The sequence below is a fragment of the Calliphora vicina genome, chromosome 5 (assembly GCF_958450345.1).
Source record: "Calliphora vicina chromosome 5, idCalVici1.1, whole genome shotgun sequence".
In the NCBI taxonomy this organism is placed as follows: Eukaryota; Metazoa; Arthropoda; class Insecta; order Diptera; family Calliphoridae; genus Calliphora; species Calliphora vicina.
The window spans coordinates 46,083,668-46,372,025 of record NC_088784.1 but is presented as its reverse complement, the minus strand read 5'-3'; the positions used below and the strand labels follow the sequence as shown (position 1 = coordinate 46,372,025).

General features: G+C 31.2%; 2 protein-coding genes across 4 annotated transcripts; one reads left to right on the top strand and one right to left on the bottom strand.

Annotated features, from left to right (window-relative positions):
• Window positions 1–85,051: 85,051 nt before the first annotated feature.
• Slik (Sterile20-like kinase) lies at window positions 85,052–266,968 on the bottom strand. Of its 3 annotated transcripts, none has more exons than XM_065512570.1 (12): window positions 266,787–266,968; window positions 230,023–230,549; window positions 229,759–229,957; window positions 229,383–229,693; window positions 224,096–224,236; window positions 154,025–154,100; window positions 145,344–145,645; window positions 122,891–125,194; window positions 121,408–121,514; window positions 110,334–110,466; window positions 108,823–109,883; window positions 85,377–85,518 (listed from the first exon to the last, which is right to left on the bottom strand). In XM_065512570.1, exons 2-11 carry the CDS (start codon window positions 230,344–230,346, stop codon window positions 108,849–108,851), a joined length of 4,932 nt encoding a protein of 1,643 aa, XP_065368642.1. In that variant the 5' UTR covers window positions 230,347–230,549; window positions 266,787–266,968; the 3' UTR covers window positions 85,377–85,518; window positions 108,823–108,848. The 3 variants fall into 3 exon arrangements, with proteins under 3 accessions (XP_065368643.1, XP_065368642.1, XP_065368641.1); XM_065512569.1 differs by having other exon boundaries at window positions 85,380–85,518; window positions 108,803–109,883; window positions 266,787–266,966; XM_065512571.1 differs by lacking the exon at window positions 108,823–109,883 and having other exon boundaries at window positions 85,052–85,518; window positions 266,787–266,951.
• Window positions 234,629–260,125, top strand: LOC135961211 (uncharacterized). Its single transcript, XM_065512706.1, has 2 exons — window positions 234,629–234,859; window positions 259,382–260,125. Exons 1-2 carry the CDS (start codon window positions 234,629–234,631, stop codon window positions 260,123–260,125), a joined length of 975 nt encoding a protein of 324 aa, XP_065368778.1.
• Window positions 266,969–288,358: the final 21,390 nt, after the last annotated feature.

Sequence of the window (288,358 nt, the reverse complement as noted above, 5' to 3'; positions counted from 1 at the left end):
TAGCCTAATGCTTTCAAATAACAGTGCTGTAATAGCAAACTGTAACATATCTGTGGGCATTATTAACATTGAATAAACGCTTTCAGTTGACCATTGATCGTAAGTTGGCAACGCTGTTTGCTGCGACCGTATATTCGAATTCGAATATTCAGTTAAAGAACATTGTAGAAAGTACACCACAGATGGCAGATACGCTTTTCGAATAAACTTCAACTGAGTGCCTTAAAGAGTGCAGTGTTTTTCAAGTGAATTCGTGTACATTATAAAGTGTGTCAGTATTTCTGAGAATTTATAAACGTGTATAAAAAACATTGAGTGACTGTTTAATTCTGTGGTTGTTGTACATTTTAAATAAATAAAGAGTTGTGTCAATTTTTTAAACTACTAAACGGCTTTTATTTGCAATCAAAAGTATCCGGTTTATTTAAAGGAAATAAGCAAACGTTTTGAAAAGGTTAAAACGTAACAATATGGATCACACGGTATGTATATTAGGGTGGCCCTTAATAAAGTTGTATTTTGGCCATTATCACCCCCCAGTTTGGTGAACATTAGTAAAAAAATCAACCTGAAAAAATTTTAGGTAAATCGGTTGGGGTTAAGCCCTCTGAAGTTTTGAGGTGCATTTACAAGGGAAAAAAATGCTATTTTCTCAGTTTTTGTAAAAGTTTTCCCATTAAATAATGACTTTTACAATTTAATATATATTTAAAAAAACAGTTGACAACACTGCTGGTCTGCTAGGCTTTCAAAGTTGAAACTTTAAACACATATTCTTAAATAAGTGTTAAAACAGTATTACAATTGTATAACGAGCAAACCTTAAAAAATAAAGTTATAAAGTATTTCAAAAATGGCAAATGTAGCCCAAGTTAAGTAGTTTTATGGCATATTTTTGAATTTTATTTTTGTTGAGTCCTTGTCGTAATTCTTGATATTGTGATTGTGTAGTTTTATAGTCTCGCCATAACCTATAAGTTCCGTGGACCAAAAGTTGTGTTTGGGCACGAACTTGCATGGAAGTTTAAATGTGGAAGTGTTATCCAAAGTGTGTATTTTGAGGGTATATTCATATCTCGCCAGCATTTTTCAGCAAACACCCACAATTGTCATTTTATTTTAGCACAATTTTTGATTACCCGTACCGAAATGCTTTCGGATTGGACAACTAACGGGCGCAAATATGATGTACTAATAGAGTGGGTTCTTTAAAAAAATCAATAAAAATCTGAATATTAACAAAAATAATCAAATAAAACAAATATATATAATTTTCTTTTACATATAAAAAAGAGTTCAGTTTGGATATCTTCCCATTTAGTGGGCGTAGAGTTTAGGCGTGGTACAATTGACTATTTTTTGTTTAAATTTATTTATATGCCATGGACATTAAATGTGCTGAAATTAAAAGCTCTGACATGATTATTTTAATTTATGCCATAAAAACTGGATTTGAAACCATAGTGCACTAGAACAACATAACATATTTTGCGAAATATTAAAATAAAAGCTCATTTTTACTTAAAATATATCCATATTCACTTGTAGAGTAAGTTCGGGTAATGTGGTATACCTATTTTTTATATGACTATAATTTTTAAAATCTTAATTCGATTGGAACAGTTCTCAGCTGGTGTTCTACTACAAGTGTTAGGTTTACATCCATGAAAGTAAAAAAGTTTTTGAAGTTCAAGTTTTAGAGAAATTTTGGAAAAAGGGAACAAGCCTATAAACAAGCAATTGAAAAAATTGGCGGGTAATGTGATATACCATGTTCTGTTAATATTGTATGCTAAACAACATAACCGATACATAGTATTTTAATTTGTAAATGAGTTGCGTTTTATTTAAATCATCTTCAATGGATTCGGTTAAAGTTGGCGGCAGACCAAGCTTACCAGAGCTCCTCAATACATTCTTCGCTTCGTATGAGATATTGAATGAATGATGCATATTATTGTTTGGCATATTATTTGCTTGAAATTCTTTAGCAATACCACATTAGCCGACCACGTGGTATATTGAAGTTATTATAAAATTAAACATATACACTAAATATGCTCTATTGTTACATGTTTTATTCAATAGCAAAATATTCCCGTTTGACTTTAAAATTAAATTAATGAAGTTTAAAACACGTGATTTTAGAAAAAAAATAATTTTTAACAGATCACAAAAAAAAGTCTACCACAAGATAATGCGGATTTTTTACAACTATCTTTCCAAGAGATATCCAAATATTGAAAAATTTGACCTTTGGCCTTCACGCTTTAAGGGTTAACGTTTTCCGATTTTAGAAAAACTTTCAGACTATATTTAAAATTACCTGGGCTATTATATTCTGAACAGATTTTACTTAAAATTAATAACAGTAAGGAAATTGGGCTCATTCGCAAAAATATGACCAAAAAATTATTTTTTCTCGAAAATCGCAAAATTTATATCGCAGGTACGGAAAAACTATAGGAGGTATTGACATACTTTTTTCACAAATTTATTCCCTATTATGTTGTCAATAAATCCCCATGTGATGATCAAAAAATTCTGAAATTTGTTTAACAAATTAACATTTTCAAATTTTTAAAAATTTGAAAATGGAGTTTAGAAACTGTTGCTAAAAAAATTAATTTTTTTTGGTCATACCTGCGAATAGGTTAAGGATTTCCTACTAAGACAAAATGTCATATACAAGTGAATATGGATATATTTTAGGTAAAAATTAGCTTTTATTTTAATATTTCGCAAAATATGTTAATTTTGTTCGTACATTTCTTGTTCTAGTGGCCTGAGTCACGTTAATGGCCTGGCGATTTTTTAATAACTTTAACATTTTTTAACCAATTTTTGTCTTTTATATCTTATTATAACGAAAATTACGTACACATTTCGATTCTTTTAAACTAAATTGTAAAAGTCATTATTTAATGGCAAATTTTTTACAAAAACTGAAAAATTGCTGTTTTCCCCTTGTAAATGCATCTCAAAACTTCAACGTCGCACAGTGGTATGAGAATAAAAAAAGAGGGAATTAAATCTGTAACTTCTAAACCCTTACGCCGATTTGAATGAAATTTCACTTGCGCAAAGAGGAAGTGTAGTTTAAGTTTTGAATTTGAACCTGATAAGCCCACTAGGAGCAGGACCAGGGGTTCCCAAAGTAGGACACCTCGGGTATGTTCAATTTTTAAAATGATCCTATTTCTTCATTTGTGTTCCGATTTAAAAAAAATTACACATATAGAATCTCCTCGTCGAGCACTACATAAAACCTCGCCGTAGCTATCAATTATCTCTTATAGCATTTAAAAATTTAATTTTCAACATTTTTACCCACCCTACTCCAGTTTTTTGGTGACCGCGGTTCCAAATATTCCCCGATTTTATCCATTTTTCTTTTGTATGATTAACAATAGATCTATATATCAAATAAAGAAAGAAGTGTTTAAAAGTCATGGCTGAGTCCAAAGTTACATGCATTTGAATTTAAAAAAATTAAAAAATGCGATTTTTCGCAATTTTTTTTGGGAAAAAAGTACTTTTATTCATTTTAAGTTATCTAAAAAATTTCAAAGAGGATGTATAATGAATTTGTACTTTTTGAAAAGCTAACTTTAAGCCAAATATTTTAAATGAAAAAAACATTTATAATGAAAAAAACATTCCCATTTTTGGGATTTTTCAAGATTTTTTTGGGAATTGCAGGATACTTGATAACTAATTTCAAAATTTGTTTTTATTTTTCCATTTTAAATAGAAAAATCTACATAACATTTTTGAAAAGTAGACAAAATCCTCTATCCATTGATATATAACATGTCTACCTTATGTTTTTACGTGTCAAATAAATTAGGGAAAACTAAACAACTCGCTGAGAATTTACCTAACATAGAAATTCATAAAAAAGCATGTTGCCTACGTAACAACATTTTTATGAATGTAAATAACAGTGCTAGGTAAATTCTCAGCGATTTGTTTAGTTTTCCCTAATTTATTTGACACGTAAAAACAGATTTATTTCCATCTTTTTTTATTCTCATACCACTTTGCGTCGTTGCGCCACCAGTTAACGTTATCCTATCATCCTAATATTTTACACAACATGTTTCTACAATAGAACATAGAACAATTCTAGATGGGGGGACGGTCAAAATTCGATATTTAATTTTTTTGGAGCACTCTAATAAACATGTTTACATGTGGAAAAATGTCCCAATACATGGCACAAAACACAAACACTTAGCAATAATTATAATTGATGGTACATACTTTTTGGTATGGAAACCACTAGGAACTTTTTTTTTAAATTTCTTAATTATTTCCTGAGCACAGCCAACTTGTAATTAATGTAACTTGTAATTCAATACAAATGGCGAGTTCTCAGCAAAATGACAACGTTTAAACTGTTTCGTTAATTTTTTAACAATTGACAATCAGAAAAATATATATTTTAATAAAAATTAAGAGATGCCAGATGGCATGGGGGTTTTTGCAGTGGCGTTAACATTCCCCGCAGTATGGCAAGTCCTGATGAACTTCCTACAAGGAAGTGATTTGGAGTCAATGCTTCATTTGATTCTGAATCCACAGGAACATAGGCAAGGGGCCGCGAATTGACAACATTTTCCACTTCTAGCAGCATACTTAGTAGAAGCTCATTTTTTGGTGACCTTGATGGCATAATTTTGTACAAAACTGTTTTTATGGAGCGTCCAAGTCGCTCCCAGGCACCTCCCATGTGTGGGGAGGTCGGAGGATTAAAATTCCATTTTGTTGTGAAAGTTTTTACTAACTCATCTTTATCCACGTCCGCCAGAGTCTCACGAAGTTCTCGCTCTGCTCCGACAAAATCTCTCCTTGTCATAAAATTGCGAATGGCCAATATTCAGGAGCTTGTCGTCAGATAATGTACAACTTCTGCCCTGACAGTCAAACAAGTGAATAGACATCCATATCGTTTATCTTTATGATGGTTTACGGTGACCATTACGGGTCCGAACAATTTCATTCCAGTAAATGTAAATGGTGCCACATATGAAGCGACACGGGCATAAGGCAGTTTTGCCATTTGAGGATTTTGAGGCACAGCCCTTTTAATTTTACACATTTGACATGAGCGAAGTACAGTTGATGACAGTTTTCAACTGTACTGTCGAAATTTAAATAAAATTGAAGGCAAAGAAGACAAATAATCAGGTAGCTTAAGTAAATAAGAATTTAGGGACATACCATTTGATTTTGCAGCTGCAACCCAAACGACACGCAAAAAAACAGCAAAAATTGGAATATACCAAATTTTTCTATCGGTACGTTTTATTTCATTGTTATTCAATTTACGTATGTAGCCTTTAGATAGATACTTGATAATTGTTTCTTTAAAAATATTGAAAAGCTCTATATTCTGCCTCAATTATCTTTCTAAGCAAATTAGCCTATTTAAAGCTATCTGATAATGCATTTCTGGCATGGCATTTCTATCAAATCAAATTTCCATAATAGAGGAACTTCATAATGCCCACTTGGGCATTCTGTTTTGTAAATTTTTTTAACAAATTTAACGCCCTTTTGTCACTTTCAGCTACAATAGGATTTTTTACAATAATTCCCACACTACTATCCAGGATGTAAAAATTCCTAACCAACTCATCTAATTTATCAGCTGTGGCTGAGCAATCACATATATGAAAATTAAAATTCTTACTTGTGGTTTTGTTTTCTGCAACAGTGCCATAAATAAGCCATACGATTTTTATACAAGATACGAGCTCATGTGGAGATCCCTCACGAATCTTGCTTGAAACCCCTAAATCGAAGTGATGTAATCCAATTAGTATTTGGGGAACAGAATCCATGTAACTTTCTATGGGAAGTTTTCACAAGTGGCGATAACGCTGTGACAGCATTTCATAATACAATGACTGTATCGGAAAATTTAATGATTTCACTGTAGAAACATCTAAGGCCAAGGTGCTGTGGCTTAATTGGTTAGCGCGTTTGATCATTAAGCATGATATGTGGCCTGGGTTCGATTCCCAGCCACTGCCAATCAACAAACATCAGTTTATAATTATTAGTTTACTAATAACTAATATGTATCACAGCGCCCTCCTTCGGTGGTATAACACTAAAATGCCACCGAAGTAAAATAATTAAATAAAGGTTGTTGGCTTGACTAATGCGCCATCTCACCACCATATGCGATGCAACCTGCACTACTAACAAACATAACGCGCAGTTGCAGAGTTGTCAATTAAAAGCTTTTCTCCTCCTTTCACCACCTTTTCTTCTACACTCTATCCCTTTCCAAAGAAAGTAACACAATTATATAGGCATATTAATTGCCTGAGTGTTACTTCTCTTTTAAAAAAAAAAAATTGATTTGCCAATGACTCATCCATGAAACTGATGGACTAACCTTCGTCGATAAAGGCAAATGTTTTAATTGTTTTATTTTCTCCGTATATTTTAATAGGAACTATTTTAAACAAAATATTATTTAATTTATCACTGCGTGTATTATTTACAACTTCTTTTCCAATTGCATGTGTTTCTTTATTTGACATTTCGTTTTGTTGTTGAGTTTCGGTACATAATATCGATGTAATGAAGAGTGTGAATATATTCGCACCCCACTATACCGCACTTTTTCTTTTTATTGCAGTCACCACTATGTTTAAATAAACAGAACTTACACAGTTTGTACTTTCTAACTATGTTCCATTTATCACCACGATCCATCGTTAAATATTTTGGGCATTTTGCTACTGCTCTGCAGTTATTGTTGTTGTTGTCACACACAAAACATTTGTGTTCACTATGAGAGTGAATAAAAGCTCTTTTGCTTGTTGCATTTGAGTGTGTTGTTGTTTTTTCTTTATTACTTTTGTTCGTACAGTGGTCAACTGTTATACTGCTAGCTAATCTATATATGGGGGATTTCATGTCAAGTGAACCAACTTTTGAAATCGATGTCTTCCGATCGGGATGAAATTTGCACCAAGGTTAGCTCTATTGGATAGTAACTCAGACACAATTTTTCAACAACATCGGTCGAGAACTCTCTGAGTTATAGGGGGTAAAATTTTGACAATTTCGTCAAACAGGGGTTTTTTCTTATCCATGTAACTTATTACCTATTGTTCTTAGCAAAATGTGTTCCAAATAGTATAGATAGCTATTTCTTCGATCTTTCGAAAAAAAATATTTAAAAAAAAAAATAAAAAATTTTTAATATTTTTTTCCGAAATCAAAAACTTTTTTGACTTTTTTTTTAAAATACGCTATTTTTTTTTATTTTTTTTTTTTCTTAAAATAAAGTTTAGATATTTTCCTTGAACACCTACTTGGTCGCTTAGTGGGATGCGAGTGGGATATCTATCAAAATAAATATTTTGTAACTCAAAACATAAAATTTTTGACTTTTTTTGCAAAATCAAAAACTTTGTTGACTTTTTTTTTTTCAAAATGGACCCTTTTTTAATCTTTTTTTTTAGGTCAAACAAAAGCTTAGATATTATCCTTGAAGACCCTTTTGGTCGCTTAGTGGGATGCGAGTGGGATATCTATCAAAATAAATATTTTTTAACTCAAGACTTACAATTTTTGACTTTTTTTTTTGCAAATACGATTTTTTTTCCAAATGGGCCCTTTTTTTAAAATTTTTTTTGCAGTCAAAAGAAAGCTTAGGTCCATTCTTTTAAGATATTTTTAGTCCCTTAGTGGGATGCGAGTAGGATATCTATCAAAATAAATATTTTGTAACGCAAGACATACAATTTTTTAATTTTTTTTTGCAAAATCAAAATTTTTTTCCAATATGGGCCCTTTTTTAATTTTTTTTTTTTGCTCAAAAGAAAGCCTAGGTCCATTCCTTTAAGATATTTTTAGTCCCTTAGTGGGATGCGAGTGGGATATCTATCAAAATAAATATTTTGTAACGCAAGACATACAATTTTTTAATTTTTTTTTGCAAAATCGAAATTTTTTTCCAATATGGGACTTTTTTTTAAAAATTTGTTTTGCTCAAAAGAAAGCTTAGGTCTTTTCCTTTAAGACCTATTTTGTCACTTAGGAAGATGTGAGTAGGATATCTATTAAAATAAAAATGTTGTAACTCAAGACATTCAATTATTGACTTTTTTTTTGCAAATTCGAATTTTTTTTCAAAATGGGCCCTTTTTTAAAAATTTTTTTTTAGTCAAAAGAAAGCTTAGGTCCATTCCTTTAAGATATTTTAGGTCCCTTAGTGGGATACGAGTGGGATATCTATCAAAATAAATATTTTGTAACTCAAGATATACAATTTTTGATTTTTTGGCAAAATCAAAAACTTTTTTGACTTTTTTTTAAAATGGGCCCTTTTTGTAATTTTTTTTTTTGCTATAAAGAAAGCTTAGGCCTATTCCTTTAAGATGGTTTTCACTCGCATCCCACTAAGGGACTAAAAATATCTTAAAGGAATGGACCTAGGCTTTCTTTTGAGCAAAAAAAAAATTAAAAAAGGGCCCATATTGGAAAAAAATTTTGATTTTGCAAAAAAAAATTAAAAAATTGTATGTCTTGCGTTACAAAATATTTATTTTGATAGATATCCTACTCGCATCCCACTAAGGGACTAAAAATATCTTAAAAGAATGGACCTAAGCTTTCTTTTGACTACAAAAAAAATTTTAAAAAAAGGGCCCATTTGGAAAAAAAATCGTATTTGCAAAAAAAAAAGTCAAAAATTGTAAGTCTTGAGTTAAAAAATATTTATTTTGATAGATATCCCACTCGCATCCCACTAAGCGACCAAAAGGGTCTTCAAGGATAATATCTAAGCTTTTGTTTGACCTAAAAAAAAAGATTAAAAAAGGGTCCATTTTGAAAAAAAAAGTCAACAAAGTTTTTGATTTTGCAAAAAAAGTCAAAAATTTTATGTTTTGAGTTACAAAATATTTATTTTGATAGATATCCCACTCGCATCCCACTAAGCGACCAAGTAGGTGTTCAAGGAAAATATCTAAACTTTATTTTAAGAAAAAAAAAAAATAAAAAAAATAGCGTATTTTAAAAAAAAGTCAAAAAAGTTTTTGATTTCGGAAAAAAAATATTAAAAATTTTTTATTTTTTTTTTTAAATATTTTTTTTCGAAAGATCGAAGAAATAGCTATCTATACTATTTGGAACACATTTTGCTAAGAACAATAGGTAATAAGTTACATGGATAAGAAAAAACCCCTGTTTGACCAAATTGTCAAAATTTTACCCCCTATAACTCAGAGAGTTCTCGACCGATGTTGTTGAAAAATTGTGTCTGAGTTACTATCCAATAGAGCTAACCTTGGTGCAAATTTCATCCCGATCGGAAGACATCGATTTCAAAAGTTGGTTCACTTGACATGAAATCCCCCATATATAAAATAGTAACGTTACTGACTGACTGATTCATCATCACACAGCCCAAACGACTAAAGCTAGAATCATGAAATTTTAACTGTGGGTTCCTCCCTTCCCAAAACGATCCACTAAGAAAGGATTTTTGGAAATTCGAACGTTTAGGGGGTAAAAAAGGGTAAAAACGGGTAAATTCGGTAACCTTATATCTTCAAAACTAATAAAGATACAAAAAAACTTAAATTTGCATGTTACTCCATTTAAAAAATAAACTGACAGGTGTCTGGTACTTTTTCGAAATTCGAATCTTTTAGCGAGAAAACGGGTAAAAACCGTATTTTGGTACTTTTTTGGCAACCCATGTATCTTTTAAACCATTAAACATAGAAACAAATCTTAAATTGTACTTTACAAAAAATAAAAAAATATAAGTTTGGTACTTTTTGGAAATTCGATCCCTTAAGGGATAAAAATTGTGTTTATTTTTGGTACTTTTTCATAAAACATTTTTTTCTATAATTTGACATAGACATACGAATATTTTATTATGAACTCCCAACACGATGCAGATTTTTATTTGAATAAAATTTTACCAAAGCAATGGGGATAAAAAAGGTACCAAAAAGGCGATAAAATCGGGAAAATACATTTTATTTGAAATTATTAAGCCAATTTTGATAATTTTTTTAACATTGGTTCCTGGATTCATACAGAAATTAACTAACAGGGTGTTATTTGGAACTCGAATTCCAAGGTGTATATTGGGCCAAATCCTGGTAAACAGTTTTGTACTTTTTTTAAAACATATTTTTTCTTGGGCACATTAACACAAATTTTAATATTTTGAGACATGTCTGTAGCATAAACAATTTTGGCAAAATGGAATATTTTTAAAGTTCGAACTTGAGGGGGGTGTTCAAGGAAATTGGTACTTTTCTCCTAATGGTACTTTTTTAATATTTTAAATTATTTCACTTATCGACATTAAAGTTAGCTGATATGTATCTGAGTGAAGTTTGTGTTAGGAATAGGGTACAATATTTAGGTACCAAAATGTAAGAACTGAACTATAGGTACTTTTTTATTCATCTAATGGTACTTTTTGAATTTTATATGACAATGGACCTAGAAACATGAAATTAAGCATACACGATCCTAAGTCAGTGAGAATTCTAGGGGGAGACTTTTTGGTACTTTTTCTTTATTGGAATGGTACTTTTTGTAATTCCTTCACCAATGAACCTAGAAACATGAAGTAAAGCTTATATGGACCGGAGTGAGTGGGAATCCACAAGTGCCTGATTTTTGGTACTTTTTATATATTGTAGCGGTACTTTTTGAATTTTCTGTAATAATGGACATAAAAATATGAAATTAATCGTATATGTTCTAAAGTGAGTGAGAATTCTAGGGGGAGACTTGTTGGTACTTTTTCTTTATTCGAATGGTACTTTTTGTAATTTCTTCACCAATGAACATAGAAACATGAAATAAAGCTTATATGTGAGAGTGAGAGGGAAACCAAAAGTGGCTTCTTTTTGGTACCTTTTCTATATTCTAATGGTGCTTTTTTGAATTTTCTATAACTTTTTTTCGGTTTTGTGATAATTTATTAAATATTAATTGTTAGATTAGTTGATAATATAGGAAATGCTATACAAATTTAAAATTCAAACTTGACGGGTTATGGTTTAGTGAATGCGATTTCAAAAGTTATAATCAATGGTACTATTTATTTATTGCAATGGTACATTTTGAATAATTTATAATAATAAACCTAAAAATTTAAAATTAGGCACAAGATTCTGAATGAATTTGAATTCACAAAAGGTGACTTCAGTGGTAACTTTCTTTTGCATTTTCTATAATAATGGACACAGAAATATGAAATTAGACATTTACAATTAGATTCACAAAGGGAGACTTAATAGTACTATTTCATTCTTTTAATTGGGATGGCGAAGCGCACCGGGTCAGCTAATATATCTATATTAAAAAACCACTTGTCAAATCCGTACAAATTTGGTTTTTTGCTTTGGTTTATCAGCTGCTTTGGTTATTGAGTTGACCATTGAATTTGATACGAAGATGGAAGTTTCTGTATCAAATCTTGATGAAGTGATTAATTATTAATTTCATCACTTAAATTACTAGGAGTAATGGTGGAAATTAAGCTGCGGACTTCAATGGCCAAGGAGGTAATTGTTTTAAAATTATGCTCATCAACTTTTGGCGATGAATTAATTCTATTTTTTTATTGAATTTATTATTTTTTTCAGGTTGGCAAGAAGTACAGCATACACATTCAGGTACAGCATCCGAAGAACTTGCATCACGCCCGGTACATTAGAGGGATGAATTAACATTTGTTGGACACTACGTAGAGCTTCTCCATGTAAAGCCTTTTGTAGGCGAATGTGGTATTCGCCATCGGTGGACCACTCGTAGGTAGAGTAAAAAAATAGGCCATTCTTCTGGTTGGACAGAAAACGTCTGCAATTCTTTCGGAAGTGATTGCCTTGAATTATGGTGGTTTGGTAACATTCTCAGCGGTGTTTCAAAATTTGATGGCGGGCAGGGATCTGAATTTGTTGATGCGTTAGGTGCAATATGAAATGGTTGATGAAATCGGGTGACGTGCAATAAATTCTTGTTGAATCGAATTAAATAAATTTTGTGATTTATTATTTGTTGGAATAGACGTAAGTATTGTACCTGGGTGGTAATTTTGGCAGAAGATCTTGGAAGCTGCATTCGTTGTTGATAACCACTATAGGTGGGAATGGATGTAGTACAATATGGTACTGATGACGTTGTTTATGACGAATTCATGGCAGCAGAGGTGACCGTTTGTGGATCAAATCTTACGGCATTATGCGACAATATATTCGAGTCAGTATTTGATTTTGTGAATGATATGGAATATTAGAATTAAAAATTTTATCTGACAAATGTGTTGTTTGGACATTTGTGGTGTTGTTTATATCTTCAACAGCAGGTTGTTTAGTGATATTAGGGTGATGCTCTGACGAAGCTAACCAATCATGAACGGACTGGGAATTGTTGGACAAAAGGTCAGTAAGAGCATCAGCTTCTTCAAGAAGTTGATACTTTTTGTCTAAATACTCTTTGTTGAGTTTTCGTTCTTCTTCTAGTCTTTGAAGTTGCAATTCAACTTTTCACGACTGTGGAAGACTAACGATAGGAGCATTTCCTTGTGGCACTTGGTGCAGGTTAATTTGGCCTTATGGCAGAACACTGCAGGCATTTGAAGGTAATGTCATCATCGGTGACATTAAAACAATTTTTGTGAAATATTTTGTGGCAATCGGCGCAAGTTGTTATATTTTTGTCGGGGGCATTGTGACATTGCGAACAAACTTTACTTTGATGTTCATGCTGTTGCTGACCCTCTGGATATGGTAAATACATTTTGTACTTACTGTGAGATTGGCAAGTTGTTAAGCAAAAGTGACCCAGAAAGAGATGATGTATCACAAAAAGAATTGTAAAATTGTTAGAGACAATCTAGTCTAAGGGAAATTCTAGTGACTTCCACGGGGATTTTGAATAAAATACATGTGCTTCATAAAATCTTAATTTATTCAACAAATGTACTTATATTAAAATTCCTAAATAAATACAAATAATTAGGAATTACAAAATAATAAAAATAATTATAATTAATGGTACATACTTTTTGGTATGGAAACCACTAGGAACTTTTTATTAAATTTCTTAATTATTTCCTGAGCACAGCCAACTTGTTATTAATGTAACTTGTAATTCAATGCAAATGACGAGGGCTCAGAAAATGACTTAACGTTAAACTTGCAGTGGCGTTAACAACTCCGATATTTCAGATTCGGAAGTTGATTATATTTCAGAAAACATGTTTTGATAGGTATCTGAAGTATTGCTATTTTATTTAGCGTATTTTACCTATTTATAGTCCAGTGAGAACAGAACGGTATTCCAATGCCAAGCGATGAAAAACAGTTCTGAAATGAAGAGGCATTAGCATTTTTTTATTTGAACTTAACAACATACAGGTAGGCCTCCATTTACGCGTTTTGTTGGGACCAAAAAAATAGCGTGTAAATCAAATTCGCGAAAAACGAGGTTCTAATTTAGAACGAAATGCTTTTGTGGGGCCAATAATTTTTTATTTCGCGTAAAACAATACATCAGTCACATAACGAAAAAGAAATTGGAACCTAAAAATCGCGTTAAATAGAAAACACATATGTACATACATGAAAGCGGACGTAACTACACAAAAATTCAAAATCGAGTTTTTGATTGATTGAACAATTGCCAAGAATACTCTATTATTATTGATTTTATAACGTATCCTGTAAAACAATAAAAATGTAGTTACGTCCGTTTGCATTTAAGGCGACCATATATACTTAAAGTAAACTTATTTGTACTTTTAAAAACTTACTTAAAATAAAAGTGAAGTAATTAATCGAAAACTAAGGAAAAAATTTCAATTAAAAAAACTAAATATTCTAATACATAAAAGAGATCAAAACATAACAAAAAATTCATAAAAATTAACGAAGTTTTCAAAAAATAAATCTGTTATTCGCTTGTGTTTTCTCGTTTCTTGTTGTTTGTTGCCGCGTTATATAAAAATTGTGTAAAAAAAAGTCGCGTATTTGAAACAATGGTTGCTAATTTCAGTTCGCGTTATATCGAATTCGCGTAAATAAAGTACCGCGTAAATGGAGACTTACCTGTAGCAATATAATCAGCTTAGATTGCGTGCGATTGAAAAAGGCTCTAATATCTATCCATCATATCATCACATAATTGCTGATAAGAATTACTATTTGCCACCAAGGGTCACTTCAGAGAGGTACAACTTCAGAGAGGTACAACTTCAAGAGAGGTACAACTTCATGATTTGAAGAAATATGGAAACTGCAAGTTAGAATCTAAAAATCAGCATTTCCATACTAAATGCGACAAAAAAATCAAAAGTTCAACTTTAGCTTTAAATTTCTCAACAAGTGCTGAACCAATTTTAATGAAATTAAAACAAGAAAATAATTCTCCGTCAAAAAAAGTCTAAAATATCTCTATCGAATCAAAAGTTAGATATAATAGAAATAATATTATTTTTATTATATCTATAAATCTGATATTTTTTGCATAACAGTTCAGTTGAATACATTGTCTCTCAGTTATGTTTCAGTAAAGACCATCGTTAAGGTTTTAAATTTTAGTGTTCAAGCCACCAACATTCTGATCAAATTTTTATCAGGACCAGCCTATACCTTTATCTATCTAAAGGAAATGTTGTTCGTTATAAGGAATGCACATTTGAATGTTCCAGGGTGCATTAAATTTAAATGTTTTTGTTTGAAATTAATTCAATAATAAGCCCATTTTTCCCGAGAAAATTTTTTGGGAAATATTTGTCGGGAATTTCTTTATAAGTTTTCTTCTTAAAGTTACAATATTAAAATTCGTTGCGATGGCCAAATTTTTTGCTAATTGAATGATTCCATTATATCCATAGATTTTTTCGGTTCTAGAACAAAAATAACCGCGTTTTTTTTCATTCAACTAGCCATAGTTGAAAAATTCGGTCACTAAGAAAGTATCAAATTGAAATTTTATGTTTTTACACACCATCTACAACAGGCATGAAATGCTAAACATTAACACTAACATGATGTTAGTGTTAGGTATAGAGACATCATGTTAGCGTTTTTCTCATGTTTTAACATGGTTGTTAAACCATATGTTTTAACAACTCTATTATAACATGAAATGACGTTTAAGCTTGACAGCAGCCATTTTGTTGCTTTTTTTTCATTTACAATTTTCATTCGACAAACAAACAAATAAATGCTGTAAAATAATGTGGAAAATTGTGTAAAAATTGATTGGCTTTGTAATTCTATAAAACAAAAAATAAATAAAAATGGATGCTAACGCTGAAGAAACTTTTAAAATCATTGGATTATACGAACAGTTCCCATGTTTTATAGAATTTGCTTCGCTGACAATCAAAAAATAATGAAATATCTTAATATTGACATGAGTACGATACTCCACCATTAACATATTAATAATTTAACATGAAGTATTAACATCATGTTTTAACAACATTTCATGCCTGTTGTAGACGAGGTGTTAAAGAAATTTCTCTTCGAAACTAACAACGCATGTTTTCATAAGTTTTTCTATTAAAATATATTTTATACCGATCAAATGACATTATTAAATTGAAAGTCGTTAGAAATATAGTTATTAAATACTTCTATTAAAACGCTGATGAAATTTATTAGAAAATTTACCGGTTTTTAGTTTAATTTAGTATTAAAAAATTCCCGGGAATGATTTTAATTTCGTAACGGGAAAGGAAAAGGTCCGGGAAATTAAAAAGCCTACTACGTATACTTTATAAAAAAATATTTAAATTTGATTAAGTATTATATGACTACTCCCATTCAAACTATAGTACAGCAATGGATAACATAGGATAATAATAAAACACGTGCTCAAAAGTTAAACGGTAATTTAAACAAAAAAATCATACACTTTTGTGAGGTAGGTACCTGAGGCGACCTTTCACGGGTTTTTTCGCTGTTTTTTTAAATTGTTAGTGTTTAATGTTACTTCTTTTTTCTATTTAGTAAGAATATTAAAAATTCCATTTGTTATTCTTGTAAGATCATAAAATAATTAGGTTAATGCTAAAAAAAACTATATTCCTTATGAGAGACACTGTGCATATATTTATTATATGTAAGTATTTTGTACATTAACTTATACTTACACACTGTCAGCAATGAACAATTCTCAATCGGTTGCACATAAATGATGTGAGCTTACGCAAAATACCGCTCCCTAAAGTATGCCTTGCCTTTGTAAAATACATACATTTTTCTTCTGTCACTCAAAGAACAGTATCCTATGGATGTACGAATGTATATATATATATGAACTGAAAGATGTTACTTTTTTTGTTATAACGGATACATTATTATTTAATATTCTTTAGTTAATTTTTTTTTTAAATTCACATTGTATTTATTTGTGCAGACAATGTAATCTGCATTAAATTATATATGTAGCATGCATACATATTTATCTACACTTGCAAAATTCATCACACATTAAGGGCGTCACATTGTCATTTGTATTTTGAATATGTAATTATTTTAGTTTTCACAAGTACCAAAAGCTATTTCTAGTGTGATTATTTTTTATATTAATTAAATAGTGATACATTTACAAAAATTATTAACTAAATATGTGTGCCCATTTAGTACTTCATATTATTTTATTTCTATACTTCTTCAGTATTCAATCAACTTAGTATTTAATTTTTTAGCACAAAAACCTTACAGATTCACATCTCTTTCTTGACTAATGTCACATCAAAGATTTTGAAGGGAGATGATATAAGGATGAAAAATACTGATTTATACACACAAACACACATATACATATAAACACATCTGTACAAAATAAATCGCACATTACAGGGTGATATGTATAAGTACACAAAAAGCAAAGTGTACATAATTGCGTCACAAATTGTTCAGTCTTCATATATATTGATATCTTAAGGGTAACTTATATGATGTCCACAATCGCGTTTAGTAGGTTTTTACTTATATGTTTTTAGAAATAAAATACAACTGTGAATAATAATTTTTTGTGTGTTTTGTTTAACCATTTAACAGAAACATTTGTTATATTTTTTATATATTTAAAAAAAAATTAAATATCTACAAGATTGTATGGACAAAAAAATTTTCTAGGTACAGGCCGTCCCCCTCTAGAATTGTTCTATGTATAGTAGAAACAGGTCGTGTAAAATATTACGATGATAGGATAACGTTAACTGGTGCCGGCCGCAACGACGCACAGAAGGATGGCTTCATACATTTTTTGTCAAAAATTATAAGGAGTGGTCGTAGACCACGCCCACTGCCCATACAATCCAAATCGATTTCTTCGCATAAAATGTGTCCTATTCAAGCAAAAGTCTAGAAATTTGGTACATGTATTTTCTGAAACAAAAGAAGAACGTATGCCGAGTTTCAATATGCGGCCATGCCCACCGCATACCGCCCATTCAATCCAAATGCAATACATTTTTGTATAAAAATTATAAGGAATGGTCGTAGAGCATTGAAATTTGGCATCGAGAATTATATGGACTAAATTAAGAAAAAAAAATTTTATCAAAATCGACCACGCTCAACGCCCATACAATCCAAATAAATTTTTTCGCATAATTTTTTTTATTTATGGAGAAATGTTATATTAAAATTATACATATATAAACCACAGAATTGCGTGAAAATATAAGTAATTGTTTGCTTAACACTAGGGTATTCAATCGATTAACCGTTAATCGGTTAACCGATTAATTTTGGACGGTTAACTGTTCGAATAATTTGAAATTGCCGATTTTCAAATAACAAATAAACCGATTAATTTGTGTCGATTAACCGATTAACCGAAATTCCTTTTTTTTGCACTTTTTTGTATTTATTTTTCCGTTTCAATTCAAATACAAATTTCAAATTAAAATTAGACATTTTTTAAACATGATTAGTGAGTATGTATGTATAACAACTGACATATTTAATTTACATGTATGTATTTGAAACTTTGTTTGTATTTATATGTATAGACGAAACTTTTTTTTTTAAATGAGTCTTTTATCATAACTAAACGAAACTATTAAATTAATAAAAATCTAAAACAATCCAAAAAGGAATATTCTTATCATTCTTTTGATTTCTCCAACATATACAATCAGCGAGAGTTTTTTTTCCAAGAAAATTTTTATTAAATCTAAAGAAAAAAATTGTTTAAATTATATTATTTTTTGAAAGATTATTTCAGAAGATCTCACTAAAACCCTAAAAAACTCACACATCGCTCATTTGCTGCAACAACGTCATAATTCAAAAAAGTCGTTTCGAGAAAAACGTCTTTGAATATTTTATGACATTTTACTATTTCTTAAATAAATTTTCAACATATCATGCGATTTCAGAAATATAAACAGTAGATGTTAATATCTTTCTAATCTGTATTTAACCAAATTTTCACTTATTAAATATACTAGAAAACATGAATTTTAATTTTGATGTTTACAACAAAAAAACACTCTCACACACAAAAAATAATTGACTTTTTTGAAAACTGATGAAACTATATGAAAGATTATAGAACAGCGTATATTTTGTATTACTCAGTTCATAAAACACGGATTTTGAGTTATGACGTTGTTACAGCAAATAGGCGATATGTTTATAAAAATGATCTCAAAGACCTTATTTGCTGTTTTTTATGTTTTTGTACACAAAATTCGTTGTTGTATTTTCAATTTAAAATGAAAATATAAATTATTCGGTTAATCGAATAATTTTAAATTAACCGATTATTAACCGAATAAATCTAAACCTCGATTAATTATTTGCTCGATTAACCGATTAAACCAGAAACCCGATTAATTGAATACCCTAATAGACATGTATAGACGAATTTTTTTTTTTAAATTAGTCTTTTATCATAACTAAGCGAAACTATTAAATTAATCAAAATCTAAAACAATCCAAAAAGGAATATTCTTTATCATGCTTTTGATTTCTCCAACATATACAATCAGCGAGAGTTTTTTTCCAAAGAAAAGTTTTATTAAATCTAAAGAAAAAAAATCGTGTAAATTATATTCTTTTTATAAAATATTATTTCAGAAGATCTCACTAAAACCCTAAAAAACTCACACATCGCTCATTTGCTGCAACAACGTCATAATTCAAAAAAAGTCGTTTCGAGAAAAACGTCTTTGAATATTTTATGCGATTTCAGAAATATAAATAGTAGATGTTAATATCATTCTAATCTGTATTTAACCCAAATTTTTACTTATCAAATATACGAGAAAACATGAATATTAATTTTGATGTTGACAACAAAAAAACAATTTCACACAAAGATTCATATTAAAGATTAATGAACTTTGTATTACTCAGTTCATAAAACACGGATTTTAAGTTAGGACGTTGTTGCAGCAAATAGGCGATATGTTTACAAAAATGATCTCAAATACCTTATTTGCGGTTTTTTATGTTTTTGTACACAAAATTCGTTGTTGTATTTCAAATTTAAAATGAAAATAGAAATTATTCGGTTAATCGAATAATTTTAAATTAACCGATTATTAACCGAATAAATCTAAACCTCGATTAATTATTTGCTCGATTATCCGATTAAACCAGAAACCCGATAACAAAAAAAGAAAAACAAAACCATATGATTAATTAAACCGTTATTTGAAATAATAATATTTACCAAAAAAAGTGTAAGAAAATTATTAAACGTAACTAATTTTTAAAATGAATTAATTTTGAGTTGTGCAAGGAACTTATAAATTGCGTTTGCTTGCATCATCTGATCCCTATATAAGTAGTATAAGACGTCAACCATGTAAACATATTTTGGAACTAGATGATCTAGGAACTAGAATGATAATTGATGAATAAAAAGTTTAAAATGATTTTAAAAGTTTACTCATTTTGTTTATACTCAAATAAAATTATTCTTAAATTTGTACTATAGGTACGAAGGGTATCCGATAGGACTGATCGATTTCAACCATTTTTTACTGAATCTTATTGAATATACATAGTACCATGATATACCAATCATTATTTCGAATTTTATAAATTTTATTGGGAAAAAACTGATTTTTGAAAGTGGGGTTCTCAGATAATAATGATACCAAAGCCAGGTAAAGACTTGACCGTACCATCCTCCTATAGACCAATAATACCATTTTTAAATGAGAAAAATATAATCCCAGTTCAGCAATTTGGTTTCCGGGAACGCCACGGAACAATCGAACAAGTTAATCATATAACCGGAGAGATAAGAAAATCCTTTAAATTAAAGAAATATTGTTCTGGCTTTGGTATCATTATTATCTGAGAAGTTTTCCAATTTGTCGAAAAAACTCCATGTTTAAAGATCGCATTAAATATTATGGACACACTTGGTATGTTTTTAATCATAGTAGGTGTAACTGAATCATTTCCAGGTGATTTATTTTAATATTATATTATCCTTGATTACTTCGTTAATGTCTTCATAAGATAATGTTGACACAGGTGGCTCTTCCAGTTCAAAAACAGTTGTTGGCGAGTTTGGTTGAAAGACTGTACTTAAGTGATCGGCAAATATTTTAGCCTTTTCCACTACGCAGCGAGCCCAGGTACCGTTAGCTTTCCTTAAAGGGCTTTGCCCCTCTACCGCTGGCTTGATATTTTTCGTTGCCTTCCAAAGAGAAAAATTTGTGTATTTGGTATTTGTCAAACTTTGAATGTAATTTCTATTTCTGCGATCCTCTTCTAATTGAAGGGCTTTTTTCAGGTTTTTACTAGCAGCAGACAGCCTCTGTTTTGCAGCAGGTGATCTATTTAGTTGCCATTTCCTTCTGAGTTTTCTCTTTTCGAAAAGAAGTCGTTCAATATCTGAGTTGGAAATGTGCATATTAGTTCTAGGAAATATTTGACACTTAGAATGATTTAGAGCCGATACAATTAATGACGTGAAGTCATTGACACATTTATCTACATCTTCCTCACACTGAATACAAAGATCTGTGTGGATATGACTGCTGATATATTTCTTATATTTAAGCCAATTTGTCTTAAAGTGATATGTTTCAGTGTGAAATTTTGAAATGTTAGCCCTCCCGTAATAAGATACCATAAATGGGAAATGATCAGAAGATAAATCATATGATATTTCTGTAGATATTGAATTTTAATTAATATTTCTTTTTATGCAAAGGAATTTTTTAGGATCAGTAGGCCAGTATGTTGGTTTTACAGGGGACACAAAATCCAAGCCATTTTTACGATCAACTAATGCTTTATAAAGCTGTCTAACTCTGGGATTCATTAGTCGAGAGACCCAGTAAGTGTGTTTGGCATTTTAGTCGCTACATGCCAGAAACATGTGCTAAAGTATAGAGTGCTAAAGAATTCTTCAAACATCTCCTTAGTTTTTGAAAAGAGTGGTGGGCAATATATGGCGCTTATATTTGAATCTCCAGCAAAGCTTTCCAGATGAAAGGATGGTGCCTACATATATTCTTTTGAGAATTCATCTAGGGGATAATGTTTTAAACGATTTCTAATTAAAATACCAGTACCACCATGTGCCTTACCATCTGGATGATTTGTACCGTAAAATGTATAACCTAAAATATAAGAGTTATACCTATTGGTAAGATAAGTTCCGAAACCAATATCACGTCGATGTTTTTATTCTGCATGAAATGGGATACCTCTGATTTGTGTTGCTGTAAACCGTTAGCATTCCAGAAACATAGTCTCAAATAACTCATTTTCTTGTTAAGAGGATTTGTATCATTTGGTTATGTGCTCTTAAAAGCTCTTGTATTGTGTTTTGCATGGATGTCATAAAGTTTGTCTATTTTGATTAAGAGAGGTAATATTCTGGGTAAGCGCCTGCATAAGTGCCTCCATCCCTCCCGTATTTTTGGAAACACTAGGTTGCTGGTAACCCGTTTTCAAAATATTGGCATAAGAACCTGCTCCATTCTTAGGCTGATCAATTTGAGTGGATTGTGAATTGTTGTTTAATAACGGGACTTCAGAATTGACTGGTGTATAGGTGTTTTCAAATTTGTAGGCTGGTACTTCAGATGTTTTCCCTCTTATTAGGTTTTGCATCTCTCTCAATCTGTTCAGTAGCTCCTTATTAACTGGGCACCCGCGGTAGTTGGCTGAATGATCGCCACCACAGTTACCACATTTTCTTTTGAGACCATTCTTTAGGATATCACATTGTGATGGTGAATGAAGGTCTCCGCATGCCACACACACTGTTCGTAAGGTACAATAATTATTTGTATGTCCAAACTCTTTACAATTGCCACATTGAACAGGACGATTTCTTTTAAGAGGCTCCTCAATGGTTATTCTACGATTTAACAGGTATCGTGTTGAGTAAATTGGGTGAGTTTCATTTACCCTCAACTTATTTTTCTCTGGCTCCAACTCGACTCTGATGAATTTTATCTTTGTTGAATATGTTAACTACAGCTCTTATTTCGTAGCGCAATTCTTGCAGGGCCTCCTTGATATCATTAGTCTCAACACTGGACTCTATGCCTATAATGACAACTGTCAACCCTTTACCACTTTTTAGTTTATAGGTATAAAAATTATTTTTATTATCATTTAGGTATTGAGAGATTTTTCTATCATAGTGTCATGCCCAAGGTTGCCAACTCTTCAGCTCAGAAAATGGCTAGATTTTGAATTATAAATGGCTAGAAATGGCTAAAACCCAAAAATAATACAAATATACAAATTCATAAATATTACATTTCTTGCCTCCATTACCACGGAGTCTGGTTATGTGTTAACTAATAGTTATACTGACAGTTTTGAAAAATAATTTTTACCGACTTCGTATTAATGGGGTTTAGCAGATTAACCCCCACTTTCTCCATCTCCGGTTATCGTATTTCGTAACGATATACTTTCAATAAATAGAATTTTTGTATGAGAACTGTCAGTATATCGTCACGATGAAAAATAACCAGAGATTGAGAAAATGCGGATAAATATTGTAATATCAATATTTTTTTTCCTTTTTGATAAATTAAACATATTTCTGGGCACTTACATTCAAAATTGGATCCATTGAAGAAATGTAAAATTGATTTTTGAATATGCCTCATGTGTTTGCTTTGAAAACAATTTGGAAGCCTGTTTTCATAAAACCAATAATATTCTCATCAAATCATCAACAGACGAATTTGTTTAGAAAGACTGTTTCTTTGTCATTTGATAAAAAATACTGTTTTATTTTTAAAAAATTCCAAAAATGCTCAAGATAAGTATAAAATAAAAAAGGCTAAGACAAAATAAAATGGCTAGATCTTCCGGTTAGATTAATTCTAGCCATTTTTTTATGGCTAAATGATAATAAAATCGCTAGATCTAGCCGAAAAATGGCTAAATTGGCAACCTTGGTCATGCCACTCATACCATAGAGAAGACCAAGGTTGCCATCTCTTCAGCTCAGAAAATGGCTAGATTTAGAATTAAAAATGGCTAGAAATGGCTAAAACCCAAAATTACTGAATACAAATTCATAAATATTGTCTTTTTATATAGTGAGATCGACTTTACTAATATATAAAATATTACATTTCTTAACAGATTAAAAAATTGTAATATCAATATAAATTGGTTCCTTTTTGATAAATTAAACAACTTTCTGGGCACTTATAAACAAAATCGGATCCATTAAATAAATGCAAAATTGATTTTCGAATATGACTGATGTGTTTGCTTTGGAAACAATTACGCAGCCTGTTCTCATCAAATCCACTACGTAAGATTTTTTTTAAAAAAGACTATTTCTTTGTCATTTGATTCAAAATATTGGTATATTTTTTAAAAAATTTCAAGAAAAGTTTAAAATAAAAAAGGCTAGGACAAAATAAAATGGCAAAATCTTCCGGCTAGATTAAATCTAGCCATTTTTTTATGGCTAAATGAAAATAAAATCACTAGATCTAGCCGGAAAATGGCTAAATTGGCAACCTTGGAGAAGACATAGAGCGGAAACTCTCATTTTTTTGGAATAAAAAAAAATTACTCTCTTCCCACATATAGGTGCTGTGTAATTCAACATACCTGTGAGAGTTCACCATAGACATTTGACAGTTTGCAAGTAAACAAATAATAAAATAATTTTTTTTGTAAATTCTGTAAAAACAAAAATTGGAAAAAATTTATTATTTGTTTAGTTTATATCAAGATTTTCGTCAACATTTAGATATATATACATACAAATTGTAAGTATTTTCATACTAGTACAATAATATGTTAATACTTTTCATCAACATTATAATTTTTTTGTTTTAAAACAGAAACAATCATCAGAATATGCAGAGCAGGTGCTGGCGAGGCTATCGTGTATTATTACTCTGGCGAATGGGCACGTTATTGCGCTTGTTTTTTAGAAGTAATTTATGCCGTTTGAATACGAAGATTTTTAGGAGATTTATTTTTATAAAGAATTTTCCGCAAGTGGGCTTTATATGGGAGCTATGGATAATTATTAACCGATCCGTATAAAGTTTTCAAATGTGATTTCTTAGTACATGTAGTATGTATAAAACTCTGTTTCAAAAGTTATGTGGATACCTATAGGTATATAGGATATATCAATCATGACCGATAAAGTCCAATTTATTGGAGACAATTGTATGGGGGCTAGGATAAATAAATCGCCGATTGCAATCAGTTTTAATATGCATTGGCATAAGACGGAAAAAACGTATGTATCCAATTTTATGGAAATATTTACAAATAGGTGATGATAGTATTACTTAAATAAAATCAACCCACCCACTTAAGCAATAAATTTTGCAATTTTTTTCAGTTGATACTTTTTACAAAAATGTTTCTCCCAAAATAAACTGCAAATTCAAATATTTGACGAAAAAGACGTAACCACTAAATAAAATATACATATATTAATTATTTTATTTATTTCTACAACTCCTTTTACATAGGACAATTCAAAACAAATATTTAGTGTTATTTTATTTGATACTGTTTGATCTTACAAAACACTTGCAACAGTAAACAACGTCAAACAAATTCGTACTAAAACAAGTAAGAAAGTATGGTCGGTCAAGCCCGACCATATAATACCCTACACTAAGTAAAAGAGCAAAAAATTTGTTCTTTTAAAATTTCAATAATTTATATTTTTGAGTGATTTTCGGAAGTGGGTTTATATGGGGGCTATGACCAATTATGGACCGATCACCATGAAATTAGATCATGTGATTTATGTCTATATTAAAGTTAACTATGATGAATTTTGTGTGTTTACCAACATTTTTAAGCGATTTATGCATGTTAAAGTGATTTTCGGAAGCGGGTCAATATGGGAGCTATGACTAATTATGGACCGATCGTAACAAAATTTGGTGACATGAATTTTGTGTATATAAAACTTATTTGGAGCGGAATTTGTGGAGATACATATATAAATTAAACATTTATGACCGATAAAGTCCAATTTCGGGAGGACATTCGTATGGGGGCTAGGTGAAATAGTGGCCCGATTTCAGCCAGTTTCAATAGGCTTGGTCCTTGAGCCGAAAAAATAATAAGTACCAAATTTGATCGAAAGATCTTCAAAATTGCGACCTGTACTCTGCGCACAAGGTTTACATGGACAGCCAGCCAGCCAGCCAGCCAACCAGACGGACGGACGGACGGACATCGCTTAATCGACTCAGAAAGTCTATTCTAAGTCGATCGGTATACTTTAAGGTGGGTGTTAGACTAATATTTTTGGGCGTTACAAACATCTGCACAAACGCATAATACCCTCCCCACTATGGTGGTGTAGGGTATAAAAAGTGGTTACGCTATTTTGAGTAAATATTTTCCATGTATAACCCTACCTTAAGACTTTCTAATTAAATTTTATAATATTTCTAAATAAATTATATTTATATAATGTACATATCGCACTTGATCAACATGAGGGTATTAACTCAAAATTTGTAAATTATCAGTAGAGGTCAAAAACAGTAAGCAAATTCCATTTGAAAATATATTTACATTGTTTTTATTTTAAATTTTTGCACTCTTGTTGATCATGTTCGATATGTAAAACGGATTTTATACGCTAAAATAATTGTCGTCTACACAAAATATTTAAAAACAAATGCAATATTAGTATGTCATAGGAATTTTTATTTTTTCATATAACACTTAAAATTATGAAAAAAATTAACAATATTAATAATTTATATATTATCAACGAACAATGGAATTAATAAGTGTTTAAATTATATATATACATTAGGGTGGCCCCAAAATTAAAGTTGCGGATGTTCCCACCTAAAATGAAAATTTGATTCATTCTAAGACTACGTTTTGAATTTTTTTCGTCCTGGGCTCAATATTTGGCGAGCTGGATCGAAGGATAAAAAGGTCCTTTTTGAGGTTTTTTACATTTTTTCCATATTTCTTCCAAAGGAAGTATATGTAAATTTGGTATCGTATGAAAGGTCTTTGAGACACGCATTCAATTGGTTAAAAGAAATTTAAAAAAAAAAATTTTAATTAAAAAATTTTAAAAATTTAATTTTTTTTAATTTTTTCATAGAATTTATTCAAACACATAGATGAAATTTCTTGATCATGAACATCATGTAATTTCACCGAAATGGTTTTTCTCGTTTTTTAAAATTCAGTCCTGTTCAATGTTTATTCAAATTTTTTTAAACCCAATTTCATCCCTATCTGACTGTAGGTGAATAAAAATACTTTGTGTTTTTATATATCAAAAAATATTAAGTTTTCATTTTCTTAATTAATTTTATTAATCATATTAGTTTTCAATAATTTTCATTATAATTTTCAATATTCTACAACAAACAATAAAATTTTGTAATTTTGAAATAAAACCAGAACATTGTATTTTATTTTAAAATAATATAAATATAATCTCTACAAATTTTTGGCGATCCTGCATTTTACACGTGAAGAAATAAAACGAATAATATTCCGTGTAATTAAGAAAATATTAATTTTTCGAAACAATTACCTGCAATTTGAAATTAATGCAAAAATAAATACCATCTAATCTCAACAAATAAATATCATCTAATCTCTACAACGCCTGTCTTTATCATCTATAAATTTCAAAGACGACAAATCCAATTTGTATTATCAACTATAAAGTAATTCATCTGAAGATTCACATCAGTTTCAGTTCAAGTCACAGCAAGTCACTATTATTATAATCAAGATAAAACTTGTTCAAGATAAGTTGACCATCAGTTTTAAATTTCCGAGAAAAGAAGTCAGTATAAGTGTTTATTTCTTGTTCCATATTCAAATATTTCTTAATATTGTTTGCCTATTATTGTTTACTTTTAAAAATACTAAATATCTACATACATATCTAATCACGATTATTATCATAACTAAATTAACGAATAATTAATTTAATTTAAACTTTAATTTCGATTTTATTTGTAAACTTTCCCTCTTAAAATGACCACTCGCTCTCCAACACGTACTAATACACATACACAAAATTCAACACATTCACAATCTAATTCAATAACTACAAATAACAATTTAAACTCAAATTTGACTAGTAATCATCCGATCGATAGAATACCCCAAATTGATTTAGACATATGTGCTTCCTCTGTTAAACTCCCTCAATTCTGGACCAATTGTCCAGATGCATGGTTTGTTCACGCCGAAATGCAATTTGCAACCAAAGGCATTACTACAGACCAAACCAAATATGAATATATTATAACTGCTTTACCACAAGAAGTTATAATAAAAGTGTTAGACATAATTCAAAATCCAACTACAAATGATCGGTATCTTAATCTTAAAAAGGTGTTAATTGAACGTCACTCCCTAAGTGAAACTTCTAAATTAGACAAAATACTCTCTGATAGTGATATGGGAGATAGAAAACCATCGGAATATTTTAGATCGTTAGCCCTTCTTGCTGGTTCTAATTTTAGCCCAGATGTTTTAACAAAACTTTGGCTACGTAAACTTCCAAAGTCTCTAAATGTTGCTTTAACTGGATCTAATATTAATGATCATAACGAATTAATTCAATTAGCTGATAGATTGTGGGAAGTTATTTACAACGGAGAAATATGTAGTGTTAGACAATCTTCTAGATCTTCCAATATTGAACAAATCGTACAAAATTTAACTGCTTCTTTATGTGAAAATATAAGTAAATTGACACTAGAAGTTAGTTCTCTTAAAAGAGAAATAGGAACCCGGGCTTCACGTCCTTTTTATAGAAGATATAGCAGAAGTTCTTCACGCTCTCGTGGTCGTTCACCAAATAGGAACTGGTTATGTCGTTTTCACTACAAGTTTGGTAATCAAGCTAGAAAGTGCGAACAACCATGTTCATTTTCTGAAAGTTCAACAAACTAAAATCATCCACTGTTGCAGCGACGAACAGTGGAAATGTTGATTATTCTTCCAGTCGCCTTTTTATTTTTGATAAAAATAATAATTTAAAATTTTTGATTGATAGTGGGGCAGAAATTTCTGTTTTGCCATCTTCAAAATTCAGAAATAATAATAAGAGATCTGATATAATTTTAAGCGCAGCCAATGGCTCAAATATTGCAACATTTGGAAAGAAATTACTTAATGTAGATTTAGGTCTTCGCCGCGAATTTCCTTTTATTTTTCTGATTGCAGATATTTCTAAACCTATTATTGGTGCTGATTTTCTTTGTAAATATGGTCTTTTGATAGACATTAAACATAAACGTCTAATAGATCCACTTACTAATTTATCAGTTAGTACATTTTCATGTTGCTGCAATGTGACTCTTCCAAAGTTATTTTCTGTAGATAATCAATACACACAACTTCTTAAGAAATATCCTTCACTAATAGCAGAACCTGATTATACGAAACCAATCAAACATTCTACCGTTCATAGATTAGTAACAAACGGTCCTTTACCTTTTACCAAACCCAGGCGTTTGGATCCCGTTAAATACAAGGCAGCAAAAACAGAATTCGAGTATCTTGTAAAAGCAGGTATATGTAGACCATCGAACTCAAGTGTAGCATCAGCTTTACATTTAGTCCCAAAAAAAGATCCAAACGACTGGCGTCCATGCGGTGATTTTAGACGTTTGAACATTGTGACTGTTCCTGATAGATATCCCTTACCTCACATTCACGATTTAAATATTTTCTAAGATCGATTTAGTACGTGCTTATCATCAAATTCCAATGGCAGAAGAGGATATATTCAAAACAGCTATAACAACACCATTCGGTATGTTTGAGTTTCAACGAATGCCATTTGGCCTACGAAATTCTGCGCAAACGTTTCAAAGATTTATCAACGAAGTATTTACTGGTTTCGATTTCGTATTTGTGTATATCGATGATATACTTATATATAGCGAAAATGATGAGGAACATTTATATCACTTAGAGAAAGTTTTTGAACGATTAGATGAATATGGGTTAAATATTAAACCAGGCAAATGTACATTTGGTGTTTCAAATATAGACTTCCTAGGTCATAATATATCGAATATTGGCATTAAACCTTCTGAAGAAAAAATATTAGCAATTCGAAACTTTGAACACCCGAAAACTGTTAAACAAATTCAGAAATTTGTAGGAATGGTAAATTATTACCACAAGTATATTCCTAAGTTAGCCGAATTTACTAACCCCATTCATGCTATAATTACCAATGCATTAAAAAAGAAATGCAAGATTTTAGAATGGACTAAGGAAGCCCTCAATTCATTTGACCGTATCATGGAATCATTTGCATCACGTGTTTTATTGAATCATTTCAATAATGAAGCAAAATTGACCTTAACGGTAGATGCTTCAAATGTGGCCATTGGGGGCGTTTTACAACAATGTTATAATGGTATTTCGGAACCATTAGCATTTTTCTCTAAAAAATTAACCTCTTCCGAATCTAAATATAGTACATTTGATCGCGAATTGTTAGCAATATATTTAAATATTAAACATTTTAGGTATTTGTTAGAAGGCAGATCATTTGTTGTGTATACGGATCATAAACCTTTGGTTTTTGCTTTGGAATCAAAAACCGAAAGAAGTCCAAGACAGACTAGGCACTTAGAATATATTTCCCAATTTACAAGTGATATTCGACATATAAGCGGTGAAGCTAATGTTGTAGCTGATACCTTATCTAGAACATTTGAAATCGAAGCATACAAATATTCCGATATTAATCTTAAAAATTTATTTGATGAACAACAGAAAGATAAAGATCTTTTAGAACTTCTTGCTGATAAAAACAAACATCTTAATCTAAAATTCTTAAAAATTCCAGTCCTAAACTTAGATATTTGGTTTGAATGTACATTAAGTACACCTAGACCTTACGTTCCATTTAATTTGCGAAAAATTGTATTTGAAAAATTACATAATATTTCACATCCAGGTATCAGAGCTACACGCAAATTAATAACAGAACGCTATTTTTGGCCAAATATGAAAAAGGAACTTAACGTCTGGTCAAAAGAATGTCTTAACTGTCAAAAATCAAAAATAATTAGACACACTAAATCACCAGTGGTCAAAATTGAGATACCTAAAGGAAGATTCGAACATATACATTTAGATATTGTTGGACCTTTACCTATATCCCGGGAACATCGTTACATATTAACAATAATTGACCGACATTCTCGTTGGCCAGAAGCATACCCACTAAAAGACATCACAACATCTAATATAATTGATACAATAATAAGAAATTATATTTCTCGGTTCGGTGTTCCTTTGAAAATAACAACCGACCAAGGTGGACAATTTACCTCTAAAATGTTTTCAGAACTAACACAAATGTTAGGATGTTTTAAAATAACAACTTCTCCATATCACCCTCAATCTAATGGCATGGTTGAACGATTTCATAGACAGCTTAAAGCAACATTAATGGCTAAAGGTAAATCAGCAACTTGGTATGACGAGCTTCCGATTGCTTTACTAGGTATTCGTTCAGTATTTAAAGAAGATCTACAAGCTACTCCTGCAGAAATGGTTTATGGTCAAAGTTTACGTTTACCTGGAGAAATATTAACACCTACAGGAGATTTTGATGCATCTGACATTTTATATAAATTAAAAACCCATTTCAAAAACGTAAGATCTAATTTAAATCATCACAACAATTCAAATACAGGTATTCATGTACCAAAAGACCTAAAAGACTGCAAATATGTATTTGTGCGTGTAATTCATAAGAGATCTTTGCAACAACCATATGAGGGTCCTTATAGAGTAATTGAAAAGAACAAGAAATATTTCAAAATTGATATAAATAACAAGTCAGTAGTTATACCTATCGATCGATTGAAACCAGCATTAACTGAAAACACTTACATTAATTCAAACATACATTCCAGTAATACTAAATCAACAACAAAGAGAGTTTCTTTTAATTTATTGGGAATAAATTTTTTGGAGGGGGAGTAGTTGTAGGTGAATAAAAATACTTTGTGTTTTTATATATCAAAAAATATTAAGTTTTCATTTTCTTAATTAATTTTATTAATCATATTAGTTTTCAATAATTTTCATTATAATTTTCAATATTCTACAACAAACAATAAAATTTTGTAATTTTGAAATAAAACCAGAATATTGTATTTTATTTTAAAATAATATAAATATAATCTCTACACTGACAATCTCTGTATACTCAATTCATAGTATATGTAATGGGCATCAAAACAACTCAAATTTTATAAGCTTTCCATCGATGTATAATTTCGTATACTTTTTTTTTGTTACACTACGAATATTTAAATTTACGCTAAAACATTTACTATACATCGCGCTATAATGATTATTTTAATGTTATTCCTTTGGAATGTTGTTGTTAATTTTAAGTAACATGTGAAAAACTGCTTATTACATATATTTTTACATTGTTTTGTATATTGTTTGCTAAATGAGAAATATTAATTAACAGTTAAAACTTAAAAATATAAATTCACAGAAAATATTTTAATATTAACATAATTTTTTCATATATATTTATTTACAAATTCGTTTACATGAGTTTATTCTATTAGCAATATAAGAAGGTCGATTTTTTTCGATTACTGATAGCATGGATTGACTGACAAAATGTACAAATCGTTCTGTATTTTGTGAATGACATAGAAAATCTGAAATTAGTAATATATTATTAAAATATCACGATTTTATACATAATAGCTTAACCAAAGATAAAATAATTTTCTAGTAAAAAGTTTAATTTTATTATCGCGATTTTTATGAGAATTTATAATGTTTTACCTGGAATATATATGATGTTGCTTGAGTCGTTGTATTTCATTAATTGTTCTGTTGAGTAAAATTTAATGCAAGGGGGCTCTGAGAAGGCTACCCCTTTCCAATCTATTAAATCCGTGTACGATTGACAATTAAAATTGAGTGTTGGAATCATGATGTAATAAGTAAGGTGAGAGCGTTTCGACAACAAACACAATATTTCTTGCTGACAAGAGCATAGGTTTTGTCAAAATTGAATTTGTCTGAATTTGTTGAAATAAAAAATAAACAAATTTTATTTTTGCATATTTTTGAAAAAGAACAAAGGTTTAATAGTGCTTTATCCAAATTTCATTATATGAAATCATTTTATTCACATTTTCATTCATGTTTTTTGATTTAATTTTTTTTTCTTTGAAAATAAAATTTATTATTTTTTCAAAATAAATTCAGTTTGACAAAACACAAGCACTTTCAAAATAGATAAATAAAAATCAGCTGTGTTGTTGATTTCACCTTATTTAGTGCATCCTGTGTTGGAATTGTGGATTGACGAAGTATATAATAAATAATAAGTATATAATAAATATGTAGTATGAAAACTATTTTTGTTATAAAAATGATTTGTTATTACATTTATTATCTCCCAACCTACACAATCATGTCTGATATGCAATTTGAATTTTTCTTTAATAAAATTAAAATAAATAAAATTGGTATTGTTGACAACAGTGTTCTAAAATGTGTTATGTTGCAATGTATTATTTCCAATCAAAATGTAAAATTTTGGTTGTTATGCCCTTTTGATTTTAAGGTGACCATATATAAGATTTTTTGTAAAAATTAAAAAAAGAAAAGAGAGAAAAAATTTTCTCTTAAAATTTTACTAGTTGTCAATGATTTTATACAAATTCTTCATTACTTTAAAAATAAATGACAAAAAACAACAACATTCAAAAGCAAATGCAAATGTATTCGTAGTGTAACAAAATAAAAGTATACGAATTTATACATCGATGGAGAGCTTATAAAAATTGAGTTATATTGATGCCCATTACATATACTATGAATTGAGTACAGAGATTGTCAGATAGGGATGAAATTAGGTTTAAACAAATTTGAATAAACATTGAACTGGATTGAATTTTAAAAAACGAGAAAAACCATTTCGGTGAAATAACATGATGTTTATGACCAAGAAATTTCATCTATGTATTTGAATAAATTCTATGAAAAAATTAAAAAAAAATAAAATTTTGTCGAAAATTTTTAAAATTTTTTAATTAAAAATTTTTTTTTTTAAATTTCTTTTAACCAATTGAATGCGTCTCTCAAAGACCTTTCATATGATACCAAATTTACATATACTTCCTTTGGAAGAAATATGGAAAAAATGTAAAAAACCTCAAAAAATGACCTTTTTATCCTTTGATCCAGCTCGCCAAATATTGACCCCAGGACGAAAAAATTTCAAAACGTAGTCTTAGAATGAATCAAATTTTCATTTTAGGCGGGAACATCGATACCTTATTTTTTCTCCATACAAACGGGGCCACCCTAATGTATATATATACTTTATATATATTTTTACTGGTTTTTAATGGGGGGAAGATTTCATATCACACATGAAGTAAAATCATTAATCTAATGATATAATTGCATTGCTTTAATGTAAAAAAATCATAAGAACTATGATACAATTACATAAAATATATGAAAAATAATTATTAAATGTATGAACTAATTTCATTCAATTAATGCAATAAAGTGCTGAATTTAACGTAGGAAATGCATGCCAATAATGAAGTAAAATCATTAGTACTATGAAAATGTTTTGTTGAATTTATGAAATATATTCACTGAAATAATGGGTAATTTCATTACATTAATGAAGTGGTTTCATAAAGCTAGTGGAATGAAAATTCATATTATTAATGAAACATTCTCCATTAATACAATGAATTGCTTCCTTAGCTGACTTTTAATGACATTTTTCATTAATCCAATGTAGAAATTCATGCCTCACACGAAGGTTTTTCTCTTAGTGTAAGAGAGAACAACAACATAATAATGGACATTTTTAAACAATAATATATCACCAGAAGGAAAAAAACAGACTAACAGCTAGTTCTGCAACGGCACCAAGATTATACGGCCTTCCTAAGATACATAAACCAAATGTACCCCTCAGACCAATATCATCCTCAGTGGAAGTCCCATGTTACAACTTAGCTAAACACGTAGGTGGCATCCTTAAGAATATTATATCCAAGGAATACAATATAAGGAATTCTCAGGAACTTAAGGAAAGATTAAGCCATATAACTCAGAACAATGATGATATTTTAATTTCTCTGGACGTGGAATCAATATTCACCAACATACCGATTTATTTAGTTATAAACAACATCATGACAAAATGGACGATTCTATAAAACCACACACAAATTCCGAGGAAACAATTCCTGAAAATTCTACAATTTTGTCTCAACGACAATAATTACTTTTTATATGAGAATACTTTATACAGTCAGACTTTCGGTATGCCGATGGGAAATCCATTATCCCCCACAATTGCTTACATTGTACTTGACGCGTTATTAAACCAGACTATGGACGAATTAAACAAGGATGGTATACAACTTAAATTTATCACAAAGTATGTAGATGATATATTTGCAATAATCAAGAAAGACGACGAGATGAAAATCGTGGAAACATTTAATAAGTATCATAACAAGCTGAAGTTTACGATAGAGAGAGAGGAAGACAAATCAATACCATTTTTTGATATGAAAATATATAATGACAACGGAAGAATAATTACCGATTGGTACACAAAATCTATCGCATCTGGTCGACTAATAAATTATAATTCAACACAACCTAGGCAACAAAAAATGAATACAGCGACCGACTTAATTCAGAAAGTTATGAAACTTAGTGACAATAAATTTATGATTAAGAATATTAAATATTATTAATTTTTAATACATTTTATGTGTGATCTGAAACAAAACAATTTGTTTGTGGCTTGCAACATAAGTGTACCTTACATTTTGATTTTGGAAGACCTGTGTGGGATAATCTACACCTTCCTTTTGCTCACAATTCAACCCAATGACCGGCTTGATCAAGACGCGAGGATTTTGGAGGTTCTAATACGTATGATAGTTTTGTTGAAGACGATGAAAAGTTTGAAATGTTAGATGGTGCTGGAGACGATGGTGACGGTGAATCTGATTGCATGCTTGAAGAGATTGCCGATGGACGACCTCTTTGCGTTGGTTTATTGGCATAATATCAGATGCGTGTAGAAGCTCGTTTGCTATCATCAATTGAAATTTCAACAATGACATATGTTTCGTTTTTCTGTCTTGATCGAGTTATATTCATATACTCATTTTGTTTATGAATCCGCGTTTGCATTCTGAAACTGGATTTTCAGCTACCTGATCAACTATTGATTCAATTACTCTCTCCAAATTATAATTTTTCTTCTTCTTCACCTTCTGCATCATCAGAATTTTCCAATCGAAATCGATTATCTGTTTTAGTTCTGATTCTGTGAGACCTTTTGAGCGCATTTCAAAAAAAAAATTACTACTATGGACAAATGTTGCCTATAAGCAACATTGTGTTCATAAAATTCCTGACATAAAATAATTTTTTTTGTTAAGTTTTGCAAACATTGTTTTATATTCTTATCTGTTATTTACAGTAAAAATCACTTTTTATAAAAAATCATGCGTGATTAGTTTTTATTTGAATTTTTGTAGAACAACTTATTCCACATTCTTTTGCACGCGTCTGAACACCACTTCAACTAGCTCGCAAATGAACACTTGTAAAGCTTTTAAAAATGTAACTTCATAAACGAATGCTCAAATATATTAGTTTCAGTTGGAAAAAACCGTCAGCAAAAATAACAGAAACTATAGGAACTATGACTATGAAAATATACAATGTTGCCTATAAACAACATTTGACATCAAAGGCTTAAATATAATTTCGCGTCCATTTGCGTTAAAGATATATATTCTTTTTTATATTGTTACGTTTTAACCTTTTCAAAACGTTTGTTAATTTCCTTTAAATAAACCGGATACTTTTGATTGCAAATAAAAGCCGTTTAGTAGTTTAAAAATTGTAACAACTCTTTATTTATTTAAAATGTACAACAACCACAGAATTAAATACCCACACTGCCATCTGCACTCTAGATTGCTCTTTAACTGTCAAAGTTCGAATATTCTAGATCATACGCCATCTGTGGTGTACTTTCTACAATGTTCTTTAACTGAATATTCGAATTCAAACAGCGTTGCCAACTTACGATCAATGGTCAACTGAAAGCTTTTATTTAATAATGCCCACAGATATGTTACAGTTTGCAATTACAGCACTGTTATTTGAAAGCATTATGCTACTTTTAAATCAGCCCTTAAAATCGTTATATTTGAATTCAAGTACAATTTCGTAACAAATTTATTTTGTTTGTTTCCGTCAATATCACTTAAAAAAACGAAATATTTGCGGAGATGGGAAAAACACGTTCGTTTAGCTTAACTATACAGAGAGTGACAATGCACAAGAAATCATCAAACAAGCATCACAAAAATGGCTGATGCATTATCTGCGCATCAGCATCGCAAACTAAGCACATATGCGCATTAAATGCAGCGCAGTGATGCATTTCCGAAAAGGCCCAATTTCTCAATTTTGCACAAGGAATGACAAACTTATATATACCCCCATTCACCACTTCTGGTGGTGAAGGGTATAAAAATTATAAAATTATACATATTCATTCGATATAAATGATTTACAATTAAACACATTTATAAAAATACATTTTTCAATTTTCTTCATGATTTACAATTAAACACATTTATAAAAACATATCTTTCGAGTTTCTTATTTCTCCGTAATTATTTTGGTATTAAATATATAAATTTCTGCTTTCATCAATACTTCACATGTTCACCAAAATCTTCGCTAAAAATACACTAAAAGTAGAGAATATGTACAATGTCCCGTACTTTATTCGTAATGTACTGAACATCATCTCATATCATTTCGAGTTTCTTATTTCTCCGTAATTATTTTGGTATTAAATATATAAATTTCTGCTTTCATCAATACTTCACATGTTCACCAAAATCTTCGCTAAAAATACACTAAAAGTAGAGAATATGTACAATGTCCCGTACTTTATTCGTAATGTACTGAACATCATCTCATAATCGTAGTGTACAAACCAACATGGTTTTCGTAAAAGATATTCGACTACGACTAATTTGCTAGAACTGACAACAATAACACTATGCGACAAATATTAGGGTCAGTGATCGGCGGGTGTTCTGACCACCGGGAAATATTAGATCGGTAAAAAAAGTTATACGTGTCCCGGCGATTTGATTGAAATGAGTATGTATCGTATAGGAAAACTTGTAATTTTTTTGCCTTTTTCATGCATTTTGACTCGGGTTTTTAATTTCCAGACCTTTTTTGATTCCCGGGAATCGGGAAATTTTTGTTCTACATTCCCGGCAGTGTTGCCAATTTAGCCCTTTTTGGGCTAAATTTAGCACTTTTCAATCTTGTTTAGCCACAAAAAAATTAATTTAGCCTTTTTTTTAGCCTTTTTTATTTTCATTTAGCCATATATATTTACTCTAATGAAAATTATATATTTACTTTAATGATCTGAAATTTTTGCTGTTGAAAATTAGTAAAGTCAGTTCAAAAAAATTGGCAGGGATATTATGACAAAAATTAACTAAAAATGTTGAACCAGTAAACAATTTAATTGTTTGAACCTTCCATACATTAAAAAAATGCCATAACTAATATAGAGAAAATGGACGTTATTTGAATAAAAATTGTTAATAAATATGTTAATGTTTTACGCGCGGGTCCGGGCGTTTATAAAATCATATATAGGGTTAAAGAGAATACTTTAAACTTTATCTGGGCTATGTATTTTTTGATCCTTTTGAAGGTTAGGTTCCTCTAAAATTAAAGTTTTATGTAAATATAGTACTTTAACAAAAATTGTATAACACATGCCATGTAGTATACCGTTTTCAAAGACTACAATCCAACCAATTTAGAAAGAAAAATTCAGTTCATTATCGATAATAACTTAGCTATGATCATTTATATTTTGGCTACCTTAGTTTTGATATGTTTACTAACTAATGGCAAAATTTATGTTTTTGCCAATGAAAATCAATTCTGTACGGCGACGTGCATAATTTTTAGAATATCTTTTTTTCTGCATTACATGAGAGGCATATTTGCCATATATTCACTTATCAAAATATTCTCCATCGAAGTTATCACAAAGGATTACTTTATACATAATTTGTCTTTCATATAAAAAAAGGAGCATTTTGCAGGCCAGGTGATAAATACGAGGTGATAAAAACATCGACATATGATATACGTGTGGCCCCATATTACGTTATTTGAAAGTTAAGGATCAACATACAGGAATAAATATTCTTATTTTCGCATTTGAACGTGTGTTATATTCATACATTTTTGTTTGTCTATTCGGCATAGCCAAATGTAACATTCTAAGTAGTTTTTTGTGTCAAATGTATGTATTTTTTTAATTAAAAATGTTAGCCATTTTTTAGCCACTTTTTAGCCTTTTTTTCTAAGTATTTAGCCCTTTTTGTTCACCATGAATTGGCAACACTGATTCCCGGGTACCCGGCTATTCCCGAAATATAGAATGGTAATCAGCCCAATTCTAAATATTAACAGGGAATAAAGTTCCCTGGGAATTAATATTTCCCAAGAATAAAATCCTCCTATTCTAAACAGTTTGGGAAGGGAATAATAAGGGAGAGAGAATTCGAATTTTCGAAATAAGTTGTTTTTCGTCAACTGTCTTGTTTTGTGTAAAACTTTGAAAATAATTTTTTGGAACAACAAACGCGAAAAGTTGATTGAAATAAAAAATTATAAAAAACGGAAAAAGAAAGTAGTAATAGAAAACACTGAAATACAGCAGATGAAGAAGCAAAGGATAGAAAGAGATGCCAGCAACCCACTTGATTTGCCACTTGTAAGACTTTGGGATACATGTCCACTGGGGTGGCCCTTAATAAACGAAAGTTGGATTTTGGCCATTCTCACCCTCCAGTTTGGTGAACATTAGCAAAAAAATCATCCTGAAAAAATTTTAGGTAAATCGGTTGGGGTTAAGACGTGCCGCAAGCCCTCTGAAGTTTTGAGATGCATTTACAAGGGGAAAAAATGCATTTTTTTCAGTTTTTGTAAAAATTTTGCCATTAAAAAATTACTTTTGTAATTTAATTTAAAAGAATCGAAATGTGTACGTAATTGTCGTTCTAATGAGACATAAAAAACAGAAATCGGTCAAAAAATGTTAAAGTTATTAAAAATTCGCCAGGCCATTAACGTGTCTCAGGCCACTAGAACATGAAATGTAGGAACAAAATTAACATATTTTGAGAAATATTAAAATAAAAGCTCATTTTTACTTAAAATATGTCCATATTTACTTGTATATGAGTTTTTGTCTTCGTAGGATACCGTTAACCTATTCTTAGGTATGAACAAAAAAATTTAATTTTTTTAACGGCAGTTTCAAAACTCCATTTTAAAATTTTTAAAAATTTTGTTAAACAAATTTCAGAATTTTTTGATCATCTCATTGGGATTTATTAAGAGTATAATAGGGAATAAAAATGTGAAAAAATTATGAAAATATCTCTTATAGTTTTTCCGTACCTGCGATTTAAATTTTGAAATTTTCGAGAAAAACCAATTATTTGGCAATTTTTAGGCCAATGAGCTCTATTTCCTTACTCTTATGAATTTTAAGTAAAACCTATTCAGAATATTATAGTCCAGATAATTCAAAATATACTCTGAAACTTCTACTAAAATCGGAAGACGTTAACCCTTAAATCGTGAAGGTCAAAGGTAAAATTTTTCAATATTTGGAATTTCTCTTGGAAAGATTTCGAAATGATCGAAATGTTGTATATTTTTGGGCCGATTTTGATGAAATTTAACAAAAATATAACATAAACTCTAGGGTTTATAATAACAGCACAAGAATGGAAATTAACGCTTAATGGCACTTGGGGTTAAAATGACACCAAACTTTTAAAATCATAATTTTTTATGGTTTTAGAAGTTTGGGGTCATTTTAACACCAAGTGCTATATAGGGTTAATTTTAATTTTTCTGCTGCTTTTGTAAATACTAGGCTTTGTGTTATATTTTTGTTAAATTTCATCAAAATCGGCCCAAAAATATACAACATTTCGAACATTTCAAAATCTTTCCAAGAGAAATTCCAAATATTGAAAAATTTGACCTTTGACCTTCACGATTTAAGGGTTAACGTTTTTTGATTTTAGTAAAAGTTTCAGAGTATATTTAGAATTATCTGGACTATAATATTCTAATTAAGTTTTGCTTAAAATTCATAAGAGTAAGAAAATAGAGCTCATTGGCCTAAAAATTGCCAAATAATTGGTTTTTCTCGAAAATTTCAAAATTTAAATCGCAGGTACGGAAAAACTATAAGAGATATTTTCATAATTTTTTCACGATTTAATTCCCTATTATACTCTTAATAAATCCCAATGAGATGATCAAAAAATTCTGAAATTTGTTTAACAAAATTTTTAAAAATTTGAAAATGGAGTTTTGAAACTGCCGTTAAAAAAATTAATTTTTTTTGTTCATACCTAAGAATAGGTTAACGGTATCCTACGAAGACAAAAACTCATATACAAGTAAATATGGACATATTTTAAGTAAAAATGAGCTTTTATTTTAATATTTCTCAAAATATGTTAATTTTGTTCCAACATTTCTTGTTCTAGTGGCCTGAGACACGTTAATGGCCTGGCGAATTTTTAATAACTTTAAAATTTTTTAACCGATTTCTGTTTTTTATGTCTCATTAGAACGACAATTACGTACACATTTCGATTCTTTTAAATTGAATTACAAAAGTAATTTTTTAATGGCAAAATTTTTACAAAAACTGAAAAAAATGGATTTTTTCCCCTTGTAAATGCATCTCAAAACTTCAGAGGGCTTGCGGCACGTCTTAACCCCAACCGATTTACCTAAAATTTTTTCAGGATGATTTTTTTACTAATGTTCACCAAACTGGGGGGTGAGAATGGCCAAAATCCAACTTTCGTTTATTAAGGGCCACCCTAATGTCCACTTAATAGCTCCTTCTAATAATAAACACTTATCCTACAACAGAAAGGGTTACTACAGTTTGAATGTGATGTTAGTACGTTTATGTTTTTAAACAATAAATGTTTTTTACAGGTTTGTGGTCATGAGTTGCGGATTCTGTATGTTGATGCCTCCCAATACCAAGAATATTTTTTTGTTAATTTTCGGGAATTTCTTCTAAAAGTTAAAATTTTCAGATCCGTTTCGATGGCCAAATTTGTTGCTAATTGAATTATTCTATTATATCCATAGATTTTTTCGGTTCTAGCAACAGATATTGACGTGGCAAAGAAGTATTACGGCTAAAATAACCGAATTTTTTTTACTCAACTCAGGCCACAATACAAACATTTGGTTATTAAAAATGAATCTAATTTAAAGTTTTTCTCTTAGAGGAATTATTAAGATGCCTAAAATTACAACTTTTAGGGTTATTCAATGAATATTATTCATATTTAGAGAAAATAATAACAATAATAGTGGTTCAAATTTGTTTATCTACAATCAGATATGAAAAATGTCTCTAACTACGCATGTTTTATAGATTTAACATAGTCGATATTCTTAAGAATTTATTGATTTTATACTGATTAAAACTACGACTGTGGCAATTCCGATAAAATATCACTATTAAATTAGAAACCCTTATAAAGGCTGGACCAACATTGTACAATCAAATATGGTTATTTTATACTTCTTTTAAAACCCTTTTACAATTATAAGTCAATTTATTCGATAAAAATGTCTGGTTTTTGGTTTAATTTATTTTTTAAGGGCACCTCTAATGTACATAGAATCTCCTATCCATGTTTAATAATATTTTAAAAAATTTACAAATCTATAAATTTTCGTAGAGTTGATTTTTTTGCTCGCAAAAATCATACCAGTTAAGATCATACAACATACCGTTGCATTTTTTTGCTCGCAACTGTATGTATATAGAAAAAATTACAAAACTAAAACAAACAAAAATAACTATTATATCAAGTACAATTACATAGTTATCGAAAGAATTTCCATCAGCTTTCGGTTTGTGTTTTTCGACCTATAAGTAATGATAAATTACGATTGGTAACACATTTTTTATATTTTTTTTTTAAATGATTAATACTTATATTTTGTGCTACAACTGTCTTTGATTTTTTGGGGAAATTTTTTCACCACATTCTCCCATTTTTTGACATTTGTAATACCTACCTTTTTTCCCGGGGAGGAGATTCCCATTTCGAAGTTCATTTAGAATAAGGGAAAAGAGAAAATTTTCCCGTGGAGATTTTGTTTAGAATAAGGGAATAGGGAAAAGGGAAAAAAGCTCCCAGGGAATTGCTGTTTAGAATTGAGGTGGTAGAAAAATCGTATGTGTTCGTGGTGAATATGTATGAATTGACACAGTTGAATAAAACACACTTGTGTGTTAAAACAGTCCTCATGCATTCATACCCTGCCAGCAATTGGAAGTTATATTTTCGATATGTATACTAAAATGTGTCTCTTTTGTGTCGCAAAAATGTTACTCAGCATATAAAAAACATTTTACAAAAACATTTTAATGCAAGAAGCAGAATTGGAAACATCTTCTCTCTGGACACTTTTTAGACATAAATTTAGATATAATAATACACTAAATGGATAGAATTGGTAGGTATCATATGCGTGGCACGTTTTTTCCCGCACTGTGACACTATTACGATAAGAAAGCGATATCATATTCGATGAGTTTCAACTTCAAGATGATACGTTTGGGACACTTTTTGGATAGTAATTGTTGGCAGGGTATTTGTGAAAATATTTGAAAAAATAATTGAATATTTGAAAAAAACCTGCTTTTAATTATTTTGCAACTATAGTCAAAATTAAAGTGTGTTTTAAATTGAACCGACTTTAACTGGGTGCCACCTCAAATGTAGAAAATGTTTTCATACAATATACAAAAAAATATATACAAGTGGCACCGCTGAACAGCTGACATAGAAAATTAAAAAAAAAACAAAAAAGGTAAACAATAAAAGTAACAGTGAAATCTAAAGAAAAAAAACAAATTGTGGTGGAAAAATTCAAAAAATAAGATTAATATCATAATAAGGATATTTTGGTTCTAATTTTATTGATAACTGTTTAATAATTGCAAATTCTCTGCCAATATCTTGTAACACAAACATTTTTGACTTGTTGTCGAACTTTTTTACTTGAGGAAGAACAGCTGATGCTGTTGTTAAATGAGTTAATAACAACTTCAGCTGGTTTTATATTTACAGTCGACTTTAACATTAAAAGTATATTTTATTTTGTCTATGGTAGACCTAAAGTCCACTCTTAAGTAAAGACGACTTTATTTCTCTTAAAATATACTTTATTTCTGACTATGGTTATGGGCCAAGGAATTTAGCAAACCATTTTTTTCTTAATTACCTGGCCACCACTGTGAGTAGCCTATTCTCAAATAAAAATAATTTGCAATTAACTAACTCCCTGTTTATATGAAAATTCTTATTTTTTTAAATGCAAAAATGAAAGAATTAAAAATTCTTGTTTGTCTTGAAATCCAATTAATGCAAAAACGCAATGAAATATTTAAAAAAGGAAAGAAAAACTAAAAACGTTAAAAAATATGGCAATGTTTGAAATCTTATTTGCAAATAGTGTCGTTAATCAGGAATTGTTTTCGTGAGTTAGCTATTTGCAAATAAAAAATGAATTCACTGTTTATACGGCTAATTTTTCTACTTTCAATATAAACGTAGTAATAGTCGATAAAGAAAAGTGGAAAATCAGTTTTTCATAATTTTTTTAGTTAGTTATCTTAAAAAACTCAATTAAAATCATCTAATACTATATTCAGAGAAAAATATAGTTGTACATGTTTACCATAACCATTTCATAATTTTTACAAGTTTTTTAACAATATTATGGTTACTGTAATTATGTATATCCTCATATATGTTTATATGTGGTCAAAATTTGGTGAAATTCTAGATGTCTACTAACACAAAAATGTTAAACTCAATTATTTCGAAATGGCGAAAAAATTATACACTATTTTTTATTAAGGTGACGATATGATTGCGGTAATCACAATATGTTTAAGTTACCATTCATATAATTGTAGCAATCATATATATGATTGCAGTAGTTAAGTATATGTTTGTGGCAACCATTTTTATGATGTATTACTTCACCATATTGTGTTATTCTCGAATTATGGTTATCATACTCTGAGTAAAACATATTATGATATAATGATTCATCATAAACATGATTGCCATAAACATATATTTATTTACTACAATTATATATATGATTTCTACAATTATAGTAATGGTCACTTAAACATATTATGATTACAGCATTACATACTATAGTTATAGAACTTGTACAACTATATTTTTTCTTTGGGTACAGTACACAGTGGGGCAGAATCGAAATTTTTTGGAAATAAATCTGGCATTTCTAAACGGCTGGTCCGATCGGGATAAAATTTGAATTGGGCGTAGCCAATTTAAGTTAATAAAATCGGCCCTAGAAATGATCAAGGGGCGGCGCTATGGTTCTCAAAGTAGGATACCTTCGACATGTAAAATGTTTAACCACGTGCCATTTTTTTGTTTCCCGTCCGATTTCAAAGAATTTTATATTTTTGAAAAGCGCTCTGCTAGATCTTATAATTTCCTAGTTATAGGCATTTTAGAACATTTTGATATAAAAAACGTCATATTCTTCGAATATGTAGCTCCTACGCCCTTCGGAATTTGACCTATTTTTTTATCAAAAATTCAAATTTGGGCCACATGTTCTAAAATCCCAAAGCTGGGATCAGAAAACAAAAAGCAGCTTTGGAAACCTTGATGTGTTCCCTATTTATCGCCAAAGTATTTTCCCGGCCCCTAAGGAAATGTAGACCCTATAGGCAATATTGTAAAAAATACCATTTTTGGGATTTTCGCTCCAATTTTTAGGAATTTCGGGACTGCCTTTGAACTTTTGACAAGTTTGTTTTACACATTGGGTGAATTCCAAAATGTATGTATGCAATGCAACCTTAAAAAAAAAGATTTGTAACGCAACCGTGTAAACTTTCATAATGTTTCATATCGCAAAATGTATGAAAAAGTAAAAACAGGCAGTATGATAAGTTTTTTTTTAAATTTTAACTACGCGTTTGAATGCTTTGTCTTGATAAAGATATGACTGCATTGCATACATATATTTTGGAATTCACCCATTGTTATTTAGACAAACATAAAAAACGTTACAAATTTCATTGAGTTTCGTTAATAAATAAAGATTTTATTACATATTCATTGAGTTTCTAAAATTAAAATTTGTATAAAAATTTTAATAGGATTGCAAATATTAGGAACAATTTGATCCACATTTATTCCGAGCTATATTTTTTTTTAGATAAGTTAATTTTTGGTCTTACAAAAATTAAAAAAGTTTCAAGTCAATATATCTCAATTAGATTCAAAAATATGCCACTTTAAAACTCCGTCCTTCAAATATATTGCACTTTTTCATACTAAAGAATTTGTATAAATTCGAAAAATAGGACATGTTTTTATAGAAAAACATATAATTGTTATATGTTCTTAAAGAAAGTTGTTTTTTAATAAAAAGAGAGTTAAGTCACCTTTTTGTCCAAAAAACAGCAAAAATATACTATTTTTTGAATTTTTAAATTGAAAATCGGTTATTTTTGGATTCGTAATTGACATTGCTCTGAAATCGTTTGTATGTTGTTTTGAAATGCCTATAACTTGGAAATTATAAGAGATATATAGCACACTCAAGCATGTTTTTCTAGCTCTAGCCGAGCGCTTTCCAAAAATATAAAATTCTTTGAAATCGGATGGGAAACAATAAAATAGCATGTGTTTAAAAATTTTACATGTCAAAGGTACCCTACTTTGAGCCTCCATAGCGCCGCCCCTGGAGCATTTGTAGGGCCCATTTTAATAACTTAAACTCGAATACTCCTTGGCTACGCCCAATTCAATCCCGATCGGACCAGCCGTTTAGAAATGCCAGATTTATTTCCACAAAATTTCGATTCTGCCCCACTGTGCAGTAACAAACAAAACTATGAATAACTGGGGTCTATTTCACTAAGCTACAAGTTCACAATTACAAGTGTTTTTGCCTGTAAAATTGTGAACTTGTGAATAATTGTGTTTCATCAAAATACAATTACAAGTTTGTAGCTACAAGTGAATTTTACAAGTCACAAGTCTACAATAATTAGATTTGTAACTTGTAGAATTGTAGTTTAGTGAAATATGCCCCTTTCCAGGGCTCCACTCAATGAGAACCAAAAATAACAGTTTTCTTTATTGACTACTAGTTGACCGCCCAGGTGGCATTTACTAATGTTAGTTCTTCAAGTTTCTCCAACCCATATACACCTGCCTGTTATTTATTTGCAAATAAAATATATAAATTTGTACTGCATACTTTAGGGAGATTTTTTATTACAGTTGACTGGACTAAAAAAAATGTTCCGAGTTCTAAATTAAACCGTACCTTATTCGTACTGTACATTTAAAGAACACATTCCCTTCATTTGGTTTTAGTGTTTGCGCACATGTACATATACAATATACCGAACGTTCGGTATATTGTTTGTGAGACGATGTTCGCAAACACTACGAATAAGGTACGGAACATTCTAGACCATCACTACCTCGTAGCGTTTATGTACTTTTTGAAATCTACGCTACGTTACCCAGTTGGCCATGTCTTCAAGACAACGTCGACGATGCGTACACGACAATGTTAAATCCTAGGCGACACGTAGGCGACAGCCCATACAAATCGTTGACGACTTTTTCGAACAAAGGGCACTCAAATCGTACACGACAATGTGAGCGACATTATCATGCACATTGTCGTTGACGATCTATCACTGACAATGTGGTTAAAATTGTCATCGACGACTATATACACGACGACTATATACACGACGACTATATACACGACTTTTCTCTCATGTCGTCGTTGATGACAGTTATAGACTGTATCTTCCATATTGTCATTGACGTAAGTATACGCGACAATATTCCCACTTTGTCACCATATTTATTTTTATACAAATAGATATTTTCATTTTATTATTGCTAAATATATTTATTAATACAAATAAAAATTGTAAGTAACTAAAATTAAAAATTTATTTAATTAATTTTTAAAAAAACTCTATAAAATTTAATAATATGTAAAATTTTGTTTGTTTTTTTGACCGGTATTATTCTTGAACATTTTTTTTCGCCGTTAAGCACTTTAAGACCACCTTTCACTTTAAAAACTCCACTGAACTATACGTTCCTTCTTGCGCAACTATACGTTCCTTCTTCTTTGTTTGTTTTGTTTTCTTAAAGAAGTGGCCATTTAAAATCCGCACGGATTAAAGCGAGTATAACTTTTAAACAAAACAACGTATGTAAACATTTTATACATGAAATTAAAGGTAATTTATTAAGCTTTTAAAAAAAATATAACTGTAGGTTTACGTGTCTTTATTGCGAATAAATTGTATGGCTTTTCTTCTTATGCCTCCCATTAATAGCTGCACAACTTTTCTTCCCACTTCAATCGTTATTCCAGCATATTTATTCCACTTTGTTCTCATCAAAATCTTGCTATTTACTGTACATGCACTCTTTTTCAATTTACGTTTAACAATTGTCCAATATATCTCGATTGGACGAAGATTTGGCCAATTTGTTTAATTGATGTGTATGGTATAACACACAGTGGTTTAGAAACTTTTTTTTTTGGAAATAATTCGGTATCTCGGGAACTATTGGAGATATTATTACAAAATTTCACATGGTTAGAGCTGAGGTGTTTTTGAGTTGAATTACATTTGTTCATCTTCCTAGGGGTAATACGGGCCAGTTTGTGCCCCCTCAAAGTTGGTCACCTCGGGTCTCAACATTTTTAAAAAAATCCCCAAAAATTCATTTATGATCCGAATGAGCTGAAATTTAAAATATAAATAGTCCTTGAGAAGATCTACAAAAAATACGCTTACATGGTTAAGTTATTTCCTTCAGTTGAAGAGATATTTAGGTTTATTTATTTTTTTTTTAATTTTGCTCGATTTTTTTTTGTTTTTTAGATATGGCGGCCCTACTATATTGGCAATAAAATTCTAAATAAAATAAAAAACTTGGTAACAGTTACCTCGTCCGTGTAAAAAGTTACACGCATCCAAAGTTGGAACATGTAAAATGGGCCTAATTTTTTACGATTTTTCCTAATAAAGTCCCTATATTTTTTCTTTTGTAGAAACAAATTTTCTTTGGGACTATATACAATTTTTATATGTTCCGGAAAGAAAACTTAATGCAAAAGCATGTAAAGTAAAATTGGGCTCACTTAAGCGGACACAGTATCCCCCAGACCTATCCAAACTTGGACAATTTTAAAAAAAATATTTAGGTTTCAGTAAAAAATTCTAAAAAGGCAAAGCACCGATCCTCGAAAAAGTTCCGTATTTGTATAACCCTATATGTTGTTTAAATACTTAGAAAGTTTAAAGTTTTGTAGGTACAAAATAGGTTCCATTACTACTCACTGTAAATTTTAGAAATTCAATAAATTTTATAACTCTGCAAAAACAATTTACATAGAATACACACTGGCCCAAATACTATATTATGGTCTACAATATAAGGATAAAAATGTTCAAATAATATATATGTATCTAAATGGAAATGCTTTTTATGCGGAATGAAAAAATCTGAATTTTCTAAAATTTCTGACGATACCCCAAGTACGACATCAATTAACAAAGATGTACTTCAATTCGGAATATCTCCCCTACATGCACGGATACGCTTTTTAGAACACATGCTTCACATTGCATATGATCTAAAATACAGAAGCATACCTGGAAACCAAACGAAGATGGTTAGAAATAACAAAGAACTCATGGAAATGAGAGCAAACGAAAAACGGAGAATTCAAGAAGATTTTAAAGAGATAACTGGCTTAAATATAGACAAACCACTTATTGGATACGGCAGTACAAATGATGGGAATACGGCAAGAAGGTTTTTCCAAAATTACGAAATAACATCGACAATAACTGGAATTAATGAGGAACTTCTTCGAAGATGTCATGTTATACTGTCGGCAATAAACAGTAAAAATAATATAAATGGAGATAAATTTGAATCCTATGCCAAAGAAACCTTTAACCTTTCACGTTCCCTGTATGAATGGAGAGAACTTACTCCTACTGTGCACAAAGTTCTTCGACATGGTCGTGAGATTATAGAATCGAATCTTCTCCCACTAGGTGAACTAACTGAAGAGGCATAGGAAGCGAGAAATTCCGATTTTAAACACATACTGTTTTTTAATACAAGAAAGTGTTCCAGGCAATCGCAAAACGAAGATCTCATAAATTATCTTATGTTGTCTTCTGATCCTGTACAATTAGAAAGAAATGGAGCAGGGACAGAAATTTATCATATGAAAACGAAGAGCTCAAAGAAGTACTAGATATATTCGATGTAGATGAATATATTGTTGAAATAAAATAAAAAAAACATATTTAAAAATAAAAAAATTGTGTCTCTAATTAATATCATATACAAACCATTACATAGAATTCAAACTGGCCCAATTACTGCTAATTTATGGTAGGACCCATATTATGGCCTACAATATAAGGATAAAAATGTTCAAATAATATATATCTAAATGAAGATTAACCTACACGAAAATAAATATTATTTGTTTTTACTGCGAAAAATGCATTATACCAACTTTTCTTTAAGGTCAGTATACGTTTGAATTCATTAGTTACATTTAATATGTAAGTATACACATTTTGCATGCAATATATGAAAAAACGTTCAAATTTTTCAAAGGCGGCAAGGTTTGTGGAGCTTCTGAGTAGTAGATATATGCTTTTTATATAAGTATTTGATATTGGTAAAAACCTTAGGACTTGTAGATTCATATTTTAATAAAATTAAAGAATTTAATTAATTTTTTGAACGTCATTTACCTTGAAAACTAAAAAAATTATAATATGGTGATTTTCCATGAAGAAAAATATAAAATTTGATTTAATGTAAAATTTTAACGGTTAAAGATATCATAACAAAATTGGGAACTAATTTAGATCCAAATATCCTTAAATTAATGACATTATAATTTTTGACATTTTTTATTTTCGAATACCGAAATTCCTAAAACGGGGAAAATGTGTTCCAAAAACTGAGTTTTTTTAGAAAAGTGCCTACTGTGACGCTATTTACGATGTGATAGTAAAACAACTTTCTAAGTATTTAAACAACATATAGGGTTATACAAATACGGAACTTTTTCGAGGATCGGTGCTTTGGCTTTTTAGAATTTTTTACTGAAACCTAAATATTTTTTTTAAAATTGTCCAAGTTTGGATAGGTCTGGGGGATACTGTGTCCGCTTAAGTGAGCCCAATTTTACTTTACATGCTTTTGCATTAAGTTTTCTTTCCGGAACATATAAAAATTGTATATAGTCCCAAAGAAAATTTGTTTCTACAAAAGAAAAAATATAGGGACTTTTTTACATGTTCCAACTTTGGATGCGTGTAACTTTTTACACGGACGAGATAACTGTTACCAAGTTGTTTTTATTTTATTTAGAATTTTATTGCCAATATAGCTGATATTTTAAAAAAAGAATTCGACCCTCCGTAGGGCCACCATATCTATAAAACAAAAAAAAATCGAGCAAAATTAAAAAAAAAATAAATAAACCTAAATATCTCTTCAACTGAAGGAGATAACCTACACATGTAAGCGTATTTTTTGTAGATCTTCTCAAGGACTATTTATATTTTAAATTTTGGGGATTTTTTTAAAAATGTTGAGACCCGAGGTGACCAACTTTGAGGGGGCACAAACTGGCCCGTATTACCCCTAGGAAGCTGAACAAATGTAATTCAACCTTCAACCTCAGCTCTAACCATGTGAAATTTTGTAATAATATCTCCAATAGTTCCCGAGATACCGAATTATTTCCAAAAAAAAAAGTTTCTAAACCACTGTGTAACATTCCGTGTGGAGTTCTCAGTCTCCCATCGGATGCGTCCCAGGTGGAGGATAGGGGGAGCAATTGCCTAGTCTAGTGATACTGTTTTCACAACAGGTCATTAGCCTTGACAAATTCTCAAGCGATATCAATATCTTAAGATACATTTTTAGCAAATGGTCTAAACTTCTTGACATAGCTAGGTTAGTAAACGGAACTGCGTTAGCCGACTATCATAATACTGTGATGCATTTTATAACAAATGGTCACAGTAGGATGTAATTGGTGTTAGGATAATGTTATTACTGGTGATACATTTTTGACAAATGGTTGCCTAGTGCTAGCACATTCTTTCTCTCTTCTTAGTTTTACAACCCGCGGACCAAAACTGTTCTTTCCTCTCTCTACTCTTTCTTTCCCCCCCCACTTGTAAGGTCAAAGTGATGGTAGCAGTGCCGAAGACCTGAATGGCTAGTAAGTGGTTAAAGAAAACTAGTCGCTAACAGCTCCCCTCCGACGCCAGGGCACGGATCGGTTGTAATACAGTTTTTGCATAATCCATGTACGCCGTCCCTGCATGGAGTATCTATCCCCTTACGCGCTTACTCGTGGGAACAAAATTACCAAAACACAACAAAAACAAACAACAGCAAAAGGTCAGCAGGGGAAACATATGCTGGCTGATTGCAAACAGTCATCTGTCCAACCTTCTGGTGACAGTTTGATTAAAAGCAGCGAGGTAGCCTTGGATTTTAAGCCGAGCACCTCTAAAGCTGCATTAACCCTCGCTGGTAATACACCAGCAACAACCCCTTTGTTGGACACTGTCGATAAGACAGTCGTCCCTGCGAAAATGCTACAGGTTGGATCGTCGAACCAGAAGTCGGGTCCAACCACCGTAGCCCCACCCGCCACTACGGCAGAACCGAACGCCCCCATTCGCAAAGAACCATCTAGGAGGGCTTTCGTGCAAAGGCGTGCCGCCATGCGCATTATCGATCGGCTTGGATCCAAGTCGAAGCAAGAGGCTCGTGTGATAAGAAGGCCTTACAGTGAAGTTGCTCGCAATCCACTTGTAAGGGCGATTATCGACAGGAGTGTTGAGGACGGAGCTATCTCCCAGGAGAAATCGCTGAAAATCCGTCAGGGTATGCTGGGGGTATACTGGAAGATTCTCAAGGAGAATCCCGGTCCATCCCCGCAAAACGATGATGCTGGCTGGTATCAAGGCCATGTAAAACTGCTAGCGTGTACCAATGACCGCTCAGCTCTACTGCTAAAATTAGCAATTGCGTCCCTAGGGGAATTGTGGCCTGGCGCGAAACTGGACGTGATCCCGGTAAACGAGATACCTCGCAGACCCAGATCAGTCGCAGTTATTCCGGCGGAACCACATGAACCTGAGGAGATTCTGGCATACATTCAGAGCGGTGATCCCAATCTACCAACCCATAACTGGAAGGTGGTTAAGGTTTCCGCTCCTGAAGGTGCGCACAGAAAGGTGGTCGTGGTCCTTAACAAGGAATCCTTGGCGCCACTACGTGAGAGGCAAAGCAAGATATACTATGGTTTCGATAGTATTAAGCTGCGCATCTACCGTGGTGACGACAAACTCGACCCCGAAACTTACGGTGTTAAACTGGAAGCTCCGCAGGAAATGGTCTGCAAAATTAAACTGGATGACCCCGCTAGCTCTGAGGACAAAATGGAGACCCAATCACACTCCACTATGGTTGGGGACCTATTCTGCACTCTGGGCGATGTGGAGGATGAAGATGTTCTTCTGGAATCAGACCCAGAAGACGTCGACGTTACGATCATATACGATCCATGGTGAAGGCGATCCAAGTGAACCTTCACCACTCTAAAGCAGTTTCGGCTGCCCTGCTCCTCCACATTGCTAAATATGGGGAGGACATTGCGTTGGTCCAGGAGCCGTGGATACACAATGGCGAAATACATGGACTCAACGCCAAAGAGTACAAACTTTTGTACATAAGACGTACAGGTAAAATAAGATCTAGTATTTTGGCTAAGAACCATCTTAATATCTTCCTTCTTCTTGACTATAGCGATGAAGATACAGTAGCTGCTGCTTGGGAGACAGGTGCAGATATAAACGAACGAGGTGAGTACATTTTAGACTTCATATTAGACTTTAATCTGGTAGTTGTCAATCGAGGTTCAGAACCTACTTTCGTGGTAGCAAATAGGCAAGAAGTTCTGGACATTACGCTTGTCAGTGCAAGCCACTCGCAACTCATAAGGAATTGGAAGGTTTCAGATGATTGCTCTCTGTCGGATCATAGATATCTGACATTCTTAATAGAATTGGAAGTTGAAAAGGAAAAGCCTTTTCTAAATAGAAGGAAAACCAAATGGGATGATCATAGGCGGATCCTTTGTGGTTTACTTCCCTCACCCCCTCTTATAAGTGACAATAGGGACATTGAAAGCGCTGTGGAAAAGCTCACACTTTCTCTCAGTGAGGCCACAAGACGTACATGCGCTCCCTCTGCACGCAGAGGAAAGGTAAGACCTCCATGGTGGTCTTTAGACATAGATAACACTAGGCGTAGTTGTCGCAAACTATTCAACGAGGCGAAAAGATCAGGAACTGGTCAATGTACAAGTCTATGTTGAACAAATTTAAGAATCAGGTCAGAAGCGTGAAACGTAAGTCCTGGAGGAATTTCTGCAGCGGCGTCGAAAGTTCCTCTGAGACAAAACGTCTACGCAAGATCTTATCGAAAACACCAACTGTTCAAGGTTATATTCAGAAACTGGATGGTAGGTGGACTACTGATGGACGTGAGACACTAGAAGTACTCATGGACACTCATTTTCCGGGGAACTTGCCTCCAGACATGGCCAGTGCATCCCAACCGAACAATCGGACAACTCCGTCAATTATAAATGACAAACATTTGATAAAATGGGCCATACGGAGTTTTGACTCTTATAAATCTCCGGGCCCAGATGGCATAATACCCGCTGATCTACAGAATAATATAGATCTAGTCACTCCTTGGCTGATAACTATTTATCATGCCTGTCTTGCATTGTCGTACATACCAAAACGGTGGACCGAATGCACTGTGACATTCATTCCGAAAGGAGGGAAAGTGTCACACACCAAAGCAAAAGTTTGCAGACCAATAAGTCTATCATCATTCTTGCTGAAAACCCTTGAAAGAATCATCGACATCCACATACGAGTGTCTTTGAAACAAGGATCATTATCTCCTTCTCAACATGCCTACATGAAAGGCAAATCTGTTGAGACAGCACTTCACTCCTTACCCCCAGTAACACGAAGTCTGGTTATGTTTTAACTAATAGTTATACTGACAGTTTTCATACAAAAATAATTTTAACCGACTGTAAAACTATTAGTTAAGGCCTAACCAGACTTCGTGTTAATGGGGGTTAGTGGGATATATTGAGAAATCCCTTGAATTTGGTAATTTCTCATTATTGGCCTTTCTGGATATAGAAGGGGCCTTCAATAACGTAGAATCTGCAACTATTGTTTCAGCTCTACAGGATCTTGGTCTAGACCAATCAACTGTAAGGTTCATCACGAACCTTCTACGACACAGGATCATTCGTTCCGAAAAGGGAACGGCAGTGATCACGAGAATGGCCACTAGGGATACACCTCAGGGAGGCGTCTTATCACCACTTCTGTGGAATTTGGCCATAAATTGTCTGCTCATGAAACTGGATCTCTTGGGTTATAAAACTGTCGCCTACGTGGCAGTCTCTGGGATCCACTTGGACACGATATCACAACGCCTGGAACACGCACTCAGTATACTAAGTCGGTGGAGTACGGACAGTGGATTGAGTGTTAACCCAAGCAAAACTGAACTTGTACTGTTCACAAGGAGGTACAAGATTCCTCATTTCTCGCTTCCCCGATTAAATGGTGTCGAACTAACACTATCGGACAATGCAAAATACTTAGGAGTTATTCTGGATAGCAAACTATCCTGGAAACCCAATACCCTTTCAAGGATGTCAAAAGCCTTGACGGCTATGTATGTCTGTAAGAAGGCGATAGGTACGCAGTGGGGTATTAGACCCCAGTTCGTTAACTGGCTATATGATACGGTCATTAAGCCGACACTATTTTATGGAGTTTCTGTCTGGTGGAAGGCATTAGACAATGGCTCGACGTGTATGCTATTCGATAGAGTTTTAAGAAGAATGGCAATCCTGATAACAGGAGCTCTAAGAACGACCGCAACAAGTCGCTCTTTACTATATTGAACTGGATCCCTGTGGATCTAATGGCAAGAAAAATGGCATTTACTTCTGCCTTTAGGCTAAACGCGATTGGGGCATGGAAACATGCTCCATATGGTCACGCCAGCATAATAGGCAGTATTCAGACTCTTCCGGAGAATATCGATTACTGCATTTCTAGGCCCTTCATAGCGAGGAATTTCGATTTCTCAATTCCGTACGTTACGGAGGCAATGGTCGGACCTTTACATGACACAACGGGTCTCTCAGTCTATACGGACGGTTCTGTGAAGGGAGATCGAGTTGGCGTAGGTGTCTACATTCGGGAACTCGAAATTAGGTTATCTTTTAGACTTCCGAATGAATGTAGCATTATTCAGGCTGAAATATCAGCCATCCAAAGGGCGGCTAACTGGCTTAGTTATAACAAGATATCAGACAGGGATATTCGTATATATACTGACAGTCAGGCCGCTATAAAATCCCTAACAGGTGTATACACAACATCGAATTTAGTCCAGGAATGCCAGGCATCCTTAAACAGGATGGCGAGACATTCAACAGTCGTACTCAAGTGGGTACGGGGACACGGGGATACTATGGGCAACTGTGTTGCCGATGATCTGGCGAAAAAAGGCGCCATATTACCTGACGGAGGCATAGATTTCCTATGTGGGATTCCGTTATCCAAATGCAAGCTACAAATTAGTAACTTCTACTATGAGCTCGCTCAGGCAAGATGGGATCGTGAACCCACATGCACTATAACCAGGATGATATGGCCCCGATTAAATCGGGGACGAACAACACATCTTCTTGGCTTTACACGCTCATAATTGAGTGGTGTAGTGGCGGTCATAACTGGACACTGCACCTTTGGTAACCACGCTAGGAGACTTGGTTTGCCATACCACGACTTCTGCAGAAGTTGTCAAAACGAGGAGGAGGATGAGACTATTTTTCATCTTCTTTGTCATTGTCCGGCATTAGGAGATCTACGCCTAAGGTTTCTGGGACATCGTTTCCTAAATAGTCTTTCTGAGCTCTCGAATATGAGGCTTGAGGGCATTAATGCCTTTATAGGAAGAAAAGACCAGACACGGGGATCTCTTCAGAGTGACCTAATAACCGCCGACTCATTGGCACGTAACGTGTTTTTTTAAGATCTACTTCCTCTCTCTTTCTTCAGACTTCTCCTTAACGTTTTCGATCTTCTCCTTCTCTCTTTTTCACTTATATCTGTCTCTCTTTCTTCTGTTTTCTTCTACTTTCAGGTAACACAAAGGGACCATTGCTTGGACCCATGTGAGCTGCTCTTCTTTTCTTCATTTCGTGGCTGCCTGGAAACCTAACCTAACCTATGGTATAACATCAATATTATTCTCATTATACCACTTCATAGTTGTATTTGAGTAATGACAACTTGTCATTGAGTACTGACAACTTGGCTAAAACTTTGTATCACATGTGTGGTGTCTTATAAATGACAGCAATCGCTTTTCCAAACTCTCTTTTTATATATAATTCTGAAAATTCTTTAAAAACATGTCTGAAAAGCTTGACTCTTCAAACCACAGCTGCGGATTGACTGCAAAATTAATATTTTTGTTAAATTTTACGTATTCATATTTAAAGGCCACACAACCTCGAGCTGCCGAGACGTAAAATTTTTGACTTTGGCTATCTTATAACCCGACTAAGTCGGATTTTCTAGATATTTGTGCACAATTATTTCTCTAGCTTATTTTTCCATTGTGTCTACACTTTTTAAAACTAAACATAATGACTTGCAATTCATTGTAGAATGGTAGATTTGTTAAAAATCTGTGTAAATCTTTTTCGATTTTGATAACAGGGGGCGTTGTTATGATTACTATAGTGCGTACGGATTTTATGTGGCCACTTCTTTATTTTCTGTTAAAGTTCCGCTATTTTAGATTTTTTTTTCAGCAAAAAACTTAAAAAAACTACGTTGACAACAAGTCAAATGTTTTAAATTTCTATGTTGATAGAAACACGGCAAATTATTGCAAATGTCTTATTTGTCCTCAATATAGTTTAAATAAAGAAATTTTAAATACTTCGTCGCCCTTCTGGTAGTTCAATTGTCGTTAATTTTGTCCTCACAACAGTTTTACTGACGATCAGATGAAGACATTGTCGCTCATCTTGTCGTGGATGTGGCTTGATACAGGACAAAATACATGCAATTGTCGTTCACTTTGCCCTCAATATTATTTTATTCAAGACAAGTTCATAAAGTTGTCGTTAGCTAATCAACAATGGAGCTTAAAACATGACAACATATGCGACTTTGTTTTATACTTGTCCTCAATTGCTTTGTATAGGCGACAAATTATAAAATGTCCTGAAGACATCATCGACGAAAATTTCGTCTATGACTGTCTGGCCAACTGGGTAGTGTTCTTTTTAGCGTACATGTAGTGAACTTTTTAGGGAAGATTTTAGCGAACACGTACAGCCCAATTCTAAATATTCTAAATATTTCCCAAGAATAAATTCCTCCTATTCTAAACAGTTTGGGAAGGGAATAATAAGGGAGAGAGAATTCGAATTTTCGAAATCAGCTGTTTTTCGTCAACTGTTTTGTTTTGTGTAAAACTTTGAAAATAAAAAAAAACAAAAAGTTTATTGAAATCAAAAATTACAAAAAACTGTAACAGAAAAATTGATTAGTATCGCGTTTGTGATTAACGTTGCTGAAATAGAAAACGCTGAAGTACAGCAGACAGATATGAAGAAGCAAAGGAGAATGCTACGGGATGCCAGCAACCCACTTGATTTGCCACATACTTTGTAAGTACACGAGGATATTAATTTGTTACTACATTTTTATTACAATGGTTCATTCTGAAGGTTTGAGAAATATTATAGAGTAAATAAACCGGCCTTCAAATATCTTTTGGATGTGTTAACGACCAACATTCAGCCAAAACGTAAGTCGTTTGGAGTTTCCCCAAAAATTAAATTAAGTGCGGCTCTACGCTTCTTTGTGGTGGGTATCAAACGGGTATAGGGAAGGATTGTGATGTATCTGTGGCCCAGGGAAGTCTTAGCAAAGTTCTTTCAGAGATTATAAATGTTTTTGAAGAACATTTATGCCCAAGATGGATAACTTTCTGCAGAACAGAAGAAGAAAAACGGAAAACTGCGTTATCTCTATATATTAAGCATGGCATTCCCAGCGTAATAGGATGCGTCGATGGGACACATGTCCACTTAATAGCTCCTTCTAATAACAAACACTTATCCTACAACAGAAAGTGTTACTACAGTTTGAATGACGAATAACTGATTTTTAAACAATAAATGTTTTTTACAGGTTTGTGGTCATGAGTTGCGGATTCTGTATGTTGATGCCTCCCAACCATGTGCGTTACACGACTCTTATATTTGGAATTTAAGCGAGTTGCGAGCTTATCTTGAGCAAGAATACCTTATAATGGGCAGCAATTATTGGCTTCTTGGTAAATTTTTTAGTTACATCAGAATTAATAATGACCACTCATAGACGTCCTCAGGATGTGATTGAAAATTTAGATACTCTTAGCGTTCAAGATAGCGATGTGTTACCCTTAGCTTCACCGCAATATTTTTCCGATACCCAAAATATTAGAAATAATGTTGGGAATAATCTCTAATAAATGTGTATTCTAAATAAAACTACACATGTGTATATATTTCTCTAAATTTTAAAAAATTTACAAATCTATAAATTTTCTTAGAGTTGAATTTTTTGCTCGCAAAAATTTACCACTGATTTTAATACAAATTTTTTAATTATCCTTACGTACAAAAATATTGGGCAAAATGTCATACAATAATTGACTATGACCACAAGGAATTTATTAATAGCAGAGGGGGAGAATTGGATTCCGTTATAAGAGAAATCATACCAGTCAAGATCACACAACATAGCGTTGCATTTTTTTGCTCGCAACTGTATGTATATAGAAAAAATTAGAAAACTAAAACAAACAAAAACAAAAATAACTATTACATCAAGTACAATTATGTACATAGTTATCGAAAGAATTTCCACCTGCTTTCGGTTTGTGTTTTTCGACCTATAAGTAATGATAAATTACGATTGTTAACACATTTTTAAAAAAAAAATGTTTAATACTTACATTTTGTGCTACAACTCCCTTTGAATTTTTTGGGGAAATTTTTCCCAAATTTTTTCACCACATTCTCCCATTTTTTGACTTTTGTAATACCTACTTTTTTTCCCGGGGAAGAGATTCCCTTTTCGAAGTTCATTTAGAATAAGGGAAAAGAGAAAAATTTCCCGGGGAGATTTTGTTTAGAATAAGGGAATAGGGAAAAGGGAATAAACTCCCAGGGAATTGTTATTTAGAATTGGGGTGGTAGTGAACTTTTTAGGGTTCATGTAAGTAGCGAAGATTTTAAAGTACATGACGGTATTTTTCCATGTGGTTTTTGTTTGTCTGTTTCATTTACTTCTATTGTGTATTAGAAATATATTTCATACTAGCTGACCCGGTGCGCTTCGCCACCCCAATTAGAAGAGTGAAATAGTACTATTAAGTCTCCATTTGTGAATCTGATTGTAAATGTCTAATTTCATATTTCTGGGTCCATTATTATAGAAAATGCAAAAGAAAGTTACCACTAAAGTCATCTTTTGTGAATTCAAATTCATTCAGAATCATTTGTGCCTAATTTTAAATTTTTAGGCTTATTATTATAAAATAGTACCATTGCAATAAACAAATAGTACCATTATCACTTTTGAATTCGCACTCACTAAACCATAACCCGTCAAATTTGAATTTTAAATTTGTATAGCCTTTCTTATATTATCAACTAATTTTGTTTCTATAACAATTAATATTTAAAAATTATCACAAAACCGAAAAAAATGCGGTTTTGAAATTCTTCGGTTTTTTGGAAACTCTAGGTCCGTTATTATAGTAAATTTAAAAAAGTACCTATGAGAACAAAGAAAAAGTACCAAGAAGTATGGCCTTGAATTTTCACTCACTTGGGACCATAGACGCCTAATTTCATATTTCTATGTCCATTATTGCAGAAAATTCAAAAAGTACCATTAGAATATATAAAAAGTACCACAAAGCCCCGCTTGTGGTTTCCCACTCACTTCCATATAAGCTTAATTTCATGGTTTTAGGATAATTGGTGAAGAAATTACAAAAAGTTGAATAAAGAAAAAGTACCAAAAAGTCTACCCCTAAAATTCACACTCACTTAGGACCATATATGCTTAATTTCATGTTTCTAAGTCCATTGTCATATAAAATTCAAAAAGTAGCATTAGATGAATAAAAATTACCTATAGTTCAGTTCTCACATTTTGGTACCTAAATATTGTACCCTATTCCTAACACAAACTTCACTCAGATACATATCAGCTAACTTTAATGTCGATAAGTAGGAGAAAAGTACCAATTTCCCTTTTCTTCCTTGAAACAATCAAGTTCGAACTTTAAAAATATTCCATTTTGCCAAAATTGTTTATGCTACAGACATGTCTCAAAATATTAAAAAAATATGTTTTAAAAAAAGTACCAAACTGTTTACCCGGATTTGGCCCAATATACACCTTGGCACTCGAGTTCCAAATAACACCCTGTTAGTTAATTTTTGTACGAATCCAGGAACCAATGTTAAAAAATTATCAAAATTGGCTTAATAATTTCTATAAAATGTATTTTCCCGATTTTATCCCCTTTTTGGTACCTTTTTTATCCCCATTGCTTTGGTAAAATTTAATTCAAATAAATTTCTATATCGTGTTGGGAGTTCATAATAAAATATTCGTATGTCTATGTCAAATTATAGAAAAACATATTTTATGAAAAAGTAGCAAAAATAAACACAATTTTTATCGAATTTCCAAAAAGTACCAAACTTATATTTTTTGTTAATTAAAGAATACGATTTAAAATTTGTTTCTATGTTTATTGGTTTAAAAGATACATAGGGTGCAAAAAAGTACCAAAATACAGTTTTTACCCGTTTTTTCCCCTAAAAGTTTCGAATTTCCAAAAAGTACGAAACACCTGTCAGCTTATTTTTTAAATGGAGTAACATGCAATTTTAAGTTTTTTTGTATCTTTATTAGTTTTGAAGATATAAGGTTACCGAATTTACCCGTTTCTACCCTTTTTACCCCCTAAACGTTCGAATTTCCAAAAATCCCTTCTTAACGGATCGTTTTGGGGAGGGAGGAACCCACAGTTAAAATTTCGTGATTCTAGCTTCAGCCGTTTGGGCTGTGCGATGATGAATCAGTCAGTCAGTCAGTAACGTTACTCTTTTATATATATAGATACATATGCATGCCGTTGTTAAATTTTTCATTATTTCTGTGAGTAAATTTGTATGAGTTTTTAATTAATTTCTCCATTTCAATAATCTATTTTAGTTTAGTGATTTTTAGATATAAAATGAAGACAAAATAGAACAATTGGATTGGCTTGAAAATTATTTTTACTAACAAGTTTGTGCGTTGCGTATGTATAGGTATCTTGAATAAAATATTAAAAAAAATGCAACTGAATACAAGAGAGCATTGTTGGGAAAATTTAATTATTATACTACCTGTTTCAATCAATCCATTATTTTGGAACCATTTCAAAAGGGTTTTTATGGTACTTTTAAAAATTACCAATGCAAATTTCATGGAAAGTGTTTTTCAATAGACACTACTGACAGCTGTAACAAAGAATTTTTAGCTGAAATAATGTTTGGAAAACCCCAAACATGAATGAATGGTATTGATTTATTGCCATTGTCAAACAAAACTCGTATATGTAAATTTTTGGTGTTTTTTAGTTTCCGCTCTATGTACAGATCTCTATAAAAATTCAAAATATAAATTATTTTTGATAAAAATTATTTATAATTATCTAAAAAATAAAAATCTTTAAATGATTTTCGATAATTCATTCCCATATTTTATTCAAGTTCTATTCAAAATTAAAAATCTACAAACATATCCTAAAAACTTATACAATTTTTCGCAACATAAAAATACAAAATGAAGTTACAATTAAACACATTTATAAATACATATCTTTCGATTTTCTTACTTCTCCGACATTATTTTTGTATTAAATATATCAATTTCTGCCTTCATCAATACTCCACATGTTCAACAGAATCTTCGCTAAATGTACTACGCACTAAACGTAGTGAATGTGTACAATGTACCGTACCTTATTCGTAGTGCTTGCGAACATCATCTCATAATTGTAGTGTACGGTATATTGTATATGTACATTAGAGTGCTCCAAAAAAATAAAATTGCGAATTTTGACCGTCCCCCCTCTAGAATTCTTCTATGTATTGTAGAAACACATTGTGTAAAATATTAGGATGTATCCTATCATCCTAATGGCGCAACGACGCTGAAGTTTTGAGGTGCATTTACAAGGGGAAAATATGCAATTTTTTCAGTTTTTGTAAAAATTTTGCCATTAAATAATGACTTTTACAATTTAATTTAAAAGAATCGAAATGTGTACGTAATTGTCGTTATAATAAGATATAAAAGACAAAAATTGGTGAAAAAATGTTAAAGTTATTAAAAAATCGCCAGGCCATTAACGTGTCTCAGGCCACTAGAACAAGAAATTTATGAACAAAATTAACATATTTTGAGAAATATTAAAATAAAAGCTTATTTTTACTTAAAATATATCCATATTTACTTGTATATGAGTTTTTGTCCTCGTAGGATACCGTTAACCTATTCGCAGGTATGACCAAAAAAATTAAATTTTTTAACGGCAATTTCAAAACTCCAATTTCAAATTTTTAAAAATTTTGTTAAACAAATTTCAGAATTTTTTGATCATCACATGGGGATTTATTGACAACATAATAGGGAATAAAAATGTGAAAAAAGTATGTCAATACCTCCTATAGTTTTTCCATCACAAAACTTCATGTAAATTATTTTCCGTTAGCTGCTTTTTGGTCAGTAAACTTAAATGCACTTACCAGCATCAATGAGCAGGTAAGTTAACTGATGTTAACTGCACTTTTAACTTACCTGCACAAAATATCGTGCAAAGTTGGTTGTGCAGGTAAGTCAAAATTACTGTATTATCGTCAATTCTGGAGTTCCGCAAGGCAGTCATCTCGGACCAAAACTATTCTTATTGTATATCAACGATCTTCCTACCACAATAAAATTTTCCAACATACTTATGTATGCAGACGATGTGAAAATGTTTTCATGTTGTGCCGACTCTATTGTTCAGCCCCATTTAAATTTGGATATTAATTTTAAAAAATGTAAACATATGCGTTTTTCCAGAAAAACCTGATCAATTGTATGCTATTTCCTTGGTGATTTCAAATTAGAGGTTATTGATGTTTTCTTGGATCTTGGTGTATTATTTGACATAGTTATCTTTTATCGAACATATAAATATGTGTACTAATAAAGCTCGTCGTGTATTTGGGTTTATTAAGCGATGGTCAAAGGAATTTTCTGATCCATCTATAACAAAACAGTTGTATATAGCTCTTGTAAGACCTATAATCGAATATGGATCAATCATTTGGGATCGATTTTATAACATCCATAGTGATCGTATTGAGTCTGTCCAAAAACAATTTCTGCTATTCGCTTTAACCTTTATGTGCTCGGGATAGTAAAATTACGCTTGCGGCCGGAAGTTTACATTTGTCATTTTTTTAATAGCACATTATGTATGCTTTAATTTCCAATTTGATTTAATTTAAAATTGGAAATTAAAGCATACTTAATGTGCTATTAAAAAAATCGTATAATAAATTCAAAAAATGAATATATATTAGTATAAATTTAATTTAAAATCCAATTTTTGTTTTACACAAAATTTTATAAGAATAAAATTTTTTCAAAAAAGTCAAAAAAAAGAATATTATAATTTTTTAGTAATGAATAATCATAAAATCCACAGCACTTTAGATAAAAAAGTTTTAAAAAGAATTTTTTTTTAACCCGTTATGCTATAACTTTGGAATGGAAAGCGCTAAATTAATGAATAAAATTGGAAATTAAAGCATACTTAATGTGCTATTAAAAAATTCTAATAATAAATTTATTATATGTATTTATATTAGTATCAATTTAATTTAAATTTTAATTTTGGTTTTTAACAAAATTTTATAAATGTAAAATTTTTTTCAAAAAAGTCACAAAAGAGAATATTATAAATTTGTGTAATGAATAATCATAAATATATAAAAACATAGCTTTAACAAAAGATAATATTATAAATTTTTCTAATGAATAATCATAAATACATAAAAACATAGCTTTAACAAAAAAAAATGGAAAAAAAAATTTTTAACCTGTTAGACGTTTTTGGTTTTTCGGAAAAATATAAATTTCGCTGTAACTTTGAAAACAAAATAAATTTAAAGAATAAGTTAACATGTAATTGTATTCCTATTAGTGTAAATTTGTATCCAGTTTTTCTTTCACTAAATTCAGTAAATGTAAAATTTAATCTGAAAAAATAAAAAAATTTAAAAGTTTTGGGGGAATCTTTCTTTGGGGGAATCTTTCTTTCGTTTTACCTTTTTAATAAAAAATATATTAAAATATTTGCATTATTCTGCATTCTCAAATTCACCACAAATATCCCAATTATCATAAGCTTCATTATAATCATTATCTTCATCTGCATCATCATTATTATAATCTTCTTCATAATTATCATCATCACTATCTTCATCGTTGTTATCATTTACTGGTCTTGTTAAATAAATGACAACCAGAGTTTTTACACAAAAATTGAAATAAAAAAATGGCCGGGCATTGTCTAAAAACTAATTTCAACTATTACTAACTTAATACTTGTGGACCATGAAATGCGGAAATTATCCTAATTTTGGCCCTTTTTTAAAAAAATCATTAAAAATATATACACATAAATTTTTAAAAAAAAAATTTTACTATATACTTTAATACCTGATGTTGAAGGTTCCATTATAAAAGATTTACTTTTAATAGATTTAACACTAACAATAATCGCTTGAATTGTAAAAATTTCCAATTTTTTTAAAAACAGCAATAACACTGTGCATCAAATTTCATTAAATCTTTCCCGAATGAGACCAACGTGATGGTAGAACATCAGTAGACCAAAACCCCCAAAGGGTTTTAAAAAGTTAGCTCGTATTTTAAAGTTATGCGCCTTTAAAGTTCAGCTTTTTTGAGTAAACATTTTTCATATATGTATATTTAATTTTTAAAATTTAATTTGTATTTTTTTTTACATAGTTTATATAAAAATGAACTACATTATATAGTTCGAGGTCTTTTCAGCTCTGGTGGTTGCTCTGTAGAATCAGAATTTGAAGTAGACAAATTTTGTAGTTCACTTCCTGTGTTTTCTTCTCCTTCATCATCGTAATGCAAGTTCTTGCTCCACCAACAAATTTCCGCTAATACAGCATCGGGAGACTTTTTTCCTCGATATCTGCAAAATTTGTGTTAAAATGTATTGCGAAAAAAAAATATATGTATATTAAAAATTACCTCATTTCAAATGGCATTGCAATTTGGTGGTACTGTTCACCTTGTTCATCTGATTCGGTCGCTAGTTGCTGACCGAAGTAGTCTAGATGATGATGTAGGTAATGAATTTTGAGCGACATATTAACGCCTTTTTTAGAAAAAGCATTCATCATTGCGTTAACAGATCTCTGGTAGCTGTCAGACCTATTTTTACCCAACAACCCGCCAATAACTGTCTGATTGCCAAGCAATCAATTCGTTTTTATTTAAAATATTATCAAATTCACATCACCTAAAGGAAGAAAAGTTATAAAAAAATATATATTTTAATCAAGAAAAATATACTTATTTTAAATGTTTTACCTTCTTTTAATTTACTTTCAGTGAGTCGGGGGAAAATTTTTGCTAAAGTAGTGTAAACTTCATCCCTCTTAACCACAGTTTTCAAAAAACTTTTTACTATACCGAGTTTTATGTGTAATGGTGGTAATAAAACTTTGTCTTGAGGTACCAAGGGATCTTCAATGACGTTGGCATTCGAATGTTTGCTTAATTCCCTACACTTCCATTCATGATTTGTAGACATCACTCCTATTTAGAAAAATTTTAGGTTTACAAGATTATATCAATAAATATTTTGAACTTTTTAACTATTATTCCAGTTTTTTTAATAATATTTTATTCTGATTTGAAAATTGTTTACGCTAAGAGTTGCATTTCTAATATTGATTTGAGTTGTGTTTATAGTAGAGATGCATTTTTTGCACCATAACCGTTAAATTTAAATTAATTAAATTGTAAAAATACAAGTCTAAAAGTATTGAGTAACTACTTCTGAGTATTGAGTACTCAAACAATATGGCAAATACTCGATACACGATACCCACTACTCAATACTTTTACAGCAATATTCAGCAATTCTCCAAAAATTGGTAATTGCGTAGCTAAGTACCAAAAACTATAAAAATAAAAAAATAAATTTGCAAAAAGTGTTAAAATTAATGAATTTTAATTATATATATAAATATTGAATATAGATTATTCATAAAATATATATGAACAATTTTTACTCAAAAAAGCAGAACTTTAATGGCGAATAACTTTAAAACACGAGCTAACTTTTAAAAACCCTTTGGGGGTTTTGGTATGTTAGAAATACCTTGTACAATTTATACTTTATGTTCAATGTAAATTCTTGATCATATTAGTTTTTTATATATTTATCAATTGGAGAAAATATTTGTTAGTTCGAAAAAATATTTCAAGCTGAATAAATAAGTTTTTTATATAATATTAAAATATTTAAGACTTATATTTTAACATTGGTTATGGGCCCAGGATTGCTATAAAGAATATAAGCTGTGTATCCTGTTGCGAATAAATATATCAAAGATAACTAAGAAATACAAGATTGTCGAACTCAAGTTTTCAAATCGATAAATTGAATGCTGAAAATTATGCATCTTGGTCAATACAAATGCGAAGTTTATTGATAACGCAAGATTATTGGGATGTGATTGAAACTTCTATAAGTGAAACAGCAACCGTCCAAGAAAAATCTGCATGGAATGTTAAAGACAATAAGGCGTTGGCATCTATAGCTTTGGCGGTGAGGACAACTGAACTGATTCATCTTAAATACTGTAGAAGTGCAAAAGAAGCTTGGTGTAAATTGGAAAACATTTACAGAGCAAAGGATCCTGCAAGAAAGGTTCATTTATTCAAGAAATTTGTGCGATTCAAGTTTTCATCTGATGAAAAATATAGTGTTCAAATAAACAGATTTTGTTCAATAGCAGATGATTTGAAGGATGCTGATATAAATATTCCTAGTGAATTACTTTCAATATTTTTATTGTGTAGTTTGCCTCCTGAATTAGAAAATTTTGTTATTGCAATTGAAAGTCGCGATTCATTGCCAAGTTTGGAACAATTAAAAAATAAAATATTAGAAGATGAACAACGTAGAAGTGAGAATTGTCCTGAGAGTAAGGATCAAGTGTTTGCAATCAAGAACAGAAATAAAAATTTCAACAATAAGGGTGTAAATCCAAATAATCAACAAAAATTTAAAAATTTGAAATGTTTTGGATGTGGTAAGAAAGGACACTTACGTTCACAATGTCATGTCAAGAATAAGACTGTTGGTAATCAAGAAAGTGCAATGTTTATAATCAATTCTTGTATTAATGATGATGATTTAAATGACTGGCTCTTGGATAGTGGAGCATCATCACATGTATGTCGACAAAAAGAATTATTCTCAGGTATGAAAGAATATAATAGTGAAGTGGTATTAGCGTCTGGTGATAAATTTAATGTCAAGGGAATTGGTGAAGTTAAAGTTAAATTTAACATTAAATGCTATGGTTTGAAAAATGTTTTATATATTCCTAATATGAAATCAAATTTCTTGTCTATTGGTAAGATGGCTGAAAAAGGATATACTATTAAATTTCAAAATCAGTATGTTGAAGTCTTCAAGAAAAACGAATTTCAGTTTAAAGTAAGAATGGTTAATGGAATTTATAAAACAAAATCAACATTAGAGAATCATTCAATTAATAAAGCGGAAAATTGTAATAATACCCTTTGGCACAGACGTTTTGGTCACCTTAATTTTTGTGATGAAAGAAATTAGCAAGTAAAGAGATGGTTCGTGGTTTAAAAGGTAACGTTAATGAATTTAATTGTATTACATGCTCAATGTGTAAAATGTCATCAAAGCCTTTTAAAGCTATAGGCACAACAGCATCTAATAATTTGCTTGAGTTAGTTCATACCGACTTGTGTGGACCTATTAGAATTAAATCTTATGGAGGTGCCTTATATTTTATTACATTCATTGATGATTTTTCTCGCTATATTACAGTATATGTTTTGAAAAACAAATCCGATGCTTTTAATGCGTTTAAAGAATATTTAAATATGGCAGAGAATCAAACTGGTAACAAGTTAAAGAGATTAAGAAGTGATAATGGACGTGAGTACATAAATTCAAATTTTAATAATTTTTTGAAAGAACGAGGTATAGTTCATGAAACAACGGTTAGCTACACACCTCAACAAAATGGAATTTCTGAAAGAGCTAACAGAACATTATGGAAATGACCAGATGTATATTGGAAGAATCAAAGTTACCTAAACAATTGTGGGCAGAGTCCATTAACACCAGCGTTTATATAAAGAACAGATCACCTACTAAAGTTTTGGAAAATATAACTCCATATGAGCAGTGGACTAGAAGAAAACCTTGTGTATCCTACTTCAAAACTTTTGGATGTAAAGCTGTAGTTCTAGAAAAGAAACCAAGGCGGTCAAAATTGGATCCAAAAGGTAAAGTTTGTACGTTTATTGGATATCAAACAAACACAAAAGGTTATAGATTGATTGATCTGAATACAAATAAGATTATCATTTCAAGAGATGTACATTTTTTTGAAAATGATTTTGAGACAAATTCTATTGGTACTGAAGAGAATTGTTCTGATTTATTGGATTGTACAAATATCGTAAATCATCAAAATACAAATCTAGAAAATAATATTGAGAATTGTGATACAGAAGACTTAGTAAGTGATAACGAAAATCAAAATACAAACGAGTACAGAAGTATTGATGAAGTTGAAATGTATTCTTCAAGTGAAGAATCAGAATTTTTCGGATTTGATGATGAAGAATTGGATAATGATGAAACATATGAAAGAAATGAAAATTTAAATGGCAAAAGAAAAAGAGGTAGAACTAGTAAAGAAAGAAATGGAAAACCTGGCAGACCTAGAAAAATTGATAATGAATTGAATGTGGTAAATGATTATAATTTCGATCCAAAAACAGTAAAGCAAACAATAAATAGCAGTGAATCTAAAAAATGGCAAGAAGCAATGAATAAGGAATATTCATCATTAATTAAAAATAATACATGGGAGTTAGTTGAGAAACCTCCAGATAAAAATGTTATTGGGTGCAAATGGATTTTCACAAAAAAGCGTTTCGCAGATGGAACAATCGAAAAATACAAAGCCCGATTAGTAGCTCAGGGATGTTTTCAAAAGTATAATGAAGATTATTGTGAAACTTATGCCCCTGTTATACGCCACCCTACAATACGTTTAATTCTATCACTGGCTGTAAAATACAAGTTGTTAATTAAACATGTGGATGTAGTTGCTGCATATCTCAATGAAGATTTAAAAGAAGTTTACATGAAACAACCAGAAATGTTTATTAAAAATGGTGAAGAAAATTTAGTATGCAAATTGATGAGATCATTATATGGACTTAAACAAGCTGGAAGAGAGTGGAACCATAAAATCAATGAAATTTTATTAAAAATTGGGTTTGTACAATGCAAAACAGATAGTTGTGTCTTTATTAATCGAAACAAAAATGAAATAAATATTATTGCTCTCTATGTTGATGACTTTTTATTAGCTTGTACTTACAGTAAGTCCATGGATACCATATTAGACAAATTGAAAGAACACGTTGAAATTGTAGACCGCGGCCAAGCTAACTATTACCTGGGAATGGAAATTGTTCGAAATGATCCAAGAGGAAATATTGAAGTACACCAAAAGAGTTTTGTGAAAGAACTTTTAAAGCAATGGAATATGCAAGATTGCAAGCCAGCTAAGACACCATTTGTTCCTGGGACAATTTTGTTAAAATGTGAAGAAGAAAATTGTAATGAAATGGTCGAGATAAAGCATTATCAATCAATAATTGGAAGTTTAATGTATTTGTCAACAATTTCAAGACCTGATATAGCACATACAGTTTCTAGTTTGGCACAGTTCAGTTCTCATCCGCACAAAGAACACTTTGTTGCTGCAAAGCATGTCTTACGTTATTTAAAATACAAAGAATTTTCTATAAATTATTCCAAAGAAGGAAATGAACTATTATGTTACTCCGACGCAGATTGGGGATCAAATGTAATTGATCGGAAATCATATAGCGGTTTTGTTCTATTTTTCGTAGGTGGGCCAATTTCATGGGAATCGAAAAAGCAGAACATTGTAGCTTTGAGTTCAATGGAAGCAGAATACATTGCGATGTGTCAGGCTGCAAAAGAAATCAGTTTTTACCGAAGCCTTTTAAATGAAATGGGATTTCAAAATTTATTGAAGAATACTACTGTTCTGTATTGCGATAATCAAGGTGCTCAATTTTTAACAAAAAGCCATATGAATATGAAGAGGAGTAAACATATTGACATACGCTACCATTACATCAAGGAGAAGTACAAAGCGAAAGAAATTGAATTAAAATACGTTCCTAGCGAGTCGAATGTTGCTGATATTTTGACGAAATGTTTAAATAATCAGAATCATTTTAAATTTTGTAATATGTTGAATTGTTGAATTATGTTTAAATAATTTATTATTTTAATTTTGTTTGTAAATAGAGAATTTACATTGAGGGGGTGTTTGTTAGAAATACCTTGTACAATTTATATTTTATGTTCAATGTAAATTCTTGATCATATTAGTTTTTTATATATTTATCAATTGGAGAAAATATTTGTTAGTTCGAAAAAATATTTTAAGCTGAATAAATAAGTTTTTTATATAATATTAAAATATTTAAGACTTATATTTTAACATGGTATACTAATTATCTACTTTCATTTCCAGTTGGTCTCATTCGGGAAAGATTTTCTTGTTGCACAGTGTAATTTGCTATCTGACCGCTCACTGAAAATAAAGTAAACAACTTAGTTGATTTATTTTTACAGCTAGTGATATAGAATTTTATCTACTTTTACCCTATACCAAAATTTATTATAAAAACTTTATTTCTAATTTTCAATTAATCGCCACTTTTATACCATTTGAACCCAACGTGCAACGCTCCAAGACGATGTTCAAAAACTGCCTCCTAATACTAAAAAACATTTTCGACATGCCGCATTCCAAAAAATTTGAGTTTAGTAAAAGAGTGATGTGAATTTCCATACATTTTATATGTTGTCTGCATTTGTAGACTTTTTTGTTATTCAACTTTTTCTGCAAAAATGCTACAAATGTAGACTACCGAGCACATAAAGGTTAAGGAGCTCTTACCCAAATCCATCTATATATATATTAGGTTAGGTTTCCAGCCAGCTACGAAATGAAGGAAAAGAATAGCAGCTCACGTGGGTCCAAGCAATGGTCCCGTGTTACCTGAAATTAGAAAAAAAAAACAGAAAAAGAGGGACAGATAGAAGTGAAAAGAGACAAAGAGAAGATTGAAAAAGTTAAGAAGAAGATGTCAGAGGAAAGATAGAGGGAGGAGATTAAAAAAAAAAAGTTGCGTGCCAATGAGTCGGCGGTTAATTGGGTTACTCTAAAGAGATCCCCATGTCTGGTCTTTTTAACCAATTACTTCTCCTTATAAAGGTATTAATACCCTCAAGCCTCATATTCGAGAGCTCAGAAAGACTATTTAGGGAACGGTGTCCCAGAAACCATAGGCGTAGATCTCCTAGATGCCGAGAAGATGAAAAATAGTCTCATCCTCCTCCTCCTCGTTTTGACAACTTCTGCAGAAGTCGTGGTATGTCAAGCCAAGTCTCCTAGCGTGGTTACCAAAGGTGCAGTGTCCGGTTATGACCGCCACTACACCACTCAATTGTGAGCGTGTAAAGCCAAGAAGATATGTTGTTCGTCCCCGATTAAGTCGGGGCCATATCGTTCTGGTTATAGTGCATGTGGGTTCACACCCCAATCTTGTCTGAGCGAGCTCATAGTAGAAGTTACTAATTTGTAGCTTGCATTTGGATAACGGAATCCCACATAGGAAATCTATGTCTCCGTCAGGTAACATGGCGCCTTTTTTCGCCAAATCATCAGCAACACAGTTGCCCGTAGTATCTCCATGTCCCCTACCCACTTGAGTACGACTGTTGAATGTATCGCCATCCTGTTTAAGGATGTCCGCCATTCCTGGACTAAATTAGATGATGTGTATACACCTGTTAGAGATTTTATTGCTGACTGACTGTCAGTATATATACGAATATCCCTGCCTGTTATCTTGTTATAACTGAGCCAGTTAACCGTCCGTTTGATGGCCGATATTTCAGCCTGAATAATGATAGATTCATTCAAAAGATAACCTCCCTTAATAGAACCGTCCGTATAGACTGAGAGACCCGTTGTGTCATGTATAGGTTCGTCCATTGTATCCGTATCATACGGAATTGAGAAATCGAAATTCCTCGCCATGAAGGGCCTAGAAATGCAGTAATCGATATTATCCGGAAGAGTCTGAATACTACCTATTATGCTGGCGTGACCGTATGGAGCATGTTTCCAGGCCCCAATCGCGTTTAGCCTAAAGGCAGAAGTAAATGCCAATTTTCTTGCCATTAGATCCACGGGGATCCAGTTCAATATAGTAAAGAGCGACTTTGTTGCGGTCGTTCTTAGAGCTCCTGTTATCAGGATTGCCATTCTTCTTAAAATTCTCTCGAATAGCATGCAAATCGAGCCATTGTTTAGTGCCTTCCACCAGACAGAAACTCCATAGAATAGTGTGTTCTTAATGACCGTATCACATAGCCAGTTAACGAATTGGGGTCTAATACCCCACTGCGTACCTATCGCCTTCTTACAGACATACATAGCCGTCAAGGCTTTTGACGTCCTTGAAAAGGTATTGGGTTTCCAGGATAGTTTACTATCCAAAATAACTCCTAAGTATTTTGTTCAACACCATTTAATTGGGGAAGCGAGAAAAGAGGAATCTTGTACTTCCTTGTGAACAGTACAAGTTCAGTTAACACTCAATCCACTGTCTGTACTCCACCGACTTAGTACACTGAGTGCATGTTCCAGGCGTTGTGATATCGTGCCCAAGTGGATCCCAGAGACTGACACAGCGACGACATCCGCGTAGGCGACAGTTTTATAACCCATGAGATCCAATTTCCAGAGCAGACAATTTATGGCCAGATTCCACAGAAGTGGTGATAATACGGCTCCCTGAGGCCATTCTCGTGATCACTGTCGTTCCCTTTTCGGAAGGAATGATCCTGTATCGTAGAAGGTTCGTGATGAACCTTACAGTTGATTGGTCCAGACGAAGATCCAATAGTTCCAGATTCTACATTATTGAAGGCTCCTTCTATATCCAGAAAGGCCACTAATGAGAAATTACCGAATTCAAGGGATTTCTCAATATATCCCACTAAGGAGTGAAGTGCTGTCTCAACAGATTTGCCCTTCATGTAGGCGTGTTGAGAGGGAGATAATGATCCTTGTTTCAAAGGCACCCGTATGTGGATGTGGATGATTCTTTCAAGGGATTTCAGCAAGAATGATGATAGACTTATTGGTCTGAAATCTTTTGCTTTGGTGTGTGACGCTTTCCCTCCTTTCGGAATGAATGTCACAGTGCATTCGGTCCACCGTTTTGGTATGTACGACCATACAAGACAGGCATGGAGTGACTAGATCTATATTATTGTGCAGATCAGCGGGTATTATGCCATCTGGGCCCGGAGACTTGTAAGAGTCAAAGCTCCGTATGGCCCATTTTATATTTGGCAATGTGGAGGAGCAGGGCAGCTGAAGCTGCTTTAGAGAGGTGAAGGTTCACTTGGATCGCCTTCACCATGGTCTGGATCATATATGACCGTAACGTCGACGTCTTCTATCTTCTGACTCCAGAAGAACATCTTCATCCTCCGCATCGCCCAGAGTGCAGAATAGGTCCCCAACCATACTGGAATGTGATTGGGTCTCCAATTTATCCTCAGAGCTGGCGGGGCCATCGAGTTTGTTTTTGCAGTCCATATCCTGCGGAGCTTCCGGTTTAACACCGTATACCCCCAGCATACCCTGAAGGATTTTCAGCCATTTTTCCTGGGAGATAGCTCCGTCTTCAACACTCCTGTCTATAATGGCCCTTACCAGTGGATTGCGAGCAATCTTCCAGTATACCCCCAGCATACCCTGAAGGATTTTCAGCCATTTCTCCTGGGAGATAGCTCCGTCTTCAACACTCCTGTCGATAATGGCCCTTACCAGTGGATTGCGAGCAACCTCACTATATGGCCTTCTTACCACACGAGCCTCTTGCTTCGGACGTTTAGTCTTCGGCTGTTGGTTTTGCTGTTGAGGCAATCCCTCCTCAGAACGTTGCTGTTTTGGCCCAGCAGATGCGGATTGGTCCGCAATTTTTTTCATGCTTCGGATAGGTCCTTCATCATCTTCATCCCAATCATCATCTTCTTCTCCAGTTTCTTCTCCAGTTTCATCATCAGTTTCTTCATCTTTTTCAAGTTGAACTTCCTTGTCTTTTTCTTCAAGGATTTCTTTTCCATCATATATGCACATAATTGCCAACATTTTTCGTTTTATGTCACACGAAACATCTGAATCAAAGTAGGCGAGAGCTATAGCCTCCTCCGCCAGATACAACAAATGTCTGATAAACTTTGTTACCATTACTTTTGACAAATTCTTATCCAAGTCTGCATATGAGTGAAGTGCTTTCAAAAAGTTGAAGTCCTGATTGGGCGCTTTGACAGCTTCAGTACAGCGATACCAGACTTTCACGTACAGACGAACAATAAACACACAGACATCTCGAATTCCATCCAATTGTGACTTTGCCAGTTTAAATTGGTCTCTGAACATAAATATTTTCAGTGAATAAATTGCTTTAGACATCCATCGTGCGTGGTGAATAGGTATGAGTTCTTTAAACTTATATTCGCCAAAATCGCATCCAAGGAATAAAACAACCAGTTCCAATAGTTCCTTATAGTCGTTACGACGTTGTCTTTTCTGTAGTTGGACCATGCAAAAAGTAATGATGTCATCTGGAGCAGTAATTAATTTCGAAGCAACGATCTCATCGCTCACTCCAGTTTCGAATGCATTCTGATTGATTTTTTCCCAATTCTGCTGGAAACGGCGAAACAGAGAAACATCTGGAGCAAAAGTTTTTCCAATTTTTTCTTCGAACACTGCTCTTAGCACCAATTCATATATGTGATGTCTACATGGAAGATGCATCAAATCTCTCTCTAATAACTGTTCAAGTAAAACTGCAGCTCCTGCAAATTCACCGGTGTTTGATGATGTCGTGTCAAAAGACATGGCTTGAACTCGTTTCGAAAGGTTCCATTCTACCAGTAGTTGATAAACGGCCGCTGCAATATTTTTGCCTTTTCCACAATCTAGTTTTGGAACGCCTAATATTTGTTCGATTTCGCCATTAGTTACAATAACCGGAAGGCGATCAATCTTATTCATTCCTGTAATGTCTTCCAGTATTTTGCCATCCCAGTGCACTACAAAAAATGCTGTTGCCTTCAACTGTAATGGAATAAAATATTTATATTAGTATTGAAATTAAATTGGTATAAGAAAAGTAACCTTACATGTAAGTTCTCCTTTACAAAATCAGCGATTTTTTGTCGATTTGCAGTACGGTATCTTCGAATTGACGAGCGATTTAATACCAAATTTGATACGTTGTGACCAAGTCCTTCAGCTACTGCAGCCATTAAATGCATTGCATTTCGGTCAGATATCATGCATTTATCCAAAGCAGAAACGATCCGTTCATTGATAAAAAACTGTGTTCCTCTTTTAACAACTTCCGAAGCCGACGGTAGAGCGTCCACTTCCAATTCCATTCCACCAGCGCCAACATTGCCTGACGATTCGGTAGATGATGTGAATTGCACTGTACCCATTGTTAAGGTATTAATTTTAGTAGTTGCTCGTAATCGCCGTTCATCTGCCTCTTCTCGTTCCAATTTTCGTTTTTCAATGCCTACAAGAGCCATGTCAATGCCAATCATGCTGCCTGGGCGGCCTTTTTTCCTCTGTGCAAGCAAAAACTTTTTATCCTCCTCTATTTTAATCGTGGTGAGTGTATTAACATGAGCAATATCGAAGAGATCGTCTAATTCTTCGACAAACTTATCCTCTTTTACTTTATGCGACGTTCCTCCTCTTGTTGAGCTCTTGTTCAATTTCCTCCACTTCTGGTACAGCTTCTCAATTTGCTTTATGACCGAAGTAGACTTGCCAACCGTCCCGTTTTCGACGGGACAGACCAGTTATAGAGTCGAATGTCCCGTGTCCCGATGATACTCTAAACGGGACGCCATTTGTCCCGTTTAAAAAAAAAAACTTTTTCATTAATTACCACAAAAAATATAAAAAAATCAAAAATTGGAAATACCGATAAACAAGGATGCTTTATTTTCTGAAATATAGTATTTTCTAAAAACTGAATATCACTATTTAACAATATACATAGGTACTTAGTGCATTAACTTCTATAAGTTTCAATAAACTCATTAGTAAACATTATTTAACTTTCATGAAAAATAAATGGCACGATAATCGCTCTACGATGCTTGTACCTTTAGTTAAAGGTGAGTTGTTGGTCCATTGAAATGGACTGAGTTTGTCGAATTTATTACTTCAAATAATAATAAAGAAGCTGATAAAAGCGATTAAAAATATAAATTTTAAATTATGGACTGAAATAGGTAAACTTTATTAAATAACCCGCTGCGCTTCGTTACTCCTACGTAGTAAAATAAAAAAAATTTAAAGATTTTATAAACTATTTTTTTAATGAGGTGAAACAAATTAGGTAAAATTATAAAAAATAAATTTTCAAACAAAGTTTGAAGAATCTCGCAATTTTAATTATCCAGATATTCAAAATTTACTATGTACTTTGAATGGAAAGTTTCACACCCACTGTTCCGATCTAGACCATTTTAGCTAAACTCTGTACAGTGATAAGAATTTGATTCATACAAAGTTTAAATACATTACAATTACTCCACATATTCGAAATTAACTATATACTTTGTATGGGAGGTGTCACTCCCACTAATCCAATCCCGACCATTTTACAGCCAAACTATGTAAAATGATAAGTGAGCTATCGGACAAGTTTGAGGAATCTCGCAATTATAGTTCTGAAAATATTTATTTTCCTTTGTGTGGTAGGTGACTTAAACCTTGTTCCGATTCTTCCCAATTTGGTTAAACTTCATGTCGTGATATGAAATTGATTCATATAAAGTTTGAAGAATTTCACAATTATAGTACTCCAGATATTTGAAAATAACTATTTACTTTAAAAAATTCAGTCTCGTCCATTTTCAGCCAATCTCCGTATAGTGACAAGAATTTGATTCATACAAAGTTTAAATACTTTACAATTATAGTACTCCAGATATTCGAAAATAACTATTTACTCCTGTATAAAGTTCGAAGACTTTCACAGTAATAGTTCTCCAGATTTTACACAATTAAAATTAATGTGTTATTGTTGATTTTAATAAATAAAATAGGATAATAACACTGCTTCAAAATAACACTTTTTGTCAGAACTTGAAAAGCGTCCTAATGGAGGTTGTATGCCTAGGTGAGGACATGCTAAAACCGTTTTCAAAGATTTTGAACACCCTCAAAATTGTTAGTTATTTTGAAACAAGTGTTTTAGGGTAGGTAGTACTTCAATACCTCTAATTCAGACATTTTAAACCCGATTTCAAAATTTTAAAAAATAAAGACAGTGCTTTAAAGACAATTTTATATAGACAAAAAGGAGATATTACTTATTAAAATCGGTTTATATTTGCAAAAGTTATTAAACTTTTTCGAAAATATTTACCCTGTTTTTTTTACATTTATATGCGCTGGGGGAGAAAATACTCAAAAAGGTATTAATGAAAAGTTGAATAACTTTTACAGTTTTCATCCGATTTGAAAAATTGTTTTTTTTTTTTTAACGTTTATTTATTTATCGAATCTGCCTTACTTAGGCCTGACAATAAGTAATAAAATCTTATAACTAAAATTAAAACTAAATGCTCTCTGACGGGAGCGTTGATGTTCATAAGGGCCACATCTTAGCGGGGTGGTAGATCGGCTCTACGAAGCCTTGATCTTGTTTGGGTCTGTGTGAGATGTCTTGCAAGCGGGTTCGGGTGGTTCCACAATTTCATGATGTATTTCTCACGGACATTCTTGAATTCGTCTTTAACTAACGGTACTTGTAGGTCTCTATGGATGTTCTCATTTCTTATGTACCAAGGTGCACCTGTCATTATCCTAAGAATTCTCGATTGGGCCCTCTGTATAAGTTCAATACTGGAATTACTGGCCGTTCCCCACAATTGGATTCCATATGTCCAGATTGGTTTTAAAACACATTTATACAGGATGACTTTATAGTCAAGGCTTAATTTTGATTGGTGATTGAGTAACCAGTGAAGGCTAGAGGCTCTTAACTTCATGTGAAGTCTCTTGGCTTCTATATGACGACGCCAAGTAAGTCGTCTATCCAAGTGAATACCAAGGTATGTAACAGTATCTGTCTGTGGAATGTTTATGTTATTTAGTGTGATAGGTGGACAATCACCCCTTCTGAGAGTAAATGTGATGTGTTTACTTTTGAGTTCATTTACTCGTATTCTCCAGTTATTCAACCATATCTCCACGAGTCTCAGATAATTTGCCAATTTCGTAGAAGCTACCTGCGGATCTGCATGTGAGCTAAGTATTGCCGTATCATCAGCGAAAGTTGATATGGTAAGTCTATCACACACAGGCAAGTCAGAAGTATATATCAAATAAAGTGTTGGTCCGAGAACACTTCCCTGTGGAACACCAGCTTTAATTTCATAATTTCCTGTTACATAATCGCAATATTTCACTCTAAAAACTCGGTCTGATATGTATGACTCCAGCAATCGATGCGTACTTGGTGGCAGTAGACACTTAATTTTGTGAATTAACCCCTTATGCCACACCTTGTCGAAGGCCTGGGCGATGTCCAAAAAGATAGCACAGCAGTATTTTTTATTTTCAAAAGATTTTCTGATCTCTCCAGTCAATCGATTAACTTGTTCAATGGTTCCATGTTGTTCACGAAAACCAAATTGATGAACTGGGATAATATTTTGGTTATTTAAGTATGGAATAATTTTACATTGCAATACTTTCTCAAATAACTTTGATATGCATGGCAGTAGACTTATAGGTCTGTATGAAGACGGCATTGTTAAATCTTTTCCTGGTTTAGGTATCATTATGATCTGAGCAATTTTCCAATTAGTTGGGAAAACGCCTAGTCTAATGATCGCAGAAAACAATACAGATAGCACGATTATAGCAATATTCGGTAGGTTTTTAATCATAGATGGCGTAATTTTGTCATATCCTGGAGATTTTTTTGTATTTGTGTTATTTTTGATAACTTTTCGAACGTCCTCGGGACTTACTCTGATATGATCATCCGCTGTCTCGTGAACAGGAGGATTTTCCAGTACAAAATCATTGTTGGGTGGATTTGGCTTAAATACATTACGTAGGTGCTCGGCAAAAATTAATGCTTTGTCCTTATCATTTCTTGCCCAATTACCGTCAGATTTTCTCAACGGAGTTTTTCCCTCTACCGGTGGTTTGATGTTACGTGTGGCTTTCCAAAGAGAAAAGTTCGTATGTTTAGTATTCGTCAAACTCTCAATGTATCTTTCGTTTCTGCGATCCTCTTCTAAACAAAGGGCTCTCTTCAGTCTTCTAGTAGCGATGGACAGCCTCTGCTTTGCAGCAGGTGATCTATTTTGTTGCCATTCTCTTCTAAGCTTTCTCTTTTCGAGAAGCAATCGTTCAATATCTGAATTGGAAATATGCATTTTTGGCTTTCTAGAGATCTCGATCCTTGAATGATCCAGAGCCGAAATAATTAATGACGTGAAGTCATTGACGCATTCGTTTATCTCTCCCTCACACTGTATATTTGGATTTGTGTGGATATGGCTACTGATAAACTTTTTGTATTTAAGCCAATTTGTTTTGTAAAACGGAATATTTTCAGGAGATTTTGGTATATTTTTCCCATAATAGGTGACTATTACGGGTGAATGGTCGGAAGATAAATCAAAAGATATTTCCGTAGATATTGAATTTCGATCTACATTTCTGGATATGGCAAAGTCTATAAGGTCAGGAATTTTCCTAGGATCAGTAGGCCAGTATGTTGGTTGGCCAGGGGATATGACATCCAGGCAATTCCTACTGTCAACTAGGGCTTTGTAGAGCTGTCTTCCTCTAGGGTTAATTAGCCGTGAACCCCAGTATGTGTGTTTCGCATTGTAATCACCACATGCCAGGAAACGATCTCCTAGAGTTTCAAAGAATTCTTCAAATTTGTCCTTAGTCATCGAAAATCGTGGGGGGCAATATATGGAACTCACTGTAAGATTTCCAAATGAACATTCCAGTCGTATGGAAGTTGCTTGCATATATTCTTTTGAAAATTCATCTAGGGCATAATGTTTTAAACGGCTTTTAATCAAGATACCAGTACCACCATGAGCTTTTCCGTCGGGATGATTTGTGTTATGGAATGAAAATCCTGGAATATTAAAGTTGTATCTATTTGTAAGGTGTGTCTCAGAAATTAACATCACATCGACGTCTTTACTTATCATAAAATTATAAACCTCAGATTTATGTTGGTTCAAACCATTTGCATTCCAAAAACAAACTTTCAAGAAACTCATTTGAAAAACCATGTTTTATTAAGAACCTTTCTTTATACATTGATATAAATTTTTATAAGCTTTCATATCAAAATAAGCAATGAAAATCGACTCAAATCAAAAAAGACCGTAACAAAAGCAATACTTATAACTTACAAATGTATCAATAAATGCATGTCATTTTGAAAGGTTTTTTATGTACATGGTTTACCAATACCCACCCGGGTGACACTACACTTCTATAAATATATGAGACGAACAAAATTTTAAAAAATTGAAAAAACCTTATAAAAAGTTTAAAATGGTTCTATTAAATTCTATAGAACTCTAGAATTTGTTCAGTGAGTACAAATTTCATTTAAATCGAAACAAAATTAAAAAAAAATATTAAACCAATAAAATCGATGTGGTCACCCGGGTGGGTATTGGTAAAGCGAAGGTTAAAAAAAATAAAAATTGAACAAAAACTGACTGAGTTACAGATCGATAAGTTGAAAAGCATCACTGTAAACGTTTTTTTCAGAATAACTTCTGAATTTGAAGGTGTTTCTGAAATTTTTTGACACAATTTGTAATGTACTCAGCAAGTCCTATAACACACGCTAGGTCATTTTCCATGTTTTTTTCCATCGTTCTCTGATCATTTAGTGGTGTCCCGTTTTGGAAATTTCAAAAGGTGGCAAGTCTAGACCGAAGACTTGTCTCGGGTCGGAATTCGTGCTTTATTCCAGAAAAGGAGCACTTCGTTTGCAGCCATTGTTGTACTTTTTCGCACTTCCAATTTTAGTGTACGAGTGTGAAAAAAAAATACACCAAGAACTTCTTTTTTAGACGGCAATTTTGATCCCAACAGCTGCGGAATAACATATTCAATCAAATAAATGTTATGCTGTTGCGATCTCAAATTAATTTTTGTCGTTGATGATGCCATTGCAATTCAAATGCGAACCTGTTCTATTGAAAAATTTAGTTTTTAGGTTTTAGTTTTAATTGTTTTATTTCTCTGTACTCACTTTTTCCAGAACTACTGTTAGTTTTAATTTAAATGAAGAATTATTCACTTTCACAGCTCATAAATTTACTTTAAAATTACAGTTATTTTTTAATTTTTTGTCACAGTTTGTATGTTTTATTTATAAAAGTCATAGAACAACTAAAAGGTCAATACTTTTCTGTACATAAAATAAGGTGTATATTTTAAAAAATGTTATGCAAATGTTTCTCAATGAATTTAGGTAAGTTTTTAAAATTCATTGAATATATTTTTACCTATATATAATCTTCGTAAAAAACCAATAAAAATATAACTGAAATTTAGATTTATATATCAGGTCGAAATAAAAAACACGAAAGTACATCAATGGGTTTTTCAATGTTGTTTGGAAAATTTGACAATATTTAGTAATATTACCTGTTATATTATTACTTAAAAATTAATACGTGGAATATAAGCCATAAAACAAAAATAATTTTCATGGAATTAAAAATGTAATGTTTTTAAAAATTTTAAATATTACCTGTCTTAGGTACAACCGCTCATTATTAAAGGGGCATTTTATGATTACATTGCTAAATAAAATAAAACTCAATGAACAAGCCAATTGGTCTATTCACTTTTTTGCGTTCTTTGAAAATAGAAATGGGTGTTTAATTAATGTTAGTAAAATGTGAAGAGTAATTCACGAAATGAAGTTTAGAACATATTTATACTTTGTGTAATTCCATTAATTTTGTAATTTGGAAAATTTTGGGGACCCCCTGAACGGTTGGAGATAGGGGGTATGTTTGTTCTAGAAAAATATTGGGGATACGAAAATAATGAGGGTTGCTCATACATTTTACCTACCTACGGGTGACTCCTGAGTAGTTATGCACCTTTTTCTATCCATTTACCACCAATTTCGTTCTCACGAACTTTTACCTCCGTGCGGCACGTCAATTTTTAACCGATCGAGCTGAAATTTTTTTCAGATTTTTTTTATCCTAACCTCACACAAAACTGCCCTTCGTTTTTGAAACAGATGAGTTTTAAATTTTTTCATACATTGGGGGTTCACCTTAATATAGTTTAAAAAGTGTAAATAAGTAAAAAAGTAGTTCAAATGTATTTTGTTTTTGGTTTCTGCTAAACTGCTCTTTTGCTACTTTGCTAGAAAAAGTACTCAACATTGTGAATACCGCTATTATTTCATATAAATAATGTTATATGTTCGCCATAGAACAATTTTTTTAAAAAATTGAGTTTTCAAAATGCATTCAGTAAGTCATTTGACGATTTCTTATTTTAGTGGTAAAGTTTCCAGACACCGAGAAAACTCTTTCGCTTTAAACTGGTAGTGGCTTTATCGTTAATAAAGCATTATAAAGACAATCTAACTTGCTTCAAATAAAGCTAATTCCCGCTTAAAACGACTTTCAGCACTTGATTTTAAATGTTTAGGATTTTCTTTTTCAATATTTATTGAATAATCTAATTCGTTTTTAAAATTTTGCTCCATATGTATTTTTAATTATTTTAAATTTCCCGGGAAAAAAATTTAAATTTCCTTGGAATTCCCGGCAATAATTTTACGGGAATTCCCGGACCCCAATCCCTAATAGTGATATAAAACTGAGGATCTTGTAAACTCCATGAAAAGGCGACTAGAGACCGTAATTAAGTTGAATGGAGGACCAACAAAGTATTAACATTCCATCAACTGTATACTAAATTTTGACTGTTGTTTATAGGTACTTTTTTCTTTTCCCCATATATTTTCCACGAAATCGATATTAATTTTCAAAGGTTTTTAAAATAATAAAAGAGTTAACTCTAAATTTAATTTTATGTTTATTGAAACTTATATATTTCTTTCACTAATTAAAATATTTAGCTTCATAGATGAAAATGAAAAAATTTTGACTCTGACTGTTTATGTATGTTAAGATTTTTCGATCTCAATCCTTAGCTTTTTTTGTGTGTTTTTATATAAGAACGTGAATAAAATATAGGCCGTGCTTTGGTGTGGGTTGAGGTGTGTGAAGCAAAAGCTTGTGATCCTGCTCTGGTTTATCCCGAGTTATTTAACTTCAGATTATTGAATTATGATTCGCAAAATAAATATTGTACAAATAACAAACGACGAATGGCAAAGAATAAATAAAAATGGAAACAAATTGTTTGACAAACTTAAATAAAATGCATAATTTATTCTTGATTGGGGTAATTCCGCTGGCATTTGATATTTATTGATTTTATTAAGTATTATAATTATTATTTACAATAGCAATGCAATGGATATATTTAATTTTATAAATACACGTACATCTATAACATAATGCATACATTTAATACATATCAGTAATATTTTATTTAAATCTATATCTGTATATAATAAAAATATTATAAAATTGTTTTCTGTTCGACAGACTATTTTTATATTCATCATATTACCAATTCCTTACACATCAGCAAAAGACATGGAGCAATGAAAGATGGATGCATTCATGGTATTTAACATTGTTTAACCTTCAGAAAATGATGAGAGACTGCTACGTGTAGATTCTGTAAAATGATCTCGTTGCAAAGGATCAGATGGCATTGTTACAACGAGTGTTCCACCATACAACGATTCCATTTCTTCCATTTGCTTAAGAAAGGACTCCTCCAAGCGCTATAACAGTGATTATTTATAAAAAGAATAAGTAAATTAATAGTGACATCAACTTTTGTAATTCTATTACTAAATGTTTTCATTAAAAAATGCTTGATAATTACATACATAATATGATACATATAATTTTTTTTTGCTCGAATGATCATGGAAGAATGAATAAAATTATAAATAATTAATGCAGTGTCTCTCTCTATATCTCTGTTTTCATTAAAAATGGGTTTTAAATATGTTGATAGCATGTGCCAAAATATACAATGCTTAAAAACCCGTAACAAAACAACTAAGAATGTTATATTCTGATGAATAGAATCTTATATATCCACCACCGAAACATGTATGGTGACAAATATATCGCACTGGTTCCTCTAAAGATAGTCAACTCAAAATTTTTAAATTTTCACTTTTTGCAAGAAATCGATGTTTATATGCATATACCCACTGTAAAAATCTGCTATCAATTTCTCTATTCTTTCGCCAAAAAATACAGTTGTATCCGTACTAGGGATGCTAATCCCGAAATCCCGATTCCGAATCCCGGGATTTGTGAAAATAATCCCGGGATTTTTCGGTATTAACAAATCCCGAAAATTACGAGATTTTTTAATATTTTAGGATGAAACCTAGAAAGCTAAATTTCAACATACTTATAATACTAATATAAAACAAGTAAGAGTGTTATATTCGGCTATGGCGAATCTTTTATACCCACCATCAATATGTAGTTTTGGTCTTCTATGGGGACTTGAATCAGTATTTATGAATGAATGAAATTTATGTTAATATCATTATATACAAATTATTTATTGACAATAAAATATTTTCTGATATAGAGGTTATATTTTTATGGACTGGTCCTCAAAAGAGTTGGTAGAAAGATCACTTTTCATATACTTGTTTATTCAATTTTATCACTATATTAATTACTAGCTGACCCGGTGCGCTTCACCACCCAATTAGAAGAATGAAATAGTACTATTAAGTCTCCCTTTGTGAATCTGATTGTAAATGTCTAATTTCATATTTCTGGGTCCATTATTATAGAAAATGCAAAAGAAAGTTACCACTAAAATCACCTTTTCTGAATTCAAATTCATTTCATGAATCATGTGTGCCTAATTTTAAATTTTTAGGTTTATTATTATAAAATATTCAAAAAGTACCATTGCAATAAACAAATTGTACCATTGATTATCACTTTTGAATTCGCATTCACTAAACCATAACCCGTCAAGTTTGAATTTTAAATTTGTATAGCCTTTCCTATATTATCAACTAATTTTGTTTCTATAACAATTAATATTTAAAAATGATCACAAAACCAACAAAAAAAACGATACCACGGTATTGAAATTCTTCGGTTTTTCGGAAACGCTAAGTCCATTATTATAGTAAATTCACAAAAGTACATATGAGAACAAAGAAAAAGTACCAAGAAGTATGGCCTTGAATTTTCACTCACTTGGGACCATAGACGCCTAATTTCATATTTCTATGTCCATTATTACAGAAAATTCAAAAAGTACCATTGGAATATATAAAAAGTACCAAAAAGCCCCCACTTGTGGTTTCCCACTCACTCCCATATAAGCTTAATTTCATGGTTTTAGGTTAATTGGTGAAGAAATTACAAAAAATACCATTCGATTAAAGAAAAAGTACCAAAAAGTCTACCCCTAAAATTCACACTCACTTAGGACCATATATGCTTAATTTCATGTTTCTAAGTTCATTGTCATATAAAATTCAAAAAGTACCATTAGATGAATAAAAAAGTACCTGTATTTCAGTTCTCACATTTTGGTACCTAAGTATTGTACCCTATGCCTAACACAAACTTCACTCAGATACAAATCAGCTTACTTTAATGTCTATAAGTGAAATAATTTAAAATATTAAAAAAGTACCATTAGGAGAAAAGTACCAATTTCCCTTTTCTTCCTCGAACACCCCTCAAGTTCGAACTTTAAAAATATTCCATTTTGCCAAAATTGTTTATGCTACAGACATGTCTCAAAATATTAAAATCTGTGTAAATATGTTTTAAAAAAGTACCAAATTTTTTGGAACTCGAGTACCTATTGTACCAAATCCGGGTAAACAGGGATTTGGCACAATAGGTACTCGAGTTCCAAATAACACCCTGTTAGTTAATTTTTGTATGAATCCAGGAACCAATGTTAAAAAAATTATCAAAATTGGCTTAATAATTTCAAATAAAATGTATTTTCCCGATTTTATCCCCTTTTTGGTACCTTTTTTATCCCCATTGTTTTGGTAAAATTTTATTCAAATAAATTTCTGTATCGTGGTGGGAGATCATAATAAAATATTCGTATGTCTATGTCAGATTATAGAAAAAGTACCAAAAATAAACACAATTTTTATCCCTTAAGGGTTCGAATTTCCAAAAAGTACCAAGCTTATATTTTTTATTTTTTGATAATTAAAGAATACGATTTAAAATTTGTTTCTATGTTTATTGGTTTAAAAGATACATAGGGTGCAAAAAAGTACCAAAATACAGTTTTTACCCGTTTTCTCCCATAAATGTTTCGAATTTCGAAAAAAGTACGAAACACCTGTCAGCTTATTTTTTAAATGGAGTAACATGCAATTTTAAGTTTTTTTGTATCTTTATTAGTTTTGAAGATATAAGGTTACCGAATTTACCCGTTTTTACCCCCTAAATGTTCGAATTTCCAAAAATCCCTTCTTATCGGATCGTTTTGGGGAGGGAGGAACCCACAGTTAAAATTTCGTGATTCTAGCTTCAGCCGTTTGGGCTGTGCGATGATGAATCAGTCAGTCAGTAACGTTACTCTTTTATATATAGATATAGATTATAAGAAAATTATGAATGTTAATGTAATTTTCTGAAGGGGACCATGTATTGGGACTAGGGACAAATGTCGCCCGGTTTCCGCAATACTTTATATATATTTTAATTCAATGCATTAGTTTTTGCTTTGTTGTATTTCTACTTAGTGTATTAACGAAATAAATAGTTTTTATTGTTGAACGAAGTCCCGAAAAATCCCGGGGTCCCGAAAAATCCCGGGATTTACATTTCTAAAATACCGAATGCCGGGATTTGTAAAACCCAGTCCCGTTTGGCATCCCTAATCCGTACAGTTGTTTCATTGTAATGTATTGAAAAAAAAAATAGTTTTTTGCTTCTACTGAACATTTTAAAATTTTGAGTTGACGGTCTTTAGAGGAACCAGTGCGATATCTTAATTTCATATTTGATTCTGTAAAAGTTTAATTTTAGTTTAAGTTTAATTTTACTTCCAACAAATATTTTATATAATTATCAACAGGGCAATCAAAAATATGGGCATTTCCCCTGAATGGTCTACCAGGATCGAAAAATAAAATGTTGATAATCATCGTGTTTTATTTTTTATAATTATAAAAAAACAGTCTATGTTTTTATAATAGAATGGTTTCGTAGCATATCTCAGCTGTTTTAATTGAGAAATTTGGGCTGGAAACTGGAAAATTTTATATTTTTTAAGCTAGTTCTAAAGACATTTTTATATGTAATTATTTTACATGTAAAAAATTTATATTTTCAAAAAGCATGCATTTATTTTCTTAACACATATCAGAATGATGTATTCGATCTTCTGTGATTTTCTGTGACTCAGATTAACATTCTGAGTCGATCTGAAACGATGTTCGTCCGTCCGTCTGTCCATGTAAGCCTTGTGCGCAAAGTACAGGTCGCAATTTTGAAGATATTTCGATAAAATTTGGTACATATAATTTTCTCGACCCAAGAACGAAGCCTATTGAAACTGGCTGAAATCGGTTCATTATTTCACATAGCCTCCATACAAATGTCCGTACGAAATTGGACTTTATCGGTCATACATGTTTTATTTATATAGGTATATATACAAATATCGTTCCAAATAAGTTTTATATATACCGGATTCATGTCACCAAATTTTATTATGATCGGTTCATACTTAGTCATAGCTCCCATATAAGACTCGATGCACTTTAACGTGCATAAATCTCTTAAAAACATTGGTACACACATAAAATTCAACATAAATAACTTTCATAAAGACATAAATCACACGACCTAATTTCATGGTGATCGGTCAATAATTGGTCATAGCACCCATAACTTCCGAAAATCACTCATTGAAATTTTAAAAGAAAAATGTTTTTGCTCATTCACTTAGTGTAGGGTATTATATGATAGGACTTGATGTTAAATTAAAATTCTTAATAAATGCGAAATTAACCATAAGCTCTCTTTTGTTGTGTCTTATTTCTGACTTTCTGGTTGAATTTTCCGTTTTGGTGTATTCAGGGACTTATAGTAAAATTTCACGGATAATATTTTTGCGGAACATTTTAACCCTTTAAATCCCTGTTTTAATTGTGTTTTTTGATCTTTTTTAAAATAAGGACAAAAAAGACCCATGCCTTGAGGATTTAGAGGGTTAATATATTCTACAAAAATGTTCTCCGTAACATTTTACATAAATTTGCTGAACACATTTTATACCTAAAATGTAAGGATCACGTGGTTTCTTATGCCGATTAATAATAAGAATGTGCCTGAGTTGGGAAACTTTTACCCCCCCTCAAATGAAATTCAGATGTAAACTTTCAAAACGCGGATATACGTGTCTTTTTTTTGTCTCTATCAAAATTAATTGGTCGGACCTTGTAATTTTTGTTGGTGTTGTACAGTGTAATTTTTAATAATTTAGCAAGTAGTGATAAACGTGAAAATCGAGATAACTCAAGTGTATTTCTTATTAATTTCTTTAAAAACAACTATTTTTCATTATGGATGTATCATCTTCAATAATTAAACTATATGACTAAATAAATATTATTTACATAAATGTTAAAAGAATATTTTTAATAGTATTTTGATAATTAACCTATTTCAATTCATTAATTAATTAATTGAATTATGTGAATTTTTGATATATTTGTGGAGTTTCAAATGATTATCGGGTGAGATCGGGCAAACATTTTTTATATGCCGATAAAATATAGGATCCTAGCTAGTCTGCTAAAAAAAAAAACAATATTTAAAAATTAAAAGATTTTTGTTCTGGTTTTTGAATAAATAACAAATATTTTAAAATGCTATTTCCGAAACTAGTTTTCATTTCTTGCCGAGAACTTTACAATAATATTAAAAAGCAAGTAAAGCTGGGTTTCCGCATACACCGTAGTCGTCGCCGATAACGAAAACTGAAAAACGTTGGTGTTCGTCACCGTCTCGTTTCTGAATTGTTTTCGATTCAGTTGGGTGCGTTGCGGCATAAAACAGAAACGCAATTATTTTTTTAATTTTGGGTGTCGCGCATTAAATTTTTTTCTTCCAATAAAGAAAATTTTTTTTTTTTTTATTCATTTTGATTTTCTTTAAATTTGAAATAAAATAATAATTAAAATAATTTCATTCCTACAGCACCGAAAACAACCTACTTGAATTTGTTTTCGTTCCGGCCCCAAATGACAGGTTTTTCGTTACTGATCGGTGCCGTTTCGTTCCCAATTTTCGTTGCCGATTTCTGAAACGAACTTTTTTTCGGTGCAAATGTATGGAATTGCGTTTTCGGTGCCGGTTACGGTGTATGCGGAAACGAAGCTTAAGAGTGTTATATTCGGCTATGACGAATCTTATATACCCACCACCACCAATATAATACGAACACATAGAGTAACTTCGGGTATTGTGGACTATGCGCCTAATGTGGACCAGTGTCTTTTTTCAGAAACTATTGAAGGTATCATAACACTGATTTGTCGTACATTTTACAGTTTGTTTGAAACGAGAATTGCACATGTGCTTTCATGAGTTATTGATATGTTGGCTTTTTATTCTTGTATTGAAATTAATGCGCGTGCTCAACATATTTTTCGGCCCAAGTAAGAAACAAAATTTGGTACAGTTACTTGGTAAAATTTAATGTTTGCTTGTTTTATATAGTTAAAGTGGACACGTATTTTGCATATATTTGGTAAGATTTTAAGCACAATGTGGGTAATTATGTACACTATAGTGTACCAGTACCCGACACTAACTCTCAAAGCTCTATTGAGAATTTAATTCAAACCATGAACAGTTTCATGGCGAATATCCAAAATATGTGTCAACAATTGATGCAGAATCAAAACATGCTCATGCAGATCATGCTAAATAAAAAATGAATTCTATAAGAATTAGTTTTTGGAATGCTAACGGCCTTAGCCAACATAAGAATGAAGTACAACAATTCCTCCAGCTCCAGGAAATTGATGTACTACTCGTAAACACACTTTACCATAAAGAACTGTTTCAGTATTAACGGATACTATAATTATGATACAAAACATCCAAGTGGTAGAGCATGTGGCGAAACAGTAAATGTATGGACTTCACGTCGCCTTAAAGATTAATAAAAGGAATCTAACCTGAGAAATTATCTTAAAAACTTAGATCCTAAGAAAACAGAATACAACCTTTGGAAGACTGTGAAAAATATGCAATGCCATATTGTATATGAGTCGCCCGCCCATACGCCTTCAGAACGAAGAATGGGTAAAAAATACTTCAGACAAAATCGAAGCATTTGCCAATCACTTGGAGAATGTATTTACCCCAAATGATACAAATTCATCTATTAGTGATAATGTCATAAATAATGTGGTGCCAGCCCCACTAAAATTCCGGTTCTCTACCATGAAGATGACAATCAAAGGTCTTATATAAAATTACTACCACGATGATAAGTCATCTGCCCAACTAAGCACTAAGAATTATTTTGTCCATATTTAACTCTATACTACTAATTGGATGATACCAAAACCGGGAAAAGATGTCACTCAAGTCGCTAGCCTGTGTCAATATTCTCAAAACTTTTTGAAAAATTGTTACTGAAGAGACTTATAATGCACCTTGACGAAAATTGCATTATTCCTGAATTTGGTTTCAGAAAGAAACATAGTACTATCGAACAGGTAAATCGAATAACTACACTTATTCGGAAAACCTTCGAGAGCAAGCAGTATTGCTCCGCATTATTTATTGACATATCTCAAGCCTTCGATAAAGTCTGGCACAATGAACTAATACACAAAATTACTAGATTACTACCTGCGAATGTACATAAACTGCTTAAAAATTACATACAAGAAAGATCTTTCCAAATCAGATCAAAAAATGTGATCTCGACACGACGAAAAATATCCGCTGGTATACCACAGGGAAGTATTCTAGGGCCGTGCCTATATATTTTATACACTGCAGATATGCCTACTAGCGCACTGACTCACACATCTGCATTTGCGGACGATACCGTTTTTAAGTACAACTTGTGAACAACTCCAGTCTCACATCGGCGATTTGGAAAAATGGCTGGACAAATGAAAAATTAAAGTCAATGCAACAAAATGTATTCACGTTACATTTATTCTAACACGAGATAGTTGTCCTTCCATACAGATAAATAATATCAAAATTCCAGAACAGAGCCATGCGAGATATCTCGGTATCCATCTTGATCGCCGTTTAGCATGGTCCCACCATATTGAAGCCAAGGTTAGACAAATAAAATTAAAGTCAGTTCAATTGTACTGGTTAATTGATCCACGGTCTGCACTAGACTTGGAATACAAAGTGCTTTTGTACAAAACAATTATAAAACCGATATGGATATACGGCATTCAGCTATGGGGAACAGCCTCCTCATCTAAAGTTGAAAAATTGCAAAGAAAGCAATCAGCACTGTTAAGGACAATAACAGGTATATTCGAAATAGTAATATCCAATGTCCCCATAATACTCCAGTTTAAAATACTTTTCAAAACTAATGGATCATCCAAATCCCCTTGCCTTGGAGTTGCAGTCATTTGAGGGTCATAGACGACTGAGGCGATTTGAAGCACTAGATCTGGCCAGATAATCATTTAACGAGCACTCATGTTGGACACATTGTAGCGGCAATAACAACTTTAGTTTTAGTTGAGGTTAAGATTTTAACACTTATTTTAAATTTCTCAAAAGAAAGATTCAATAAAGAAAATAAAAAAATGATTAGCTGGTTCATGAATTTAATGTATTCAATACTAAAACGGAGAACTAACCCAATGATTCTGAATGAGTTAGAATTCACAAAAGGAGACTTAAGTGGTACCATTCTTTAGTATTTTCTATAATAATGGACCCAGAATCATGATGCTGATTAGGAATACAAAATGTGAGTCTTTATGGTACTTTTTTATTCTAATAATACGTTTCGAATGAGCTAGAATCCATATTACAATGAATCAATAAACATGAAACTAGAGGCATGTTATCCTGAATTAGTATTAATTCACTAAGATAGACTTATTAGTACTATTTCTTTCTTCAAATTGGGTTGGCGAAGCGCCCAATAAACTAAACCGTTTTTGAGTTACGCGAATATATGTTATGCAACCTCCTCCATTTTCGAAATAACGGTATATCTCGAAAACAAGAGCTAACCTAAAATAACGGTTAGAACCACTAGATTCAGTGTAATCGAATTAGTTTAACACGCCGGAAAAAAAGTGTCAATTTCGTGCACAGTGTTATGGGACGATCTTCATAACAGTGGCTCAGGATCGTTTTTCATCGGCCAAAACTCTGTAACTTTTGAACCGACAGAGATATTTTAGATTTTTTTTTATGGACAGATATTTTCTTGAATTTTTCTACGGTTTTAATTTCGGTTCAGCATTTGTTGAGAAATTTAAAGCTATAGTTGAACTTTATTTTTTTTTTGTTTTTTGCATCAGCTTTACTTATAAAAAGGTTAAGTGTATGCTGATAAAAACAAGTAACAAAGTACGTTCAGTCAAGTCCGACCATGTAATACCCTGCACTATAATTTATTTTCGGAATAGGGCATTATATGGGAGCTATGACTAATTAAGAACCGATCTCCATTTCTGTTGAATTTTATGTTTGTACCAACATTTTTAAGAGATTTGTGCTCGTTAAAGTGAGTTTCGGTAGAGGGCCTTATATGGGAGCTATGACTAATTATGGACCGATCGTCATAAAATTAAGTGACATGAATTCAGTATATATTAAACTTATTTGACATACATATTGACAAAAATTGTTTGCTAAATTCCATGTAATTGTCAATTATTTTTTCAAATATTTCCACAAATATGTATGCATGAGGACTGTTTTAACACACAAGTAAGTTTTATTCGACTGTATCAATTCATACATATTCACCACGAACTCATAAGATTTTTCTACAACTTGACTAACAAATTTTTTTTTAAATAAACATATTTCCTCACATTTATATAATTATATTTTTATTATTATAAAACATTCGGACCAAATTTCGCATTTTTAGTTCCATTAGTTTCGGTCATATCATGTTATTAACAGCGGATGTTCGCTGAGGTGGGTCAACGTATTTCCACATATATTTGACCATATATGTTTTACCGATTTTTCCAAACATTTTTCAGAAACTAGAAACATTAATAATAAATTTCATACCTTTAGAGGTCCTTTTATTTTGGTTCTATCGCACTTAAAATTCAGTTGATGAAAAAAATTCAAGTAATTGTCTTAAATTGGTGGCCACCACTGTATAAACAAACCATTTACGACTGATGTATGGATGCCAGGGGGTCGATTCTGGTTCTGTGAAACGGTGAAATGAAAATTGTTTCATATTTTCATAGAGTTTCTGATTCTCGTTTAGTGAAAAAATGATAAATAAATTCAAATGTTTTCATATGAAAAAAACAAGTTAAATAAAACAAATTGAAAGAATTTGTGTAATTGTGAAATGATAATCACCCTTATTCTACTTGGCGTCGTCGACATCGTCGTCAATATTGAGTCAAAAAATGGTATATGTTACGCCGATATCAATAACAATTGGTAACTTTTGACAGCGTTTTGTACTTTAACCCGACTTATAAAAGTATAAAATTCTGTCAGAAGTTATCAATTGTTATCGATTTCGGAGAAACACATACCATTTTTTGACTCAATATTGACGACGATGTCGACGACGCCAAGTAGAATAAGGGTGAATATAACAATAGATCTGGCAACGCTAGAATGTGCAAGTAAACGTGTTTTACAATTGGCAAAATATTTTTAATATTTATAAATTATTGTGAAGACAATTTATTAAAATAATTAGAGTAAATAAAATTGTGCAAAATTAAGCTATAAAACTGCATAATTTATATACTTCATTCATGTCCTTCAATATAACCTCAAACTTAAATATTTGCACCTGTTAATGATTTACTTAAGACACTAACTATAAAATATTAACATGTCTGTTGACCATCAATATATTTGCTCTGGATGCAATGTTAATATATCGAAAAAAAAGTGGAGCTATTCAATGTATAATATGTGACAACTGGTGCCATCTTAAATGTGCAAAAGTCAATAAAGATGAGATGAAACTAATTATGAACAACAGTATGCTTGGTTTCTTTTGTGGAAATTGCCAGGATGACAATGTATCTTCACCCATAAGCAATAAATGTCAAATAAAAGCCCTGCGTAATGAAATCAAATCAGGATTTGAAGAAACTAATAAGAATTTCAAAAACATGATGGAACAAATGAATACTGCTTTTTCCCTAAAGATTTCTGAACTCAGAAGTGACATAGATTTTTGCCATAAGAACAACAAAGTTACAGCGTCTAAAGTTTCGCAACTCGAAATTGATAATAATGTGCTTCACAAAAGACTAAATCGATGTGATATTATTGCTACGGGTATGTCTCATTCAAATAACATAATTGAGACAGTAAGAAATCTTGGAGGGTTCTTAGATGTCAGTATATCTGATTGTGACATCCAACAGTGCTGCTTTGTGAACAAAAAGGATAAAATTTTAATAAAGTTCAATTCTGTACAAAAAAAAGATTTGCTCATGGAAAAATATTTTAAATATGGAAAACTTAAACTATCTGATTTTGTAAAGGATGATGAGGATTTAATCAATGATGCAGATACAAATTTGGATGTTCAAGATGAGGGTAATGTAAATGATAGCCAAGCCCAAAATGAAAATCGTAAACAAAGGCGCAACATATGTGATATAAATGCTAGGGTCTATCTTAATGACAACCTTACACCTATGGAACGTAAATTATCCTATTTTTGTCGTAAATTGAAGAGGACTAATAGGATATCAAAATTCCAACTGCTACATAATGACACTCCCAAAGTAAAAATTGTAATGCCTAATGGATCAAATAAATACCTGACATTTTGGGAATGCTATGAAGAATTTGGTGAACAGGCTCAAGAAAATTGAAATATCTACTGCCAGTAAGGTTATATCTTCACTACTTTAATTAATCCGTATTTTTTTCATTTCATTCCATAATTTTATACCAAATTGTCTAACATGTATTATTAGCTTAATGCCTAGTTTAAATAATTGTTTTTTCTTTTTTTTCTTTATATAACTAAATAACATACACAAATTATTATATTAATTTTCATTCCATAATTTTTTATACCAAATTGTCTAACGTGTATTGTTAGTGTAATTTCTAGTTTACATAACTTTTATTTTCATAACTAAATTATTTACACAGCAAAAACCAAAACAAACTAAAATAAAACATTAATTTTTTATTAACTACACTAATTTTCATTAACTCCATTTCATTAACAATCGTCATTTTTGATTTACAGTCTTATATATAATCAATTTCTAATTTATAAAAGGTTTATAAAGCAAAATTTCCCATAAAAATCTGTTTTATATACCTTTAATAAATTAAAACTTGATTATGAATAACGAATTTCAGTATATTAGATTTGTCATAAAAATATACCCCCCTATTCATAATCAATTTTTAATTTTATAAGAGATTTATGAAACAGAATTTCAATACTAAATTTGTTTTATAAACCTGTAATAAATTTAAAAATTGATTATGAATAAGGCCTTTAATATATCAACTTTGTTTTTATTTTTAGTTTGAATTGGTCATGCAACCATCCATTTAAGCTAATGATATATTTTTACTTAAACATAAAAAAGAATTATATATATTAAAAAATATTTTGTCAATTATTATTTAAATTAATACATACTACATACATTATATTAAAAGCTATATTTTTCCAAATTGTATTATTGAATTATACATACAGTATTGGCCATAACTAAAGCACCCCCTCAATGAATTTTTTTGTATAAAATCAAAGTTTTAAATATCTATTATGTATTATTTTCATTTGTTAATATGTTTAGTATTGATAAACAAATACTTTCAAAGTTAACCTTTCTATAAGAGGTAACTTAAAATCAAAAAATATTTTAAGGTAGAAAATGAAACGGACAAAATTAAAGCACCCCTTCAAGGATATACTATACAAAAAATTTTAGTTAATTTTTTGTTGCAAATCCTTTGTTTTGGATGGCACAAGAACATCTCTTGGCATAGAAGATAATATGTTTTTATGGCGTTTTTCGATATTCCTTTCCTTCCAGGCTATTTTAACGGCATGAAATAAATCGTGAAAATTTCCGATCCTTATTTCAACAATTTTCACGATTTATTTTCATATTAACAATGTGCCACAAGTTCACAATAGGATTGAGATCGGGAGATTGACCAGGCCAATGAAGAACTTGAATCTTATTGCTGTGTAGCCAAGTCTTACAAACTTTGGAGGGGTGCTTAGGATCGTTATCCTGTTGGAAGCTCCCTATAATTGGCATCTCTTCACTGGCATAAGGCAACATTACAGCTTTCAATACATCACGGTACATGAACCGATCCATAATCCCATAAATTTTATGATTTGGCCCAAATCCTTGACCAGAAAAGCAACCCCAGACCATTACATTGCCTCCTCCATGTTTAATTGTTCCTTTGCAATACTTAGGATTCAGTCTTCCTCCTTTTGGTCTGCGTACACGCCTTATTTCAGCGGAACTTTTTAAGTTGTATTTGGATTCGGCAGGGAACTCCAGTCGATGTGGGCTTTGGCAAATTTCAGTCTAGCTTTCTTGTTCTTATGTTTTTTTTTGCTAGTCGTCAGCTGAATAATCGGGCTTCTACTACTCTTCTACGGATTGTTCTTTCGCTAACGCATAATCTTAATGCTGTATGATCTTTTTGTATTGCTCTTTTGATCAAGGAATCATAATGTCGTGTTTTTTTTCGCGAACGACCTCCAGAATGCACCGGAGATGCAGTCTTAAAAAATTTTGAAACGAGCCTGGAAATTACTGATCTGTTAATTGAATATTTTTTACTAAATTCATGTAGTGATAAGCCCGTCTTCCAGTCTTTAATAACTTTAATTTTAAATTTACTGGAGTTCTTGTTCCTTGTCATTGTTTTTTCACAATAAACTGTATAAAAGTTAAATTTTGCACACTACGTCTTCCTATATTTGTATCTTTTGGTATTTTTAAGTCCATTCATTGTGATTCGCGATAATTCACATTGCAAATATGCAGTACCGGGTCAAATTTTTAAACATCTTATAAGAGGGTGCTTTTGTTTTGTCCGTTGCGTTTTGAGTTTTTATACAACAACCTAGCTTATTGGCCATAATCGGTTATAATTTTATATTAATTGTTCATAAAATTATCTTTTACTAAATGAATGTTATATGAACATTAACAATATAAGTTAATAAAATATATACAAAATACATCCCAAAAAAGCCGTTTTTATCAAAAAAATTATGATTTGAAAAAATCCATTGAGGGGGTGCTTTAGTTGTGGCCAATACTGTATATACAAATTTGAATTATAACTACATTTATGCATATATTTATTATTACCACACATAGATTTATTATTTCAAAATGAATACTGGAAATAATTTAGGTTATATCACAAGTAATAATGATTATATTTTTAGAAATTTTTCTAATAGGGGACAATATTTTAACATAGGTCACATTAATATTCAAAGTATCAAACCAACAATACGCACCTCTAAATTTGAAGAGTTCTTGAATATATTGGATGGAAATTTTCTTGACGTAATTGGAGTCACTGAGACGTGGCTTAAGTCGTGGGTTGACAGCAGAGCAATTCATATACCAGGTTACAAGTTATTTAGGGTTGATAGAAGTGATGATATTAGGGCTGGAGGAGTGGCAATTTATGTGTGTAAAAAACTCAAGACTAAAGTAGTGCTTGAATTTTCTAATCCAGACTGTGTTGAATGTTTATTTTTAGAAGTAATGGGAGAAAGTGTAAGCATTATATTGGGAATTGTCTATTTACCTAAAGGTAATATGGCTGGTATCAGGCAACTTGATAATATTTTGGGTGATATCACTTGTCAATATGAACATGTTGCAGTGATGGGAGGCTTTAATTACAATTTATTTGATCCCGGGAAGTCGATGACAATGAGAGATCTGTGCAACCGAAATAATTTAAAATATTTTCATAATATTATGCCTACACATTTCAATTTGCGAGATAACACTGTATCACTTATTGATTACTTTATTCTAAGTAATAAATTATCACTAAATTTCTCGGGCCAATTTCAATCACCATGTTTATCTGCACATGCCTTTATCTGTATGAGTTTGGAATTTCCTAAGAACAATAGTGACAATTTTAGGGAACATAGAGACTATAATGGTATAGATTATAACTTGCTTGAACATATGGTTCTTCACACAGATTTTAGTGCTATATATACAACTACTGATGTCAATCTTCAAATTTATCATCTGAATTCCATTTTACTCCACCTCTTTACGTGCGTCCCTGTAAGAACCAAAAGAAATAGTAGAGCTAATAATTTTTCAAATAATGAACAGGTTAGAAGCGCCCGTTATTTACGTGATATTGCTTACTGTGAGAACAAGACTGAATCGAATTAGATTAGATATTGCAAACTTAGAAACCGCGTTAAAAAGGTTCTGAGGAAGTTGAAATCAAAAGAATGTAGAGACAAATTTGTTAGAGGTAGTGCTGACACAACTTGGAGGCTACTTAAGGATATTGGATGTAGTATGAACAATGAAATCCCTATTTGTGAGAATCCTGATACTTTAAATAGCTCATTTATATCTAATCAATCTAATGATTTATGTTCATTAGTTCCTATGAATGATACAGGTGTTTTTTCCTTATGTCGATTTAATGAGACTGATCTACAGGAAGCGTTTTTCAATATTAAGTCAAATTCTTTAGGAGTTGATGAATTACCTATACGATTTTTAAAAATATTGTACCCATCCATTGAGAAGCATATTTTACATATTTTCAATACCATCGTAATGACAGCAAAATTTCCTACATTATGGAAAACTGCTAGGGTTGTGCCGGTTAGAAAATCAGTGGGAAATGATGCTTTTCGGCCTATTAGCATACTTTCCTGCCTTTCTAAAGTATTTGAACAACTTATTGCTAAACAGATAAATGAGTACATAAATGTAAATAAATTACTTAGTGTTTGTCATTCAGGCTATCGTAAAGGTTTCAGCACCACGACTCTTCTACTTTCTCTAACGGACAGAATAAGGTGTAATCTCAATAATCATGCAGTTGGCGTTATTATTGGCTTGGATCTATCCAAGGCATTTGATACTATTAATCATAATAATTTAATTAATAAATTATACACAAATTTTTATTTTAGAAAGTAGACATGCAATTTAATACAATCTTATCTCTGTGATCGAAGTCAATATGTTTCTTGTGGTAACAAGAATTCTATGATTTTGCCTTGCAAAATTGGGGTCCCACAAGTATAAATTTTGGGTCCATTGTTATTTATGATCTATATGGATGATTTAATTCGTACTATAAATTTGCCTGTTTCAGATATATATTTATATGCTGATGATATTCATATGGTGTTTTTTGCTGATAGTCAATCTATTTATACTTTAAATGCACGTATAAATTCTAAAATGCAATGTATTGTGTCATGGATGAGAAATAATTTCTTGCGGATTAATACAGATAAAACTAAGTTAATGTGCTTTGGTATTAAGGAGACAACACGTTTGAACATTATTCAAATTGAGACAATATTCAAATTGAGATTGTAGAAAATATGCGTTGCTTAGGTCTTATTTTGGATAATAAATTTTCCTTCAACAAACATATAAATTTATTTAATTCTATAGTAAATTTCGTATTAAGGAAATTATACAGTTTAAAATACAATTTTCCCATAAGAGTAAAGATTATTATCGCTAATGCATTTCTTTTGTCACTATTGAATTATGGTATTGAGATTTATTCTGCTGCTAATAGAACTAACTTTGGGAATGTACGCAGAATTGTGAATAGGATAATTAGATACATATATGGCTTGAGAGTACATGATCACATTTCCTCACATGTTAAATTGTTTTTTGGATTTTCATTTTCTATGTATGTTCGTTTTAGATTACTTTATTTATTTTATAAAATAATGTCAACTAAAACACCACCTAATTTATATGATATGTTTATTTTTTCAAGATCTACCCGCTCTCCCACAATCATTATACCCAGGATTTGTCTGTCGGTATTCCTATTCCTTCCTAATCCGTATTTCTAGAACTTGGAATGCTCTTCCTGCCCATTTAAAAACATTGGCCCATAATCATAGTCAAACACTAAAGTCGGTTCTTTTTAGAAACAACTTTAAAATAAAAACCTGCTTTTAATTATTTTGCAACTATAGTCAAAATTAAAGTATGTTTTAAATTGAACCGACTTTAACTGGGTGCCACCGCAAATGTAGAAAATGTTTTCATACAATATACAACAAAATACACACAAGTGGCAACGCTGAACAGCTGATATACAAAATTTAAAAAAAAAAAGTTGTATGTTGTGTAAAAATAAAATATATAAGATAATATCATAATTAGAATATTTTGGTACTAATTTTATTGATAACTGTTCAATAATTGCAATATCTCTACCAATATCTTGTAACTTAAACATTTTTTTACTTTCTGCCGAACTTTTTTACTTGGTGAAGAACAGCTTATGCTGTTGTTAAACGAGTTAATAACAGCTTCAGCTAGTTTTATATTTAAAGTCGACTTCAACGTCAGAAGTATACTTTAACTTGTCTATGATAGACCTAAAGTCAACTCTTAAGTAAAGTCGAGTTTAATTCTCTTAAAGTATTCTTTATTTCTGACTATGATTATGGGCCATTCTCTTTTACTTTAAATAAAGCAAAAAATATATTTGTTGGTCACTTTACTACACAGCAACTTTAATATTGTTCCTTATTAAATAGAGTTACTAAAATATGTACATATATGTAAAAAAAAAAAAATTATATTATAAAACAAAAATGTATATACTCATAAATATATTTACTTATAAGTAATTAAATTTTTGCAATGAATTTCATATTTTTACACATTGTATTATCTTTTAACCATATATGGCCCATTAGTGCTCGGTTAAATAATGAATAAAGAAATAAAAAAAAAATAATATGAAAAGTTCTTATGAAAACGAAAATGCAATTGTTTCATTTCACCGTTTCACAGAACCAGAATCGACCCCCAGGTGAAATAATGGACCGATTTCAGTCAGTTTCAATAGGTTTCGTCCTCAGGCCGATAAAAATGTGTGTATGTACCAACTTTTATCGCAATATCTTTAAAACTGCGACTTGTACTTTGCGCCATGTAAAATTAAAATAGAAAAAAATTTGGGAGTAATTTCATTCAAATGAAAAATGTGTTCAACAAATAGGTCAACAAGTATTTAAAGAGGACTCTTTGTCCAGGTAGTTCAATTTGTATACAAATACAAATTTGACTAAAATACAATACCTGAGAAAAAAATTGAATAACAGCAACTATAAACGGTACAGTGACACATCATACTAGTTCTTAAAGACTATTATCCTACCAAAATAACAAAAAAGTCATCCAATTATCGATAATAGTTTGTAAGTAATGATAATTTAATTCTGACCAAATTTACAAAAATCATTTTTATTTATAAAATAACATAAAATATTTGACTTTAACAGCATTTCACGCCCACAATTGCCAATATTTTTATCTACTTTTTTGGCTACCTTAGTTTCAATGTTTACTATTGAATGGATATCGTAGTTAACAAAAAAAATAGACTCTTGGCCGAAGAAATTAAGTTCTGAGGCACCGTGCATTTATGTACCATAGAGCCATATTCCGAAAATAAATTTGTATGGGGGGTGAGAGAAATCATATACTGATTCTTACCATTTTCAACATTTTCACACACAACTGCTATCGACTAAGAGCCAAGCCCGACAGCCATCATGTCACGAACACCTTCTCTCCAATACATTTCCTAAGAACTGAGACTATTTTATATCGATTAGCCATTTAACCCGCTTTGGGTTTTAAACTACAGCCACTACAGCCACGTTTTACCCGAAGCGACCTCACCAATGATCCAGACAGGTAAAGTCCTGGGGTTAACTAGATCTCCACTGCTCCAGATAGGTCTCAACTTCGGGTTTAATTTCCACTCTTTCTAAGCAATTTAACACCAATTTAAAACATCTATGTATATATACAGTGGTCGATAAAAGTCGACTTGCCACTTTATGAGAGAAAACCCGGTAAATAAAAAAAATAATGCAGTTTTGTTTGAAATCTATTTTTATTGATATGCACCAAAAAATGTTGCAATGTAAACTTGCAAAATTATTCATAAAAAACAATAAAAACACATTGACAAAAGTCTACATACTACCACAGCATGTCCTGATTTTTTTGAATACTAACAGATAAGCAATGCAATTTATTAAGTCTACGGTTCAAAAAATATTCATTTACTTTGAAAACACTGGTACAGTTAAAAACAAGCTGCGAAGTGGTCGCCCAAAGAAACTACATCGTAGAGATGTAATCTTCATTTTAAAAGAAGTCAACAAAAACCCAAAAGTAAATACCACAAAATTGGCCTAAGAACTCGCAACAAGATCAGAAGTTATTGTTTATCCACGAACAATTCAAAGAACTTTAAATAATAATGGTGATTAAAGCAGAAATCCTCGTAAATTAGCGAAGGGATCGTAAACTTCGTTTGGAGTTCGCCCAAAAGCACTTTGAAAAGGACATGGAATTCTGGAAGCGAGTTTTGTTCACTGATAAGTTGAAGTGATGTGAGAGATAAAGTATGGCGCAAAACAAATACAGCAATGGATTCGAAAAACTTACACGATACAGTTAAGCATGGTGGTGGCAGTGAGATGGTTTGGGCTACTGTCGCTGCTTCTGTGGTGGGAAGTTTGTGATTATTGAGGGTAATATGGATCGTTATCAGTACAAATCCATTTTGGAACAAAATTTGAGAGCACCGGTTGATATTTTAGCTCTTGGTTAAGACTCAGCAAGATAACGATCCGAAACATACGTCTCAAATTGTCAAAGATTGGCTACTCTACCATGCCCACGACAATTGTACATACCACCTCAAAGCCCGGACTTAAATGTTATTGAGTACGTGTGGGAAATTCTACAACGGAAGATCCGAAAACATCTTATTACTTGTGAACCAATGTTAAAGGAGAAGCTTCCAGAAGAATGTCAAAATATAAAGTCCGCAGAACTGGAAAATTTAGTTACTTCGATGCCCAGACGCTTGCAGATGCCCGTGGTGGCTCAACGAAATATTGAATTTAATGAAAATTTGTATTCGCTGAAAAATGTTTATTTAGTGTACAGATCGTATGTATACTTTTGTCAACATATTTTTTTAAATTTTGTGTGAATAATAGATTAAATTAATTAAAAATTTAGCGATATTTGTTTGTTATATTACTAAAAATGCATTTGAAATAAAACTGCATCATTACTTTTACTTATTATGGCTTAGAAGTCCGCGAGTTACGAAAATAATGGTCGTACGTAGACTTTTGTCGGTCACTGTATATAAAACACAAAAAATGTTTCTACCTATGTCCGTTATAGACTCTGAAACCACCCAACCAATTAGCTCCAAACCGGTTTTATTGGAAAGGGAATTTTCTGATTCTGATGGTTTTAGACACCTACAATATTACATTCGGTCCATTCGTAAAGCCGATTTTCGAATTTTCCCATACACACATTTTTCCCAAATTTGAACTTTTGAAAATTTGTATGTCTTGAAATTGTGTATGTAGGTATGTTATGACAGCAACGTAGTTTACACAAAAGGGTTGTGTCAGAAATATCCTATAGAGTGATAGACTAATGTGCTGTTTTTCTATACCGAGTAGACGTTTTGAGTGGACGTTTTACATGTATTTTGTTTTTGTTACAATAACAAAACACATGTTAAATTTCCACTCAAAGTACTCGTTCGCTATAGAAAAACAGCACATAAATTGTTTTGTATGGGAACTAGGGCTTGGGGTTTCTCGGATAATTTTATTTCCCGGGAAACGGAAATGAAAAATTTCATTTCACGGGAATCCCGGGATTTTTTTACTTCTAGTAAAATAAGTAAAAAAGAAAATTATTTTATAAAATTGTGTCATTTTATTAAAAACAAAAAGAAAAACAATACTTCAATTGTATTAACATAAAACAAAAAAAATTGGTTAGAATTTGGAGATCATTTTATTAAATATTATTTCATACAACCCAATAAACCAGAAAACGATATGATAGCAAAACCGATATTACCTTATGGGGGCGATTATGATATCATTATAAAAAAAAATTTCAAACTGAAAAATAATTTAAATTTAAATTTTTCAAACAATACATGAAATAAAATAAATATTAAATCATTTAAAACGTTATTATTTGATTGAAACTGTGGTAGGTAATAAGCACGCGAACATTTTCTTAAATTTGGTTGTGATTTGAAATGTATGCAATATTTAAAACATTCAAATTTTGTGATATGAATGTGATTAAAATATTTACAGTGACTCACAGCTTATTTGAGCAGGTAAAATTATTTTAGAAAATCGAAAATTAGTCGAATGTTCATTCAATTCATCAAACAAATTTTATATAAAATGTAATGATATATGTCCTGTTATAATGCTGAGGAAGAAAAAATAACAAAAACCAATCTAATTGAAGAAATATTAATGAAAAAAAGAATTTTCTCCTTAAAATATGCTCACAGCTTAAATGATGCAGTGTATTTGATACTTTCTCTGATAATGAAATACCGTTGCAATGCATTTTTTTTCTGTTTGGGCGCTAAGCTAAGGTCATTTTTAAAGAATTTTTATAAAAATAAGTTGAAAAGATTTTAAATTTTAAAATGGGAAAACAAACTTCACTTGAGAAAAGACGCTATTTGTCATTTGAAACAGTGCAAATCCAACGATTAACTTTTGAAATTGTTTCAATTAGTTCCTCAACTGTCCAGCACATTATAGAAAGGTTTCGCCACGAAAATAGAATAGACGATAAGGGTAGATCTGCGCCAAATAAAATATTTAATAATGCAGATAAGAGATGGATTGTCCGTAAAGTTAAAGAAAAACCCAATTTAAGTGCTCCAAAGTTGAAGAATGAGGTTGAAAACTATTTAGGTTTGACGGGTTCTGCGCGAGGCAATTTTGATGGATGGAGTGCCCAAAATAAGCTGTTTATAAATGCTGTTAATGGAAGTCGAAGAATCGAGTTTTGTCGACAATATTTGAACACAGACATTTCATTCAGGAAGTCCGTTATTTTTGCAGATATCGTTTTAATATCGTTTGGTTCATTGGGAAATAATGTTATGTACATATATGTTCGTCATATAACTATTTTTTTAAAATATGAGTTTTCAAAATAACTGCGTCATTCAATAAGTCATCTGACATCCGATTTCTTATTTTAGTGGCAAAGTTTCCAGCCACTGAGGAAACTCTTTCGCTTTCCACAGATGTTGGTTTTATCGTCAATAAAGCATTATAAAGACAATCTAAATTTTTTGTCCGATTGCTATTTGCTTCAAATAAAGCTAATTCCCGTTTAAAAACACTTTCAGCATTTGATTGTAAATGTTTAGGGTTTTGTTTTGCAATATTGATTGCATATTCTAATTTGTTTTTAAAATTTTGCTCCATTTGTATTTCGTAAACATCATCATTTATTCTTACAAGTGTGTGTAAGATCAACCAGTATCAAATAAAATAAAACTAAAATATTTGTTTTGAATCATAGGTAAAATAACTTTTTGAGAACAAATTTAAAACTACGTTAATTTTAAATTTCCCGTTTTTCCCGGGAAAAAATTTTAAATTTCGCGGGAATTCCCACAATAATTTTACCCCAAACCCTAATGGGAACACTAAATGTATGCATTAGTTTTTGCATTATTTGTTAAGTTTGTTAAAGTGTGTTCGAAAGAATATAAAAGAATATATTTAGTGTACATGTTTTCTGACATTTATAAAAATGTGTAATGAATTAATAGCATTTATTCGCGTCCATGCTTCATGTATATGAATATATACATACATATATTCTAATAATATACTACCCAATAGACCATTTCATAAGCAAAATGTAACTAAATTGTAGAATAAGCTTATCATAACAGAAAAAGTTAACAATTTAACAAATATGATTGCAAATGTCTTATGCACGCAATAGTTTTGTAAGTGTAGTTGAGAATGATGTCCCGTTATATGACGCGTGCGTGCATTTAGTATATTTGTTGAAGTGTTTAGTCTTAAGGTAGGGTCACACACGGCAAATATTTGCTCAACAAAGCGTAACCATTTATTTTTAGCACAAATTTGTTTGACGTGTCCACTCTTACAAGTGTATTGTAAGATCAAACAGCATGAAATAAAATAAAACTCATTTCATCCTAAGTAAAATAAGTTTTTGAAATAAATAAAAGAATTCAAATGTATTTTATTTAGTGGTTACGTCTTTTTCGTCAAATATTTGTCATGTTTTGTTCAAAGAGTGAAGTGTTTTAAGCTTAAGGCTTATGTTGGTAAGCTTGTTACAAGTTATTTCTAAATAGTTTTGGTTTGTTGGGTAGTAGTACGATAATAATGAGCACTTTATTATTGATATGTAAACAAGCTTTTTAAAATGAAAGCGAAACATAAAAAATATGTAGATATGTATAACCCCCTGTCTATACTTGACAAATATTTATCATAACAATTAATGACGTTTGTTGTCAAGACAAAGTTGTCTAAGCAAAAGCACTAACAATTTTGTCATATAGAAGCGATAATACTAATAAATGGGGACTATAGCTGATAATGTTTTATCTTGACAACCATTTTGACGTTTATCAGAATAAAAATGTATCAGGTATAGACAGGGAGTAAATGAAAGACAACAAAAAACAAAAACATATAAGCAGTATTTTAACCTTAACTGAATTGTTATTACATGAATAAGATTATATATTTTGTTGACTACGCAGCGGATGAGTCCATATTAATTGGGTCCCGTTTTTCACTTGCATTGGTAATTACTCTTGGTATTGCATATTTCGGAGCCTTTTGCAACATTAATCCATCATATGATTCTTCGGTATCAATGGAAGTACTATCGCATTTTGTTGATGCTCGAAGTGATGGTTGTACCTCAGCAAGAAGGGCTGCAGCCTTTTGTCCAGCTATATTTGGGTATTTTATATCAGAACAACTTATTGAATCCAGCGGTTGTACACAATTTTCTAAAGACATTTTTCGAAGGTTATGGATCGAATGTGAATTAACCATTGTTGTATTTCGTTCTGGTAGATAGGATGGTCGCTTAATGATAAACGACGATGAGGAGTGCAATAGGGAATTGGGCTGATTTCGTAATTGTACTAATTCTTCATTTGTTTTTGAAAATCTGTCAAATACAATGTCATCACGACTTTCGCAAATCATGGTGGAAGTCGGAGAACTTGAGGATCTAAATGTTGTTAATATTGGTGGATTTTCCTTGTTAATGTTCTTATCAGCAGAGAGAGATGACGAAGTTTTTATTTCAACTATTTTATCATTCTCCTCTCCCATGAACGACCTTTGGTCCAGATCCAACGGCTTAGTCATTACAGTGGAAGTTGTTTCTAATATGCATTTATTACTGCTGTTGGGGTGTCGATACATTGATGAAGAACTGTTCTTTAAAGTGTCAACCAACTTTACTCGGTCATGTTTAAACATAAACATTGGAGTTGTCGGTACACTTCGGCTTAAATCCGGTACAGAACCACGGAAATTAGAACTTATATTAGAAGAAAACATTGATAGAGTTCTCGATCGAGCCATTTGATTTAAATTGCCCAAGAAAATACCCCTGGGTACTAAACGAGGCGTCTCATTAAAAATACCAACCAAGTGTGGTGGTAATTTCATTAACGTTTCTAAATCATCCTCTAATATCTTTCGATCTGTCGCAATGCTGTATCGTTTTTCAAACTTATCATACATGACATTAACCATTTTTATGAAATTCTTTTTAGACGTTAGTATTAATAAATGTTATTTAATCAGGATTATAAGCAAGCATACAGAAGAACGACGACAGGAAACATGCAATAATGTCGACATTTTTTTTATTGTTAGTAGCAGTAGTAGTAGTAAATAGTTTGCAATGTTACGTTTGTTTTAGATGGTATAGAAGAATCATGTTATCCAATTTTATTTTATTAACAGCCATATGGCAGCATTGGGAAAGTTGTAGAAGAAAAAAAGTAAACAAAATTTAAGCTTGAATCCATCATAATGTGCTTTCGAACATTGCAATATACATATGTATGTTTCTATATATAGTATAGTATAATATTTAAGCATATATAGTAGGTACATAAGAATAGATTTTAGTACAATTTCTTTTAATAACGTTGTTCAATACAGAAAATAAATAAAATTATTTACTATATTTATATCTAATGTTTTTTTTACCTGTTTACGTGGTACTAATTGGTCTTTCCACTCTCGAAGTTCTGTTTTCAAGCGGTCATCTATTTGGGTTAATTTAGCATGTTCGTGTTCTACCAAAGCTTTCCTTTTTTCATTCTGTAGTTGCTCCAGTTCTCTGCAAAAATAAATACTTTTAATTACATATTTTGTATAAATAAAAAACCCGCTATTTCGCTTTAGCAGGCCCTTTTCAAATAAAATAAATTCTGAAGATATTCAACGCAACTTTTAATATTAAAATTTAATTTGTTAAAGCACCATTTATAAATATTGGATTTAAATTTCCTAATCCTTTCATACCATTATATTTTAGTAACTAGAATCCATTGAATGCTATCCTATTTTTGGATCATTTGCAATGTAGTCGTGATTAAAATGTATATGAAATAATTTTTAAAAGTTAAATGAAAAGTACAGAATGAATGACTTAAAATGTTGATAATACATGGATTTCTGGACGAACATATACTGAAAGGTCTATTGGACTATATGGCTAACGCATAGTATTCATATAAGTGAAATTAAAGTGGAATTCCCATCAGATGCTGAAGTCCAGCGACTATTTTTTTCATTTCAATTCAATGTTTTACAAATGACTTTAATTAACTTAAAATACAAAACATATTTTAGAAAATAAAGTAAAAATTGTATATATCGTCACCTAAACTGCAAAATAATGTAATATCACTTTTCATAAGTTTATAGAAGGAGCAAAAAACGATATAAAATGAAAACTACTTGAGATATTGACACAAAATTTTCAAATCTGAATTATGATTGAAAATTATTTTATGAAAAAAAATTTTTTTTTCAAAGCACACTTTAAGATATGTGGCTTACGTTTTTTTGAATTTTTATTTTCTGAAACAAAAAAACGTATCATCAATATAAATTTTTATGAAAAAATAAAAACTTAAACAAAAATATTTTTTTATTTTAAATAAAAGCAGTTTGTATATACATTAGAGTGACATTGTATGAAAAAAATTTTTTGTTCAAATTTTGAACAGTGCCGGGTGGAATATTGTGACACTAGGCCTAAAAGTTAAGTGCTGAAAATTTGAGCCAAATCGGGCAACGATTTCTGGACGCGCATCGAGGTCAAAGTTCAGATATATGCAAAATTTTACTATTTATATGGAATAAATAGGTGAAACTCGTTAAATTTCTGCATTGTTTTCTAGAAATGTATAGATTTATTTATATTAATGAATATTACATTAAAATTTTTTTTTCGAAGTTAACCCTGCATCTCCTTTGGGTCAAAATGACCCAAAAACTGTATTATCGCCAAAATTCGAAAAAAATGCAAATTTTTCAGATATTTTAAAAATTTTGCTACTAAATAAATACTTTTGCAATTGAATGCAAAAGAATCGAAATTTGTACGTAATTATCGTTGTAATGAGATATAAATGACAAGAATTGGTTAAAAAATGTTAAAGTTATTACAAATTCGCCAGACCATTAACGTGTTTCAGGCCACTTGAACAAAAAATTTATTAAAAAAAATTAACATATTTCGAGAAAAATTAAAATAAAATCTAATTTTTATTTAAAATATACCCATATTTACTTGTGTATGAGTTTTTGTCTTCGTAGGATACCGTTAACCTATTCGCAGGTATAGCCAAAAAAAAATATTTTTTTAACGGCTGTTTCAAATCTCCATTTTCAAACTTTTAAAAATTTTCTTAAACAAATTTCAGAATTTTTTGATCAAAACATTGGGATTTATTGAGATCAAAATAGGGAATAAAAATATGAAAACGATAACCTTAAAATCGTGAAGGTCAAAGGTCAAATTTTTCAATATGAGGAATTTCTAATGAAAAGACAGCGAAATGTTATATACTTTTGGGCCGATTTTAATGAAACTTGAGGAAAGTATAGCATAAAGTCCAGAATTTAAAATAACAGCACAAAAATGTAAATTAACCCCTAGCAGCACTTGGGGTCCAAATTACCCTCAACTTTAAAAATCACGAAAAACACAGCCATTTTGACCCCAAGTGCTCTTAAAGGATTAAATCCATTTTTGCACTGTTGTAGTAAATGTTAGACCCCAATGTATATTTTGCTCAAGTTTCATTAAAATCGGCCCAAAAATATATAACATTTCGCTATCTTTTCTTTAGAAATTCCAAATATTGAAAAATTTGACCTTTGACCTTCACGATTTAAGGTTATCGTTTTCCGATTTTAGTAAAACTTTCAGACCATATTTAAAATTACAAGGACTATAATATTATGAATAGGTTTTACTTAAAATTTATAACATTAAGGAAATTGGGCTCATTCGCCTAAATATGGACAAAAAATTAGTTTTTCTTGAAAATCGCAAAATTTAAATCGCAGGTACGGAAAAACTGTAAGAGGTATTGACATAAATTTTTCATATTTTTATTCCCTATTTTGATCTCAATAAACCCCAATGTGATGATGAAAAAATTCTGAAATTTCTTTTGTTTCTTTTGGCGTTGTTGTTGTTTTTATTACAACTAAACGTTTGTTTGGTTGTGTGTTGGTTTTTTTGACAAAACAGCAACAAATCGTATGTTTGGATGTGCATGCTTTGCGTATTTTGTTTTTCTTTTGTGTTTTGTTTCTTTTGGCGTTGTTGTTGTTTTTTATACAATTAAACGTATGTTTGGATGTGTGTTGGTTTCATTGGCTTGCGTATTTTGTTTTTGTTTTTTCTTTTGGTGTTTTGTTTCGTTTGGCGTTGTGTTTTTTATGTTCTTGATAAATTTAGGATGCTGTACGCTGAAAGTGGGCAATGTACATACATATATACTAATTATAAAAAATAATAATGCATCCACAACAAAGGTGAAGGGTATATAAGATTCGGCATAGCCGAATATAGCACTCTTACTTGTTTTACCAATTTTTGTCATTTATATCTCATTACAACGATAATTACGTACATATTTCGATTCTTTTGCATTCAATTGCAAAAGTATTTATTTAGTAGCAAAATTTTTTCAAAAACTGAAAAATTTGCATTTTTCTTTAATTTTGGCGATAATACAGTTTTTGGGTCATTTTGACCCAAAGGAGATACAGGGTTAATTTCCCAAAAAAATTTTTAATGTAATATTCATTAATATAAATAAATCTACATATTTATAGAAAACAATGCAGGAAGTTAAGGAGTTTCACCTATTTATTCCATATAAATAGTATAATTTTGCATATATCTGAACTTTGACCTCGATGCGCGTTCAGAAATCAGCACTTAACATATAGGCCTAGTGTCACAATATTCCACCCGGCACTCTTTGAAATCTAAAAAAAAAAATCGGCTGTCACTCTAATATACATTTTTAAATTGTTTATGTTTTTTTTATTTCAATTACTAACAATTACTTTTTTAAACTAAAAAAGGTTCTTGATTAAATTTTCATTAAGACTGCAAAAAATATTCAATTGCAACAAATTTATTAAAAAAGATTAGGATACTACCTAAAATAAGGTAAAAACGATTTATTAATTACTCAAAGCGTGTAGTGTACGTTATTTTGTTTAAGAAAATCATATACTTGACGATACTTTAGTTTGAATTTTGGTTATAACATGGTTATTTTTGATAGTAAAAGTTTAAAATTTTGTACACATATGTAATATGATGTAGTGAATCGTAATCAATAATAAAATCAATTTCGAATTTTTTGATGATATGTTGTTTTGCATTTTAGGTGACGATATACAGATTTGTGTCTAATATTCCAATTTAATGACCAATTTAATGATCATTTTAGTTCATAGTTCAAAAATCAATTTGTAGAAGAACAGTAAATGAATGCTGCGTATAATACCGTGCAACAGTCATTTTAAATTGAGTTTAAAATGTCATTGGTGTACCAAGTTTCTATATCATTTAGCTGACTACTTTGTCATAAGTCAAAAATATCGAGTACGCCCAAAATGCATAACTTTAACGCGTTTTATAAATGGTACAGCTCACCAAAAAGGTAAAATCATTTGACAACATTCTAAACAACATTTGTTGGCTTCATACAAATAAAGGTGCTCAAATTTATATATGTATATGCTGCATTTCATGTCAAGTGAACCAACCAACTTTTAAAATCGATGTCTTCCGATCGGAATGAAATTTACACCAAGTTTAGACCTATTGGATAGTAATCAGACAAAATTTTGAGGGGGGTCCTCTACGATGGGTAGTCATCTTGACGCGATGTAGAGGCTTAAATGCGATGATTCGTGTTGGCCATGCTGGAGGGGACAGTTTAACTTGAGTTGGCTGTCTCTTGTGGGGTCTCCCATTCCAGAAGGGCACGCGTTAAGCATGATACTAAGAACTACCCTTCCCTGTCTGATAGCGTCTGTTCTCAGACGAAGGTTTCGGGCTGTGGTGAGTCGAATGCTATTGCAACCCAGGCTAGTCAGGTGATCACACCGGGCCAGACTAGTCTGCATGCTACTGGTGTCGCAGGAGGTCGGTCTGGTACACCCAGGTTGGCTGAATGTAAAAAATTTGATGCAATAGGTGGTAGTGACCTAAGTGGCGAGGTACCTTTGGATTTCTCTCCTAGTACCTCCAAAGCCGCTAAAGCCCAAGTCGCCAAGGCGGCTAAACCCCCTGTCTCGGGTGCCTCTAAGGGGGAAGCAACTAAGTCGCCCCTTGCAGATGCCTCCCACATGCCAATTGTGCGATCAGGTCTAGTGAAGGAATCCTCCTGTCCTGAAGACGCATCACCCCTGGCCAACTCCGGCTCCGAATCGAATCCCAGGCATAAAAACCTTGCTACCACTAGGCGTTCCGCTTATCGTTTTATTGAGGCACTCGGCTCTAAAAAAAAGCTGGGGAACTCACTAAGGAACAACAAGCTTCGTTCTTCTGGGCGAAAGCCCATATTGCTGGACTCAAGACCGCTCCTCCTTCTGCTGAATTACCAGCGGGGCCTAAACGGCAACGTTCAGAGGAGGATACAGCGGCCAAGAGCCAGCAACCGGGACCTAAAAGGCCCAAAGCGACACAAAGGTCGTTAGCCAAGTCCTTTAGTGAGATTGTCAAAGACAATCTTGTCAGGGCGGTTATCGACCGGAGTGCCAATGACGGATCCATATCTCAATTGAATTGGGATATGGTGAAGCAAAAACTGGTAGGGGTGTTTTGGAAAGTTCTCAAAGAGAACCCAGGCACTCCTCCACAATGCGATGATGCTGGTTGGTACCATGGTCACGTAAAACTTATGTCTTGCGTAGATGAACGCTCAGCGTTGTTACTAAAGACTGCCGTCGCATCACTGGGTGAGGTATGGCCGGGGTCTAGGCTTGAGGTGGTATCTGTGAGTGAGATACCCCGAACGCCTAGATCCCTAGCTAAAATACCAGCTGAGCCATTTAGCCCGGAGGACATCTTGGAGATCCTTCAGTGCTGTAACCCACAGCTTCCAACTCAAGATTGAAAAGTTGTTAAGGTTACGGACGCTGAGGGGTCTTGAAGGAAGGCGAACGTTGTTCTGAATAAGGACTCTTTGGGGCCGCTAAGGAAGGCACAAGGGAAGGTCTACTATGGATTTGGTACGATCGTCCTGCGTGTCTACCGTAGCGACAACAAAAGCGATACCTCCTCAGGTGATGTTAAGCCCATGCTCTCGGAAGAGGGCATGGATTGCCGTCGATCCAACCGACATTGAAGATACCAACTCAGTTTCCGAACTAGTTGGTACCTTCTTTGAACGGATGGACTAGGTGGTGGACGAAGACGCCCTCCTGAACTCTGACCAGGAGGACGCCGACGTCACTGTTGTAAAAATGGAGCATGGTGAGGGTGACACAGATAAACCTTCACCACTCCAAAGCAGCATCCGCTGCACTGCTCCTCCGAATTGCTAAGAACGGGGAGGAGCTAGTCATGGTCCAGGAACCTTGGATCCATCAGGATCGTATCTATGGACTATGTTTGAAGGGCTATAAGCTCTACTACGCTAAAGGCGCAGGTAAAATTAGATCCTGTATACTGGCTAAAAGCTCTTTGAATATCTTCATTCTGTCTGATTACAGCAATGAAAATACAGTAGCAGTCTCATGGGAAACTAATGAAGGCTGTTTGTTATGGTTGACATCCAGCTATATGGCGCATGATCACGGAAAGCAAAAAGGCGAATGAGTCCAGGATACCTTTGGTCATCTGTGCTGACGCTAACTCGCACCACATTATATGGGGTAGCAGCGACACCAACACAAGATAGTCTTTTCAGTTTCATACTTAAAGTAGTTTGGAAGTAGTAAATAGAGGGTCAGAACCTACCTTTATTGTTTCGAACAGAAGGAAGGTTCTTGACTTAACACTTGTGAGTGCTGAGCACCACAGCATGATTAATAATTGGATTGTCTCTGAAGACTGCTCTTTTTCTGATCACCAATATATTGATTTCAATATTAGTGTAACGTATAGGAGTGATAACATCATTCTAAATAGGAGAAAGCCCAATTGGGAGATGCAGTGAAATATACTCTCTCTGAAAGTAGGGAAGATATTGAGGTAGCAGTTGAGACACTTACTGAAGCGTTCCAATCAGCTACTAATTTGGCCTGCAAGCCGAACATCCGCAGGGGTAGGAATAAACCTCCCTGGTGGAATCCTGAGATTGCACAAGCCAGAAGGACATGTCGTAAACTGTTCAACGAGGCAAAGAGGCTGGGTAACTGGCCGGCATATAAGTCCTCTGTGAATCACTTTAAGAACCTTACGAGGATCGCGAAAAGGAAAGCCTGGAGGGACTTCTGTAGCTGCGTGGAAGGATCCTCTGAGACTAACCGATTATGTAAAATTTTATCAACCTCACCGGTTGTACCAAGCTATATCCAGAAACCCTGTGGTAGATGGACTCTGAATAGTAAGGAAACACTTGAGGTCCTTCTGGACACTCATTTTCCAGGCTGCCTCCCAGTCGATGATGCGACTGTGACTAGGGCTACCGATTCTGTTGCTCCGTGTGATAACTCTGTTCCGATGAACAGGGAAAGAATCCAGTGGGCAATCAAAAGCTTCGATCCGTTTAAATCTCCTGGGCCGGATGGCATTATTCCTGCAGATCTTCAGAAGAACGAAGAAATAGTTGTACCATGGCTCATTAGCATATAAACAGCGTGTATTAGATGGACCTATATCCCTACATGGTGGACGAGGTGTAGAGTAGTCTTCATTCCTAAAGGAGGTAAGGCGACTCATACTAAACCAAAGGACTACAGACCAATTAGTCTCGCATCCTTTTTGCTGAAACCCCTAGAAAGGGTGATTGATGTATACCTGAGAATGACCATTCCGACTGAACTCATCTCTAAATCCCAACATGCCTACACTAAGGGCAGATCTGTGGAAACAGCTCTACACTCGTTAGTTGGATCCATTGAAGAGTCGCTATCACATAAGGACTATTCACTTGTTGCCTTCCTTGATATTGAAGGAGCTTTTAACAATGTCCGGCCAGACGCCATCCTATCTGCGATGGAAGAACTGGGGATTGATATTTGTGTACGCCGGTTAGTCGGAACGATACTCGGTTATAGAGTCATATGTGCTACCCTAGGTGGTACAAGTGCTTCAAAAGTGGCCAATCGTGGAACCCCACAGGGTGGTGTATTATCTCCACTTCTGAGGAACCTGGCTATAAATTGGTCAGGATGGACAGCAGAAGGATCAAGACAGTCGCATATGCTGACGATGTTGCAGTTTTTATATCTGGTAAATTTCTGGATACAATATCTAGTTGTATGGAATCAGCATTAAGTACACTGAGTGAGTGGAGTATTTTGAGTGGACTTAGTGTGAACCCACAAAAAACGGAATTGGTTGTCTTCACTAGGAGGTATAAGATCGATGACTTCAGACCACCTAGACTGAATGGAATCAGTCTCGAGATCAGAGATAATGCAAAGTACCTTGGCATTATTCTAGATAAAAGGTTATCCTGGAATTTGAATATTCAAAACAGGATTAACAAGGCATATGTGGCCATCTATTCCTGTAAAAGGGCAATTGGTACAAACTGGGGTATTATGCCGGAGGGTATCAATTGGATCTTCAAAGCAGTTGTTAAACTCATCTTGTTCTATGGAGTGGTGGTGTGGTGCATGCATTGGATAATGCTACTCACCGGAAGGCTGTGGAACGAGTTCTTAGGACTATCGCGATACTGATTAAAGGCGCTATAAGGACTACCCCCTCTAAGGCACTTTTTACTATCCTAAACTGGTTACCAGTTGATTTGATGGTGATACAAATGGCTCTCAACTCTGCTGTGAGACTGAATGCTGGATGTTCGTGGTCTGGAAAAGACTATGGGCACTCTAAGATACTGTAGTACATATCTTACATAGTAATGTCGATTACTGCATCGCAAATCCTTTTTTCGATAGGCAGTTCCATATTTTGATTCCGAATAGGGATTCATGCCAGCGCGGACTCTTCTCCCTGACGATGTCATAAGGATATACACTGATGGCTCAAAAAGGGGTAGCAGGGTCGGTGGTGGTTTCTTCATTGATAACTATGGGATTAAATCCTACTTCAGGCTACCTAACTTCTGTACGGCTCTTCAAGCGGAAGTTACGGCCATTAAACGTGCATTCAACTGGCTGAGGTTTTATCGAATATCTGGTGATATATAACCGAGGAATGCCGGGTATCCCTTAATGAGATAGCGAGACATTCTAGGATAACGCTTATATGGGTCCCTGGTCACGATGGAAATCAGGTTGTTATAACGAGGTTTACTTGGCCCGTATATGATGCAAACAGGACGAATCTACTTATAGAATTTTGTCGTGAGCAAATAAGGCTAATTGTTTCATTCATTACAGGACACTGTATAATTGGGATACATGCTAGGAGATTGGACCTACGGTACAATGACTACTGTAGGAGCTGTCACAATGAAGAAGAGGAGGAGACGGTGGCCCACCTATTCTGCCAATGCCCGGCTCCGATAATCCTGAAGGAACGCATCCTCGGATTACCATTCCTATCATGCTTAGATAAGCTATCAAGATTGAGTCTTAGACGAATCTACTCTTTCATCAGAGAATCTGGTTTGTTTAGCCTGGAAACGATGGACGTATAATTAATACACAGACGTTTACCCCTTGGGTATCACAATGGGATCAGTTTTTTTTTAATGGACCCAAGTGAGCTGCTTGAAGAATGGCTACCCATGGAACCTAACCTAACCTATAGGGGGGTCAAAATTTGACATTTTGGCCAAATATGTTATTTTTCTCATCCATATAACTTATTACCTCTTGTTCTTAGCAAAATGTGTTCCAAATAGTTTAGATACCTATTTCTTCAATCTTTCGAAAAAAATATTTTAAAAAAAAAATTTAATATTTTTTTCCGAAATCAAAAACTTCATTAAGTTTTTCCTTGAAGACCTATTTGGTCGCTTAGTGGGATGCGAGTTCGATATATAACAAAATAAATGTTTTGTAACTCAAAACATGCAATTTTTTACTTTTTTCTTGCAAAATCAAAAACTTTGACTTTTTTTAAATGGACCCTTTTTTTTTTTTTTTTTTGCCTCAAAATAAAGCTTAGATATTTTCCTTGAAGACCTATTTGGTCCCTTAGTGGGATTCGAGTTCAATATCTATCAAAATAAATGTTTTGTAACTCAAAACATACAATTTTTTAAATTATTTTGCAAAATCTAATTAAGTGGTTTTTCTAACTACAAGAAGATTATATAATCAACAAAAGTTTATATTTTTGAGCTTTCAACAACTTTTTCAAAAAAATATACATATAACATGGAAAGGCTAAATTGTGTGGCTTTCCACTTTGCTAAACCCAGTAAATAAAAAAAATATATTCAGAAAGTGTTTGGCCTTATGAAAATCATTTGGTACGTTGCAGAGGGATGGCTTCATACATTTTTTGGCAAAAATTATAAGGAGTGGTTGTAGAGCGCTGAAATTTGGCACAGAGAATTATATGGACCAAACTAAGAAAAAAATAAAATTTTATCAAAATCGACCACGCCCACTGCCCATACAGTCCAAATGAATTTTTTCGCATAAAATTTTTCCTATCCAAGTAAAAGTTCAGAAATTTGGTACATATATTTTCTGAAACAAAAGAAGAACGTATGTCCAGTTTCAATAAAATCGACCATGCCCACCGCATACAGCCCAAGCAATCCAAATGCAATACATTTTCGTATAAAAATTATAAGGAATGGTCGTAGAGCATTGAAATTTGGCACCGAGAATTATATGGACTAAATTAAGAAAAAAAATAAAATTTTATCAATATTGACCACGCCCACTGCCCATACAATCCAAATAGATTTTTTCGCATAAAATTTTCAATAAAATCGGCCATGCCCACCGCCCACGTAACCCATACATAGATAAGAATTTTTTTGATATTTCGTTTATTATTCGCCAAAAAATTTTAAGTTTTCATCCTGTTTCGAAAAGTTCCGAAAACTATTTTTTCTTTTAATCGAAACAAGACACTCCCAACGTTTATTTTATTAAAGAAACAGCTTGGGGGAAAGTGGGGCTACATTTTTTTTCTCCATGGAAAATCAAAAATAAAATAATTTTTAGAGACTTATGATTTGGGCATATCTTCTTAACGGTTTATGATATCACCGTATTTTTTTTTTTTTTATTTATGGAGAAATGTTATATTTTTCAAATATGTTAAAGGTAAATGGTATCATTAGGAAAATTATACATATATAAACCACTGAATTGCGTGAAAATATAAGTAAATTTGTGCTTAACACCCTTGCATGGACTTTACTTCAATTTTTTAAAAATAAAATAAAATGTTTCTTAAAACTATAAGTGTACATTTCATCTTTAAACATTTCTCTACAAAACTGCATCATTTGATTTTTAAAATTGAGTGTTTTAAAAATTGAATTTTTGACACCAAAATTCCTCTGTGCGTTGTTCTGAAATTCTTTAACAGAATTATTATTTTGGGATGTGTCTGAACATTTGTGATGAAATGTTTTGTTTATATCAGAAGTTCTCTTTTTGGTGACCTATATTCGTTGAAACTACTTACCTTATTGTGCTTTCTCTAGTTGCTCTCAACTCTTCAAGTTGTTTTTGATGCTTTATTTCAAAACGTCGTTCTTCTTGAGTGTATCGTTTCTTATCCTGTTCTTGGAACTACAATTTAAAAATAATAAATATATACATATTTATTTATGTTTTATTGTTTTTTTACAATACACATAGGGAAAAAATCTAATCAAACTTGGCGATAAATTAACTGCAGGATTGTGATAAAGTAATAGGTTGATAGTGATGAAAATACAGTTTTACAAAATTGGAAGTGTTTATTTTTATATTATTCTATATTTATTCTCTTGACAAAATATAAAATTGGTATATATTAGGGCATTCGAATTAAATCATAATGAATTCATATGGTTAAGAGATACAATTTAATTTGAATTTAAAAATATAATTAAGAATTAGTTCCTTCGAAACTTTGCCAAATTATAAGTTATTATAAAAAATATTTCTCAAAATCTATGGCCCATAATCATAGTCAGAAATAATGAATACTTTAAGAGAATTAAACTCGACTTTACTTAAGAGTGGACTTTAGGTCTATCATAGACAAGATAAAGTATATTTCTGACGTTGAAGTCGACTCTAAATATAAAACTAGCTGAAGCTGTTCTTAACTCGTTTAACAACAGCATCAGCTGTTCTTCGCCAAGTAAAAAATGTTTAACCCTCTAACTGGCAAGACAGCCTTTAGGCGGGGTATGTTAAATGTATGTAATGCTTCTTAATTTGCTTATATTTCCCGTTATAACGATAAATTGTGTAAAGAGACAAACAATTTACTTATTTTGATAAAGACGAACGTGCTTTGTTTTTTTTTTAATCCAACGAATTTTTTATTTTTTCAAAAAATAACCTGGTATACGCTCAAAATAAAATTGCCCGGTTAGAGGGTTAAGTTACAAGATATTGGCAGAGATTTTGCAATTATTGAACAGTTATCAATAAAATTAGTACCAAAATATCCTAAATATGATATTAATCTTATCTTTTTCATTTTTCCACCACAAACAACTTTTTTTCTTTAGTAGTCCCGGTTAATTTTAATGTTTACCTTTTTTGTTTTTTCTTTTTTTTAATTTTCTATGTCAGCTGTTCAGCGGTGCCACTTGTCTGTATTTTTTATGTATTAAAAAATTAAAACATACTTTAATTTTGATTATGGTTGCAAAATAATTGAAAGCTGATTTTTATTTTAAAGTTGTTTTTAAAAAGAACCGACTTTAGTGTTTGACTATGATTATGGGCCTATATATCGATAGTGGATTATAAAGTAAACTTTTTCCGTGAAATCGATAAATAGAGGCAGCTAATTTACTTAAAATAGATTATGTCGTTAATGTCATATAAGTAATTCTAAATATAAAGTACTTAGATAAAAATGTGATACTTTTGGTCATGTTTGAAATTTCGCCATTAATCTGATTTAATTTTCCTTATGAGTAATGTAGAGCGTAAATTTCACTTACCTTCTTTAATCGTTCACGTTCAACTTCAGGATCAAGATTTGAAGATATTCGTAGTGACTCTCTGAACATTAACTCGCGTGCTTTTCGTTCTGCGCGAATTCGTTTTGGTAAAGCTCTCTTTTCTAGAGCTTGCTTTTTGATAAGATCTTCTTCTTTGCGCTGTAGCATTCGCTTTACTTGATCAAGCTCTTTTTCGTGGCGAACAATCATTTGATGACGTTGCATAAAACACATTTCTTTAACATGACGTTTTGATAGTTGATGACGTTCATGAAGCTGTTTTTCTTCAAGCTCCCAAAGAAGTGCTTCGCGCGTTCGCATTGCATTTTGCTTTTGTTGCAAAAAGTTTCTGTGTATTGTGGCAAGATGATCGCGATGTTTTTCACTTATTCGCCGCAACAGCAACTCATGTCTTTCTTTCAGGGAATCTAAAAATGTCCTCTCTTTTTCTTCGTGGTCTAGTTCCATTGCTGATCGCCGTTGTTTAAATTCATCTTTGCGTTTGTCCTTTGGTAGTAGATCCACTTCTTGTTTAAGCAAATGAATCTCCTGCTTAAGATTTTCACGAAATATTTTAAGCTCCTTTTCTTGCTCCGCTCGAATACGCTTCGAAGATGAACGTAGTTCATGTTCTTGAGCTTGTTCTGTTTTTTCAACCAATTGCTTGTGTTGTCGCACAAGAGCGTCCATATCAGCTTCATAAGTCTTTTCTAGAGACGTTCGTTCCTGATCAAATCTTCGGTCTTGTTGTTCTTTGCTTATTTGCTCTTTAAGTTGCAAATCAGTTTGTTGTTTTTTCTCCTGTTTCTGAAGCATCTTCAACTCTCGTAACTCTTGTTTACGAAATACGTGGTCGTCATAAAAGCCACCTGTCTCTTCATCTCCATAAATAACTCTACTTGTTGTTGTTGTTACTTGAACACCATCAATTTCAAATTTACGAGTACGTTTCCTTGTTTTCTTTCGTATATTTCTTAATTCTATTTCCTCCTTAGTAGGTCCTGGGGCTCCACTATAACCACTCTTATAACCAGCAGCAGGTTTCTTACGACGAATGATAACATCGTCTTCTTGGATCTCTTTTCTATCGACTTCAACTTCAATGCGACTATCATGACTAGCTGTGGTAGAAATACTTTCTGCATCACTTTTATCTGCAGAAACAGCAATTTTAACCTCTGTACCACGGCGAACAATTCGATTTCCACTCCCTGTGCTTGATCGTATAGAATCACTTTCACTTCCATCGCCTGGTTGGGATACTGGTTGATCTTGCTTTCTACTACGATTGACAATAACATTAATATCATCTGTGTCAATAAAGTGCTGCTGCTGACTGTTGAACATTTGTCCATTATTTCCTTTTTCTAATATATCTCCTTCCTCAATAAATGAATTAGTATGATTAATAGGACTATTATGTAAATGACTGCTGTCTTTTACTCGTATTTCATCACCTACAGTCACAACAGATACGTGACTTGTATCCATAAGTTGCAGCGCACTGTTCTGTTCAGTTAGTCCTTCCGAAGGAGTATTATAAGCAGAATCATTTTCGTTTGTAAATGATGGACTTACTATTAACACTTCGCTCTCATCCAATTTTCTACCTTGGGTTTCGATTTTACGATGTGTGTAGGGTTTATCAATTTCTTCTATTGAAGCACCTTCATTCGACAATGTAACAATCATTGTAGATTGCTTCTGCGATGATGATGGCGAAGAGACACCAATGCTATCATCCATTGAAGGGTAATCTTCATCTGTTGATGATTCATTTATATGCATAGTTTTGTTAAGGCTATTGGACACAATAATAACATCATTTTGGGGTTGCAATGGAAGACTTAAAGAACTGTCAATAATAACGGGAGGATGTGTACTCGTCACAACTGTTATTTGACTTCTTCCAGACTCTAAACTATTTGGTAGTACATTTTGTGGAATAACTAATTGTTCAGATTGACATGGCGGAGGAGATGTTGACGACATATCGCTATTAATTGTTACCATCGAGGTGCTAGAACTCAAACCGGTCCCTGTTGCACTTAAACTTTTACTCGAAGATGACACAGATTTCACTGAAACGGTCGAAGTTGATGATGCGGGAGAAGGTGGTTGTTTAGATTCCTCATCCTTGAATACGTTTTCAGATGAGATATTAATATCGTGTGAATTGTTATTTGATACTAGCATAGCAACTTCTTGACTATCTGTATTGGGTGCGGAATCTGATGATGTCGAAATTTTTGCTTTAGTAATAGCAGGTGGAGGTGGTGCCTTTCCTTTTTCTCTTTTAGGAATCTGAAACAAAAAACACTTTAGATAATATGGAACATTTTTTAAATTTAATTTAATAATATTCGAAATGTACTGATATAGCCATATGTACAACGTCGGTTACAAATTTTCGATGTAGTCACAATATTAAAATCTCTTCACCATATTTTGGATTACAAAGTTGTCAAAATACCGTAAATATCAACAAATTTACGACATAGAAAGAATTAGATTAATATATTTGCACAATTCACAACCAGGTGTTGTATTGATTTATGTTCTATAAGTTTTTAATTGATTTGTTTTTGTTTTCAATAATTTAGTTTGAAAAATATTTTAGATTTATGACGCACAATGATGCCTGTATACCAAGTGAGGTTGAAAAAATCAAAAATTTCATGTGCCCCTAAAAATTATTGTGTCGAGGCCCAGGACTCTCCTATAAATAATGTGACCCTCGCTCGCAATGCCTCTGGTCCTATTGCACCATGGATAGATTTTTTTTTCAAAAAATTTTTAAGTAAAATTATATATTTTGTTAGACGTTTCGCCACATAATTAATGATAACGCAAAAAGTGTTAGTCCGATATTACTAAAGTAAACTTAGAAAAGTTGAGATTTACATAATCTTTATCGGTTTATATATTGCGTTACAATCGGCTCAGTGGTTTCGGAGTTATAATAACAAATTAAATATTTTTTATGTGAAAATAGAAAATTTTTTTGTTTTAAAAAACTCATGAAAAATCGAAAACTGCGGAAATCTGGATTATTGCTTTATCGCAAATGCACATATAATAGCAACAAAATGAGATATCGATCATAAAAATTGATTGATTCTTTTCGAATTTATTCACAATTAAGTGAATTTGCTCATTTTCACAAAATTTCTACACGCAAACAAAACAAGCCCCAAATGATGAAACCTAATACCATTTAACATATTTTTGCAAAAAGTCTTCTATAAATTTCTTAATTCATAAAAATTTTATATATTTTTGAAAAGAAGGCGGAATTTCCTATACGTTGATATATAATATGTAGTATATCTTATATTTTCCACTAGTCAATTTTATGGATTCAAAATTAAAAACAACCAGAAAATTTACAGAATCTTGCGTTTTGTAATATATTTTTGTGCACTGCATTGCCGACTATTGCAGTACTAAACATAGGAGAACACTGCAAGATGTAGCTTATTACTGCGAGTTATGTATTTTGTTAAAATATTAGGGGATATTTTTTGTTGCCTAAATCAAAGAGGATCAGATCTCCTGACGAGCAGAAGACTGAAAACAAACCTAAGAAGAAAAAGAGTTCCCCGTGTTCTAGTTTAAGGCAACTCTGAGAAACAGCTGTTGTGCTGTTGAATTTAGTTTTGTTTACATAAATGTAAACAATGTTTACAATATTTGTGAACAAATTATTTGTTAACTAAAAAAAGAAAATTGTGTCGTCCTTAATTATCGTGTGTAGACTTGATTAATAAAAAAAAAAGAAATAAAGAGATGTTAAAAGAAGTATGTGGGTCAGAGAGTGTCTCACAAAAAGACTATTTCATTTACAAAAATTAATATTGGCGCGAATTGTCTTCTTTAATTGCCGCACTAGAACACAATAAATATTGGTGTATTTTTAACTTTTTTATTGGTGCATGGTTGCCTATCAAGCATCCACATTATTGCCGTACCAGGGTTGCATTTGATTGGGCCAAATAAGCACAATATTGTTGTGGTTTGACATATGAGCCAATAAGTTGTGAAATCACACGATTGACGTATAAAATAGACCAATAATTGGTGCATTGCGGCAATTGTGTGATCCTACCTTAAGGGCAAATAGATAGCGTGAGCTACGAGTTCAGCATGGGCGTGATGTTGATGAGGTTGGCATCTCACCAATGTGCTGACACCCTGAAGAACTTGGTGGAAAGTATCCCTCCTCCCTGGGAAGGCGCTAAGCTGGGACTGGTTAAGCAGAGGGATCTTCCTCTATAGCTGTCATCTTCAAAATTGAAAAGATGCCGATTGATAACGTTGAGGAGTCAAATCCTATAAGCGAGGAGGTAACCACTAACTCGCCAGAAGACAGTGCAGCTGTCCTTTATAAAATTGGGAAGGTGCCGATTGGAAGGGCAGTTACAACTAGCTCCGACAAGGACACCGCAATACCTAAGACGGTACCCACTCATCAATTGTAGCGGTTATAATTAGCCGCTACTGGTAACGTTGAGGAGTAAAATCCTAAAAACGGGAAGGTAATCATTAACTCGGCAGCTGTTTTTCCAAAATTGGGAAGGTGCCAATTAAAAAGACCATGATTGAGGTCATCCAAATAAATCTCAATCGAAGTGAGGTGGCTACCAACGCGTTGCAACGCTCTGATGGCTAAAATAAACAAGGGTTTTTTTTATAACACAAACACAAACTTTTTTAGCTTGTCTGCAGATACACCCAGAGTCTCTGGCGGGAATCGAACAGAGAATGTCACATCTGATGCAACGGTGCTGAAACAAGGACGTGGCAACATATATCTGGCATCTATTTACCTGCCCTCAGACTCTCAGACACTACCACCAACGTCGGTTCTGATGAAACTGGTAGAAGAGGCACAAAGAAAAGGTAAGAAAATTGTAATAGGTTGTGATGCCAACTCCCATCATAGCTTGGGGTAGCACAAACACCAATCGCAGGGGACAGGTCCTTATGGATTTCTTTAATACAGAAGACTTGTTCACATCGAACATCAATAAAATCAGGGAAGAAATATTAGACATAAATATATCTTATAAACGAAAATCGGGATTGGAGAGTTTCAGAAGAGCACTCCTTCAAGGACCATCGCACAGTGGGGCAGAATCGAAATTTTTTGGAAATAAATCTGGCATTTCTAAACGGTTGGTCCGATCGGGATAAAATTTGAGTTGGGTGTAGCCAAGGATTATTCGAGTTTAAGTTATTAAAATGGGCCCTACAAATAATCCAGGGGCGGCGCTATGGGTGCTCAAAGTAGGGTACCTTCGACATGTAAAATTTTTAAACACGTGCCATTTTTTGGTTTCCCATCCGATTTCAAAGAATTTTATATTTTTGGAAAGCGCTCGGCTAGATCTTGAAAAAGTGCAATATTTTTGAAGGACGAAGTTTTAAAGTGGCATATTTTTGAATCTAATTGAGATATTGACTTGAAAATTTTTTTGTAAGACCAAAAATTAACTTATCTAAACAAAAAAATATAGCTCGGAAAAAATATGGATCAAATTGTTCCTAATATTTTCAATCCTATTAAAATTTTGATATAAATTTTAGTTTTAGAAACTCAATGAATATGTAATCTATATATATAAAATACAAAAAATGTTTCTACCTATGTCCGTTATAGCCTCTGAGACTCCAAACTGGTATCATTGGAAAGGAATATGGTTTTGGACACCTAAAATACTACATTAGGTCCATTCGGTGATTTCGTAAAGAAGATTGTCGAATTTTCTCATACAAACATTTTTCATCTATATATAAAAAAATGGATGTATGTTCCGAATGAACTCAAAAACGGCTGGACCAATTTCAATGAAATTTTCATGGAATCTTCAGAATTCCCTAGCGGGTAACACTCTACAGTCAGATTTTTTATTTTCGGTCTGTGGGCGAAGCACAGTGGGGGATCTGAAAAAAAAGTGGAAATAAATCTGTAACTTCTAAACGAATAGCCCGATTTTAATAAAATTTCCCATGGCTATAGAGGTGTCGATAAGTTTAAGTTTTGAATTTGGGCTTAAACAACCAAGGGGGGCCAAGCCACAATGCCCCAAAGTGGGGCACGTCGGGTATATCAAAAATTAAAAATGATGCCAAATTTTTGTTTGCGATCCGATTTGAAAGATTTTTATATATATGGAATGTACTAGACGAGATCTACAAATCGCATTTGAAAAGTAAAATTTTATTTTTTTTGCCTACCTTGGTCTGCCATTTTGCTAATAACGGAATCCATAAATTTGACTAGCGGAAAAGAAAAGATATACATATTATATATCAGCGTGTAGGAAATTATGTCCTCTTTTCAAAAATGTACAAAATTTTTAAGAATTAAAAAAATTATTGAAGACTTTTTTCAAAAATATGCGAATAAAAAATTATAGCTGATTTTTTTTGGAAAATTTAAAATTTTAAAATGCAATAAAAGTAGTGTTTATGAATCGTTTTTAATGAAATTTTACACTTATATAGAAACGTTCGATGCAAATCCAAAAGTGAAAAAGATATTTGTGAATTGTAAATGTAATCCCACAATTCCCAAAAAACTTTCCAAAAATCCCAAAATTGGGATTTTTTGATTTTTGGATCTATTGAAGGTACCAAGCTCGGGGCTATGAAATCCCTTTGCATGATATTGAAGAACAGATTGGGACATACAAAACTGGTCTTAATTTTTTTAAAGCAGCTATGCGATTTTAGAATGTTGTCTAAAGTTGAAATTTACATAAAAAATATGTCTACTTCGGAAGGCTCTGGACCACGCAATAATACGAATTTTGATATTATTTTGCTTTTATAATATTTCCCGAAATGTTATATTTCAGAAAAATATAAACACATTATTTATTTTTTTCTCATTTTCTGTATAATTTAAAATTAATGTAGGTACTTTTTTCGAAAAAAATGGCGAAAATTTTTTTTAAGTTTGAATGCACATAACTTTTGACTCAGTAGATATTTTTTAACAATTCTTTCTTAAGATTATTAATAAATTTGTTGTTAATTCAAAAAAAGATACTTCAAGAAAATCGGGAAAGAATTGGATCCGTTATTAGCAAAATGGCAGACCAAGGTAGGCAAACAAAATAAAATTTTACTTTTCAAATGCGAATAACTCGTAAACTATAAGAGATAATATATGGCTAAAGCAATGTTTTTTGTAGATCTCGTCTAGTACATTCCATATATATCTTTCAAATCGGATCGCAAACAAAAATTTGGCATTATTTTTAATTTTTGATATACCCGAGGTGCCCCACTTTGGGGCATTGTGGCTCGGCCCCCCTTGGTTGTTTAAGCCCAAATTCAAAACTTAAACTTATCGACACCTCCTCTATATTAAAATCGGGCTATTCGTTTAGAAGTTACAGATTTATTTCCACATTTTTTCCCGGTTCCCCCACTGTGCGAAGGGGTGAGGCAAAATCAATTTCTTACATTATACCGCTAATGCCATCTATATACATATATAAAAAACCGCAGGATCGATTTTGATGAAATTTTCAGGGAATCTTCAGAATAGCCCAGCGAGTAACACTGTATAGTCAGATTTTTAATATTTGGTCTGTGGGCGGAGGGGCGTGTAAACATCCAATTTTTACATTATACCGCTAATGCCATATATTTCATAAAAATGGATGTGTGTATGTATGTTCCGTATGGACTCAAAAATGGCTGGACCGATTTTGATAAAATTTTCACGGAATCTTCAGAAAAGCCTTTTGGGTAACAGGGTATAGTCAGATTTTTGATTTTCGGACTGTGATAAATAATTTTGTTTACTCTTGCATATTAAGTGCATGAATAAGAAATTTCCATATGCAATCTACTTTTAATCAAAAAATTATGATGTTAACAAGCTCGATGACCAAATACAATTGAAAGTGTCTGGCGAAACAATAAAATACAAATCAATTGACACAGTAATGAACGAAGAACAATTCGTCGATTGTCCTACTTAATTTTTGAATTCATTGGAACCAGCCGAAATGCCACCACATGTATTAACATTGAGGGTTGGATTACCGATTTTTTCCGACACTGTATATTAAAATAGAGATGCAATATGAAACAGATGTTTTCTAAAGGCCAGCAACGCGGACCGGGTTCAGCTAGTATTTAATAAAATCTTTATTTATTAACAAAACTCAATGAAATTTTCAGCGTTTTTTAAGTTTAAAAATTTTACATGTCGAAGGTACCCTACTTTGAGCCCCCATAGCGCCGCCCCTGGATTATTTTTAATAACTTAAACTCGAATACTCCTTGGCTACGTCCAATTCAAATTTTATCCCGATCGAAATGCCAGATTTATTTCCAAAAAATTTCGATTCTGCCCCACTGTGCATCGGTAAATAAGATTCAAAATTCTACGGCCACCACCAAAGCCGATTAAATTTTGGAATAAGTCTAAAACTAATTGGACAATGTTCGGGACCTTACTAAGGAACCGTTTAGTGTAGGATATAGGCGTCAAAGCAGAAATATTCACAAGTGTCCTGGTTGAATCGCGGAGATCTGCCCAGAAGAAACCCTAGGTAACAGAGGAGATCCGGAACCTTGGGAAGGCTCTCCGCAAACTTTTTAACCGGGCACGGCGTAAAAAGGCCGCAGTATACTGAAATGAGTATCTTATGGTGTTTTCTTTTCTGACACAAAATGTTGCCTATATATTTTGTACCATTTATTAAATGTTACCCATACCCTCATAATGTGTTGCATTTTTAACGATCACAATAGAACAAAAAGCATTACCATTTATGCACTTTTCTTTTATGTAGCTTCTAAATATTATAAAACTATACTTTTTGCTTACATAAAAAGTGGTGCATTTCTAACCCTTTGTTAAAATTGAGGGTGAAACATGTTGCATATATTCAGGGATTTATGGTAACATTATTAGAAAAGAACACGACCAAACTACATTTTTTTCAGAAAAGAACACAAAGAAGGGTAAAAGGCAGAATAAATGCATCATTTATGCCAGAAAAGAAAACACCATTAGTAAACTTGGTGAATATAAGAAATCGTTCGAAAAGCCAAACGAGAATCCTGGAAACTTTTCTGTGAACTGATAGATATCGTAAATGACGTATAGAAGATTAAAAAATTCTTATCCAAAAGTTGCTTGAACTTTAATCAAAAAAGATATTGAATATACATTTTTCGTACTTGAAAACACAAGAAAAATAGTATGTGATTTCAATTACGAAAACTGTATTTTCAATAATATTTTTTATTAAAGTTCAACCATTTTTCCATCAAATTTATTTGCCACGTCAAAAACATAGGTGGATTTTGTTTATTTTTCAAATATATTCAAATGTATATAACTTTTGACAATTAAAAATATTTTTGAAATTTGTTATCGGAAATCTTGTAATTCCCAAAAAAGTTTTTAAAAATACTAAAAATCGGATTTTTTGGCTATAATATCCATACCAGGGTCGGTGATATCGGAACCGACTATGCGATTTGAGAAATTTTGCAAATTTATCAAGTATCCATACCAGGGTCGGTGATATCGGAACCGACTATGTTATTTGAGAAATTTTGTAAATTTATCAAATATTTTTTCATTAAAAATATTTTACGTAGAGTTAGCTTTTCATAAAGTAAGTATAAATTCCTTACACAAAATTTTGATGAAAATTTTAGAAATTTTCAGCAGCATTTACTTACACCAGATGCAACGAGTTACTAAGAATACCAAATACATATGGCAAAATAAAAGGATTTAAAAATTAACTGTGCTTTAATATAAGTATCATACAATGTATTTTAAATTTTTGTTAATATTAGTTTAGTAATGAAAAGTCTAAATTAAATGTAATTTTATTAATTGTTTATGTTAATAAAAAATTGTTTATGTAGTTATATATTTAACGGTTTTATTTGAAATACCCTTATATATGCTCAAACACTGTAAAATATTAAATTCGTTAAAATTAAATCAAATGAAAAAATTTTATAATTTTTCTTTTGTTAATTTAATTGATTTTTAAATTGTCAAGAAAAATCAAGTTTTTTCTTTAACCTCAAGAAAATTCAAGCTTTTTGCCGATTTCGATCTGGCTTTAAAATACATAAAACGCAATAAATATCTTCATTTTGTAGTGATCTCCGAAGTTTGGTAATGCAGTAGTCGGCAAGGTAGTGAAATTTTACGCGTATATACAAGTTTTTGATCAAAATGCTAAAGTGAAAAACAAAGATTGTCAATAAATTAATTTTATTGACAATCCAACAATTCCCAAAAAACAACGTTGACGGTACCGAGATCCGGGCTATAATTACCTTTGCAAAATATTTAAGAACATATTGGGGAATATAAAAGTGGTTTTAGTTTTTTGAAAGCAGCTATGCGATTAGTGAAAATTTGCCATAAATTTTAAATTTACATAAAAGATAGGTCTACTTCGGAAGGCTCTTGACCACGCAGTTATACAAATATTGAAATTATTTTTCTTCTATAGTATTTCCCAAAATGTTACCGTTGAGAAAAATATAAATGTATTATTTATTTTGTTTTTATTTTCTGTATAACTAAAGATTAATATAAGTACTTTTTTCGAAAAAAAATCGCCAAAAAACTATTTTTTACATTTTTTTAACCTTTAACTTATGAGGTGGTGGTAAATTTTACACCCTCTCTTAATTTTTTTAAAGTTTTATCAAAAAGGCTTGCAAAATAAAGTGCCTGCATTTTTGTTGCAAATAACATTTTGCTTTCTTTTTTTAATTTTTTTAAATTAAAATTGTTGTATCTTCTTGTTAAAAAGCAAATATTAACGAAAAAAGTTTTTTAAAGTAAAATTTTTCGCAAAAATTATAAGGTGTAAAATATACACCACATCTGTGACTATGTTAAAAATTTTCACGTCATAAGTTAAAGGTTAATTTAAGTGTACATAATAGGGTATTCATTCGACTAATGATCGTTCGATTAATCGAATAATTTCTTACGAATAATTATTCGAACAATTTAAAAATGGCCATTTTCGAATAACGAATAATTCGAACAATTTTATGTAGAATAATCGAATAAAACGAATAAATGTTCATTAGAGTGCTCCAAGATTGTATGGACGAAAAAAACTTTCTAGGTACAGGCCGCCCCCCCCTCTAGAATTGTTCTATGTATTGTAGAAACACGTTGTGTAAAATATTAGGATGATAGGATAACGTTAACTGGAGGTGCATTTACAAGGGGAAAATATGCAATTTTTTCCGTTTTTGTAAAAATTTTGTCATTAAATACTGACTTTTACAATTTAATTTAAAAGAATCGAAATGTGTACGTAATTGTCGTTATAATAAGATATAAAAAACAAAAATTGGTAAAAAAAATGTTAAAGTTATTAAAAAATCGCCAGGCCATTAACGTGTCTCAGGCCACTAGAACAAGAAATTTATGAACAAAATTAACATATTTTGAGAAATATTAAAATAAAAGCTTATTTTTACTTAAAATATATCCATATTTACTTGTATATGAGTTTTTGTCCTCGTAGGATACCGTTAACCTATTCGCAGGTATGACCAAAAAAATTAAATTTTTTTAACGGCAGTTTCAAGACTCCAATTTCAAATTTTTAAAAATTTTGTTAAACAAATTTCAGAATTTTTTGATCATCACATGGGGATTTATTCACAACATAATAGGGAATAAAAATGTGAAAAAAGTATGTCAATACCTCCTATAGTTTTTCCGTACCTGCGATATAAATTTTGCGATTTTCGAGAAAAACTAATTTTTTGTCCATATTTTGGGGAATGACCAGAATTTCCTTACTGTAATGATTTTTAAGTAAAACCTATTCAGAATAATATAGTCTAGTTAATTTTAAATATAGTCTGAAAGTTTTACTAAAATCGGAAAACTTTAACCCTTAAATCGTGAAGGTCAAAGGCCAATTTTTTCAATATTTGGAATTTCTCATGGAAAGATAGCGAAATATTATATGTTTTTGGGCCGATTTTGATGAAACTTAAGAAAAATATAAAATGAAGTTTAGTATTCACAATAACAGTACAAAAATGGAAATTAACCCTTAAGAGTACTCAAAACTTCAGCTCAAAACTTCAGCGTCGTTGCGCCACCAGTTGACGTTATCCTATCATCCTAATATTTTACACAATGTGTTTCTACAATACATAGAACAATTCTAGAGGGGGGACGGTCAAAATTCGCAATTTTATTTTTTTGGAGCACTCTAATGTTCATATATATTTAAATTTATTAAATTGCTTAAAATTTTTCATAATTTCCAATTTAAATAAGTAATAATGACTCACAAAAATTGTATTGTTTCTGAAATTCGACAAATAACTAAAGATAGTGGGACTTTCGACCACTGTAGATGAGTGTTCATATAGCTCCTTCTATAAATACATAAATATTACTGCAAGAAGTTTCAATTCTAAAAACAAATCTTTCAAAATTTTAAACTTAGGACTTGAACCAATGAAAATAAAAGGAACGGAATAAAATATTTGTTATTTAGCTGGCGAAATATTAGAAGAATCGCAATTAATAATCAAAATTTTAACTTAGATTAAAGTGGAGTTGAATGTAATGGAGAATGTGATTTTGAAACGGGCGTCGAAACAGATATTGAGGATGACATTTATAATGATTACATTGAAATAGATGAAGGCCATGATCTTAAAATATTTGTATTTAAGTGATGTTATTAACCGCGTACGGAAGTGTTGCAAAATATTTAATAAATCGAATGACAAACACAAATTTTGCAAACTAACGTTTTGTTGCAAGAAAAGCATGGAGTTCGTCTTATACATGATTTTGAACAGCTTTGAACATCTTTGTCTAACATGGTAAAAATTAGCCACGTTCACTGACAATGATGTCAAACTTTGGACAGATTCCCTTTATTGTGTAATTCCCCAAGACCACTTTATTAAGCAAAGATTCGGCAACGTTGATAGAGCATTTATACAATTTGTTATAAATAATTTAGAAATAGTGAATAATTAATTTACTAAAGAATTAGTTACTCAATTTAAAACCCGAATTAATGAACGACATAAAAAGTTTTTAATACGTTTATATTGTACTTAAATTCTGGATCATGTCCAACTAGCTCAAATTTATTAAAGCATAGCTTCAAAATGGAAACTAAAGAGTTTGGTAGTCAATTGTTTTGTAGATTGTTCGGAAGGGAATCTCATCAGAATATTTCTGATGAAAATTTAATGATGGTTTTTGTTTTCGAATGTTTTTTGACATTATCAATACTTGAGTTGTTAACATTAACGTTATTTTTTGATTAAAATATTAAAACACTTACATCAAAACTTCATTCTTTAATTTTTTTAAAAAATTAAATTATTCGAATAATTCGATTAATTTAAAACGTATGATCGAATTATTCGAATAAGTTTAAATCTCTTATTCGAATTATTCGTTTTATTCGAACAAGAGCAAAATCGAATAATTCGAATACCCTAGTACATAACATTTAATTTGGTATCGATTTTGAAATAATATAATAATTATTTCCATATAATACTAATAAATTTGTTGTTAATTAAAAAATATATATTTGAAAAAAATCGGTAAAGATTTGAATCCGATATTTGCAAAAATACAGACCAAGGTAGTTAAAAAACATATATTTCAATTCGTATCGAGAACAAAAATTTGGCATCATTTTTAATTTGTAATATACCCGAGACACCACAATTTGGGGTCTTGAGTCTCTGCCCCAACTTAGTGTTTAAAGTCCAAATTTAAAACTTGAGCTCAGCAACACCTCCTCTATAGTCGTTGGAAATTTTATTAAAATCGGATTATCGGTTTAGAAGTTACAGATTTATTTGCACTTTTTTTTTCATTTCCCATACTGTGACCCAAAATCTCGGTTTTAGGTTCTCGCACAACCACGATATGAGATTTTTTTAACCATCCTCGGGTGAAGTTTTGTTAATCTTCTCCATTTGCACAGATTCATCTTTTCTGCCTTTCTTTCATTTCCAAAAAGCCCAAACATAGTCAAGTTTTTTAAAAGGCTCAATAAAATGTTAGTATATTTAAACAAAAATAAAAATACGAGAGGAAAAGTTTCGCGTTAAAAATGGGAAGCTCAATATTGATTTTAGACCCATGGTTTCTTCGGCAAAACTTCTTAGAATTCATCGTAGATTACGATTTTGATAACCGCTTGGTGCAAAGACAGACAAGAAATTCCGGTATTAATTATATTCATTTATTTTTGTATAGAATCCTTTCATATTTTTTATTTTACTACGACAGGGGTAGCGAAGCGCACCGTGTCAAGCTAATACGAATATACAATTTTTCCATTCAAATTCGGATTCTTACTGTTACATTTCAGCAGAACACGTGTTTACATATTACTTTATTTTTATACGAAGACCCTAAAATTGTTTAATCGAGTTTTCTACATAATAATCTATCGATTGATAAATGAGTTAGGTAGTGATATACAGCACTGATTTAGTGCAATACATCCAACGAGTCATTAAAATCAAAAATGATGTAAAATTCAGTAGAAAACAATTTAAGGCAAATGTTAAAGTAGTGAAATCCCCATACAATTTCTTTGTTTCTTACAACACGGACTTAGATGAGACAAGTGTTGCGTTGAAAAGTGCTATTATTTATTTGGTTTTCATAATCTGAGAAATGGAGCGTACCAGGAATATTTCGTCACCATAAATGCAAACGGACGTAACTACACAAAAATTCAAAATCGAGTTTTTGATTGATTATGGTTCTTTTTATCAAACTACAAGTTGACGCAAATTTGCGATCAAAAATTACAATTATTAAATAAATTCAAACGCAAAAAATTTGCCAAGAATACTCTATTATTATTGATTTTATAACGTGTTTTCTCCTGTAAAAACATTAAAAATGCGTGATTTGAAAAATAAAATATTGCAAACCTACGCAGATCCGATGAAATTTTATGAGTGGACCAGTCATAGCATATAAAGAAATAGAAACCATCATTGTTAGAAAATTGATGGAAATATGGGAGAAATCGTTAATATCTTCAGTATCTGTTAAACGAACGAAGGTTATACTACGAATATATTATTTAAAACATTGGTCTCCAGCAGTACGCCCGCGGGCACCGTCTATGTGTGAGTTTCTTATACATGTGAAACCGAAATTAAAAAACAAGTGTTGCCAGTGAAAGATATTTTCATAAGAAATTTGGTTCAGTGAACACACATCGTAACACTAAAATACGAAGCAAATCTATTGTTGTGAGAGTTTGGTTAACAATGATTTAAAATGTAAAAATCGTTTATAGTCTCACCCGAAAATTCCTGAAGAAAAGTTCAAAAAGATCCTTTGTGAAAGCAAGACTTTGTTTGATATTTCGGCATGTAAATGCAAACATTTTCTTAAATATACTTGTATTAAAAACAAAAAAAAATACGTGCAAGAGAACGAATTTTGGTAACATACCAGAGAATGACTAAAGTAGCCAGATATATTGAACAGTGCATCTGAAGATGTTGAAAACTTTGAAAAAAGGCCAAAAGTGAAGTTTCAACCAATTCCCACGAACTTACCAGAGCAGTTGAGAACACATCTAACAATTCTTGCAATATAGTATATTGTAAAGGTTTACGCTACAGCGTGGTTTTCTATAAAAACTCTTCCCAACTATAAAGACGGACCTCGACAACTTTTTGAACTAATCAAACTTACCAGATATTTACCAACAACTTTGACGGTAATTCAAAGAAACAGTTATTTAGCACTTATTGATTGTAATGTGAACAGATTCCCAACAACATATTCGTGAATTAGCTGTCCATCAAATTTTGAAAAGTAGATCCACAACGTCAAATAAATTACAGCTGTTTCAGATACCAAAAATAAATTTTAATGCTACGTATGACCTTTAGAAATGGGATGAAAATATTACTGAATCACCTATATTAAAATCTGTAGATGAAAAAAATCGTCTGGTTATTGAAGAAGGATAAAACGGGGAAACTAAGCTCTTTCACCTCCCCTGTCATAATCAAGCGATAAAGAGAGCAGTCAAAGCTGTGAGTAAAGTCACATCAACTTTGTGCAACAAAACAACAAGGGAAAGATTCGTCAAAACTCAGATAGAATCAAGAAAATCAATACCAAAATTTGATAGCATTATTTTGATTATCTTTTATTTCACTTCTGTAAACATTAATTACAATAGATCTCTATTTATATAAATAAATACAGTTACCTAGCATAAACTTGAATATTGTCTTTTTAATTAGATTTTTGAAAGATTCAACATGAAACCGGAGGCAAAAAAAACTTAGTGACATGAAAATATTTGTAATTTGGCACATTTTTGTCGCCGTGCCTATAAAAAAAACTTAAACAAAATTTTTCTTCATACACGGGATACGCACCCTAATGTATACTGGAAGGCTATACACAAACATCGGACGTGCCCGATCGCATACCAGACACAAAATATAACGGGAACTTAGAAACGCTGATCCCAGATAGAATATCAAGGTAAAACGGAACATTAGAGCAAATACCCGTAGGAAAACAAAACGGGCTTGGGGTTCTTCATTGAAAACCCACAAACAGAAATATACTACTTTCTACCTAATCACAACACTAACGGAATGTGTAAATTGGATTCGAATAAATATGACGTCTATAGGGGTTAACATATTTACCGACAGCCAGAAGGCAATTAAGCGACATCAGATGTCATGGTTAAATCTAAGACCGTATTGGACGGTAAGAGAGCTGTGACCGAATACTCTCCAAGAGTATTCGGTCATCATATGGGTAACAGACCACTTGGGAATAATTGGCAACGAAAGAGCGAATGTACTTGCTTTTAAGTAAAGCGAACTCGAGGTAGTTAATCTGACGAACGCAAAACCGTTCGAGGCAACGAGGGCTGAATTAATAATATGGGCGAGTGAATCTCATAAGGACGCTTAGAGTAATGAAACAGTGAGTAGAACCACAAAGATCATATGTGGTAACCCTAACGAGAACAGGGCGAGAAGCCTGCTCAGAATGAGCCAGTTAGTATGATGGGCACAACCAGTGATTACAAATTGAATTTAAAAATTGTACCAATCAGCTTTAGAAATTGTACTTTTTCGACTGTAATTGTACCAAAACTAGGGTTCATCCACGGAACAATTTGTCCCGAGAATATTTTTTTTTTTAAATTCCCGTGAAATTTCGGGATTTTTTTAAATTCACAATAAATTTGGATCCATTCCATTATATCCATTCATTCTTTTGGTTCTAGCAACAGATATTCAGTTGATAATGAAGCATCGTAGTTTAAATTATCAAATTTTTGTCACCCATCTAACATTTTTTAGCCACAGCAGAAAAATTCTGTCATTAAGAATTACAAATTCTATGGATATTCATATTCAACAGAAAATAATGGCAATAATAATGGCTTCAATTTGTTTATATACTTTTTGGTTTGAAAAACACTTAAAATTACGAGTGTGACAAGACTAGTCAAATGCCGCTATTTCTTCTTTATATCAAAAACTCATAAGTATAATTTTAAAAATTTTATTGTTAATATTTTGGTATAATTGATAGAAAACATAAATTCCTAAATTGGTTTTAATATATTAACTGAAATTCAAATTGTACCAAATGAGTCATTGGTGTACCATTGTACTTTTTAAGATCAAATTGTACCAAAAAAAGTACCAATTTTGCCATCCCTGGGCACAACTATATAAATTGGACGTGCGGACTATGAGGAATGTAGAGCATGTGGAGAGGACAGTGAAACTCATGAGCTCTCTCTTTGTCATTACCAGGCTTTCGTCGAAATTAGATCGAAATATCTTGGGAGCGATATTATTCCGTATATAACATCCTTCAGGAACAATTACAAAATTCTTAGAAATTACGACCCGGAAACTGAGTTTCTAAACATCAGACGATCACTATAAAATGTTTTTTTACCAACAAACATTTTCCAAAGAAGCGCACAACAGGCCCGATAGTTGTCTAGGTGTATTTTCTGCGGATTTGATGTAGTATACATCCTCCAATCAACCTAACCTATGTTGAAAGAATGCGATTAATGGAGTACACAAGGTAAAGTGGTTCATGCAGGGCACCTAAAAATAAGCTGAAACATGGGGCACCTAAAATTAAGATATCTAAATTATTACGTAAATTAAAAATACATTTGTAAGATTTCGGGTTGTTTGCAAAATCTTCAGCTTTGAGGACAGTCATAGATATGCAATCAATACTACTCTCACAGAATAGCACATGAATGTCGTACTTGGAGGTCGACTACCGCATATTCCAGACGCGGAGAAAAATCTTCCTCGGAATCAATCAAAGTCGTATGTATTATTTTTAAATTGTTTTATTAAATATAAGACATTTATTTTATACTAGGATCGCCTGGTGGTCAAAATTCGACCACTAATAACGACATTATACAGTTACTTTTGAGTATACGCAAAAATATTTTTCACGCTTGTGTACAAATACACATGTATTTAGATGTGCATAAACATGTTGTTGTTGTTTTTCAAGCAAATTTAAAACGTTATTTAACACTTTTATGGAAATTATATTGTACACATATAGAGAAAATAACCTTTTAAACCATATATGTTTCATCAATATTGGTCGACAATAACATACTTAAAATTGTACCGCAAAAAAAACGTGTGGCCTATTTATATATAAGATTGAATTCTATTTCATGGAAAGTAATATTTAAACCAAAACAAATTTAACTCAATATATTACTGTTCGAAACTTAAGCAACTTTCAGTACTTCCTACGATACCCTCCGTTTCTTATGACATCCGCACATCGTTTTGGCATAGATTCTGTGTGATTTGTTAGTAATGTGGTTGGTATTGATTCCCACTCTGATTTTAAGCAATTCATCAGCTTCTGCTTATTTTTAAAACGGCTGATAACCAATCTTTAGCAAACTTTGACCTGTGTTTGGGGCCATTATATGTCCCTGTTAACAAAACGATCCATTTTTGTTTGTATTTCAACAATAGGGCCAACTCCACTTGCTTAAAAGCAAGTCCACACCATTACATTTCCATGCCCATGCTTTATTGTGCCTTTACAATAACGTGGATGTAATCGCTTTCCCTTCGGTATACGAACGTGGAATACTCCATCTGAATTTAACAAGTTAAATTTAGACTCGTCGCTAAATAAATCTGTTTTCAATTTTGCCACAGTCCAGTTGGCGTAAGCTTTTAAAAATCCAACCTAAAATTTCATAAAAGTAATGACAATGAACGAATACGTTGCAATAATTTAGGCAAATAAATCTGTAACATCTAAACCCTTACGCCGATTTGAATGAAATTTCACATGCGCAAAGAGGAAGTGTATTCGAGTTTAAGTTTTGAATTTGGACCTCATGACCCCACCAGGAGCGGGACCAGGGGTTCCCAAAGTAGGACACCTCGGGTATGTTAAATTTTTAAAATGATCCTATTTCTTCGTTTGTGTTCCGATTTAAAAAATTTACACATACAGAATCTCCTCGTCGAACACTACATAAAACCTCGTCGTAGCTATCTCTTATAGCTTAGGAGATATTCGCATTTGAAAATTTAATTTTCAACATTTTTACCCACCCTACATCAGTTTTTTGGTGACCGCGGTTCCATATTTTCTCCGATTTAGTCCATTTTTCTTTTATAGGATTAACAATAGATCTATATATCAAATAAAGAAAGAAGTGTTTAAAAATCAGAACTGAGTCCAAAGTTACATGCATTTGAATATAAAAAAATTAAAAAAGGCGATTTTTCGCAATTTTTTTGGGATAAAAGTACTTTTATTCTTTTTAAGTTATCTAAAAATTTTCTAAGAGGATGTATAATGAATTTGTAATTTTTGAAAAGCTAACTTTACGCCAAATATTTTAAATGAAAAAAAAATTTCTAATTTTTAATACCGACGGGGTCAGGTCCATTCAAAAAATGCCTATTTTTTATGTAAAATTCAAATTTAGGGCAAAAATTCTCAAATCGCATACTCGATATCAAAATATGGTAACCTATTTTAGATGGCCCAATAAGTTCTTAATTATCTTGTAAAGGGTTCCGATAACCCCGCCCCTATTATGGGATTTTTTCGTTTTTTGGCTATAATATCCATAATAGGGGCGGGGTTATCGGAACCCTTTACGAAATAATTAAGAACTTATTGGGCCATCTAAAATAGGTTACTATATTTTGATATCGAGTTTGCGATTTGAGAATTTTTGCCCTAAAGTTGAATTTTACATAAAAAATAGGCATTTTTTGAATGGACCTGATCCCGTCGGTATCAAAAATTATAAATGTTTTTTTCATTTAAAATATTTGACGTAAAGTTAGCTTTTCAAAAAGTACAAATTCATTACACATCCTCTTAGAAAATTTTTAGATAACTTAAAAAGAATAAAAGTACTTTTTTCCCAAAAAAAATTGCGAAAAATCGCCTTTTTTAATTTTTTCATATTCAAATGCATGTAACTTTGGACTCAGTCATGATTTTTAAACACTTATTTCTTTATTTGATATATAGGTCTATTGTTAATCCTATAAAAGAAAAATGGATAAAATCAGAGATTTTACTGGTGTAGGTGGGTAAAAATGTTGAAAATTAAATTTTCACATGCGAATATCTCCTAAGCTATAAGATATAATTGTAGATTTTATGTAGAGTAACTTCGGGTATTGTGGACTATGCGCCTAATGTGGACCAGTGTCTTTTTTACGAAACTATTGAAGGTATGATAAAACAGATTTGTCGTACATTTTACAATTTGTTTGAAACGACAATTGCACTTTTGCTTTCATGAGTAATTGATATGTTGGCTTTTTATTGTTGTATTGAAATTAATGCGCGTGCTCAACATTTTTTTCGGCTCAAGTAAGAAAAAAAATTTGGTACAGTTACTTGGTAGAATTTAATGTTTGGTTGTTTTATATAGTTAAAGTGACACGTAGTTTTGCATATATTTGGTTAGAATTTAAGCACATTTAGATTATTAGGTTAAAATAATTTTTTTACCACTGTAACCCAAGTTCGTGTAATGTGGACCACTTAAATTACTTGATTATGTACTACTGGTCCATATTACCCGACAATAACTATGTACTTTGTAAGCAATCTATCTAAGCCAAGAACGCGACTTTTTGGTTTGTATTAATAAAAATATATTGAAATTAAATTTTTCAATCATTCATGGTTAGCTGATTCATGAATTTTATGTATTAAATACTAGTCCGTATTACCCTCATATAGTGGTCCATATTACCCTCCAATTTTTTTAATGCTGGTTTTTGGGTTCCTTACAATATTTTCACATACATTTTTTATCCTTTGACGTAAAAAAATTTCAACTGCATAAACAATTAGAAAATACATTAGCTAATTTATTGCTTCACAACTTTTTTAATATCCATATATATTGTGGCCAAAATTTAGAAAAAACAAAACGGTAGTCCACATTACCCGAAGTTACTCTAGTGCTCGACGAGGAGATTCTGTTTGTGTAATTTTTTTTAAATCGGAACACAAACGAAGAAATAGTATCATTTTAAAAATCGAACATACCCGAGGTGTCCTACTTTGGAAACCCCTGGTCCCGCTCCTGGTGGGGTCATGAGGTCCAAATTCAAAACATGAACTCGACTACACTTCCTCTTTGCGCATGTGAAATTTCATTCAAATCGGCGTAAGGGTTTATAAGTTACAGATTTATTTCCCTCTTTTTTTATTCTCATACCACTGTGCGGCATTTATTTTCCAATAATTGTTTTCTCACAGTGCTGGAACTAACATTGAGATTAAGAACAATACTGTATGTATTGAATTCATTTCTTTGATAATTCATTATTTATAGAATTAATTTGTTATTGAATCATTATAAATTTCTTCTTCAAATCAATAACAAAATAGCTTTAAAAATGTATTGAATGATAAAATTTTTCTTCAATTCAAATCTATTACAAAAATACTTAAGACATTTGTTTTTCAATTCATTTTATAAATTTAACTTAATTTTTTGTAGATTTGAATTAACAAAAATTTAACATTCATAGTTTGAATAAATTTTGTTATTAATTAACTTCAAAATTAATTCAATTTAAACAAAAGCTTTTGAATGAAGCCAAAGAATTAGATGTTGGGAATGGATTTATGGAATGAAAGGCTGACATTTTTTAATTACGGATCAAGATTTTAGTGAATTAAGATCAAATTTAATTAATTAATACGAAGTATTAAGAAATTAAATTAAAAACCCTAATTGGGCTGTTAGTTTCGTATATGTATTTAGCAATAGCCAACAGTTTCAATGGTTGGTAGTTTTGTTGCAATATTCATGTATTTTATAAAAAAAACATTATTATTTATACTTGCCTTTTTGTCTCCTTCCATGGAAATTTGAATAGATTGTACTTCCGGATCAACAATGCTTAAATCTTCTGGAATCTTTTGTAATTGTGGTTGACGCTGTTGTTTCTTTAAAACTAAAGGAGATGAACTAACACCCTTTTCTAATTCTGCCTCTTCCTCGTTGATTATTAGTTTATTATTAGTCTTTATTGTTGTTGAAGTTTGTTCAGCCAAAATATCGTTAACTGAATGTTGTACATTTTGTAAATTGTTAGGTTGAGACTGCTCTTTAGTGTCTCTCGATAAAGAGGTGGGAGTGCCTGGTACTATTAATAAAAAAAAAATATAAAAAAATGATTAATTAATGTTAAAAGTAGTAATGATATGTATCAAGAAACGAATAATATTCATTGACAATTTAAAAATGTCTTGAAAGTGTAAGTCTGCTTTTACACACAATTAGTTTACTTGAAGCAAGTCTCCTCGATTCTCTTTTAAACATGCTCGTTTGTTTAGAGACTTCCCAGTACAAGCAAGATTATACCCCTCTTCTTTCTTCTTGTCTCTCTCTCCTATAAACTCAGACTTGCCCTGTGTAAAAGCATAATAAATTTTATTTAGTGAGAAGTATGGACTGTCGAGCCCGACCATATACTATCCCACACTGAGTAAATAAACAAAACATTTTTTTTTTTTAAATTAAATTATTTATTTTCGTGAATGATTTTCGGAAGTTAGCCTTATATGGGAGCTATAACTAATTGTGGACTGATCGCCATGAAATTAGGACGTGTGATTTATGTCTATATGAAACTTATAAGAAAAAATAAACTCAGTGTTTATTGTTGGTGTTATGTTTAAGCTTTGATATTTTTACAAATAATGTAATTCTAATTCAATTTTCAAGCCTTTTGGGAAAAGATTTCCTGACGATCTGGCCTAAGTAACCAGTGAAATGCGCATATGAACTAGCTTATACACCAACAATAAATGTCAGTGAATTTAACAATAATTGGGAATTCAGCACAATTCTTACTAAAAAGACATATGTAAACATCTCACGAGAGAATGATGTGTTTTAATAGACTCCTCCTCGAAAAGAGGAGATGTAGAAGATATTGGCAACACAACACATTCCCTGCTGCTAAGCATGGGCTGTCCATTGCAAGAAAGAAATTAAAAAGAGCCCTTCAGTCTGAAGTGGATCGCAGAAATCTAAACTATATTGAAAGTGTAACCAGTACTAAGCACACAAACTTCTCCCTTTGGAAGACAGCTAAGAACATTAAGCCACCGGTAGAGGGTCAAAGTCCGATAAGAAAATCTGATGGTTCCTGGGCACGTAGTGCAATTATTATGCAGTATTAATTTTTGCGAAATTTTATTGTGCAGTATTATTCAGTGCGATTTTGTCTCTAGGAGTATTTCCAAATGATTGGAAAATCTCCCAAATTATAATGATACCCAAGCCAGGAAAGGATTTGACATTGGCATCATCCTACAGACCTATTAGCTTATTGTCTTGTTTGTCTAAACTATTTGAGAGAATAATCCAAGGGAAAATTTTAACATTCTTAAATAGTCAAAACATAATCCCAGATCATCAATTCGGATTCCGTAAACATCACGGAACAATTGAGCAAGTTAACCGCCTAATTGGAGAGATACGAAAATCTTTCGAACTAAAAAAGTACTGTTCGGCAATATTTCTAGATGTTGCCCAGGGGGGTTACTCTCTATTGCGATGCAAAAGAAAAACTGAACAATTGGTACCCTCTACTCCGTTTTCGCATCGCAAACAAATGTGTTTAAAATATTTTTATTTACAAGTTTTGACATTTCATTTCGCTATTGTTTATTTTCTGGTACCAGTGTTGCTTATTTTTCAACTTATTTTGCGAAAGCGTTTGCGTAGACGACACAGAGTACTAAATTGTATTATTATCGCATTTACCTTTCGCATCGAACTTGCTTTCGCATCGCAATACAGAGTAACCCCCAGGCTTTTGCCAAGGTATGGCATAAAGGTCTAATACACAAGATTAAATGCCTAATGCCTTCTAGTACTCACAAAATACTAGAGTCTTACCTATCGGATCGCTTGTTTGGGATAAGATGCGGCGATTATGTGACAAGCGACTATGCGATCAATGCTGGTGTACCTCAGGGAAGTGTTCTAGGACCAACCCTGTACTTATTATACACCCCAGACTTGCCCGAGATGACACTGCAATTCTTAGTTCTCATGAGGACTTAAATGTAGTCTGACCACGTTACATACCTTGGCATTCATTTAGATAAACGTCTTACTTGGCGTCGGCACATAGAAGCCAAGCGGCTCCACATGAAACTTAAGGTAAGGTCAGATTACGCAAATTATTTGATACAAAATGTTTCATGTGTTTGATCAAAACTACATCATATAATCCATGGGCTGATTTTGTGGTCACACTGTACACATTTATTTGCCATATTTGTTTAATCAAACTACACAAAAATACTATCAAACACATGAAGGGGAAAATATATTTGTCTTGTGGTCACATTAATGGTAATATTTTTTCTAAATAATTATTAAATAAAGCTTCAATAAAACTTTAATTCCTTTCATCAATAAAGAAGACATTTCTAGAAATTAAAATATTACTAGATTTTTCTTTACAATTAAAAGAATTGTGAAATTTCAGTACTTCTATTTAAACGTCAAATATTTTATGTTTCTAGTTTGAACAGAAAATATTTTTCACGGCAAACAAGAAAACAGCTGAATTTGGTCAAACAAATTTATTTGCCGACAACAAAACTTTCTTGTAATGTGACCAATGTGTGACCAATAATCAGCAAATATTTCCCTGCATTTTGGGTAATTTTTTATTTATAAATAACAGCTGTTGCATCATGTGTTATCGCAAAAGTAGTGTTGCTATATCTTAAATTTAAAATCGCTACATAATGAAAACAAATCGTGGAAAAGAACTCAAGCTTGAACAATTTAATAATATAATTATTAAATGTTTATTTATTAAATTATATCACTATCAACGTAATAAAATTAGTGCATATGTAGGTATAATTTTACTTAAAGTATGTAAAATATCCCTAATACATATAATAAACTATTTTGGAATTTTATTGTATTTGTTTTGGCTTTGTTTGGATTTTGAACTAATTCGTTTGAACTAATCCAAACGAATATTACTATGATAAAATTAACAATAATCAAATAAGTAAGTGAACTGTGAAAAAGAAAAAAAATATTTTTAAAATGTTGAAACCAAAGTATATACAAGTAGTCCGACTCTTTGACAGCAGTACCTAACTCCATATTTGTGTTAGTAACAAAAATGTATATTTTTTACCAGCCACACAGAGCTTCATAGAAATGTTTTAAATTGTAATTTGTTGAAAATTAAAAATCTGTTAAATAGTTAAAATTCTACCACAAACACAATAAAATTAATAAAAAAATGTTTTTTTAGATTCTGCAAATTGGACGTGATTCAGAAATGAAAATTCTGTGTTAAAGAATTAAAAAGAAAATCATAATTGAAATGATTTTTTTTTTAAATATTAAGAGTTTTTCCATACATTATTCATTCAGAATAGGAACATGTTCACAAATATTATAAAATTTTACGGAAATGTTTACCTTTTTTACATATATTTTTAATTAATTGCAATTCAATTGTATTATCTTAAGATTTAGAATAACAATTTTTATCTTTTTCTGCAGTAAAAAAAAATAAACAGATCATACTGTTTAACAATTAACAATCAAATCATACTATTTATGTATGTTTAAACTATTTTCTTTGATTTTAAATTCAATCTGTACAAATACAATATGTATTTATGTTAAAAAAAAATAGTGAAATTGTATCTTTTAGTGCCAAAAATACTTAAATATTCTCCTTTTATTTTTCTGCCATGCTGAGCAAATAATTTCTGTTTTTGCTCTATTTGATCAAACAATTATTTGATGAAAATATTTGATATAGTGTGACCACACGGCAAATATATTTAATGATTCTTTTTCGCAGCAGTTTGCTCAAACAAAAAGTGAAAAATTAAATTCAGTATATGACAACAAAATTCAACAAAACTTTGTTCAAATAATTGCTTTACAATTCGAAATAACTGATTTAACCTTAAAAAGATATGCAAGATCAAATTATATATTTTTTATGTATTTATAAAGCTAGTGGTCACACTATGTTTACATTAAGAAAATATTTGGTTTGCCGACAAATAATTTTGTTTGACTAAAATCAACTGTTTTGTTGTTTGCTCTAAATTTTATTTGTGGTCAGATTCAAGCAATGAAATATTTGACGAAAAACTTCAAATATTAGCTGTGTCTGACCGTACCTTAAAGTACACAAAAATGTGTTTCTAAATTATTTTGTTTAAATTCAGCAGTTATAATGATGACAATCAATACAACACAATTGTTATATTTTGGCAATATTATGATTAGATTGTTCTACCATTTTGTAGATATGGTCTCTACAAATGCATTCATTTTATACAAACGTCTGCATGCCGATGAGGCCAATGTGTCCGATTAAATAACTGTTTTTACAGATTCCAGATATGTGTGAAGAAATATCTGCTGGACTTGATTCCTTCAAAAATATACGGTCTGTAGGACGGTTCCAAATCTCGGTGAGCCAAATATCATTACAGCCTACAAGCGGCCTTCACAGTTTTTTACTTGTCGTTCGTTCAGAATGTTTTTTCGGTTCTATTGACTATATCTACTTGAAAAAAAATTATTGGCTTCATCGGATAATTTTTACGGTCTTGCCGGTTAGAGTGTTAAAAGTTAAAAAATTAGAAGTAAATTTCTCAACAACTGCTGAACCTCAACAACTGCAAAACGATCCTGAGCCCTTGTGCGGCGTATTTCAGGTTACTTTTAACCTCCATTTGATATAAATTAAACATTTTTATTCTAATATAATCTATGTACATTAGAGTGCTCCAAAAAAATAAAATTGCGAATTTTGACCGCCCCCCCCTCTAGAATTGTTCTATGTATTGTAGAAACACATTGTGTAAAATATTAGGATGATAGGATAACGTTAACTGGTGGCGCAACGACGCTGAAGTTTTGAGGTGCATTTACAAGGGGAAAATGTGCAATTTTTTCAGTTTTTGTAAAAATTTTGCCATTAAATAATGACTTTTACAATTTAATTTAAAAGAATCGAAATGTGTACGTAATTGTCATTATAATAAGATATAAAAGACAAAAATTGGTGAAAAAATGTTAAAGTTATTAAAAAATCGCCAGGCCATTAACGTGTCTCAGGCCACTAGAACAAGAAATTTATGAACAAAATTAACATATTTTGAGAAATATTAAAATAAAAGCTTATTTTTACTTAAAATATATCCATATTTACTTGTATATGAGTTTTTGTCCTCGTAGGATACCGTTAACCTATTTGCAGGTATGACCAAAAAAATTAAATTTTTTTAACGGCAGTTTCAAAACTCCAATTTCAAATTTTTAAAAATTTTGTTAAACAAATTTCAGAATTTGTTGATCATCACATGGGGATTTATTGACAACATAATAGGGAATGAAAATGTGAAAAAAGTATGTCAATACCTCCTATAGTTTTTCCGTACCTGCGATATAAATTTTGCGATTTTCGAGAAAAACTAATTTTTTGGCCATATTTTGGGGAATGACCAGAATTTCCTTACTGTAATTATTTTTAAGTAAAAGCTATTCAGAATAATATAGTCCAGGTAATTTTATATATAGTCTGAAAGTTTTACTAAAATCGGAAAACGTTAACCCTTAAATCGTGAAGGTCAAAGGTCAATTTTTTCAATATTTGGAATTTCTCATGGAAAGATAGCGAAATATTATATATTTTTGGGCCGATTTTGATGAAACTTAAAAAAAATATAAAATGAAGTCTAGTATTCACAATAACAGTACAAAAATGAAAATTAACCCTTAAGAGTACTTGGGGTCAAAATGAATGTGTTTTTCGTGATTTTAAAAGTTGAGGGTCATTTGGACCCCAAGTGCTATTAAGGGTTAATTTCCATTTTTGTACTGTTATTGTGAATACTAGACTTCATTTTATATTTTTTTTAAGTTTCATCAAAATCGGCCCAAAAATATATAATATTTCGCTATCTTTCCATGAGAAATTCCAAATATTGAAAAAATTTACCTTTGACTTTCACGATTTAAGGGTTAACGTTTTCCGATTTTAGTAAAACTTTCAGACTATATATAAAATTACCTGGACTATATTATTCTGAATAGCTTTTACTTAAAAATAATTACAGTAAGGAAATTCTGGTCATTCCCCAAAATATGGCCAAAAAATTAGTTTTTCTCGAAAATCGCAAAATTTATATCGCAGGTACGGAAAAACTATAGGAGGTATTGACATACTTTTTTCACATTTTTATTCCCTATTGTGTTGTCAATAAATCCCCATGTGATGATCAACAAATTCTGAAATTTGTTTAACAAAATTTTTAAAAATTTGAAATTGGAGTTTTGAAACTGCCGTTAAAAAAATTTAATTTTTTTGGTCATACCTGCAAATAGGTTAACGGTATCCTACGAGGACAAAAACTCATATACAAGTAAATATGGATATATTTTAAGTAAAAATAAGCTTTTATTTTAATATTTCTCAAAATATGTTAATTTTGTTCATACATTTCTTGTTCTAGTGGCCTGAGACACGTTAATGGCCTGGCGATTTTTTAATAACTTTAACATTTTTTCACCAATTTTTGTCTTTTATATCTTATTATAATGACAATTACGTACACATTTCGATTCTTTTAAATTAAATTGTAAAAGTCATTATTTAATGGCAAAATTTTTACAAAAACTGAAAAAATTGCACATTTTCCCCTTGTAAATGCACCTCAAAACTTCAGCGTCGTTGCGCCACCAGTTAACGTTATCCTATCATCCTAATATTTTACACAATGTGTTTCTACAATACATAGAACAATTCTAGAGGGGGGACGGCCTGTACCTAGAAAGTTTTTTTCGTCCATACAATCTTGGAGCACTCTAATGTACATACAGTGTAAGACAAAAATGTGTAAATGATGGTCATATATTTACACTTTGTGACACCATTTTTAAAGTGCAATGTTTATAAAGAAACGTTTTGTGTTTTTTTAAACAATATTTATTAAGGATATTTTAGGACTAAATAAATAAAATATTTCCTTAATTATACTCCAGTAATCTAAAAATGGCAAGCCTGAATTCTGGAGGGCATACTCTCCACCAGTTTGCGACACTCTTCTTGCATTATAGATCCCTAGATATCATGGGAGCGCTCCTAGAGCTGAGTTGTGTTTCTAAATGCATTTTGATAATTATAAACGCGACGTTTTAGAATTCGCACCAAATTCGCAATCGGATTTAAATTCTGAGATTGTGGGAGTCAATCTAGCAATGTAATTTTGGCGGTTTTTAAAAAATTAAGCGTCTTTTTAGACTTATGTTTGTTGTCGTTATCTTGTAGTATCACAGTGTTTTCAATTTGTCCACGCCAATCATTCAGACTATCCACATCTGTTGTCTTGATAATGTCTATATACATTTCTGCATTCATATTACTACCAATTTTATGGAGTTTTCCTACACCTTTCGCAGAAAAACAACCACAAAATGGCAATATTCCACCACCATATTTCATAGTCGTCATAAAATCACGGTCTTTTAATGGTGCATTTCGTTTCTGGTAGTCATATTTTGGTCCATCAGTTCTAAAATGGTTAATTTTCGATTCATCTGTACAGATAACATTTTCCCAATCATCAAAGGTCCATTTCTTAAAAAATTTTACAAATGTTAGTCGAAGAGACTTGTGTCTTTCAGTTAAACGAGGTTTTTTAACAATCTTTATTGCATAAAATCCACATCTTTTGATTTCTCTAAGAGATGCACGTTTTGAAATCTTAATTTGGTAGCATGAAGATAGTTTTGGTTGTACCTCACGGGGACTATTTTCTTCTCCTGATGCAACTAGACGTTATACAGTGAGACCATCTTTTAACAATAGAATTGAATTCCGTCCACAAATTGGTGCTGGAAAAGCCAAACCACATATATTCGCTATGTTCTCAACAGATTAAAAGAAATATTGAATTTGGTGGATATTTTTCGATGGGAGATACCATTTTTCAGCTGCTCGGTAACAGAATTTGCAACTTCGGTGATAATCTTCTTCATATTCAATATTCCTTAAAGAATTGTAAATTGTTAACTAGTAACATGTTTTAACTAACTGTCATTAATGAAATTGATTAAAATTGTTCTTTTTCTAAATAATAATTACAAGTTTATTTAACTTTAAAGAAAATGCGACAAAATTGTGTAATTCAGTTTTTAACTTTTTGATATCCTGGTATTTAAATGCCATTACTTGAAATTAATTTTTTTGTATTGCTATACTTCACTAATCATGATCTTCATATTGTGTAAAAAATATTGTCAGATTGGTAAATGTTGAGCATAAAAATTCAAATTATAGATATTTCCAAATTTATTTACACATTTGTGTCTCGTACTGTATGTATAAGGCATTATTCATAATCAATTTTTATCAATGGTTCAAAAAACATATTTAGTATGGACTTTTTTAACAAACTTTTAAAATTCATTATGATTATGGGTGTTAGTGTATATTTCTTATACTTACATTTATCAATATCTTGACTTTGTAACGACGAAGAATCATCGTACAGCTCTAGTGGAAGCGCTGAGTTGCGGGGTTCCTATGTAAAAATAAAAATAAATGCATTGATGATAAATTGTAGACTTTCGATTGATTAAAATAACTACTATACGTAAAACATAATAAACAAAAATAAAAATAAACCAATAAATACTATATGAGGAAATAGAATATTTTTTATAAAAACTAAAATTAATATATTATGACACCAACTATCTTTTGCGGTTGTATACGAACGATACTTAAGCATGCGGATTTTGTTAACTTTAATATTTTTTCTAAATTATAATGCATAAAATTTCGAGAAATTATTTGCAATTTTGCAGTAAATTAAGAATACTGACATCGGTTGGAAAAGCGGCAAACATACATGTAAAGTGTGATACTTACCAAGCAAACATTTTCAGCCGATGTCAGAAAAAATCTGAAACTTTATCTAATACAAATTAACGAAATTGTCTAAATTCCCTTCACACACCTAACAGACTAGTCGACACATTTTAGGAAATTATTTTACAATATTCTGTATATTTGCTGGAATATTATAAGAAAATATTTCAAAAGAAATTTCAGATTGGTTGGATTGCAAAAATATGTACACACGGCGCTACGAACAAAGTCCCCAAACCGTAAATGAATGAAAACCCAAAAGTTCTAAATGAAATAAATCCCCAACAATAGGAACTAAAACCCAAAACAAAATTTAAAAAATTTGCCAAAGGTCGGCAACGCAAAACAACTTTTCTGAGCTAAGCCAGTTTTTGATACACCCCAGATTGATTAAATTATGAATTAAATCCCCAATTTTAGAAATGAAATAAATCCCCAAAAAACGCTGTCGGTTTTTTCTATATAAAATTTTGGGGCCTTAATTCATTTGCGGTTTGGGGACTTTGTTCGTAGAGCATGTACACACAAATCGAAAGGAGGACCTAAACTTTCAGAAAATTAAATATTTAACTACACTTTGTAGAGCTCATATATGTCCCATCAGGAGTACATATATGGGGGATTTTATGTCAAGTGAACCAACTTTTGAAATCGATGTCTTCCGACATCAGATACAATTTTTCAACAAGATCGGTCAAGAACTCTCGGAGTTATAGGGGGTCAAAATTTGACATTTTGGCCAAACAGGTGTTTTTTCTCATCCATGTAACTTATTACCTATTGTTCTTACCAAAATGTGTCCCAAATAGATTAATGTATATACTGTAACAGTCTTATGCAAAAAAAAAAACTTATTGTAGATTTAAAACACAATTTTGTTAACGAACACTTTAGCTTTAAAACCCATTTGTAAAAGTATTGTATTCAAAAACGTTTGTTAAAGGCACAATAACTAATGTACTGATTTTTGTCTAAGCGGGCAATGCTTCTCATTTATTTCCCCTTTTTCGTTGTTAGTGTTGCTTTCAATTAGGATAAAATATTCGTTAATTTTATTTTTTTCATTGATTGTTTTTAGTAATAGTTCATTTTTGAAGATAACAACTAATTTTTAGAGAAAAAATGTATATCTGATTCTTGTAAATTTATATTAAGCTAAAATGTATTAATGTACAAACTTTTTTATATAGTTCAATTCAATTATTATTAAAAGTATTCGAATGACGAATATTCTGTGATAAAATAAACATCACTGTTTTATAATTTATTTTATTAATTTATTTGACATTTATTGACATTTTGTTAAATTTTAACAAACTTTAATGAATTTCTATGTGGAAACACACAGTTATAATTCCGGAATGGGTATATTAGATCCTTTGGACCTTCTTCCACAATGCTTACACATTTTATTACTATATAGCGTTGCAGGTTAAAAGTATATGACAAAAATGCCAATCAAACTCACTTGTAAACCTCATGTAGTTCACTGCCACAGGAAAATCAAACAAAATCATATGCTATTAAAATGGAACTTATTCGCCAGCGGATTGGAAATTGTGTATAGCAATTACAATAGTATCGTCTATTATTTCAAATTTATCTTTAAAATCCTTTAAAAAGAATTCCTTAAAATAGGTTTAAAGTAGGGTTGAACCATTATTAAATTTCATATTGTTACGTTTTAACCTTTTCAAATCGTTTGTTTATTTCCTTTAAATAAACCGGATACTTTTGATTGCAAATAAAAGCCGTTTAGTAGTTTGAAAATTGTAACAACTCTTTATTTATTGAAAATGTACAACAACAAAATTAAATAGTCACTCAATGTTTTTTTTATACACGTTTATAAATTCGCAGAAATACAGACACACTTTATAATGTACACGAATTCACTTGAAAAACACAGCACTCAGTTGATGTTTATTCGAAAAGCGTATTTGATAAACTCACTAACGACTGCAACCTCTTCCACTATTTATAACACTGCCATCTGCAGTCTAGATTGCTCTTTAACGGTCTAGAGCTTTCAAATACATACTCCATCTGTGGTGTACTATCTACAATGTTCTTTAACTGAATATTCGAATTCGAATATACGGTCGCAGCAAACAGCGTTGCCATACTTACGATCAATGGTCAACTGAAAGTTTTTATTCAATATTAATAATGCCCACAGATAAGTTACAGTTTGCTATTACAGCACTGCTATTTGAAAGCATTATGGTACTTTTAAATCAGCCGTTAAAATCGTTATATTTGAATTCAAGTACAATTTCGTAACAATATATTTAACAATGGTTTACTACACGTGTTTTAAGCTAATTTTCGTTTTTGGATAAACTTTTATCGAATTTAGCTTAACAACGGTTAGTAAGCATGTTTTTGTTGATGTTTATTTTTAAAGTAAATACAAATTTTGTTTATTAGCATTTAGTTTATAAACCAAAAAACACCCATTACCAAAAACAACATTTTGACAAAAATCTAAACATAACATAAACGATTCATAATTATTGTAGAAAAAGTCACAATACTAAAAATTTAAAATCAAAAAATAACATTATTTCTAATCGAAAAAATAACTTTTATTTTCGCTCCAAGAAATAAAAATTACAAAATAACTTATTTTAGCAACAAGAAATAAAAGTCAAACATTTTAGAAGCGTAAAAATCTAGTTTAAAATTATCAAAAATGTGCTTGCTTTTTTCTTTAAAAAATAAAAAAAAACCCGATAAACAGCACCACACCATTATATTGCCAAACTTAACTGTATTTTTTGAATACTTGGTGTACAGTCTCTTTCCATTCGGCCCACATGGAAACATTGTTTCGATAATCAGGCTATTATGTTCTATGAAGGTTAAAAATTACCTATAAGTGATGACTGGTGTTGCAGATAATCGCTGACAATTAAATTATTTGAATTCTTAAACTTTGTACGAATTAATTTATTAACACTGTACGGAATTTGTCTGAAAATGGGTATGATTGTATAAATGGGCGTGGCACCAATCATACGCAGTAAATAGCAATTTTCTGGAGAAGTATAATTGTACAAGTCTTCAAACTTTATATGAACTAATTTCTTAACACTGCTTGAAGTTTAACCAAGGGGCTGAGTCACCTTTCAATCAAAGTAAATAGTTATTTATATTTTAACAAGTAAGAGTGCTATTTTCGGCTATGCCGAATCTAATATACCCTTCACCTTTGTTGAGGATGCATTATTTTTTTTATAATAATTATTATATATGTATGTATGTATATTGCCCACTTTATATCAAAAATTGTAGAAGTTACAAACGAAACAAAACACCAAAAAACAAAATACGCAAAGCAAAATAAAACCAACACACATCCAAATACTATGTATACGTTTTGTTGTATAAAAAACAACGCCAAACAAAACAAAACACCAAAAAACAAAATACGCAAAGCAATAAAACCAACACACATCCAAACATACGTTTCGTTGTATAAAAAACAACAACGCCAAACAAAACAAAACACAAAACACCAAAAAAAATCAAAATACGCAAAGCAATGAAACCAACACACATCCAAACATACGTATTGTTGCTTTTTTGTCAAAGCATGCAATAAATTGTCTTTTTTTGATGAAATTTTCAGAAGTTGTCTCGGATTTTGCTCATATCTCCGTTATTTATGGACGGATTTTGGTGATTTTAAATAGCAAAATTCTCGAAAGCATGTCTGACAGAATTATTGAAGATTTGGATCCCGAAGATATCTGGGGTCTTCAGAAAATTGATTTCAACAGACAGACAGACTGACATGGCTTAATCGACTCCGCTATCTATAAGGATCCAGAATATATATACTTTATAGGGTCGGAAAATTATATTGTGGAAATTACAAACGGAATGACAAACGTATATATACCTTTCTCACAAAAATATAATAACTAATCATTATCAAATATTTTGGGAACTACTATTGACACAGTTTCATACATCGTTTAAATTGCTTTACAGCATATTTTTTATAGTTTGATAAAACAATGCCTATTTATATTTATTGTCCCGGAAAGTTTTGGTATCTTACTATTTTTGGGGACGGGTAATCCATTTTTGATATTTCTTATACCCTTCACCATGAGTGGCAAGGGTATATATAAGTTTGTCATTCCGTTTGTAATTTCTACATTTTTCATTTGCGACCCACAAAGTATATATATTCTGAATCATTATAGATAGCGGAGTCGATATAGCCATGTCCGTCTGTCCGTCTGTGTGTTGAAATCAACTTTCTGAAGCCCCCAAATAACTTACATACACGAATGATACATCAATATCTTCCGGCTCGGTTGCTATTTAAAATTGAGAAAATCGGTCCACAAATGGCTGAGATACAGTGGTGGCCACCAATTTAAGACAAATACTTGAATTTTTTTCATCAACGGAATTTTAAGTGCGATAGAGCCAAAATAGAAGGACTTCTAAGGGTATGAAATTTATTATTAATATTTCTAGTTTCTGAAAAATGTTTGGAAAAATCGGTAAAACATATATGGACAAAGATATGTGGAAATACGTTGACCCACCTCAGCGAACATCCGCTGTTAATAACATGGTATGACCGAAACTAATGGAACTAAAAATACGAAATTTGGTCCGAATATTTTATAATAATAAAAATAAAATGATATAAATGTGAGAAAATATGTTTATTTAAAAAAAAAAATGTTGGTCAAGTTCTGGAAAAATCTTATGAGTTCGTGGTGAATATGTATGAATTGATACAGTCGAATAAAACACACTTGTGTGTTAAAACAGTCCTCATGCATACATATTTGTGGAAATATTGGAAAAAATAATTGACAATTACATGGAATTTAGCAAACAATTTTTGTCTTAAATTCCTGGCCACCACTGTATAAGGAAAAAACCAGGGCAACCTCGATTTTTTACCTATTTTTGACCCATATCTGGATTACTAAATCATTAATATAGACAATATGGATATCTAATGATAGATATTTCAAAGACCTGTACAACGACGTATATAAGACCATAGTAAGTTGGACCTACAATGGGTCAAAATCGGAAAAAATATTTTTTAACCAGAATTTTTTTTCCACCAAAATTTTTTTTCACTAAATATTAAAAAAAAAACTAAAAACTAAAAAAAAATTTTTTAAAATTAAAAAAAAAATTATTAAATTTAAAAAAAAAAAAAAATTAAATTAAAAAAAAAAAATTTTAAAAAACAATTTGGAAAAAACAACTGGAAAAAAATTAAATTTTGTTTACCTAAAAATATTTAAAATTTTTATTTTAAAGTATATTTTGGTGAAGGGTATATAAAATTCGGCACAGTTTTAAAATGTGTGAAATGTTGTTTTTGCTTTGCACATAAATATCACTTTGGTGACGTGATTTATAAAATTAGGGCCAGAATCTCCTCGTCGAGCACTACAAAAAACCTTGTCTTAGCTATCAATTAACTCTTATAGCTTAGGAGATATTCGCATTTGAATATTTAATTTTCAACAATTTTACCCACCCTACTCCAGTTTTTTGATAACAGCGGGTCCAAATATATCCCGATTTCCGCCATTTTTATTTATCAGACTAAAAACAAATGTATATGTCAAATAAAAAAGAATTGTTTAAAAATCATTACTGAGTCCAAAGTTATACGCATTTGAATTTAAAAAATTAAAAATAAAAATAATTTTTCGCTAGTTTTTTAGGAAAAAAGTACTTTTTATCTTTTTAACATATCTAAAAATTTTCCTAGAAGATGTATAAAAAATATATGCTTTTTGAAAAGCACTTTACATCGAATATCTTAAATGAAAAAAAATTTTTAAATTTTCGAGGGGATCAGGTCAATCCTAAATTCGACTTCCTCTTTTCGCATGTCAAATTTCATTAAAATCGGACCAACCATTTAGAAGTTACAGATTTATTTTCCTCATTTTTTTCTACATCACTGTTCAGCTCCCTCTAGCGTGAGTTTTAGGTAAAAATAAATATCAAAAATGGATTCCCCGACCCCAAAAATAGTAAGATACCACAACTTTCCGGGATAATAAAAATAAATAGGCAGTGTTCTAACACTTAATTCAAATGCGTGTAAAAAAATAAAAGCTTATGGAAAACGTTTGCTTTCATTTGCTTTTGGTTTCATCCTATTGCGATTTTGGTTGTTGCACAGTGTTATTTTGAAACTACATATAGTCAAAATTAAAGTATGTTTTAAATTAAAACGACTTTAACTGGGTGCCACCCTCAATTGTAGAAAATGTTTTCATAAAATATACTACAGCTGATATTGAAAATTGCCAATATCTTGTAACTTCAACATTTATGACTTTTTGCACGAACTTTTCAACATGACGAAGAATAGCAGATGATGTTGTTAAATGAGTTAAAAACAGCTTCATCTTAAATAGTTTACTTTTACTTGTCTATGATAGACTTAATGTTCGCTCTTAAGTATAGTCGACATTAGTTCTCTATGCAGACCAAAAGTGTACTGAAGAGGGCCGTAGCGGTCCAGAAAATTAATTAGTCTGCTATTTTAATGTATTCCAAATTATTACAATTGTACTTTAGTAAGATTTAATTACTTCAATTGCACATTTTATTTGATGTTTCGAATTTTGGGTCAAAGTAGCAATATTTTCGAAAAAATAATGTTGAAAAGAAATAAATAAAATATATTTTTTGTATTTTATTGAAATTTGTTTAAATATAAAACATACATATTTTCAGACATCAACAACCCATTTTAATTTGATACAAAAAATCATAAAATTGCATGCTACACCAAATCCGAAACTTTAAATTTTGAAAAAAAAATTTTAAACGATATTTCAAAAAATAAAAAAAAATCAATTCTAATAAATGTTAAATTAGGTGACCGATTTGAAATCCGAATTCGAGGAAATTTGACTTTTTCTTAAAAGTACATTTCATAGCCCCTTTTATATTATTTAATTTTAGATTATTCCTTTGGGTTGCTTATTTACGAGTTCGTAATTTTAAATTTCTAGGAAATTGTTAACCCTTAAGTCAAGCTCAATCTATGTTTTTTTTTGTAAAATTTATGTAACATTCACAGATATTTATGAACTTGTCTACCGTTTTGCGTAATCACTATTTACACACAGTTACTAAAATATAAGTACGATCGACTTTTTGGGCCTATTTTTAAAAATCTATATATTTAAAAATACTAGGCCTGACTCATTCATTCACTGCTTCATCAGTCATGAGTGAATGAATAAGTCAGGCCTTGTATTTTTAAATATATAGATTTTTTAAAAAAGGGCAAAAAGTCAATCGTACGTATATTTTAGTAACTGTGTGTAAATAGTGATTACGCAAAACGGTAGACAAGTTCATAAATATCTGTGAATGTTACATAAATTTTACAAAAAAAAACATAGATTGAGATTGAACTTGACTAATACGTTTAAAAAAAAATATTTGAATACAAATTAATTTGAGCATATCCAATTCATCATTATTACGATTAAAATACATAAAATTTTAAAATATATTCGATTTTTAAACTAAAGAAATATATTAAATACAATAGTGTAGGACATCGGAAGACTTACCAACCCTCTGATATAGAGATCGCCTTTTAAATTGACGTTTAAACTTCTAAAGCAACAAATTCATATAAAGCGGCGTGTAAAAAAATATGGATACATTTACATATATATGTTTAAAATAATATTATACGTTCCTGTTCATTGAATATAATAAAAATTACCCTTGTATTAAAAAAAAAGCATTTTTATTCCTTTTAAGTAACAGTGGCAAAAATATGTATATATTTTTTATTGAATAACCTATTTATGTACATTAGGGAAACAACTATTGACATTTTTTGCAAATATGCAAATTGGCATAGCATAGTCGAATAGAGCATTAAAAAATATAAAAAAAACCACCGTATTATTTTTTCGCGGTTGTTAAAAAAGTTCACTCACCAAACGCAATAATGATTTTCATTACTTACAACATTGGCCATCACGTGGTGGTATGCCATAAATTTCGCCAAAATTAGTTATATGCCTAATATTCAAAAATGTTTGGCATTTGGGCAATTGTTTGGCATGGCATTCAAGATATTGATAAAATTTGTTCGCAATTTGTTTAGTACGTCTTGAAAAATATTACATACTAAAATTCAGAAAAATAAATAATTTCTATTACGCTTCATGTACGAAAACGATTTAAAACGCAACGCACGACTTTTTAAGTGTACTTTTAAGGAACCAAATATTGATATAAATTAAAACTCATAATTTTTGATAAATTAGAATTACCCACCGGGAAATGTTAGATCGGTAAAAAAAAGTTATACGTGTCCCGGCGCACAGTGGTAGGTGCTGTATGGAGTCGGCGGCCAAAAATACTTCCAGTGTAGGTATCAACTTGTAATTTCGGTCACGGCTTTATAAATATGTCTGAAATATTTAATGATAAAATGGGAGTGGTTGATGACTCGTACCCACCACCTTACCATACCAAATTCACCCCAACGCGCAGTGCGAAGTTATGACAGTCTGGTTAATCAAAATTCCATATCTCGGTAATAAATAATAGTACATTTATAATTTTTGGTACAATATATAATAAGGATATTGCACACATTTTTTTCAAAAATGGGCGTAATTGGACGACTGTCACACCCACTCCCCATATAAGTGAGACTATAAACTTTTTAAAATTGATAAAAAATTAAAAATCAATAAGAATTCTTACTAAAAAAATTGCAAACTAAATCTGGGCATGGTCCGACCGCTCATGTGAGTTTAATAAAATCGACTCCTTTTAGGCAAGCCAATCAGAATATGTATTTTGAACTTTTGTTTTTATACGATTGCATTTTTGCCAAAAATTTTAATTTTTTTTGCAATTATAATTTAAGCGTGTTTCTAAATGACTTTCTTCAAATGTGTAGCTCTCATTTTTATTTTTAATATAGTTTTTAACGACATCCTTCACTTTTCGAGCTTTTTCAGCATTCTAAGCACCAAATATCAAAAATATGTGATCGCGAAAGTTTGCAATTATAAGATGTGACTATTGCAAAAACAATTTATAATAAGGACCAAATTCATAAAGTATAAATATTAAAAGTCCGTGGAAAAGAAAAAAACAAACACAATTCTTTACATGCATAACAATAACAAAGCAACGCGAACATAAACTAACAAAATACCTCACAAAAATTCAAAGTTGGACATCAAAAACAACGAGGCCGCTTTGGTGTATGAGAGATACAGTGTAAGACAAAAATGTGTAAATGATGGTCATATATTTACACTTTGTGACACCATTTTTAAAGTGCAATGTTTATAAAAAAACGTTTTGTGTTTTTTTAAACAATATTTATTAAGGATATTTTAGGACTAAATAAATAAAATATTTCCTTAATTATACTCCAGTAATCTAAAAAAAATAACTGCAACCCATTTACACACTTTTGGCGCAGATTACTAAAGTAACTTTTTTAGTACTTCGAATAACCTGCTTTCGCGTCAATGGCAGCCTGAATTCTGGAGGGCATACTCTCCACCAGTTTGCGACACTCTTCTTGCATTATAGATCCCTAGATATCATGGGAGCGCTCCTAGAGCTGAGTTGTGTTTCTAAATGCATTTTGATAATTATAAACGCGACGTTTTAGAATTCGCACCAAATTCTCAATCAGATTTAAATTCTGAGATTGTGGGAGTCAATCTAGCAATGTAATTTTGGCGGTTTTTAAAAAATTAAGCGTCTTTTTAGACTTATGTTTGTTGTCGTTATCTTGTAGTATCACAGTGTTTTCAATTTGTCCACGCCAATCATTCAGACTATCCACATCTGTTGTCTTGATAATGTCTATATACATTTCTGCATTCATATTACTACCAATTTTATGGAGTTTTCCTACACCTTTCGCAGAAAAACAACCACAAAATGGCAATATTCCACCACCATATTTCATAGTCGTCATAAAATCACGGTCTTTTAATGGTGCATTTGGTTTCTGGTAGTCATATTTTGGTCCATCAGTTCTAAAATGGTTAATTTTCGATTCATCTGTACAGATAACATTTTCCCAATCATCAAAGGTCCATTTCTTAAAAAATTTTACAAATGTTAGTCGAAGAGACTTGTGTCTTTCAGTTAAACGAGGTTTTTTTAACAATCTTTATTGCATAAAATCCACATCTTTTGATTTCTCTAAGAGATGCACGTTTTGAAATCTTAATTTGGTAGCATGAAGATAGTTTTGGTTGTACCTCACGGGGACTATTTTCTTCTCCTGATGCAACTAGACGTTATACAGTGAGACCATCTTTTAACAATAGAATTGAATTCCGTCCACAAATTGGTGCTGGAAAAGCCAAACCACATATATTCGCTATGTTCTCAACAGATTAAAAGAAATATTGAATTTGGTGGATATTTTTCGATGGGAGATACCATTTTTCAGCTGCTCGGTAACAGAATTTGCAACTTCGGTGATAATCTTCTTCATATTCAATATTCCTTAAAGAATTGTAAATTGTTAACTAGTAACATGTTTTAACTAACTGTCATTAATGAAATTGATTAAAATTGTTCTTTTTCTAAATAATAATAACAAGTTTATTTAACTTTAAAGAAAATGCGACAAAATTGTGTAATTCAGTTTTTAACTTTTTGATATCCTGGTATTTAAATGCCATTACTTGAAATTAATTTTTTTGTATTGCTATACTTCACTAATCATGATCTTCATATTGTGTAAAAAATATTGTCAGATTGGTAAATGTTGAGCACAAAAATTCAAATTATAGATATTTCCAAATTTATTTACACATTTGTGTCTCGTACTGTAAATCAAAGAGATGCAGAAGGATGCAGCTGAAATTTTCAATTTTAGAATCTTGGAATATTAACTAATAAACCAGAAAAAATTCCATTGGAGACTTCAGGGGGAACACAACTAAAACTCTAGTTGAAATTGAAATATATGGACGAACGAATACTGAAAATGACACTGGGCAAATATTAATTTTATAAAAATACACAAGAAGCTAAACACATTGTAATTATCTTAACATTAAGTTAATATCTTCCAATTCAATATTCATTTTGATTTATTTCAAAAAAACATTTTTTTATATGGTTTTAATTAATTTAAAGTTGCGCTTAATTTTCCACTTTTTCACTCTGCAAAAACCAACTGTCAACATGTTCTCACTTTTGAAGTTATTCTGAAGAGTATAGTTGGAATAAAACAAAAACAACTATAAATATTAAAACCTTGTTTTTATCAGTGTTTAAAAAGCTACGATAACTAACAAATTTTTAACTGTTGCTACAACTACTGCTTCAAAAAAGTGTATGTAGCGGTAGCGGTAGCAGTAGCATTTGTCTTTTTTCGTTTTCTTGTTTTTTTAAAACTACTGCTACCTTCAAAATATAAAACTCTTAACAGAGCAGTAGTAATAATACATGAATTGTAAATGGAGTAGTAGCATAAAAATACAAATCATTGCTACTGCTCTATATCGAGTTTTAATTTTTAAGGTAGCAGTAAAGTAGCAGTTGATGCAGCAGTTAAGGTAGCAATAAAAGTAATCAAAAAAGAAAATCTTCAGTCATAACACCAAAATTGACAGAATTAAACACTGTATGTTGTTTTTGTTTTGAAAGAGTTTGAAAGAATTATTCGATTTTATTCGTCTCAGATGTTCGTGTTGCTAACAGAAAGATCGTGTTTTCTGTGTGTATAACAAAAAAGCCGAACTTTTGTTTACAACACGACCAACATACACAAATATACATTCACAACAACAACACATAATATAATTTTTTGGCTGAAGATTTCTATTTTTGACTTATTTTATTGCTACCTCAACTGCTACTTAGCTGCTACTTCAACTGCTACTTAACTGCTACTTCTTCTACTACCTCAACTGCTACTTCTATTACTACTAAATTTTAAAAGTAGCAGAATTAATAAAAAACTAATGACTGCTACATCAAAACTTTTTCTTTTTTAAGGTAGCAATAGAAAATAAATTGCTCTGCTACTTTTAAATTTTTCTTTTATTAGTACTACTACAACTACTGCTACCAAAATGTGAAGGTAGCAGTAGTAGTAGTAATTATTGACTCCGAGTTTTTATTAATTTTTTAACTAGACTACTTGTGTTTTTTCGTTGCTACTGCTACTTGCAGTCTAGTTTTTTAAACACTGGTTTTTATAAGAAATAGTGATGACACATTTAGTGACAAACTTTTCACTTTGTTTTTTTTTATTTTTGGCCTATGGGATCGACCAGTGTGCGGCGTTTCGCTGGATCAAGTCTAGGAGTATATATATATATAGATTTGAAATTTGTATGTATCGTATAAAGAAGTGGCCACTTAAAATCCGTACGCACTATAGTAACCATTGTTATCAAAATGGAAAAATAGTTCCATATGTTTTTACAACAAATCTACCATTATTCTACAATGAATTGCAAGTCATTATGTTTAGATTTAAAAAGTGTAGACACAATGTAAAATGAAGCTAGAGATAAAATTGTGCACAAATATCTAGAAAATCCGGGTTTGTCGGGTTAAAAGATAGACAAAATATGATTTTCTGCAGATATCAGGTCAACATTTTTACGTCTCGGTAGCTCGAGGTTGTGTGGCCTTTAAATATGAATACGTAAAATTGAAAAAAATATTAATTTGGCAGGCAATCCGCTGCAGCGGTTTGAAGAGCCAAGCTTTTCAGACATGTTTTTAAAGAATTTTCAGAATTATATATAAAAAGAGAGTTTGGAAAAGCGATTGCTGTCATTTATAAGTCATCACACATCTGAGCCAAGTTGTCATTACTCAACGACAATTTGTCATTACTCAAATACAACTATGAGGTGGTATAATGAGAATAATATTGATGTTATACCAAAACACATCAATTAAACAAATTGCCCAAATCTTCGTCCAATCGAGATATGTTCGGCAATTGTTAAACGTAAAGTGAAAAAGAGTGCAGGTACAGTAAATAACCAGATTTTGATGAGAACAAAGTGGAAGAAATATGCTGGAATAACGGAAGAAGTGGGAAGAAAAGTTGAGCAGCTATTAATGGGAGGCATAAGAAGAAAATCAAGAAAATTTATTCGCAATAAAGACACATAAACCTACAGTTATATTTTTTGAAAGCTTAATAAATTTCCTTTAATTTCATGTATAAAATGTTAACATACGTTGTTTTATTTAAAAGTTATGCTCGCTTTAATCCGTACGGATTTTAAGTAGGAAAAATTTTAATATTTCTGCGTTTTTCATGCATTTTGACCATCTAAATGTCCGAATATCGCAAAGTAATGTTCAGTAAAGTTGTTAAGTTCAACGCCGGCTACAATAAAGTGGTATAGACAATAAAGAAAAGTGGCATTTTTGGTTTTCATTGGGTGGAACTAGAGATGCTAATCCGTACTGATTTTTAAAAATCCCGGTGCTCGGGATTTTCGGGAAATCTAAATCCCGAAAATTATAAGAAAGAAAACATTCATAATTATGTCTTTACAATTGAAAGTAAATTTTTTATTTAGCAATTAAGTTTTATTACACACTAAAAAGCATAATCCATAATTAAATCACATTTGATTGCAATAAAATACTTCCATGAGTACATTATATACGAAGAAATAAGTCTAAAGTCTGTACATTAGGCTGGGTTGATTTGTATGGACGATTTAAAAGTAAAAAATCGTATAGTAGAAACGAAATCTACGGAAAATTCTAAGAAAGTTTCCTTAAAATCGTATCATTGAAAAAAGCTATAGAATTATCCAATTCTTCTTCGGTTTTTAGCGATATATTTGTGTCGAGTTTTGTCTCTAAGATTTCCCTGAAACAATCCCAGTCGGTTTTCTTGTTGTATATAAATATATTTTGATTGGAAAGAAGTACATCGGTTTGGTATTTAAGTACCACTGGAGAGTTGTCAGAAGATTTTCGAAGTCGGTTAACCGAAAACCCGGGTTTCTAAAAAAGGCCAATTTTTGGTTAACCGACAAACCGGTTTTTTAAAAAGTCGGTTTAATATAAACATTGTATGTACACCAATATATTTGTAATACGTTAATTATTGTATTTAAACCAGAGACCGAAAATAACGGGTTCACTTTCATTTCAATGGTAAATTCTCATTCGAAGCCATTTAAAAATAATTTTTTGTGATACATCACTGAGAGAGTGATGTATTAGAGAACATTTTAGGTTAGGGCTTGAGATAAACAGAAAACAAACAAACACAAATAATCTAGATGAGTGATTTATAATTTATTTTTTTTTTTCATAAAGATCAGCTTGTGACTTTTATTTGCGAAAATGAAAAATAAATCGCAAAAATTCATTTGTTGCAAATCAACGCTTATATATATAAAATTTATCAAAAGATTTATAGCAAATTAATAAAAAATTTCTTATTTCTGTTACTCTCAAGAATTATAGAAACATAGATTGCGCATTCAGTATCAGCCTAGAACTTGAGAAAAATAAAAGCAAAACATAAAAAAAAACATTTTTTAAATTTTTTTTTAGACGTCAATCACTTTATTTGCTGATGTGACGTAGCACATCGAACACCTGTTGATTTAAACCAAAAAAAAACCTGCGCAATGCGTAATCTATATTTTTATAATTCTTGTGTTACTCTGACTTCATTACTTCATATTCTTTCCATAATTTGTTAAAAATTACTAACAATATGTTATTGTATGTAAATAAAAGAGAAAGTAACAGTTATTAAGAACAAGAACAAATGTATTGTTTATCTCACATCAAACCATTAAAAAACAAATAAAGGTCATACCAAACCATTTAAATAAAAATCATTTTACAACTGTTATTTTCAGTGATTTATTTTTGGGCCTAATTCAGAAACACGAAAGGAAAACGATTTTAAAATTTTTGTATGAAAAACACTCAGTTTTCAAATAATTTTTGAGTGTTTTTCATACAAAAAAATTAAAATCGTTTTCCTTTCGTGTTTCTGAATTAGGCCCAAAAATAAATCACTGAAAATAACACATATAAAATGATTTTTATTTAAATAGTATGGTATGACCTTTATCACATAAATATAAAATTTGGATTTTGGCCATTCTCACCCCCAGTTTGGTGAACATTAGTAAACAAATCATCCTGAAAAAATTGTATGTAAATCTATTGGGGTTAAGACTTGCCGCAAGCCCTCTGAAGTTTTGAGATGCATTTACAAGGGGGGAAAATGCATTTTATTCAGTTTTTGTAAACATATTGTCATTAAAAAATTACTTTTGCAATTTAATTTAAAAGAATAGAAATGTGTACGTAATTGTCGTTCTAATGAGACATAAAAAACAGATATTGGTCAAAAAATGTTAAAAGTTATTAAATTCGCCAGGCCATTTACGTGTCTCAGGCAACTAGAACAAGAAATGTAGGAATTATTTTGATAAATATTAAAATAAATGCTCATTTTTACTTAAAATATATCCATATTTACCTGTATATGAGTTTTTGTCTTCGTAGGATACAGTTAAATGCAGTTTCAAAACTCCATTCTCAAATTTCTAAAAATTTTGTTAAACAAATTTCAGAATTTTTTGATCATCTCATTTCGATTTATTGAGAATATAATAGGGGATAAAAATAGGAAAAAATTATTAAAATATCTCTTATAGTTTTTCCGTACCTGCGATTTAAATTTTGAAATTTTCGAGAAAAACCAATTATTTGGCCAGTTTTTGTCGAATGAGATCTATTTCCTTACTGTTATGAATTTTAAGTAAAACCTATTCAGAATATTATAGTCCAGATAATTCTAAATATACTCTGAAAGTTTTACTAAAATTGGAAAACGTTAAACCTTAAATCGTGAAGGTCAAATGTCAAATTTTTCAATATTTGGAATTTTCTAATTTATTATGTTATTTATTTTTGGGCCGATTTTGATGAAACTTAAGAAGAATATAACATAAACTCTAGTATTTATAATAACAGCACAAGAATGGAAAATAACCCTTAATGGCACTTGGGGTTAAAATGACCCCAAACTTTTAAAATCATAATTTTTGTTATGGTTTTAGAAGATTGGGGTCATTTTAACCCCAAGTGATATATAGGGTTAATTTTAATGTTTCTGCTGTTTTTGTTTGGAGTTTTGAAACTGCCGTTAAAAAAACATTATTTTTTTGGTCATACCTGCGAATAGCGTTATCCTACGGGGACAAAAACTCATATAGAGGTAAATATGGATATACAGGTAAGCCTCCATTTACGCGGTACTTTATTTACGCGAATTCGATATAACGCGAACTCAAATTAGCAACCATTTTTTCAAATACGCGACTTTTTTTACACGATTTTTATATAACGCGGCAACAAACAACAAGAATCGAAAAAAACACAAGCGAATAAAAGATTTTTTTTTGAAAACTTCGTTAATATTTATGAATTTTTTGTTATGTTTTGATCTCTTTTATGTATTAGAATATTTTGTTTTTTTAATTGACATTTTTTCCTTAATTTTCGATAAGAAATATTTTTTTTTACTTTACTTTTGTTTTAAGTAAGTTTTTAAAAGTACAAATAAAATAAGTTTACTTAAAGTATAAATATATCGTCGCCTTAAATGCAAACGGGCGTAACTACATTTTCATTGTTTTTACAGGATACGTTATAAAATCAATAATAGAGTATTCTTGGCAATTGTTCAATTAATCAAAAACTCGATTTTGAATTGTTGTGTAGTAACATCCGCTTTCATTTAACGCTATTTTGAGGTCCCAATTTTTTTTTTTGTGATGTGACTGATGTATAATTTTACGCGAAATAAAAAATTGTTGGACCCACAAAAGCATTTCGTTCTAAATTAGAACCTCGTTTTACACGCTATTTTTTTGGGCACAACAAAACGCGTAAATGGAGGCCTACCTGTATTTTAAGTAAAAATGAGCTTTTATTTTAATATTTATCAAAATATGTTAATTTTGTTCCTACATTTCTTGTTCTAGTTACCTGATACACGTTAATGGCCTGGCGAATTTTTAATAACTTTAACATTTTTTGAACAATTTCTGTTTTTTATCTATCATTAACCCCAACCGATTTACCTAAAATTTGTTCAGGATGATTTTTTTTAGTAATGTACCAAACTGGGGAATGAAAATGACCAAAATCCAACTTTCGTTTATTAAGGGCCACCTTAATAAATATAAATCACAATTTGGGTTTTTTGATATGTGCAGTGATGGACTTAAGTATAGGCACAACAGCAATTTTGTATTTAAAGATTGCATTAAAAAACAGCATGCTAAATTTTCTTCTCCTTAACCCGACATTAACTCTGGCATCAACAAACACAAGAGACTTGCGCAACTTAATTGCCTAGTGTGAAAAAGGTCTAACTAAGAAAGAACGTGCTCAAATCGTACGAAAAGTAAGACTTGATCTAAAAATAACATCTTCCCAGGTTGGCGCAAAGATTAAACAAGATTTTGGTAAAGATGTACACTCCACAAATGTTCGGAGAACGTTGCATGAAGATGATTATAACTCACGTGTGGCTAGACGCAAGCCGTTAACATTTACTAGTAATCAAAAAAAGGGAGTGGACTATGCAATGCGATTTTTGGGATCAGGTACTGTTCACAGACGAAAGTAAATTTAATCATTTCTGAACACACTAGGGTCTGACGAAAGCGTAACACGTTATATGAAGGCAAAAATGTTGTACAAACAGTAAAGTATGGTGGAGGAATTGTTTTGGTATGGGGCTGAATGTCTTCTGCGGGTGTGGGAGAGGTCGTATTCATTGACCAGATAATGGATAAGACAGTTTACCTTAACATTTGAAGGAGAATGTCATAAAAAGCACAGAGAAGCTAAACTTACCTAAATCATTTACCATCCAGCAAGACAACGGCTCATGTATTCCAGCCTATAACACGGCTCATGTCTTGCCACAACCCCTGTAGTCCTCAGACCTAAACCATTTGTGGGAGGAGTTGGAGTGAAGAATCCAAAAACGCCCAATTTCAAATAAGACTGAGCTTAAAGCTGTTTTCATGGAAGAATGACATAACATAGGCGAAAATAGAACCAAAAAGTTAGTCCACTTCATGCCAAATAGACTTATTCAGTAAAAAAGACTGCCAACTAAATATTAAATTAATGTTAATAGACGTTTTTATTATTGTACAAATAGTTGTGCCTATACTTTTGTCCAGAAGATGTCCAAAGGAGATGTATTTAATTTTTATGCTTACTATTTTAATGTACAACCTATACTCCTATAATTTAATCATAAAATAAATTTTTCGGGTTTTCTTATACAAATAAAACACCCGTTTATTTTAAAATGCCGCTTGTGCCTATACTTAAGTCCATCACTGTATATGGACGAGTTATTTTCGATCTCTGATTTAAACTCACTTTTTGTTTGGAAGTGTAAAAATATTTGTTTGATGTCTTAACTGCTTCCTTACAGCGTTTATTTCTTGAATGCTGACTGGCTCTTCAGACGAAGAATAAAAAGCTACACTTAACATTTTCACATTTTCAAAATAACATCAAAAAAATTTCACCAAAAATTTACTATATTTATTTTTTTTATTTATAAACACTAGTTTGACAGATCTTTAACAGGATGTTTCAAAATCATTTAATTTAGCATATTATTTTACATTGTGAAACTTTTACAAAACTTTGCTTGTCGAAAATTGTATACGGTACCGTTTTTCTACTAGGCCAAATACATGCTTGTTAATTCTTAAAATAATGTTAAATAATGAAAATGAAGATCTTACATTGGATTCCAATTTGGAAGTAAATATTTTTATGAATCCAAATTGTTGAGGAGGTAGAATATTATCTTCATCGATGAAGACAACAATCATTTCCTATCCCACAAGTCAATATGATAAAGGACCAGACTTGTTTGGTTTAAGAATTGGGATAGTTTTACAGTTTTCCCAAGCAGATGGTAAATAACATAGATTTATACAAGCATTAAAGATAGCTTAGGCCTTTATTAAGTAATTCTTTAACATAAATTTGCACCGGTGATTTATTGTTTTTTAATTATTTATGATAACAGGAAGTGAAATGTGAGTTAGGTGGAATCGCTACTGAGACCGCATTGGAGATATCTAAGGCAGATCCCATTCTGGCTAGTTCGTCTGCCTGTTCATTACCGTAGTGGTCCCTGTGCGCAGGTACCCATACCAAAATATATATACATTAGAGTGACAGCCCATTTTTTTTTTAGATTTCAAAGAGTGCCGGGTGGAATATTGTGACACTAGGCCTAAATGTTAAGTGCTGAAAATTTGAGCCAAATCGGGCAACGATTTCTGAACGCGCATCGAGGTCATAGTTCAGATATATGCAAAATTTTACTGTTAATATGGAATAAATATGTGAAACTCATTAACTTTCTGCATTGTTTTCTAGAAATATGTAGATTTATTTATATTAATGAATATTACATTAAAAAAATTATAATAAAAAAATTTTGGAAATTAACCCTGTATCTCCTTTGGTTCAAAATGACCCAAAATCTGTATTATCGCCAAAATTAGAGAAAAATGCAAATTTTTCAGTTTTTGACAAAATTTTCCTACTAAATAAATACTTTTGCAATTGAATGCAAAAGAATCGAAATATGTACGTAATTATCGTTGTAATGAAATATAAATGACAAAATTTGATTAAAAAATTTTAAAGTTATTACAAATTCGCCAGACCATTAACGTGTTGGCCACTTGAACAAAAAATTTAGGAAAAAAATTAAGATATTTCGAGAAAAATTAAAATAAAAGCTCATTTTTACTTAAAATATGTCCATATTTACTTGTATATGAGTTTTTGTCTACGTAGGATACCGTTAACCTATTCGCAGGTATGGCCAAAAAAAATATTTTTTTTAACGGCCGTTTTAAAACTCCATTTTCAAATTTTTAAAAATTTCAGATTTTTTCGATCATCACATTGGGGTTTATTGAGATCAAAATAGGGAATAAAAATATGAAAAAATTATGTCAATACCTCTTACAGTTTTTCCGAACCTGCGATTTAAATTTTTAGATTTTCAAGAAAAACTAATTATTTGTCCATATTTAAGCGAATGAGCTCAATTTCCTTACTGTTATAAATTTTAAGTAAAACTTATTCATAGTATTATAATCCTGGTAATTTTAAATATGGTCTGAAAGTTTTACTAAAATCGAAAAACGTTAACCTTTAAATCGTTAAGGTCAAAGGTCAAATTTTTCAATATTTGGAATTTCTAATGAAAAGATAGCGAAATGTTATATATTTTTGGGCCGATTTTAATGCAACTTAAGGAAAATATAACATAAAGTCCAGAATTTAAAATAACAGCACAAAAATGGAAATTAACCCTTAGCAGCACTTATAGTCCAAATTACCCTCAACTTTTAAAATCACGAAAAACACAACCATTTTGACCCCAGTCCTCTTAAAGGTTAAAATCCATTTTTTCACTGTTGTTGTAAATGCTAGACCCCAATGTATATTTTCCTCAAGTTTCATTAAAATCGGCCCAAAAATATATAACATTTCGCTATCTTTTCATTAGAAATTCCAAATATTGAAAAATTTGACCTTTGACCTTCACGATTTAAAGGTTAACGTTTTCCGATTTTAGTAAAACTTTCAGACCATATTTAAAATTACGAGGATTATAATACTATGAATAAGTTTTACTTAAAATTTATAACAGTAAGGAAATTGGACTCATTCGCCTAAATATGGACAAAAAATTAGTTTTTCTTGAAAAACGCAAAATTTAAATCGCAGGTACGGAAAAACTGTAAGAGGCATTGACATAATTTTTTCATATTTTTATTCCCTATTTTGATCTCAATAAACCCCAATGTGATGATCGAAAAAATCTGAAATTTGTTTAACAAAATTTTTAAAAATTTGAAAATGGAGTTTTGAAACAGCCGTTAAAAAAATTATTTTTTTTGGCCATACCTGCGAATAGGTTAACGGTATCCTACGAAGACAAAAACTCATATACAAGTAAATATGGACATATTTTAAGTATAAATGAGCTTTTATTTTAATTTTTCTCGAAATATCTTAATTTTTTTCCTAAATTTTTTGTTCAAGTGGCCTGAAACACGTTAATGGTCTGGCGAATTTGTAATAACTTTAAAATTTTTTAATCAAATTTTGTCATTTATTTCTCATTACAACGATAATTACGTACATATTTCGATTATTTTGCATTCAATTGCAAAAGTATTTATTTAGTAGCAAAATTTTTTCAAAAACTGAAAAATTTGCATTTTTCTCTAATTTTGGCGATAATACAGTTTTTGGGTCATTTTGAACCAAGGGAGATACAGGGTTAATTTCCAAAAATTTTTTTAATGTAATATTCATTAATATAAATAAATCTACATATATCTAGAAAACAATGCAGAAAGTTAACGAGTTTCACCTATTTATTCCATATTAACAGTAAAATTTTGCATATATCTGAACTATGACCTCGATGCGCGTCCAAAAATCGTTGCCCGATTTGGCTCAAATTTTCAGCACTTAACATTTAGGCCTAGTGTCACAATATTCCACCCGGCACTTTTCAAAATTTTAACAACCATTTTTTTCCATACAACTGATTGTCACTCTAATATACATATATACATTTGCGAGCATAAAAATTAAACGCTATGCTATGTGATTTTCAACAGCACTGATTTTGCTAAAATAGATATCCAATTGTCATAGGCAATTATTGTATGACATTTTGTCCAATATTGTTGTACGTAAGGATAATAATAAAATTTTTAGTAAAAACAGTGCTCAAATTGTACGAGCAAAATAAATGCAACTCTACGGAAATTTACTTAATTTTTACAATTTTTAAAAAATAATTATAAAAAATTGCTAAAAACTTACCATCATTTACTATTAATACAAACAAATTTAAGCATTAAAATTCAAAAGAATAAACGTTTTATCCAAAAAAAACGCCATGCTCCTATTCCTTTATAAAAATATAGATATAATTAAGAACTGTGTTATGAAGAGTGCCGAAATAATTTTAATGGCTAGTTTTGAAATGGATTTTATTGAAATAAAACTAAAAGTTTAGACATTGAAGTAATCAAATCCGTGTTACCTCATGTATGGAAGGTGACATCATATATTTGATGCTACACACAAAAAAAAAAATATTGTGACGGCAAATAATTTTAGCATTTGATGATTTTGCTATTGGGGTGAATAAAAACTTGTTGGAGAAAATGAAAACCTTTTGTCGCAAGAAATTTTCCAACAATATTTTTTTTACCGCAACAACATGAAAGTATTTGAAGTTTTTTAACAGCAAAATTATTTGTTGCAAATAGAATAACTTTTGTCGTTAAAGGTTTTCCTCTGAAATAACGGCACATTGAAAATTGCTGTTAACGTAAATGATTTGCATTTGCAGGAAATAACAATTTTTGTTGTCATAAAATATTTATTTTTTGAATCAAATAATATTACTGTTGTCGTAAAAAAATGTGCATTTGGCATGATTGGTAGAGTTGTGCCGCTCTCTAAAATGAACTAAAACGCTCTTTTTAGTGATTCAGTTAAAAGGTTATACTACGACTACAAAACAATTACAAAAAACAACAGGTAATATCTTATTTTGTGGTACACTAAAACAATCTGTCAATGTTGTTTTTGTAATTGAATTGTAGACGTAGTATAACCTTATAACTGAATCACTAAAAAGGAGCGTTTTAGTTCAGAGCGGCACAACTCTAATAATTTGTACTTTATTATCATTGCGATCAGTATTGAGTAGTTTGTCAGTGTGAAACAAGTGAAATTGTGCTTTTTAGTTTTAAAATAATTAAAATAAAAATTAAAAGTGTTTCAAATAAACAATGTCGGAAGATATTTTTCAGGAAATAATTTGTACGGTGGATTTATCCAATGAAGTGGTTGCATTGATTTCAACAATGAATATTTCATTGGAAACAATTTCTACATTCATAGAATGCGGCATCAACAAAGTCGATATTTTGAAAATAATGCATTCAAAAGACATCGACGAAGTATTTTTAAAATTAGGAAGGGGGTTTATCGGAGAAAAAGTCCTTTTTCGACATGAATTGCAAAAGTGGCGGAATCAAAATAAGGTACGTAAGGTTAATTTGTTCATTTACTTGTACATTCTTATGAACTTTTTGCACGCTTGTAACAAAAGTTACTATACATAAACTATGTATATTAAAAATCTTTAAACACTTTTACATATTTCCAAAACATAAAACATACATACGAAAATAAGACAAAATAGTCAAAATTTTCATTAATATTATTGCACTGTAATTCAAATGTACATACAATAAGAATCTAAAAATATTTGTATGTATTTACTACATTCTAGACAACAGGCTTTTTATCTTTATTTAATAATCAACATTACGAATAAAGAAAAATGTGAACAAAAAAATAGTGTTACCGTGCTGTAAGCTGCAAAATAGTGTTACCGTGCTGTTATAAGAATAGACAATAAATGCTAATACATACTATTGTACAATTATGAACAATTATTATAATTATTTTATGTTTTATATTTATCAACATGGACAGCTTCCATTACTATCTTGCTGCGGATCGGACATAATAATCACTAATTCAAATCAAAATTCAAACGAAGAGAACAATTGGGCTAATACCAATCCATCTTACTCTCATAATTATGACATAAAAAACATTCTAAGTAAAACAATTACAGGAATAGACATTCTGAAAAATTATGAAAAAAATAATATGTTAACTGACATTGAACAAAATAATGTGGTTCGCATTGTTATTGATAATTTTATCATGAATGGTATTAAAATGGATGCCAAAGTCATGACGGCAGTGGCACAAGCAATTACTTTTGTTTTCCCGAACGAAAATGAATACACTTATTTCATTCCACGTGGTGGCAAAAAAAATGCATCAGGAAAACTATATGACAGATACTATAATGAAAAACACAGGCGCAAGGCCATGCACTCAAATTCATCAAAAAGGTTTAAATCTGCTGAGCAAAGCACTGTAGAAATGCCTGAATTGAATTTAACAGAATATAATGACTTCAAGTCTAATAAAAATTGGCTAGTACACAATATTCCTACAAATTTGAAAAAAATATGACAGCAAACATCTGAAAATCGGCTAAAAGAAAATAAAACATCACTGGACGAATTTTTAAAAGCATGGCCCAGATACAAAGACCCTAATGGATTTGAACTTATCGATGTGGATTTCGAAACAATGCATCCAGGAAAAAATCTTTATTGCTTGAAAAAATTTATTCATTTGAGAAAAACGTTTCCGAAATATTATTCGCAACAAGTATCAAAGATAAACTAAATTTGCAGAATTTTGAAAAATATAAATCGGCAGAAAATCTTGGTAAGTTGATGATATTATTTGCTTTAATTTATAGCATGAAAAATATTTTTACAGATTCGCGACATCTTTATTTCTTTTATTTACTACATGCGGTTATAACTCCTCCACGCATCAACAAGGGAGCGAAACCATCTATATCTGATGCACAAAAGGATATGATTGGCCATATAATAAATATAAACAATTTGATCCAGTGGGAAGATGATGCCAGATCTCTACATTGCAGCCTAAAATACTAGTGGTTGGTGAATCGTTGGATAAGTTGAGCGAACTTTACGTACTTTTTAGTGGCGTACGATATAAGGTCGAAACCTTACTTCGTGCTGTCGATTTGATAATTAAAATATGTTTCGTCATGGATTTAGAATATTCCAAAAAGAGCAAATATGTATGGGTATTTTTACAAAATTACGTTTATAACATTCCTTCACAAGATAAAATTGCAAAATTAGAATCTATATTAAACAAACTTAAAAAACTTTAAACGTTATCAAAAAATTTTATTAAAAAATGCCCACACATAATTGCTCTATTTGCTCCGACGTTTTCGACAATGCTTATTTGTTACTTTCTCATTTAAAGGATGTGCATATGACTCCAAATACCTTTCAATATTATTGTAATTTTAACGAATGCAATAAGTATTATCAAAATTTTTATAAATTCAAACTTAATTTTTACAAAAATTTATGTACAGATTTAACCACTGGCTTTGAAATTGAAAAAATTATTTTTAAAGGAATTGTTTTTACAAAAGGAGATTTTGTACATTTTAAAAATGTTAAAGCAATTATACTTAATATATTTTATAAAATGGAAAATGAAATATACTTAATACTTCAGGAAGTAAAAACTGATTTTTTTGAAAAATTTCAAGGCTTTGTTATATTACAAGAAATGAATGCATATTATTTAAAAAAAAATTAATTATTTTTAAGCTCAAAACCCCGAAAAATAAATATTTTAAACAATAAACTTAAAATTGCAAGAATTTAAAATAAATATTCTTAAACTAAAAATAATGTTTTTATTTATATTATATACCTTACCAATATTTGCATTTGCGACAAAAGTATATTAAACTGTTGAGGCAACAATTTCTGCATTTGCGACAATAGTATATTGAACTGTTGAGGCAACAATTTTTGCAATTGGGGCAAAAGTATATTGAACTGTTGAGGCAACAATTTTTGCAATTGGGACAAAAGTATATTGAACTGTTGAGGCAACAATTGTTGCAGTTGCGACAACAGCAACTGAACCGTTGGGGCAACAAATATGACATTTTAGGCAACATTTTTAATTTTGCCTCTACAATGAATTTACACTTTGGGACAAAAGAACCAGACTTGTTGGTACAAATGCAAAATGTTGTTGGGCACAATCCGAATGTAAATTCTATTTGAATCAAAATCAAATTTTCTTGGCATTACAGTCTTTTTTTTTGTGTGTACCCAAACGAACACATTTGAACATTTATGACTATTGCAACCTCCAAAAAATAATTTAATTATGCAAATATAATAAGGAGAAATCAATCCAATAAACTATATATTATTTACAAAAATAAATTAAGCGCCTATGCTTTTCGAAGCAGGTCCTTTATGCTTTGACCTTCCATTTCATAGCAAGGTCAATTAACGTAATTTTAATTTATTCGAGTCTGATAGTTTAGATCTGTTACTCAGGCCGTCTGGTCAGAGATATTCCCTTAAATATTAAATTAAAATAGTAAAAATTGCGATAACTTAGTAATCACGTAAGTAAATATGTATAGGATTCTATGAAATAGGAACAGTGTCAAATTTAATATTTTTTACAATTGTCTTCCTCTGTTTTGGAATTCGTTTACTTACCAAAATAAATGTATATTTGAATATGATTTCACTAGCTGACCCAGTGCGCTTCGCCACCCCAATTATAAGAATGAAATAGTACTATTAAGAGTCACTTTGTAAATCTAATTGTAATTGTCTAATTTCATATTTCTGGGTCCATTATTATAGAAAATGCAAAAGAAAGTTACCACTAAAGTTACCTTTTGTGAATTCAAATTCACTCAGAATTTAAAATTTTTAGTTTTATTATTATAAAATATTCAAAAGTACCATTGCAATAAACAAATAGTACCATTGATTATCTTTTGAATTCGCATTCACTAAACCATAAGCCGTCAAGTTTGAATTTTAAATTTGTATAGCATTTCCTATATTATCAACTAATTTTGTTTCAATAACATATAAATTATTACAAAACCGAAACCTCTTCGGTTTTTTGGAAACTCTAGGTCGATTATTATAGAAAATTCAAAAAAGTACCCATGCGAATAAAGAAAAATTACCATGAAGTATGCCCTTGAATTTTCACACTTATACGCCTAATTTCATATTTTTATGTCCAATATTACAGAAAATTCAAAAAGTACCATTAGAATACAAAAAGTACCAAAAATTAGCCATATGTGGGTTCCCACTCACTCCGGTCCATATAAGCTTAATTCAATGTTTCTATGTTCATTGTTATAGAAAATTCAAAAAAGTATCATTATAATAAAGAAAAAGTACCAAAAAGACTACCCCAGGAATTCTCACTCAGTTAGGACCATATATGCTTAATTTCATGATTCTAAGTTCATTGTTATAGAAAATTCAAAAAAGTACCATTAGAATAAAGAAAAAGTTCCAAAAAGTCTCCCCTACAATTCTCACTCACTTATTACCATATACGCTTAATTTCATATTTTTATGTCCATTATTACAGAAAATTCAAAAAGTACCATTAGAATATATAAAAAGGACCAAAAGCCCCCTATTGTGTTTTCCGACTCACTCGGGACCATATAAGCTTAATTTCATGTCTTTAAGTTCATTGGTGAAGAAATTACTAAGGTAACATTCGAATAAAGAAAATGTACTAAAAAGTATTCCCCTAGAATTCTCACTCACTTAGGACCATATATGTCTAATTTCATATTTTTATGTCCATTATTACAGAAAACTCAAAAAGTACCATTAGAATATAGAAAAAGTACCAAAAAGCAGCCACTTGTACATTCCCACTCACTCGGGTCCATATAAGCTTTATTTCATGTTTCTAGGTTCATTGGTGAAGAAATTACTAAAAGTACCATTATAATAAAGTAAATGTACCAAAATGTCTCCCCCTAGAATTTTCACTGACTTAGGAACATGTATGCTTAATTTCATGTTTCTAAGTCTATTGTTATAGAAAATTAAAAAAAGTACCATTATAATAAAGAAAAAGTACCATGAAGTATCCGCTTGAATTTTCACCCACTTAGTATGGTCCTAAGTGGGTGAAAATTCAAGCGGATACTTCTAGGTCCATTATTATAGAAAATTCAAAAAGTACCATTATAATATAGAAAAAGTACCAAAAAGCAGGCACTTGTGGATTCCCACCCACTCGGGCCCATGTAAACTTTATTTCATGTTTCTTGGTTCATTGGTGAAAAAATTACAAAAAGTACCATTCGAATAAAGAAAAAGTACCAAAAAGTCTCCACCTAGAATTCTCACTCACTTAGGACCATATATGCTTAATTTCATGTTTCTAAGTCCAATGTTATAGAAAATTCAAAAAGTAGCATTAGAAGAATAAAAAAGTACCTATAGTTCAGTTCTTACATTTTGGTACCTAAATATTATCCCCTATTCCTAACACTAATTTCACTCAAATACATAATAGCTAACTTTAATGTCGATAAGTGAAATAATTTAAAATATTAAAAAGTACTATTAGGAGAAAAGTACCAATTTCCCTTTTCCTCCTTGAACACCCCTCATGTTTGAAATTTAAAAATATTCCATTTATTCCAAAATTGTTTATGCTACAGACAGGCTCAAAAGATTAAAATCTGTGTTAATATGCCCCAGAAAAAATATGTTTTAAAAGAAGTACCAAACTGTTTACCCGGATTTGGCCTAATGTACACTTTGGCACTCGAGTTCCAAATAACACGCTGTTAATTTTTGTATGAATCCAGGAACCAATGTTAAACAAATTATCAAAATTGGCTTAACAATTTCAAATAAAATGTATTTTCCCGATTTTATCCCCATATTGGTACCTTGTTTATCCCCATATTGGTACCTTTTTTATCCCCATTGCGGTGGTAAAATTTTATTCAAATAAATTTCTGTATGTCTATATCAAATTATAGAAAACATATTTTATGAAAAAGTATCAAAAATAAACACAATTTTTATCCCTTAAGAGTTCGAATTTCGAAAAAGTACCAAACTTATATTTTTTATTTTTTGATAAGTAAAGAATACGATTTAAAATTTGTTTCTATGTTTATGGGTTTAAAAGATACATAGGGTGCCAAAAAAGTAACAAAATACAATTTTTGCCCGTTTTCTCCCATAAAAGGTTCGAATTTCGAAAAAGCACGAAACATCTGTCAGCATGGAGTAACATGCAATTTCAAGTTTTTTTGTATCTTTATTAGTTTTGAAGATATAAGGTTAACGAATTTACCCGTTTTTACCCTTTTTTGCCCCCTAATTTCCAAAAATCCCTTCTTATCGGATCGTTTTGGGGAGGGTGGAACCCACAGTTAAAATTTCATGATTCTAGCTTCAGTCGTTTGGGATGTGCGATGTAGAGTTGTGTAGCTCATGAATGACCTAGTTCAATTGAACGATTCCCTCAACTGAGCGAAGTGAATCATTCATCATACTGAGCGTTTTCAGCTCAGCACTGAGCGTTTTCAACTGAGCGGTTTCGTTTTATGCTCATGTTTCTTTCAGTACTCATGAAAGAGCTGCACAAGCACATTCATTTGTCATCTTCAATGTTTCACATGTTTCACTTTACTCGTCAATTCTGTAACATTCTTTCGCTCACTGACATTGAAAAGTGAGTGAGTATTGTGTCCTACAAAAATAAAACGATCATTCGAATGTAGGTTTGTTATGTATTCATATACATACATAACAAACCTACATTCGAATGATCGTTTTATTTTCGTATGCTGCCGCGAATATATTTTTGCTTTGATATAATACAACGTTTGTATGAATTGTTTCAAGAATTATTAGAGTTATTCAAATTGTTTTTGTTTTCATGAAGGAATTTTTATATGTGTGCTATTGAATGAGTGTTAATTTATTTATGGTATGGTGATGTAGAATGAAATAAAGAAAGAGTATTGCTACAGTTTGTAAGTATATTTCATAAAATAATAATGAAAAAAGGAAATACATAATTGTTATTGTTAAAATAATAATTGTAATTGAAAGTATGTAATTAGTAAAAAAAATACTATTTCAAAAATACAAAGTACTGATATTCTTAATTAAATTAGCAATATTATTTCAATCACTTTTTTTAGAAAACATATATCTTATGCACTTTTTTACTATACTGCTACATCAACAGAACATTTGTCAGCTGCCATGAGCGACCTATCGTGGGTTTTCGCTGTTTTTTGGAATGACAGTTTTACGTTATTTTTTATTTCGTAAAAAAATAAAATCTTATTCCTTAAATTCAGAATTCTATTTATGTATATATTGTTATATCATAAAATAATTAAGTTAATGTTGATATTTTTATACAAATTGTATCACAAAACAATTTTTCTTTCGTATTTTTAGTAGAAATTTTGTTGATCATATATACATATATAAGTTGTAAAAGTCAGGTAAAAAATATATATTTTGCCAATTGATAACTAACATTATGTAAATGGGAAAACCCCCAAAAAATTGCAACAATATTAATTTTGGTTTAGTTATTGTCACATTTTTATTTTGGATCAGAATTATCAGATCATCAAAATATTTTTCCTTTTTCAAATTCCAGTTAATATCTTGAATTTTTTGTTAATTTTATTATTTTGTAGTAAAATAATACCTTATAGTTAGTGAATGTTCTGCTGAACAAATGTTGTCTAAACATTTGCTTACCATCGGAAAAATATAAAAATATTAGTTTAAATAAAATACAATTTGATTTTTTAAAATTTTAATCAATTATTTCACGCATAAATCTCTAATTGTCAAAAGACTGTGTGTTTTTACAACTAACAACAGAAATAATTGATTTAATTCACTACAAGCAATTCTCAAAATTAAATGGTCATTATACAACATACTGAGCTAATGAGCTAAAAGAGCGACCTAGTTCATTCCAGTGAGCTGAGCTGAAAAGAGCGGTCACTTCACTGAGCTAATAAACCCAACTCTAGTGCGATGATGAATTAGTCAGTCAGTCAGTAACGTTACTCTTTTATATATATTTGTAATTTTTAAAGACCATATGATGTCATATGATTGTGAAAATATTATTTTAGCATTAGCGTTGCATTTTTTATGCTCGCAACTGTATATAAATCTTATTTCTTAATACCAGGGTCCAGAAGAAATCATGTATGAACACTTAAATTTATGCATTCATGATAAATTGTCATGAATGAAATTTGGAAAATTTTTTATGCTCACATTCGAAAATGAGTAGCTAAGAATTTTTTGAATTTTATGCATACATAAATAAATAAACTGGTTTTTTTCTTTAAAGTACATATACCGGTGTTGCCACTTCATGTGTAATTACACATATTGTGTGTAATTTTAACATGGATGTGTAGCCCATGTGTAATTAAGTGAATGTGTAATTCATGTGTAATTTTAAATTCCAATTATATCCAAAATATATTGTCAATGTATGTCTTTTATCTATATTTTGGTTTTTAATTGAATGAATGAATTATGGATTGTTCAGATTTCAAAACCGACTGAAATAAATATGTACATTAGACATGCCCTTAAAAAAAAAAGATTTGCTTAGGATGGGTATAGTTAAGCTAAACGGACGTGTTTTTTTCTATCTCCGCAAATATCTCGTTTTTTTTTGATGATATTGACGGCTAAAAATAAATTAAATATAAAAAAAAGAATATATATATATCTTTAACGCGAATGGACGCGAAATTATATTTAAATATACAATCGTTTTTTGATTAAGTCATAAAATATAATATTAAAAGTGCCAATTAAAGTTATCTTTTATTATTTTCGTTCTGGTGTTTGTTTTCTTTTTTCCACCAATAAAGAGCACAAGTGCAAAAAAATAAACAGAGAATACTCTTTATGAGTTTCTCAAGTGGTAATCATAGTGAGCGCAGGCTTAGCATGAACGGCAGAAATGCATATGTGTTTGTGAATGTTGAAGAAAATTCGAAAGAAAACAAAAATACAAGAGTTGATGACAGCTTGTATTTGACCGCCAAACAAAGTGATCGAGCTCGTTCATTATCCCCCGCTTTGTTTACGAAAGGTGTTTGTACAACAAAAGAAAATTTGCCGTTGACAGCTGTTGATGGAAATATGGTAACCAAAAGTAAACTTTTAGTACCGCCTGAAGGTATGCTAAATAATTCACCCCCTAAAACAAAAACCTGCACAGTAAGTAAAAACCCAATTAACCATAGTACGGGAGCAATACCTAAAAATGTTCAGCCCAAATATAGTGCACAAAAACCACAAATCCAAGTGGGAATTGATAGGTACATTACCGTACTGAAACGAGGACGCAGCCCAAGATCCTCAAAAATCGCATCAACCGCAAAAATTCCTAAAGATAGGGAAATTGATAGGAAAACTACCGAAAACAGATTTTCTATTTTGCAAGATGAAGCAGCTGACCACCCAACATTACCCAAGTCGTCCAAACCCCCTCCTATTTATTTGAGAGAGCAAAATTCGAATGCTCTAATTAAGAATTTAATCTCGTTGGTCGGAGAAAATTCTTTTTACGTTGTACCTTTTAAGCGAGGTAACATAAGCGAGACTAAGATACAGGTAAATCATGAAAATGATTTCCGTAAGGTTGTTACCGAATTTGAAAACAATAAACAAAGTTTTTACACATACCAATTGAAGAGTAGCAAAGGGCTTCAAATTGTTATTAAGGGTATTGACTCTTGTGTAGATCCTGAAGATATAAAGGCTGCTTTGGAACATAACAAGTTGAAAATAAAAAATGTAGTCAACATTAGAAATCGCGAGAAAATTCCCCAACCAATGTTTAGAGTTGAACTAGAACCAGGTGATGTTAATCTCAAGAAAAATGAAACACACCCAATTTACAATTTAAAATATTTATTGCATCGTAAAGTTACGATAGAAGAGCCACATAAGAGATCGGGACCAGTCCAGTGTTTAAACTGTCAAGAATATGGTCATACTAGGGCATATTGCAAACTACCCCCTGTTTGCGTGGTGTGTGGAGAATTGCACGGTTCTACCCAATGCGATAAATCCAAAAACGACTCAAAAGTAAAAAAATGCAGCAATTGTGGCGGAAATCACACAGCAAATTACAGAGGATGCCCAGTATATTCTATAGTTAAAAGAACATTAACACAGAAACCCGGTATTTATCCTGTGCAATCAAAGAACCTAGTTGATACCCATTATCCCCAAATCTCGCAAACCATGAATAATAAAGGTTCATACGCTAGTGTTCTAAAAACGAATCCAACTTTTGCTCAAAACCCACCAATAGGAAAAGAAAATAACCCTAATATCAATGTGGAATTTGCAGACCAACATCCCACTTCTAATTTTAGTCGACTGGAAGCTACAATAGAGACCCTAGTGAAATCGGTTAACAATTTTACCAACTCTATGAGTAATATGATGCAGGAAATGCTTAAAATGCAATCCATGTTATTACAAGCTATCCTAAATAAGCCATGAACTGTTTGAAAATATGTTTCTGGAATGCAAACGGCATACGCCAACACAAAAACGAACTCGAATATTTTTTAAGAAACCAACAAATTGATATAATGCTGGTTTCTGAAACTCATTTGACGTCCAGAAGTTCATTTCGAATAAATGGATACGTAATATATGATACCAAAGATCCCAGAGGTAGAGCATGCGGAGGCTCGGCAATTTTAATAAAAGCTCGAATCAAACACTACTTAATGTGTGATCTTTGCGAAGATTATCTTCAAGCTACTACAATCTGTCTTGAAGATTTTCATCGAAACTTAGTGATTTCATCGATATACTCACCCCCTAGATTTTCAATTACAGAAAGTCAATATAATAGATTTTTTAAATCACTAGGCTCCCTTTTCCTGGCTGCTGGCGATTATAATGCTAAGCACACATTCTGGGGATCACGACTGATTACCCCTAAAGGTCGTGTTTTGTTTGATACAATTTCTAAAATGGGTTTGAATGTGATTTCGAGCGGCCAACCTACCTACTGGCCTACTGACCCACGAAAAATACCGGATGTTATTGATTTTAGCGTGATGAAAAATATCCCTGGAGAAATGATTCAAGTTGAATCCTCGATGGAACTATCTTCAGATCACTCACCCACTATTGTTACTTTATTGAGCCCCCGAGAAATTGTATCCCCGACTGGTACTTTAGCGATGACAGGCACAAGAATTGATTGGCTCAAATATAAAAAATACCTCAGTACACATTGCTCGGAAAACATACCGCTAAGAACACCAGAAAACATCGATCACTCTCTTATCAATTTCGATAAAAATCTCAAACTGGCTGCTCAACATGCTACCCAAACCCCCCGACAAATCAGATATAATAGAATTTATTCTGCAGATGTCGAACGGCTCTTAAATGAAAAAAGAAGAGTTCGAAGAGAGTGGCAATTGCACAGATCCCCCCAACTCAAATCGAAGCTTAAAGATTGTATAAAAAGACTTAAAAAGCTCTTGGAATTTCGAAAAATGGAATCATTGAATAAATATTTAGAAAGCCTGGACGCAACCCCGCAATCGGATTACTCATTATGGCGAGCAACAAAAAGTCTTAAAAGACCTGTCATATGTAAGCCCACCTTGCGAAATTCAAGTGGTGGTTGGGCAAGAAATGATACTGAAAAAGGGAATCTGTTTGTTAATCATTTGAAAAACGTATTTACACCGAACACATCAAATGAAGCAATTGAGTTGCCACCTGTTGTACCACATTTTGGAGCAGTCGTACCCCTACGTTTTGAGATTCGAGAGATCGAAAAGGCTATTGTTGATTTAAACTCCAAGAAAGCACCTGGTATTGATAAAATCAGTAACAAGATGCTTATGGAGCTACCCCGGATAGCAATAAAAATAATTCTTTTTATTTTTAATGCTATATTACGCCTTGAATATTATCCTCCAGAATGGAATGTTTCACTGGTTACCATGATACCTAAGCCGGGAAAAGATCACACAAAAGTAGAATCATACAGACCAATAAGCCTATTGTCCAATATATCAAAGCTATTTGAGAAGATACTTATGAACAAGTTGCACCCGATGTTAATTGAAAACAATTGTATTCCGAATCATCAATTTGGTTTTAGAAGAAAACACAGTACTATCGAACAAACCCATAGACTTGTAAATATTGTAAGAAAAGCGTTTGAGGAAAAGAAATATTGTTCCGCTCTCTTTATTGACATTTCTCAAGCATTTGATAAAGTATGGCATGATGGTTTAATATACAAACTGAGTCAAAATTTACCCGCAAACACACATAAGCTATTGGGAACATTTAAGGTTAAAGAAGGAGACTTTTTAAGTAGTCCCCAACCCATTGAAGCTGGAGTCCCACAAGGCAGTATCCTGGGACCCTTTTTATATTTGATATATTCGTCTGATATACCAACTAACAATCGTACTCATACATCAACATTTGCTGATGATACTGCTATTCTAAGTGTTCGTTGTAACCACTGTGCCAAATGCAGCGACAGAAGCAGCAGAACGATTCTTGTTTTCGACTGCGATTTAATATGTTTGTCGATGTGTATATTGATATCAGCATTCTTCTACGCACTTTGTTTTCGACTGCATATCAATATGTTTGTCGATGTGTATATTGATATGTGTAGTCTTCTACGCACTTTTGAAGCTAATTGCTTATTAATATTTTACAACAAAAAACATTGAACAAATTATTAATATTCATAATTGTAACGGTGCAAGCTTGATAATGATGTTAATAATCTTAATTATGAAGTTGTTTTGTCGCTTTTGGTTTCTACATTAAACAAGAATTTTTGGTTTTTATATATTTTAGTTGCATATCATCAGTCTAATAAATAAGTTTGAAAAGAAATAAAGATTTTTGTTTTATTTCAAATAATAGCCTGTGAAAAAGCTTACAGGCTCAAACACTAAGCATTCATGAAAACCCTCAAGAAGCATCTCGTTACTTACAAAATCACATATTTGAATTAGAAAAATGGTTAAAACTATGGAAAATTAAAGTCAATGAGCAAAAATGTACCCATATAACATTTACATTGCGTAGAGAATCATGCCCCCCTATTCATATCAATAACCAAACAATAATTCAACAATCGGAAGTGAAATACCTCGGAATACATCTCGATCGTCGCCTTACATGGAAAAGTCATATAGATGCAAAGTTGATTCAAATGAAATTGAAGTCAATTCAAATTAATTGGCTTATTGGTAGAAACTCTACGCTTAGTTTAGATTGTAAACTTCTACTTTACAACATGATCATAAAACCGATATGGTGTTATGGCATACAGCTATGGGGCACGGCCTCAGCGTCAAATGTTGAAAAGATCCAAAGACGCCAAAACAAGTTTTTAAGAATGATCACAGTTGCCCCCTGGTATATCAAAAACGCGAATATACACAAAGATCTAAACGTGCCCCTTGTAAAAACTGAGATCACGAAAAATGCAGAAAAATATTTAAAAAAACTTGAAATTCACCCAAACCCACTGGCCCGCAACATATTAAATAACCGTGGCCACACTCGGTTAAGAAGGAGGGACACAGCAGACCTAATCCAAAGAATAGAAGGAAGAATGCCAATTTAATAAAAGCTAAATGAATAAACAATTTTTCGTCCGGCACTGGCTGGACTAATTAAATTATAATTATTAGATATAAGATTTGAAGTACTTGTTGTTAGTTCATGAATGAAGATACAATAAATAAAAAATAAAATTGAAAAAAAGGATGGGTCTTATTTTGTTCATTAGCAGCTAAAACTAACTACTGCAAAATTTAAGTGCAATCGGATAACTAGAACACGTGCCGGAAATCGATTGAAAGTTGTAAAATTGGGTAAATAATGGTACTTTTTCCGATATCTTAAAAAAATTCCATATTTGAATACTGTTTTTTAAACATTTGCAATAAATCTAAGCTTCTAGAGAAAATTATCTTTTTAACAAGGTATAAAACAATAATTTCGAATGAAAAATAACAAAGTTATACGAGTTTTATCTGACCAAATATTGAGCAAAAAGTGCTAGTTTACTCATATTTTACACGCATTTCTTTTGTTGACATAGTTGTTTACATAACTTTTGCATGCAAAACAGTGAGCAAATAATACAAACATTTCTTTTTTCTTGAATATATGACGTAGGGAAATGCTAATAACATGGTTATTTTTTACTCGATGATTTATACCTTGTTAGAAAGATAATTTTCTCTACACTCAGAGAAAAGATATAATTGGGCATGGTTACTGTAACCATTTAAATAGTGTTACAAGATTTTTAACAATATTATAGTCACAGTAACTATTTACATGATTGTGGTAACCATAATATGGTTAATTTATGATTCACATGATTATATCAACCATATATATGGTTACAGTAAACAAATATATGTTTTTGGCAACCATATTTATGATGAATAATTTTATCATAATATGTTGTTCTCAGATTATGATAAGCCTTAAGCCGAGAGCAACATAATATGATAAGTCCTTCATCATATGAATGGTTGTCACAAACATATATTTGTTTACTGTAACCATATATATGGTTGATACAATCATGTGAATCGTAAATTAACCATATTATGGTTACCACAATCATTAAAAAACTTGTAACAATATTGAAATGGTTACAGTAACCATGCCTCTGCGTGTAGAAGCTTAGGTTTATTGAAAATGTTTAAAAAACAGTATTTAAATAGGGAAATTTTTTAATATATCGGAAAAAGTACCATTATTTACCCAATTTTACAACTTTCAATCGATTTCCGGCACGTGTTCTAGTTATCCGTTTTCTCTTAAATTTTGCAGTAGTTACGTTTTAGCAACTAACGAACAAAATAAGACCCATCCAAAGCAAATCTATTTTTTAAGGGCTAATGTACATTTATCCTCTATTTTAGTTGATAAATAAAAATCCAGTATATCTAAATGTATTTATATTTATTATATTGTACTAGTTTGTTACTCAGTATAATGGAATTATATGTACTAGGATCGCTCGGTGGCCGAAATTCGAAAACCATATACAGGTAGGACTCCATTTACGCGGTTTGTTGGGCCCAAAAAAGTAGCGTGTAAATCAAATTCGCGTAAAACGAGGTTCTAATTTAGAGCGAAATGCTTTTGTGGGACCAGTAATTTTTTATTTCGCATAAAACAATACATCAGTCACACAAAGAACAAGTAACAGAGCTATATTCGGCTATTATATACCCTTCACCAAATTATACTTTAAAATAAATTTTTTTAAATATTTTTGGTAAACAAAATTAAATTTTTTTTAATTGTTTTTCAAATTTTTTTTTAAATTGTTTTTTAATTTTTTTTTAAAAAAAGTTTTTTTTCCAAATTTTTTAATTTTTTTTTTTTAGTTTTTAATTTAATTTAAAAAATATTTTTCCCGATTTTGACCCATTGTAGGTCCAACTTACTATAGCCTTATCTACATCATTGCAATGGACTTTGAAATATCTATCATTAGATATCCATATTGTCTATATTAATGACTTAGTAATCCAGATATAAATCAGAAATAGGTAAAAAATCGAGGTTGTCCCGGTTTTTTGCTCATATCTCCGTTATTTATGGACCGATTTTGCTGATTTTAAATAGCAAACTTCTCGAAAGCATGTCTGACAGAATTATTGAAGATTTGGATCCCGAAGATATCTGGGGTCTTCAGAAAATTGATTTCAACAGACAGACGGACAGACAGACAGACGGACATGGCTTAATCGACTCCGCTATATATAAGGATCCAGAATATATATACTTTATAGGGTCGGAAATGAAAAATGTAAAAATTACAAACGGAATGACAAACTTATATATACCCTTCCCACCAAGGTGAAGGGTATAAAAAGAAATTGGGACCTAAAAATCGCGTTAAATAGAAAACACATACAGTGAATGTCACTTAAAATCGTACACCATCGTAGTAAAATTTTATTCATTAGTTTTATAAAGCTGATGTTTTGGAAATATTTTAAAATGCTATTTTTATATTGTGTGTGCTATTACCTATCAGAAAATATAGTATAATTTTAATTGCCCTTATCTACAAATAAAAAAATTGGGTAACACTGTCAGCGCCCAGAATATCAACGCTTCATTTAAAATCGAACGGGCACTAAAAAATAGCAAAGGATACCCTACAAAGTATTAGGATTATTTAATATTAACATTTTTTTTAATTTTTAAAGTTTTGATTATCTATATATATAAAAGAGTAACGTTACTGACTGACTGACTGACTGATTCAACATCGCACAGCCCAAACGGCTGAAGCTAGAATCACGAAATTTTAACTGTCGGTTCCTCCCTCCCCAAAACGATCCGATAAGAAGGGATTTTTGGAAATTCGATCGTTTAGGGGGTAAAAAAAAGTAAAAACGGGTAAATTCGGTAACCTTATATCTTCAAAACTAATAAAGATACACAAAAACTTAAAATAGCATGTTACTCCATTTAAAAAATAAGCTGACAGGTGTTTCGTACTTTTTGGAAATTCGAAACTTTTAGGGGAGAAAACGGGTAAAAACTGTATTTTGGTACTTTTTTTGCACCCTATGTATCTTTTAAACCAATAAACATAGAAACAAATTTTAAATTGTATTCTTTAATTAACAAAAAATAAAAAATATAAGTTTGGTACTTTTTGGAAATTCGAACCCTTAAGGGATAAAAATTGTGTTTATTTTTGGTACTTTTTCATAAAATATGTTTTTCTATAATTTGACATAGACATACGAATATTTTATTATGAGCTCTCACCACTATACAGAAATTTATTTGAATTAAATTTTACCAAAGCAATGGGGATAAAAAAGGTACCGAAAAGGGGATAAAATCGGTAAATTATAATTATATTTGAAATTATTAAGCCAATTTTGATAATTTTTTTTAACGTTGGTTCCTGGATTCATACAAAAATTAACTAACAGGGTGTTATATGGAACTCGAGTACCAAGGTGTATATTGGCCCAAATCCGGGTAAACAGTTTGGTACTTTTTTTAAAACATATTTATTCTTGGGCACATTAACACAGATTTTAATATTTTGATACATGCCTGTAGCATAAACAATTTTGGCAAAATGGAATATTTTTAAATTTCAAACTTGAGGGTGTTCAAGTAAGAAAAGGGAAATTGGTACTTTTCTCCTAATGGTACTTTTTTAAAATTTTAAATTATTTCAGTTATCGACATTAAAGTTAGCTGATATGTATTTGAGTGAAGTTAGTGTTAGGAATAGGGGATAATATTTAGGTACCAAAATGTGTGAACTGTACTATAGGTACTTTTTTGTTCATCTAATGGTACTTTTTTGAAATTTCTATAATAATGGACTTAGAAACATGAAATTAAGCATATATGGTCATAAGTGAGTGAGAATTCTAGGGGGAGGCTTTTTGGTACTTTTTCTTTATTCTAATGGTACTTTTTGAATTTTCTATAACTATGGACTTAGAAACATGAAATTAAGCATATATGGTCCTAAGTAAGTGATAATTCTAGGGGGAGACTTTTTGGTACTTTTTCTTTATTCGATTGGTACTTTTTGTAATTTCTTCACCAATGAACCTAGAAACATGAAATAAAGCTTATATATAAACCGAATGAGTGGGAAACCACAAGTGTGGGTTTTATGGTACTTTTTCTATATTCTAATGGTACTTTTTTGAATTTTCTATAACTATGGACTTAGAAACATGAAATTAAGCATATATGGTCATAAGTGAGTGAGAATTCTAGGGGGAGACTTTTTAGTACTTTTTCTTTATTCTAATGGTACTTTTTGAATTTTCTATAGCAATGGACTTAAAAACATGAAATTAAGCATACATGGTCCTAAGTGAGTTAGAATTCTAGGGGAGACTTTTTGGTACTTTTTCTTTATTCGAATGGTACTTTTTGTAATTTCTTCACCAATGAACCTTGAAACATGAAATAAAGGTTATATGGACCAGAGTGAGTGGGAATCCGCAATTGGCTGCTTTTTGGTACTTTTTCTTTATTCGAATGGTACTTTTTGTAATTTCTTCACCAATGAACCTAGAATCATGAAATAAAGCTTATATGAACCCCAGTGACTGGAAAACCACAAGTGTATACTTTTTAGTACTTTTTCTATATTATAATGGTACTTTTTTGAATTTTCTATAACAATGGACTTAGAAACACGAAATTAAACATATATGGTCCTAAGTGAGTGAGAAGTCTAGGGGGAGACTTTTTGGTACTTTTTCTTTATTCGAATGGTACTTTTTGTAATTTCTTCACCAATGAACCTAAAGCCATGAAATTAAGCTTATATTGACCCGAGTGAGTGGGAAACCACATGTGGGGGATTTTTGGTACTTTTTATATATTCTAATGGTACTTTTTTGAATTTCCTATAATAATGGACCTAGAGTTTTCAAAAAATCGAAGAATTTCAAAACCGCGGTTTCGGTTTTAAAAAATTAAAAACCGATCGGTTTCGGTTTTGTGATAATTTATTAAATTTTAAGTATTATAGAAACAAAATTAGTTGATAATATAGGAAATGAAAAATACCATAAAAGTCAAACTTGACGGGTTATGGTTTAGTGAATGCGAATTTAAAAGTGATAATCAATGGTACTATTTCCTTATTGCAATGGTACTTTTTGAATATTTTATAATAATAAACCTAAAAATTTAAAATTAGGAACACATTTTGCATTTTCTATAATAATGGACCCAGAAATAGAAATTAGACATTTACAATTAGATTCACAAAGTGAGACTTGATAGTACTATTTCTTTCTTCTAATTGGGGTGGCGAAGCGCACCGGGTCAGCTAGTAATTTAATATAAGTGTACGAATTTAAGTGAAATATGAATTTTGTGATGTTCTTTAATATTTATCAATATTTTTTTAAGGAATTGAGGTTTTGTTAACATTTTTGTTGAAATATATATTTTTTGTTCCAATTAATAAAATAACTTTTAATTTTTTATATGATCACCTATTATTGCCTGTATAATTTCATAATATTTAAAAAAAAATATGTTGTACGATTTTGAGTGACAATCACTGTATGTACATTAGGGATATAACTATTGACAATTTTTGCAAATATGCAAATTGGCATAGCATAGTCGTATAGAGTATTAAAAAGTATAAAAAACCACGGTATTATTTTTTCGCGGTTGTTAAAAAAGTTCACGCACCAAACGCAATAAAGTTTTTCATGAAATATTTTCAATTATTTTGAAATACAATATATTTTATTTTAATAATAACTGCGGACATACTTCAAAAGATAATTTTTAAATAAGGGAAGTATCCCTCACACGTGCAAAAAAAATATGAAATTATTTGTATAATTTTTCAGAGAAAAAAAATTTTGGTTTATTTTTGAAATTGGTGTTGGTGCGTGATGTTTTTGATTCCAAATGACCTAAAAAAATGATTTTCAATACTTATACAACATTGGCCATCACGTGGTGGTATGCCAAATATATCGCCAAAATGAGTTATATGCCTAATGTACATACATATCGTCACCTTAAATGAAAGCGGACGTAACTAAACAAAAAAACATTCCCACGACAGCGGGATCTACGCACCGGAATGACCCGAGTTCACTCGGCAAAGGGCTGTCAACTCAGCAAACACTGCTACTACAACAACAATTCAAAATCGAGTTTTTGATTGATTGAACAATTGCCAAGAATACTCTATTATTATCGATTTTATAACGTATCCTGCAAAAACAATAAAAATGTAGTTACTTCCGTTTGCATTTAAGGCGACGATATATAGTTTACTTAAAAACTTATTTTATTTGTACTTTTAAAAACATACTTAAAACAAAAGTAAAGTAAAAAAACTCAACTAAAAAAAATTATTTTTTTCGAAAATTAAGGAAAAAATGTCAATTAAAAAAACAAAATATTCCAATACATAAACATAACAAAAAATTTATAAAAATTAACGAAGTTTTCAAAAAAGAAATCTCTTATTCGCTTGTGTTTTTTTCGTTTCTTGTTGTTTGTTGCTGCGTTATATAAAAATCGCGTAAAAAAATTCGCGTATTTGAAAAAAATGGTTGCTAATTTGAGTTCGCGTAATATCGAATTCGCGTAAATAGAGGCTTACCTGTATGTTTTATTAATATTGGTGGACAATAACACACTTAAAAGTGTACCACAAAAAACCTGTGGCCTATTTATATATAAGATGAAGATATGAATCAAGTTTGAACTAAATTAACATTAATGTTTGCAGAAAAATACGATAAGTAATTTGAAGATGGCTATGTTTGGTTTTCCAAGTGGACATTTCGCCGTTTGTTATAGTTTTGTTTGCGTAATATTGGTAATAGAAACTAAATTTTAGTTTATACCCAGCAAAAATTTTGTGAATTTTTGTAATGGCAACTAGTTATTTCATGCATTCTTTTGTAAGGAGTGGTGGTTACCCAGCACATGATTTTATTTACTAGAATAAGTACTTATTTTTATACAGGCTGGTAATGAACTTTTGCATTTAGCACAGCTATCTAGTGTGTTTGACTGGAAAACGGGATGTTAGTGGTTCGCCACCTGTCAAAGCCATTAATTTTTTTGTTCATGTCATATTCATTTATATGTTGATGTTAAAACTATTGTTAACATCCAATAAAATAACTCGTACATGGAGCAGAGAGTTAGCAGCTTGACTATCAAACACAAGCAAATAATGTAACTGTTCGATTCCCACACAAGGCAATATTTTTTGTGTTTTTTTTTAGCTACATATTCTTGTTGTGAATTTACTACTTATTTCTCAACTGATTACATTTGTAAGCTTGACCCCTGAATTTTTTAAAAATCTCGAACAACGGTAAGTAGTGTTTCAGTCAAATAATAAGTAGTTATCGCTTTGCTCCAATTATACTTGCTGGCTTACTAGGTAAGTAAAGTTTTTGCTGGGTATATAAGACTTTTAATTCCAACATGAAAAAAATATAAAACAAAAAATACTATTCAATAACTATACATTTTTACAAGTTATTACAAATTGTTATTGGAAAAACGTTAATTTTCAAGATAACCCAAAATCTAAAATTTGTATTTTTATAATTTTAAATTGTTTATAGAATAAGGGTAGCGGTATTTGCAGATAACGGTATAAACTATTATATCGGTAACGATAATTGCAGTTATTTCGGGGTAACGTTAGCCAATCTTAAGAGAAAAAAACAATAACGTAGGAATTTGTGTGAGAAAAATTTATTTACTAATTGTTACTAGTTTATGTTTTGTGTTTATGCTATTGTCTGTCTGGTTTCTTGTTTGTGTTTTAAATAATAAACAATAAAATTGACTTACTATTTTGGAAGCTTTATTTCAAATTTCTAACTACAAATTTTAAAAATATAAACGTTACAAGATTTTACTGGTAAAGTATTTACTTGGAAGGAGAAACTGATCAGAACTATAATTTTTAAACAAATAGTAAAAAATATTTATCTTTGAAACTGAAAACAAAACTGATTTCAAAGCACTTAATATAAATTAGGAATAAATTAAAATTCGAAAGCAAACAGTGTGCTATTTTTTAAATATTGTTAAATTTTTAATAGAAATGTAACAATTTCCAATGGAACAATCTCCGAATGGACATTGATTAATATTTGTTAAAAGCGTATTTGGGATTGACATATTTGACTGATCTCAAGAATTCATTAAATTTGAAAAGTTCACTAAAAAAAAGAGATTGCTAACCTTGCTTTAATACCCCTCATATATCCAATTCCTGGATAAACTAAAATCACCACAAGTGAAAATTGTCCATTGACAATAAAGTGCTCGTATTTGGTCCAAACATCCCAGAGTCCACTGTGGCAAACCTTTTATATTCATGACAATTTTAGACAATTTCTCCTATTGAAATCACGAAAATTTATTTACATGTGTAATTTTTTCTCGTATGTGTAATTTAGGCATGAGGCATGTGTAGTTTATAATTTTCTTGTTGGCAACACTGACATATACTTATGTGAATAGTGAGAAATAAAAAATGTCCAATGCTCTAAAATGAGAGGCTATCTCATCACGCTCATTAATGTTCATACACATTAATGTTGTTGGTTTTTATTTATCATATATGTGCGGACTTCTTTTATATTCATGTGTGAGTTGTTTGTTTTATTTGTTTCTATTCAATGAAACAAATAAAAAAAAATTTAAAAATACGGCCCTTTTTACACGTTCCAACTTTCTATGCGTGTAACTTTTTATAGGGACGAGATAACTGTTAGCAAGTTGTTTTTATTTTATTTAGAATTCCGTAGGCCCTCCATGTCTAAAAAAACCAAAAAAATATCTGGCAAAATTAAAAAAATAAACCTAAATATCTCTTCAACTAAAAGAGATAACCTCCAGCGTAAGCGTATTTTTCATAATTTTTCTGAAGGTTTTTGCGTAAGTAAAAATAATGGCGTCCTTTGTTTGGAAAATGTTCACTCCTTGTGGTGGTTCAACGCGTCTAAAGACGCGGATTTTGAGCACATTTTTTTATGAGATTTGCGCCCCCTGTTGTGGGTGAGTGGAACTATTTATAAGGATTCAAAACACATCAATTGTATTAATTTTTGATGCAGAATCCGATTTTCAACCGATTTTGCTCTACAGAAAAATGTGCTCAAAATCCGCGTCTTTAGGTGCGTTGAACCACCACAAGGAGTGACAATTTTCCAAAAAAAGGACGCCATTATTTTTATTTACGCAAAAACCTTCAGAAAAATTATGAAGGTTTTCAAATTTTTGAAATTAACTCTAATATGTATACATACTAGTTTGCGAGATACAGAATTATTTCCAGAAAAATCGTTTCTAAAGCTCTGTTCAACTATGCAAAACAAAAATTACACGCATTCTTATTATATTCATGTATGCAGCGTAAATAAACAAATTTTTTTCATTTGTTTGCTTTTAATTTTTGAACGTTTGTGCAAAATAAAACTTGATGCTCTTCATTTGTGAACAATTTACAAAAATGTAACTTCTCAAAAATGCTCATGCTCTCATTTTTGACTGAAAATAAAAAACAATAAAAATCCTATCAAAGTAAATTAATAAAGTAGCGACAGTACTACAACAAATACAACATTTACAAAAACCACAAGCAATTTTGTTTTTGGTTTAAGGTCTGAGCTGTCAAAGTTGCCTGTTGTTGTTTTTGCTTTTGGGCTTGTTGTATTTTTCGCCACAACAACCACAAGTGAATTGACAGTTCAGACCTAATAAAAAAAATAGTCAGCTGTTCTACTGAGTCTACTTTATTAATTTACTTTGAATCCTATCATACATGAATGAATAAAGCAAACAATTTGTTGTCTCTTCATAGAGAACCCCAGCAAAAACTTTGCTTACAAATAAGGCGAAAAATGAGGGGAATTTGACGATTAGACTACTTATTTTTCGGCGGAATAAGTACTTATTTTTGTTCACGATGTCCCAAAAGTAAGCTATATTTTTTGGCCGGAAATAAGTTGTTTTGTTAGTAGAGTTATTTATAGAATTTTGTATTTGCAAACAAAAAATAAAAAAAAAAAATAAGTCGCAGCCAAGAGTCGAACCAAGAACTATCCGTTTGCTAGTCTGCTGTTCTACTCACTACTCCACTGCTTAGTTATTTTATTGTGCATCAAATAATGGTTTTCACATAGTAATACAATATTATTTTGTATGTTTCTAAAAATAAACATGCAATAAAAAAATGGGCAAATTGAAATAAAAGTAACTGATTACACTATGCAACAAATGAAGACTTTTGGAAAAACACAAGATCATGACAGTATAGGTTCGACGAAAACCCTATACTCATTTATGGGCCCCCAAAGTTTCTGAAAATCAGTGGGGCCTCTAAAAAAGGTGTCATCAGTTTTTGGTTAACAGCTAATTCAGACTTTGTGATACGGCTTAACTTTATATGGCAATAATATAGCTAAGAGTCCGCCAAATTAATTTTTTTTAAATTTTTTACCAAAAAGTAGCTTTTTCGTGCACTTTTGTTGAAAAAATATAGGAAGAAATTTTTTTTTTTTTTACTTTTTTAGAATAACTTCCTGGGACTCCTAATTTTGCAATAACAATATTTAGCAAAGTTGTAGCTACGGTAAAGTTGGACAACTCTTGTGAACATATCAATGCAATCCGAACATATCTAGGCATTCTAAATAGCTGTCAAAAATCACTTTGTAGCATACAAATTTTATTTTTTTACTATTTTTTGACTCTAAAACAAAAATTTTTTGTTACAAATTTATGTTCGAGTGTATACTTCTCTATTGTGCTGGAATAACGAAGAATGGGCAAATCATTATCGGTATGATCCGGGCGCATCACTTTATCCAATCTTGATGACGCAAGACCGGCTTGATGCAAGATATGAAAAAACATCAACATTTTTGAAAGTGGGCAAGGTTTGTGGATCTTCTGAAGAGTAAATATAAGCTTTTTATATAAGTTTTTGATATCGATGGAAACCTTATGACTTGGACATTGACATTTTAGTGAAATGAATTAATTTTGTGTTTTTTCGGACGTATTTTACCCTAAAAACTAACAATATTATAAAATGGTGATTTTTCCATCAAGAAAAATAAAAACGTTGAATTAATGTAAAATTTGAACAGTTACAGACATCACAATAAAATTTGGCAGTAATATAGATCTAAATGTTCTTAAGTCAATGGCATCACTAATGTTGCCATTCTTTGTTCTCAAACATCGAAATTCATAAAACGGGGAAAATGTGTTCCAAAAACTGAGTTTTTTTTAGAAAACAGCCCACATGACGTTATTTACAGTATGATAGTAAAAACGTTTCGTATGTGTATAAACAATATATAGGGCTATACAAATATGATGAGTTTTTGAGGATCGGTGCATTGCGTTTTTAGAATATTTTACTCAAACCTAAAATTTTGTTTCAAAATTGGCCAAGTTTGGATAGGGCTGGGGGCTACAATGTCTGCTTAAGTTAGTCAAATTTTACTTTATACGTTTTTGCATTAAGTTCTCTTTCCAGATCATAGAAAAGTGTATATAGCCACGAAGAAAATTAGTTTTTTATAAAAGAAAAAATATACGGATTTCTTGGGAAAAAACTTAAAAAACACAGCACAACATAGAAGTGTGGACTTGATCATACTATTTTTACTAAAAATCTTTGTTTTAGAGTCAAAAAATAGTAAAAACGAAAAATGTTAAGGTACAAAGTGATCTTTATGTGCTATTTAGAGTGACTAGACACGTTCAGAATGCATTGATATGTTCTCAAGAGTTGTTCAACTTTACCGTAGCTACAACTTTGCTAAATATTGTTAGTGAAAAATTAGGAGACCCTGGAAGTTATTCTAAAAAAAGTAAAAAAAAAATGTTCTTCCTATATTTTTTCAACATAAGTGCACGAAAAAGCAATTTTTTGGAAAAAAAAATTTAACAAAATTTATTTGGCGGACTCTTAGCTATATTATTGCCATATAAAGTTAAGACGTATCACAAAGTCTGAATTAGCTGTTAACCGAAAACTGATGACACCTTTTTTAGAGGCCCCACTGATTTTCAGAAATTTTGGGGGCACATAAAAAAAAATTGGTCACCAAAATGGACAAACTGAGTATAGGGTTTTACTACACTTTGGTAGTAGTGTCGAACCTATATAGTCATGATCTTGTGTTTTTTTCACTGTTGCACTGTGTTATTTGTTTTGTTTGTTTATTTTGTTTTTTTAGACTTTACTACTTAAAATGTAAGTTATTAAAAAAGACATTATTTGTAGCTTTGTAAGCGAAGTTTTTGCTGGGACATAACACAACAAAAATTAAAGTTGTCTTTTCATGAACATGAGTGACAAATGAGTGAATATTTCGACCCTGCTTAATACACATTTGAATCTAACTACAGCAATAGAAATACATATTTTGAGAAATATTAAAATAAAAGCTCTTTTTTACTTAAAATATATCCATATTTACTTGTATATGAGTTTTTGTCTTAGTAGGAAACCGTTAACCTATTTTTTTAACGGCATCTTCAAAACTCCATTTTCACATGGGGATTTATTGACAACATAATAGGGAATAAAAATGTGAAAAAAGTATGTCAATACCTCCTATAGTTTTTCCGTACCTGCGATATAAATTTTGCGTTTTCCTAAAATCGGAAAACGTTAACCCTTAAATCGTGAAGGTCAAAGGTAAAATGTTCCAATATTTGGAATTTCTAATGGAAAGATAGCGAAATGTTATATATTTTTGTGCCGATTTTGATGAAACTTAAGAAAAATATAACATGAAATCTAGTATTTACAATAACAGCACAAATATGGAAATTAACCCTTAATAGTACTTGGAGTCCAAATGAGCCTGAACTTTTTAAATCACGAAAAACACAGTCATTTGGACCCCAAGTGTCAATAAGTCCCCATGTGATAATAAAAAAATTCTTAAATTTGTTTAACAAAATTTTTAAAAATTTTAAAATGGAGTTTGAAACTGCTGCACAGTGGTATGAGAAAAAAAATAGGGAAATAATTCTGTAACTTCTAAACCCTTAGTCTGTTTTGAATGAAATTTCACATGCGCAAAGAGGAAGTGTTGCTGAGTTTAAGTTTTGAACTTGGACCTCACGACCCCACCAGGAGCTGGGCCAGGGGTCCCCAAAGTAGGACACCTCGGGTATGTTCAATTTTAAAAATTATCTTATTTCTTCGTTTGTGTTCCGATTTCAAAAAAATTACACATATAGAATCTTCTTGCCGAGCACTACATAAAACGTAGCTCTTATAGCTTAGGAGATATTCGCATTTGAAAATTAAATTTCCAACATTTTTACCCACCCTACTCTAGTTTTTTGATGACCGCGGTTCCAAATATTTCCGGATTTTCTCCATTTTTCTTTTGTAGGATTAACAGATGTACCCAGCAAAAACTTTACTTACCTAGTAAGCCAGCAAGTATAATTGGAGCAAAGCGATAACTACTTATTATTTGACTGAAACACTACTTACCGTTGTTCGAGATTTTTAAAAAATTCAGGGGTCAAGCTTACAAATGTACTTACAATCAGTTGAGAAATAAGTAGTAAATTCACAACAAGAATATGTAGCTAAAAAAAACACAAAAAATATTGCCTTGTGTGGGAATCGAACAGTCACATTATTTGCTTGTGTTTGATAGTCAAGCTGCTAACTCTCTGCTCCATGTACGAGTTATTTTATTGGAAGTTAATAATAGTTTTAACATCAACATATAAATGAATATGATATGAACAAAAAAATTAATGGCTTTGACAGGTGGCGAACCACTAACCTCCCGTTTTCCAGTCAAACACACTAGATAGCTGTGCTAAATGCAAAAGTTCATTACCAGCCTGTATAAAAATAAGTACTTATTCTAGTAAATAAAATCATGTGCTGGGTAACCACCACTCCTTACAAAAGAATGCATGAAATAACTAGTTGTCATTACAAAAATTCACAAATTTTTTGCTGGGTATATATCAAATAAAGAAAGAATTGTTTAAAAATCATGACTGAATCCAAAGTTACATGCATTTGAATTTAAAAAACTTAAAAAGGCGATTTTTCGCTATTTTTTTGGGAAAAAAGTACTTTTATTCTTTTTAAGTTATCTAAAAAATTTCTAAGAGGATATACAGTGGTTGACAAAACAATAGAAACTTTCCCAATATTTCATATGTAGCCCAATATTTAAAATATTTTTTTAAAATAATTTTTTTTTTTAGTATTTTACTTGTATAGTTTTATTTATATAAATTAACTCAAAAACAAACAACATAATTAATTATATTCTGAAAAAAGGGAACAAAATTAAAAATATTTACTATTTCGCTACTGACAAAACAATGGAAACTTCTGCAAGAAAGAAGTGTAAAGCGAAAATAATATTTAAAACTACTATACATATCAACTAAAAAGTGCTAAAGGTTTGACAGCAGTCATCAAAGGCATAGATAGTTCTGTGCCTACTGATGATCTAAAAAAGGCGTTAGAATCTGAAGGCTTTGCAGTGAATTCCATTCACAATATAATAAATAAGCACAAAATTCCTCAACCAATTTTGAGAGTTGAAATTACATTCAACTCTTCTCAATTAAAGAAAAAGGGTGACACTCATCCCATATACGGAACCAATTAAGCGCAAAGGTCCACCTCAGTGCCTCAATTGCCAAGAGTTCGGTCACACCCGAACATTCTGCAAATTACCTTCTGTACCACTCAAAAACAGATAATATAAGAAAATGTAGTAACTGTGGTCTAAATCACACCGCAAACTACCGGGGATGCCCAGTATTCCTACGCATACAGGAATCAACGAAGGCAAGAAGACCTTTATATGCTCAATATAAGGCTTCTAACTTTCCAAGCCTTCCTGATGCTTCTAGTGCTCAATATAGAAGTATCATAAAAAACAATAATCAAAATAAATCGTATGCCCATACGACAAAAGAGGATTCAGTTACCCAAGTGAAAACAAACAATGGTGCTTCTAGTGCTCAATACAGAGGTATCATAAATGATAATTATCAAAACAAATCGTATGCCAATACGACAAATGAGGGTTCAGTTACCCAAATGAAAATAAGCAATGGAAATAATGCCCCATTATTTTCATATGCACATGCATTAAAATAGGGTGTACCAGTACCCGACACTAACTCTCAAAGCTCTATTGAGAATTTAATTCAAATTCAACTTTCATGGCGAATATGCAAAATATGTTTCAACAATTGATGCAGAATCAAAGCATGCTCATGCAGATCCTGCTAAATAAAAAATGAATTCTCTAAGAATTTGTTTTTGAAATGCTAACGGCCTTAGCCAAAATAAGAATGAAGTACAACAATTTCTCCACCTTCAGGAAATTGATGTACTACTCGTTTCTGAAACACACTTTACCATAAAGAACTGTTTCAGAATTAACGGATTCTATACTTATGATACAAAACATCCAAGTGGTAGAGCTTGTGGTGGAACAGCCATATTAGTGAGAAAGGATATTAGACATTTCCCAATGCCAGAATATAAAACGGACCATATCCTGACCACATCTATATATATACCTGATGGTAGAGTTACAATATCTTCAATATATTGTCCTCCTAGATATAATATTAATCGAGAGCAGTTTCTCGAATATTTTACGACTCTAGGTCCAAGATTTATAGCAGCTGGTGATTACACTGCAAAACATACATTTTGGGGCTCTAGCCTTATTACTCCTAGAGGGAAGCAACTGTTAGAAGCAATATCGTCTAACAGACTAGATGCCATATCTAGTGGCCAACCTACTTATTGGCCTACAGACCTCAATAAGATTCCCGATCTAATTGACTTCGCTGTAATCAAGAATATAAAACGAGAATTTATTTCAGTGATCCCTTCGCTGGACCTCTCGTCAGACCACTCGCCTATAGTTTTAACGTTATTAGCAGTTCCAAGTAAATTGGAAAACTCTTACTCTTGTTTCCCTAACAAGAAAACGAACTGGTTAAAGTATAAAATGTATGTTAGCTCACACTTGCCACAGAACATCTCATTGTAAAATGAATATGAAATACAATCCTCTGTCGATATATTTACAGACATTTTAACAAACGCCGTTAAAGTGTCCACGCCCCCAGTAACCCTGGGGAATTACAGACATTCAAAATGTCCTAAAAACATTGAGTATCTTATCAAAGAAAAGAGAACACTCAGACGTCGATGGCAACAATCGCGATCTCCGAACGTAAAGGCTAAACTTAATCAGTGCCAAAGAAGACTTCACGTCGCCCTAAAGATTAATAAAGAACCTAACCTGAGAAATTATCTTAAAACCTTAGACCCTACTAAGAAAACAGAATATATTCTCTGAAAAGCTGTGAAAAATATGCAATGCCCTATTGTATATTTTTTTTTTTTTTTTTTTCATTTATTTATTGTATCTTCATTATTTAATGAACTAACAATAAGTGGTTCAAATCTTATATCTAATATTATTATTTAATTAGTCCATCCAGTGCCGGACGAAAAAATTTTGTGTTCATGGTTGTTTTGGTTAAATTGGCATTCTTCCTTCTAGATTAGGTCTGCTGTGTCCCTCCTTCTTAATCGAGTGTGGCCACGGTTATCTAATATGTTGCGGGCCAGCGGGTTTGGGTGAACTTCAAGTTTTTTTAAATATTTTTGTACGTTTTTCGAGATTTCAGTTTTTACAATGGGCACGTTTAGATCTTTGTGTATATTCGCGTTTTTGATATACCAGGGGGCAACTGTGATCATTCTTAGAAACTTGTTTTGGCGTCTTTGGATCTTTTCTACATTTGACGCTGAGGCCGTGCCCCATAACTGTATGCCATAACACCATATCGGTTTTATGATCATGTTATAAAGTAGAAGTTTACAATCTAAACTAAGCGTGGAGTTTCTGCCAATAAGCCAATTAATTTGAATTGATTTCAATTTCATTTGAGTCAACTTTGCATCTATATGACTTTTCCATGTAAGGCGACGATCGAGATGTATTCCGAGGTATTTCACTTCCGATTGTTGAATTATTGTTTGGTTATTGATATGAATAGGGGGGCATGATTCTCTACGCAATGTAAATGTAATGTGTGTACATTTTTGCTCGTTGACTTTAATTTTCCATTGTTTTAACCATTTTTCTAATTCAAATATGTGGTTTTGTAAGTGACGAGACGCTTCTTGAGGGTTTTCATGAATGCTTAGAATAGCAGTATCATCAGCAAATGTTGATGTATGAGTGCGATTGTTAGTTGGCATATCAGACGAATACATCAAATATAAAAAAGGTCCCAGGATACTGCCTTGGGGGACTCCAGCTTCAATGGGTTGTGCAGTACTTAAAAAGTTTCCCTCTTTAACCTTAAATGTTCGACCAGTTAAATAGCTTTCCAACAGCTTATGTGTGTTTGCCGGTAAATTTTGACTCAATTTGTATATTAATCCAGCATGCCATACCTTATCAAACGCTTGAGAGATGTCGATGAAGAGTGCAGAACAGTATTTCTTTTCTTCAAACGCTTTTCTCACCATATTTACAAGTCTATGGGTTTGTTCGATAGTACTGTGTTTTCTTCTAATTCCAAATTGATGATTCGGAATACAATTGTTTTCAGTTAACATCGGGTACAACTTGTTCATAAGTATCTTCTCAAATAGCTTTGATATATTAGACAATAGGCTGATGGGTCTGTATGATTCTACTTTTGTGTGATCTTTTCCCGGCTTGGGTATCATGGTAACCAGTGAAACCTTCCATTCTGGAGGATAATATTCAAGTCGTAATATAGCATTAAAAATAAAAAGAATTATTTTTATTGCTATCCGGGGTAGCTCCATAAGCATCTTGTTGCTGATCTTATCCATACCAGGCGCTTTCTTGGGATTTAAATCAGCAATAGCATTTTCGATCTCTCGAATCTCAAAACGTAGGGGTACGGCTGCTGCAAAATAGGGTGCAACAGGTGGCAACTCAATTGCTTCGTTTGATGTGTTCGGTGTAAATACTTTTTTTTAAATGATTAACAAACAGATTCCCTTTTTCAGTATCATTTCTTGCCCAACCACCACTTGAATTTCGCAAGGGGGACTTACATATAACGGGTCTTTTAAGATTTTTTGTTGCTCGCCATAATGAGTAATCCGATTGCGGGGTTGCGTCCAGGCTTTCTAAATATTTATTCAATGATTCCATTTTTCGAAATTCCAAGAGCTTTTTAAGTCTTTTTATACAATCTTTAAGCTTCGATTTTAGTTGGGGGGATCTGTGCAATTGCCACTCTCTTCGAAATCTTCTTTTTTCATTTAAGAGCCGTTCGACATCTGCAGCATGTTGAGCAGCCATTCTGAGATTTTTATCGAAATTGATAAGAGAGTGATCGATGTTTTCTGGTGTTCTTAGCGGTATGTTTTCCGAGCAATGTGTACTGAGGTATTTTTTATATTTGAGCCAATTTATTCTTGTGCCTGCCATCGCTAAATTACCAGTCGGGGATACAATTTCTAGGGGGCTCTATAAAGTAATAATAGTGGGTGAGTGATCTGAAGATAGTTCCAGCGAGGATTCAATTTGAATCATTTCTCTAGGGATATTTTTCATCACGCTAAAATCAATAACATCCGGTATTTTTCGTGGGTCAGTAGGCCAGTAAGTAGGTTGGCCGCTCGAAAGCACATGCAAACCCATTTTAGAAATTGAGTCGAACAAAACACGACCTTTAGGCGTAATCAGTCGTGATCCCCAGAATGTGTGCTTAGCATTATAATCGCCAGCAGCCAGGAAACGGGGGCCTAGTGATTTAAAAAATCTATTATATTGACTTTCTGTAATTGAGAATCTTGGGGGTGAGTATATCGATGAAATCACTAAGTTTCGATGAAAATCTTCAAGACAGATTGTAGTAGCTTGAAGATAATCTTCGCAAAAATCACACATTAAGTAGTGTTTTATTCGAGCTTTTATTAAAATTGCCGAGCCTCCGCATGCTCTACCTCTGGGATCTTTGGTGTCATATATTACATATCCATTTATTCGAAAGGAACTTCTGGACGTCAAATGAGTTTCAGAAACCAGCATTACATCAATTTGTTGGTTTCTTAAAAAATATTCGAGTTCGTTTTTGTGTTGGCGTATGCCGTTTGCATTCCAAAAACATATTCTTAGGCAGTTCATGGTCTGTTAAGCACAGCCTGCAGTAACATTGATTGCATCTTAAGCATTTCTTGCATCATGTTACTCATTGAGTTTGTAAAGTTATTTACCGATTGCACAAGAGTTTCTATTGTAGATTCTAGTCGGGTAAAATTGAAAATTAGCGTTTGCTCTCTTACCTCTGGGTTCATATTTTCGTTTTGGGGTTGACGGACTTGCGGCTGAGTTTGGTTGTTTCTAAGTACATTTGCATATGTTACTTTGTTGTCATATGTCTGTTGCAACGGGGGGTAGTTCAAATTGATGTTATTTAATGGCTGAGCGGGGAAAATCTTTGGTTTCTGGCTTTGTGATTTTTTAACAATTGAGTAGACAGGACAACCCCTGTAGTTTGCTGTGTGGTTACCTCCGCAATTGCTGCATTTTTTTATTTTAGGATCATCTTTAGATTTGTTACATTGGGATGTGTTATGCAACTCCCCGCAAATGACACATACTGGTGGCAATTTGCAATATGCCTTGGTGTGTCCATATTCTTGGCAATTCATACATTGAACGGGGCCAAATCGTTTGTGTGGTTCTTCTACCGTAATTTTACGATGCAATAAGTACTTCAAGTTATATATGGGATGTGTTTCATTTTTTTTCAGGTTTATGTCACCGGGTTCAAGTTCAACACGGAAGAGTGGTTGGGGTATTTTTTCGCGATTTCTAATATTTATCACATTTTTTGTCTTATAGCCTTTATCTTCTAAGCTTTGCTTTATTTCGAGTGGTTCAACATTACAATCAATACCCTTTATTACAACTTGTAGACCCTTGCTTCCTTTCAGCTGATAAGTGTAAAAACTTTTCTTTTGAGTTTCAAAATATGTTACAACCTTTCTATAATCGTTTTCACTATTGACCTGTATTTTAGTTTCATGAATCGTGCCTTTCTTGATTGGGATTACGTAAAAAGAGTTCTCTCCTATTAATGAGATCAGGCTCTGAACCAGTGGATTCGAATTATTTTCTCTCAAGTAAATGGGGGGTGGTTTTGTAGAATGGATTTTATTTACTGGTTCATTAGTTTCACATTCCAGAATAGAAAAACGATTTTCATTGTTTAGTCTATGAGGTTCACTATCCTTATATAATTTGGCCAAGGGTGCCGCTTTCGAGGACTTGGGACTTCGTGCCCGTTTTAATACTGTAATATACCGGTCCATTTCAACCTGTATTTGGGATTTATTTTCATTATTTAATGGTTGACTAATCTTGGGTACAGCGCCGCTTAATGGGTTAATTTTAGCTGATATAGCTAGCATACTTTCAGGCATAGATAAAATATTTTTATTTTCTGATTGAGTTGAATTTTCTTTTATTTGACAATCATTAGTTGTTGTCAATGCGGGGGAACAAGAACGAGCGCGGTTAACAGGTTTGGCTGTTAAAAACAAGTTGTCATCTATTCTTCTGTTTGTTTTGTTTATATTTTTTTCGTCTACATTAACTGTAACGTATGCATTTCTGCCGTTTACACTTAACCTTCGCTCACTGTTTTCGTTGAAGAGACTCATTTAAGAGTATTTGTAATTACTTTCGTTAACACTCTTGATCTTTATTTAATAGTCAATGCACAAAAAAGGTTCAAAAAAAGAAAAAAAAAATATAAAGAATTTTTTTTTTACTTATTTGTCTTTTAGTTGTTGTTTTGATTTTTTTATTTAATAATATTATTAAAAAAAAGCGTCCTTTCGCGTAAATAATAAACAGGTGATATTTATATTTATTTTCCGATAGATACATTAAAATAACGAGTTAACTCGGACTAAAAATTAACACGTCCGAACTGAACTAGAACTGAACTTTTTCGTTCCTATTGTATATGAGTCGCCCATACGCCTTCATAACGGAGAATGGGCAAAAAATACTTCAGAAAAATCGAAGCATTTGCCAATCACTTGGAGAATGTATTTACCCCAAATGATACAAATTCATATATTAGAGATAATGTCATAAATAATGTGGTGCCAGCCCCACTAAAATCCAGTTCTCTGCCGTGAGGACGACGGTCAAAGGTCTTAAGGCTGGAAAATCACCTGGTATAGATAAAATTACTACCACGATGATAAGTAATCTGCCCAACTCAGCACTGAGAATTATTTTGTTCATATTTAACTCAATACTACGTATTGGATATTTCCCATCCTCATGGAAAATATCTGATATAGTTATGATACCAAAACCGGGAAAAGATGTCACTCAAGTGACATCATACCGTCCCATTAGCCTATTGTCAATATTATCAAAACTTTTTGAAAAGTTGTTACTTGAGAGACTTATAGTACACCTTGACGAAAATTGCATTATTCCTGACCATCAATTTGGTTTCAGAAGGAAACATAGTACTATCGAACAGGTACATCGGATAAGTACACTTATTCGGAAAACCTTCGAGAGCAAGCAGTATTGCTCCGCATTATTTGGAAAAATGGCTGAACAAATGGCAAATTAAGGTCAATGCAACAAAATGCATTCACGTTACATTTACTTTAAGACGAGGAAGTTGCCCTTCCATACAGATAAATAATATCAAAATCCCAGAACAGAGCCATGTGAGATATCTAGGTATCCATCTTGATCGCCGTTTAACATGGTCCCACCATATTGAATCCAAGGTTACGCAAATAAAATTAAAGTCAGTTCAGTTGTACTGGTTAATTGGCCCGAGGTCTGCTCTAGAGTTGGAATACAAAGTGCTTTTGTACAAAACAATTATAAAACCGATATGGCTAAACGGCATTCAGCTATGGGGAACAGCCTCCTCATCTAACGTTGAAAAATTGCAAAGTAATACACGAGGAGATCAAACTCTCCAGTCTAAAATATATTTCAAAACTAATGGATCATCCAAACCCCCTCGCCAGGGAGTTGCTGTCATTTGAGGGTCATAGACGACTGAGGCGATTGGAAACACTGGATCTGGCCAGATAATCATTTAACGAGCACTCATGTTGGACATTGCAGCGGCAATAACAACTTTAGTTTTAGTTTCGGTTAAGATTTGAATACTTATTGTAAATTTCTAAAAAGAAAGATTCAATAAAGAAAAAAAAGATATAAAAAAAGAACGATGTAAAAAGCATCCTGTTTACAGTTATTATTATTTTTAAATTCTGGTAATTTTTCACAATTTCTTTTTCTAAGTTTTTCGCATAATTGCTTTTTTTCAAAGTTAACGAAAATGGCTAAAGTTAAGATTTGTGAAGACTTAAAAAATGAAATAATTAACGATTTTAAAGCTGGTTTAAAACAAAAAAGTATCTGTGACAAATATTCAATAAATAAATCAGCAGTTTCAAAAATTATAAAGAAATTTCGTGAGACCGGTTCTGTAAAAACTCAACATTTAGGTGGAAGACCTCGTAAGAATACTCCTAGACAAGATAATTTAATAGCGAGAGAGTTCAAGAAATTCCCTAAAATAACTCCTCGAGAGGTTGTTAATAGCCTAAAATTAGAAATAAGTACCCGAACAGTTAGTCGCAGGGCAAATGAGGCTGGTCTTGGTTGCTATCGTCCTGTGAAAAAACCACTCATTTCTAAAAAGAACCGTTCTGCTCGTCTACAATTAGCCAGGGATACTTTAAACTGGTCGATACAGAAATGGAATACTGTCCTCTTTTCCGACGAATCCAAATACAATTTAAGAGGCAGTGATGGGAGAACATTTGTAGGACGACCAAAGGGAAAAAGATTAGAAAAAGATAGGTGGCAATATTATGGTATGGGGGTGTTTTTCAGGGCAAGGTATGGGCCCATTTCATAGTATAAAAGATACCATGACAGGTATAGGATACTGAACCATATTAAACATAGTTTGGAGATTCCAACACGACAACAACCCGAAACACACCCCTAGGGTTGTAACCGAGTGGTTACAATCCAACGAGGTACGTGTTTTGAAGTGGCCTGCCCAATCGAAAGATCTCAATCCACTAGAAAATCTATGGGAAATTGTAGATCGTAAAATAAGGACCCAAAATTACACCAGGAAGGAAGATTTATCGGAGGCGGTTATAAGGGAATGGCAAAATATATCAAAGGAGACCATTGACTTTTTAATTGGTTCAATGCATCGTCGATGTGTAGCAATTATAAAAAATAAGGGATACCCAACAAAATATTAAGTTATTGTCAATATCGTAATAAAGAAATCTTTTAATTTTGTTTTCTCATTTTTAGAATTTAATTAATTTTGTCCTTTGTTTTTTGTTAAATTAAGTTAATAAAAGTATACAAATAAAATACTACAAAAATGTTAAATTTTTTAAAAAATTATTTCAGATTTTAGGCCACTAATGAAATATTTGGAAAAGTTCCCATTGTTTTGTCAACCACTGTATAATGAATTTGCACTGTTTGAAGAGCTAACTTTACATCAAATATTTTAAATGAAAAAAAAATTTATTATTTTTGATACCGAGGGGACCAGGACCATTGAAAAAACGCCTATTTTTTATGTAAAATTCAACTTTAGGGCAAAAATTCTCAAATCGCATAATCGATATCAAAATATCGATTTAAATTTTTTTTTCATTTAAAATATTTGATGTTAACAGTGCAAATTCATTATATATCCTCTTAGAAATTTTTTAGATAACTTAAAAAGAATAAAAGTACTTTTTCCCCAAAAAAATAGCGAAAAATCGCCTGTTTAAATTTTTTTAAATTCAAATGCATGTAACTTTGGATTCAGTCATGATTTTTAAACAATTCTTTCTTTATTTGATATATACATCTGTTGTTAAAGGGGGGTCAGACGGCATGTATTGCTTGTGTTTTGTGCCATGTATTGGGACATTTTTCCATATGTAAACATATACTTACCGTGTGATCCATATGAAACTTTGTGTATGTAAAATACATGTGTATTACTCGTGACATTTTTTGCAATTAGAGCATGTTCTATTTTCGTGTGTATAACAGTGTTGTATTTTGAAATACAACACTGTGTGAGTGCAAAATAAAAAAACAAAACAAAAAATAGTAAAGAAAAATCATAACAAAATAAATTTCATTGCATTAAATATATTTATTGTGATTTAAAAATGTTTTAAATAAATATATTGTTAAAAACAACAAACATATAAACTAATAGAGGTTATGTCACATGCAATTACATATGTACGTTTGAACATGGAAATTATGAATCGTATGTATAACGTGAATTTTGATATACACATGGAATTCCATGTGTATCGAATACATGTCCCAATACACAAGCAATACATGCCGTCTGACCCCCCTATTAATGCTACAAAAGAAAAATGGAGAAAATCGGGAAATATTTGGAACCGCGGTCATCAAAAAACTAGATAAGGGTGGGTAAAGTAGGGTGTTGAAAATTTAATTTTCAAATGCGAATATCTCCTAAGCTATAAGAGATAATTGACAGCTCAACAAGACTTCCTCTTTGCGCATGTGAAATTTCATTCAAATCGGATCAATGGTTTAGAAGTTACAGATTTATTGCCATCTTTTTTTTCTCATACCACTGTGTGCTGTTAAAAAATTATTTTTTTTGGTCATACCTGCGAATAGGTAAATATGGCATTTTAAGTAAAAATTAGCTTTTATTTTACTATTTCCCAAATATGTTAATTTTGTTCCTACATTTCTTGTTCTAGTGGCCTGAGACACATTAATGGCCTGGCGAATTTTTAATAACTTTAACATTTTTAAACCAATTTTAGAACGACAATTACGTACACATTTCGATTCTTTTAAATTAAATTGCAAAAGTAATTACTTAATAGCAAAATTTTCACAAAAACTGAAATAATTGAATTTTTTCCCCCCTTATAAATGCACCTCAAAACTAAATCGCAAGTCGGCACGGGTTGCAATCATGATAGAAAGACAAGACTTTTTGTTTAAAAAATCTATATATTTACAAATATAAGGCCTGACTCATTCATTCACTCAGTCATGACTGATGAGTCAGTGAATGAGTGAATCAATGATTCAGGCCGTGTATTTTTAAATATATAGATTTTAAAAAAAAAGCCCAAAAAGTCCAAAAAGATCGTACGTATACTTTAGTAACTGTGTGTACATATATATATTTGGTTTGTTGCTTTACGTGGTAGTTCACTACGTGCGAACAATTATCACACACCATTAGTTTTTATTTTTAATTTTTATACTTTCACAAAATTTGTTATTTCCCCAATATATTATTTTTTTTCATAATTTGCACTCTTAGGTAATGAATATATTCTATGCCTGGGTAAAATTCAATGAACAGCAACTACATTTAGCGTAATTTAAATGTAAAATAATATACTTAAAATATTTGCAATGTTAAATAAAGGCAGCCCTTTTACGAATTTCTCGTAGGAATACCAGTCAAATGGCACGTAGAAAAATAAAAATAAATATTTTGTATCATTTGTATTGATCCCGCGATTGAAAATAATGATTTTAGTATAAATTATTTAAAATGTTAATTTCTCAAACATTAGGCTGGGTCGATTTTTTTTCTTAAAAAATCGTATAGCAGAAACGCATTCTATGGAAAATTCTAAGAAATCTTCCCCAAGAAACCATAGGTCTAAAATCAAATCCTATCTTGCGCATTTCGACTTTTATCCAATAAAAAAATTATTAAAAAAGATATATACTGAAATATCATTGGATAAAAGTCGAAATCCGCAAGATAGGATTTCATTTTAGACTTCTATTATGAGTTGCATTCGACAAACGATATTCGTTGTCTATCGAATATCGACTAGCGAATGTTGGAATTTCTAATGGAAAGATAGCGAAATATTATATACTTTTGTGCCGATTGTCATGAAACTTAAGAAAAATATAATATTTACAATAACAGCACAAAAATCTAAATTAACCCTTAAGAGCATTTGTTTAAGAAAATTTTTAACAATTTGAAATTGGAGTTTTGAAACTGCTGTTAAAAAAATATTTTTTTGGTTATACCTGCGAATATGTTAACTGTATCCTATGAATATAAAAACTCATATACATGTAAATATGGATATATTTTAAGTAAGAATAAACTTTGGTTTTAATATTTCTCAAAATATGTTAATTTTGTTCCTAAATTTCTTGTTCAAGTGGCCTGAGACACGTAATGGCACGGCGATTTTTTAATAACTTTAACATTTTTTAACCAATTTTTGTCTATTATATCTCATTAGAACGAAAATTACGTACACATTTCTATTCTTTTAAATTAAATTGCAAAAGTAATTACTTAATAGCAAAATTAAAAAAAAAAAACAAGTAAGAGTGCTATATTCGGCTATGCCGAATCTTATATACCCTTCACCTTTGTTGTGGATGCATTATTATTTTTTATAATTAGTATATATGTATGTACATTGCCCACTTTCAGCGTACAGCATCCTAAATTTATCAAGAACACAAAAAACAACAACGCCAAACGAAACAAAACACCAAAAGAAAAAACAAAATACGCAAGCCAATGAAACCAACACACATCCAAACATACGTTTAATTGTATAAAAAACAACAACGCCAAAAGAAACAAAACACAAAAGAAAAACAAAATACGCAAAGCATATGCTTCCATCCAAACATACGATTTGTTGCTTATTTGACAAAAAAACCAACACACAACCAAACAAACGTTTAGTTGTATAAAAAACAACAACAACGCCAAAAGAAACAAAACACAAAAAAAAACAAAATACGCAAAGCATACGTTTTGTTGCTTTTTTGTAAAAAAAAACCAACACACAACCAAACAAACGTTTAGTTGTATAAAAAACAACAACAACGCCAAAAGAAACAAAACACTAAAAAAACAAAATACACAAAACTTGCACATCCAAACATACGTTTTGTTGTTTTTTGTCAAAGCATGCAATACATTGCGTTTTTTGATGAAATTTTCAGAGGTTGTCTCGGATTTTTGCTCATATCTCCGTTATTTATGGACGGATTTTGCTGATTTTAAATAGCAAAATTCTCGAAAGTATGTCTGACAGAATTGTTGAAGATTTGGATCCCGGAGATATCTGGGGCCTTCAGAAAATTGATTTCAACAGACAGACAGACAGACAGACAGACAGACGGACATGGCTTAATCGACTCCGCTATCTATAAGGATCCAGAATATATATACTTTATAGGGTCGGAAATGAAAAATGTAGAAATTACAAACGGAATGACAAACTTATATATACCCTTTTCACGAAGCTGAAGGGTATAAAAAACTGAAAAAAGTGCATATTGTAAATACTTGTAAATGCACCTCAAAACTAAATCGAAAGTCGGCACTGGTTGCCCTTCTTAGAACAAGCTAAAATTTTTTTTGGTGGTATTTTAGGTCATTACGAAAGTTTTTAGGGAGTACCGTTTCAACATTTCAAAAAATTTAATTCTAAGGGACACTCTACTATACATAACAAAATTGATACAGTAAATAATTAAGATTTGTTTGGATTTCCCCATTATCTTCTATATCCACACATTTTGTTTGGAATGGTTTCAATTTCCTAGTTAATATTCCGATTTTGTTTTGGCTTCCTCAGATTCCGTTTGATTTATATAATATAAGGCAAAAACAGAATTAATTGATTCAACTTTCGATTGAAATGGAATTCTGTGACTACTTTTTATACGAAAATTTATTCTATGAGCCAAATGGGCCAAATGCAAAGCATGTCACAAATAAAAACGCAATATTAATAGTACTTATAATAAAATATAATAAAATTAAATGAATATCCTTTATATTTATATTAAGGAATATTACAATAGCTAGTGTTTCATAACTATAAACGCATTTTAGAAAAAAGAATAAAATAATTCGTTTAAAAACGAAAAATAACATAAATATTGCAAGAATCTCCATTATTCTTAACTAACTTAGAAATCCATTCTGGCAAATCTTTATCATTAATATTTATTTACTGGGAAAGTAAATGAACAGACCTATTATTAGTAATTTTTAACAAATTATGGAAATAATATGATAAGTATGAAGTAATGAAGTCTGAGTAACAGAAATGAGAATTTTTTTAAATTGTTATTAATCTTTTGATAAATTTTATATATTTAAGCCTTTATTTGCATCAAATGCATTTTTGCCATTTATTTTTCATGTTCGCAAATAAAAGTCACAAGCTAACCTTTACGAAAAAAATAAATTATAAATCACTCATCCAGATTATTTGTGTTTGTTTCTTTTCTGTTTCTCTCAACCCCAAACCTAAAATTTTCTCGAATAAATCACTCTCTCAGTGATATATCACAAAAAATTATTTTTAAATGGCTGCGAATGAGAATTTACCATTGAAATGAAAATGAATCCGTTATTTTCGGTCTCTGCTTTTAGAGCAAAATCAGTGCTGTTGAAAATCACATTGGAGCATTTTGTTTATGAAATATGATTTCTAAGTTGTTTTAATTTCCCAAAAAATGTAGTAACTTGCAAACAATAAGCCCCTCATATGCCGACTAATTCATTATAGATCTAGAGAATGCTACAACGAGCTTACCATCTTGGAGCAACAAATCTCACATAAATAATGACAACCTTAATGAAAACCTACTTTCTTTCCGCAGATTATTAATAACACTGTGACACAAAATCGAACTTTCCGAATCGGAATTGGATGTAACCAAAAGCAAATGAAAGCTTACGTTTTCCATAACAAAACTCTCAAGGCTTTTTTTAGTTCAGCGCTAGATTTTTTTTACCCCCACGCATTTGAAGTTAGTGATTTTGGGACGCTGGCTATCAAGAAAAAATCATTAAACATTTGATAAAACAATGGGTATTTATTTTACCTCTCCCGGAAAGTTGTGGTATCTTTCTATTTTTGTGGTCGGGGAATCCATTTTTGATATTTGTTTTTACCTAAAACTCACGCTAGAGGGCGCTGCACAGTGGTGTATAAAAAAGGGAAATATATCTGTAACTTCTAAACGGTTGGTCCGATTTTAATGAAATTTGACATGCGAAAAGAGGAATTCTTGTCGCGTTAAAGTTTTGAACTAGGATCTCATAAGCCCATCAAGGGCGCAGGCAGGGGTTCCCAAAGTAGGACATCTCGGGTATGTTAAATATTTAATACAATAATATCTTCGTTTGCTCTCTGATTTAACAAAAAATACGTATATAGAATCTCCTCGTCGAGCACTACAAAAATTTAAAAATCCCAAAAATAAGATTTTTTAGTATTTTTTTAGTATCCCCACCCATACTAGGGGTGGGGAGATCGAAACCTTTTTACAAAATAATTAAGAACATATTGGGCCATCTAAAATGGTTTACGCTATTTTAATATCGGCTATGCGATTTGAGAATTTTTGCCTTAAATTTTAATTTTACATTAAAAAATAGGCGTATTTTGGTTCCCTCGGTATGGAAAATTTTTAAATTTTTTTTCATTTCTGATATTTGATGTAAAGTTATCTTTTCAAAAAGTATAAACTGTTTATACATCTTCTAAGAAATTTTTAGATAAATTAAAAAGATAAAAAGTACTTTTTTCCCTAAAAACTAGCGAAAAATTTTATTTTTTAAATTTTTTAAATTCAATAGCACATAACTTTGGACTCAGTAATGGTTTTTAAACAATTATTTTTTTATTTGACATATACATTTGTTTTTAGTTCAATAAAAGAAGCTGGAGTAGGGTAGTTGAAATGTTGAAAATTTAATTTTCAAATGCGAATATCTCCTAAGCTATAAGATTTAATTGATAACTAAGACATGTTTTTTATAGTGCTCGACGAGGATATTCTATATAAGTATGTATTTTTTTTTAAATCTGAGAGCAAACGAAGAAATATTATTGTATTAAATATTTAACATACCCGATATGTCCTACTTTGGGAACCCCTGCCTGCGCCTCGACAACAATTCCTCTTTTCGCATGTTAAATTTCATTAAAATTGGACCAACCGTTTAGAAGTTAGACATGTTTCCCTCTTTTTTTCTACACCACTGTACAGCGCCTTGTAGCGTGAGTTTTAGGTAAAAATAAATATCAAAAATGGATTCCGCGATCCCAAAAATAGTAAGATACCACAACTTTCCGGGAGAGTAAAAATAAATAGGCATTGTTTTATGAAATGTTTAATGATTTTTTCTTGTTAGCCAGCGTCCCAAAATGACTAACATCAAATGCGTGTAAAAAAATCTAGCGCTGCACAGTGGTATGAGAAAAAAAGGAGGGAAATAAATCTATAACTTCTAAACAGTTAGTCCGATTTGAATTTCACATGCGCAAACAGGAAGTGTTGTCGAGTTTAAGTTTTGAATTTGAACCTCATGGGGCCGCCAAGGGCGGGACCAGGTGTCCTCAATGTAGGTGACCTCGGGTATGTTCAATTTTAAAAACAATCCTATTTCTTCGTTTGTGTTCCGATTTCAAAAAAACACATATAGAATCTTCTTGTCGAGTACTACATAGCTATCAATTATCTCTTATAGCTTAGGAGATATTCGCAATTGAATATTAAATTTTTAACATTTTTACCAACCCTACTCCAGTTTTTTGATGTAGTACTCGACAAGGAGATTCTATATATGTAATTTTTTGGAAATCGGAACACAAACGAAGAAATAGGATTGTTTTTAAAATTGAACATACCCGAGGTCTCCTACTTTGGGGACACCTGGTCACATGAGGTCCAAATTCAAAACTTAAACTCGACAACACTTCCTGTTTGCGCATGTGAAATTTCATTCAAATCTGACTAACTGTTTAGAAGTTACAGATTTATTTCCCTCTTTTTTTTCTCATACCTCTGTGTGCTGAACTAAAAAAAAGCCTTGTTATGGAAAACGTAAGCTTTCATTTGCTTTTGGTTTCATCGCATTCCGATTTTGGTTGTTGCACAGTGTAATGGGAAAACATCTAAAAGGTATTCATTTCAAACATATAAATGGTATATAATATATAATGTTACACTTTTTGATACAAATCATTCTTGTCATGATAGAGCGACACTGCACAGTGTGGGAACTGAAAAAAAGGTGGACAAATCTGTAACTTCTAAACGAATAGCCCGATTTTAATAAAATTTCCTATGGCTATAGGGAAGGTGTTGGCAAGTTTAAGTTTTGAATTTGGGATTATAGCATCAAGGAGGGGCCGAACCACAATGCCCCAAATTGGGACACCTCGGTAATATCAAAAATTAAAAATGATGCCAAATTTTTGTTTGCGATCAGATTTGGAAGATTTTCATATATATCGAGATCTACATAAAACATTGCTTTAGCCATATCAATTATGTCCTATTTTCAAAAATGTACAAAATTTTTAAGAAGTAAATAATTGATATAATACTTTTTTCGAAAATATATGAATAAAAAATGGTAGCTGATTTTTTAAAATTTTAATTTTTAAAATGTAATAAAAGTTTTGTTTTTGAATCATTTTTAATGAAATTTTACACCTATATAGAAACTTTTGACCGAAATCCAAAAGTGAAAAAGATATCGAGTCATAACCACAAAAAAACAAATTTTACAGGGGAATGTTTTTTTAAATAACTTTGGTTGAAGTCTAAGTATTACCGTGATGCACTGTTACTTTTTAACTATACATTGCATTTAGTTTATTTCATATATTTCCAATATAACGGATATTTATATCGCTTACGCTGTCATGATGGCTAGCTACTATTTAAAGTTAAGGCAGTTACGCCCTTACGATTTTATTAAAAAAACAACTTAATGTTTAATTTTTTCAAATTATTTTCATATACAAAGATTCAAATTAACATTTTTAATCTTATAAGACTAATATTAATTAAGTTGTTAAAACGAAAAAAGACGTAAGCGCCACTTCATTTTCACATAATATGTAAGAAAAACAATAAAATGTACATACGTCTAAATTGTTTTTGCTGTAAAATCATAACGGTACATTATACAGCGATGGTATTTTGTGAGATAATGCGAATGATGGAGAACTATCGATGTCGGTTATGGCACGATATTTGTGAATTGTTAATGACAATCCCAAAATATTTATCAAAAATCCTAAAATTGGGATTTTTGGATCTATTGAAGGCACCAAGCTAGGGGCTATGAAATCCCTTTGCACAATATTGAAGAACATACATGGACATGTCTTAATTTTTTGAAAGCAGCTATGCGATTAGAAAAAATGTTGTCTAAAGTTGAATTTTACATAAAAAATAGGTCTACTTCGGAAGGCTCTGGACCACGCAATGATTCGAAATTTGATATTATTTTGCTCTTATAATATTTCAAATATATTCAAATATAAACACATTACTTATCTTTTTCTTATTTTCTGTATAATTTAATATTAAATGGCGAAAAAACTACTTTTTTTATTTTTTTTAAGTTATTAATAAAATTATTAAAAAAATTTTTGTTAATTCAAAAAGAATTGGTTTCGTTATTAGCAATAAATAAAATTTTACTTTTCAAATGCGAATAAGCATAAGAATAAGTTTTTTGTAGATCTCGTCTAGTAGATTACCATATATAAAAAATCTTTCAAATCTGATCGCAAACAAGAATTTGGCATAATTTTTGATATACCCAAGGTACTACAATTTGTGGCATTGTGGTTCGGCCCCTCCTTGGTGTTATAAGCCCAAATTCAAAACTTAAACTTATCAACACCTCCTCTATAGCCATGGGAAATTTTATTAAAATCGGGCTATTCGTTTAGAAGTTACAGATTTATTTCCACTTTTCAGTTTCATTCCCCCACTGTGCACTGGGGACATTTGATGGATTTACATAGGTCATAATGTCATACAAGCTATTTGCACCATATTAAAACATTACTGTCGGTAGTTCGTGGAATTTTTAGGTGTTTCGTGATTAAATATATTGCATATTTTATTTCCATTTGCCGATTAAAAGTTTTCGACACATTCCTTGTATCATTATTTTACATATACTTTTACATACAATTTGTGATTTTGACAAATATTTTTCTATCCGTTTATACTTATTTTCAAATCTTTAATGGTAGACTAATTTGTATTTTTCAAAAATAACTCGATACAGACTATGTTTTGATTCTTTTACTAAAATCGTGATTTTCAATCGCTGAAAGGAACGATTTTTTTATTTTTCCCGTGTTCTGTTTGAGAGGGTTTTCTACAAAAAATTTCTAACGGGACACTTTAATGTTTATACAAATGCTATGTATATTTACCTCTGTCTCATCGTCAACCACTTCTTCTACCACTTCCGCTCTATACTCCAGTAAGAGGTCTTTTATGGGTTTAGCGTCTATTTCGCGATTAATAAAAGCATGTTGCAACAACGCTTCAGTAGATGGTCTTTGTTGTGGATCCTATTGACGAAAAAAATTAAGATTAAATATATAACAAAACTTAATTACCCAAGCAGAAATATACAAACTCTACACTGTCGGTACGATATTGCTAAAAATGTAAACAATATCTGCAAAATTTTTTTTATATATATTTGATTTTGCTAAAATATTGAAGTAATAACGTATAACACAATGAAAAAAAAATATTTTTTGAGAAATATACGACACAATTTTAAGCCAAATAGGTTTTTAATTTTCATCTACTCGCATGCATACATATTTATAATTTCGATTTGAAAGCTCATAAAAAATGTTCGTTTAAGGTATCGTAATAAATTTTGAAATTTTAAGATGAATAAATAATAAAAAAAAAATATTTTTGAAAAAATAAATTTTAGTTTTTAAATTTTATAATTTATTGAGCTTTTGTATTAAACAAAGTTTATTTTATTTACAATATTTCACGAACAGTAGCCCGTTTCTGTATTTCTCGAATTGAAAAACTTTCCGCATGAAACGATTGAATTGCAACAAAAACAGTGTAAAGTGAAACAAAATATGTTTTTTCTCGCACAAGTGTTTCTGTATCTTGAGTTTGCGAGAATTATCTGTCATTTAAATAATTTTCCAGCTATTATTGGAAGGATGTGAGAAAAAGTGTTTCTAAATTATTTTTTTAAATTCAGCAGTTTTAAGCGCCACACTTTACTTTTTGTTTTATATTTAAATGATGACAATCAATAAAACAATTGTTATATTTTGGCATTTTAATTTTTTTTAGCCTTTCACTGTTTTGGTTTTATAATAATTTCTTTCTTTCGTTGACGTTTGTCTTGCATTTGACACTTAATTACTGGAAATATTCCAGTAAGAACAGAATCTGTGTTGTCTGTTTTCGCATTCAAATACATAAACACTTTTTTCTCGCACATCGAGAAACGATGGAATTTTTTGTTTCACACTTCATGTGAGAAGTTTTCCGATGCGAGAAATACAGAAACGAGCTACAGGTTACAGTTAAATGACAGATCTATCCCAATAAATTAATTTACTCAAATTTGTGAAGAAATTTAAAAAATTAGAGCTAAATTTATTTGTTTAATGATTAGAATTTTGTTTAAAAAATTCACTAATTTAATTTTCTGATTTATAGCGAAATTTCATTTAATCACCCCTATCGTGAAAAACATGTGAAATTTATGTGATATTCCCCTAAACTTTTTCATTCACAATAGATGATTTTGTTCGTAGCAGCTGTTTATTGTTTACAAAATTTCACAACATGGGGAATTTTTTCACGTGAACAAAGTTTATGAACGAAAAATGGGAAATGGGAACATATTTCATGTGAAGTATTGATTCGCGATAGGGGTGAATATGTATCCATATTTGTACAAGTTAAGAGCTACACAAAGCTTTGCAAAATTAAGTTGTCCAACTTTGATACTCTGTATCTCACCTTGGATTCTAAAATGGTGGTTTTAAATTTTAGTTTCTGAAAGCTTATGTCCACCTGTATTACAACCTTGCTTCCGATAAAATAACTTAATAACTATCTGGATTTTTTTCAAATTTGTTCTCGAAATTAGACGACCTAAAATAACAAACCCATATACAGTGAACTAATAAAGTTTAAGTACACCTATTATTAAAAAAAAACATGTATTTCTCTCCATATTTTATAGGCGGCAAATAACACATTGTCCCAAAAGGAATCTGGTTTCTTCAAATGCTCCTGTTTTTGTAGACTACAGTTATTAAGCGTTTTCCCGGGGTTTCGGTAATTTCTGGTCATTTCATAACCATATAGCTTGTGGGTGCATCCTTGTGTTTTATCTTTCTAACAAATCGTCTCGAATTTTAGGAGCCAATTTTTTTGTTCAGTTTTAAAAGATTTTTTTCGACGACCAGACCCTATTCTTTTGTAAGTTTACATTATTTAAATATGATTTAAAAATAGTTTGAACGCTGGAGTGGTTTTTCCTATAATATATTATTTTACAAAAACAATAACTCAAATATTCTATGAGTAGTTGATGTACGTAAACTATTTCGGCGTCATTTAAAAATTTAAAAAAAAAATTATATTAAACGTCCTTATTTGTTTCAGACACAAGATGTAATATTGGTATTAAATATAAGCTTTTTGATAGGCATGGCGATGCACATTAAGTCAAATGACAGCTTTTTGTGTGCAAAAGTGATAAGAATCAAAGTGCAGTTTTACATTTGTTGTTGCTTTTAATTGGAAAACTCTCAAAACAAAGTCAAGAGTTTTTTTGTTTGTGCTAAATATAATGTGTGCGTTAAAGTTAATCGATGAAATTTTTTTCAAATGAGCTTACAAGTTCAGTTGTCTTTCAATTTGTCAATTTGTCGTAATCAATTTGTCAATTTGTGTTCGTAATAAATCAATGATATAAAATAGAAAATAAAGAGAGAAGTAAGTATAAATGTGTTTAATTAAAAGACCCCAAATTTTAAAAATAAATTAAATAATAACACGGTGCTACAATGAAGAAAAAAAAACTTGGAAAACAAATTGTGTCAAAAAATTTCAGAAACACCCTCAAATTCAAAAGTTTTCCTTTAAAAAATATATTTTAATCAAATTTTGGTTGTTTCCAACAAAAAAGTTCTAAACTAATAAGACTATTTGACTATTTGTTTATTGTTTTGCCATAAAATAACACTTTTCTTGTTTAAAACACAACAACAAATATTATTATATAATAGGACATTATGACAATATGACTAATAGCAGACCGTGTGAATACCCCAATTGTATTTGTATATGTCTGTAAATTTATGCTACATTTTCGGTATCTGCTTTAAAGTTAATTCGCTGTGTTGTTAGAACATTAATTATTTGTAACATTTCTAAATATAACGACTTTTATAGTTATTTTCTGTATTTCATACTGATTAGGGTATTCAATTAATCGGGTTTCTGGTTTAATCGGTTAATCGAGCAAATAATTAACCGAGGTTTAGATTTATTCGGTTAATTTAAAATTATTCGATTAACCGAATAATTATATTTTCATTTTGCTGCAACAACGTCATAACTCAAAATTCGTGTTTTTTGAACTGAGTATTAAAAAAATAGGCGCTGTTCTATAGTCTTTCATATAGTTTTATAAGTTTTCAAAAAAGTCAATTATTTTTTGTGTGAGTGTTTTTTTTTGTTGTAAACATCAAAATTAAATTTCATATTTTCTCGTATATTTGATAATTAAAAATTTGGGTTAAATACAGATTAGAAAGATATTCACTTCTACTATTTATATATCTGAAATCGCATGATTTGTTGAAAATTTATTTAAGAAATAGTAAAATGTCATAAAATATTCAAAGACGTTTTTCTCGAAACGACTTTTTTTGAATTATGACGTTGTTGCAGCAAATGAGCGATGTGTGAGTTTTTTAGGGTTTAAGTGAGATCTTCTGAAATAATCTTGTATAAAAAGAATATAATTTAAACGATTTTTTTCTTTAGATTTAATAAAACTTTTCTTGGAAACAACTCTCTCGCTGATTGTACATGTTGGAGAAATCAAAAGCATGATAAAGAATATTCCTTTTTGGATTGTTTTAGATTTTGATTAATTTAATAGTTTTGTTTAGTTATGATAAAAGACTCATTTCAAAAAAAAAGTTTCGTCTATACATGTAAATGCAGACAAAGTTTCAAATACATCTAAATTGAATATGTCAGTTGTTATACATACTCACTAATCATGTTTATTGGATGTTCAAAAAATATCAAATTTTAATTTGAAATTTGTAATTTTGAACAATGAGAAGCTAAAGCAGTTTTTTGTGAAGTATTAATGTATTTTAAAATATTTTTCGTTTGTGTAATATTTAAAATGTTTAATTTTGACAATGTTGTTTATTGATTTCTTGAAAAACATTTTGTTATTTTTTCCTAAAGATACTACACAATGGAGTAGCGGAATATCGGAAATAAATAACAAATTAAATACTTTGTAAATTTGACCTCATGCTCAATCTATCTAATAATAGTTGGGTTGTTAATGAACGAACAAGTTCAATTGAACAATTCAGTCAAGTGAACAATGTGAAGTTGTTCAGTCTTCTTGTTCTTTATTGTTCTTTTTATTCACTTTATTCTCTTTGTCCGTTTTACATTTCTGTACGTGTTTCAAATTCATATTTTGAAAAACGTTTTTAAATTGCATTTAAGTTGTTTGAATTTGATTACATTCTTCTTTTCTTCATTTTTAAAAATCCTGCCTAATTTGTTTCTAAAAGCAGTTGTGACCTGTTTGTTTTGTACACTATCTGCAAATATATTCACAGAGAAATCGTTCAATCACTTAGTTCAGTCAAACACCGCAGAATAAAAATGAACAACTGAACAAAAAGAACAATCAGTAAAAAGAACGATTATGCCCAACTCTATCGAATATATGAGTAGGTGAGAGGCAAAACTCGTTCGTTACAAAAATTAAAACAAAATGAGATAACTATTGATTCGGACAGTCCTTCTCTATGTTGCAGTTTATTTAATTTTTTCAACTATAGAGTTTTAGTCAAGAATGGAGTAACATTTAAGAATTTAAAACATTCGACTAATTAGGTTCATAAATTCGGTGTTATTCCAAAATTCGGTTTATGTGTAACGAGCGAGTTTTGCATTTCACCAACTCATATAAAAATCCCGTGTCACAATGTTTTTGTTTGAACTCCTCCTACACGACTCGACCGATTTTTATTAAATTTTGTATGTATATTTGGTGAGAATAGGTCGGAAAGTGAATTAGGGTGTTTCTATCCAGAAAATTTGTTTAAATTGTTTGCCAAAAACTTTTATCGCATTTTTTTATTTGGCATCCAAGAAATACCTATAACCCCAAATTTTCACTCTCCTACCCTCACCATCCATTTTTATATGGCGATTTTAGTATTTTTAGTTGAGCAATATCCAAATCTTTCAACAAGAACGATGCGGCTCTGCCGATTTATGAACAATTTGTATGGCAAAACAACGTTAGCCGGGTCAGCCAGTATAATATAAAAACGATTCATATTTATTGCGTAGTAAAAAACATTTAACTAAATTTCAAACCCTGGTAATTAACACAATATTGGAAAGGGTCATAATTTCTGCTTGGGTACATTCATCTTTTTTAGCTACCTTAACAAGAGAATTTTTTAAAAAGTCATTAAACTCTTTGCTCCACCTGGATGGTTGATCTAGCTTTGGCGGATCGCTTTTTTGAATTTTAAGTAAAACTCGCATTGGCGACATTTCGCTGTTAGGGGGTTCCATTTGAGCCAATTCAATTAATGTAATTCCAAGCGACCATATATCAACTTGTTGATCATAAGGATTGTCTCTAAACGTCTCACATAAGACTAATTCCGGTGCCATCCAATAAGGGGTCCCAATGAAGGTATCGTGTTTTTGAAGTGTATGTTTATTTTTGGCCGATACCCCAAAGTCAGCTAAAATAAAAGTTAATTTAAGATTAAAATCAAAACAATAGACATTTTTAAATATAGAAAATTACCCAATTTAACTCCGCCTTCCATCGTCAGTAAGACATTTCCGGCCTTTAAATCACGGTGAATAACTTTATTTTTATGCAAAAAATCTAAACCTTCTGTCATATGTTTGCAAACATATGCAATCTGAGGTTCATTAAGTGGTTTTTCCAACTCAACCATTATACTATCAAGTGCTCCACCATCGCAGTATTCAATAAGCATCTAAAAACAAAACAATGCATATATGTGTTTAATAGTTCAGAGTTCAAACTTTCAATACTTCTTACCCATAATTTAAGATCTATGTAAAAAGCTTCATAAAGTTCAACTATGTTTGGATGCTTAATTTCTGACAATATGTCAATTTCCACCATATGATCGCTTAGGTCTGCCACAGCCTCTAAAATACACATTTTAGCAGCAGCATATTGTGTAGTCTCTTTGTTTAGAGCTTTATAAACCTTTCCGAATGCTCCATCTCCGAGCTCGCCAACAATTTCCCAAATTTCAGCGGGATCAGTGTCCATTTTTATGTTATTGCCATGACGTTTCTTTTTAGCTTCTCCTCCTCCCAAATGGAAAACTTTTTTCAAGTTATTAATAAACGACATTCTTACTTCTATTGATTACGTTCCTCCTTTATTGTATTTAATATTATTATTCTGAAGAACTTCCAATAGCATTAGCTCTACTCCATTTATAAGCAAATCTATTTTATATGTTTTATAATACATATGGTTTCATTAGTTTATATAAAATTATTATATATTTATATATTATGTCCTTTGAATTTAAATTCTGTAAATTTTAGGACCTGCAAAAATAAATTAAACGAGATATATTATTAGTAGGGTAGCTTTTATGTATTTGTAATCGTATTTTTTATACTTAAAATAAAACATAATCCAGTTTAAAAAGTTATATTTATGAGTATAATATCGCAAATGAAAGTTTATTTAGTCACTTACATTTTTGGACTTGTTTTTGTTCATTATGGTGAACGAACCGAAAGTAGCTTTATATACCCTATTTCGCAACACTAACCACTAACTTTTTTTTAAATATTTAAAGAGATTATCCTGGTGGCAAGAGTTGCAATATACTAATTTCCGAGACAAGGTTCATCATCCGTCCCAACACTGAATCAATAACGCTACTATACAAAATAGAATTTTTTGAAATGGGTCCTCGTGCAAATCATATTTTTTATAGAGTCCGAACGGTTAGTTTTCAAGATATGTTCACTTTATGTTTTCAAGGTAAAACCTATTTATAGTCGTTTTACCTCAAGAATGTTTTAAATACTGTTTACAGATTTACGGACTTATTCATAAAAGATTAAAACTGGTTTATAAACCATTATTGGGCAATCTATCTATATATATATATAAAATACAAAAAATGTTTCTACCTATGTCCGTTATAGACTCTGAGACCATCCCACCGATTAGCTCCAAACTGGTATCATTGGAAAGGAAATTTTCTGAATATGGTTTTGGACACCTAAAATACTACATTAGGTCCATTCGGTGATTTCGTAAAGAAAATTGTCGAATTTTCTCATACAAACATTTTTCATCTATATATAAAAAAAATGGATGTATGTTCCGAATGAACTCAAAAACGGCTGGACCAATTTCAATGAAATATTCAGGGAATCTTCAGAATTCCCTAGCGGGTAACACTCTAAAGTCAGATTTTTGATTTTCGGTCTGTGGGCGAAGGGGTGAGGCAAAATCAATTTTTTACATTATACCGCTAATGCCATCTATATATATAAAACCACAGGATCGATTTTGATGAAATTTTCAGGGAATCTTCAGAATAGCCCAGCGAGTAACACTGTATAGTCAGATTTTTAATATTTCGTCTGTGGGCGGCGGGGCGTGTAACATCAATATAATTTTTAATATACATTTTATATACTTTTATGTCTTTTCTTTTAGAAAGTTAAAATTTACAAAAAAAGTTATGTAACGCGGTTGCTTTTTCTTATAAAAATTTGAAGAATGATGAAACATGTGATTTGACTGAAAAGTATGGCAATGCTAACAAAATTAATCCACTAGTGAGAAACACAATCATTGGTTAAATTCCGGCAAAATATGTTTCAGGATTAATATAACAGCGTGTTAAGCTGAGTTTAACTGACAAGTAAGAAACTAGCTCTTAGAGAAATATTGGGGATACAAAAATAATGAGTGTTAATTTTCAAATTATAAAAGGCAAATCAATCCCTGTATTTTGGTGCGTTTGTTCGGTTCTGAATTTGTATATAAAACAAAAAGAAATTTTTAAAATGTTTGAAATTTTTTTTCTATCCACATAAATATCACTTTGGTGACGTGATTTACAAAAATTAGGGCCGAAATTAATCTACGTTTTTGAAACAGACGAGTTTTAATTTTTTCCATACATTGAGGATCCACCTTAATGGAGATATCAATGTGAATAACATTGCAAATAAGTTTGCATAATTTTGGTGTTTAATTGGGACTGATGGAGCTGAAATAATAACCAAACAACGTTCTTACCTTTCACTTCTAGATACAATCGGAAGGGCAAATAATTAATGTGGCAAGATTTTACCATCGATGAACTTACTCAGTAAAGTCGAATGTACTACTCCATTAAATGATCGAATAACATATTCAATGGTAAAAAATTTACCCGACTCATAAAAGTATAAAATTCTGTCAATAGTTACCAATTGTTATCGATATCGGTGAAAAATGTATACTACCATTTGCGCGGTACTTAATTTACACGCATTCGATATAACGCGAACTCAATTAGCAACCATTTTTTTAAATACGCGACTTTTTTTTATCTACCGAAGATGACAACACATATGCCACAACCGAGACTTTTGATTCTACTAAATAAGTTTACTTAAAAAGTATATAAAAAGGTATGTACCTACAGTATTGGCCATAACTAAAGCACCCCCTCAAATCATAATTTTTTTGATAAAACGGCTTTTTTGGGATGTATTTTGTATATATTTTATTAACTAATATTGTTAATGTTCATTTAAAATTAATTTAGTAAAAGATAATTTTATTAAAAATTAATTACAATGATAAATCATATAAAAACTCAAAACGCAACGGACAAAACAAATTTGACTCGGTACTGCATATTTGCAATGTGAGTTATCGGGAATCACAATGAATGCATTTAAAAATTCCAAAAGATAAAAATAATGGAAGGCGTAGTGTGTAAAATTTAAGTTTTATACAGTTTATTGTTAAAAAAAACAATGATAAGGAACAAGTACTCCAGTGAATTTAAAACAAGTAACAGAGCTATATTCGGCTTTGTCGAATCTTATATACCCTTCACCAAAGTATACCTTAATTGTATGTTGAACAAAAATAACAACAAAAAAATAAACCAAACGGTGGTTGGTTTACGTGGTAGTTCACTACGTGCGAACAATCAAGTAGAGTCGAAGGGACCCCGTTTTGAACGAACGCACTCAAATACATACAAATTATGCACGCGTGTGTTTGATTTGTAATTCTCATTTCATTCCACATTGTAGATTCTACCCAACAACATTCTACAATGTAGAATGTTGCTATTATATATGTACATGATTTCATAAAACACTAACAAAATACATGCGTTTTTGGGTTTTTTGCTTATATCTCGGCCATTTGTGGACCAATTTTCTCGATTTTAAATAGCAACCGAGCTGGAAGATTTTGATGTATCAATCATGTTTGTAAGTTATTTAGGGGATTAGGGATGTTGATTTCAACACACAGACGGACATGCGGACAGACGGACATGGCTATATCGACTCAGCTATCTATAACGATCCAGAATATATATACTTTATGGGGTCGCAAATGAAAAATGTAGAAATTACAAACGGAATGACAAACTTATATATACCCTTGCCACTCATGGTGAAGGGTATAATTAATGTTATTGAAGACTGGAAGACGGGCTTATCACTACACGAATTGAGTAAAAAATATATAATTAATAGATCAACTATTTCCAAGCTCGTTTCAAAATTTTTTATTCTGGAGGTCGTTCGCGAAAAAAACAATACAAAAAGATCCTACAGCATCAGCTATTCAAGTACGAACAAGTTTAAGATTATGCGTTAGCGAAAGAACAATCGGTAGAAGAGTAGTAGAAGCCCGTTTATTCAGCTGACGACCAGCAAAAAAACCATTTCCATCAGCTAAGAACAAGAAAGCTACACTGAAGTTTGCCAAAGCCAACACCGTCCTAATATGGAAGACAGTACTGTTTCCTGACAAATCCAAATACAACTTAAAAAGTTCCGCTGGAATAAGGCGTGTACGCAGACCAAAAGGAGAAAGATTGAATCCTAAACATTGCAAAGAACAATTAAACATGGAGGAGGCAATGTAATGGTCTGGGGTTGCTTTTCTGGTCAAGGATTTGGGCCAAATCATAAAATTTATGGGATTATGGATCGCTTCATGTACCGTGATGTATTGAAATATGTAATGTTGCCTTATGCCAGTGAAGATACAGGATAACGATCCTAAGCACACCTCCAATGTTTGTAAGACTTGGCTTCAGAAAATTGCGGAAATAAGGATCGGCAATTTTCACGATTTATTTCAATAGCCTGGGAAGGAATATCGATATGTTAAGTGCGAATGGTCTAGCATCATTGCAAATGCAAAATTTTACCGTAATCCAATAACAAAATACACACAAAAACATTTACAATTTTGCATTTGCAATGATGCAATACCATTCGCACTTAATACTGAACTCCGCTAGTATATCCTTGAAGAGGTGCTTTAGTTTTGTCCGTTTCATTTTCTACCTTAAAATATTGGTGCCATACCAAAAAATACTCGAAGTATAGTGAAAAATACGGGAAAAATCCTAACAGGAATGGACCGTTACATCACTATAACTAAACGCAAGTCCAGTACTAGGACATCAAAATTGGAACCAAATCCAAAACAGGCAAAGAAAAATCCGGTAAGTCAAAATCGTTTTGCAATTCTTGACAATCAAGAAAGTAAGGAAAAACCCGCAAAGCCTGTAAAAGACTATAAGCCACCTCCTCTATATTTGCGCGAACCTACTACAAATGTTTTGGTGAACAAATTGTCCCAACTTGTAGGTAAGGGGAATTTCCACGTGGTCTCTCTACGTAAAGGAAATATTCAAGAGACAAAGGTACAAACTTATTCGGAAAAAAATTTCAGAATGATTGTTGATAATTTCGATTCCGAGTAAAGAAACTATTATACATATAAACTGAAAAGTGCAAAAGGTTTGACAGTAGTCATCAAAGGTATAGATAGTTCTGAGCCAACTGATGATATTAAAAGGGCGCTAGAGTCTGAAGGCTTTGAAGTGAAGTCTATTCACAACATAATAAATAAGAATAAAATTCCTCAACCAATTTTTAGAGTTGAAATCACTTTCAACTCTTCTCAATTAAAGAAAAAGGGTGACACTCATCCAATATACGGTTTAAGATATCTTCTTAATCGTAAAATAATTGTAGAAGAACCAATTAAGCGCAAAGGTCCACCTCAGTGCCTTAATTGCCAAGAGTTCGGTCACACCCGAACATTCTGCAAATTACCTTCTGTATGTGTAAGATGTGGAGATATTCATAAAAGTCAAGAATGCCCCCACTCAAAAACAGATAATATAAGAAAATGTAGTAACTGTGGTCAAAATCACACCGCAAACTACCGTGGATGCCCAGTATTCCTACGCATACAGGAATCAACGAAGGCAAGAAGACCTTTATATGCTCAATATACGACTTCTAACTTTCCAAGCCTTCCTGATGCTTCTAGTGCTCAATATAGAAGTATCATAAAAAACAATAATCAAAACAAATCGTGTGCCCATACGACAAATGAGGGTTCAGTTACCCAAATGAAAACAAACACTGGTGCTTCTAGTGCTCAATATAGAGGCATCATAAATGATAATTATCAAAACAGTTACAGGGTTCAGTTACCCAAATGAAAAGAAGCAATGGAAATAATACCCCATTATTTTCATATGCACATGCATTAAAAGAGGGTGTACCAGTACCCGATACTAACTCTCAAAGCTCTATTGAGAATCTAATTCAAACCATGAACAGTTTCATGACGAACATGCAAAATATGTTTCAACAATTGATGCAGAATCAAAGCATGCTCATGCAGATCCTGCTAAATAAAAAATGAATTCTCTAAGAATTTGTTTTTGGAATGCTAACGGCCTTAGCCAACATAAGAATGAAGTACAACAATTTCTCCACCTTCAGGAAATTGATGTACTACTCGTTTCTGAAACACACTTTCCCATAAAGAACTGTTTCAGAATTAACGGATACTATACTTATGATACAAAACATCCAAGTGGTAGAGCTTGTGGTGGAACACCTATATTAGTGAGAAAGGATATTAGGCATTTCCCAATGCCAGAATATAAAACGGATCACATCCAGGCCACATCTATAAATATACCTGATGGTAGAGTTACAATATCTTCAATATATTGTCCTCCTAGGTATAATATTAATCGAGAGCAGTTTCTCGAATATTTTAGGACTCTAGGTCCAAGATTTATAGCAGCTGGTGATTACAATGCAAAACATACATTTTGGGGCTCTCGCCTTATTACTCCTAGAGGGAGGCAACTGTTAGAAGCAATATCGTCTAACAGACTAGATGCCATATCTAGTGGCCAACCTACTTATTGGCCTACAGACCTCAATAAGATTCCCGATCTAATTGACTTCGCTGTAATCAAGAATATAAAACGAGAATTTATTTCAGTGATCCCTTCGCTGGACCTGTCGTCAGACCACTCGCCTACAGTTTTAACGTTATTAGCAGTTCCAAGTAAATTGGAAAACTCTTACTCTTGTTTCCCTAACAAGAAAACGAACTGGTTAAAGTATTAAATGTATGTTAGCTCACACTTGCCACAGAACATCTCATTGAAAAATGAATATGAAATACAATCCCCTGTCGATATATTTACAGACATTTTAACAAACGCCGTTAAAGTGTCCACGCCCCCAGTCACCCTGGGGAATTACAGACATTCAAAATGTCCTAAAAACATTGAGTCTCTTATCAAAGAAAATAGAACACTCAGACGTCAATGGCAACAATCGCGATCTCCGAACGTAAAGGCTAAACTTAATCAGTGCCAAAGAAGACTTGACGTCGCTTTAAAGATTAATAAAGAACCTAACCTGAGAAATTATCTTAAAAACTTAGACCCTACTAAGAAAACAGAATATATTCTCTGAAAAGCTGTGAAAAATATGCAATGCCCTATTGTATATTTTTTTCTTTTTTTTCATCATTTATTTATTGTATCTTCATTATTTAATGAACTAACAATAAGTGGTTCAAATCTTATATCTAATATTATTATTTAATTAGTCCAGCCAGTGCCGGACGAAAAAATTTTGTGTTCATGGTTGTTTTGGTTAAATTGGCATTCTTCCTTCTAGATTAGGTCTGCTGTGTCCCTCCTTCTTAATCGAGTGTGGCCACGGTTATCTAATATGTTGCGGGCCAGCGGGTTTGGGTGAACTTCAAGTTTTTTTAAATATTTTTGTACGTTTTTCGAGATTTCAGTTTTTACAATGGGCACGTTTAGATCTTTGTGTATATTCGCGTTTTTGATATACCAGGGGGCAACTGTGATCATTCTTAGAAACTTGTTTTGGCGTCTTTGGATCTTTTCTACATTTGACGCTGAGGCCGTGCCCCATAACTGTATGCCATAACACCATATCGGTTTTATGATCATGTTATAAAGTAGAAGTTTACAATCTAAACTAAGCGTGGAGTTTCTGCCAATAAGCCAATTAATTTGAATTGATTTCAATTTCATTTGAGTCAACTTTGCATCTATATGACTTTTCCATGTAAGGCGACGATCGAGATGTATTCCGAGGTATTTCACTTCCGATTGTTGAATTATTGTTTGGTTATTGATATGAATAGGGGGGCATGATTCTCTACGCAATGTAAATGTAATGTGTGTACATTTTTGCTCGTTGACTTTAATTTTCCATTGTTTTAACCATTTTTCTAATTCAAATATGTGGTTTTGTAAGTGACGAGACGCTTCTTGAGGGTTTTCATGAATGCTTAGAATAGCAGTATCATCAGCAAATGTTGATGTATGAGTGCGATTGTTAGTTGGCATATCAGACGAATACATCAAATATAAAAAAGGTCCCAGGATACTGCCTTGGGGGACTCCAGCTTCAATGGGTTGTGCAGTACTTAAAAAGTTTCCCTCTTTAACCTTAAATGTTCGACCAGTTAAATAGCTTTCCAACAGCTTATGTGTGTTTGCCGGTAAATTTTGACTCAATTTGTATATTAATCCAGCATGCCATACCTTATCAAACGCTTGAGAGATGTCGATGAAGAGTGCAGAACAGTATTTCTTTTCTTCAAACGCTTTTCTCACCATATTTACAAGTCTATGGGTTTGTTCGATAGTACTGTGTTTTCTTCTAATTCCAAATTGATGATTCGGAATACAATTGTTTTCAGTTAACATCGGGTACAACTTGTTCATAAGTATCTTCTCAAATAGCTTTGATATATTAGACAATAGGCTGATGGGTCTGTATGATTCTACTTTTGTGTGATCTTTTCCCGGCTTGGGTATCATGGTAACCAGTGAAACCTTCCATTCTGGAGGATAATATTCAAGTCGTAATATAGCATTAAAAATAAAAAGAATTATTTTTATTGCTATCCGGGGTAGCTCCATAAGCATCTTGTTGCTGATCTTATCCATACCAGGCGCTTTCTTGGGATTTAAATCAGCAATAGCATTTTCGATCTCTCGAATCTCAAAACGTAGGGGTACGGCTGCTGCAAAATAGGGTGCAACAGGTGGCAACTCAATTGCTTCGTTTGATGTGTTCGGTGTAAATACTTTTTTTTAAATGATTAACAAACAGATTCCCTTTTTCAGTATCATTTCTTGCCCAACCACCACTTGAATTTCGCAAGGGGGACTTACATATAACGGGTCTTTTAAGATTTTTTGTTGCTCGCCATAATGAGTAATCCGATTGCGGGGTTGCGTCCAGGCTTTCTAAATATTTATTCAATGATTCCATTTTTCGAAATTCCAAGAGCTTTTTAAGTCTTTTTATACAATCTTTAAGCTTCGATTTTAGTTGGGGGGATCTGTGCAATTGCCACTCTCTTCGAAATCTTCTTTTTTCATTTAAGAGCCGTTCGACATCTGCAGCATGTTGAGCAGCCATTCTGAGATTTTTATCGAAATTGATAAGAGAGTGATCGATGTTTTCTGGTGTTCTTAGCGGTATGTTTTCCGAGCAATGTGTACTGAGGTATTTTTTATATTTGAGCCAATTTATTCTTGTGCCTGCCATCGCTAAATTACCAGTCGGGGATACAATTTCTAGGGGGCTCTATAAAGTAATAATAGTGGGTGAGTGATCTGAAGATAGTTCCAGCGAGGATTCAATTTGAATCATTTCTCTAGGGATATTTTTCATCACGCTAAAATTAATAACATCCGGTATTTTTCGTGGGTCAGTAGGCCAGTAAGTAGGTTGGCCGCTCGAAAGCACATGCAAACCCATTTTAGAAATTGAGTCGAACAAAACACGACCTTTAGGCGTAATCAGTCGTGATCCCCAGAATGTGTGCTTAGCATTATAATCGCCAGCAGCCAGGAAACGGGGGCCTAGTGATTTAAAAAATCTATTATATTGACTTTCTGTAATTGAGAATCTTGGGGGTGAGTATATCGATGAAATCACTAAGTTTCGATGAAAATCTTCAAGACAGATTGTAGTAGCTTGAAGATAATCTTCGCAAAAATCACACATTAAGTAGTGTTTTATTCGAGCTTTTATTAAAATTGCCGAGCCTCCGCATGCTCTACCTCTGGGATCTTTGGTGTCATATATTACATATCCATTTATTCGAAAGGAACTTCTGGACGTCAAATGAGTTTCAGAAACCAGCATTACATCAATTTGTTGGTTTCTTAAAAAATATTCGAGTTCGTTTTTGTGTTGGCGTATGCCGTTTGTATTCCAAAAACATATTCTTAGGCAGTTCATGGTCTGTTAAGCACAGCCTGCAGTAACATTGATTGCATCTTAAGCATTTCTTGCATCATGTTACTCATTGAGTTTGTAAAGTTATTTACCGATTGCACAAGAGTTTCTATTGTAGATTCTAGTCGGGTAAAATTGAAAATTAGCGTTTGCTCTCTTACCTCTGGGTTCATATTTTCGTTTTGGGGTTGACGGACTTGCGGCTGAGTTTGGTTGTTTCTAAGTACATTTGCATATGTTACTTTGTTGTCATATGTCTGTTGCAACGGGGGGTAGTTCAAATTGATGTTATTTAATGGCTGAGCGGGGAAAATCTTTGGTTTCTGGCTTTGTGATTTTTTAACAATTGAGTAGACAGGACAACCCCTGTAGTTTGCTGTGTGGTTACCTCCGCAATTGCTGCATTTTTTTATTTTAGGATCATCTTTAGATTTGTTACATTGGGATGTGTTATGCAACTCCCCGCAAATGACACATACTGGTGGCAATTTGCAATATGCCTTGGTGTGTCCATATTCTTGGCAATTCATACATTGAACGGGGCCAAATCGTTTGTGTGGTTCTTCTACCGTAATTTTACGATGCAATAAGTACTTCAAGTTATATATGGGATGTGTTTCATTTTTTTTCAGGTTTATGTCACCGGCTTCAAGTTCAACACGGAAGAGTGGTTGGGGTATTTTTTCGCGATTTCTAATATTTATCACATTTTTTGTCTTATAGCCTTTATCTTCTAAGCTTTGCTTTATTTCGAGTGGTTCAACATTACAATCAATACCCTTTATTACAACTTGTAGACCCTTGCTTCCTTTCAGCTGATAAGTGTAAAAACTTTTCTTTTGAGTTTCAAAATATGTTACAACCTTTCTATAATCGTTTTCACTATTGACCTGTATTTTAGTTTCATGAATCGTGCCTTTCTTGATTGGGATTACGTAAAAAGAGTTCTCTCCTATTAATGAGATCAGGCTCTGAACCAGTGGATTCGAATTATTTTCTCTCAAGTAAATGGGGGGTGGTTTTGTAGAATGGATTTTATTTACTGGTTCATTAGTTTCACATTCCAGAATAGAAAAACGATTTTCATTGTTTAGTCTATGAGGTTCACTATCCTTATATAATTTGGCCAAGGGTGCCGCTTTCGAGGACTTGGGACTTCGTGCCCGTTTTAATACTGTAATATACCGGTCCATTCCAACCTGTATTTGGGATTTATTTTCATTATTTAATGGTTGACTAATCTTGGGTACAGCGCCGCTTAATGGGTTAATTTTAGCTGATATAGCTAGCATACTTTCAGGCATAGATAAAATATTTTTATTTTCTGATTGAGTTGAATTTTCTTTTATTTGACAATCATTAGTTGTTGTCAATGCGGGGGAACAAGAACGAGCGCGGTTAACAGGTTTGGCTGTTAAAAACAAGTTGTCATCTATTCTTCTGTTTGTTTTGTTTATATTTTTTTCGTCTACATTAACTGTAACGTATGCATTTCTGCCGTTTACACTTAACCTTCGCTCACTGTTTTCGTTGAAGAGACTCATTTAAGAGTATTTGTAATTACTTTCGTTAACACTCTTGATCTTTATTTAATAGTCAATGCACAAAAAAGGTTCAAAAAAAGAAAAAAAAAATATAAAGAATTTTTTTTTTTACTTATTTGTCTTTTAGTTGTTGTTTTGATTTTTTTATTTAATAATATTATTAAAAAAAAGCGTCCTTTCGCGTAAATAATAAACAGGTGATATTTATATTTATTTTCCGATAGATACATTAAAATAACGAGTTAACTCGGACTAAAAATTAACACGTCCGAACTGAACTAGAACTGAACTTTTTCGTTCCTATTGTATATGAGTCGCCCATACGCCTTCATAACGGAGAATGGGCAAAAAATACTTCAGAAAAATCGAAGCATTTGCCAATCACTTGGAGAATGTATTTACCCCAAATGATACAAATTCATATATTAGAGATAATGTCATAAATAATGTGGTGCCAGCCCCACTAAAATCCAGTTCTCTGCCGTGAGGACGACGGTCAAAGGTCTTAAGGCTGGAAAATCACCTGGTATAGATAAAATTACTACCACGATGATAAGTAATCTGCCCAACTCAGCACTGAGAATTATTTTGTTCATATTTAACTCAATACTACGTATTGGATATTTCCCATCCTCATGGAAAATATCTGATATAGTTATGATACCAAAACCGGGAAAAGATGTCACTCAAGTGACATCATACCGTCCCATTAGCCTATTGTCAATATTATCAAAACTTTTTGAAAAGTTGTTACTTGAGAGACTTATAGTACACCTTGACGAAAATTGCATTATTCCTGACCATCAATTTGGTTTCAGAAGGAAACATAGTACTATCGAACAGGTACATCGGATAAGTACACTTATTCGGAAAACCTTCGAGAGCAAGCAGTATTGCTCCGCATTATTTGGAAAAATGGCTGAACAAATGGCAAATTAAGGTCAATGCAACAAAATGCATTCACGTTACATTTACTTTAAGACGAGGAAGTTGCCCTTCCATACAGATAAATAATATCAAAATCCCAGAACAGAGCCATGTGAGATATCTAGGTATCCATCTTGATCGCCGTTTAACATGGTCCCACCATATTGAATCCAAGGTTACGCAAATAAAATTAAAGTCAGTTCAGTTGTACTGGTTAATTGGCCCGAGGTCTGCTCTAGAGTTGGAATACAAAGTGCTTTTGTACAAAACAATTATAAAACCGATATGGCTATACGACATTCAGCTATGGGGAACAGCCTCCTCATCTAACGTTGAAAAATTGCAAAGAAAGCAGTCAGCACTGTTAAGGACAATAACAGGTACCCCATGGTACATTCGCAATAGTAATATCCATAGCGATCTCAATGTCCCCATAATACGCGAGGAGATCAAACTCTCCAGTCTAAAATACATTTCAAAACTAATGGATCATCCAAACCCCCTCGCCAGGGAGTTGCTGTCATTTGAGGGTCATAGACGACTGAGGCGATTGGAAACACTGGATCTGGCCAGATAATTATTTAACGAGCACTCATGTTGGATATTGCAGCGGCAATAACAACTTTAGTTTTAGTTTAGGTTAAGATTTGAATACTTATTTGTAAATTTCTAATAAGAAAGATTCAATAAAGAAAAAAGAAACTGAAAAAAAAAGAAAACATAGTATGGTGCACTCGGAAGATATTGAAAAAAACATTTGATCGACTGATATCCATTTTCGGTACGTGAATGTGGCATTCATTATCAAATGATAAAACTCCTATATTCATTCCTCACAAATCTTATGATAATGGTAAAAATTGATAAGACATCTTTTCCAATTTTATCATATAGACTAGCTGACCCGGTGCGCTTCGCCACCCCAATTAGAAGAATGAAATAGTACTATTAAGAGTCACTTTGTGAAATTAACTGTTTAAATGTCTAATTTCATATTTCTGGGTCCATTATTATAGAAAATGCAAAAGTTACTAAAGTTACCTTTTGTGGATTCAAATTCACTCAGAATCATGTGTGCCTAATTTTAAATTTTTAGGTTTATTATTATAAAATATTCAAAAGTACCATTGCAATAAACAAATAGTACCATTGATTATCGCTTTTGAATTCGCATTCACTAAACCATAAGCCGTCAAGTTTGAATTTTAAATTTGTATAGCATTTCCTATAATATCAACTAATTTTGTTTCTATAACACTTACCCCCATATGCATAAACAGTTTATAAATTTTCCAAAGGTTTATAAACAGATTTTGTATGGAAATTTTGTTTTATAAACCTTTGATAAATTTATAAATCGTTTATGCATATGGGGGTTAATCTATATATATAAAAGAGTAACGTTACTGACTGACTGATTTCATCATCGCACAGCCCAAACGGCTGAAGCTAGAATCACGAAATTTTAACTGTGGGTTCCTCCCTCCCCAAAACTATCCGATAAGGGATTTTTGGAAATTCGAACGTTTAGGGGGTAAAAATGGGTAAATTCGGTAACCTTATATCTTCAAAACTAATAAAGATACAAAAAAACTTAAAATTGCATGTTACTCCATTTAAAAAATAAGCTGACAGGTGTTTCGTACTTTTTGGAAATTCGAAACTTTTAGGGGAGAAAACGGGTAAAAACTGTATTTTGGTACTTTTTTTGCACCCTATGTATCTTTTAAACCAATAAACATAGAAACAAATTTTAAATCGTATTCTTTAATTAACAAAAAATAAAAAATATGAGTTTGGTACTTTTGGAAATTCGAACCCTTAAGGGATAAAAATTGTGTTTATTTTTGATACTTTTTCATAAAATATGTTTTCTATAATTTGATATAGACATACGAATATTTTATTATGAGCTCCCACCACGATACAGAAATTTATTTTAATAAAATTGTACCACCTCAATGGGGATAAAAAAGGTACCAAAAAGGGGATAAAATCGGGAAAATACATTATATTTGAAATTATTAAGCCAATTTTGATATTTTTTTTAACGTTGGTTCCTGGATTCATACAAAAATTAACTAACAGGGTGTTATTTGGAACTCGAGTACCAAGGTGTATATTGGGCCAAATCCGGGTAAACAGTTTGGTACTTTTTTTAAAACATTTATTCTTGAGCACATTAACACAGATTTTAATATTTTCAGATATGCCTGTAGCATAAACAATTTTGGCAAAATGGAATATTTTTAAATTTCACCCCTCAAGTTCAAGGAAGAAAAGGGAAATTGGTACTATTCTCCTAATGGTACTTTTTTTAATATTTTAAATTATTTCACTTATCGACATTAAAGTTAGCTGATATGTATCTGAGTGAAGTTTGTGTTAGGAATAGGGTACAATATTTAGGTACCAAAATGTAAGAACTGAACTATAGGTACTTTTTTATTCATCTAATGGTACTTTTTAATTTTATATGACAATGGATTTGGAAACATGAAATTAAGCATATATGGTCCTAAGTGAGTGTGAATTTTAGGGGTAGACTTTTTGGTACTTTTTCTTTAATCGAATGGTACTTTTTGTAATTTCTTCACCAATGAACCTAGAAACATGAAATAAAGCTTATATGGACCCGAGTAAGTGGGAATCCACAAGTGGCTGCTTTTTGGTACTTTTTCTATATTATAATGGTATTTTTTTAATTTTCTATAATAGTATACCTAGAAATATGAAATTAAGCGCATATGGTCTTAAGTGGGTGAAAATTCAAGGGGATACTTCATGGTACTTGTTCTTTATTATAATGGTACTTTTTTTAATTTTTGTATAACAATGAAATTAAGCATACACGGTCCTAAGTCAGTGAGAATTCTAGGGGGAGACTTTTTGGTACTTTTTCTTTATTCGAATGGTACTTTTTGTAATTTCTTCACCAATGAACCTACAAATGTCCTCCCGAAATTGGACTTTATCGGTCATAAATGTTTAATTTATATATGGGGCATTTCATGTCAAGTGAACCAACTTTTGAAATCGATGTCTTCCGATCGGGATGAAATTTGCACCAAGGTTAGCTCTATTGGATAGTAACTCAGACACACACAACAACATCGGTCGAGAACTCTCTGAGTTATAGGGGGTAAAATTTTGACAATTTGGTCAAACAGGGGTTTTTTCTTATCCATGTAACTTATTACCTATTGTTCTTAGCAAAATGTGTCCCAAATAGTATAGATAGCTATTTCTTCGATCTTTCGAAAAAAAATATTTAAAAAAAAAAATAAAAAATTTTTAATATTTTTTTTCCGAAATCAAAAACTTTTTTGACTTTTTTTTAAAATACGTCCTTTTTTTTTTTTTTTTTTTTTTCTTAAAATAAAGTTTAGATATTTTCCTTGAACACCTACTTGGTCGCTTAGTGGGATGCGAGTGGGATATCTATCAAAATAAATATTTTGTAACTCAAAACATAAAATTTTTGACTTTTTTTGCAAAATCAAAAATTTTGTTGACTTTTTTTTTCAAAATGGACCCTTTTTTAATCTTTTTTTTAGGTCAAATAAAAGCTTAGATATTATCCTTGAAGACCCTTTTGGTCGCTTAGTGGGATGCGAGTGGGATATCTATCAAAATAAATATTTTTTAACTCAAGACTTACAATTTTTGACTTTTTTTTTTGCAAATACGATTTTTTTTCCAAATGGGCCCTTTTTTTTAAATTTTTTTTGTAGTCAAAAGAAAGCTTAGGTCCATTCCTTTAAGATATTTTTAGTCCCTTAGTGGGATGCGAGTGGGATATCTATCAAAATAAATATTTTGTAACGCAAGACATACAATTTTTAAATTTTTTTTTGCAAAATCAAAATTTTTTTCCAATATGGGCCCTTTTTTAATTTTTTTTTTTGCTCAAAAGAAAGCCTAGGTCCATTCCTTTAAGATATTTTTAGTCCCTTAGTGGGATGCGAGTGGGATATCTATCAAAATAAATATTTTGTAACAATTTTTTAATTTTTTTTTGCAAAATCGAAATTTTTTTCCAATATGGGACTTTTTTTTAAAAATTTTTTTTTGCTCAAAAGAAAGCTTAGGTCTTTTCCTTTAAGACCTATTTTGTCACTTAGGAAGATGTGAGTAGGATATCTATTAAAATAAAAATGTTGTAACTCAAGACATTCAATTATTGACTTTTTTTTGCAAATTCGAATTTTTTTTCAAAATGGGCCCTTTTTTAAAAATTTTTTTTTAGTCAAAAGAAAGCTTAGGTCCATTCCTTTAAGATATTTTAGGTCCCTTAGTGGGATACGAGTGGGATATCTATCAAAATAAATATTTTGTAACTCAAGATATACAATTTTTGATTTTTTGACAAAATCAAAAACTTTTTTGACTTTTTTTTAAAATGGGCCCTTTTTGTAATTTTTTTTTTTTGCTATAAAGAAAGCTTAGGCCTATTCCTTTAAGATGGTTTTGATCGCTTAGTGGGATGCGAGTGGGATATACAGTGGTGGTCAAAACATATGCAACCAGCAACAGAATTTTACAAAAGTGGTTTAAACTAGTTTAAGATGTAAACAAAAATATTCATTTGCTTATAATATTTTTTAATTAATGCTTTAAAAATAAGAATATGAAATTTAATTCAGAATTTTTTGCATTGAAAAGAAAAAAAAATTAAAAAACTACGTATGGGTTGATATTTCATTGGTCAAAACATATGCAACTAATTGCTTTTAAAACATTTCTGTCTATAAAACTTAATATTTCGTGGCTAATCCTATATTTTCAATGACGGCCTTACATCGGCAAGGCAGTGAAGCTATCAAATTGGTAATAAAATTTGCAGGAATAGCGTTCCAAGCATCTACCAATCCTTGAAACATAATATCTGAATTAGTGCAATTTTCGGGGTCGATTCTTTGATTAACGATTTCCCAAATGTTCTCAATGGGATTTAAATCTAGTAATTGTGGTGGCCATTCCATTACCGAAACTCTTTCTTGTGCTAACCACGATTTAACAACATGTGAAGAGTGCTTGGGGTCGTTATCGTGCTGAATAACTCATCGAAGAGGCATATTATCCACAGAATTTGGAAGCATTACTCTTTCCAAGATGTCTCTATAGATAAATCCATCCATTATTTAATTAATTTAGAGCGATGGGACAACTCCAGCAGCAGAAAAACTGCCTCCATACCATTACGTTGCATCCTCCATGTTTCAGTGTCTTTTTACAGTATCGTGCTTGAAGCCGCGTGTTAAGTGGTTGTCTTACGTAACACATGAAATCACTTCCGATGATATTAAATTCGGATTCTTCGCTAAATAGGACAGTCGTCCATTTGTTTTCTGGCCAATTTAAATACTCCATAGCAAACTTCAAACGTTTCTTTTGATTACGTTTTGATATAAGCGGTTTTTGCGCGTAGGGAAAACGTCGGTGAAGCATGCAGGATGCAACGTAATGGTATGGGGGTTGTTTTTCTGCTGCTGGAGTTGTCCCATCGCTCTAAATTAATGAAATAATGGATGGATTTATCTATAGAGACATCTTGGAAAGAGTAATGCTTCCAAATTCTGAGGATAATATGCCTCTTCGATGAGTTATTCAGCACGATAACGACCCCAAGCACTCATCACATGTTGTTAAATCGTGGTTAGCACAAGAAAGAGTTTCGGTAATGGAATGGCCACCACAATTACTAGATTTAAATCCCATTGAGAATATTTGGAAAATCGTTAATCAAAGAATCGACCCCGAAAATTGCACTAATTCAGATATTATGTTTCAAGGATTGGTAGATGCTTGGAACGCTATTCCTGCAAATTTTATTACCAATTTGATAGCTTCACTGCCTTGCCGATGTAAGGCCGTCATTGAAAATATAGGATTTGCCACGAAATATTAAGTTTTATAGACAGAAATGTTTTAAAAGCAATTAGTTGCATATGTTTTGACCAATGAAATATCAACACATACGTAGTTTTTTAATTTTTTTTTCTTTTCAATGCAAAAAATTCTGAACTAAATTTCATATTCTTATTTTTAAAGCATTAATTAAAAAATATTATAAGCAAATGAATATTTTTGTTTACATCTTAAACTAGTTTAAACCACTTTTGTAAAATTCTGTTGCTGGTTGCATATGTTTTGACCACCACTGTATATCAAAATAAATGTTTTGTAACTCAAGACATACAATTTTTGTGTTAAAACATTTATTTTGATAGATATCCCACTCGCATCCCACTAAGGGACTAAAAATATCTTAAAGGAATGGACCTAGGCTTTCTTTTGAGCAAAAAAAAAAATTAAAAAAGGGCCCATATTGGAAAAAAATTTTGATTTTGCAAAAAAAAATTAAAAAATTTTATGTATTGCGTTACAAAATATTTATTTTGATAGATATCCCACTCGCATCCCACTAAGGGACTAAAAATATCTTAAAGGAATGGACCTAAGCTTTCTTTTGACTAAAAAAAAATTTTAAAAAAAGGGCCCATTTGGAAAAAAAATCGTATTTGCAAAAAAAAAAGTCAAAAATTGTAAGTCTTGAGTTAAAAAATATTTATTTTGATAGATATCCCACTCGCATCCCACTAAGCGACCAAAAGGGTCTTCAAGGATAATATCTAAGCTTTTGTTTGACCTAAAAAAAAAGATTAAAAAAGGGTCCATTTTGAAAAAAAAAGTCAACAAAGTTTTTGATTTTGCAAAAAAAGTCAAAAATTTTATGTTTTGAGTTACAAAATATTTATTTTGATAGATATCCCACTCGCATCCCACTAAGCGACCAAGTAGGTGTTCAAGGAAAATATCTAAACTTTATTTTAAGAAAAAAAAAAAAAAAAAAAAAACGACGTATTTTAAAAAAAAGTCAAAAAAGTTTTTGATTTCGGAAAAAAAATATTAAAAATTTTTTAATTTTTTTTTTAAATATTTTTTTTCGAAAGATCGAAGAAATAGCTAGCTATACTATTTGGGACACATTTTGCTAAGAACAATAGGTAATAAGTTACATGGATAAGAAAAAACCCCTGTTTGACCAAATTGTCAAAATTTTACCCCCTATAACTCAGAGAGTTCTCGACCGATGTTGTTGAAAAATTGTGTCTGAGTTACTATCCAATAGAGCTAACCTTGGTGCAAATTTCATCCCGATCGGAAGACATCGATTTCAAAAGTTGGTTCACTTGACATGAAATGCCCCATATGTATCTCCACAAATTCCGCTCCAAATAAGTTTTATATACGCAAAATTCATGTCACCCAATTTTGTTACGATCGGTCTATAATTAGTCATAGCCCCCATATAGACCCGCTTCCGAAAATCACTTTAACGTGCATAAATCGCTTAAAAATGTTGGTAAACACACAAAATTCAACATAGTTAATTTTAATATAGACATAAATCACACGACCTAATTTCATGGTGATCGGTCCATAATTGGTCATAGCCCCCATATAACCCGAAAATCACTCAAAAATATAAAATTTAAATTTTAAAAGAAAAATTTTTTTTGCTCTTTTACTTAGTGTAGGGTATTATATGGTCGGGCTTGACCGACCATACTTTCTTACTTGTTTGGAATTAGACTTGACTGCAAAAGTTGAAAAATATTTGAAAAAATTAAATATTTTTCAAACAAAAAACATATGGCTTGAATATACAGTGGCTCTAATCGGACAAGAGTTTGTTTGATATAAATCAGCTCTTAACATAAAAAGATGTACCAAAAAAATGTTTTTTCGCTTCTATTTACACTCCACATTCTTATAAGGACTGAGATCGAAAAATTCTTAACATACATACGATTTTAAAGGCTGATTTAAAAGTAACATAATGCTTTCAAATAGCAGTGCTGTAATAGCAAACTGTAACATATCTGTGGGCATTATTAACATTGAATAAAAGCTTTCAGTTGACCATTGATCGTAAGTTGGCAACGCTGTTTGCTGCGACCGTATATTCGAATTCTAATATTCAGTTAAAGAACATTGTAGAAAGTACACCACAGATGGCGTATGTATTAGAAAGCTCTAGACAGTTAAAGAGCAATCTAGAATGCAGATGGCAGTGTTATAAATAGTGGCAGAGGTTGCAGTCGTGAGTTTATCAGAGACGGTTTTCGAACAAACATCAACTGAGTGCTGTGTTTTTCAAGTGAATTCGTGTACATTGTAAAGTGTGTCTGTATTTCTGCGAATTTATAAACGTGTATAAAAAAAAACATTGAGTGACTATTCAATTCTGTTTAAACTACTAAACAAACGGCTTTTATTTGCAAACAAAAGTATCCGGTTTATTTAAAGGAAATAAACCAACGTTTTGAAAAGGTTAAAACGTAACAATACATAAATAAATATGAAACCACTAAACTTACAGTTTTGATTTTTTTATTTGATTGAAATTATTATTATTTCAATTTACAAAAAAAAAAATATTTTTATAGTTCTAATCACAAGTGATGAACGTTTTCCGGAAACACTTCCATTAAGGTTTTTATAGTCTCCGTCTAAAATCTACCACACTTTTGGACACCTTTTTTGTGCTCTTCAATTCTCCTTTACCAAGAGCCCAATATCTCTCCACTGGCCTTAGACCCAGGCAGTTTGGAGGACAAATATCACATTATTTATTATTTTTTTATTTATTTATAACAATTCACAGTTTACAATCGAGCCCATAAGTTGGCCATATATGTATGATCGCTTAGACTAACAATTGATGATTAAAAAAATTTGCAATAAAAAATGTTTGCCTGTATCAACCAGATCAGTTGCGAGTAACGGAGGGTTAATAACTTACATTTTAAGTAATAAAATCTAAAAAACAAAATAAACAAACAAAAAAAATAATCAGTTACTTTTTTTCAATTTGCCCTTTTTTTATTGCATGTTTATTTTTAGAAACACAGAAAATAATATTGTATTACTATGTGAAAACCATTATTTGATGTACAATAAAATAACTAAGCAGTGGTGTAGTGAGTACAACAGTAGACTAGCAAACGAATAGTTGCTGATTCGACTTAGTTTTTTGTTTGCAAATACAAAATTCTATAAATAACTCTACAACAAAACAACTTATTTCCGACCAAAATATAAAGGATTTCTTTTGGGACAGCGCGAACAAAAAGTCGAAACCGAAAACCGGTTTCTTAAAAATGTCGAAGAATCGATCACCCTAGTATTTATAGAGCCCTTTGTAAACCTGCGTTGACTTTAACTTTTCGTAACAAATAGTCCGATTACTGAGCTAAACGGACTGATTACCTACCGGATGTGTTGGGAGCTCTTTTGAAAATGCTTTCTATTTATGGTCTTTATAAACATCATGTGGACCATTTCATCTATCTGAACCAGGTTTTCTATCAACGAACAAGCTCTTCCGATACTGTTTAAAGACATTGGAATCAGTTTGACAACAGACCTTTGATTGTTTGGTCAACTTTTTGTAGGACAAAGTTGGGTTTTGTTGAAAATAATTAATAATTTTAATTAATGGGTTAAATGTTTATGAAAAACGCGTGTTAAGAATTTTCGACCTCAGTCCTTATCTCTAAAAAATAACAAAAACTAAAAATTTGCATAAAAAAAGTGTTAATTTTTACAGAAAAACCAAAATAACTCAATTTCATAGCAAATATTTGCTCAAAAAAGTTTTGAATTATCCTAATTAAAATAACTTTTTGATATAAATAAAAGAATTCAAATGTATTTTATTTAGTGGTTACGTCTTTTTCGGCAAATATTTGTCATGTATGACCCTACCATTACGCTCAACACATAATAGGACAAATTAAAATTGGTATTCAGAAGCAGAGTTCTTCATAAGTTCACCACAGCCTATTGAAGCAGGCGTACCCCAAGGAAGTATACTGGGTCCCTTCCTATATTTGCTATATACTTGTGATATGCCTACAAACAGTCGAACCCACATATCTACTTTTGCTGATGACACAGCTATACTAGCCATTCATGAAAACCCCCAAGAAGCATCTGTACTTTTACAAGACCATATACTCGACATAGAAAGGTGGTTAAAACAATGGAGAATAAAAGTAAACGAGCAAAAATTATACATCTTACATTCACATTGCGTAGAGAATCGTGCCTCCAATCCTAATAAATAATCATATAATACCTCAACAAACTGAAGTTAAATATCTAGGTCTGCATCTAGACCGACGTCTTACCTGGAAAAAGCATATAGATACGAAATTGACTCAAATGAAGTTAAAATTACTACAAATTTACTGGCTAATTGGTAAAAACTCGAGACTGAGTTTAGATTGCAAACTTTTGCTGTACAGCTCAATAATAATGGTGCTATGGAATTCAATTATGGGGCACGGCCTCAGCTTCTAATATTGAAAAAATTCAAAGATTCCAAAATAAAATATTACGAATGATAACAGCAGCGCCTTGGTATGTGAGAAATATTAACATTCAGAAGGACCTAGGTGTCTCCCTGGTGAAAAATGAAATAAAAAAACAAGCAGAGTCATATTTGAAAAAGTTAGAAGTTCACCCAAACCCACTTGCATGAACATTAATGAGAAGTAATGGCTACATCCGACTAAGAAGAAGGAATCCAACAGACCTGCGCTGATGATAGGATCTATAAATTAAACATAATTTTTCGTCCAACTGTGGTGGGACGTAAATAAAAATAGATATTTAGATTTAAGATTTGAACAAATTATTGATAGTTCACATTATTTTGTGAAGATACAATAAATAAAATATGAAATAAAAAAAAAGAAGCAGAGTTCGAAAAAAAACACTAACATACCGTAAGTTAGTGTACTGTACTGTACATCTTCATGTACAGTACACATTAGAGTGCTCCAAGATTGTATGGACGAAAAAAACTTTCTAGGTACAGGCCGTCCCCCCCTCTAGAATTGTTCTATGTATTGTAGAAACACATTGTGTAAAATATTAGGATGATAGGATAACGTTAACTGGTGGCGCAACGACGCTGAAGTTTTGAGGTGCATTTACAAGGGGAAAATACGCAATTTTTTTAGTTTTTGTAAAAATTTTGCCAAATAATGACTTTTACAATTTAATTTAAAAGAATCGAAATGTGTACGTAATTGTCGTTATAATAAGATATAAAAGACAAAAATTGGTGAAAAAATGTTAAAGTTATTAAAAAATCGCCAGGCCATTAACGTGTCTCAGGCCACTAGAACAAGAAATTTATGAACAAAATTAACATATTTTGAGAAATATTAAAATAAAAGCTTATTTTTACTTAAAATATATCCATATTTACTTGTATATGAGTTTTTGTCCTCGTAGGATACCATTAACCTATTCGAAGGTATGACCAAAAAAATTAAATTTTTTTAACGGCAGTTTCAAAACTCCAATTTCAAATTTTTAAAAATTTTGTTAAACAAATTTCGGAATTTTTTGATCATCACATGGGGATTTATTAACAACATAATAGGGAATAAAAATGTGAAAAAAGTATGTCAATACCTCCTATAGTTTTTCCGTACCTGCGATATAAATTTTGCGATTTTCGAGAAATACTAATTTTTTGGCCAAATTTTGGGGAATGACCAGAATTTCCTTACTGTAATGATTTTTAAGTAAAAGCTATTCAGAATAATATAGCCCAGGTAATTTTAAATATAGTATGAAAGTTTTACTAAAATCGGAAAACTTTAACGCTTAAATCGTGAAGGTCAAAGGTCAATTTTTTCAATATTTGGAATTTCTCATGGAAAGATAGCGAAATATTATATATTTTTGGGCCGATTTTGATGAAACTTAAGAAAAATATAAAATGAAGTCTAGTATTCACAATAACAGTACAAAAATGGAAATTAACCCTTAAGAGTACTTGGGGTCAAAATGAATGTGTTTTTCGTGATTTTAAAAGTTGAGGGTCATTTGGACCCCAAGTGCTATTAAGGGTTAATTTCCATTTTTGTACTGTTAACGTTATCCTATCATCCTAATATTTTACACAATGTGTTTCTACAATACATAGAACAATTCTAGAGGGGGGGACGGTCAAAATTCGCAATTTTATTTTTTTGGAGCACTCTAGTACACATACACATACGCTACAAAATGTACGAAATACCTTAAACAAATTTTAGAGTTTGCGAACATGTACGTACATTAGGTATATAACTAATTTTGGCGAAATTTTTGGCATAGCACCACGTGATGGCCAATGTTGTATAAGTAATGAAAATAATTGTTTTAGGTCATTTAGAATCAAAAACATCACGCACCAACACCAATTTCTAAAATAAACCAATTTTTTTTTCTCTGAAAAATTATATAAATAATTTCATATTTTTTTTGAAAGTGTGAGGGATACTTCCCTTATTTAAAATTTTTTTTGAAGTATGTACGCAGTATGTAAAAATGAGCTTTTATTTTAATATTTATCAAAATATGTTAATTTTGTTCCAACATTTCTGGTTCTAGTTGCCTGAGACACGTTAATGGCCTGGCGAATTTTTAATAACCTTAAAATTTTTTGACCAATTTCGGTTTTTTATGTCTCATTAGAACCTTAATTACGTACACATTTCCATTCTTTTAAATTAAATTGCAAAAGTAATTTTTTAATTGCAAAATTTTTACAAAAACTGAAAAAAAATGCATTTTTTCCCCTTGTAGATGCATCTCAAAACGTCAGAGGGCTTGCGGCACGTCTTAACCCCAACCGATTTACCTAAAATTATTTCAGGATGATTTTTTTACCAATGTTCACCAAACTAGGGAGTGAGAATGGCCAAAATCCAACTTTCGTTTATTAAGGGCCACCCTAACCGTACACTACGATTGTGAGATATTGTTCGCAAACACTACGAATAAGGTACGGTATTGTACACATTCACTACGCTTAGTGTATTTTTTAGCGTACATTTAGCGAAGATTTTGTTGAACATGTGGAGTATGGATGAAGGCAGAAATTGATATATTTAATACAAAAATAATGACGGGGAAGTAAGAAAATCGAAACATGTTTTTATAAATGTGTTTAATTGTAAATTCATTTCGTATTTTTATGTGGCGAAAAATTTTATAATTTTTTAGGATATGTTTGTAGATTTTTACTTTTGAATAGGATTTGAATAAAATATGTGAATTAATTATCAAAAATCATTTCAAGATTTTTATTTTTTAGATAATTATAAATAATTTTTATCGAAAAAAATTATTGTTATAACTAGATGTTAATCGGTCGGTTGCTTTCTTATGACTGACTTTTATTTATTCTTTCTTATTATCTATTTACATACTTAGTTTACATTAACTAATACAATGTATTGGTATATATTTATTTGGTAAGCAATATTGTATGTAATTATGACAATTATATTTTGAATTTTTATAGAGAACTGTACATAGACCGGAAACTAAAAAACACCAAAAATTTACATATACGAGTTTTGTTTAACGAAGCCAATAAATCAATACCATTCATTCATGTTCGGGGTTTTCCAAACATACTTTCATATATTGAAAAACACTTTCCATGAAATTTGCATTGGCAATTTTTACAAGTACCATAAAAACCCTTTTGAAATTTTTACAAAATAATGGATTGATTGAAACAGGTAGTATAATAAAATAAAATTTTTCCCAACAATGCTCTCTTGTATTCAGTTGCATTTTTTTCCAAGAATAACTTGTTAGTAAAAATAATTTTCAAGTCAATCCAATTGTTCTATTTTTCCTTTATTTTATATCTAAAAATCATGAACTAAAATAGATCAACAAATTGTTGAAATGGAGAAATTAATTAAAAACAAATTATTTACTCATACAAAAATTTAACGGCATGCATATATTTCTAATAGACAATACAAGTAAATAAAACAGACAAACAAAAAACACATGGAAAAATACTATACCTGTATACTATACATGTACCCTAAAAAGTTCACTACGTGTAAGCTAAAAATTAACCTAAAAAGAACTCTAAACGTAGTGTACATTTCGAAAAGTACATAAACGCTACGAGGTAGTGAATGTGTAGAATGTTCCGTACCTTATTCGTAGTGTTTGCGAACATTATCTCACAAACGTAGTGTACAGTATATTGTATATGTACATGTGCGCAAACACTAAAAACAGATGAAGGGAATGTGTTCTTGAAATGTACGGTACGAATATGGTACGGTTTATTTTCGAACTCTGTTCAGAAGTGTGCGATCAATATTTAGTTGCATATCCTTTGTTGTCTAGAATGGCCTGTAATCGCTTTTACCAAGTTCTGGCATACTTCCGGCTCTGTTGTATTCCATGCTTCTAGTAAGAACAATTACATTAAAGTCTGTTTCTATAAGTTTGGGACAGTTATGGATCAACCAAAGCTTTGCAACGCCTGATGTGTTCTTGGGATCCCACATTTTCGCTCTTTCGGTCTTCAAAATGATGAGATAGACAAATTTGCTCATTTTGCCTTCAACAAAATGCAAATTGCATACTCCGACATGCAGCTCCAAATCATAACAGATCCGACTCCATGCTTAACATGCTTTTGTGTTTTTACAATGGAATTCGGCATTTGGTTTAGACCACACAAATATCATGCCATTTGATACATGTAAATTAAATTTATTTCCATCAGTGAAAAAAACCTTGAAATAATGAAAACTATCAATAAAAAAGTATTTTACGGTGGTTTACCAACAAATTTAAAACTTTTTCCCAAAAATCGTCTGTTTAGGAAATGGTTTGGGCATGTATGTCGTGTGTCGGTATGCAATTTGCATTTAATTGAAGGCAAAATTTGCATTTAATTGAAAAAAATTTGTCTATATCAACATTTTGAAACAAAGGCGAACAAGTGGGTATCGCAAACCAGGGTTTAAAATTAGTTAAACGTTTTTTACATTTGACTACCGACTGCGCAATAAATATGAATCGTTTTCATATTAATGTGCACAAATACTGAAAATATACAAACTATAAACCAATGCCATATATGCACAAGCTTCATGGTAGAAATATTTGTCGCAGTTTTTCCAAAAATATTTTGCCTTACACAATATTTTAGGTTTCAGCTAGAAGACAAAATGAAAATTTTTAATTTTTAAAACATTTGCTGCCTAAATATATGTGTTTAGGTTACATCCTTTTGGTAATAACTACATTAAACGTATTATACTATTTTTAACAACGTTAGAATTTATTGTTGCTTCCTTTTTTTATGCAACTTTGCTGGAAGTATTTTACTAGATTCTAGCGAGTAAACCATTAACGGGTCCTTAAATATTGTTTGCCAAAAATTATGCTTGTTATTTTAGCATTAAAAAACACTTGTCAAATTGTCTTCGACGTAAGCACTACGTGCATTTTACTAAGAAAACGCAATATATTCCTTCTACGAGGTAATATTAATTAACAATAAAAAGAGATCTTCGTCTCTAATTTAAACTTGAAATTTGTTTGTTTTATTTTTATAACAATTTTGGAAAACTTGGATTGATGCCAAAGCGAACCGGATTTTTAAACGAGTACTGGATCTTTGGGCATCATTGACTCCATCATCCCCTGGCAATAATACAGTCCACCGGCAATATACATATTTATTATTTATTTTTCATAAAATAAGGTATGTAAATATATTTCAATTGTGAGCTAAAGTGAAGTGATTAAAATTCGTTTGATATTAACGCGACGCACATACACATTTCATTTGTGTTTTATTTCATTAAATTCTTCGGTTTAAAAGAAAAAAGAAAAAAAGTGACACTATTTCATTTGTTTAAAACTTAATTTATACGGACAATAAATAAAAATTAGTATTTCTTACATTTTCTTTTGTACATTTTTTGTTTACAGATTTACATCTGTAAATTACAATAACAATAATATATTCTTCTTACATTGTATTGGTCACCCTACGGTCGGTCAGTTTGACTACAACATAGTTTCGGGATATATTTTTGTTAAATTTTTTATATTTTTGTAATAAATTTTTATATATTGTCGATAATTGAATAAGGAAAATGCCCATAACTCCACTTAATAGATTCATTAGAGCATCTGATGCTCTTATTGCTTTTGAGGCAAATTTTAATGATTTTCCTGAGGACATTCATATGTTTATACCTTGGAGGTTCAGAGCGCTGAAATAAAATTGTTATGGGAGAAAGTTAAAACAACATATGAGGCCTGTTTGGATTTTTTGGAGAATTCTGATACAGAGCCTAGTGATGTAGATGTAGCTGCGTCTAAATATCAGGTCACATACGTAGCATATATGAAATGTTTAGGTTCGATTAATGAGAAGGTGAGCAAATTTAAATCGGTACCGAACGCAAGTGATTCGCCAGTAGTGAATTCTGATTCTGGGCATACTTTGACTCTACCCCCTTGCGATGTCGACGCATTTGGAGGGGATTATGATTCTTGACCGGCCTTTAGAGATTTATTTACGGCGATTTATATAAAGAGCTCGCGCCTTAGTAATGTAGAACGCCTTTGTCATTTAATACGTAAGACCGAAGGTGAAGCTAAAGATATTGTTTTGAAAAGTCCGTTGAGTAATGAGGGCTTTGAAGTAGCCTGGCGGGATCTTAAGATTGCATATGAGAATCCTCGTATGTTAGTAAACAACCAACTGAAACTTCTGTTTAGTCTGCCTTCCTTTGACAAGGAAACTAGTGCCGGACTTAAGACCTTAAAACGCGGTATTAATAGTTGTCTTACATCCCTTTCTATTTATAAAGTGTCTACGGATAATTGGGACCCAATTATCGTCTTTATATGCATTCAAAGACTTCCTTCATCGACAGTTTCTCTTTGGGAACACAGTGTAAAGAACAAGACGGCTCTCTACCTTTGGCAAGATTTGGATAACTTTCTGACGGAAAGAATTCTGACATTGGACTGTCTTAACAATCTTAAGGGTAACGTTTTGGAAACAAAGTCAAACCACGTGAAATATTCTGTACCTTCTGACGATGTTACTTCTTCGAATATTTCTTGTATTTTATGTCCTAACGATTTAAGAGTCTTCCAATAACTGACCGAATTTTAGCTGTGAACGAAAATAACTGTTGTTCTAATTGTCTTTCAAAGACACACCATGTCAGCAATTGTAAAAGCAATAATAATTGTTTAATTTGCGATAATCGACACCATACTATGCTTCATCAAGAGCCAATAGAAAATTCAAACGTGGAATGGCCTACGACTTCTTCCGGTCAGAGTTCTGCTGAGGTTCTTCGACCCACTAACTCGTCACCGACTTATCAACGACCTTCTACTTCTACTAATGTTACGCAAACTCGACAAGTATTTCATACACGTCAAAATCAATCTGTTATCTTAGGAACTGCATCAGTAAATATCATACATAATGGCAATAGGTATCAGGTCAGAGCTCTTATTGATTCAGCTTCGGAATGTTCATTTGTTAGTAATCGATTACGAAAAAGGTTTAAACTTCCCACGCATTCTGCAAATGCTAAAGTTTCTGGCGTAAATAATGCGGTATCTGTAGTTTCGAGAAAGGCTTGTTCTCTGAAGATCGGCTCTGATTTGGATTCTTCTGTAGTACTGAATACTACGGCCTTTGTTTTGGCAGATATATCGGAGAATTTGCCTTCGATTTCTGTAAACGCCGACATTAAAGGATTATTGCCAAATCTTCATTTGGCAGATTCCAATCCTTTCCATAGCCGGCCTGTTGATATTCTTATTGGGGCTGATTTATATCCGCAAATTATGTTACCGGAAATTCGACGAGACGTATTAGGGTCATTATTGGCTCAGAGAACAATTTTTGGCTGGATACTGACAGGTCCAGTTAATTCTACATAATTATCAGTTAATGGTATTTCAATAACTCGGGATTTCCTAAAAGACCGAATGCTGTCATTTGATTATTCCTCTTTTTATTACTATGGATCTACATCTATGAATTAAACACAAATGAATTCAACATTTTTACTAACATTCGAATTGTATATTTACATTATCATTAAAACAGCTCATTGAAATATATTTACGATTTACCCTAGTATGTATTATTTTACTATATTCTTTATAAAAATAATGCCTTTAATGGTCAGTTGATGGATCTGTCTAAAAACCATTGCCCGCAAGGGTCAGTTGATGGATCTGTCTAAAAACCATTGCCCGCAAGGGTCAGTTGATGGATCTGTCTAAAAACCATTCAGTTGATGGATCTGTCTAAAAACTATTCAGTTTATGGATCTGTCTAAAAACCATACCTATGCTATTAACATTACAACATACATTAGTGTTGCAAGGTGGCCGGCAATGTTTAGGTTGCATCCTTTTGGTAATAACTACATTAAACGTATTATACTATTTTTAACAACGTTAGAATTTATTGTTGCTTCCTTTTTTTATGCAACTTTGCTGGAAGTATTTTACTAGATTCTAGCGAGTAAACCGTTAACGGGTCCTTAAATATTGTTTGCCACCAAATTATGCTTGTTATTTTAGCATTAAAAAACACTTGTCAAATTGTCTTCGACATAAGCACTACGTGCATTTTACTAAGAAAACGCAATATATTCCTTCTACGAGGTAATATTAATTAACAATAAAAAAGAGATCTTCGTCTCTAATTTAAACTTGAAATTTGTTTGTTTTATTTTTATAACAATTTTGGAAAACTTGGATTGATGCCAAACAATATGTATATTTTTGGTTAGCAAAAACAAATGAAATTGCTTGTGTATAATATACAAAAATTTTACTACAAAAACATCATACATGCAAACAAATTGCAGCGTGAAAACCATAAACTGCAAACGATATGCGCAGTGAAAAATTCAAACAATGAAAATATGGAAGATGCTAAAAGTAGACTGCCAAACCATACGAAGTTGAAAAATGTAAAATACGAAATTGTGCAAAGTTAAAAATGTTTATTTTTAAAATATTTCCGCCACATATATGGTTTTGTTTTGCCGTATATAGTCATTGAGTAGAAAAATGTGAAAAAAAAAAACTATGAAGTTGATTTGGGTGTACAAAATAAAAAATTGTATTGAAATGTGTGTTAATAAAGAATTTTAGTGCAATAAAATAGAAGTTTTATTTTTGAGGTATGTAAAATTTATTTGTGCAATGAAAATACATTAAATAAGATTCTGGACAAAGGATAGCGGAGGATATTATTATTGATTGTTGGATTTTTTAATACGAATTCAAATGTATTCATGCTGGTGTTAATAGGAGTCCAGAAAAATTAGGAAGAAAAAAAAATAATTTTGTATGTAAAGCGGTTAAAAAATTACACAATGACAAGTGTACAAATAATAAAAAACAAATACACACAAAAATCCTTTACAAAAAACAACAACTCAGTGCACATGACAAAAATTCCTCGATCTAAAAATAAACCAAAATGCGTAATAAAAAATGATCTGTAACGGTATTCAACAAAAATCAGTTCTACACAAACAATGCAATAATAATATCATCCGCTATCCTTTGCTCATAATATTATTGAATGTACTTTCACTGCATTCCTATCCTTCACAATACATATTTTTTTTTTTTAGCATTCTATACTTTTTTTTTTATTTTACTCCTGTTACAAACGCTCAGCCAATCATACTCATTTGCATTTCAGATTGCACAAGTTGTTGTTGACTTGTTAATTTTCTACATTAACAGTAAAGAAACAACAAAATGCAATTAATTGCAACGGTACTCCACCACATGTCTAGAAATTCCTTTGCTTTGTATTTGTTCCTATTTTTTGAATGTGTTGTTGTTGCTTTATGCAGCTAGAGGACACACATACAACAGTTGTATTTCAAAATTACTTGAGGTAGTAGTTAAGTAGTTGTTGTTGTATTTCCTTTTTCTCCTGCTGCACTCGTGCCCAAGGCGAATTTATACAAGGTGGAGTCAGTCAATCAGCTGATTACTCTTTTTTCGCTTGTTTGGTTCTAACACCTGTCAAAGCTTGTTTTTATACTTCAATATCTACATATTCTAAGCTAATTAACAAAATATTTATATTTTGCATAAATAAGTAAAGCCCTCACTATTCAATTATCTACACTATATTTAGTTTTAATACATATTTGTTTAATTTTTAATTTCTGTTTTTTGACATTTGTTAAGACCATTTGTTGTTTTTGTAGAACTACCACCACCTTGTATAAATACGCCTTGCTCGTGCCTATGTAAAAAATTTGTTGTGCCTTCGTTGCATAATTTGTTCTCTGTTGCTTATTTGTTTTTTTGTTCTCCTGTTAGAAATACTACGAATGGATACATATGAATGAGCATTTAAAAACTCAAAGTCGATCATTTACGCTCTCACTTGATATTTGTATACAGTAAAATTTTCTTCATTGCAGAATTATATTTTCAGGAACTTTCTTAAATTTCGTATCTCCTGTTATTTATAACCTCTTTGAATTCATTTGTTGTGATAAATTATTCTTGCTTTCATGCATGTGTCCCTCCATAATCTGGTTTTTGCATTTTCTATCCCTTTTTAATTATTTTCCTTGCTTTTGTTGATGCTTACATTTTCTATCATTCCTCTTTATCCTTTTTTCTCCTGCTACAAAATCACTCACGATCACGATTTAACCTATTTATGTATTTGTTTATGATTTTTGTATAAATTGTTGTTGCATTTTGCATTTACTAGCATTAATGCTAGTAAATGCAAAATGCATTTGTGTATATAAGTTGATGTTGTTGCAGTTAATTTCCTTTTGCTCCTGTTGTACTTATACCTGTGCCTTTTTTGCATTTACATATGTGTATGTATCTTACACATAAAATTGTTCTTGCACAATTATTTTCTATGCTGCTTATTTTTTTGTTTGTTCTCCTGTTACAAATTTTACGAAAGGAAACATTTGAATGTACAACACTTTATGATAGATTTTATTCATAAAATGAATGACCATCCTGTTATTTATGGTATTTGGCTGTTGCTGTCACATTTTGTTGTTGCATTATATATCCTTTTTTAACCGCTTTACATACAAAATTATTTTTTTTTCTTACTAATTTTTCTGGACTCCTATTACCACCAGCATGAATACATTTGAATTCGTATTAAAAAAGCCAACAATCAATCAAAAAATTCAATAATAATATCCTCCGCTAGCTATCCTTTGTCCAGAATCTTATTTAGTTTTTTTCACATTTTTCTACTCAATGACTATATGCGGCAAAACAAAACCATATATGTGGAGGAAATATTTTAAAAATAAACATTTTCGCTTTAAACATTTTTAACTTTGCACAATTTCGTATTTTACATTTTTCAACTTCGTATGGTTTGGCAGTCTACTTTTAGCATCTTCCATATTTTCATTGTTTGAATTTTTCACTGCGCATATCGTTTGCAGTTTATGGTTTTCACGCTGCAATTTGTTTGCATGTATGATGTTTTTGTAGTAAAATTTTTGTATATTATACACAAGCAATTTAATTTGTTTTTGCTAACCAAAAATATACATACAGTGAATGTCACTTAAAATCGTACATCATCGTAATCAAATTGTATTCATTAGTTTTAGAAAGTTGATGTTTTGGAAATATTTTAAAATGCTATTTTTATATTGTATGTGCTATTACTTATTAGAAAATTGGGTATAATTTTAATTGCCCTTATCCACAAATAAAAAAATTGGGTAAGACTGTCAGTGCCCAGAATATCAACGCTTCATTTAAAATCGTAAAGGCACTAAAAAATAGCAAATGATACCCTACAAAGTATTAGGATTATTTAATATTAACATTTTTTTTAATTTTTAAAGTTTTAATTATAATTTAATATAATTGTACGAATTTAAGTGAAAAATGAATTTTGTGATGTTCTTTAATTTTCATCAATATTTTTTTAACGAATTGCGGTTTTGTTAACTTTTTTGTTGAAATACATATTTTTTGTTCCAATTAATAAAATTACTTTTAATTTTTTATATAATCACCTATTATTGCCTGTATAATTTCATAATATTTAAAAAAAATATGTTGTACGATTTTGAGTGACACTCACTGTATATTTAGTCAGCAAATGTTTTAAAAATTAAAAATTTTCATTTTGGGTTCTAGCTGCAACGTAAAATATTGTGTAAGGCAAAATATTTTTGGAAAAACTGCGACAAATATTTCTACAATGAAGCTTGTGCATATATGGAATTCGTAAATAGTATTTATATTTTTAGTATGTATACAATTAATTATTATCTTGTTAAATATTTGTTCCAGCTTTCATGTAAAATTATTTTTTTTTTGTTGCAATTTTTTGACTAATATAGTAGTAATTTTAAACTCTGTCGCAAACAACTTTGGTTGATCCATAACTATCCCAAACTTATAGAAACAGTTGCTCAGAGCCCAGAATTAAATGTAATTGGACATCTTGGGGAGAATTAGCTAGGGGAGTGCAACAAATAAAATTTAACACGTTAGTTCAGTTAAAAGAGTTTTAACTAGAAACATGGAACACAACAGAGATGTACCAAAAAAGCAATTTTTTGGTACATCTTTTTATATATAGGTTACGTTTACGGATACACCGTAATCGGCACCGAAAACGAAATTCCATACATTTTCTGTTCTGAAATCTATGGAATTTCGTTTTCGGTGCCGATTACGGTGTATGCGGAAACATAGCTTTAGAGCACATTTATATCGAACAAAATCTTGTTCGATTATGCGACGGAGTGACTGTATGTTTCCTTTTTACTGGAGAATGCTTTTGAAATAAAGTGTAATACAGCTGTAATTCAATTGCTTGAATATAATTCAAAGCTTGAATTACACTTGCTTTCAACTTGAATTCCAGTAAAAATGCTTATTGGGAAAGAACACAGAAATGTTATCCCAGCGTAAGTGGACCTCCTCGTCCAAAAAAATAACGTAAACATCTATAAAATCATTAATGGGATGATTTCCGGAAAATATTTTAATGTGTAATGAATTTGTACAATATTTGAATAAATTTATTTAATACAAGTATAAGTTTTTTTCGTTTCATGCTTTATGCATTTTTTAGTAAGTAAAACACGTAAATAAATAATAATGTTTCTGAATAGCCGGCCATCTGCTGCCGGCCATCTGCTGGGCGCAAGTATTTCATCCATGGTATTACATACACCGACATTGCATCAGTTGATCGCATATAGATTCCCCATATAACCGCATGGATTTTCTCTACTATGTATGTCTTTTCGTTCAGTAAAAACTTCCTTTCATAACCTTCCTTAACTTTGCATACACACTTTTTCATAAGGAAAAAATCATAATTTGTCTCTAATATCTCCGGTTTTATATCACATACAGATTCATATTATACTCAAATTAAAAATTATTATCTTAACTTTTAAATAATGTATTCAGATACTCATAAAGCCCTTTTCGACGTATCATTAATTTTTTTTAGTTTCACTAAAACCGGCTTAAACCAAAATTTGTACAAGAATCGAAACATATTGCAACTTAAGGACCAGTTTTTGTAAAACAGTTATTTTCATTCCTAAATTTGTATTAAAAAAAAAAAACAAATATTAGTGAGTGTTTTTGAAGTGTTCTATTGTCTTTTACAAAAACACTCTCATACTATTCCAACATCTACAACTGAATATGTAAGTGAAAATTTATTGATTTTCCAATAAATTTTGTAAAATTTTTGAAAGCACATCCAAAACTGAAAACTTCTTCCCATAAATCCACCTTTTCATATATTTTAAGAAATTAAAACTGTAAGCACACAAATAATATAAAATGTCTTGTTTTATCACATTACTGCATATGTTCACACATTTTGTTTTGCTAATTAATACACTTATAGGAAATCGATCGACCAAATCACTTAATAAAAGAAAAAAATAAAGACATAATTTTTAATATTTACGATAAATAAATATTTTTCTGTTATTGACGAAAGGTACATTATGAGAAAATGTTAACAAACCTTCCTTATAATTAATTAATTGCACATTTATCAGATGAAGTCTATAACATAAACAGTAGACAAATGCCAACCTTACAAGTTGTAATTTCAACATTATTTATTACATAAATTACGTCCATATTTCATCTTTAGTATTTATTTAAAGATGAGGAGAGGAATGGTATGAAGAAATATAAAATAATCAAAAAATAAATACACTTATTAAATCAAATAACAAATATTGAACAATTATAAATTTTGAAGGATTGCCAGAGACGTCAAATACATTAACGCGAAAGACGAAAAGAAGAAATCAATCGAAAATGGCGCTTAGTCATCCAAGCAAAAAAGAGCACACAATTGTTTTTTAAGCCACAGCTTACGCAAGGAATGTTGGTGTGAAAGAAACAACTTTATTTAATCAAATAGGAAATATTAGAACAAAAAAGAAAACAAACACTCAAACAAAATAATAAATAAGGGCGTAGATTTTTACAACTTCTTCCAATTTATTATTGGATTTTTATTTTAGCAAGGAATTATTGATTTCATATTTTCTAAACTATTTACCAGTGAATAACGCATGAACTACATCATCAGAATGTATGCAAACACAATATTTTTTTTCATCTTCACAATTATTTATTCTTTTTAACTCTTTTATCCGCTTATATAGTCACCATTTGTTTAATTAAAATATACAATTAAACTCTTATAATATTTAAAGAACAATTTTCACTAAACATAATAAATAAAAATTAATTTTTTACTGATTACAACTTCACATTTAAGTCATGCACTATTGTAAAATATTATAAAAAAAAAACATCAACAGAGTTGTAATTTTAGCACCTAACTAATCTATTACAAAACAACCATGTAAAGAATACTACACGTCAATGTATATATTTCTTTTGAGTTGATTAGTTTTATAAAGTGTTGCCAACACTAAGTTGTGAACATAAAAGAAAAATTTTTTTATAATTGTTTCTCTATTAATTTCAATATTGGTATTGATTATTTAAAGACAAAATTGTTTAATACACTAATAAGGGACATTTAAATTTTATTTAAAGACCCAACTATAATAAGCATACACTAGTTTAAGACTGTTCTAATACATATAAAACGTATGTGACAAACTATAATGTACTTAAAGGCCCAACTATAATATGCATACACTAGTTTAGAGGCCTAGTTAGTTTGTATGTTCCGTTCCGTTCCGAATCAGCTTTTTTGTATTTATATGTTTTCGAACAGTTGCTTAAGCTGACTTAAGGCTCCATTAGTCTTTGTGTTCTGTAACGTTTCTGTTCTGTGCCGTTCTGAATGCTGTTATATTGTAGTTAGTTTTTCCGTAAGATCATATCAGCTGTTTTCAGCATATTATTGTGAACACTTTTATAAATACATATATATATATTGCTTGTTAATGATTTAATTTAAACTAATTTTTTTACATACATTAGAAGAAGTTTATATTTATTTGATTAAATTAAATTTCAATGTTTTTTGAAAATATTATATTTTTATTCTTTTGTTAATAATATTGTTAGCATTTTTGCAAGGCGTATTTAACAAGGTGACAGCAGTGGCGAATTGAAATAATTACAGACGAATTCACTTATTTTTTATATATAGAGTTTGACATATGGGCGTATGGGCGGATATTTTTTATATATGTAGTTTGACATTTGTGCGTGCTATTTCTATAATCAGCTGTGCTGCCGATGGCACCTTATTAAATGCACCTTGCATTTTTGTGTGTATATCAGGGGTGCCCACAAGTTCCTTATGGAAGAGTAAACACCAATACATTTAAAGAAAAACTACTTTTTATTCAATATTTGTTGTTGTTAAAACCAATTCATACAAATAAAAAAGAAAAAAAAACTCACTTTCAACACACACATTTTTAAAATATCATACGATAAACAGAAACAAAAGCTACATGGATGATCACAGTCGTCAATGTTTACCAGCAAAGCATACGAAAGTGTTGTTGCTTTTAACACGCGTGTATTCTGTGAAGAACGACAAAAAAAATAATAAGACAAAGTTGTTTGTGTATTTTGTATTGCTAGTGCTGAGTGCTCTAGTGAGTATATAAAACACACAGCCTATAGCTAAGAGCAATTACAAAAACAAAAGAGTACCAAGAGTATAGGGCTTGGGCATGACTGGTGTATATGATATAAGCTGTTTTAGCTGTCACTTAACGTTGCGGACAAAATTCTGTTTACAACAGATTCATCCGCAACAGAACGGCAACGTTACAGAAAAACTAACCACATACACAACTTTCCCTAAGCTAAAAAAAACAGCTGATTCGGAACGGAACGTGCAAACTAATTATGCCTTTACAGAAAAACTAACGACATACACAAAAAAAACGAAAATTAAAATTCCATGGAACGTGGGCAGTGCCACGGAAACGGGGAGATGGTAGTATACATACTATAGATTAATAAAAACAAACCGTGCAAGCAATTGGTGGTTCCATTCCTGAGAAAATTTAGTTCCTTCAGAGTGGTCAGAAAAATATAGAATTTAATATTTCATGGAACGTGGTCAGTGCCAAAGGGTTACCTATAGTAGAGATGAAAGCATACATGGTATAAATTATAAAACCCTTTCCGTACAAAAAATCGGAAGACCCATTTCATAGAAAATTAAGTTCATCCAAATTGGTCAGAAAAAATGGAATTTAATATTCCATGAAACGTGGTCAGTGCCACGAGGTTACCTATAATAGAGATGAAAGTGTATATGGTATAGATTAAAAAACGCTTCCGTAGAAAAAATCGGAAGACCCATTTCAGAGAAAATCAAGTTCCTCCAAATTGGTCAGAAAAAAATGGAATTTAATATTCAATGGAATATGGTCAGTGCCACGAGGTTGCCTATAGTATAGATGAAAGTATACATGGTATAGATTACAAAACGCTTTCCGTGCAAAAAATCGGAAGACCCATTTCATAGAAAATTAAGTTCTTCCAAATTGGTCAGAAAAAAAATTGAATTTAATATTCCATAGAACGTGGTCAGTGCCACGAGGTTACCTATAGTAGAGATGAAAGTATACATGGTATAGATTAAAAAACGCTTTCCGTGCAAAAAATAGGTAGACCCATTTCAGAGAAAATCAAGTTCCTCCAAATTGGTCAGAAAAAAATGGAATTTAATATTCCATGGAACGAGGTCAGTGCCACGGGAACATATGGGAGTTGGTAGTATACATACTATAGATTAAGAAAAGCTTTCCGTGCAAAAAATCGGAAGACCCGTTTCAGAAAAAATTAAGTTCCTCCAAATTGGTCAGAAAAAAATGGAATTTAATATTCCATGGAATGTGGTCAGTGCCACAAGGTTACCTATAGTAGAGATGAAAGTATACATGGTATAGATTAAGAAAAGCTTTCCGTGAAAAAAATCGGAAGACCCGTTTCAGAGAAAATTAAGTTCCTCCAAATTGGTCAGAAAAAAAATGGAATTTAATATTCCATGGAATGTGGTCAGTGCCACGAGGTTACCTATAGTATAGATGAAAGTATACATGGTATTGATTAAAAAAACGCTTTCCGTGCAAAAAATCGGAAGACCCGTTTCAGAGAAAATTAAGTTCCTCCAAATTGGTCACAAAAAAAATGGAATCTATCTATCTATTTTTTTTCGATACGCTGGAGGCGTGGAATTTTCATAAATGTATTCAACCCGTATTGAAAAACATGCACGATTCACGAATGCCTACGTACTAAACCACACCCCCATTCTTCAGACCTTTATCCCCACGGAACTGCCATTCGGTATTACTTCGCGGGAGGTTCAGCAAAAAGCTGACCTCACTGTATTACTCCAATGTTCAGGGCAGCCTATCTGTTTCCGCTTTGCGCCTTCTTTCTGCTAACCTTAACGAGTGGTTCACAATGTCAATAAATCATTTTACTGCCTCCCAGTTATCTTGCGTTCGAAGCATAACTCCGATCACGTTTTCGGCTGACAGGATTTCGCCAACACATAGCTCCAGTTGATTCCTTTGGCTTATAAAGCGCGGACATTTGAAAACGACGTGTTCCGCCGTTTCATCTTCGTTTGTACATTCCGGGCATCTAGGTGAACTATCATGACCAAACCTGTATAGGTAACTTCTGTAACTTCCAAGTATTGATGTTAGGAATCAGTTTGTAAGTCCATCTTCCTTTTTGTGTGTTATCCCATCTTTGTTGCCAACTGCGTATAGAATTTTCTCTTTCGATTTTTCTCAAAGTTCTCCTTACTAAGCTCGGGTTATTACTAAGCGCGTAGTATATCTCAGATAGCTCGTTAGCTGCTATATCTATTGGTACAATTCCAGAGATAGCACTGGCTGCTTCGAGGGATATCGTACGATATCCACTGCATACTCTTAAACAGGTTCTCCTGAAGAGAGATATCATTCCTTTCTTGGCAGAGTTTTTTGTCATGTTCTCCCATACTGGTGCTCCATAAAGGAGTATTGAGTTTGAAACTCGTGAGAGGTGTAGTCTCCGGCTTTGTCGGGGACCTCCAATATTTGGCATCATCCTCGCTAAGGCGTTAATGACACTATTATGCTATCTCCAACTCTTAGAGTAAGTGTTTCCACCTTCCGTTTTCTGCTGACGAGAACAGCCTCGCTTTTGTGATCGGCGAGGTCAAGGTTTACCGTCTCCAGACAGGCTTTGATTGTTTTTACAGCCTCGTTTGCATAAAGTTGAACGTCGTCTAGATGTCTAGCTTGGACAAGTATTGCTATATCGTCTGCAAAGCCTACAATAGTGGCCTCTTCAGGCAGTCTTAGTCTGAATACCCCATCATACATAATGTTCCACAAAAGTGGTTCCACAGGACTGAACCCTGTGGAACACCCGCCGTAACGTTATATGATTCAAGGCCTTTGTCAGTTTTATACCATAGGGTTCTATTCGAGAAATAGTCCATGGTTATTTTAATTAGATAATATGGGATATTTATTCTCCGTAATGCTGATAATATAAATTTCCACCCGGCTGAATTGAATGCATTTTTGATGTCCAAGGTAATAATAGAGCAGTATTTGCATGCAATGCCATTCCCTTGAATAGCAGTTTTCGCCGTGTTCACCACCAGATGGATGGCATCCATCGTTGATTTCGCCTTGCGGAAACCGAACTGCATATTAGATATGCCGCCGGACTCCTCTGCGGCTGTTTGTAGACGTATGTATATGATTCTCTCTAGGCATTTACCTATTGTGTCCAAGAGACATATTGGCCTGTAGGATTGAGGTTCGCCTAGTGTTTTTCCTGGCTTTGGGATTAATATCAGTTTCTGCATTTTCCATCTACTGTAGAAAGTTCCATTTTCTAAACATTTTGTAAAAATTTTAGCGAACACGTGGGGCCTCGTTCTAAGGGCAACTTTAGAGCTTTGTTTGAAATAGAGTCCAATCCAGGCGCCTTATTTTATCTTTTGCCCATCCATGAAGGGTTTCTTTCCTTTGAACTATCTGCGCAGGTATTCCGATATTCACTGTAAATATTATTGCTTGATGGTCACTATGTGTGTAGTGTTCACTAACGTACCACTCGATGTCCCTAGATAGGTTTGTGCTAACAAAGGTTAGGTCGACTATTGACCCATAACAAGCTCTTCTGACAAGGATAACATCCAGTTGAGAGAATGCGTCCAGGAGTACTCTTCCTCCATCAGTAGTTCTCTGGCTTCCCCAATCTGTTGCCCAAGCGTTAAAATCACCCCCTATGATTGTTGGTTGGTGACGGTGTATATCTCTTACAAGGCTATCTATAAGATGCTCAAAATTTTGCAATTGCATATTAGGCGATGCATAGCAGCTATATATAAATGCCTCCGATTTTTGCTCTTGCGAAGCCTTCATGTTGCTGCTTCATTCCTTCTTCAATAGCTTTATTGCCACAGGCCCATATTGCTGCTATTCCTGTTGTATCCTTTTCCCAGACATTTTTATCTAGGTCTTTATATTGCTCGTTGATTATTGCGACGTCTGCTTTAATTTCACGGATAGACTGGTTTAGAAGGTCTTGTGCTGTTGCGCAGTGGTTGACGTTTATTTGTATGCCTATCATTTGCTTTTGTGGCTAAGCGCCATTCTGAACACGGGACATCTGTAGCTTCCTGTAACGTGTCTGGTGTCGTCTGCTCCTCTTGACTTGCATAGCATACAGTTACCCTGCAGCCACACGATCAAGTTTTTCTTGATAGTCTTTTACATATACTGCTTGTCAAAATTTACAAAAATTGAAAGCTCTACGTCACAGCTTTCAATTTTTGTAAAACTTGAAAACAATTTTAGTACAAATTGTCCAAAAAAATGTAATCAGCTGTTTTCTTGATTGAAAATTGAAACACTAACCTGAATGAGAAATTGAATGCAAGTTCGTTTCAATTCTTAAAAGTGCGAGTGTATTAGTAAAAAAGTGTGAGTGTATTACAACTTGAAAGGTAAAACTTGATCGTGTAACCCCCAAGTTAGCTTCGGACAAGCAATTTTTGGCAAAACGACCCTCCACCCCTCATTTCCGGCAATGGTTAGATCTGTCGCATTCCGATTTACAGAACTTCGAGATGTGACCATAATCAAGGCATTTGAAGCATTTTGTTAACGTAGCTGTCTCTTTTAGTCGACACACCGACCATCCTATTTTATTCTTACGCATTTCAAGGGCTTTGCAAGCAGCCACCGCCGGTAGACTTATCTTAGCTGTTTGGGTTTTCCGAAGCGATTTCACTATTCTCTCATCTAGAGCTGGTAAGTTTAGCTCATGAGCTAAAGCTCTACAAATCTCCGATTTGGTTGTAATATCATAAAATCCTTACATTCAATGACAGTCTCCTCCTTAAGTGTTTTAACATCAGCACAGCCGTTCAATGAAGTTACAAGCTTATCGTTGAATCTTTCCGCCACGTTGCCGCCTGTGGTCTTAAGCTCTAAGAGCAGATCGCCTTTTTGTGTCCTTCTTATTTTATTTACCTCCTCGCCTACACTATTTAGCTCAGGGTCTGCCTTGAATCTCCTTAAAATGTCTGCACATGAAGCTTCTCCCTTAGTTGATATAATCATCACGTCCAGTTTGTGTTTTCTAAAACTTTTCTTTTTGGTTTTCTTTACCGTCTGCCATATATTTTCAGGAGGCTGCTCCCTTTGGGTTGATGCAATGTTGCTAGCGGTGTTTTCTACTTCTACCTTTTTTGATTGCTTCATCTTTCTTGATGCTTGTTTCTGTCTTTTAGGGGCAGTCGATTTTGGCGTTTCTTCGGAAATATCCCTATCACGTTTGGTGTCTCTTTTGGTGGGCCATACTTGTGGTGACGTCTGCATTTCTCTTTCGATTGTACCATTGTTTCCATAGGCACCGTCGCTAGTCCTCTCATCGCGGATCTTGTTGTACGTTAATTTTATTATTCTCACTTTGTCCTTTATTGCATGGTGTACATTATTGCGGCTCTTGACGTACTCCATCGCCACGTCGCAGAATCGTCTTTAGGCTCATGTGCATTTTTCTAGCACACCCTCGAACTCCGCCGCTCATGGTCGGGGACTGCTTATCTATTGCAGCTGGCCTACATATCTGTAGGTCGTTCAGCTATCCGCCACCCGCTGACCCCGATAGTAGCCTGAGCTTGGCCCTATCTCTATCTATCTATATCTATCTATCTATCTATCTATCTATCTATCTATCTATCTATCTATCTATCTATCTATCTATCTATCTATCTATCTATCTATCTATCTATCTATCTATCTATCTATCTATCTATCTATCTATCTATCTATCTATCTATCTATCTATCTATCTATCTATCTATCTATCTATCTATCTATCTATCTATCTATCTATCTATCTATCTATCTATCTATCTATCTATCTATCTATCTATCTATCTATCTATCTATCTATCTATCTATCTATCTATCTATCTATCTATCTATCTATCTATCTATCTATCTATCTATCTATCTATCTATCTATCTATCTATCTATCTATCTATCTATCTATCTATCTATCTATCTATCTATCTATCTATCTATCTATCTATCTATCTATCTATCTATCTATCTATCTATCTATCTATCTATCTATCTATCTATCTATCTATCTATCTATCTATCTATCTATCTATCTATCTATCTATCTATCTATCTATCTATCTATCTATCTATCTATCTATCTATCTATCTATCTATCTATCTATCTATCTATCTATCTATCTATCTATCTATCTATCTATCTATCTATCTATCTATCTATCTATCTATCTATCTATCTATCTATCTATCTATCTATCTATCTATCTATCTATCTATCTATCTATCTATCTATCTATCTATCTATCTATCTATCTATCTATCTATCTATCTATCTATCTATCTATCTATCTATCTATCTATCTATCTATCTATCTATCTATCTATCTATCTATCTATCTATCTATCTATCTATCTATCTATCTATCTATCTATCTATCTATCTATCTATCTATCTATCTATCTATCTATCTATCTATCTATCTATCTATCTATCTATCTATCTATCTATCTATCTATCTATCTATCTATCTATCTATCTATCTATCTATCTATCTATCTATCTATCTATCTATCTATCTATCTATCTATCTATCTATCTATCTATCTATCTATCTATCTATCTATCTATCTATCTATCTATCTATCTATCTATCTATCTATCTATCTATCTATCTATCTATCTATCTATCTATCTATCTATCTATCTATCTATCTATCTATCTATCTATCTATCTATCTATCTATCTATCTATCTATCTATCTATCTATCTATCTATCTATCTATCTATCTATCTATCTATCTATCTATCTATCTATCTATCTATCTATCTATCTATCTATCTATCTATCTATCTATCTATCTATCTATCTATCTATCTATCTATCTATCTATCTATCTATCTATCTATCTATCTATCTATCTATCTATCTATCTATCTATCTATCTATCTATCTATCTATCTATCTATCTATCTATCTATCTATCTATCTATCTATCTATCTATCTATCTATCTATCTATCTATCTATCTATCTATCTATCTATCTATCTATCTATCTATCTATCTATCTATCTATCTATCTATCTATCTATCTATCTATCTATCTATCTATCTATCTATCTATCTATCTATCTATCTATCTATCTATCTATCTATCTATCTATCTATCTATCTATCTATCTATCTATCTATCTATCTATCTATCTATCTATCTATCTATCTATCTATCTATCTATCTATCTATCTATCTATCTATCTATCTATCTATCTATCTATCTATCTATCTATCTATCTATCTATCTATCTATCTATCTATCTATCTATCTATCTATCTATCTATCTATCTATCTATCTATCTATCTATCTATCTATCTATCTATCTATCTATCTATCTATCTATCTATCTATCTATCTATCTATCTATCTATCTATCTATCTATCTATCTATCTATCTATCTATCTATCTATCTATCTATCTATCTATCTATCTATCTATCTATCTATCTATCTATCTATCTATCTATCTATCTATCTATCTATCTATCTATCTATCTATCTATCTATCTATCTATCTATCTATCTATCTATCTATCTATCTATCTATCTATCTATCTATCTATCTATCTATCTATCTATCTATCTATCTATCTATCTATCTATCTATCTATCTATCTATCTATCTATCTATCTATCTATCTATCTATCTATCTATCTATCTATCTATCTATCTATCTATCTATCTATCTATCTATCTATCTATCTATCTATCTATCTATCTATCTATCTATCTATCTATCTATCTATCTATCTATCTATCTATCTATCTATCTATCTATCTATCTATCTATCTATCTATCTATCTATCTATCTATCTATCTATCTATCTATCTATCTATCTATCTATCTATCTATCTATCTATCTATCTATCTATCTATCTATCTATCTATCTATCTATCTATCTATCTATCTATCTATCTATCTATCTATCTATCTATCTATCTATCTATCTATCTATCTATCTATCTATCTATCTATCTATCTATCTATCTATCTATCTATCTATCTATCTATCTATCTATCTATCTATCTATCTATCTATCTATCTATCTATCTATCTATCTATCTATCTATCTATCTATCTATCTATCTATCTATCTATCTATCTATCTATCTATCTATCTATCTATCTATCTATCTATCTATCTATCTATCTATCTATCTATCTATCTATCTATCTATCTATCTATCTATCTATCTATCTATCTATCTATCTATCTATCTATCTATCTATCTATCTATCTATCTATCTATCTATCTATCTATCTATCTATCTATCTATCTATCTATCTATCTATCTATCTATCTATCTATCTATCTATCTATCTATCTATCTATCTATCTATCTATCTATCTATCTATCTATCTATCTATCTATCTATCTATCTATCTATCTATCTATCTATCTATCTATCTATCTATCTATCTATCTATCTATCTATCTATCTATCTATCTATCTATCTATCTATCTATCTATCTATCTATCTATCTATCTATCTATCTATCTATCTATCTATCTATCTATCTATCTATCTATCTATCTATCTATCTATCTATCTATCTATCTATCTATCTATCTATCTATCTATCTATCTATCTATCTATCTATCTATCTATCTATCTATCTATCTATCTATCTATCTATCTATCTATCTATCTATCTATCTATCTATCTATCTATCTATCTATCTATCTATCTATCTATCTATCTATCTATCTATCTATCTATCTATCTATCTATCTATCTATCTATCTATCTATCTATCTATCTATCTATCTATCTATCTATCTATCTATCTATCTATCTATCTATCTATCTATCTATCTATCTATCTATCTATCTATCTATCTATCTATCTATCTATCTATCTATCTATCTATCTATCTATCTATCTATCTATCTATCTATCTATCTATCTATCTATCTATCTATCTATCTATCTATCTATCTATCTATCTATCTATCTATCTATCTATCTATCTATCTATCTATCTATCTATCTATCTATCTATCTATCTATCTATCTATCTATCTATCTATCTATCTATCTATCTATCTATCTATCTATCTATCTATCTATCTATCTATCTATCTATCTATCTATCTATCTATCTATCTATCTATCTATCTATCTATCTATCTATCTATCTATCTATCTATCTATCTATCTATCTATCTATCTATCTATCTATCTATCTATCTATCTATCTATCTATCTATCTATCTATCTATCTATCTATCTATCTATCTATCTATCTATCTATCTATCTATCTATCTATCTATCTATCTATCTATCTATCTATCTATCTATCTATCTATCTATCTATCTATCTATCTATCTATCTATCTATCTATCTATCTATCTATCTATCTATCTATCTATCTATCTATCTATCTATCTATCTATCTATCTATCTATCTATCTATCTATCTATCTATCTATCTATCTATCTATCTATCTATCTATCTATCTATCTATCTATCTATCTATCTATCTATCTATCTATCTATCTATCTATCTATCTATCTATCTATCTATCTATCTATCTATCTATCTATCTATCTATCTATCTATCTATCTATCTATCTATCTATCTATCTATCTATCTATCTATCTATCTATCTATCTATCTATCTATCTATCTATCTATCTATCTATCTATCTATCTATCTATCTATCTATCTATCTATCTATCTATCTATCTATCTATCTATCTATCTATCTATCTATCTATCTATCTATCTATCTATCTATCTATCTATCTATCTATCTATCTATCTATCTATCTATCTATCTATCTATCTATCTATCTATCTATCTATCTATCTATCTATCTATCTATCTATCTATCTATCTATCTATCTATCTATCTATCTATCTATCTATCTATCTATCTATCTATCTATCTATCTATCTATCTATCTATCTATCTATCTATCTATCTATCTATCTATCTATCTATCTATCTATCTATCTATCTATCTATCTATCTATCTATCTATCTATCTATCTATCTATCTATCTATCTATCTATCTATCTATCTATCTATCTATCTATCTATCTATCTATCTATCTATCTATCTATCTATCTATCTATCTATCTATCTATCTATCTATCTATCTATCTATCTATCTATCTATCTATCTATCTATCTATCTATCTATCTATCTATCTATCTATCTATCTATCTATCTATCTATCTATCTATCTATCTATCTATCTATCTATCTATCTATCTATCTATCTATCTATCTATCTATCTATCTATCTATCTATCTATCTATCTATCTATCTATCTATCTATCTATCTATCTATCTATCTATCTATCTATCTATCTATCTATCTATCTATCTATCTATCTATCTATCTATCTATCTATCTATCTATCTATCTATCTATCTATCTATCTATCTATCTATCTATCTATCTATCTATCTATCTATCTATCTATCTATCTATCTATCTATCTATCTATCTATCTATCTATCTATCTATCTATCTATCTATCTATCTATCTATCTATCTATCTATCTATCTATCTATCTATCTATCTATCTATCTATCTATCTATCTATCTATCTATCTATCTATCTATCTATCTATCTATCTATCTATCTATCTATCTATCTATCTATCTATCTATCTATCTATCTATCTATCTATCTATCTATCTATCTATCTATCTATCTATCTATCTATCTATCTATCTATCTATCTATCTATCTATCTATCTATCTATCTATCTATCTATCTATCTATCTATCTATCTATCTATCTATCTATCTATCTATCTATCTATCTATCTATCTATCTATCTATCTATCTATCTATCTATCTATCTATCTATCTATCTATCTATCTATCTATCTATCTATCTATCTATCTATCTATCTATCTATCTATCTATCTATCTATCTATCTATCTATCTATCTATCTATCTATCTATCTATCTATCTATCTATCTATCTATCTATCTATCTATCTATCTATCTATCTATCTATCTATCTATCTATCTATCTATCTATCTATCTATCTATCTATCTATCTATCTATCTATCTATCTATCTATCTATCTATCTATCTATCTATCTATCTATCTATCTATCTATCTATCTATCTATCTATCTATCTATCTATCTATCTATCTATCTATCTATCTATCTATCTATCTATCTATCTATCTATCTATCTATCTATCTATCTATCTATCTATCTATCTATCTATCTATCTATCTATCTATCTATCTATCTATCTATCTATCTATCTATCTATCTATCTATCTATCTATCTATCTATCTATCTATCTATCTATCTATCTATCTATCTATCTATCTATCTATCTATCTATCTATCTATCTATCTATCTATCTATCTATCTATCTATCTATCTATCTATCTATCTATCTATCTATCTATCTATCTATCTATCTATCTATCTATCTATCTATCTATCTATCTATCTATCTATCTATCTATCTATCTATCTATCTATCTATCTATCTATCTATCTATCTATCTATCTATCTATCTATCTATCTATCTATCTATCTATCTATCTATCTATCTATCTATCTATCTATCTATCTATCTATCTATCTATCTATCTATCTATCTATCTATCTATCTATCTATCTATCTATCTATCTATCTATCTATCTATCTATCTATCTATCTATCTATCTATCTATCTATCTATCTATCTATCTATCTATCTATCTATCTATCTATCTATCTATCTATCTATCTATCTATCTATCTATCTATCTATCTATCTATCTATCTATCTATCTATCTATCTATCTATCTATCTATCTATCTATCTATCTATCTATCTATCTATCTATCTATCTATCTATCTATCTATCTATCTATCTATCTATCTATCTATCTATCTATCTATCTATCTATCTATCTATCTATCTATCTATCTATCTATCTATCTATCTATCTATCTATCTATCTATCTATCTATCTATCTATCTATCTATCTATCTATCTATCTATCTATCTATCTATCTATCTATCTATCTATCTATCTATCTATCTATCTATCTATCTATCTATCTATCTATCTATCTATCTATCTATCTATCTATCTATCTATCTATCTATCTATCTATCTATCTATCTATCTATCTATCTATCTATCTATCTATCTATCTATCTATCTATCTATCTATCTATCTATCTATCTATCTATCTATCTATCTATCTATCTATCTATCTATCTATCTATCTATCTATCTATCTATCTATCTATCTATCTATCTATCTATCTATCTATCTATCTATCTATCTATCTATCTATCTATCTATCTATCTATCTATCTATCTATCTATCTATCTATCTATCTATCTATCTATCTATCTATCTATATCTATCTATCTATCTATCTATCTATCTATCTATCTATCTATCTATCTATCTATCTATCTATCTATCTATCTATCTATCTATCTATCTATCTATCTATCTATCTATCTATCTATCTATCTATCTATCTATCTATCTATCTATCTATCTATCTATCTATCTATCTATCTATCTATCTATCTATCTATCTATCTATCTATCTATCTATCTATCTATCTATCTATCTATCTATCTATCTATCTATCTATCTATCTATCTATCTATCTATCTATCTATCTATCTATCTATCTATCTATCTATCTATCTATCTATCTATCTATCTATCTATCTATCTATCTATCTATCTATCTATCTATCTATCTATCTATCTATCTATCTATCTATCTATCTATCTATCTATCTATCTATCTATCTATCTATCTATCTATCTATCTATCTATCTATCTATCTATCTATCTATCTATCTATCTATCTATCTATCTATCTATCTATCTATCTATCTATCTATCTATCTATCTATCTATCTATCTATCTATCTATCTATCTATCTATCTATCTATCTATCTATCTATCTATCTATCTATCTATCTATCTATCTATCTATCTATCTATCTATCTATCTATCTATCTATCTATCTATCTATCTATCTATCTATCTATCTATCTATCTATCTATCTATCTATCTATCTATCTATCTATCTATCTATCTATCTATCTATCTATCTATCTATCTATCTATCTATCTATCTATCTATCTATCTATCTATCTATCTATCTATCTATCTATCTATCTATCTATCTATCTATCTATCTATCTATCTATCTATCTATCTATCTATCTATCTATCTATCTATCTATCTATCTATCTATCTATCTATCTATCTATCTATCTATCTATCTATCTATCTATCTATCTATCTATCTATCTATCTATCTATCTATCTATCTATCTATCTATCTATCTATCTATCTATCTATCTATCTATCTATCTATCTATCTATCTATCTATCTATCTATCTATCTATCTATCTATCTATCTATCTATCTATCTATCTATCTATCTATCTATCTATCTATCTATCTATCTATCTATCTATCTATCTATCTATCTATCTATCTATCTATCTATCTATCTATCTATCTATCTATCTATCTATCTATCTATCTATCTATCTATCTATCTATCTATCTATCTATCTATCTATCTATCTATCTATCTATCTATCTATCTATCTATCTATCTATCTATCTATCTATCTATCTATCTATCTATCTATCTATCTATCTATCTATCTATCTATCTATCTATCTATCTATCTATCTATCTATCTATCTATCTATCTATCTATCTATCTATCTATCTATCTATCTATCTATCTATCTATCTATCTATCTATCTATCTATCTATCTATCTATCTATCTATCTATCTATCTATCTATCTATCTATCTATCTATCTATCTATCTATCTATCTATCTATCTATCTATCTATCTATCTATCTATCTATCTATCTATCTATCTATCTATCTATCTATCTATCTATCTATCTATCTATCTATCTATCTATCTATCTATCTATCTATCTATCTATCTATCTATCTATCTATCTATCTATCTATCTATCTATCTATCTATCTATCTATCTATCTATCTATCTATCTATCTATCTATCTATCTATCTATCTATCTATCTATCTATCTATCTATCTATCTATCTATCTATCTATCTATCTATCTATCTATCTATCTATCTATCTATCTATCTATCTATCTATCTATCTATCTATCTATCTATCTATCTATCTATCTATCTATCTATCTATCTATCTATCTATCTATCTATCTATCTATCTATCTATCTATCTATCTATCTATCTATCTATCTATCTATCTATCTATCTATCTATCTATCTATCTATCTATCTATCTATCTATCTATCTATCTATCTATCTATCTATCTATCTATCTATCTATCTATCTATCTATCTATCTATCTATCTATCTATCTATCTATCTATCTATCTATCTATCTATCTATCTATCTATCTATCTATCTATCTATCTATCTATCTATCTATCTATCTATCTATCTATCTATCTATCTATCTATCTATCTATCTATCTATCTATCTATCTATCTATCTATCTATCTATCTATCTATCTATCTATCTATCTATCTATCTATCTATCTATCTATCTATCTATCTATCTATCTATCTATCTATCTATCTATCTATCTATCTATCTATCTATCTATCTATCTATCTATCTATCTATCTATCTATCTATCTATCTATCTATCTATCTATCTATCTATCTATCTATCTATCTATCTATCTATCTATCTATCTATCTATCTATCTATCTATCTATCTATCTATCTATCTATCTATCTATCTATCTATCTATCTATCTATCTATCTATCTATCTATCTATCTATCTATCTATCTATCTATCTATCTATCTATCTATCTATCTATCTATCTATCTATCTATCTATCTATCTATCTATCTATCTATCTATCTATCTATCTATCTATCTATCTATCTATCTATCTATCTATCTATCTATCTATCTATCTATCTATCTATCTATCTATCTATCTATCTATCTATCTATCTATCTATCTATCTATCTATCTATCTATCTATCTATCTATCTATCTATCTATCTATCTATCTATCTATCTATCTATCTATCTATCTATCTATCTATCTATCTATCTATCTATCTATCTATCTATCTATCTATCTATCTATCTATCTATCTATCTATCTATCTATCTATCTATCTATCTATCTATCTATCTATCTATCTATCTATCTATCTATCTATCTATCTATCTATCTATCTATCTATCTATCTATCTATCTATCTATCTATCTATCTATCTATCTATCTATCTATCTATCTATCTATCTATCTATCTATCTATCTATCTATCTATCTATCTATCTATCTATCTATCTATCTATCTATCTATCTATCTATCTATCTATCTATCTATCTATCTATCTATCTATCTATCTATCTATCTATCTATCTATCTATCTATCTATCTATCTATCTATCTATCTATCTAATCTATCTATCTATCTATCTATCTATCTATCTATCTATCTATCTATCTATCTATCTATCTATCTATCTATCTATCTATCTATCTATCTATCTATCTATCTATCTATCTATCTATCTATCTATCTATCTATCTATCTATCTATCTATCTATCTATCTATCTATCTATCTATCTATCTATCTATCTATCTATCTATCTATCTATCTATCTATCTATCTATCTATCTATCTATCTATCTATCTATCTATCTATCTATCTATCTATCTATCTATCTATCTATCTATCTATCTATCTATCTATCTATCTATCTATCTATCTATCTATCTATCTATCTATCTATCTATCTATCTATCTATCTATCTATCTATCTATCTATCTATCTATCTATCTATCTATCTATCTATCTATCTATCTATCTATCTATCTATCTATCTATCTATCTATCTATCTATCTATCTATCTATCTATCTATCTATCTATCTATCTATCTATCTATCTATCTATCTATCTATCTATCTATCTATCTATCTATCTATCTATCTATCTATCTATCTATCTATCTATCTATCTATCTATCTATCTATCTATCTATCTATCTATCTATCTATCTATCTATCTATCTATCTATCTATCTATCTATCTATCTATCTATCTATCTATCTATCTATCTATCTATCTATCTATCTATCTATCTATCTATCTATCTATCTATCTATCTATCTATCTATCTATCTATCTATCTATCTATCTATCTATCTATCTATCTATCTATCTATCTATCTATCTATCTATCTATCTATCTATCTATCTATCTATCTATCTATCTATCTATCTATCTATCTATCTATCTATCTATCTATCTATCTATCTATCTATCTATCTATCTATCTATCTATCTATCTATCTATCTATCTATCTATCTATCTATCTATCTATCTATCTATCTATCTATCTATCTATCTATCTATCTATCTATCTATCTATCTATCTATCTATCTATCTATCTATCTATCTATCTATCTATCTATCTATCTATCTATCTATCTATCTATCTATCTATCTATCTATCTATCTATCTATCTATCTATCTATCTATCTATCTATCTATCTATCTATCTATCTATCTATCTATCTATCTATCTATCTATCTATCTATCTATCTATCTATCTATCTATCTATCTATCTATCTATCTATCTATCTATCTATCTATCTATCTATCTATCTATCTATCTATCTATCTATCTATCTATCTATCTATCTATCTATCTATCTATCTATCTATCTATCTATCTATCTATCTATCTATCTATCTATCTATCTATCTATCTATCTATCTATCTATCTATCTATCTATCTATCTATCTATCTATCTATCTATCTATCTATCTATCTATCTATCTATCTATCTATCTATCTATCTATCTATCTATCTATCTATCTATCTATCTATCTATCTATCTATCTATCTATCTATCTATCTATCTATCTATCTATCTATCTATCTATCTATCTATCTATCTATCTATCTATCTATCTATCTATCTATCTATCTATCTATCTATCTATCTATCTATCTATCTATCTATCTATCTATCTATCTATCTATCTATCTATCTATCTATCTATCTATCTATCTATCTATCTATCTATCTATCTATCTATCTATCTATCTATCTATCTATCTATCTATCTATCTATCTATCTATCTATCTATCTATCTATCTATCTATCTATCTATCTATCTATCTATCTATCTATCTATCTATCTATCTATCTATCTATCTATCTATCTATCTATCTATCTATCTATCTATCTATCTATCTATCTATCTATCTATCTATCTATCTATCTATCTATCTATCTATCTATCTATCTATCTATCTATCTATCTATCTATCTATCTATCTATCTATCTATCTATCTATCTATCTATCTATCTATCTATCTATCTATCTATCTATCTATCTATCTATCTATCTATCTATCTATCTATCTATCTATCTATCTATCTATCTATCTATCTATCTATCTATCTATCTATCTATCTATCTATCTATCTATCTATCTATCTATCTATCTATCTATCTATCTATCTATCTATCTATCTATCTATCTATCTATCTATCTATCTATCTATCTATCTATCTATCTATCTATCTATCTATCTATCTATCTATCTATCTATCTATCTATCTATCTATCTATCTATCTATCTATCTATCTATCTATCTATCTATCTATCTATCTATCTATCTATCTATCTATCTATCTATCTATCTATCTATCTATCTATCTATCTATCTATCTATCTATCTATCTATCTATCTATCTATCTATCTATCTATCTATCTATCTATCTATCTATCTATCTATCTATCTATCTATCTATCTATCTATCTATCTATCTATCTATCTATCTATCTATCTATCTATCTATCTATCTATCTATCTATCTATCTATCTATCTATCTATCTATCTATCTATCTATCTATCTATCTATCTATCTATCTATCTATCTATCTATCTATCTATCTATCTATCTATCTATCTATCTATCTATCTATCTATCTATCTATCTATCTATCTATCTATCTATCTATCTATCTATCTATCTATCTATCTATCTATCTATCTATCTATCTATCTATCTATCTATCTATCTATCTATCTATCTATCTATCTATCTATCTATCTATCTATCTATCTATCTATCTATCTATCTATCTATCTATCTATCTATCTATCTATCTATCTATCTATCTATCTATCTATCTATCTATCTATCTATCTATCTATCTATCTATCTATCTATCTATCTATCTATCTATCTATCTATCTATCTATCTATCTATCTATCTATCTATCTATCTATCTATCTATCTATCTATCTATCTATCTATCTATCTATCTATCTATCTATCTATCTATCTATCTATCTATCTATCTATCTATCTATCTATCTATCTATCTATCTATCTATCTATCTATCTATCTATCTATCTATCTATCTATCTATCTATCTATCTATCTATCTATCTATCTATCTATCTATCTATCTATCTATCTATCTATCTATCTATCTATCTATCTATCTATCTATCTATCTATCTATCTATCTATCTATCTATCTATCTATCTATCTATCTATCTATCTATCTATCTATCTATCTATCTATCTATCTATCTATCTATCTATCTATCTATCTATCTATCTATCTATCTATCTATCTATCTATCTATCTATCTATCTATCTATCTATCTATCTATCTATCTATCTATCTATCTATCTATCTATCTATCTATCTATCTATCTATCTATCTATCTATCTATCTATCTATCTATCTATCTATCTATCTATCTATCTATCTATCTATCTATCTATCTATCTATCTATCTATCTATCTATCTATCTATCTATCTATCTATCTATCTATCTATCTATCTATCTATCTATCTATCTATCTATCTATCTATCTATCTATCTATCTATCTATCTATCTATCTATCTATCTATCTATCTATCTATCTATCTATCTATCTATCTATCTATCTATCTATCTATCTATCTATCTATCTATCTATCTATCTATCTATCTATCTATCTATCTATCTATCTATCTATCTATCTATCTATCTATCTATCTATCTATCTATCTATCTATCTATCTATCTATCTATCTATCTATCTATCTATCTATCTATCTATCTATCTATCTATCTATCTATCTATCTATCTATCTATCTATCTATCTATCTATCTATCTATCTATCTATCTATCTATCTATCTATCTATCTATCTATCTATCTATCTATCTATCTATCTATCTATCTATCTATCTATCTATCTATCTATCTATCTATCTATCTATCTATCTATCTATCTATCTATCTATCTATCTATCTATCTATCTATCTATCTATCTATCTATCTATCTATCTATCTATCTATCTATCTATCTATCTATCTATCTATCTATCTATCTATCTATCTATCTATCTATCTATCTATCTATCTATCTATCTATCTATCTATCTATCTATCTATCTATCTATCTATCTATCTATCTATCTATCTATCTATCTATCTATCTATCTATCTATCTATCTATCTATCTATCTATCTATCTATCTATCTATCTATCTATCTATCTATCTATCTATCTATCTATCTATCTATCTATCTATCTATCTATCTATCTATCTATCTATCTATCTATCTATCTATCTATCTATCTATCTATCTATCTATCTATCTATCTATCTATCTATCTATCTATCTATCTATCTATCTATCTATCTATCTATCTATCTATCTATCTATCTATCTATCTATCTATCTATCTATCTATCTATCTATCTATCTATCTATCTATCTATCTATCTATCTATCTATCTATCTATCTATCTATCTATCTATCTATCTATCTATCTATCTATCTATCTATCTATCTATCTATCTATCTATCTATCTATCTATCTATCTATCTATCTATCTATCTATCTATCTATCTATCTATCTATCTATCTATCTATCT

Bases quoted from the DNA above. Each gene is read 5' to 3' on its own strand.
- Slik (XM_065512570.1), bottom strand. From the start codon at position 230,346: ATGTCGTTTATTAATAACTTGAAAAAAGTTTTCCATTTGGGAGGAGGA. The intron at 229,694-229,758 runs GTAATTTTCTAT...CTTTTATTTTAG, and splicing joins GGAAGGCGGAGTTAAATTGG to CTGACTTTGGGGTATCGGCC. The intron at 121,515-122,890 runs GTAAGTGAAATT...TTTAAATTGTAG, and splicing joins AACGTGAACGATTAAAGAAG to TTCCAAGAACAGGATAAGAA.
- LOC135961211 (XM_065512706.1), top strand. From the start codon at position 234,629: ATGGACCGTTACATCACTATAACTAAACGCAAGTCCAGTACTAGGACA. The intron at 234,860-259,381 runs GTAGGTAAGGGG...TGTCTTTCAAAG, and splicing joins TGAACAAATTGTCCCAACTT to ACACACCATGTCAGCAATTG.